The sequence below is a fragment of the Miscanthus floridulus genome, chromosome 18 (genome assembly GCF_019320115.1).
Source record: "Miscanthus floridulus cultivar M001 chromosome 18, ASM1932011v1, whole genome shotgun sequence".
Classification (NCBI taxonomy): Eukaryota; Viridiplantae; Streptophyta; class Magnoliopsida; order Poales; family Poaceae; genus Miscanthus; species Miscanthus floridulus.
This window is the reverse complement of record NC_089597.1, coordinates 120,449,021-120,737,378: the sequence shown is the minus strand read 5'-3', so window position 1 is coordinate 120,737,378 and position 288,358 is coordinate 120,449,021. Positions and strand designations below refer to the sequence as shown.

Genomic DNA, 288,358 nt, shown 5'->3' with positions numbered 1-288,358 from the left:
GATCTCGAGGTTCTTTAATGAATTAAGGCCCAAAGTACCCACGGTCTCCCACTTCAACCCAGTTGAGTGGTGTCCTACACTTCCTCCCATATAGAGCTTCAAATGGTGCCATGCGGATGCTTTCTAGGTAGCTATTATTGTAAGAGAATTCAGCTAACATCAAACACTCATCCCACTTTTTAGGAAAAGAAATGGCACAAGCTCTCAACATGTCCTCGAGCACCTGATTCACCCTTTCTATTTGGCCATTAGTCTAGGGGTGGTAGGCTGAGCTATGGAGGAGACTGGTCCCAAGATACTCCTGGAGTTGCTCCTAGAAGCAAGAGACAAAAACTGATCCCCTATCTGAGATGATAGTAAGGGGAACTCCGTGTAGGGTCACAATCCGATCAAGGTATATCTCAGCATACTTCCTAGCTGAATATGAAATCTTCACCGAGATAAAATGGGCAGACTTTGTGAGATGGTCCACAATGACCCAAATAGAGTTATAGCCATTGGTTGTACGGGGTAGACCCACAATGAAATCCATGGAAATATCTTCCCACTTCCAAACAGGAATAGGCAAGGGCTATAGATATCCTAGAGTACGCACATGATCTGCCTTAACTCTACAACAAGTGTCGCATTCCGCAACATGTCGGGTGATGTCCTGCTTCATATTAGACCACCAGTACAAGTGGCGCAGATCATGATACATCTTGTTGCTGCTAGGATGGATAGATAGCTTTGAATGATGGGCTTCATTCAAAATCTTCCTTTTTAGCTCCACATTGGATGGAACCACTAGTCTATCATTGTATCTCACTACTCCATGCTCATCAACACTAAAGTGAGGGCCATGCCCTTTGGACATCAATTTCCTGATGTGGGGAATTTCTTCGAGGTCTTCCCTTTGCTCCCAAATAATCTTCTCCAGCAATTCTGAGGTCAATGCAATGTGAGCCAACACTTCAGCATGGTCAAGAGACAAGGTTGTTTCCTCAACCTAATGTGATTTTTGGCTCAAAGCATCGGCCACTACATTAGCCTTTCCTGGGTGATAATAGACTTCCAAGTTATAATCCTTTATCAATTCTAACCATCTCCTTTGCCTCATGTTCAGCTTAGACTAGGTGAAAATATACTTGAGGTTCTTGTGATCAGTGAAAATATGTACTTTGTTACCCAATAGATAGTGCCTCCAAATCTTTAGAGAGTGGACTACAGCAGCCATCTCTAAGTCATGAGTGGGGTAATTTACTTCGTGCTTCTTTAGTTGGCGCGAAGCATATGCTATCACACGCCCATCTTACATAAGCACACACCCCAACCCCATCTTCAAGGCATCACAGTACACATCAAAGGGCCTCTCAATATCTGGTTGGGCCAACACAGGAGCAGTGGTCAAAAAAGTCTTCAGAGCTTGGAAAGCTTCTTCACAAGCTGGGCTCCAATCAAACTTAGCTTCTTTTTAGAGCAGCTTGGTCATTGGGTGGGCTATCTTGGAGAAATCAGAATGAAACACCGATAGCACCCAGCGAGATCAAGGAACTGATGAATCTAGTGCATAGACTTGGGAGACTTCCAATCCAACACATCTTGCACCTTGCTGGGATCTACTAATACGCCGTCAAGTGTCAACACATGCCCTAAAAACTGTACTCGATCTAACCAAAATTCGCACTTACTGAAGTTAGCATACAACTTGTGCTCCCTTAGTCAAGCCAGTACTATCCGAAGGTGTTGGGCATGCTCTTCATCATTCTTGGAATAGATTAGGATGTCGTCAATGAAAACTACCACAAACTTATCCAGCTCCGGCATGAAAACTAAATTCATTAGGTACATGAAGAAGACAGGAGCATTGGTAAGACCAAAAGATATCACTAGGTACTCATACAGCCCATACCTAGTAGAGAAAGCTGTCTTTGGTAATCATGTGGCCTAATCTTGATATGATGATAGCCTGATCGGAGATCAATCTTCGAGAATACCTTGGCACCGGCCAGCTGGTCAAACAAAGTATCTATGCGAGGCAAAGGATACTTGTTCTTAACTATTACCGCATTAAGGGGGCGGTAATCCAAACACATCTGTAGAGTACCATCCTTTTTATTCACAAAAAATAGCCAGGCAACGCCATGGTGAAGAACTAGGACGGATAAAACCATTGTCCATCAACTCTAGCAGTTACTTCTTCATTTCTGCTAGTTCCCTTAGAGCCATGCAGTACGGGCGTCTAGAGATAGGGGCAGTACCAGGCTCTAGCTCAATGGAGAATTCTACCTCTCTGTTCGATGGCAATCCAGGAAGATCTTCAGGGAAAATATCTAGGAACTCACATACCACCGGAATGGAGGTAAGATCAGGAGAGGCTTTAGCATGGGCAGCAACAGGTAAGACTGGATCTGAGGCTACAATAAGAGACATCCTATCCTTAGAAGAAGGAAGCCATAACTCCACACTCCTCCGCTTCATATCTAATACTACCCCATACATCCACAACCAGTTCATTCCAAGAATAGCATCAATGCCTTGCCCAGGCATTACCATGAACTATAGGTGGTAAGTGTGGGTGGCTAATACCAAGCTTACTGTATCTGTTCAGATATTGATGAACATTTGTGAACCCGTAGTATGGATCTTATAGGCATATGGTATAGCCATAAGTGGTAAGTTGTGGCGTTCTACAAATCCCATACTCATAAAGGAATGTGATGCATCAGAATCAAACAACACATAAGCTAGATGGGAGTCAATGGTAAACATACCAGCCATCACCGGCTCCTGCTGTAAAATCTGCTCAGCATCTATGAAATGCACCTGGCCAGATCTACTGGGCACTTTCTTCTTGATTATGGTCCTCTTGACAAGCCTGGAGTTCACTGACGGTTGAGCGGACTAAGCTGGCTGGTTCTGGGGACACTCCTGGGCATAGTGGCCATCTTTGCCACACTTGAAGCAAGCACCGGGCTTGTTCCCAAATCCCTAACGAGGTGGGACCTGCTGTCCCTGAGGTTGCTGGGGCTGCACCTGCTGTGGGGGTGCACGATACTATGTGGAGGAAGTCTAAGAAGTCTGCTGGGGCTACCAAAATGAAGGCCTACCTGCTGATTGATAGGGCCCTCGCTGGACAACCTGTATCTTCTGAGTATGAGGGTGGCTGGAAGACCCTATGGCCACCCGCTTCCTCTTCTACTCTGCCTAAGACTCCCGTTGAAAGCCCTTCATGGCAATGGTGGCGTTCATCAGTGCCCCAAAGGTCTGATAGTTTGCAGTGTACTGCTTCTCCTGAAGGATGGAAGAGAGACCATGAAAGAAGCGGTCCTTCTTCTTATCATCAGTGTCCACATGGATGCCAGCATACTAGGCCAAGTTATTGAACTTATTCACATAGTCCATCACTGTCATACTCCCCTATCGCAGCTCTAGGAAGTCAGTCACCTTTTGGTTGATGACACCAGCAGGAATATAGAACTCTCAGAATGTAGTGGTGAACTCCTGCCAGGTTGCCGAATGATCAGGCTGCTGCATGGCATGGAAGGTATCCCACCATGCACTTGCGAATCCCAACAGCTGCTGCGCTGCAAAGCGCACTTTCTGCTCGTTGGCCACATCGAGCAATAGAAACTTCTGCTCTAGGATGTGAAGCCAGTGCTCTGCCTCTAGGGGCTCATCATATGGTGTGAATGTGGGCGGGTGGGTCTTAACAAAGTGCTAGTAAGAGGAGGGTCCCTCAGGATGGCGGGCACCACCCCCGTTCCCACCATTGCCCCCATGGCCTTCACGGGCGAAGCCCGTGATAGTTTGTGCCAATATCTCCATGGCACGGGCTGACTCTCGGTGAGCAGCCAATAGCTCCGCCATCATCTCAGCATGAGTCATTGGTGGTGGAGGTGGCGGTGGCGGTGGCAAGAAAGGATGAGGAGCCAAAGGTGGGACCTCTTGACCCCCCGCTGCCGTGCTCAATGGCCCGACCACTCTCGCCCTGGCCTTCACCAAGACCATGAGCCACCCCAAAATTGGTGCTCCCGCGTTTAGACCTTAGATTCATCTGTAAGAGATAGGAACCATCCATTTACAATGACCTTACCGATCAGAAACAAGGGATTAGAGAAATGACAGCACATTTATTAAAGCATTCCTTTAGTTAGCCCTATCACTTTACTAATTCAGTTATACATGTAGGGGGATTTTAGTTTAAGTAAGATGCTATTATCATGATGCATGCTTTGGCCTAGGTGTTCGCTCAAGCCGGAATATAGCGATACTCGTAAAATTTTCGGCACATCGCACACTCACTTTCCGTATACTAAGCGATTTCTTACGCGATGTAAGTCAGTGTACCTGCAGAAAACTAATTAGATAAGACTAGTGCCGCTATCCTAGATAGACCATATTGCTAGGGCTTATATTTATTTACATAATGTAATCGCATCCTACTTTTCGTAAAGCTTTTGTTGGTCAAATTCTTAAGTTTTGAAAAAGAGTGATGAAACTTGTAATCATTATTGGCTCTGATACCAACTGTGGTAGAACCGCTCGAAATAACACGCTTACTGAGGTGCTTGTCTTCCACCAGACACTAAGCACCTGAAAGCAAGCCGCAGCGGGTGGTATCCGTCGGGCACACCCTAAGGGAGAACCTGAAAGATCCACATTTTTCCCAAGGATCCAATAATGAGAATGAGTTACAATACTTGTCCATTTCATACATCAGAGTTTCTTAAAATTACATTATTACAATACCAAATGTCAGAGTATGGAATGATAAGCAGCGGAATTTAAAATAAACATCTAGCGATACGAACGACGATCCGGCTGAGCCCACCAGAAGAATCCTCCACACAAGGGTACTTCTCATGCATTACCTGCAATAGGGGTAAATAAATCCTGAGTACACAATATACTCGCAAGACTTATTCGACTAGTGGGAATAATTTCCTGACTCCAAGGAATATGATAAGCTTTATGGTTTATTGGTTTCTTTTGACAGAAAGCAATACTAATAGTGTGTCCTTATTTATGTTATTATTATCAGCCGTATTAAGTTGTCATCTACCCAGTCTATATAAGCACATGTTCTACTTTCAAGCAAGAGTTGATCAAGCAAATCCATTTCTTCTCCTTTCAACTTTCAGTCCTTACTACGGTGCTAAACACGAAGCAAGTCGTACCGACTCGACGGCGATTCGCAAACCAATATGCCCAGCTGGGTGCCCCGAAAACACATGCCCCACTTGTACCCCAAGCACAAGCAGGACCAACCCATCACCCTCCTATCCTAGGTGTCCAGGTCCCCATCTAAATTTGGACTCTAAGCCCCCACTCCTGAGTCCCGAACTCAGTGTGGTGCAAGGACCTCCACTATCCCCGCCTCCAATCAGTCGGTCCGAAAAGAGCCGGATCCATGACAAGAGAGCAACAAGTCTTCCCTGCGCCCATACCCAAGTATGTGCTCAGGAAAATAGATCTGTGACTTGCCCACGATGCCTTATGCAACGACCGGTCCTTAATCCACTCAGACAGGGAAAAAGTGTAACCGAGCTATGCCCTATTGGCCACAGTATGCTACCAATATCCTGAGCATAGCAGCTACTCAACCTGCACTAGTAGGACTCATAGGTAGATATATTTATGCACGTAGTTTCCATAAAATGCCTGTAATGTAAATGCACATCATATATATATATATATATATATCCGGTGATAATTAAAAATAGGGGTTATGCACCGAGGCTTGCCTTGGGCAGGCAACAGGCCGCGTCGGGGTCCATCAATCCTTCACGATTGCTCGTTCACATTACGGGGACAACATTGACCTAGAGACTATGAGCCTTGGCTTTGCTCCTGGCTACATTGACGTCGAGCTAGATGAGATAGAGGTGGCGGTGGCTCCTCTTTCGTAGGACCTGGCGGACAAAATGGAAGACATAATTTTACCTTAGAGGGGTTAGTTAGTTAGGTAGGTCGAGTAATCATTCATGTAACAAGCAGACAAACTTCAACCCTTCTGCACTATCGCACAAACTTATCATTTTATTTTGTTTATCTAAGTTTGTTTTTCCTCCTTTTTATGTGTGGAAAGGGGTTCGTGTGTTCTGACCCTTCCGTTTGTTAAAACCACGAGGCCCGAGGTGTAGGAGGGAAACTTTGATCGTGCTGGTAAGTAAGACTGTCGTAGCCGTAGGGGCGTAGGTTTCTCATAGTGCAACCAGCGATGCCCAATCGCTTGTTTCCATAATCCTTGCCTCTAGATTTATCGTGAGGAAGAGGTCGAGCGTGGTGATTGTTTTAGAAAGGGTGTATTTATACCCTTATTAGCCCTCGAGTGAGATCCGACCCCTTGCCGTTGTTGGGGTCAGGTGTCACTAAAGATCATGGAGAGGATAGCGAGATTAGTAGGAGAAAATGTCTCTTGTTTTCATACGTACCCCCTCCCTAGGATTCAAGCTATCATTCTGTGACTGCGCATTTGGTCTCCTTGCGAGTCCAACTTTCATCGAGCCCCCTCATGTAGCGGGGGTTCGATCAAGGGTTGGCTTGACTTTGTGATTGTTGCCCCATCCATGGTTTCCACAACCATGGGGGTTGAGCTAACGTTACTTGCCTCGATGGCTTGAGTTATGAGTTTGGTGAGCTCGCTAACGGGCATGTATGAGTGGAATCCGGGTCCGTCATTCACGATGGGCTCGGTAGAGCCTTCGTGTGATGTTCCACTGCTCCTTAACCCACCTTCCAACAAATGCCCCCTCAATGGGGATTCTATGGGCTCGACTGGGAGCTAGGATCAAACAAGAAGGTTGAGATGACCCTATCCGCTTCTAGGCGGGTCGAGCGAAGGCCGCTGGGGCTCATCTACGTTTTCTCCCCTGACCCTTGTTTGATGTGAGGTGGCCTTGGACCCTTCGTGGGTCAACCTTAGAACCTCGGTCTCTTGATTTAGGGTTGGGCAGCTCGAGCCCCGAGCCTTGTGAGGCTCGGTAGGGGTCGACCATGTTTCATGCATTACCCCACACTCAGTTTTTATAGCCAGAGGTGACTCATCATCTGTCTGCAACTGTGTATTCGGTCTCTTTGCGATGCCGAGCCCCCGAGCCCCCGCACGTAGCAGGGGTCCGGTCGGGGTGTCGGTTCATCTTGTGATCATCGTCCCTCATGTGTCTATTCGCTAGAACGAAGGGGCTGAGCCATGCCATGCTTTCCTCGCTGGACGAAGCATAGTGCTTGGTTAGTTGTTAATGGGCTTGTTCGAGTGGAGCCCCGAGATACCCTTCACGGGGGTCTGGTTCGAGGTCAGCTGGTGACTGACTCTAGATTCTTGGTGGTCGGTCCATATAGTTCCCAGACTGGTCCAAGGGCTCGATGCCTTTCTTCGGGGAAAAACCATGAACCCTGCATCATCCAAGACTTGAAATGAGGGTCGAGATGCCTGAGGCGCTCCACGCGCTTCGGTTATTGGCTGCTAGCGGGCCCGTCCTTAACCTCCCCTCACTCTAGGGTGCCCTAGAGCAGCCGTGAACCCACTGGTGGGCCATCCTTCGTGGGGAAGATTTTGATAGGCATGCGCTCATCTTCTGGTAGCTTCCTGGAGCCGTTCGATCGACCTAGGCATAGGTTTTACCTTGATGATAAGAGTGATGGGCTCGGGAAGCTCTCACCGGATATAATTGAGCGGGGTCCGGGTCCATTGTTCGTGATGGGGTTAGCATGACTCGCATGGGGCATCCTGCTGCTCCCCACCCATTTCACGGTGTCGATCAAGCCGTCCAATTGACTTGCGTTACCTACTGGGACAAGGTTTTCTGGATATGATTGAGCGGGGTCTAGGTCCATTGTTCATGATGGGGTCGGCACAACCCGCATGGGGCATCCTACTACTCCCCACCCGTTTCACGGCATTGGTTAAGCCATCCAATTGACTTGTGTTACCTACTGGGACAAGGTTTTCCTGTGGAGATAGAGGATGAGAACATCCTGCGTGAGAATTTAGTTTAGGAAGATAAACTAGGTAGGGAACTTGTAATAAATGGACAAGCTCTTAAACTTTGTTATAGCAAACAACTTTTTAGTTCTTCTCCCCTTTTTGTATAAAAAGGTTAGTGCATTCTGACCCTTTTTGTTGTTAAGGCCATAAAAGCTTGGGATGCGGGTGAGCCAGTTCTGATCACACTGGTGAGCAGAGACTCCATAGCCGCTAGGGTGTAGGTTTCCCGAAGCTCAACCAGTTATACTCAGAGCCTGTTCTCGTAAACCTAGCTCCTAGGTTTTAACATGAAATGGGGTCAGGCACTGAGAATGTTTGCTAGGCGGATAGATTTTTAAAGCGTATCGGCCCTTTCCATGCCTAAGCCCAAAAAAGCCCAGGGTGCGGAAAAGAAACTCTGATTACGCTGGTGAGCAAAGGTGCCGTAGCTGCTGGGGCATATGTTTCTCGCTGTCCGATCAGTTTTACTCATGGTTTATTTTCACAAACTTTGCTTTTGGGTCTTAATCGTGAAAAAGGGGCGGACATAGAGATTATCTATTGGATAGATATGTCCTTATTAGCCCCCGAGTAAGGCCCGACCCCCCATCATTTGCTAGGGTTGGGTGTCACAAAAGATCAGGGAGTTCGACAACGAAACTAATAATAAGAGGAAGTGTGTGTTTATTAGGGGTAAAAGTGACATAGCTGCTCAATGTTCCAAGTGTTGGCGAAGATCTCGCCGTCAAGTTTGTAGGCGCCTAGCTAGAGCATCTCTGTGATGACGCACAGTCCCTCCTATGGCGGGGAGAGCTTGTGGCAGTCCTTGCATACTTGGCCAAAGGAAGGGGGGTGACATCGCTCGCTTCATCTAGCTAGGCTCCGTCCTATGCTCCCCCTTGTTAGAGCTTCCAGACAAGAACCGCTTCAAGAGAACACAGTCCTTGTATAGGTGCTTGACGGGGAAAGCATGGTTCGGGCATGGCCCTTCAAGCAGCTTCTCGAAGTGGCTCGAGGTGTCCTCCATAGGCTTTTGGCCCCCCGTGCGGTCGGCGTTGGCCGCTAGCGAGCTCCCATGCCACCGCTTGTTCTTCCTTTTGTTGGGAGGCTTGGAGGCGCCTTCGTCGATGTCCTCGTCCTGCTTTGCCTTGCCCTTGAGGGCATGTCGGCCAAAGGCCTGAGGTCTCATCAAGTTAGGGCTTGGGCTTTGGTCCTCACCGCTGTCATAGCATCCGCCATGACGTGGATGGTAGCCATGGCTAGCCCCTTCCTTTGCATCACCGCAGGCACACCTGCGGGCATCGAGGGTGTCACAGGCATCGCGGAGAGGCCGAGACGCTCATGCATCGGAACCACGGTGCGCAGCCCACCGCCTTGTTGGACCTGATGGACCGGTATGTCCTCGTCGGGTTGTTCTAAGGGTGTTTCATGTCTACGAGCGTCGGGGGTGTCACGCATGTCGTAGTGGAGCTCAAGACGCTTGTGCACTGAACCCACTATGCGCGGCCTTCCATAGTTGAGGCTAAGGGGCTAGTTGCTTCTGGGGGCATGGACCTCCGTTATAGGTAGCTGTAGCTCCTTAGGCACCTCGGTGATTGCGTCGAGGCTAGTGAAGAGGAGGGGTTGTGTGGCAGCGGAAGACCGCACCAACTCTCCCTCCATCGTAATGACGAAGTCCAGGTTCCTAAAATGCACGCACGCGCCTAGGACCCAGCTGGCATTGCGATTAGCCATCCGAGGCCTGGTGTTGATGTCGAAACGCGCAAAAAGGCCCCTACCTGGCGCGCCAACTGTCGATGTTTCAAGTAAGCACTGGCTAGTAAATTTGTATATTGCGCATCTGACTCGGATGGTGTGCTAAGAGAACATAAGGATTCTACTAGTTCGGGTTGAATGTCCCTACGTCCAGTTTCTAGCTGATCATGTTACTAGCATTGAGTTTGTAGTAGGGGGTTACAAACTGGTGAGAGAGGGAGGTAGCTCCCAAGTCTCTAGTATGATGCGGTGTGTTTGTTCGATGAATCGCTCCCGATGTGGTACGATGAACTGATGAGTCGATGTCCTAAGTGGGGCGCCCTGCTTTCCCTTTTATAGGCCAAGGGAAAGCAGGGGTTAAGTCGAAGGGAAGAGGGAAAAAGAGAAAGAAATAAGGCTCCCGGATGTATACCGTCCTCCGCTTCACGTGGGTCCCGCTGACCCTGTAGATCGTGGTGGCAGCAGCATCATATCGGGGTCCTGTTGGCCACTGTAGCTTATGCGTGAGCGTCGTGTGCCAGTTTTGTCTTTCATCCCATACGAGTAGACGAAATGGTCACAGGGTCCCCTGGCAGAAAGCCATGCGAGGGGCTAGTGGTATAGTGCCAGTCAACTAATGTTAGTTGACTAATGTTGGACGGTGGTCAGGCAGGGAGTTGGCAGCACAGTGACCACACGTCTGTCACTGTTATACCTGGCCAGGCAGCCCGTGGGCTCGTGGCCTAGCAATTTGGCCCGGCCCAAGCACGGAACGGCTCGATGGCCATCGGGCCCAGGCCGGCCCGGCCCGAAGGACCAGGACATGCCTGGGCTGCCACCTAGGCCCATAGCACGGCACGGGCATGGCCTGGTGAAAGAGGTGGCCCGGTGAGCAGCCCGGTGCCTCCAACGGCTAGTGAGGCAGTCCGCAGGCAGCCTAGTCCACGAAGCTGCCTCCCCCGTGGCCGTATATATGCTGCCCCCTAAAAGCTCTAGTTTGGTTTTGGTGAATTGATGAAACCCTAAGTGCTAACCTAGTTTATCAAGTGATCATGAGATAGGTAGCACACTTCAAGTGGAGAAGCTAATGAAGATCATAACATGACAACGGTGATGGCATGGCGTTGATCAAGGGCTTAAACTTGAAAAGAAGAAAGAGAAAAACAAAAAGCTCAAGGCAAAGGTATAAACCATAGGAGCTATTTTGTTTTGGTGATCAAGACACTTAGAGAGTGTGATCATATTTAGGTTTGATAGCCGTACTATTAAGAGGAGTGAAACTCGTGTCGGAATGCGGTTATCAAAGTGCCACTAGATGCTCTAACTCATTGCATATGCATTTAGGATCTAGTGGAGTGCTAACACCCTTGAAAATATTTGTGAAAATATGCTAACACATATGCACAAGGTGATACACTTGGTGGTTGGCACATTAGAGCAAGGGTGGAGAAGTTAGAAGTGAAAAGGAGTTGGTCGCGAAGACACTGGCGTCGGTCAACTGACCGGACGCTGGGTCTGAAAGCATCAGACGCTGACTGCCTACGTCTGGTCGCGCTGACTTGGCAGTACAGTGGCTAGGGTTTACCACCAGACATTGAGCTATGTCCGGTCGAGGTGGACCGGACGCGTCCAGTCGAGGAGAAACTGATTTTGACCCTTACTGTACTCAACCGGACGCTGAGGCTTCAGCGTCCGGTCAGTTTTACCGGATCGTCCGGTCAGCTTCGTAGCCATTGAAATCTGACAAACACCTCGAGCACATGTCAATTGTTGGGAAGATCACTTGTTTCATGGTCATCAAAGAAGCAAAATAGTGTTGCACTATCAACCGTCGAAGCCGAATACATATCCGCCAGTAGTTGTTGTGCACAAATACTTTGGATGAAAGCCACTTTGTGTGACTTTGGAATCAAGTTCAAGAAAGTGCCATTGCTATGTGACAATGAGAGTGCAATCAAGCTAACCAACAATCCGGTTCAACATGCAAAAACAAAGCACATTGATGTCCGCCACCATTTCATTAGAGATCACCAATAAAAAGGGGACATTTGCATTGAGAGTGTAGGCACCGAAGATCAACTTGCCGATATATTCACCAAGCCATTGGATGAGAAAAGGTTTTGTAAGCTAAGGAATAAGTTGAACATATTGGATTTCTCAAATATGTGTTGATGCACCCCCCACTCATATGACGTGCCTCTCCTTCAAGCAATCTAAGGTAAAAGTTGATTGGCTTGGCATACATCCTTGCTAAGGACATGTTTAGTGCATCTAGTCATGTTTTTTTATTAGGACCTTTCAAGTGGTTCTATTTTATTAGGCTCATTCATGAAAATCAAATGATTTTGATGTTTATATGGTATCACTATTGCTTCTATGCTTGACTTGATCTAGTGATGGCATATGACATGTTTATGGGCTTGTAAACCTAGTGTTTGATATAGAAAATGAGCTATAAGTGTTTAACTCAACATGGTACAAGATAACCCTTATTTGGAGGTGTGAAGAAGCTTGTCCTTGGATCAAACCGAGTTAAATATCTTTGGCAAATGATCTAGATTAGACCAAATTTGGGAAAATAATCCTCACCCCATTGATTGACACTGATAATCTTGACCCTACAAGTAATACTATCTATATTTAGAACCTTTGTGGTCATTGATGACAAAGGGAGAGAGAAACATAAAGATATCTTGATATATGACATAGGGAGAAATATCATAAAGGGAGATAAACATAAAGATATCTTGATATATGACATAGGGAGAAATATCATAAAGGGAGAGAAACATAAAGATATCTTGATATATGGCATAGGGGGAGAGATATGACAAAGGAAAGGGATCAACTAAAATTTTGAGCACACAAGTAGGGGGAGCAAGCTCATGAACTTGTATGGTGCATTTGAATGTGCATTTCATATGTTTGCTTGCATGGCATAAGTATTAAATTTAAACATCCATGCTTGTGTGATGAATGTTAGTTGTAAGATTGAATGATGAAATGAAATCATTAGATAACCTTCTTTTCAAAGTATTGTTTCCAAGTGGTATTGAGCTAACCATGGTGCTAAGGATGGTATATTGGTGCACTCCAATTGGTATCACGCTTCAAAAGGTCCATCTCTTATACCTTAGCATCATGTGGTAGACATTGACTCCTATATTTCCTATCTAAACATATGTGCAAGCTACAATCCAAACTCTTAGTACATATGTAGGGGAAGCAATTGCTACCATTTGGAGTTCATGAAACTTGTCCATATCCTTTTACACATGGTAAATATGCTTGGGCAAGCAACATGGATTCAATTGAATTTTATTTCATATCTTTGTATAAGGGTTGTCATCAATTACCAAAAAGGGGGAGATTGAAAGCTCTAGTTTGGTTTTGGTGAATTGATGAAACCCTAAGTGCTAACCTAGTTTATCAAGTGATCATGAGATAGGTAGCACACTTCAAGTGGAGAAGCTAATGAAGATCATAACATGACAATGGTGATGGCATGGCGTTGATCAAGGGCTTAAACTTGAAAAGAAGAAAGAGAAAACAAAAAGCACAAGGCAAAGGTATAAACCATAGGAGCTATTTTGTTTTGGTGATTAAGATACTTAGAGAGTGTGATCACATTTAGGTTTGATTGCCGTACTATTAAGAGGAGTGAAACTCGTGTTAGAATGCGGTTATCAAAGTGCCACTAGATGCTCTAACTCATTGCATATGCATTTAGAATCTAGTGGAGTGCTAACACCCTAGAAAATATTTGTGAAAATATGCTAACACATATGCACAAGGTAATACACTTGGTGGTTGGCACATTGGAGCAAGGGTGAAGAAGTTAGAAGTGAAAAGGAGTTGGTCGCGAAGACACTGGCGTCGGTCAACTGACCGGACGCTAGGTCTGAATGCACCGGACGCTGACTGCCTGCGTTCGGTCGCGCTGACTCAGCGGTACAGTGGCTAGGGTTTACCACCAGACGCTGAGCTGTGTCCGGTCGAGGTGGACCGGATGCGTCCGGTCGAGGAGAAACTGATTTTGACCCTTACTGTACTCAACCAGGCGCTGAGGCTTCAGCGTCCGATCAGTTTTACCGGATCATCCGATCAACTTCGTAGCCGTTGAAATATGATGAATAGCGTTTGAAGCTAGTGACGCATGGCGTCCATCAGTGGATCGGACGCTGAGTCCAGGGTCCGGTCAGTGTGACCGAAGCGTCCGGTTAAAGCGTGTTATGCCCAGTGAAGGGGTATAACGGATCTATTTCGTGGGGGCTTCTGTTTAGGCCCCATGGCCGGCTGTAGCTCAGATCTTTGGCCATTTTCATTGGCATAGCAACCTTGTGAGCTAATATAAAGTCCTCCTACTCATCTCTATCATTGATTCATCATCATAGTGAGATTGGGAGTGAATCTAAGTTCATTGCTTGAGTGTTTGCATCTAGAGGCACTTGGTGTTCATGTTTCGCTGCGGAATTCGCTTGTTACTCTTGGTGGTTGCCACCACCTAGATGGCTTGGAGCAGCGAGGATCGTTGAGCGGAGGGTGGTGATTGTCTCCGGCTCCGATCGTGGTGATTATGAGGGGTTCTTGACCTTTCCCCAGTGGAGCGCCAAAAGGTACTCTAGTGGATTGCTCGTGGCTTGTGTGATCCTCATCTTGTGTTGGTTGTGCGGCACCCTATTGAGGGTTTGGCGTGTGAAGCCAATTAGCGCGTGAGCCTCCAAGTGAGTGAATCGCGACAACAAGGACTAGCTTGCCGGCAAGCAAGTGAACCTCGGTAAAAAATCATTGTGTTCATCATTGATTCCGAGGTAATTGGTCTTCATTGTTATTCATCCTTGTGATTGATTGGTTCATTCATCTACACGATGGTATAACCTTCTTGATCACTCTTTTTACTTTACCGCAAACTAGTTGACAAGCTCTTTAGTGTAGCTAGTTATGAGAGCTTGCTTGGTTGGTTGGTGTGGCTCTTTAGTTAGCCTTTGAGAGCACACTAACATAGGGTAGTGTCATAGCTATTGTGTGAATAGATACTATCTAAACTAGAATTGTGGTAGGTGGCTTGCTTTTTGAGTAGGCTAGCGCAACACTTGCTTCGCCTTATAATTGTCTAACCCTTTTGTTAAGTGTTGTTGTAGAAATTTTATTAGGCTATTCACCCCCCCCTCTAGCCATTAGGACCTTTCAAGTGGTATCGGAGCCGAGGTCACCGTGATTTGAGGCTTAACAACCTTCGGTGTAAAAATGGCTCAAAGAAGCCACCCCAATTTGATGGCACAAATTATCCTTATTGGAAGTCAAAGATGACCACACATATCAAGTCAATCAATAGAAAGGTGTGGAAGGTGGTAGAAATCAAAATTGAGATTGGTGATCCAGGGAATCCCACCGTGGCCGAAGAAGTACTTCTCCAAAACAATGACATTGCTCTAAGTGCTATTCATGATGCAATTGATGAGAGAACATTTGAGCAAATCAAGAATATTGAGATGGCTCATGAGGCTTGGAAGAAGTTGTAAGAATCATTTGAGGGCACTCAAGCCATGAAGGGTGCAAAGGCTTACATTCTCAAAGAAAAGTTTGCAAGCTTCAAGATGAAGGATGATGAGAGTGTGCCAGAGATGTTCCATAGGCTTCAAGTGCTTATCAATGATCTCAAAGCACTTGGAGAAGAAGTGAAGGACAAGGACTTATCCCACAAGTTCTTGAGATGCTTACCTTCAAGATTCGGTACATTAGTCACCATTCTAGTAAGAAGCGGTTTGGACACCATGACACCAAACCAAGTATTGGGAGATATAATGACCGATGATACTTATAGAGATGATGATGAGAAGGAAGAAAAGAAGGAGAAGAAAGATGAGAAGAAGGATGAGAAGAAGAAGAGCATGTCATTCAAAGCCACATCATCCAAGGGCAAAGCAAAGCAAGAAACATCAAGTGAAGAAGATGAATCATGGGATGATGATGATGATGAGAAGATGGCTCTATTTGTCAAAAGATTTGGCAAGTTCATAGTGAAGAAGGGCTACCGTGCTAGAAGAAAGAAGTCTTCATCCAAGAACAAAGAAGAGTCAAGAAGGTGCTTCAAGTGTGGAAGCAAAGATCATTTTGTTGCCCAATGCCCATACAATAGCGACAATGATGATGATGACAAGAAGAACAAGAAGGACAAGAAGGAAAAGAATGAGAAGAAGGACAAGATGGCCTTCAAGAAGAAGAAGGGTGGCTCATATGTAGTCACTTGGGATAGTGATGCTTCCTCAAGTGATGATGATGATGATAGTGATGATCACAAGACCACCAAGAAGAAGGTTCTTGCAAGCATTGCCATCAATGAGAAGCCTTCTCTCTTTGAATCTTCATCATGCTTCATGGCTAAGGCCACTAAGGTACCATCTCGTGATGATGAAAGTGATGAAGAACATGATGATGAAAATGAAAATGATAGTGATAGTGATAATGATGAACCTACTAAAGATGAATTATTTGACATGCTAGAAGATGCTAAAGAACATTTTGACATTAAGAGAAGAGAATGCAAGAGCTTGAATAAGGAGGTAAAAGCCCTTAAGCAAGCCCTTGATGAGATCAAAGAAACTCATGAGAAGCTAGAGGAAGACCATGAGAAGCTTGGCAAGGCTCACAAAAAGCTTGAAAAAGCTCATTCCACTTTGCTTAATGAACAAGATAAAAAGAAGCATGTTGAAACTTGTGATGTAGGTGTAACTTGTGATTTAATTGATACATCACTATCTATGCCTATCATTGTTGCTACTACTAACCCTTCTTGTAGCACTTTCACTTCTACCTCATCTAGTAGTGATGGTCTCACTTGTGATACCTCACTAGTGGTTGAGAATGAGAACCTCAAGAAGGAGGTCACTAAGCTCACTCATACCTTAGCTAAGGCTTATGGTGGTGAGGACCGCTTGCTTATGTGCTTGGGTAGCCAAAGAGCTTCTCTCTACAAAGAGGGATTAGGCTATACCCCCAAGAAAGGCAAAGCGGCCTTTGCTCCTCATAAGACTAGTTTTGTGAAGAACAATGATCGGTTTTGCACTAGTTGCAAGCAAGTGGGTCACAAAGAGCAAGAATGCAAAAACAAGAGCAAAAATGCTAATGTATCCTCCATTAAGCTTGATTCATGCTATATGCTTACTAGGGGTACAAATGGTGTAAAGGCTAAGTTCATTGGTAAACCACGGATAGGCTCAAAGAAAAAAGCCATTTAGGTACCAAAGAGCCTAGTGACTAACCTTCAAGGACCCAAGCAAGTTTGGGTACCTAAAAAGAATTGATCCTATTTTATAGGTTAATTACAAAGCTAGAGGAAGGCATTGGGTTCTTGATAGTGGGTGCACTCAACACATGACCGGTGATGCAAGAATGTTCAACTCAATCAACACAAATGGTAATGATGGTTATGATAGTATCACATTTGGTGACAATGGCAAAGGCAAGGTCAAAGGGCTTGGTAAGATTGCAATATCCAATGACATGAGCATATCCAATGTGTTGCTAGTAGAGAGCTTGAATTTCAATTTGCTATCCGTGGCTCAATTGTGTGATCTTGGATTCAAATGCATATTTGGGGTAGATGATGTAGAGATCATAAGTGTAGATGGCTCTAACTTGATCTTCAAAGGCTTTAGATATGAGAATCTATACTTGGTTGATTTCAATGCTAGTGAAGCTAGATTATCTACATGCTTGTTCACTAAGTCTAGCATGGGTTGGTTATGGCATAGAAGGCTTGGTCATGTTGGAATAAAACAATTGAATAGATTGATTAAGCATGACTTAGTTAAAGTCTTGAAAGATGTTGTGTTTGAAAAGGATAAGCTTTGTAGCTCTTGTTAAGCCGACAAACAAGTTGGAAACACCCATCCTAAGAAAAGCATGATGAGCACTAGAAAAGCATTTGAGTTATTGCACATGGATTTGTTTGGGCCAACACAATACACTAGTATCGGTGGAAACAAATATGGCTTTGTGATAGTAGATGACTACACTAGATACACATGGGTATTCTTTCTAGTGGACAAAAGTGATGTGTTTGCAACATTCAAATCATTTGTCAAGGGCATTCACAATGAGTTTGAAATAACCATCAAGAGAGTTAGAAGTGACAATGGTAGTGAATTCAAGAATACTAAAATTGATGAGTTATGTGATGAATTTGGAATTAGACATCAATTCTTGGCCAAGTACACACCTCAATCAGATGGCCTTGTTGAAAGGAAGAATAGAACACTCATTGATATGGCAAGGTCTATGCTTAGTGAGTACAATATGAGTCAATCTTTTTGGGCCGAAGCTATCAATACGGCTTGCTATTATAGCAACCGCCTCTATTGTCACCGATTGAAAGAGAAGACACCTTATGAGCTCTTGAATGGTAGAAAGCCCAACATTGCATATTTTTGGGTCTTTGGTTGCAAATGCTATATCTTGAAGAAAGGCACAAGATTAGGCAAGTTTGACAAGAAATGTGATGAAGGATTTCTACTTGGTTATTCCACTACAAGCAAAGCATATAGAGTTTGGAATTTGGATAGTGGTACTCTTGAGGAAGTTCATGATGTTGAATTTGATGAAACCAAGGGTTCACAAGTAGAAGATGAGAACTTGGAAGATGTTAGAGGCATTCAACTTTCAAATGCCATGAAGAATATGGATATTGGTGAATTGAGGCCTAGGCAAGTGAATGATGATGAAGATGATCAAGTGCAAGTGCTCTATAACTCAAATGTGGAAGATAATACAAATCAAGTTAGTGCAAGTGACTCTCATGATAATGAACAAAATCAAGTGGCTAGTACATCATCTCAACCAAATGATCAAGCAAGTGGAAGCAATTAAGTTCCAATCCTCCAACCAACCAATATTGCAAGAGATCATCCTTTGGACACTATAATTGGAGATATTTCAAGAGGTGTACAAACAAGATCAAGATTGGCATCATTTTGTGAACACTTCTCATTTGTGTCATCCATTGAACCAAAGAAGATAAATGAAGCTTTGAAGGATGTTGATTAGGTGAATGCTATGCATGAAGAATTGAATAACTTCACAAGAAATCAAGTATGGGAATTAGTAGAAAGACCAAAGGGACACAATGTGATTGGAACCAAATGGGTCTTTAGAAACAAGCAAGATCAAGATGGGATAGTAGTAAGGAACAAAGCAAGATTAGTAGCACAAGGCTATACACAAGTTGAAGGTCTTGACTTTGGAGAAACATATGCCCTGGTTGCTAGATTGGAAGCAATAAGAATCTTGCTATCCTATGCTTGTGCCCACAACATCAAGCTCTATCAAATGGATGTTAAGAGTGCATTTCTCAATGGCTATATCAATGAAGAAGTATATGTTGAGCAACCTCCCGGTTTTGAAGATGATAAGAAGCCCAATCATGTGTACAAGTTGAAGAAGGCATTGTATGGCTTGAAGCAAGCACCTAGAGCATGGTATGAGAGATTGAGTGATTTCCTACTCTCTAAAGGGTTCACAATGGGCAAGGTTGACACTACTCTTTTCATCAAGAAGATTGGAAAAGATCTATTTGTGTTGCAAATATATGTTGATGATATCATATTTGGATCAACCAATCAAGAATTTTGTGATGAGTTTGGAAAGATGATGGCTAATGAATTTGAGATGTCCATGATTGGAGAGTTGAGTTACTTCCTTGGTCTTCAAATCAAGCAATTAAAGAATGGTACATTTGTGAGTCAAGGCAAGTACATCAAGGACATGATCAAGAAATTTGGCATGATTGATAGCAAAGTCATTAGCACACCAATGGGAACCAATGGCAACTTGGATAGTGATGCAAGTGGAAATATGGTGGATCAAAAGTTGTATCGGTCTATGATTGAAAGTCTACTCTATGTGACCGCATCAAGGCCGGATGTCATGTTTAGTGTATGCATGTGTGCAAGATTTCAAGCCTCACCAACAGAAAGTCATTTGAAGGCTACAAAGAGAATATTGAGATACTTGAAGCATACACCAAATGTTGGTTTGTGGTATCCCAAAGGAGCAAAGTTTGAGCTAGTTGGTTACTCCAACTTGGATTATGCGGGATGCAAGGTTGAAAGGAAGAGCACCTCAAGCACATGTCAATTGTTGGGAAGATCACTTGTTTCATGGTCATCAAAGAAGCAAAATAGTGTTGCACTATCAACCGCCGAAGCCGAATACATATCCGCCAGTAGTTGTTGTGCACAAATACTTTGGATGAAAGCCACTTTGTGTGACTTTGGAATCAAGTTCAAGAAAGTGCCATTGCTATGTGACAATGAGAGTGCAATCAAGCTAACCAACAATCCGGTTCAACATGCAAGAACAAAGCACATTGATGTCCGCCACCATTTCATTAGAGATCACCAACAAAAAGGAGACATTTGCATTGAGAGTGTAGGCACCGAAGATCAACTTGCCGATATATTCACCAAGCCATTGGATGAGAAAAGGTTTTGCAAGCTAAGGAATAAGTTGAACATATTGGATTTCTCAAATATGTGTTGATGCACCCCTACTCATATGACATGCCTCTCCTTCAAGTAATCCAAGGTAAAAGTTGATTGGCATGGCATACATCCTTGCTAAGGACATGTTTAGTGCATCTAGTCACATTTTTTTTATTAGGACCTTTCAAGTGGTTCTATTTTATTAGGCTCATTCTTGAAAATCAAATGATTTTGATGTTTATATGGTATCACTATTGCTTCTATGCTTGACTTGATCTAGTGATGGCATATGACATGTTTATGGGCTTGTAAACCTAGTGTTTGATATAGAAAATGAGCTATAAGTGTTTAACTCAATATGGTACAAGATAACCCTTATTTGGAGGTGTGAAGAAGCTTGTCCTTGGATCAAACCGAGTTAAATATCTTTGGCAAATGATCTAGATTAGACCAAATTTGGGAAAATGATCCTCACCCCATTGATTGACACTGATAATCTTGACCCTACAAGTAATACTATCTATATTTAGAACCTTTGTGGTCATTGATGACAAAGGGGGAGAGAAACATAAAGATATCTTGATATATGACATAGGGAGAAATATCATAAAGGGAGAGAAACATAAAGATATCTTGATATATGACATAGGGAGAAATATCATAAAAGGGAGAGAAACATAAAGATATCTTGATATATGGCATAGGGGGAGAGATATGACAAAGGAAAGGGATCAACTAAAATTTTGAGCACACAAGTAGGGGGAGCAAGCTCATGAACTTGTATGGTGGATTTGAATGTGCATTTCATATATTTGCTTGCATGGCATAAGTATTAAATTTAAACATCCATGCTTGTGTGATGAATGTTAGTTGTAAGATTGAATGATGAAATGAAATCATTAGATAACCTTCTTTTCAAAGTATTGTTTCCAAGTGGTATTGAGCTAACCATGGTGCTAAGGATGGTATATTGGTGCACTCCAATTGGTATCACGCTTCAAAAGGTCCATCTCTTATACCTTAGCATCATGTGGTAGACATTGACTCCTATATTTCCTATCTAAACATATGTGCAAGCTACAATCCAAACTCTTAGCACATATGTAGGGGGAGCAATTGCTACCATTTGGAGTTCATGAAACTTGTCCATATCCTTTTACACATGGTAAATATGCTTGGGCAAGCAACATAGATTCAATTGAATTTTATTTCATATCTTTGTATAAGGGTTGTCATCAATTACCAAAAAGGGAGAGATTGAAAGCTCTAGTTTGGTTTTGGTGAATTGATGAAACCCTAAGTGCTAACCTAGTTTATCAAGTGATCATGAGATAGGTAGCACACTTCAAGTGGAGAAGCTAATGAAGATCATAACATGACAATGGTGATGGCATGGCGTTGATCAAGGGCTTAAACTTGAAAAGAAGAAAGAGAAAAACAAAAAGCTCAAGGCAAAGGTATAAACCATAGGAGCTATTTTGTTTTGGTGATCAAGACACTTAGAGAGTGTGATCACATTTAGGTTTGATAGCCGTACTATTAAGAGGAGTGAAACTCATGTCGGAATACGGTTATCAAAGTGCCACTAGATGCTCTAACTCATTGCATATGCATTTAGGATCTAGTGGAGTGCTAACACCCTTGAAAATATTTGTGAAAATATGCTAACACATGTGCACAAGGTGATACACTTGGTGGTTGGCACATTGGAGCAAGAGTGGAGAAGTTAGAAGTGAAAAGGAGTTGGTCGCGAAGACACTGGCGTCGGTCAACTGATCGGACGCTGGGTCTGAAAGCACCGGACGCTGACTGCCTACGTCCGGTCGCACTGACTCGGTGGTACAGTGGCTAGGGTTTACCACCGAACACTGAGCTGTGTCCGGTCGAGGTGGACCGAATGCGTCCGGTTGAGGTGAAACTGATTTTGACCCTTACTGTACTCAACCAAACGCTGAGGCTTCAGCGTCCGGTCAGTTTTACCGGATCGTCCGGTCAGCTTCATAGCCGTTGAAATCTGACGAACAGCGTTTGAAGCTAGTGACACGTGGCATCCATCAGTGGACCGGATGCTGAGTCCAGGGTCCGGTTAGTTTGACCAGAGCGTCCGGTCAGAGCGTGTTATGCCCAGTGAAGGGGTATAATGGCTCTATTTTGTGGGGGCTTCTATTTAAGCCCCATGGTTGGCTGTAGCTCAGATCTTTGGCCATTTTCATTGACATAGCAACCTTGTGAGCTAAGCCAAAGTCCTCCCACTCTTCTCCATCATTGATTCATCATCATAGTGAGATTGGGAGTGAATCCAAGTGCATTGCTTGAGTGTTTGCATCTAGAGGCACTGGGTGTTCGTGTTTCGCTGTGGGATTTGCTTGTTACTCTTGGTGGTTGCTGCCACCTAGATGGCTTGGAGCAGCGAGGATCGTTGAGCGGAGGGTAGTGATTGTCTCCGGCTCCGATCGTGGTGATTATGAGGGGTTCTTGACCTTTCCCCGGTGGAGCGCCAAAAGGTACTCTAGTGGATTGCTTGTGGCTTGTGTGATCCTCATCTTGTGTTGGTTGTGCGGCACCCTATTGAGGGTTTGGCGTGTGAAGCCAATTAGCACGTGAGCCTTCAAGTGAGTGAATTGCCACAACAAGGACTAGCTTGCCGGCAAGCAAGTGAACCTCGATAAAAAATCATTGTGTTCATCATTGATTCGGAGGTGATTGGTCTTCATTGTTATTCATCCTTGTGATTGATTGGTTCATTCATCTACACGATGGTATAACCTTCTTGATCACTCTTTTTACTTTACCGCAAACTAGTTGACAAGCTCTTTAGTGTAGCTAGTTGTGAGAGCTTGCTTGCTTGGTTGGTGTGGCTCTTTAGTTAGCCTTTGTGTGGGGGTATTAACCCCTATACCCTTACGGCTAGGCTTGGGCCGGCCCAGATCAGGGGGTCCGGTCCACTAGAAGATGACGCGCGGCCTAGCCAACCTGTTCGGAATCCCGCGCAAGGAATCAAGACAGATTTGGAGATCAAGCAAGATCCAGGTCGGTTAGAATAGGAATCCTTATTCGGCCACCTATGGCAATTGTAACTAGCTAGGATTAGTTTCCAGATCTATAACCCTGCCCCCCGGACTATATAAGGTAGGCAGGGGACCCCTCTAAAAACATCTCTCATTGACATATAGCAATACAATCAGACACAGGACGTAGGTATTACGCCTTCGCGGCGGCCGAACCTGGATAAAACCTTGTGTCTGTCTTGCGTCGCCATCTTGTTTGTGGCTTGCGCATCTGTCTACCAACAATCTACTACCTTGGGCATACCCCTAGGTAGACTGCCGACCATATTTCATTGATAGTGGCGCGCTAGGTAGGGGGTGTGCGTACTGCTCTCTAAGTGAACAAGATGGTCATCATCTCTAGCTCCATGGCTACGCCGAACGGCCTCACGTTCACTGTCGGCCAAATCACCTAGACCACCGGCTTCGATGACTTCATCGCCATGACCGCAGAGGAGGCACGGATTCAATCTGCGTTGACCACTGCTTCAACTGCATCGGCTACGGCTCTGACCACGGTGGATCTGGCTCTGACCACGGTGGATCTGGCTCCGACCATGGTGGATCTGGCTTCGACCACGGTGGATCTGGCTTCGACCACGGTGGATCTGGCTCTGACCACGGTGGATCTAGCTCCAACCATGGTGGATCTGACTCCGACCACGCCCGCATCGTCTTCTGCCGCGCCGATAACCTATCGTCCGCTTCCTCGCTACAAAGGGAAGCAGATCAACAACACCGACCTGCTCGACTCCATCGATCGGGTCGGCACCAAACTTGCTGAAACCCTAACTCTAGTAAGTTCAATTCAAAGTCAACCTAATGAGCAGGTAACCGCTACCCACAACAAATCTACCCAACTAGCTCAGGCCAGTCGTCCTGCATGACTCGGTATGGATCTCGTGGTCACATCTACTCCTGAAGGGCGTTCCGCTCATCACCGGCTAGCCTCCACGATGAGTCTCCGGCTCTCCGAGTACGAAGCCTCGATGGAGAACCACTAGGCCCAGCCCAACGGCCTGCGCAACTTTGTTAACATGGTCTGGATTGAGGATTATCGAGAAGGATCCATCCACACAGTTCAAGAGGGTGGCTCCAGCTCCTCGTCTGGCATCGCATCTAATGCCTCCGTCCACACCGAGCTCCAGCATCATGACGATGAAGGTGTTGAATATGATCTGGATATCCCAGACCACGCCCTGGGGTTCCCACAATTCCCGTCTTTCCTACCAAGGCGAGGGGAATTGATCAATGTTGTTAGTAATGACGAACCATCGGTAGTTGGCAAAACAGAACAAGAAAGGCTTGCACACGAAGCACGCAATATCGACCGGTTTAATTGCCAACAAATTGAAGCTGAGGCAGAAGGGGAGGCACTACGTATAAGGGTCTAGCCACGCGACCTTAACAATGCCTTCGATAGGGTGGGGGACAAATAGGTCTTCAGGACTCCAAGCGCCAACGTAGCTATTGCTATGGCGATAATGCAACGACTACCCAATACCCCGGAAACCCAGGCAGTTCACGATGATATACAAGCTTATCTGACGGCTGCTATGGCTTAGACCGCAGAAATTGTAAATCAAGCCTGGGCTCCATCCGTCTCAATCGAATCAAGCCACAGCCGCCAGTACTCAAGTCGCTCATAGCCACCCAACCAACGTGGCTCGCGCAACAACAACCCATCAGACAACCGTCAAGGTGGAAACGGTGGCCATGATGGTGGTCGGGACGACAACCGCCGTCGAGAGGACAACCAGCGTGACGTTCGGGACGACAACCGCCGAGACAACCATGATAATCACCACGATAACCACGGTCGCAGGGTTAATCAGGATGGCAACCGAGATCACCGTGATGGCAATAACGATCTCCGCCATTACCTTGGAGGACGCGATCTGCTTGATCGCATCAACCAAAGAGCCAACGATCGTGCATCCCATGAAAGCTATCGCCGTATGGAATATGATACTACCCATGGCCCTCCGGGTTTAAAGCAGTTTACTCCGCACCTTCGCCAAGTCATTTGACCCAAGAACTTCAAGCTCGAAAAACTTTAGAAGTATGACGACAAGGAGAACCCCGAATTATGGGTCATGCTCTATGAAACTACGTGCAGATCAGCCATGGCTGATGAGCACGTCATGTCTAACTACTTCCCAGTCGCTGTCGGCCATGCAGGTCACCAATGGCTGATCAGCTTGCTAGCGAACTACTTTGATTCTTGGCAAGAGCTCAAGCAAGCCTTCATCAACAACTTCATTGCTACTTGCGAGCAACCCAGCAACAAATATGATCTGCAGTGGATTTGAGATCAAAAAGATGAGCCACTGCGCAAGTACGTCTGGCATTTCTCAGAGATGCGCATTAAGGTCCCGTCAATCTTTGACAACGAGGCAATCGAGGCTTTTATCACTGGCCTCCGCTTCCATGATGCCCTAAGGGACAAGCTCCTCCGTAAGAGACCTAAGTCAGTCACAGTGCTCCTGGCCACTGCTAAGAAGTATGTGGATGCCGACGACGCTAAAAAGATAATCATCGAAGAAGCAGCAAGGGTTCCATGCTCCGACCACCTCCCACACCGCGATGACTACCACGGCAGCCATGGTCGGAATGACAATTTTGACCGCCGCAACCAGTGCAACGACTCCTGTGACCACCACGACCAGCGTAATCAACGGCGTAACCGCCGTGATGATTATAGGGGCAAGCATGCTCGGGAAGACGACGGCGAGGTCAACACCATTAAAAAAGGTGGCGAACGTCGTAACTACAAAGAAGACTACGCCAAAGCATTGAAAGGGCCCTGCCAGCTCCATCCCAAGTCAAACCATACCATGGAGAATTGCCGCGTTCTCAAGTCTATCTACACGCATCAACAGGCTCCGGATACATCCGACAAGCCTAACGACGCAGGGGAACAACGCAACAAGGACAACGACGATGATGACGCAGATCCCCATCACAAGTACGTCAAGCCAACCGATCATGTGCACACCATCATTGGAGGCAAAGTGTCCATCGAAACCAAACGAGAACGCAAGCTGCTCGCCCGCGCTTGCTTGAACGTGGCCAACACCGACAACCTCATCACAGATCCGTGGCTCCCTCCTTGGTCTCACCGCAAGATCTCCTTTAGCAGAAAGGACCAATGGGCCACAATACCTGAGCCATGATGTTTTCCCCAGGTCCTCGATCCTTATATCAACAAGGTTTAGTTCGACAGAGTGCTGATTGACGGCGACAGCTCCATCGATATACTATTCAAGAACAGTCTGTCAGCCCTGAAGATAACCTAGGCGGATCTCAAGCCATACGAGGCATAGTTCTAGGGCGTTCTCCCCGGACAGAGCTCTACACCTCTCAGGCAGATCACGCTACCTATGCAATTTGGGACCCCGGACCACTTTCACACCGACTACGTCAACTTCATGGTCACTGACTTTGACGGCACCTACCATGCTATCCTTGGTCGACCATCGCTCACCAAGTTCATGGCCATACCTCATTATAGGTATTTGGTGCTCAAGATGCCTACCGAGAAAGGAGTTCTAACTCTCAGGGGCAATGTATATGCAGCGTATACCTATGAGGATGACAGCTTCAAAATAGCAGAGGCTCACGACCTCTCTATTCGCATGGCTGAGACCATGTTCGATGCCAAGAAGACCTCAGCCGACCACCTGGAGATCCTAGAGCTCGAGGCCCCATGCAAGAACATCAAGTCCAAGGAGCACAAGGTGATCCAGCTGGTCGACGGTGATCCCAGCAAAACGGCCCTTATCGGGGCCAACCTAGATCCCAAATAGGAAGACACGCTCATCAGGTTCTTGAGGAGCAATGTGGATGTGTTCGCATGGAAACCTGCTGACATGCCTGGTGTACCTCGGAACTTGATCGAGCACTCCTTGAATGTCAACGGCAAGGCCAAACCTATCAAGCAGAAGCTACGATGGTTCGCTCGTGACAAGAAGGAGGCGATTAGGGTAGAAGTTACACATCTTTTGGAAGCTAGATTTATCAAAGAAGTGTATCATCCTGAGTGGTTAGGCAACCCGGTTCTTGTACGCAAAAAGAATAATGAATGGAGAATGTGCGTTGATTACACTGATCTCAACAAACACTGCCCTAAGGACCCGTTCGGCTTACCTCGCATAGAAGAGGTCATAGATTCAACCGCCGGTTGCGAGCTGCTTTCCTTTCTCGATTGCTACTCTGGTTATCACCAGATCGCTCTCAAAAAGGATGACCAGATCCAGACATCTTTCATCATGCCTTTCGGCGCCTACTGCTACACGACTATGTCGTTCGGGCTCAAGAACACCGGAGCTACCTATCAACGCGCCATACAGGCCTGCCTCAAAGACGAGATAAAAGATGACCTCGTTGAGGCTTATGTTGATGATGTAGTTGTCAAGACCAAGGAAGCACATACCCTTGTTAACGACCTAGAACGCACCTTTGTAGCCCTTAATACATTCCAATGGAAGTTAAACCCAAAGAAGTGCATCTTTGGTGTTCCTTCTAGTATACTGCTTGGCAACGTTGTCAGTCACGACGGCATACGCCCTAACCCGGAGAAAGTCAAAGCTGTCTTAGACATGAAGCCACCCAAAAAGGTGAAGGATGTCTAGAAGCTTACCAGATGCATGGCTGCTCTCAGTCGTTTCATATCAAGATTAGGAGAAAAAGGACTACCGTTCTTCAAGCTGCTCAAAGTATCTGAAAAGTTTGAGTGGTCAGAGGAAGCAGACGCTACCTTCACACAGCTGAAACAATACCTTACATCACCTCCAGTCCTCACTGCTCCCAGAGAAGATAAAACTCTCCTACTTTACATTGCGGCAACTAATCGGGTGGTCTCCACTGTACTCAATGAATCCAAGACCAGGTATCCACAGATTCAAAAACTGATCTATGCCATACTGATAACATCCCAAAAGTTGAAATATTACTTCGACGGATATCGTGTGGTGGTCATGACTGAGTACCCTCTGGGAGACATCATTCGCAACAAGGATGCGAACGGGCACATCGTCAAATGGGCAATGGAGCTATGCCCTTTCTCCTTGGAATTTGCAAGCCGTACTACAATCAAGTCTCAGGCACTCGTCAATTTCATCGTCGAGTAGACATACTTAAGCACACCTGCCTCTTAGGGGCCCGATGAGTATTGGAAGATGTACTTTGATGGCTCTCTCAACATCGACGGCATAGGAGCAGGAGTCCTTTTCGTGTCACCATCCAAGGAGCAGCTCTGATACGTCCTCAGGATTTATTTCCCAGCATCTAATAACGCCGCCAAGTACGAAGCATGCCTACATGGTTTGCGCATTGCGGTCGAGCTCGGTGTCAAGCGTCTCTATGTCTACAGAGACTCGGCTCTGGTCATCAACCAACTCAACAAGGACTGGGACACGACCAGCGAAAAGATGTATGCATACTGCAAATCGATCAGAAAGCTGGAAGGCAAGTTCTATGGCATTGAGTACACACACGTGGTCCGGGACAAAAATCAAGCAGTAGATGCACTATCAAAGTTAGGATCATCCTGAGCCAAAGTCCCACATGGCATATTCATTCAAGACCTGCTCACACCTTCCATCGAAGAGGAAGATCCCATGGTCGACAAGCCTCCAGACAAGCCATTGGTGGCTACGGTTCCAGCAGCAAGCACCACCGAGCCACCTCTGACCACTAATCAGCCTGACTGGAGAGTACCTTTCATCAAATACCTGACAGATGGCAGTGGTTACACTGATCAGATAGAAAACAAACGCCTGATGCGTCGCAGTAAGCAGTATCTGCTCGTCGATGGCAAATTATGGCGCAAGAACGCAAAGGAGGAAATCTTGATGAAGTGTATAACCCAAGAGGATGGCCAACAACTCCTGGGCCAAATCCACTTTGGCTCTTGTGGCAACCACGTGGCCTCGAGAACGCTGGTTGGCAAGGCTTTCCGAGCAGGGTTCTATTGGCCGTCAGCTGTGGCCGATGCAGAGAAGCTAGTCCGCCATTGTGAGGGTTGTCAGTTCTTCACCAAGAGAATCCACGTACCAGCACACGAGATCCAGACAATACCAGCCTCTTGGCCCTTCACATGCTGGGGACTAGATATGATTGGGCCCTTCAAACCGGCTCTTGGGAAATTTACATGTGTCTTTGTGCTGATCGACAATTTTTCTAAGTGGATAGAGTACATGCCTCTGGTACAGGCATCTTCAGAAAAGGCTGTCACATTCATTGACCAGGTCATCTACCGCTTCGGCATACCCAATAGCATCATCACTGATCTGGGTACTCAGTTCACCGGGAACGCTTTTTGGGACTTCTGCAATGAAAGGAGCATAGTAGTAAAATACATCTCAGTAGCGCACCCTAGAGCTAATGGATAGGTCGAGCGGGCAAATGGTATGATCTTGGACATACTTAAGAAGAGGATGTACAGAGAAAATGACAAGGCTCCCGGAAGATGGCTCAAAGAGTTACCAGCCATGGTCTGGGGCCTCAGAACCCAGCCCAGTCGCAATACCGGCGTATCACCATACTTTATGGTTTACGGCGCTAAGGCAGTGCTCCCAGCAGATATAGCCTTCAGATCAGCATGGGTAGAAAACTTCAACAAAGACAAGGCCAATGAAGTGCGGGAGCTAGAAGTGAATAGTGCAGAAGAGAAGCGGCTCGATTCTTGCGTACGTACAACCAAATACCTTGTTTTGCGCAGGTACTACAACAAGAACGTTAAGGAGCGTTTCTTTGTGGTTGGGGACCTGGTCCTGAAGTGGAAGACGAATCAGGCTGGTGTCCACAAACTCGCAACTCCATGGGAAGGGCCCTTCATGATCAAGGAAGTTACATGACCTATGTCTTACAGGTTAGCTCACCTGGACGGTACGGACATACCCAATTCATGGCACATCGACAAGCTTAGGCATTTCTATGCTTAACTGCTAAGATATGTACTCCTCTTGTACTTTCGATTTAATTCAATAAAGCTACTATGATTTCTCCGACCACTCTAATGTGTCACATCGAAGTCTATTATTATTCTAACTTAACCAGTCAAAACCGACCACCATTCCTTCCTAGGTTTTCGGAGCAGGCCCTGTCTCCGGTTTCTCCCAACGCGTGCATGGGATCTGCTCTCTATGCTACAGGTGATCGGTAGGTCCCCTCTGGTTTGACTTGTCTACGTCTACGTGTGCACAGGCTACACTCCTCACACTCCGACCACAAGACAAACCAGGGCCATACAAACCTGTCAGGATGACGTGTCGACTAAACTGGTACAACTAAACAGAACGCTAACATGTTCTCACTTAGTTACACCAACGCGAGATTCAAGCTTAAATACGTTGTCCACAAAACAAACAAGCTTATGCTGATATACAGTTACGTTATTACAAGCTTGCCTGAAAAGGTCTAAGTTTACAATAACACAACTACATCTTCTTCTACAGCTATAGCCTATACTATTGGCTGGTTGGGTCACGCGGCACCTGCTGCTCGCCGGGCCTGGCATCATGCTCGAGTCCCGAGGACTCCTGTACTGGTTGAGCTGAAGAAGATGGCCCCGCCAATGCCTGGCTGGTCGAGACCGCAGGCTTCGCCGGTTGGCTCAAAACTGATGGTGTTTCTAGCTGACTTGTTGATGGCGTACCCTGTACAGGTGCTGTCCCACCTCCACACAGGTTAATGTCGCCAATTATTTTTGCCGACAAGTCTAGCTGGGTCATCCGAAGCTCCTCAGCCTTGTTTGGATCTACCTCCTTCGGGTATCCAGCCTCCAGGCGCTTGAGATCGATCAAGGGGTAGTGAGCACGTACCATGCTTAGCACATGTGCGCCTGTGTACTCACCTGCCTTCTTTACGAACTCTTGGAACCATCCCCATGCCTTTTGGCATCTGTCGACCAGTCCGAGCTATGGCGTCCTTGGCACTTCCTCTGTAAGCACTGGGTCGATAAGGTTGAGGACCGGCAAAATGCCGGTTGCCACTTCCTGGCACCGGTTTTTCCATGTGTCCCGATCCTCGATGATCTCTAGGCACCGCGCCTTCCAGCCATCACGATCTTTCATCACGGCTTCTAGATGCTTCTTGGCATTGACTTTTAAAACTGCAAACCGCACAAGACGTTAAAACATCATACTACAACAAGATAAGGTGGGAAACAAAAGTGGGCAAAGGGGTCTGGAACACTTACTTTTCAGTTCCTCTTTCATCTTGGTCGTGTGGTCCCGAAGCTGCGACTGGTCGTGCGCCAGTTTCCTGTTGTCCTCCTTCAGGCGATCACACTCTATGACCGCATGACTATTCTCCTCTTGGAGATGGACTACTTCGGCTTCTAAGCCTGCACTACGGCTGTTACTACCGACAACGCAACAACACTTGTCATGCAATCGTTGTGATAAAGTAACTACTTACTTGTTTTTCCCCTCCTTGTTACTGAGTTGGACGACCAGGTTCTGGTTTTGCGCCTCTTGCTCTGTCCTCTCATGGTTGGCGACTTCAAGTTGGCGGCGCAAGCGTTCCACTTCGGCCGTCAGTTCTTTATTGCTTGCTGTGATCCCCTCAATCTGATCGAAGCACTTCTTGCGGTACCTTGCGGTCTTCATTAAGTCCTGCATGCAAAAAGCTAAGTAAGACAGTATGACTAGATGGCAAGATCAGGTGGTCAAGAAAAGCATACCTAGACTTCCATCACCAGTTGTTCCGCCACCCATTCAACTTTCATGGTCTCTTTGACCTCTAGGATTTCCTCATGAACAACCCATTGGTCGTTCCGCCAGCACGACACATATACATGTTGTCATCTGTCCTGTGGATGGCCCAGGGCCTCTTCTACTTCATCCTCTTCGGCCTCTTCTTCGGGTGTCGGTGCTGGTCCGGAGTTGGCAGCTTCTACGATCACTATAGCCTTCCCACAGGCTGCAGCATCGATAAACGTGCTCTGTGCTCTCGCCTCCGTCCGCTGCTCCTCAGTCTGACCCGTTACCCTTGGTGTTGAAGTGTTGCCCTCAGTAGGGTTAGTGCTCGGAGCACTTGCGCTTGGCTCGGCTCTTCTCTCGACCCCCTGCTCAGGGACTGTTGACTGAGCGCTTATGGTCTGAGGCTCCGGTGGACCTTTTGCTATGTTTTCCTCCATGGCCGGCTACTGTGCAGTCCTCTCTGCAACTGTTGCTGGAGCCACGCTGCTCTTGGCTAGTTGATCCGGATTTTTGGTGGATGCTGACCTAGTACATCCAAGATAAGTTCAGAAGGCAACCATAGTCAATAAAAATTGCAAGCTTACATCAAAGTTACAAATACTTACATATTGGGAGCGCGAAATGATGTGGCAAAGGCACGTCTCTTCGGCCGTGCCTACTCCACATGCTGTGCGGGTGACACCTGGTCTCCTTCTACATCTAGCACTGGCACTGGGGCTTGGTGCTCGACCCCTTTACCGCTTGTCCTCCGCGCTGCAGTGGTCGGCGATGCGGGTCCCACCGGCACGGAGGAGCCACCTTGCTCCGTCGACTCTAGTTGCCTCCTCCTCTTTCGAGGGACGAGTCGAAAGATGTCTGCATCCTCTGTTTCATCGTCTAATAGTGTAAAGATCGCCTGACGACGCTTGCTGGCCGCCGGCCGCTTACCAGCAGCTTTGGCCGTTGCCTCCTCCCCAACTCTGAGCACGGCCTAGTCGACGTCTTCGATTCCGGCGCTGGTCTGGGCGGTTGGGCCGGCAACTTGTGGGCAATCTACACCAGGGGGTGGAGACATGAACACTGTTGCTCTATTCCGACCATTAATCTAGGAAACACAAAGGAGATAACATAGTCAGTTTCTGTTACAACATAAAACTACAGGTACAAGGCAGGATGATTTACCTTTGAGGGAGGTCAGGCAAGCTTGAAAGCGTGCTCGATGTCGCTCAATCTGACATAATTTGGATCAGCTAAGTTAAATAACTCTCTAATTCTGGCTCTGACTTTGATCTTGTCAAGCGCCTCTTGCCTTGTCCTCGTTGGGTCTACGCTACCTTGGTACTCGTAGCCGGGGTGTACCCTCCTCTGGCAGGGCTGGATCCTTCGGCTGATGAAGTTCCCGACTATGCTCAGATCATCCAGTTTCTTCCACGGGATCATCCCAAGTAGTTCTGGAATATGTTCTAGGTGCTCGGGTTTCTCCGACCAGCTGGTCCTCTTCTCCGGAATGAACCCAACATCGCACAGTGTGATCGTGTTTGGCTCTTCGCGGATGTAGAATCACTTCTTGTACCAATCGTCAAGCGACGTGTTCCAAGGGCAGTGCAGGTACTAGGCCTTCATCCCGTCATGAAGGTTGAGGTACACACCTCCGGCTATCTTCGAGCCGCTGCTTCCTTTCTTCCGTAGACAGAAAAGATGGTGAAAGAAGTCAAAATAGGGCTGGAAGCCACCATATGCTTCGCAAAGATGAATGAAGGTGGAGACAAGAAGAATCGAGTTGGGATGCAGATTGCAAATCCCAATCTCGTAATACAGATAGAGCCCCTGAAGGAAAGGGTGCACTAGAACCCCAAAACCCCGCTTGAAGAAATCTTCGAAAACCACAATCTCACCTGGTTGTGGATCGGGGTACCCCTCGCCCTCTGGCGCGTGCCATCCCGCGAGTTCCTTGTTGTGGAGTACTCCCATGATGATGAGGTCTTCAATGGTCTGCTCGTTGCTTCTTGACTTCCACCACTCCTTCGCCATGACTCCGGCTTTCTTCTGCGCGTCACTTTTTGCCATGAATCTGGCCTTGCTGATGAAAACGGATATGGTGGAGGAGTGGTTGGTGATGATTTTCAAGGTATTATGGTTGGCAAGAAGAAGAAGAAGAAGGCTGCAGCGGAGAATGGCAATGGGGCTCGGTAAAAAGTAACTTACCAATTCTATACTATATTTAACCAAGAGTTCCACCATTTTGTCTGCCCGAGATTATTGGGAGACGTGCGCACACGCCGTAGATGGTTGTTTTCACAACCCCGAGATCTATGCGTCTCTTCGTTATCAATGTATGCGCCTCTTCGTTACTAGTGTGAGAGGGCCCACATTGACGCAGCTCCTTACAGGTGCCAAGTGACTATTTGCTTGAAAGGACAAGAAGGCAGTATGACATGCTATACCCGTCTACTTTTTTGACCAGACATGTCCGATTGGACTTGATAGAGTAAGAAGATAAATAAATACACCAAATAATAGTACAAGTGGCATTTGGTTCTTCACCGCACGTCTCGTGCTCAGGGATGGTCCAGACCACTACCGTGCTCGGGGACTGCTCCAACCACTACCGTGCTCAGGGATTGCTCCGACCACTACCGTGCTCGGGGACTGCTCCGACCACTACCGTACTCGAGGACTGCTCCGACCACTACCGTGCTCGGGGACTGCTCCGACCACTACCATGCTCGGGGACTATTTCGACCACTGCTCGGAGACCGCTCTCCTCGGCTACATGTGATTTGTACTCATATACAGTCGAGAGGCATTTATTTGGACCTTGCTACAAGGCTTATACTTCGCCTTCCAGCAAGCTCGGGGACTACATCGGTACGATGCACCTGCCGGTGCATCTCGTATTGCTTGCACGATGATTGGATTCTTAACTTCAGTGGAAATTCTTTTTAGATCCTAGCACCACGTGCCTACGTCACCTACTACCAGGCTCGGGGACTAAGTGGGCACACTTCACCTTGCGGTGAATGTGTTTATTTTGTTGACCCCTACGCTTTGACTGATTACTAGAATTACTACTGTCCAAGGGCCACTTACATTTCTTATCAGAAATACAAGTGGGCACACTTGATAAGGAAAGAAATCTTTTTCTTTTTTCTTTAAGAGCACCATGTATTCTTCGGACAACCAGAATCTTCAGCTATAATCATGGTCTACTGCTCTCTGTTCTGACCAGAATGCTGGCACATTCGATTGGTCAATGTTTCACTTAGTTGGAGATGACATGAAGACGGATCGCATTAGTCAAAGGAGATCGAATGGCATGTTGCAGCATAATACATGGTGCTCGGGGACTAGCTGTGGGGGTATTAACCCCTATACCCTTACGGCTAGGCTTGGGCCGGCCCGGATCAGGGGGTCTGGTCCACTGGAAGACGACGCATGACCCAGCCAACCTGTTTGGAATCCCACGCAAGGAATCAAGACAGATTTGGAGATCAAGCAAGATTCTGGTCGGTTAGAATAGGAATCCTTATCCGGCCACCTATGGTAATTGTAACTGGCTAGGATTAGTTTCTAGATCTGTAACCCTGCCCCCCGGACTATATAAGGCGGATAGGGGACCCCTCTAAAAAACATCTCTCATTGACATACAGCAATACAATCAGACGCAGGACGTAGGTATTACGCCTTCACGACGGCCGAACCTGGATAAAACCTCATGTCTGTCTTGCGTCGCCATCTTGTTTGTGGCTTGCGCATCTGTCTACCGACAATCTACTACCTTGGGCATACCCCTAGGTAGACTGCCGACCATATTTTGTTGACACTTTGAGAGCACACTAACATAGGGTAGTGTCATAGCTATTGTGTGAATAGATACTATCTAAACTAGAATTGTGGTAGGTGGCTTGCTTTTTGAGTAGGCTAGCGCAACACTTGCTTCGCCTCATAATTGTCTAACCCTTTTGTTAAGTGTTGTTGTAGAAATTTTATTAGGCTATTCACCCCCCCCCTCTAGCCATTAGGACCTTTCACCCCCCGGCCCGCCCCCTGATCCCTAACCCTAATCCCACTCCACTCCCGCCGCTCACAGTCGTAGTCGTCTCCTCTCGCTCGCTCTCGATCCACCACCTAGAGCTCGCCGCCGCTCGCCTTGAGCTCGCCAACCCTGCTCTGAAGACCTCGTCGCTGCTCATCCACCTCCACCTGAGTTCGCTAACCATCTCCTCCCTCCTTTCTCTTCCTATCCCCTCTTCCCCCCTCCTTTGGTGTACCATGTGAGTTCATCGTGTCTGTCCTTCCGTCGTCGCTCGCCATCTAACTGTTGTCTGTCTCCTCCTCTGGCTGCCTCTCTAGCCTCTTCTCCGGCACTGGGCTCCGGTGGCGCAGGTTAGGGTTAACCCTAACCCTAACCTTAGATCTATGTTGTGTCTGTCCATCTTTCACTCACTCACTGACTCACCCCTGTTCTTCTATTCTATCCTCTGTTCTTCATAGGTTGGTGGTGCCTGACGCCGCGTCTTCCTCCTCTGGAGGCGCCATGGCTAGGCCGCCAGCGCCAAAGCGCCAGCGTCCACCGTTGAGGGACGGTGTTGGAGCTGGAGGTCAGGGCCGGGGCTGGCCGTCCGACCCTTCATCGGCTGGGATTTGTGATTGTGTGGTACTGTGGTGAATGTGTGGTACTGTGGTGAATGTGAGTATTGTGTCCTTTTGATCATCATTTTCATATAACCTTGTCTCTTTGTCTTTTCTCTTTTGTTGTGATTTGTGATTGTGTGGTACTGTGGTGAATGTGAATCTGTGAGCTTTTGTGAAAATGGTGATGAAAATGATGGAATCTTGTTCAAAACTAGTGAAAATGAAGAAGTGGTTCAAACACTCGGTGAAAATCTGGTGAAAATGAGATGTTTTTTGGTTGTCGGGCTGTGGGCCGGCACGGCACGGGGAAAATGGCCGTGCCCAACGGGCGGCACGGCATGGTCAGATGGCCCACGGGCCGTAGGCCAGGCACGAAGCCTGTGGAGGCACGGCACGGCAGGCACGACAGCCCGTCGAGGCAAGATCCCCATCGGGCCGGCACGGCCCGTTGGCCATCTATAGTCACTGTGGACGATGTGAGTCCCCCGGGATGACATGTCATGGGGACGGGTCGTGTTGAGATGTGACCGCTCCCTACATGATGCCAGAAGTTTGACTTTGAGTGGTACTTTCTGGCCCGTAGTGGTTGGCGGCGACGTGAGCTTCCGTTAGGGACCGTGTTCGAGGGATCGGGCGAGGCGGAGCCAGCCCTCAGACGTTGGCTGAGGCGGAGCCGACCCTCAGGGGTCGGCCGAGGCGGAGCCTACCCTCGAGAGTCAGCCGAAGCGGAGCCAGCCCTTAGACGTCGGGCGATGCGGAGCTGGCCCTTAGATGTCGGGTGAGGCGGAGCCAACCTTTGGGGGTTGGACGAGACGGAGTAAGCGCTTGGGAGTCAGCTGAGGTGGAGCCGACCCTAGGGGGTCGGGCGAGGCGGAGCCCGCGACCTTAGTGTCCACCGAGGCCAAGCCAACCCTCAGGGATCGGACGAGGCGGAGCCCAGCAAGAGGTGTAGTCGCACTCTTGACCGCTCGGATGGATCGATCATTGATGATTATTAGCTCATCATCTTCGGGTACCCTAGTATTGGTCCCGATAATTTGTATCTCTAAATAAATTTATTAAAAAACTAAATTCAAATATTTATCTAATGATATTAATTATGTACCATAAATATTAATATTTTTATATATATATTTAGTCAAGTTCTTTCTCAAGAAGCAAAAACGACAGATATTTAGGGACGGATGGAGTAGATACATAAATATAATTTATGTTCAATTTTAGATACATAAATATAGTTTCCGTCAATAGTAAGATGTGTCTATGTTAACTTTGTCAATCTCGAGATTTATATTTTGTGCGTATGTGCATTTACAACTTTCAAGGGTAATCTATGAGTGTCTACATCTGATTCGGGAAAAGAAAGACCACCCTAATTGGGGCATGTTGTCTGAGTGACTTGTACTCCAAATTTAGGAAATTTGCAAGGATCATTTTCTTGTTCATGCGAATCTACATTGTTATTGTAATGCTTATTAGGCAGGACAGAAAACAACAGTATTCTCCAATCTCAGATGGACAAATTTATTGAGTTAATTTCTCAAAGGTTCATCGTTCAAAAATATATTTGCAACATCAGAGTTTGCAGTACCACAACATACATGACATTCATGAACAAATTCACATAAAAGCAAAACAAGGAGCCATGCTCAGGACAACACCCCACTGTGGTCCAAATATTCTTCATGGGCTGACAATTGACAGGACCACATTATCCAGCTATTCCAAACGAATAAATACTCATTTGAGGAAACAATGAGCATCGCAGTATATTCTTTAATGCAAACTATTTAGTCATTTGAGGAAACGAATAAATACTCATTTAAGATCACTATTTAGTCGATTTTACATGACCAGATGTCTGGTGAAAGTTTGAGCAATGGCTCTATGATGCTTATGCATAAAGTTATATAACAATGGCGAAGCATGGATGGCAATGAGCGCCCCACGGGACCTTGATCGCGATGATTCATCGTCGCCTGACATTTCCAAAGCTATGGACGGCAGCATCAATCCATGCCCCACTCAATCCCTCATTTTGGTGCAGATCAAAGTCATCCTTCAACCGCCTGTATGGGTTCACTCATATGGGTTCCTGAAGTTCTTGAGAAGTTCTGGAATGTCATATCCAAGCATATCATCCACGGCCTGTATCATCTTGGGCTTGACCTTCTCGAACTTGTCAAAGCTATACCCGCTCAAGACCTCTTTGAAGTGCTCCACATAAGGAAAATCTCCCGATGGAAGATGGTATTCCCGTTGCACCTATTCCACCAGACAGCAGTTGTTGCTTAGAGCATGAAAATTATATAGAAAGGATATGTAAGTGAATGCTTCACATGACATCCAGTAAAAGAAAAGAGAGGACACTGTAACTGAAATGAAACAGGAAGAGCCCAGAATTCACACCATCGGCAAACTCAACCAGTTCTTACTGTCACTATTTTAGAATGCGCAAAGTAGTAAAATAATCGAAACTTAAGGTGCAAGCTGGTTAGGTGAAACAAGCCACGAGGCCATGATACGCCAACCCAAAAAAAAAAAGTGGTAAGAGGACATCTGACAGACAAAAGCTTCCATCCTAAGTTGCCAACATAAGCAAGGACCTCTGCGGCTCTTCAATCTACAATGATCCTATATCAACTAGAGAAGTTCAGAATCTCAAAATACATACCTTTGCAAACTCATCGGGCAGATTGTCTATGAGTCGTTGTTGGGCTTTTGCTTTGCCCATCATTGTAGGCATCTCCTTCTTTAGATGGCCTATTATATAAGCATGGATCTTGGCAGCTCTAGCACGTTTAACAAATTCATTGATCTGCAGGCACAGAATACTGATGTCAATATGCAAAAACTAATTAGTTAGGACTCAAAAACACATGGAAAGAAAAAAGAAAAAGAAAAATTACTCGACGATCACAGGCTTTCTTGGGGATATCTTTGAGATCAGAAAGGAGATCATCTTGCTCTCTCTCAAATAGTTCCTTTCCAAGTGGACCAACAGCTGATTCATTTACTGGTTTGTCATTGAATGATCTACAAACAAACATGGAAGTTACTTGAATGATTTGCAGGCACTTGAATGATCTAAGGTCAATACCAGAACAAGATTCAAATATACTATTGTTTAAGTAATGGAGAAATCCAGTAATACCCGAGTCAAGCTTTAATAAAGTAAATGAAATACATCAATACTCTACTAGTAATTTTGAAGTTACAATTTGAAGATCTTATGTAATCTATCATAAAATACCAAATAGTGAAATAAAGAAGATCAGGGTATCAGAAGTTACCCAATATAAACACGTGAAACCTCAGGTGTATTCAATACTTTCCCAAGAGACCACATCAATGCACCATAAACTCTCATAAGCTGCATGTCAATGAGAAAAGGAGTATTAATATGTAGAGCAAAACAAAGAAAAATGTCCCATCACGAGTTAAGACACAAAAAGATCCACAAATACTACCTGTTGAGTGTCTACTTGATCTGCCTTGTTCAAAACTACACGTATTTTGTCATCATGTCCACGTAATGATCCAATGACACGTTTGAACTCATCGCTGACATCAAGCTTATGAGGATCAAACAGAAGAAGAATAAGATCACACTTCGCAGCAAACCATGATGTCACGCCAGTGAAATCATAGCTGCGTTGCGTGCGTTGCTTTTCACCAGAAAGAACACCAGGTGTGTCAACAAATGTGATATGCTCTAGCAGCTTCAAGGTAAATGTTTGGTATCAGTTTCCAGATTACATGCCTTTTAGGTTTTCACTTGCATCAAAATTAAATCTTACTGGATGTCGCATCTGAGAGCACTCAAACTTGGATAAAAATGCAGTCCCAAATGTTGTAAGACCGCTAAAAGGCATGTCAGCTTGAACAGCAATAGTATTTCCAGGAATAGTCCTTTCGTCAGGTCCTGACTGGCAAGCATACATAAGTTAACTGGAGCGACAGAAAGGGGAAAGTATTATAGGTATAAAACATGTGGTAATGTAATAGGTGGCACACAGGCAATTCATACTGCTTATACTGCAGTTACATTGGCCTAGGTTGAAAAAACTGAAATTGGACAAAAAGAGTGTGCCAATAGGTGCTTAGTATCTATTGCCAGTTTCACAAGAAAGAATTTGCATAAATCTAGCAATGATGAACTTAAACTTTAATATTGATTTGGAGATGTGTGCATTATGCTTCTTTTACATTAGCTAACATCCCCAACAAACCCTAAGGAATCAGAAACAATCATAAATATGATGGCTGGCGATATAATCGCAGCTCAGCATTTCATAGAAAATTTAGAGAAAAAGGTACAGGCTGCTAATCACAACGCAACAGGTGTCAGCCAGAAAATTGACAGTGTTTCCACGAAGCACAAAAAGACAATCAGATCCAAACATATTATAGAAATGAACAAGCAATGCATCCCAAAAGCAATAATTTTAGTTCTTGTTGGCAACAGGAAGACCCCCCCCCCCCCCCCCCCCCCCAAAAAAAAAAGAAAAAGAAATGACAGACTGATAATTTTGCGAGCCTAAGAAAATTATGGCATCAGCACTAGCGCTATTTTTTTAATACTTCTACCAAATAGAGAACCTAGATCAGCCTATACCCTTAAAGTTCTGTTTACTATGTAGAAAACTCTTTACATGCTCTTGAGGATTTTACAAACTATATATAGAAAACTGTGACGATATTCAAAGGCATAACGTCATACTCCAATCTGTGTCATTATCTATCAACTACTATGTGATTCTAAAATCTGTAAAGCCAACATCTTAGGAGGGATCCCATAGGTAACTAACGATGTAAATTCCCTATCCAAAGTTTTGAGAAAAATGTTGAATTGCTTCATCCGTTCATCATTTCAACTAAAATTACTTCACAAATCATAATAAGAAGTTTAAATCATTTGATGCACCTATTATACCTACAAAGAGAAATCCTAAGTTTTGTTCAGTTTACCATGACAACTACAAATCTGTCTGTTGTTGGCTCTGGTCCAATATGGGCACCTGCAAATGCAAAACATAAACTGTCAGACAGCATGTTAGTTGAACAAACCTGGGAAACTATAGAAGGTACATCTGGTAGGTAAAAAAACCTGGGTAGCTTGTTCTTAGCAGATGCTTGATAAAAGTTGTTTTACCAGTAGAATATTGACCTAAGAGCATAACCATTGGCTTTGCATCAAAATCACTACTTGTCTGCAACACACACACACACACACACACAAAAGGATTAACAATGTTCTGCATGAAAGGGAGTTATTTTGAACAAAATGAGAAGGAAACAACAATAATGATGGCATAGATTACACAGGAAAGTAGTCATTTCTGTTTCCTAAAGTATCCAGAAAATGGGAATACAGTATGTACCAGCAAAGGGAAGACGAAATCATTGAACTTGTATGTAACTTCCAAAGGCTTCAACTTTTCGATATAAAGTTTTTTCAAGCCATCAATGACAGAAGTAACAGCAGTCAGAGGTATCTGTTTACATATAAAACCATAAAAGGAAAGATCAGCAATAATGATAAATGTGTCATTGACAAAACTAGGGTCAACTGACAGCATTTCTTTATATAGGGAAAGGTCTTAATATTGGCACAAAAATATCTCTGTTGCTTAATAATGCATAATAGAAACACAAGTACTGAGAGCTATGTTGTCTTACAAACATTTTGGTGGACTGTGGGCTTCCTTTTAGACAACTTACATGCATCATATTGTTTCCAAGCTCGTTAACAGACAAGATACAATTAAAATAAATAGTTAACCAGCTACAGAAGCTTACACAAGCTAAACAGGTAAACTTGCTGCCTTTTCCTTTTGGTAACGTAAAAAGACAGATAACTGATCTATCAACTTATGCTCACTAATGAGGATATACCAGAATTTTCCTCAAAAGTTCCTTTGGTGCTGATATGCAATAGACATTCACAAGAGCGATATTCTAGGAGCATACAGAAGAAAATTGTGAAGATGACATGACTACATGAGTATTACCTTCTTTGATGACTTTGAGCTGAACCATTTGTTTGTTAAATGGGATTGTTCCTGAGGGTATCCTGCATGGATAAAAAAAAAGGTTTGTATCATAGATTTCCCCCAAGCATGAATTTCCTGTTAAAGAGTGCATTACTTACCATCCATTTCTGGATCAACCCGCTTCACCAAATGCTTAGATTTCTGAAAGCAGTTGCCATCATATTTACTACAAGGCATTGAGATAAAGCACAAATTCGATACAGAAAAACTGTAAGGGCATAGTAATGCATTACCGCAAGTAGGGCATCCAAACCTTCCATCACAGGTGGATTCAAACTGACCAAATCTGTCAGATATAACCTTAAACTTGTTAGCAGTAAATAAATAAGCATAATGCAATCAAGTAGGCTTGATTTGGAGGCTAGCAACAACCATCGCGTTTAAGGCTATCTTGAGTAATCTCATTCCCTGCTTGTGCCAGAGAGACTAGCTGCCAATTGAAACAAGCCCATTAGTAACGAACAATAACCCAAATCACCTAGTGGAAACAGAGAGCACAACAGAAACATCAAATAGACGAGGGGAAACCTGCATCGCCGTGATGAATTCAGGGAAACCCAGGTACCCCTGCCGTCTGGTGTCCGCGATAGCCCAGACCTTGAATCGCAGCACGGTTGGACAAAAATGGCACATATATAGAAACCAATAGCTCCGCAAGCAGAACAAAACAGGAAGGGATTAGTAGCGAGAGCCAGCACCTGCTTGAGGTCGGCGCGGGAGAGCTTGGACATGCCGAAAAACTTGATCGCGTCGGGACCGGTGATGCGGCCATCCCCGTCTGCAACACCGTCGATTAGAAGACCACATTCAGGCGAACAACAGTGGGAAGGGGATTGGGGATCGAGGGGGAACAGAGCAGAGCAGGGGCGAATCGGACCTGCGTCCGCGAGCGCGAACCACTCCTGGTAGATCTTCTGGTGCTCCTTGGAGCAGCTGCTCGCGGGGTACTGCCCGATCTCCATGGCCGGGCGCGCGGCGGTGGCCGCGCTCCGCTTTACCGCCGGGCGAAGCAAGCAAAACCCTACGACGTGGCCTCACTGTGTGGAAACAGGAACAGAGCTTTCAAATGGGCTACCTGAGCGAGTTCAACATCGACTCGAGGGGGTGGTGCGGCCGTGGAGTTTGGCTCGAACCCACGCGAGGTGGCTGGCGAACGCGTCAACCGTCAAGCGTTGACGCTGCCGTGCCAGCTCGTGGCACGAGGGCCGGATGGGATAAAAGGCCCCGTTTGCTCGGAGGAATTTGGAGAAATTTATAAGAGAAAAATACTATTTTGAATGAAAAAAAAGAAGCGAATCAAGTCAAGTTTAGTCAAGTTTAAGAGCATGCGAACAGAGCCAAAGTGGGAGTGGACTGGATCCTACGTGTCCTATTCTTCTGAGGATCGATCAGTCGATCAGCCCGGGTGTAGTATCAAGAAATCAGATGTGCCGACTCTATCGAACTGTGATCGTCTACTTTTTGTGCACAGATTCTACTATCTCCATAGTATAAAAAATAGCACTTCCATTATTTTTATCCTACTTTAATATATTTATAGTAAAAACAATATATCTAGAAAAGTCAAAATATCTTATAATTTAACATGAAGAAGTATCGTTTTATTTCTATCCTAATTTCTAAGTCAATCATTGTCGGGGACCTAATATTAGGGTATTCAAGGAGGTGGAACTAATAACCATCGAACGTTAAAAACTTCTGGACGGACAAGGGCGCCGCTACGTTCCTTGCCCGAATGACGAGAGTTTGATTCCGCCTCGCCCGACGCCTTTAGGCCAGCTCCACCTCGCCCGAGGGCTAAGGGCTAGTCTCTGCCTCGCCTGAGAGCTTAGGGATTGACTCCGTCTCGTCCGACCCCTGAGGGACGGGCTCGGTCTCGCCCGAGGGACGCCCACAGCACTGCTTCCTGCTCCGACCCCGCGACCGCGGCTCGCGGGAAGCCTGTTCAACGCTCTTCTCCGACCGGCGCACTGAGGGCCGACTGGAGCCATCCGACCAGGGGCTTCCCGTTCGGAGGGAACCAGAAGACGTGCGGAGAAAGGCAAGGCATGGCTCATAAGTCAAAACCACTGTACCAGAGTCCATACCCTGTGCGGGGCAGTACTCTGTAGCCATCCTGACATTCTATAGTGGTATCGACAGTATTGTAGGCGCTTATCATCCTTTCGCACCCACCGAAATGGACAATAAGGCTTGGTAGACGTGAACAACAAGGCTAGGTAGCGTACGCATCCGAGTCCTCTCACTTGTAAAGCCGTCCCCTTCATCTATAAAAGGGAATGTGCTTCCTTCAACGAAGGGACCGACTCTGGACGAATAACACACATCACACACAGTCAAGCTGCTATCAGGCTCTTAACATCCTTTCGACCCTTCCATCAGAGACTTTGGACCAGTCCCTCTCTCGACCGCTTGTACCCCCTACTACGAACCATTTTCGGTGCTAATAACACGAGCAGCAACAGACTGGACGTAGGGACATTCAGCCCGAACCAGTATAAATCTTGTGTCCATTAGCGCACCATCCGGGCCTAACGTGCATAACTATAAATTTACTTGCCGGTGCTTATTCGAAACACCGACAGTTGGCGCGCCAGGTAGGGGACTTTGCATGTTCCAAATCAGGCCTCGGATGGCTAACCACGCAATCAGCTGGGTCCCGGGCGCACGCGTGCATTTCGGTGACCTGGATTTCATCGTCACACTAGGAGGAGAGCTGGCACTGGCCCACGCGGCCGTCCAGTCTCTCCCTCCCATCAACTTCAGCTACCGGAGGCTTGAGGGCTAGCCCGGTGTCTCCCATGGACCCTAGTCGTCCAGAGAGGCCCCGCGCCACATCACACTCTCTCCAGAACGCTCCACACGGCGTGCCTCGACGACATTTTCGTTCGGCCTCCGCAACGCTGCGGCAACCGCTGGTCACCTTCTGGCACTACGCATGGTTCAGCCGCCTACGGACAGCGAGTTCGTGGGGGCAATTGAACATGATCCGGAGACACTCCAAGGGCTCCTCACGGAGGAACCAGAGTCGTCCTCCAGCTCTGACTCCAGTAGGGGGAGCCATTACCCTTCCCGGGAATGCTTCATGGCGCAAACCCCCGAGGGGCACGTCCAAAGCGTCTCTGGAGAGGAGGCAACCCGATAGGCAACCCCCCACAGTTCGCTCGGGCCAGCCAGAACGTTGCCGCCGCGGTAATGCTCCTGCGTGACCTGCCCGAGCCGAACGACCCTCGTGGACGAGCAATCCACCAGAACCTTCGGGCACTATTGGAGACCGCCGCCGTTCAACAAGCGGAGTGCTCCGTATCACGACGCCGACTCGCGACCTCGCTCCCCGTCTAGGGAACAAGGACGCAGCAGATGGGGCACTACACCCTATCATCGCCACAACCACCGATTGCGGCACAAGAAGCCGCAACTGCACCTCGTCTTGACTTGACGGCCACCCTGTGCCGACCGCCTATCTATGCGCGGCTTGGGCCGAACCAAGATGCGCGTAGTGTCGGTCGGAGTCCCAGCCCTGAAGCCTGGAACCACGGACCTTTGTCCAACACCCCCAGCAAGCGCCTTTTCTACCGCGCTTCAACGAGGGCCGCGACAAAGGCAAGGCCAAGCGCTAGGATCAAGACGAAGGCCCCTCCACTCAGAGGGGCAAAAAGAACTAGAAGGATCGGCGCCGGACGAACGACACCACGTTGATCGCCATAGCTGATCGCGCACCCAGGCAGCCCCAACAGGGACTACCTGACCACTTCAACAAACTCATGGATGGTCTATGCCCCAACCACAACTATCCTGTCAATCATCTCTATAAGGACTGCCAGCTCCTCAGGCGCCTGTTGAGGTAGGCCGGCAGGCCAAAGGAAGAAAAAGGTGAGGAGACAGCGACCGAAGAATGGGGCGCGGCGGACAAGGATCCAGACGACTAGAGCACGAAGGGGTCCGATCGGAAGCCTACTGACTGAAGGACAACAACGACGACGCTCTCTCCGACAACCTTGGAACAGCTATGTCTTTTCTTCTCTTCCTAAGTTTTAGTCTTACCTTTACTTAGCGAACGCTCCCGTAAGAGCACCCTGACCCGAACACTTTTTGGCTCGGGGCGCTCGGGGGCTCCACTAGGGGGCTCTACTACCCCTTTGTTTTTGTTTTTACCCTAAGTACTCTTTTGGTTTTGTATAAAGAAACTCCTTCCTACCTGAACAAAAGGGTAGTTCGTTCCTTTGTTTTACCTTACGTAACTTTGCTTTAGAACATTCCGACTGATCGCACCTCGCCTTTTCCTACGGCTACGACCGGCCGAGCCTCGTGGGCCACGCCCTAGGCTCACAAAGTTGCGACCTACGGAACAAACGGGTAGGTACGAGATAGAAAGAAATTTAAAACAAAATTATGCTAAGGGAGAACTAAGGAACGAAAGGGAACAAGCTTCCCCGAACGGAGCAACTCCATCACAAAAACAAAAACCGATTGCAGTCATTAAAACACACATGAACGTTTTACACCAGGGTTCCCCCACGAACTTAAACTTTTTATATTTACTAACTACTTGTATTTAAAAAAAGGTATTAAATCGACCCGCCGACTGCTCCGCCCGACCCCGAGGTCATGGAGTTTGAAGGGGACCCAGCAGCAGAGTTCGACCCTCACAACGACTGGAGAATGCTCTACCTCAACTACCTCCTCCATGACACACTACCGACAGACAAGACGAAAGCTCGACAGCTCGCACGTCGCGCCAAGTCCTTCGTTCTTGTAGAAGGCGAACTCTACAAATGGAGTCACACCGGGATCCTACAGCTCTGTATCCCTAGCGAATAGGGAAAACTTCCGCTGAGCGATATCCGACAGGGCTTCTACTGGCCCACCGTAGTAGCCGACGCCGAGCAAATTGTACGCACCTACGAAGGGTGTCAGTACTACGCTCGGCAAACTCACCTCCCGGCCCAGGCGCTCCAGATGATCCCCATCACATGGCCCTTCGCGGTCTGGGGGCTCGACCTGGTTGGGCCACTCAAAAAGGCGCCCGGGGGCTTCACCCACCTGCTTGTCACCATAGACAAGTTTACAAAATGGATCGAGGCTCGACCGATCTCCACGATCAAATCTGAATAGGCTGTGTTGTTCTTCCTCGACATCATCCATCGCTTCGGAGTACCGAACTCCATCATCACAGACAACGGCACACAGTTCACCGATAGGAAATTCATTCAATTCTACGATGAACAACATATCCGGATCGATTGGGCAGCCATCGTGCACCCCCGGATGAACGGGCAGGTCGAGCGCGTAAACGGCATGCTCCTGCAAGGCCTTAAGCCCAGGATCTTCAACCGGTTGAACAAGTTCAGTGCGCGCTAGCTCGCTGAGCTCCCGGCCGTGCTCTGGAGCCTAAGGACAACTCCTAGCCGGGCCACCGGCTACACACCCTTCTTCATGATCTATGGTTCTGAGGCCGTTCTCCCAACGGACCTTGACTATGGAGCACCAAGAATCAGAGCATACGACGAACAGGGGGCCGAGGCATCCCACCAAGACGCCATGGACTAGTTAGATGAAGCCCGCGACATCACCCTCCTCCGTTCGGCCAAGTACCAGAAGGCGTTGCGACGGTACCACAGCCGACGGGTGTAGGACTGAGCCTTCAACATCGGGGACCTCGTCCTTCGCCTCGTGCAGAGCAACAAGGACCGCCACAAGCTCTCCCTGCCCTGGGAGGGGCCGTACGTCATCGCGGAAGTACTTCGCCCCGGGCGCCTACAAGTTGAAAACCATCAACGGCGAGGTCTTCACCAACGCCTAGAACATTAAGCAGCTACGTTGTTTTTACCCTTAAATAAACGCATGTTTCTTTTTATCAATTTTTGTCTTTACAAAACCCCGATCTTTAGTGACATCCGACCCCTGCAAATTGTGCGGGGCCGGACCTCACTCGGGGGCTGATACAAGTACAAGTATGTTTATCTTGCAAACACTTCCTGTATTATCTTTGAAAACTTTATCTCGTTCTTCTCGTAAACAAGTCCTAAGGACTAAGATTTCGGGAACAAATTTGGAGTACAACTGGTAGGACTACGGGAGACCCACTCCCTAGTGGCTACAACCTCTTTGCTCACCAGCGTGATCAGAACTAATTCACCCGCATTCCTAGTCTTTTGCAACTTGGGCCATGGGACGGCCCAAAAAACTAAAACACAGCAGGGCGGAAGGGTAGTCCAGTCGTCGACCGGAAGGTCTACCCATAAGAACAGGCACTCGCTCTTTAGCTTCTTCGGCCCACCTCTCCGATCGGAGCACTCGCTTCAGGCACCAGCCATCTCCAAGCAGTCTCTCCAATCGGAAGGCTTGGCCCAAAATGCTGCTTCCTGCTCCGACCCCACGACTCCGACCCCGCGACCGGGGCTCACAGGAAGCCTGCTCACCGCTCTTCTCCGACCGGCACACTAAGGGCCAACTGGAGCCATCCAACCAGGGGCTCCCCGTTCGTAAGGAACCAGAAGACGTGCGGAGAAAGGCAAGTGGCCGCTAGAAACTCCCATACGACATCAAGAAGTATTTGCAGTTTTACTACATGTACTACTGCGGCCGCCGCGCCAAGCTCTCCATCGGCAACGTCCGGGCAGGTACACGGGCCAGTTCGTCTACTACGGCCACCGCATCATGCTCTCCATCGGCAACATCCCACCGCGCCACGGGATCTTCGAAGGCACCGTCATCTGCAACATCGAGCACCACGCCGGCAAATGCGGTGCCCCTCTACCAGGGCATTCAGGGACTATGCCATCATCATCAGCTCCAACCCCAACAACGACGTTGGGGCAGGAGGTGCTTCCCGCCGAAGGAAGGCCGCAACGAACGACGGCAAGGTCGACAATGCTCGGTGCCCTCTAGTGCCCCACCTCCATCGGTGGTGGTGGTGCGCCCATAGCAAGGGCGGCTCACACTGTCTCATCTACGTGGGATGACCTCCAGCTCAACATCGCGCTCCGGATTCACAAGCAGACCTGTGAGTTGTTCTCTCCCTCGCATCACCCTCTCTTACTCAGGGACCGCCACATTCGGTGGAAAGGAAGGAGAAGTGGTGGCGGCTCAAAGGCTGGCTAGGAATGGGGCAAGAACTCCTCTCCCCCTCCCTATTTAAAGAAGGGGCACAATAGCGGAGGAAAGGCGAAAGAAATTTGAGGGGACGCGCTGGAAACGATGGGATGCGCTCTGGTCGATGGGATGCCACCTGGCAGGCCCATGGAACAACCCAACGATGGAACCTCCCTCCAGGGGGAGTCTAACAGGCCTCCTGGGTCGATCGGGCGGCCCAGGCAAAACAACGAACGAACGACCAATTGAAAGATAAGTACCCATGTTTACTTACTTTGAGTATTAAATTCTTTACCGGGCCTCCGACCCAGCAACGGCAGGGGCACGGACATCGCTCGGGGGCTGCCGAGGGCGCATGTTTGTTTAAACACCCTCTTAGCCCGACCCCTCCTTATGTTTGGGAAACCAAAAGCATGGCGTGTGGGAATACAACGATGAGTACAACTGGACGAACCACCAGACCCTACGCCTCGACGGCTACGGTGTTTTTTTGGTTCACCAGCATAATCGCATTCACAATTCCTCACACTAAGAGCCTTAGCTCCTGCCTTCCTGAAAGGAGTTTGGAGGGGTCCGCCTGCAGAGCCCCTTTCGAGGGAAAGGCTGGCAGATCACATAAAAATCAATCGCAAAAACAAAAGTAGCGATACTTATGCAAGTTACGCCGGCCTCATCGAAAACGTCAGACCCGAACCTGGCTCGGACATGTCTGGTAGGAACTTCCCACAGCTCATACCACCAAGGTAACGTTACCGACCCCCGCTTTCGTCTCGATTAAACTATATGTTAAATTCATGCATTCAAACATTGCATATGCAAACCCTTGCATCTCAACGCTTCGTGTCACGTCACGAAGCGGTAGCCGCCTCATTCAATATGAGCGACGCCTGACTGGGGTTCGAAGGCCGGCCCGCGAAGGGCTCGAGGCCGCCTCGTGTCAAACAGAGCCAGGGGAGAAAAACCGAAATGAGCCCCAGCGGCCTTGCCCGACCCCATTTAGAAGTGGATAGGGACATCTCGACCTTTCTCGTTCGATTCTAACCTCGAGCCAGACCCACAGAATCTCCATCGAGGAGAGCCAACGGGCCGCCTAAGCCCAACAAATGGCTCGGGCATCTACCGGGAGGCGGGTTCAGAAGTAGTAGAATGCCACATGAGGGCTCTACCGACCCCATCAGCGAATGATGGATCCGGATTCCACATGAACATACCTGTTAGCAAGCTCATTGAGCGCGACACTCGAGCCATCAAGGCAAGTGTCATCAACTCAGCCCCTCCGGCCACGAAAACTGAGGACGGGGTAGCGCACGAAAACATGGCCGACCCCTAGCAGACCCTCAAGGGCTCGAGGGCTCGAGCCACTTGATCCAAGATCGAGAGACCGAGGTTCGATGGCTGACCAGCGAAGGGTTCGAGGCCGCCTCGTGTCGAACAAGAGCTAGTGGAGAAAACACAGATGAGCCTCAACGGCCTTTGCCCGACCCGCGTTAAGGTGAATAGGGTCATCTCAACCTTCTTGTTTAATCCAGCCTCTAGCCGAGCCCATAGAAACCCCATTGAGGGGGAATCTATTGGAAGGTAGGCAAAGGAGTAACGGAACACCCCCCGAGGGCTTTGCCGACCCTGCCGCGAAGCAAACGGGATCGGATTCCGTCCGAACATCCTCGTTAGCAAGCTCATAACGCACGGTCACACAGCGATCATCAAAGTCCTAGGTAAGAGGTACGAGTAAATACAAATGTAAGTTTGCCTCCCTCGCTCTGGTCTCCAGTAACATCCGACCCCAGCAACTGCAAGGGGTCGGATCTCACTCGGGGGCTGATAAAGGTATGGGTACCTCCTTTCTTTTTTTGAAAAAATATTACATTTGACCTCCTCTTCGCATCAAGACTAGGGGCAGTTACATTTGACCTCCTCTTCACATCAAGACTAGGGGCAAGGTTCGGTGGAACAAACTGGTAAGACCGCAAAAGGCCCACGCCCAGACAGCTATGGTAATTTTGCTCACCAGCACAATCAAGTTTCCCCTAAAAAAACCTCGGGCCCTATGGTCTTAACAAACGGAAGGGTCGATTGTCTAAATCTTTTTCATCGCAAAAAGAGAAGGTAAGATCAAAACAAACGAAATGAGACTTACGCAACCATTTCCAGGACACAAAAGCACTGACACTTGTTCACATGTTACAAATAAGTGTTTATCAAACCAATTCCACTAACTACTTCCGCGAAGGGAGAACCTCTTCTTTCAGCTTGTCCGCTAGGTTCTGCGCAAGGGGAGCCATCGCCTTCTCCATCTCATCTAGCTCAGCGTCTTCATAGACAGGCGCGAAGCCTTGGCTCATCACCCCCAGGTTGATCTCCTAAGCATAATGGGAATGGGCGACAGTGAAGACCTGGGTGATCCCGAGGCAAAAGGCGCTCTCCTCAAGCTGGCCCACGTGCACCGTGATACCAGTAGCACAGACCGCGAGGGAACCAGCCCCCTCCTCTTGCGTCACCCACAGGTCGTCACAGACCGCCAGGACAGTGGAAGACAGGCGATCATACTCATCACCTTCGACTTGAAGAAGCCCCCACGCCTCGGCGAGATCGGCGCGCAGACCAGCAGAAACTTCCTCAGTATCCAGCCATCGGGCCACCTCGACTCCAAGATCCGCCCAGCGTGCCTCGGCCTCCCGACGCGCTTCGTCGCGCTCTCAAATGGCCCGATCGACCACCATGGCATCCTGGTTTGCCTTCTCCTACAACGTCGCGGACCTCTCCTCAGCCTTCAGCTTGAGGTCCCGCTCCGTCTACAGCTCCGCCAGGAGCTTGCCGGCCCTAAATAAAATTCCCGCGAACGGAATACCACGTTTCCCTTAAAAATATCTAGTTGACAAAAAACAAAGTCTTACGGCCTTACCCGCGGAGGGTCCGATACTACCCCCGGGTGACTCTACTCGAATCACCCGGGGGCTCGGGGGCTACACCCATCAGGTGCGCTCACGCGCACCCTCTAGCGAATTAACTCCGACGAAATCGAATACATCCCCCGGGCGACTCTACCCGAATCACCCAGGGGCTCGGGGGCTACACCCATCGGGTGCGCTCGCGCGCACCCTCTGGCGAATTGACTCCGATGAAATCGAATACATCCCCCGGGTGACTCTACCCGAATCACCCGGGGGCTCGGGGGCTACTGTCGGGGACCTAATACCGCGGTACCCAAGGAGGTGGAACTAATAACCATCGAACGTTAAAAACTTCTGGACGGACAAGGGCGCCGCTACGTTCCTTGCCCGAATGACGGGAGTTTGGTTCCGCCTCGCCCGATGCCTTTGGGCCAGCTCCACCTCGCCCGAGGGCTAAGGGCTAGTCTCCACCTCACCCGAGAGCTTAGGGATTGACTCCGCCTCGCCCGACCCCCGAGGGACGGGCTCAGTCTCACCTGAGGGACGCCCACAGCACTGCTTCCTGCTCCGGCCCCACGACTCTGACCCCGCGACCGGGGCTCGCGGGAAGCCTGCTCACCGCTCTTCTTCGACCGGTGCACTAAGGGCCGACTGGAGCCATCCGACCGGGGGCTTCCTGTTCGGAGGGAACCAGAAGACGTGTGGAGAAAGGCAAGGCATGGCTCATAAATCAAAACCACTATACCAGAGTCCATACCCTGCGCCTCGATAGGAAAAGTACTGCCAGGGAACGATAGGATGGATGCTTTAGACCCTTCCAGGCATAGCAGAGCCTAAATAGTGTTGTGGGCACGTGCTCTTCGCCCTACAGAGTTGTGGGCGCCGCCTTCAGCCCTTGGGCACGGAACCCGACGTAGACATACGACAACCACTACGGTCCAGAAAAAGACTCGCGTCCTCCACAAATGACGGATATGATATCACCACGATATGATCCCAAGGGAGCGGCATCCGCTTCATGGCCCCTCGGGTCCACCAGATCGGAGTATTCGCTTCAGCCTCAGGACGCCCCCTCCGATCAAAAGGCTTTGCCCACAGCACTGCTTCCTGCTCCGACCCTACGACTCTGACCCCGCAACCGGGGCTCGCGGGAAGCCTGCTCACCGCTCTTCTTCGACCGGCGCACTGAGGGCCGACTGGAGCCATCCGACCGGGGGCTCCCCGTTTGGAGGGAACCAGAAGACATGCGGAGAAAGGCAAGGCATGGCTCATAAGTCAAAACCACTGTACCAAAGTTCATACCCTGCGCGGGGCAGTACTCTGTAGCCATCCTGACATTCTACAGTGGCATCGACAATATTGTAGGCGCTTATCATCCTTTCTCACCCACCGGAATGGACAACAAGGCTTGGTAGACGTGAATAACAAGGCTAGGTAGCATACGCATCCGAGCCCTCTCACTTGTAAAGTCGTCCCCTTCATCTATAAAAGAGGATGTGCTTCCTTTAATGAAGGGACCGACTCTGGACGAATAACACACATCACACACAGTCAAGCTGCTATCAGGCTTTTGACATCCTTTCGACCCTTTCATCAGAGACTTGGGACCAGTCCCTCTCTCGACCGCTTGTACCCCCTACTACGAACCATTTTCGGTGCTAATAACACGAGCAGCAATAGACTGGACGTAGGGACATTCAGCCCGAACCAGTATAAATCTTGTGTCCATTAGCGCACCATCCGGGCCTAACATGCATAACTATAAATTTACTTGCCGGTGCTTATTCGAAACACCGACAATCAGATATTCCATAGTTTGAACAAATTTATAAAAAAATACAGATATACACTCCCTCATATACCTTTTTGAGTATATAGTGGTACAAAATACATATACAATGAAAATATATCTTATAATAAAATCTAGTTTAAAATGGTTTGACTATTTTTTTCGTTTAGCGAGCAACTCCATGAGCTTTGTAGGAGCATCTCCAAGAGTTTCCAAAACCCACTCTCAATCTTGATTTTTTGGCAAGATTTAAAAACTGCTCTCTAACAACTCTCTATCTCAACTCTCAATCTTTCTGCACTTGGAAAAATCGACCTGATTGAGCCGATATATACATGCATATTCATGGACCAATCCGAAGGTGGAAAGACGTAGAGAAGAACAAAGAGTAAGAAAAGGGTTCCTGGTGCAAATGTATAAGAAAAAAAGTATAAAAATAGTTAGGATAATTTATAAATAGTCTAGAATTTTTTATGCAAAATTATATTCTATATCTTAGGATTCAGATTTTGAAAACCGTTGGAGGAACCAACAAATATGTGCCTAACTCTTTTTTAGGCACTTGAAAAACTCATTGATTTATCAAAAAAAAATTGGAAACTATTTGAGATGCTCTAAATGAACTCCCAATTTAACTTTTTTACAAAAAAAAAGAAAAAGAAAAAATACCCATCCAACATCTTGGTAGAACAATTCCTTTATTTATTTTTTCTCAAACAACAATTCCTTATTAAAAATAAAAAGTTTCTAAAACTCCTCTCCAACTCCAACTCGTAACTCTCGTGTCGGATAACACCCAGCTGGCTGAGGCTAGCCCTGGCATTTGGTAGAGGTAACCCTAACCTAGGCACCTAGCTATGACTGGACGAAAGGGTGTATAAAAAATATGTATAAATATGTCGAACGATGAACAATTCTTTTATTTTTTTTGTTGCAATTAGTTTTATACGTGAAATAGTTTTGTCGGTCGACAAATAGTAGATTTTATATGTAAATGTCAAATTTTTTTTTGTTGTGCTCTCATATTTTTGGTACAAAAGTATATAATAATATATATACATCTAATCTAATCTAACATCAATGATAGGCGTATTGCAGTACAGTTAGCGGAGACCGACTTATCCAAACGAATTCATATTATCAATCTCTTGGAGATGGGACCTGACACAAATTTGCTTTGATCTCCGCCATGATTTTTGTAAACTCTTTGCTTGTTTGGGTGGTCCGCCACACCGCGGATGCGATGGGATATGGGGGTCAAAATTCAAAATAAAATGTGGTTTTAAGATTCAAGAAACAATGAATCCAATTCCTCCTAGAGGTAAAATGCCTGGTCTGTCTTGACCAAAAGGTAGAGACAAAACTTTACATGGAAATGGGTTTCCCAATTTCAATGACATGTAGAGGAACCATGATGGTATACCACCGTATATAAGCAAACTTCCCCTGTCTACAAACCATGATATAGTAAGCTGTGGAGGAAGAGGCCATTGGATCTTGCACGTTTAATGGTCATCCGAATCCAAGGCCTTAAACTTGCGTCGTAGTTGGATGATTTCATGTACAATCCAAACTACACCGATGCAATACATCCAAGTTCCGAAGGTGTAGAGGCGCTCAAGGAACTTCCCAATGTCGCGCTGACTGTGAAGAGTGAATGAAAGAATAAGACACTCAGAATCTAGATAGAAGGAAAAAAAACATATTTGTTGAATGGAAGACGATATTTTAGTACAGAGCACAAATTTACCTTGAGCAATAATCGCATTCACATCGTTCTACTGCTTTCACCTTTGGACACTTATCATTTCCTGGTGCACTGGAGCACCTTTTGAATGAATTCATCTGCAGCAAACACACCAACCCAGACTCTTCCTTCTCAATGCAAGATTTATTGGGATATTTCAACCGAACAAGATGAAAAAGGTAATTCTTCTTTATTTATTTCAGAGCAGGAGCCAGATTCGACAATAGTTTTTGAATCGTCCTTCAAAAATAAAGAAACAAACGTAATCCATATTCAAAAATTGTTTTTTAAAGAGGATATGGCTTAAATGTCCTACTAGTATTTATGCCTTATTAGTTGGACCATCTCAGCATGCATCAAGCTAGGAGCTGAGGTTCTCTTGTCTTGAAAGTGAAGAGGCATGCTAATAGTTGCCAATCAATCATTAAAACAAGTTATATCATTGTTGCTATCAAAAGTTTAACTTATCGGCGAGACATCTCTTTTGTAAAAATATTTGCTTAGGAGATCTTTTTAGTATGTTTTCTTTAGATGAACCTTTTAAGTAAGAATGTAAGTGTTGGGTTCATAAACCCGTGGTCCCCAATAGATCCGCTTCCCTGCAAAACCCGGCCCAGCAGGCGGCGCAACGACAACGCGCGCCTGGGCCAGCCCAGATACATAATGACAGGCTGGGACAACGATCCGGTCCCCGACCGGAAGGCCTGGCCAAGGTGGGACCGTAGTCCGGCTCCGACCTCCTTCTCTGACCGAGGATACGCCAGACCTTTGCTCGCTGCTCTTTCCCGACCGACACCGTCGGGATCGACTGGGAACGACTGACCGGGGACGCCCTCTCTGTGAGGGCTCGAGAATCAGGCGGAGCAGATAAGGTAAGACGCTCAAGCAAACCGCAATACCGAGGGCCGTACCCTGCCATGCCCTGCGCACCTGCACGACGGTGCCACCAGGCCATGCTAGACAGGCACTATACAACCTTCCAGACGCGTCAGAGCACAAACAATATTGTAGGCGCCGACGTTTGCCGTACCTGGCGAACACGGAGAGTCTGCCGGATGCGTCTGAACATAATCAGTATTGTGGGCATCGATAACCGTCTCGTACCCGATAGCGTGGGCAACAAGACTAGGTAGCACACGTATACACACTCTCTCTCTAACTCGTAAGGCCATCCCCTTCAACTATAAAAGGGGATGAGCTCTCTCCTAAAAACCTCTCTCGAAAAAAGAAAATGCTAGACGACTCGACGACCTGAGGACTTAAACAGCTCAATAGCTCTAGAACTCGACAGCTACACAGAGCATACGCTCCAATACTCAGCGCACGTTAGAGCACCGGTCACTCTCTGCCATTCGGTTCAGAGTCCGACCGGGCCTTTAACACCCCCTTCTTATTTTTACTCGTTTGTAACCCCACAGCAAACTTCGAGCACCTGGACTCAGGAATAAAGTCACCGACCGACTGAAACTGGACGTAGGGCACGTTGCCTGAACCAGTATAAATCATGTGTCATTGCGTGCTAGGCCACATCCGATCACAACGTACGACAAAACTATAAATATTTACTTGGTCACTTTTCGCGTCGACAGTAAGATTGGTAACATGGCTGCTGTTATTTAGGAATCTGATTAAAACTGTATCCACGTTACTATTTTATCAATTAATCACACAAAATCCAACAATGCAAGGACGTTAGAATGGTCTGTAACAACATGTGCTACAAATCTTTTGACAAGTGTTTTTATCGGTTCCTCCTGTACGCTTGGTAGTCAATTGAGAAGTGTTCAATTAATGCTGTTATTACAGAAAGAAGCGTGAGTGCAACAGTATACCTGAAGAACGTTTTCAGCGGTAGAAGGGCGTGAAGCAAAGTTTCTTTTTCCATGAATTAAAGAAGTGCCGGGCAGGGCCTGATGAGTGAAAAAGTGTGATCAGAATCCAAGAAAACGGACAAGGAGAGATCAAACAAGAAGTAGTGGCTCCTACTAGTAGTACCTTCCATGAGCTCGTCTTGTTATGGCTTAGTTTATTATCAAGCTGGTTTAGCTCGGCTCGTTATACTAACGAGTCAGAGGCTCAGCTCGGCTCGGTTCACTTGGCAGCTCGAGCTGGCTCGTTTAGCTCGCGAGCTAACTTAATTTTTTTTCCTCCTATTGAAGTTATTCATACAGCAAAAGACAGAGACAAGTACTGATTTGGAAAAAGCAAAATAAATAAGAAGACAGATGATTTGATGCTGGTTTGAGAAAATCAAAAAAATAAAAATAAAAGCGAATGCTTGTTGCTTTGCGTTGGCTTGCAAGGGAGTAAGCAAAACCGCGATTCCAAGGCCCTAGCCTGCAATAGGCGTTGGGCAGGGATGGAGCTAATGGCAGGGCAGGGCGGACTCGAGCCCCTCAGGCACGTGGAGCCCCCCTCAAGCCCCCCTAAAAATTTCACGTATATATGTATATAATAGGAGGGGCTGATATGTTTTGGGCCTAATTTTAGGAGAGGCTGATATGTTTTGGGCCCAATTTTATAGAGAATAGGGTATTATTAAGTCAAATCCGAAGGCCCAATAGCCAATAGTGAATAGTGAAATAAGGTAAGAAACCCTATCAATCCCACATTCCCAACGTAACCCCTGCCCTTCCCCCGATATCCATCGCGAGCCTCCCGTCCCCGACCCCAAACGGACAGCGACGGAAACCATAACCCTAACCCTTCCCCCGATAGCTGTCGCGAGCCTCCTGTCCCCGACCCCAAACGGACGGCGGCGGTTTCCCTGTTCCCTAGTTCTATCGGTGACCGGTCTACCCTGACTCGGCGACTCCCCAGTCCCCACACCACGAGGACGGACAACGGCAGGCGAGCGGACACCGCTGCGGCGTGAGCGCAGGCCGCGCAGCCCGGCGGCCCGCAACGGCGCAAGCAGGCGCGACGCTCTTGGGGACATGGTGGCCGACGGAGCAGCCGAGTAGGACATCAGGTGATTTTTCAATTTTAACTGTGAATGTGAGAGCAGGAGTCTATGATTGAAAGGTTGAATGTTTGATTCATGATAGATTTCAATTTTTAGATTTTCGGTATGTCAAAAAGAACTTTGCGCAACTACTATTCAAGTTCAAGTGGCAGCGGCTCAACTGCACATACTAATGAGAGCACAAATCAACCCAAGAAACCTAGGAAAGAGTTTAGTCATTCAAACCTAATTGCTGACCCTGGAAAGCGCAAACCAATCGATTCTTATGAACCAGAAATTAGAGACCAAGTAAAGAGAGCATATGCTTTAAGTGGTCCAACCCAACCTCATGAATTTCCATTTCCTCGTAAATATATGGGTGGTGAATGGAGATCATTTCAAAAGACTTGGTTTGATGAATTTGATTGGCTAGAGTATAGTGAGTCCAAGGATGCTGCTTATTGCTTATATTGCTATCTCTTCTTTAATTCGGCAAAGGCTGAAAAATTTGGAAGTACTATCTTTGCACATCAAGGTTATGTGAATTGGAAGAACGCTAAGGATACTTTTCATAAGCATGGTGTTTGCAAGACTCATGCAGAGGCTAGACTGAAGTGTGACGACTTTATGAACCAAAGGACAAGTGTTGGTCGAAAATTAGTTGATCGAGGTAAGCACGGAGGAAGAAAAACGATATGAGATTCGTTTGACATCTTCTTTAGATGTTGCAAGATTTCTCATATCGCAAGGGGAACCTTTTCGTGGAGATGATGAGAGTTCTACTTCTCTCAACAAGAGTACATTTAGAGAGATGGTTGACTGGTATAAAGATAAGGTAGATATAGTGAAGGACGCATATGACAAAGGTTCTAAAAATTGCCAGATGTTATCTCCTGATATACAAAAGGATCTTGCAAAAGCTTGTGAAGAGAAAGTCACAACTAAGGATGAAAACGGTACGGAAATATCCCGTACCGAACCGCATCGTTTTCTACATTTAATCCGATCGAATTCGTATTTTCGAACAAATTCGAATTCGGTTCGAAATTCGGAACACCAAATTCGAAATCGGAACGAAAACGGTTTAGACATTTTTTTGACCGTTTTCTACTTTTCTACTTTTAATTCGAAATATCCCAAATTCAAAATTCGGTTTTGAAATTCGGTTTAAACCAAATTTGGCCCACTACAAGTCCAACCTTAGAAAAATTATATCTTTTTCATACGATCTCGGATGAAGATGATTTTTATATGAAAATTGTAGCTCTCGACGAGATCTACAACTTTCTAGTTCTTAGTTTTTTTTTCATTTGATGTCTTGAAGATGTTAAAAAAAAATTAAACAAAGTCAGCGATATATTAATCGCGTACAAGCGCTTGTTGCCTTAAAAAAATCATATCTTCCTTATATTGTGTCGAATGGAGATACTTTTTAAAAAAGTTGTAGGACTTGTTAATTATTATGTACTTGTTAATTGTTATGCACTTGGTCCTATATGTCAATATTCCGTATTGATTTTTCGTATACCAACCGTGTTCGACATAATTCCGCTCGAATTAGTTCGTTTTCGAAATTTTTGATATTCCATAAGTTCGTGTTCGTTTTCGTGTCCGGCTTTACCGCTTTCGTTTTTGTTTTCGTATTCAAATGTAGAAGTAGAAAACGATTGAGAGATTTTCCGACCGTTTTCATCCCTTGTCACAACTGTCATTATGGATGAGATTCGAGGTAGAAAATTCTCGGTGCTTATTGATAAGTCTAGAGATGTATCAATAAAAGAGCAAATGACAGTGATTCTAAGGTTAGTACTCCACAATTGCAATTTGTGCATAGATTTTATTATAATTATTTCTACAATTATACTAACAAATAAACAAATGTGCCGTGCAGGTTTGTGAATGATAAAGGGCAAGTGGTGGAGAGATTTCTTGGACTTCAGCATGTTCAGAGTTGTACAACTATTGCATTGAAAGAAGCTTTGGTTAGTATGCTTTCAAGTCACAATTTGTCTATTTCTATGCTTCGTGGGCAAGGGTATGATGGAGCTTCTAATATGAGAGGTGAATTTAATGGGGTGCAGAAATTGATTCGTGATGAAAATCCTTATGCTTTCTATGTGCATTGTTTTGCCCATCAATTACAACTAGTGATTGTTACTGTGTTCGACTTCTAGTGCAGATATTGCAGATTTCTTTAACTATGTTCCTTTAATAGTCAGCAATGTGTGTGCATCTTGTATGAGAAAAGATGCCTTGCTTGCAAAGCATCATGATGTGTTGCTAGAAAAGATTGAGAAGGGTGAGATTATGACGGGAAGAGGTTTAAATCAAGAAAGTAGTCTAGCTAGCCCAAGAGATACTAGATGGGGTTCCCATCTTAAAACTTTGCTTCGCATTTTGGTGATGTGGGTGGCTATCATAGATGTGCTTGAGATAGTGAAGAAAGATTCCTTTAAACCAACAAATAATGGTGGAGCTTTAGGTTTAATTGGAAAAATGGAGAACTTTGATTTTGTGTTCATCCTGCATTTGATGATAGAATTGTTGAGCATGATAGATATTTTGTCACGTGCTTTGCAAAGGAAGGATCAAGACATAGTTGAAGCAATGCATTTGATCACGGATGTGAAAGATAGCTAGCAGGATATGAGGGAAAATGGATGGGAGCCATTACTCAAAAAAGTGAAAACATTCTGTGAGAAGAATGAGATTGAAGTGCAAGATATGGATAAGGAAATAAATGTTAGAGGTACATCTAGACGAAGAAAGCAAAAGGTAACAAACATGCATTACTATCATGTTGAGATTTTTCTTGTCGCCATTGATGCCATCATGACTGAGCTAAATCATCGGTTCAGTGAAATTAGTTCAGAGTTATTAGTATGTATGGCTGCTTTTAACCCAAGGAACTCCTTCTCTAATTTTGATGTTGACAAACTTGTGAGGCTTGCTAAAATTTATGCCGAGGATTTTGATATTGGTGAGCTTGCTGTTTTGCCCAGCCATCTTAGACAGTTTGTCAACCGTGCTAGAAGAACTCTAGAATTTCTTGGATGCAATGAACTTGGAAAAGTTGCTAAAATTATGGTCAAGACTAATATGAACACATCTTATAAATTGGTTTATCGTCTCATTGAGCTAATCTTGATACTACCGGTGGCAACGGCTTCAGTTGAGAGGATATTTTTAGCCATGTCTATTATAAAGATAGATTTGCGTAGTAAAATGGGTGATGGATGGCTCAATGACTTGATGATATGCTATAGTGAGATGGAGATATTTAGAAAGATTGATAATGAAAAGATCAAAAAGCGGTTTCAAGAGATGAAAAAGCGTCGTATGTTATTGCCTAAAAAATTAGTGGTACGATCTATTATCTTCTAAATTCATAATTTGGAGGTCCATATATATGTTTGACTAATCAATTTTGTCTATCTCTGTAGATTGCTACTTCGGATGAATAATGTGTCAACATCAGGAGCCGTTTATTAGCTTCGTAATTGGACCTTTTGGTACGAATGAACTGCATCCTTTATTTTTCATGATGTACTTTGTGAATTTCATCATTAATCGATGTTTCAAATATAAGATTACTTTAAGCTATTATATATTTGTCTATTGTGAGTGGTCATAGTAGAGCTAAGTCGTTGTAGAACTTTTGTTCAGCCCCCCCCCCCCCCCCCCCCTCCCTCCCCCTAAATTTTTTTTTGGCTTCATCCCTGGCGTTGGGCGACTTACGCATGTGCCACGTGCAGCGGCTTAAGAGGGGAACAGCCGAGCGTGCATGTGTTTATTTGGTGACCATCGAGATAGCTGGAACAGAAGATTCCCTAGCGTCTTTTTTTATTCCTGTTATTCCTGGACGTGGTTGAAACTAATTTTCAATCAATTCCAATTCTATTTCCTCAGATGCTGTGCCTTTTGAGGACTATGAGGATGACCAGAAGGCTGAGGAAACTGAGGAGCTTGGTAATTACGAAGATGATTTGAGAGGTTTCATTGTGGATGATGATGAAATTGATGGGAATGGCCAAGTTGTAAGGTGTGATTCGTTGTGTTTCTATCATTCACCAACCAGTTCCATGTCTTTGTCACTTTGCAAAATTACATATTACTGTGTTCACTCCAAGTAATATGTACAATGGCATATACTTGTAGAAGGATGAAGTTTAAAAAGAAGGTACCACGACAAGCAGCAGGTGTATCATCATCTGCTCTACAAGAGGCCCAAGACATATTTGGTGAGGTTGATGAGATGTTAGCACGAAGAAAGCAAGGGCTTGAGAGGGAGGCTTCTAACTCAGGTGAGTTAAGAGGGAAGAGGCTTGAAGACGAGTTTGAGCCATTTATTCTTCAAGAGAAGTATATGACAACAAAAGATGGGCAAATAAAAGAAAATGAATTGCCTGAGAGGGTGCAGGTATGTACCAGCTAACTTGATTTTCACTAAATATTGATTTAGTTTAAGACCATATGATTAGTTTCTTTTTCTTTATGACAGTTGTCTTATGAGTTGACTGGCGATCCTCCGACGGATAACACGATGATAGAGGAAGAAAGTTTATGGATACACAGCCAACTAACTGGCGATGGGTTTCTGTTCTTTTTCGGTGATGAATTGAACAAGGATATTGACCAGAAGGACATTGCTAACGTTTTGACCATGCTGCATGTCAAAAAATTTGAAGTATGCAAATTTTGTCCAAATCTGCTTCACAATTTATTATGCTTGCTCGTCTGACTTAGTCTTTGTTACCTGTCAGATTCCATTCATTGCAATGTACAGAAAGGAGAAATGTTCAAGCCTGCTAAAAAATCTTGATTCTTATCAGGGTAATGAATATGATGTGCCCAAAATGAGGTGGCATAAGGTAAGTATTCTTCATGACAAATTGGTTCCTCTCCCTGAACTGACCAACTATTTGCAATTACTGACGCAAATCTTGTGTTCTAACAGCTGCTCTGGGCAGTTCAGACCTTAGACAGAAAGTGGCTACTTCTTCAGAAGCGCAAGGTTGCTTTAGAGTTGTACTATGAGAAACGATTTGATGATGAGAAACAGAGGATAGAAGATGTCACAAGGCAGGAACTTAACAGGCAACTTTATAATTCTATCATTGATGCACTAAAGGATGCTAAATCTGAGAAAGAGTTGGAGGATGTTGATGCAAAGTTCAATTTACATTTTCCTCCTGGTGAAGTTGAAGGACAATTCAAACGTCTAAAAAGGAAATCCTTGTACAGGATCTGTCACAACGCAGGGTTATGGGAGGTTGCCAAGCAATTTGGGCACAGTTCTGAGCAATTTGGTCACCATCTAACATTAACAAAAATACCTGTATGTGATCTATGTTGACACTTATTTTTAGAACAATACTTCCTGTTTTTTTGACGTAAGAATTCTGCCTGTGCAACCTACCCATTGTTTGCATATATTTTAATGCCCTAGAAAATTCTTTTATACAAAAAATCATCCCAAGTTTGACACTTTACGTGTAATATGATTCTTCAGGATGTTGGTGAGCTTGATAGCAGGAAAGATTCTCCTGAAGTGGTTGCTGCAAATTTCACATGTGCAATGTTTGAAAGGCCACAAGATGTTCTTCGCGGTGCGAGACACATGGTATTTAATAGACCTCAAAATATTGACCGTTTTTTGTAGGGCACAAAACTTTAGTTGATTGATTTGAGCTGACAACAACATCCCATGTCCCCTTGTTTCTTCTTTGTTATCAGGCTGCAGTTGAGATAAGTCGTGAGCCAATTGTAAGAAAGCATATTCGAGGCATCTTCATGAATAAAGCAGTTGTGTCAACATGTCCCACACCTGAGGGCAATACGATCATAGATCCATATCATCAACTATCGGGTGTTAAGTGGTTGAGAGAAAAAACCACTTGATAAGTTTGTAGATGCACAGTGGCTTCTTATTCAGAAAGCAGAACAAGATAAGCTTCTCAAGGTTACTGTAAAATTGCTAGAAGATGCTAAGAATGAACTGATGTCTGATGCACGTGAGAATTATCTAAGTGACTGTGTCAGCAAGTCTGCACAGTTGTGGTATGAGCAACGAAAGATGATACTAGATGATGCCTTCTTCAGTTTCCTTCTTCCATCAATGGAAAAGGAGGCTCGATCACTGTTGACAGCAAAAGCTAAACATTGGCTCCATATGGAATAATATGGGAAACAGTTGTGGAACAAGGTAACTGTTGCTCCTTGGAAGAAGGAGGAGGATGCTGACATTGATTTGGATGGCGAATCAGAGTTGAGAGTTATGGCCTGCTGCTTGGGTCCTGGGAAGCCATCAATCACCTTTGTAATGTTAGACTCATCAGGAGAATTGGTTGATGTTATACATGTGGGTTCTATCAGTAACAGGTCTCAAGGTGTCACCGAGGAGCAGAAGAAGAAGAATGGTCAGCAACGACAACAACTTTTAAAGTTTATGACTGATCATCAACCACATGTTGTGTGTGTAGGAGCATCAAACTACAATTGCAGATAACTCAAGGATGATATTTATGAGGTATTATTCTATCTTATTTGTGGGTATACAAATTCATTTCTAGTCACATTAGAACATGTAATATGTTTCTTCCAGACTTATATAGTCGCACCTGCACAAAGGTCTTTAAGTTGGCTGTTGGCCCCAGACTGATGAGTTTCATATTACCATGCTGTTGTACAATACGGCCACTTTATGAACAGGGTGTTATTGTCAGCATTCGCAGAGGATTTATAGCATCTGGTTTTATAGTTGTGTTATCTTCCGAGTTCAGCGTGCTGTTGCAGAACATAGTATCAGGCTATCAGCTATTGTCTTTGCTGCACACAGTTTTTATTATTATGGTTTTGTTACTCTCCTGATTTCACCTTGTAGGATGTCACAATCTTGTTCCTTAGATGCATCAAGGCAACCCATTAGGTTTTATGAAGCATATCAGGTTCAACTGCTGGGTGAACGTATTTCCAGTGCTTGTGTGTATATAATAGCTAGTTGGTTAAATTTTCAGTTATTCTGTCTGTTTGGACTGTCCTGCAACAGTACTAGGTGGAAGTTCATTTTTAAGCTTTATAATGCTCTCATTGCTAACATTAAATTGGCATTTATCCTTGTGACAGGTTATTTACAAGGGAATCGTAGAAGATAATCCCAGAGATGTTATCCCTCACATGAAAAATCTTAGCATCGTCTATGGTGATGAGTCTGTGCCTCGCTTGTATGAGAACTCTCGAATATCTTCGGATCAACTTCCTGGCCACTCAGGTATAGTAGTTATAGTAGCAACATGGTGATCTACTGTTACTTCTGTTCAGTAACTTACAAACAGCTGTTACCTCAATCATTATACAGGCATTGTGAAGAGGGCTGTGGCACTTGGACGTTACCTTCAGAATCCATTGGCAATGATTGCTACACTATGTGGACCTGGAAAAGAGATACTTTCTTGGAAACTGCATGCGCTGGAACAGTTTCTCACTCCTGATGAGAAGTATGAAGTTGCTGAGCAAGTAATGGTTGATGCAACAAATCAGATAGGTTTCGATATTAATCTTGCTTCTAGCCATGAGTGGCATTTTTCAACATTACAATTTATTTCTGGCCTGGGTCCACGCAAAGCTTCAGCTTTGAAAAAAGATCTGGCAAGAGAGGGATCAATTTTTAGCCGCAAGGATCTTGTAGAACCTCTAGGCAGGAAAGTATTCATGAATGCTTCTGGGTTTTTACGTGTAAGACGGAGTGGTGCAGCTGCAGCAGGTGCCAGTCCTCAAATCATTGATATGCTTGAGGACACAAGGATCCATCCTGAATCATATGCATTAGCAAAAAAAACTGGCTAAGGATATCTATGCTGAGGATGCACCACATGAAATGAATGAAATGGACGATGACATGCAAGAGTTGGTGATTGAGCACATTAGAGAAAGGCCGCATTTTCTTCGAAATCTTGATATTGATGAATATAAAGAGCATTTCAGAAGAATACCGTAAAAAGGAAACACTGTGTGATATACAGACGGAGCTGCTGTGCGGTTTTTCTGATTGGAGAACCCCCTATATCGAGCCAAGCCCAGAAGAGGAGTTCTGGATGCTTTCTGGTGAAACAGAGGATACCATATCTGAGGGAAGGATTGTTCAAGTAACTGTTCGCAATATACAAGAGAACAAAATAATTTGCATGTTTGATTCTGGTTTGAAAGCCATAGTTATGGCAGACGACTACTCTGATGAGGGTTTTGATCCAGAATCATCGCAATTACGTGAAGGTGATGTATTAACTGGCAAAATTTGTAATTTGAATAAAAATAGGTTCATGGTTCACCTAACCTGCAAGGCTAGTAAAATGAGGGGAACACCATTCTCCAGAGGTGATCAGGATCCTTACTATCATGAACAAGACATGACCTCACAGACTGCACAAGATAAGGCTCGAAAGCAAAAGGAACTTCCAAAGAAGCATTTCCAGCCCCGGATGATTGTGCATCCCCACTTTAAGAACCTGACAGCAGAAGAAGCCATGCAGGTTAGCTGCCTTGTTAAACTAACTCCACTCTGCTTCTTCTCTTCTGTTATGCACTTATGCTATGCCCATCTTATCTAAACTCTTTTCTTTAAACAGTTTTTATCAGATAAAGAGCCTGGTGAAAAGGTGATCCGGGCAAGTTCTAGGGGACCATCATTTTTTATTCTTACCCTAAAAATTGCTGATGGCGTTTATGCACACAAGGAGATATCTGAAGGTGGGAAGGATCACAAAGAAACCCTTCGCCTGGGAAAAACACTAACAATTGACAATGAAACTTTTGAAGACCTCGATGAGGTTGGTGCACCTGATATATACACTCCCCTGTCTTCTCACTTATTTTCTGTCAGCTTCAGTTCTCCACATTCATTTTTTGTGACAACATTTTGCTGAAGTTATTTGGTATTCTTTCATTTTGACGTAACTGGGCCTTCCTCTCACAACCCTAATTTTCATATAATATACAGGTCATTGACAGATATGTGGACCCGTTGGTTGGACACCTCAAAAGCATGCTCTGTTACCGTAAATTCAGGATGGGGCTAAAAAATGAGGTTGATGAGATGTTCAGGGCAGAGAAGGCAGAGAATCCCATGAGAATAGTATATAGTTTTGGCATATCTCATGAGCATCCGGGAACCTTTATATTGTCATATATTAGGGGTACAAATCCGCATCATGAGTATGTCGGATTATACCCAAAGGGCTTCAGATTCAGGAAGAGAGACTTTGACAACATTGACCGCCTCGTGTCCTATTTCCAGAAGATTATTGACAAACGACCATCTGATGCTGAACCATCGATGCAAAATGTTGCTGCAGTGGTGCCTACGAAAAACTCAGCTTGGGGTTCTGGTGGTGGTGCTAGTGCTGGTGATGCAAATGATGGTTGGAGGGGAGATGGTAATTATAGGGACAGACCTTTCTCTGGAAGATTAGGTCAGTTATTAATGAGCTTATGATGTTGATAAGTTTATATGCATATTTCGCTATGATAATCTTTGAGATGCTTTGCATGGATTAGAATTATAATACTTTCACCAAGTAGAGCATTATTGTTCTTCTCATGATTTGCTAGTGTCATTGAAGATAGTGTTAGCATGCTTGTGGACTTGTGGTGATTCCCGTGCCACTTTATGCTGTGTGAGTTAAAAGCCATATTTGAAATAGAAGTAATATTCATCTGGTTTTGTTTCTTGTATGAGTCTGAAATATTTCTTTCTTGTGTTTTTCTTTCAGTTTTCTGTTAGTAAGCTTCCCAGACTGTCAACACATTGCTGTGGATTTTTACTAATATCTAGTCAAACTGACCAGTTGACGTGTCCCAGCACAGACTCGTGGGCGGTGGCGTTAGTGTAGGAGGCTGAGGGGCAGCTAGTGGCGGTGCCAAAAAGGTCAGCACAGGATGGTGGAAGCTGCTGGGGGTACGGTGGTGGCGGACTGGCGGTGGATGATGGACTGATGGGTGTGTTCTGCACTCCTGCTGAATCGTAATTCAGACGAGAACTATCAGATGAAACCGTTTCCTCAACTCGTGTACATACTGATACTGTTGGGATGGGAGAAAACTGCCACTTATCTGTAACTTGCTAGCCTTGTAGCTGCTGATGTTGCATCTTGGACGACGGCCTTACATAATGCATGTATGTACATAGTGGCTATAGTTTGTTACCGTGTCCTGCGAATTTGATCCTCTGGCCCCATTGTGAAACTTTTCGCTTTTTTAGGGCTTATTTAATGTCCGTCCGTTGTGCTCGAGTGCTCCTGGCTGCATTATCTGCAAGAGTTTTGCGCACATGTTAGCAGTGTCGGCGTGGCACTTTTTTTATTATTATTTTTAACACTTTTTTTTGTAAACTATTTCTAAATTTGACACTATTTTTTTTATTTTCAAATCTAACACTTTTGGCCGCGCCTATTGCCACGGCGTAGCCAAACAACGCTGTCGCGCCATGCATGGCGGCGCGGCAAAGGCGATGACGTGGTAGGGGCAAGGGTCCTGACCAGTTGACGTGGCAGGCGCGCGGCAGTGCCGCGCCATCGCCCGCGGCGCGGCAGGGCCGACTTAATGTCGCGTCGCGAGCCTCCTCCCTCTCTCTGTCTTACGTCAAACAGAGGTGAGGGCGCCCGCGCCGCCCCCCTCCCGCCTCATAAAAGCCTGCCGCCGCCCGGCCCTCCCTGCCAGTCTCCCTCCCTCCCTCCCACAAGCTTCTCCTCGGCCTAGGTCATGGTAACGATGTTCTTATTTGTCGTTTGAATGGTGGATTCAAAGATTATGAATGGTAGCTAGGGTTTGGAGGATAAGTATATTTGTGTTAGGGTTTGAAGGAAAATATTAGTTCGATTTTGTCATTGTTAAGGTTAATTAGTTAGTTACAAGCATGTTACCATATTTAGTGTGAGGTATTATTATTTTAGTTGTAATGCAAATGGTTCTCCTTTACATTAATTTGCGATATTTTGATTGATGTTAAATTACAACCGTTTTATTAGATGCAAGACATGTATCGGGAGCAGTTATGGCGAAAATGGGGTCGTCCTAGAGAATTATACCCCAACGAGTCTAGCAAAGATGCCCCCTCCCTCCTGACCTCCCTGTCCCTAACTGTGACTGTGGTCGTCCGGCTGACGTGTTTCAATCGAGACATCCGGACACAGTGACTCGTTGCTTCTACACATACAGTCGTTTTAATGTAAGTAATTCTTTCCGTATGCTTTTTTCTTCATTTGTGTTACTAGGTTATTAATATTTTATTGGAATCTTGTTGTGTAGGCCCATGAGAGGTGACTTTTCTTTCAGTGGATCGACGGTGCAGACAAGTTTGAACCAAGGTACCTCCTTTTCGACAATTGTTGGAGAGGGAGACATCCACGTGAGCACTTCGAGCGTTGGGTTCCACCTCCCCTAACCCTCCGCCAATGACGGCTAAGGAGAAGCACTTAGCCACAGTTAGACGACTTGAGGAACCTCCTCTGTGCTATTGTAGAGATCGAGCTGTGATAAACCCTTAGAATACGTTGAAGTTTGTGTGTCCAAACAAGCATGAAGTAAGTGGATAGTTTATCTGTTGAAATGTTGAGCTATAGGTGTTCATGTACTAATGTCACCTCTTTTAGGTGTTTGCATTTGTGAAGTGTCGTTTCAAGGAGTGGCTCTATGGTCCTAAGAATCAATGGCTGGAGCCGCCAAAGGAAAATGAAAAAAAGAAAGAAAGGGTAATTTTCAAAGCACCACCTGTCATGTGCGAATATGGTGTTAAATCCAACTATAGCCTAGTCCCTTCGGAGCTTGGAATAGGCCATTATTGCGGCCATATGGTTGACTATGATGAGGTTGGTTATTGTGGTGGAAAACATGAAATCATTTTTTTTCTTTTGCTAAGACTTATGATCTAATTTTTTGTTTCAACAAAGCACTAGGAAATGCAAGTAGGAATCTTATGATGGTCAAGCTAGGTTCTTGGATGAGTTGAAGGGGAGGCAAGTAATTGCACGGAAGAGGGGATATGGACCTGACTACGTCAACCTGTTCGTTAAACAGCGAAAGAAGGACATGCGTGAGTTTGCTAGACAGAGCGGTATTCGTAACCCGATCGGTGTCTGGCTTGACAAATGGAGGTTGGAGAGACAGAGGGCGTTAGAGGAGGAGAGGGCAAGGAATGATGCAATGGAGGAGGAAAGAGTACAGATGCAGGTCTTGAACGGTCATGTTGCTGCATTGTGTGCAAGTGAGTCATTAGAAGCCTTGTTATTTTCGTTGCCTGCTTTTATATGTAATATAACCGCATTGCTAACTTATTGCATTTTATATATGATGGGATTAGATGCAGCGGGGAGCATGCCGCAGAGGTGGCCCGTGTAAGATATGTGGAAAAGAAGTTACATGAGCACATAACACGAGCTAGTCGGTAGTTTCGTCCACCATAACGTTCGCTGCCCAAACTTATGCCACCCTTCCCACGTACACTAAAGACATGCCGACGAGGTCCATACGGCTCGGCGGTCTGCGGCTTGGCCAATTCCTTGGCCTCCTTCAAATGTTCTGCTTCAGCCTTTCCAAATCACCCATGCTCAGCTATATTCCTCTACGCAAGACTCTGACGAGTTGGTGGTCATGATGCCGTACCTGAAACCGCCCTTGCCATATGCTAACGCCCACTTAGCCTTATGTTCCATCTGCGCCTCTAACCAGGCCTTGCCTGCTTCATTTACCATCTTGTCTAATTCTCTCTTTGTCTCCTCAAACTGGTGCTCTGTACGTACACAACATAGAGCCTTTACCTTGTCACAAACCTTCTTCTTCCTCTAACGCCGTCAAAAATTAGCGGCAAAATGTCACATGCACCATCTGTTCACTAGAGGTGGGAACCCATCTATATGTTCACCTGCAGTATTAAGAATCCCTAGGTGATGGTCCGAGATCAAACATATAGTGCAAGATGGGGCCAAGCACATGTACACGTAGAAGCCGCATGAACCATGACCAAGTTTCATTGTTCTCCCACTCTGCCAAGGCAAAAGCCATGGGTACTATCTGGTCCTCTGGATCAACAACAGCAGCCATCATCAAGGTGCCCCTGTACTTTTCGGTTAGGAAAGTGCCATCAACAAGTATGACTAGGCGACAATACCGGAATGCATGTTCTATCTCCATGGACAGCCAGAACACATGATGTAGGACATGCCTCAACGGGTCCTCGAAATGCATCCCTCCGGTGTCTACAAACCATTTCAAGCCAGGTGTCGGTGCGAAAAGTGACCAACAAGTAAATATTTGTAGTTTTGCCGTGCGTTGTGATCGGATGTGGCCTCGCATGCGATGACACAAGATTTATACTGGTTCAGGCAACGTGCCCTACGTCTAGTTTCAGTTAATCAGTGACTTTATTCCTGAGCCCACATGCTCAAATTTTGCTGTAGGGTTACAAACAAATAGGAATAAGAAGGGGGTATTAGAGGCCCGGTCGGACTCTAAACCGAGCGGCTAAAGTGATGGGTGTTCGAATCGTCTAGCTGCTCTTTTCGGAGGGGAGCCTGAGAGAACGTCCTCTAGAGAGGAGAGAGCACATCCCCTTTTATAGTTGAAGGGGATGACCTTACAAGTCAGAGAAAGAGATAATGGATACGTGTGCTACCTAGTCTTGTTACCCACGTTGTCGGGTATGAGATGGTCATCGACGCCCACAATATTGTTTATGTCGCACGTGGCAGGCTCTACCGTGTTTGCCTGGTAGGGCAAACGTCGGCGCCTACAATACTGTTCGTGCTCTGACACACCTAGAAGGTTGCATAGTACCCGTCTGGCATGGCCTGGTGACACCGTCCTGCAGGTGTGCAGGGTATGGCAGGGTATGGTCCTCGGTATTGCGGTTGACTTGAGCGCCTTACCTTATCCGCTCCACCTGATTCTTGGGCCCTCACCGAGCGGGCATCCTCGGTCGGTCGTTCCCAGTCGGCTCTGACCATGTCGGTCAGGGAAGAATCACGAGCGAAGGTCCGGCGTATCTCCGGTCGGAAAAGGAGGTTGGAGTCGAAATGTGTACCCACCTTGGCTAGGTCTTCCAATCGGGGACCAAATTGTTGTCTTGGCCTGCCATTACGTAACTGGGCTGGCCCAAGAAGTGCACGTTGTTGCTACGCCGCCCTGCTAGGCTGAGTTTTTGTAGGGAAGCAGGTCCATTGGGGACTCTAGGTTTATGAACCCGACACTAGGGTTGTAGTAATGCATCGCACATAATATTTGGGGTACCCTATTGTACGCTTCCTTCCAGCTAACCTAACGAATTGCCATGGCAATTTGCTTAGCATGCCAAGCCTTCCATACTTCACATCATACTTAACGAATTCGGATATGGACTCTTGTAAGGAAGACATCGAAATGTCATTATTGTTATCGACGAGCCCCAATATACGACGGGCAAGGTAACATGCAGTGAGCTAATGATGATTTTCCTTCCCCTTATTTGATAGACAAGTGTGGGTTGGACCACTTTACTTATCCTCCACTTGCCATAACTCTGTCTTTTTCGTGCATTTAACCTCCACATACAACAATTTTTGCATGTCACGTGGTACCTCAACTCCTTGTCAGAATGAGTGACGTTGTAGCGCTTATAGTGATAGACAACATAGTCTGAAGGAACAACTTCATCTCTGTCATTGTATTGAATATCATTCCCTTCTCAAGGATTACATTCTCATGGTCATACAATGATTTCCTATACATCTGCAGACCGGTGTCACAAACTACCATATCCATCATGCTGACATCCCTATAGTTCAGAACACCACTAAAAGGTACGTTCATTGACCTCAGCTACATAAGCTCTGTCGTTGTGTAAGGTGGTGGTGGAACGTATTGTTGTACTTCGCTAATTCTATCTCATGAATCATAGGGGGTATCATCCTCTGGCAAATCTATGACTAGTCTACCCTGAGCCGGCATAGCATGAAGTACCTCAGTTGGTACTGCTAATGGCATAGCATGAACCGGTACTAGCATGGCAACAACCGGTGTTGGTATAGCATCTCTACCTCCTTGGTCATCATCAGAATCGTCTGAATCACTGCTAACTGCATCACCGATCCTGTCCTCCTCCTCCAACTCCTACTCTTCCCGTTCGAACTCGTTCATATCGAAGTCATTGCTTATACAACCTACTAGAGTTGAATGAAACTGCTCCTGCGTCAACTGACCAGCCAAATCTATGTTACCCTGAGTTGCTTCCCCTTCGACCCCCAAATCTTATTCATTGCCTCCAACACCGTCATTGGACGGCCTATCCTGGATACCCTTCATCATGTACTCATTCTCCACCACCACCTCAACTATGGGCACATTAGAACCTTGGAGCACCCTATTGTAGTGGGACCAATGAGCAGGGTCGTGCAAAGGCATCAGGACATAGTGTGCCCTAGTCTTCCCACTATCAAACCTCCCCTTCACTGTGAAATCACCACCAAACTTTACATTCAAACGGACACAAAGGTCATCGAAGCTAGGAGGTTCATCAAACCATTCCAATTCTTCTTCCATATCCTCCAACATACCATCTTCTTTCCTAACACTTCCTCCGTAAAAAACTCGAACACAACAATCCATCTACAAAAGCATTTGAGGAAACTTCATCAAGTCATTAAAATCATCATATCACGCACTACTAAGTACCAACACATGAAAATTAGTATCTATACTAACTACCATTACTACTACAAACTAACTAAACCATAACTACCTAACCAATCCCTAAACCCAATGTTCTAACTAACAATAGCATAAATCCTAAACCCCTAATCCTAACTAACAAAAACCTAAACCTAAATTACTAACCAAACCCTAAACCTAATATCCTAACTAACAAAAACCTAAAGGCTAACTATCTAACCATACCCTAAATCCTAACTACTTAACTATACCAAATCACTAACAATAATCAATTCATTCAAAATTTAATCACCAAAATGAGGGTATTGGAGGGGGGAATACCTTAGCAACAACGGGAAGAGCTCCTGGGGTTAGCCCTAACGACGGAGGGGGCCACCGGCGAGGACGGCCAAGGGGCTGACCCCAAGTCTATCACCAGGGGAGGCGGCGTGGGCGGCCAAGGGGCTAACCCCTAGCCTATCACCAGGGGAGGCATCATGGGCGTAGGTAGAGAGGCACGGCTGGCGGTGGACAAGCCAAGGGAGGGGGCGACGGCGGCGCGCGGCGGCGAGCACGGACAACGACGATAGACACGAGCAAACAGGGAGGGTGCGGGTGGCCAAGGGGGTGCGGCCTCGCTTGAGCAGGGGAATGGGGAGAGAGAGGGAGGGATGGAGGCGCGGTGGAGGGCCCAAGGCTGTGGGCGGTCGCGATGGGAACGTAGCGACATGGTCGGGCGGGTGGCGGTGGCAGACGAGACAGAGAAAGGAATGGAGATGTCGGCATAGAATTTTGTCCCGTGCCGAGGACACACGCAGCAAGCCGAAAGGGTCCACTCAATGGAGCAGATCCACCTAGCTTCAGCGCAGGGGTGGTCGATCCTGTGCAATCCTCCTGAGGCATGCCAGTCAATTTGACCCTACAATCGACAAGGAGAGAAAGTTCATCAGTAATTAAGGGCAGAACTTGCTGGTGTTACCAGACAGTCCCAAATGTACGGCTGTGAGAGCCGATATGAAAGGAAATCAGCTAAATAGCTGATTCCAGTATATTCATGAGAATAAGTTAGTTAGAGCTCATGGGGTCGCGTGAAGAGAATCGGTTATTATTCAGGATAAACATCATTTAAACGAATATTAATCAATGGCAATAAGATATCAATGATGATCGGTCCATGCTGAGCTAATGATTACGAGTAACCGAACTCCTTTTTATATAAAGAAACAATTCAACATCACTTAATCATTTAATAAAGATAGATCTAATGAACATGCTAGATCTCATCTATCGCCATGACCAGTGGGGCATGAGGCAGAATCATGCAGGCCATAGAAACAACAATAGACTCGACGACCCTAACTCATTACTAATATCAGTGGAGCATGAGGTAGAATCATGCAGGCCATAATACAATAACAAGATCATGGGGCTAACACATCTTTCAACTTATCTCTACTTCAACGATCTCGTGATGTGAACTGTTCGTGAAAGCATTCGATATCGGCTAAACAGCCGATTTAGGCATAGCACACAGTTAAGGTCATGTCTTCTCAGGAATAGGTCTATCAATCAATGATCCCCACACCACGGTGCCAACAGTGGGGTGAGAGGCAGAATCCCATAGGCCATGATGATGGGCCATGAAACGGTTCTTGCTAACCGATAGATCTACTCAAGATCAAACATGCCTTAATCGCACGCTATGCATGATTAAAATTGACGCAAAACAGTCGATAAAAACATAACTCATCTCTTAAGATATAGATTAGATCAGTTTTAGATTAGCAAACGATGAGTTAAACAAGATATAAGGCCGATCCAGATCAATCTCAATCGACAGAGTGACATTGTTGTAATTAGATAAACAATGAAAGTAATAAGCAATATTAGTAACTTAATGAATCTACCAAAGACTGCCACTCTAAGATAGAGCCGATAACTTGACCTTGATCCAATTCAAGCAGTGAGGTGAGAGGCAAAATCACATAGGCCATACTTGAATTAGGCAAGAGTCGATAACTAGCTTATACTAGAGCCGCAGTGGGGGTCGACCGGATCAATGCAGCCATACGAACAGAGGTATAAACCATGATGATACTTACAAGCAGTGGAGGTTGACCGAATCGATGCAGCCATACTTGCCGAAGAACTCACTAAGATCTACTCTACTCCTACTCCTAAGGGGTGGCCGGAGCCGAAAAAAGTAATTGACTTATATTTGATTGATTGGTTGATTCTTTACAATAGCCGGGGTTTGGTATTTATACCCGGGGCCTAAAATGAACCCTACTCGAGTACTACTTAATACAATCTTTGGCATAATGAAAACATTCCTAATTTAAGATAACTTGGACTCTAATCTTTCCCTTTTTGTAGAGTCCAGCATGTCTCATCTCAGCGTCGATCATAGCCTCCGTCGTTATCTGCTGGCGCTATTTGAAGAAAGCCGATTCTAGCGTTGCATTCGAATTAGCTAGTTTCGATCTGCACGCAACTGATCCCCTACTGTCATGATCCTAGGAGCTCTCAAGCTTCTAAGATCCTTCTACCAAATTCCGGTGTAAACACATGCCCCCCCAATTTTGGGATAAAAGTAATTTTATTCCAAAATTGTCATGTCTACATCCCTGATTGGTCCACAGTCACAGGTAGAGAACCTTGATTCGGGGCCCACTGTTTGTCGCCGCTTGCATCCATTCATGAGCCCATGGCTCAAAACTTTTTACAAGAGCATCACTGTTTCACGGGCACTTGGATTCATTTTCCCGGGCTAGCTATAAAATGCCTATCCGACCCCGGTGAGAGCAACTCAACTATTCAGCTATGTTTCTCTTCTTCCTGCCCTCTCGAGCTCTGACTTCACCGGACCCGCCATGGTTCATCTCTTTGCTATGAAGATCCTGAGTGGTTAGAAGAATTCTTGTGCGTAGGGTGATTGTGTCGCTCATTCTAGCACCTTGTCGAGCAAGAGAATCAGTTGCTGCGGCTAGAAGAAGTCTTGTGATGTCGCCTGCATCTTCTCACCAAGCTTGCAGAGCTGTTCTAGTGTTTGCAAGGGCTAGAATGTGTGGGCACTTTTCCCTTGTTTGCTTCATCAAACGCCCACTAGGAGAGCCACAAGCTTCTTTCCCGCAATTCCCAGTCACCGAGAGACTAGTTAGGCGTCTGTTAAGCGGGTGGCCTTTCCCTTTCTCCTAACATAAGTTTGCTAACTGGCCGATGTGACTTAATTCTTGATAACCTTCGACCTCGTGGGGACCCAGACTCCCTTCAATCCAAAGAAGTCTTGGGGGTTAATTTCTGGTCAATGTAAATTCTTTGTACTCATCCCACAACATTTCATAATCTGGGGAAGCAATAAGCCAAAATCTGTTATCTCTTCATTATCTATTCCCTGAAATTCGAAATGCCGATCCATTTTCGTATCTGTTTTCAGTTTTCACATCCTCGGCTAAATCCATCTCCTTGCCTCCCCGGGCTATATATACGGACCACGGCTGGGGCTCCGAATGCTACCTGTCTCGTCGCAAACCTTCCGCGTCCTTAGTACAGTTCCTGCTCTTCTGTAGGTTTGAGATCATGGAGAACCGCAAGAGACCTGCTGAGGAGGCTCTTAACGAGCCCGCATCATCATGCCAGCGCCTTCATCGCCGGGAAGGTGCCACTCGGGATGTCCCCCTCGTTCCGGAGCATAGGGTCAACCCGGCTCAGTCGTCGGGATCATCCTCAACACTGATTCATCGCCATCTCTCTAGTTATCCGAGGAGGCAGATCGATAATGTCGATCTAATCGCTTCCATCGATCAGACTGATCAGAGTCTATCCAACTGCCTTTCCCTCGCGGAATCAGCTCTAGCCATGATTCAAATCCGATCGTCTTTCGAGGCTGACCTGAGGGAACGGCTGGCCAAGGCTGAAGCCAGAATCACAGGTGAGAAGGCTACCACAATCTTCTTAGCTTTTCTTAACTTTTGCTTTTGAGATTTTCTGATCATCCCTTTCTTTGAATTTTTAGATCTAACTGCTCAGTTGGAAAGCCTTTGATCAGCCACAGATCATGCGGCGGGGTTAGTAAATGCTAGGGGCGCTGTTCTGGCAATCCATTTGCATGATGTTCCAAACCACGTCAGGGAGGTTGCTCTCCATGGTGTTCGCCATGGTGCTGCCACAGCGTTGGCCACTGCACAAGTCCGCTCTGGCCACAATCTTCAGCTTCTTCCTCATGGTTTCCTAGATGCAGTGCCCCTGAGGCATCATGAGTGTTTGATTGAGGAATTCTCTAGCACCGCCAACTCTGTAGCTTTCAATACTTCGGCCGATGATGTAGTGAGCAAATTGTTCTCCAACCCGTAGCTTGTAATAAGTGATTTTTAGCAAACAATTCCCTTGTCATGAATGATTTTCCTTTGTTTTCGTACTTCGTATTATGCATATTACTTCATCCATGCTTGCTTCCCCCTATAAGCGATACACATTGTACCGGCTTTTGTTCTTTTGGGTTCATTTTTGCACTAAAGGCGATGCCTTTCTGACATCGGCTATTAGAGCTGTCAACCGAACAAATTGGCTTTTTAACTGTTAATCCAAATGCTGGGATAATATTTCTTCAGATATTTCCCATTGATTGCTCGACCGAACTCTTCTTCTCCTCCTAGTGTCTCCAGAATATACGCATTACCAGGAGCACAACGTTTGATCCGATAAGGCCCTTCCCAATTGGGTGACCATTTGCCGATCTTGCTGTCCTTTGACCCGATCAGCAATTTCACTTTCCAGACCAAATCTCCTTCAAAAAATTGCTTATTCTTGACCTTTTTATTGTAATATTTTGCGACTCTCAGTTTATTAGCTTCAATATTTTTGAGAGCGCACAGCCGAAGGCAACTTAAGTCTTCTAAGCCATCCATCATAAGATTTTTGTAGACTTCGGCTATCAAATCGTTCTGTAACATAACACGCCTCGATCCAGTCTGAATTTCCCAAGGAAGAACTGCGTTATGGCCATACACAAGTTCATAAGGTGATGTTTTAATTGATCCATGATAGGCCATCCTGTATGCCCATAATGCCTCATTAAGCGTCGAATGCCACTTCCTTGGTTGTTCCTCAATTTTCTTCTTGATCAGCTTAATCATAATTTGATTGGACGCCACTGCCTAGCTATTAGCCTGAGCACAGTAAGGAGATGAATTTAGCAGCTTGATCCCCATACTGGTAGCAAAATCTTCGAATTCCTCTGATATGAACATGGTCCCTTGATCGGTAGTGATGGTTTGAGGAATCCCAAAATGATACACGATATGCTCCTTGACAAAATCAACCATATTTTTTGAAGTTACCGTTTTCAAGGGAACTACCTCAACCCATTTGGTGAAGTAGTCTATTGCCACCAATATGAACTTATGCCCCTTGCTTGAGGGTGGAAAGATCTGGCCAATCAAATCAATTCCCTAGCCCCGAAACGGCCATGGCTTGATTATTGGGTTCATGGCCGACGTAGGTGATTTCTAGATATTACCAAAACGTTGATAGTCTTGGCATCCTTTGTAGTATTCAAAATAGTCTTCTAGTATTGTTGGCCAGAAATATCTAGTTCTGTGAATAATCTATTTCATCTTATAAGCCGATTGATGAGCTCCACATATCCCTTCATGCACTTCTCCCATCAATACCTTAGCTTCTTCTTGGTTTAAGCATTTGAGCAACACTCCGTCGACTGTTTTATAATATAATTGCTCATCCAACAAAACATATTTAGTCGACTTATACCTTTGCTTCCTAGAAACTTTCTGAGATGGATCCCTAAGGTAATTGGCTATTTCAACTCTCCAATCATCAATTGAGGCTTCACTACTCAATATTTCCCGAAATACTCGATACCCTGATGCACTTTGAGCCAGATGGTTAGCTTCTTGGTTTTGCGCTCTCGGGATATGTTGGAAAGAGACGTGAAGAAACTCCTTGATTAACTTTTGGTAGCCGTCATAGTATTCTTTCAAAGTCTCTTCTTTGCACTCATATAGACTGATCAACTGATTAATAATTAACTGTGAATCTCCAAATACCTCAATTGCTTTGGCCTTTACTTCATGGAGAAGTTGAAGTCCTTTGAGAATAGCCTCATACTCTGCTTGATTGTTAGTAACCATTGGTTCATTTGGGAAAGCAAACTCAAAGCTTGCCCCCCGAGGCGAAATGATAACAATACCAATGCCACCACCCTGCTTGCATGATGATCCATCAAAGAACAGTGTCCAGGGCATTGGCTCTGCATAACTAATGCTTGGCTTATGATGCCGAGTGATAAAATCAGCCATTACCTGTCCTTTGACTGCTTTAGCCGATTCGTACTTCAAGTCGAATTCCGATAACGCAAGAATCCACTTTCCCATTCTTCCATTTAGTATTGGCATTGATAACATGTGCTTAACCAGATCAGCCTTGGAAACAACCGTGCACTCGGCCGATAATAAGTAGTGTCGTAATTTAGTGCAAGAGAAATATAAACATAAGCATAACCTTTTGGTGGGAGAATATCTTGTTTCTGGATCCAGTAGCCTCCTACTTAGATAGAAAACAACCCTCTCTTTTCCTTCAAATTCTTGCATCAGGGTCGATCCAATTGTCTTGTCGTCAGCCGATATGTACAACTTAAATGGCTTACCTTGCTGAGGAGGGACCAGTACGGGTGGACACTTCATATATTCTTTTATTTCTTCAAACGCCTTCTATTGTATGTCACCCCACATGAATTTTTGATTACTTTTCAATCTCAGCAAGGGAGAAAACGGCAGGATCCTTCCCAACAAATTTGAAATGAATCTTTTGATGAAATTAATCTTTCCCAGCAGAGACTGTAACTCTGTTTTGGTGGTTGGGGGAACCGCTTCGTCAATTGCCTTTACACTTTTCTGACCAACTTCGATTCCTCTTTCATGAACCATGAATTCAAAAAATTATCCGGCTGATACTCCAAAAGCACACTTGTTAGGATTCATCTTTAAACCATGCTTCCTCATGTATTCCAAGGTTTCTCGCAAGTTAGCTAGGTGTTCTTTGTATCCCTTGGATTTTACCATCACATCATCGATGTCAATCTCAACAATCCTGCCGATCAACTTATAGAAAATGTAATTCATTGCCCTTTGATAAGTTGCACCAGCATTCTTCAAACCAAAGGTCATTACGACCCATTCAAATAGACTAATTGCGCCAGGGCACCTGAAAGCGGTCTTTGCTATGTCTTTCTCAGCCATGAAAATTTGGTTATATCCTGCATTACCGTCCATGAAGCTAATAACCTTGTGTCCAGCTGCTGCATCCACTAACATATCAGCTATCGGTATTGGATAACCGTCTATAGGTGTGGCTCTATTCAGATCCCAGAAATCAATGCATACCCTCAATTTCCCATTCTTCTTATATACAGGGGCAACATTCGATATCCACTCCGCATATCGACATGGTCAGATAAATTTTGCTTCCAGCAACCTCTCAGTCTCCTTTTTGATATCATCAAGCACGTTCGGGTTGAATCTCCTTGGAGCTTGCTTAAACGACCGATGTCTAAGTTTGATTGGCAACCGATGTTCGACAATCGATCGGTCCAAACCAGGCATCTCATAGTATTCGCAAGCAAAGCAATCCTTGAATTCCTTTAATAAATCAATCAATTCTTGTTTATACTCGGGACCCAACTTAGCACTTACGTACGTCGGCCTAGGTCTATCTCTAGGACCAATATCTATCTCTTCTAATTCATCGGCCAACGTGAAGCCCTGTCCTAGTTTACCATTTGTGCCATCTATTGGATTATCCAAATTCTCAAAGCCAACTGCTTGGATCGGCTGTTGGCTTTCGCCACTGACTCTGAATTCTGATGGCAACAGAAAAACCATTTGGATATTAGCCGATGGTTGCTTTCTATCGGCTATTTGCCACACTTGAGTTTTACTGGGTGCCTGAGCCAGTTCCATCTCTCTGTTCCTTAGATGCTGCACCCTCCTCTTTTGGCTTCTCGTCAAATCTCCTAGGCACCACTGGCCTTCCTGCCACGTGTATCTTCTTTCAGTGTCTTCCTCTTCATGATCAGCCCAGTCCTGTCCAATGACTCTTTTTCCCAACCGATCATGAACACTTTCATTTTTTAAGCGCCGATCCATGTTGTTATGATGATATACATCTTGAGCATGGATAGACCGGCGGTTGGTTCAAGATTGCCTATACTCCCGATATTGATTGCTATATTCTGGACAGTCGTGTCTGGTAGGCAACTTCAAACCTTCATTCCAGCAATGCCTAAAGAAGGGACAATTCCAATGTAATTCAGCTTGTTCCCTTCATACCTCTCTTCTTCTAATTGATGCTGGTATGCTTGATCTTTTAACCAACGTTGATAATCCTTTTCCTTCTATCGCTGCCATTTATTCAACAGAATCCGAGATGTGACCCATGGCTTTGATGTCTCTATTTTTGACGTCTTCCTCTGCTCATATCGGCTCTTTTGTTCGGCACGACATCTTCTAATCTCTCTGTACTCATCAGCCGATATTTGCATTTCGGAATCGACTGTCCTAGCTTCTCTCGATTTGGTCGATGTTAGGACCTTAGTTTTTCCTTTGAACAACCCAGCATCAACCATGTTCTGATCTCCTAGGAAAGGATTATCATTGACTTTCATCTTTCGAGGTGTATCGAATTTGAGCCTCCCTTGCTGAATATCTCTCTGTATATGCTGCCTGAAGATTCTGCATTCATTAGTGGAATGAGAAGTAGCGTTATGGAATTTGTAGAACTTCTTGTTCTTCAACTGATCAGGGGGCAACATGACATGACCATCGGGCAACTTGATCTGCTCCTTCTCAAGCAAGAAATCAAAGAGCTTATCCGATTTGGTAACATCAAAGTCATAACTCTCCTCAAATTCTCTTCCCCAAGAATTTGGCACCATCACTGTCTTCTTGCCCCAATTCCATTCAGCTGCAGCAACCTCTTCTTCTTCATCTTCATAGCCGTCATCGACTGAATATGGATCGTAAGCTTCGGCCACTGAGGTACTCTTCTAGAATCAGGTATCTCTGCGTATGCTCTAGAATTAGCTATTAAGTGCTGCCACTCGTTGAGCCAATTAACCCAAGTTGTCAAATTCCTGTCCCAGCAGTTTCTCTTTCCACATCGGCAGCATTCCTTGAACGGCTAAAGTAGCTAGTTGATCATCGGCCAAGCTCAATGAGAAACACAGATTCTTAGTCTCTCGGAATCTCTGAAGAAACTTAGTGCCTGATTCATTAGTCCTCTGTCTTATGGTTGTCAAATCGGTTATTTTCTTCCCTCCAGTCCTAGTGTAAAAATATATATGAAACTTCTTCTCCAGGTTGGCCCAATTGGCAATGGAGTTGATTGGTAATGACGAGAACCAAGTGAAGGCCTACCCTGACAGGGATAAGGAGAAGAAAAGAACTTGATGGGCATCCTCAACTGATGCTTCGCCCAATTGTGTAAGATACCGACTGACATGTTCTATTGTGCTTATACCATCTTGACTAGTGAACTTGGTGAACTCTAGGAACCTGTAATTTGCAGGAAGAGCGACCAAATCATACCATTATGGATATGGGCATTTGTACAAAAAAGTCATTTCTTTTGGCTTCAGACTGAACTGATTCTTTATCATCTCGGTCACCTTGAGTAGCAACTCGTCAGCCTACGGATTTGGATTTCTCGGTGTTTGCTGACCCATCTATGGATTGAAATCCCGCGTGCCTTGATATCCTAGATTTGGTATCATGTGGAGGGTGTTATAATCCATGCCATAGTGATAGCCTTATGGAATCTTAATCTGTTGGGTCCTTTGCTGGCTTGCTGCTTAAAGTATCTGATTATAGACATAAGGATCTATATCTCTACGGATCCTTTGAATTGATGGTGCTATCTTCTGAGCCGACGATGGTATGTGGCCTGATGTGCCAAAATTAATCATCTGGTTTTGACTTTGCCCCGCCGGCTGCTGCACATGCTGTACTGACGGTCCTGGATTGTACTGTATCTGACTTGTAGCAGTACCCGCAGTTTGTTCAGATGAACCTTGAAGTGTCTGGACGCTACCATTACCAGTTGGTGCTGCTTCTTAATGACTGGTACTGACTTGATTAGTCCCTTGGGTCAACGGATCTGAAATATTATAACAAGTCGATCCAACCTGACCAACTGGAATTCCATGAATCCTCTCTTTCATGGCGTTGTGAAATGCGTCAACAAAAGCTTCATTGTGGCTTGATATGGCATCACGAATAGACTTGTCTATGGCTTTCGTAAAGAAACGCCTGTCTTCAGCTTCGACCGTATCTGTCTGCCCATGTAGTAGAACTCTTGGTAGTGGAAATTTCTGAATAATTGTGCTGTCACGTGTTTTGGTGTAGGATGACAAACACTTCTTCTGAAATTCTTCCGTAGCTTTGTTGATGGTATCATTATCTTCATCAGGTAGGTCTTCATAATGTACTATAAGGATGCTATCGTTGTTGTGAACCGCCATGACGACTGTGGGGTCCCACCGGGCATGCTAGAAACGTGTGTTGGCACAGAATTTCATCCCATGCCGAGGACACACGCAGCAAGCTAGAATGGTCCGCTCGATGGAGTAGATCAACCTAGCTTCAGCGCAGGGGTGGTTGATCCTACGCAATCCTCTGAGGCATGCCAGTCAATTTGACCCTGCAATCGATAAGGAAAGTTCATCAGTTAGAGCAGATTCGCCTAGCTTCAGCGCAATCCTCCCGAGGTGTGCCTAGCTTCAGCGCAGGGGAGAGAAAGTTCATCAGTAAATCCCAGTAATTAAGGGCGAAACTTGCCGGTGTTACCAGACAGTCCCGAATGTACGGCTGTGAGAGCCGATATGAAAGAAAATCAGCTAAATAGCCGATTCTAATATATTCATGAGAATAAGTCAGTTAGAGCTCATGGGGTCGCATGAAGAGAATCGGTTATCATTCAGGATAAACATCATTTAAACGAATATTAATCAATGGCAATAAGATATCAATGATGATCGGTCCATGCTGAGCCAATGATTACGAGTAACCGAACTCCTTTTTATATAAAGAAACAATTCAACATCACTTAATCATTTAATAAAGATAGATCTAATGAATATGTTAGATCTCATCTATCGCCGTGACCAGTGGGGCACGAGGCAGAATCATGCAGGCCGTAGAAACAACAACAGACTCGACGACCCTAACTCATTACTAATATCAGTGGGGCATGAGGCAGAATCATGCAGGCCGTAATACAATAACAAGATCATGGGGCTAACACATCTTTCAACTTATCTCTACTTCAACGATCTCATGATGTGAACTGTTCGTGAAAGCATTCGATATCGGCTAAACAGCCGATTTAGGCATAGCACACAGTTAATGTCATGTCTTCTCAGGATCGAGTCTATCAACCAATGATCCCCACTCCACGGTGCCAACAGCAGGGTGAGAGACAGAATCCCACATGCTGTGATGACGGGCCATGAAATGGTTCTTGCTAACCGATAGATCTACTCAAGATCAAACATGTCTTAACCACACGCTATGCAACGTTTAAGATTTACGCAAAAACATCCGATAAAAACATAACTCATCGCTTAAGATATAGATGAGATCAGTTTCAGATTAGCAAACGATGAGTTAAATAAGATATAAGGCTGATCCAGATCAATCTCAATCGGACAGAGTGATATTGCTATAATTAAATAAACAATGAAAGCAATAAGCAATATCAGTAACTTAATGAATCTACCAAAGACTGCCACTCTAAGATAGAGCCGATAACTTGACCTTGATCCAATTCAAGCAGTGGGGTGAGAGGCAGAATCACACAGGCCGTACTTGAATTAGGCAAGAGTCGATAACTAGCTTATATCAGAGCCACAGTGGGGGTCGACCGGATCGATGCAGCCATACGAACAGAGGTATAAACCATGACGGTACTTAGAAGCAGTGGAGGTCGATCGGATCGATGCAGCCATACTTGCCGAAGAACTCGCTGAGATCTACTCTACTCCTACTCCTAAGGGGTGGCCGGAGCAAAAAAAAAAGTAATTGACTTGTATTTGATTGATTGGTTGATTTTTTACAATAGCCGGGGTTTGGTATTTATACCCGGGGCCTAAAATGAACCCTACTCGAGTACGACTTAATACAATATTTGGCATAATGAAAACATTCCTAATTTAAGATAATTTGGAATATAATCTTTTTCTTTTTGTAGAGTCCAGCATGTCTCGTCTCAGCGCCGATCATAGCCTCCGTCGTTATCTGCTAGCGCTATCTGAATAAAGCTGATTCTACCGTTTCATCCGAATCAGCTGGTTTCGATCTGCACGTAACTGATCCCCTACTATCGTGATCCTGGGAGCTTCCGAGCTTCTGAGATCCTTCTACCAAATTCCGGTGTAAACAGGAGAGAAAGGGAAGAAGAGAGGCCTTGCTGTGGGCCTGCGATGGGCCTTGCCGCGCCATGCGCCGTGGCGCGTCAGTGCTGCGCCCAGATCCGTGGTGCGGCAGCCCTGGTCACGTCAGCGTTCAGCGGCCCTGGTCGCTGCCACGTCGCCGCTCCTGCTGCGCCCCATGAATGACGCGGTAATGTGATTTCACTGCGTCATGCGAATAGACGCGATCAAAAGTATTAGTTAAAAAAACAAAAAAATATTAAAGAAAAATCTCGGCGTGTCGCTAACATCGGTAGCATCCTGTGAACCGTGGCTCATCACACGAGCAAGTGGCAGCCTCTTGAGGTTGGTACTACTAGTGTGAAACTCTAGTAGTACGTAGTACATACAATTTAATAAGTAGGGGGTGTTTGGTTTCAGGGACTAAAGTTTAGTCCGTGTCATGTCGAACGTTCGGATACTAATTAGGAGGATTAATTATGAGCTAATTAAAAAATTAATTACACAGGAGTAGACTAATTTACGAGATAAATCTTTTAAGCATAATTAAGGCATCATTAGCACATATTTACTGTAGCACAACATTATCAAATCATGGACTAAATAGGCTTAAAAAATTCGTCTCGCAAATTAGTCGCAATCTGTGTAATTAGTTATTTTTTTAATCTATATTTAATACTCCACGCATATATCCAAATATTCAATGGAACAGGGACTAAAATCTGGACTAAGGAACCAAACACCCCCTACTCCATACACAAGCATATGCATTCACCAAGGATACGCTGTTCACTGGTACTACCATCGTACATTCTATAATATAATACTATAAAGCTGCAATGAAATACATGGTACATTCTTGTCAGTTGTCACCTTGTGCCCTTCCATACGAAAATGCAAAAAATAAAAAAACAAAATCCCTAGATGGAGAGTCCTGAAACTATGATGTTTCCGTGCTGATTCACACTCTTCGTTTGACAGGCAAGAGCCACCTGTGACGGTCAGTGCAAGCTATTTTTGCATGTAAGGCTCACAGTTTCACACACACTGCACACGTTGACAGGCTGTGTGCTATAAGCATGCTAAAATGTTCCATAGGTAGGTCTTAGATGTTGATTAACACTGACCTAATTAGAAGATAAATGGAGGTGTTCCAGCGATGGCAGAGCACAACATGCTAGCTTGTACATGTTTTTTTACAAGAACACCGGGGGCATGAGAGGCTCGTCTAAAAGATTTACCATTGATTCTGGCCCGACCCACAAAGAGTGACATTCTCACTTACTGAGAAGTCAACTATTTACAACTTTGATCTAAGAAGCAAAAGTTAAGAAAGCTATCGGAAGACAGAATCTAGGCAGCAAAAGCCGAAATCCAAAGATTGCTGGATGGCAAAGTCATCAGAGAAGTGCAATTCACAACTTGGCTAGCAAACCTAATTATGGTAAAGAAGAATGGAACAATAACGCACGTGCATAGATTTCACTGATCTAAACAAGACTTGTTCTTGTTCAAAAGACAACTTCCTCACTCCCTCAATGTTACAAGAACGTCCTTCTCACTTTTTGAGAAGTCAAATATTTTTAACTTTGAACAAATAGATATAAGAAAATAATAATAATATTTATAGTATATAATTAGTATTATCGCTGAATATTTTTATAATAAACTTATTTAGAGATATAAATGTTGCTAATATGTTTTACAAATTTAGTTATTTTTTTTCTAAAAATTTTTGTCCTGCACGAATAACACTTTTTGACGGAGGCAGTAGTGAATTGCCGTTTTGGTCCGTTTCCTTGGCGACGAATCTCAACGAAGCCATCAGATTTCCTTTCACCGACTTCATTGACAAGACGACATGCGTGTCCCTTTGCTCATTGAAAGACGACGTGCATGTTCCTTTGCTCCAATTCCAAATGTGTAACGTCAGTCATATTTTCACTTTGACTTATAGTTCCAAAAAAAAAACTTATTTTGACTATAGATAAGATTTGGACCGCCGGCATTTGGCTGGCTGATTTTCGGCTGCTGCTGCTAACGGTGCTGATTTATTGTGATCGAAAAGGTCGCCGAGGGCTTGGTCGCTGCCCAGTCGTGTGTGTTGAACTTATTCGTTCGCCCTTCGTCCTTTTGGGGGGGGGGGGGGGCTGCCCTCTCTTTTATAGACCAAGGGGGAGCAGGAGTTACAGATTGAAGAAAGAGAAAAATATCAAAGGTATTGAAGATCCTTCGAGGGAGCCGGGTCTTCCTTTTTCCCTGTGCCTGCCCTGCTTAACACGGCAGACCGTGTCAGAGATGGCGTGTTTGCTGATCTTCGTAGGCCATACCCTGACCTTTTTTAGCAAGTGGGTGCGTCCCATCCTGTGCCGGCGGACGATGCGGCGTGCCGAAGAGCTGAGCTATGACCCCTCGGGGAGTAACAGGAGAAGTGACAATACGCCTGTCACTGTAGATGAGGTGATTTCTATCTTGGACCGTAGTGGCTGTCATATGCCTGTGTCAGTATCCACGTCCGAGGACCGAAGGCGGCGCCTACTATACTGTGGGACAAAAGTTAGAGCCTACAATACTATTCAGGCACTGTTACGTCGAAAAGGGCCTAAAGCGCCCGTCCCGTCGTAAACTGACGGTACTTTCCAGCGGGCGTGCAGGGCATGGTCTTCGGTACTGCGTTTGACTCGAACGTCCTGTCATACCCTATGCCTATTATTAGGAAGGAGCAGGGAGCGACCGTCGAGCGAGGCGGTGCCCGTCCTAGGATGTCGGGCGAGGCGGAGCCAGCCCTCGGGGGTCGGGCGCGGCGAAGCCCGCCCTCAGACGTCGGGCGAGACGGAGCCAGCCCCTAGCCCTCGGGCGAGGCAGAGGCTAGCCCCTAGCCATCGGGCGAGGCAGAGGCCGGCCCTTGGGGGTCGGGCGAGGCGGAGCCCTCCCTCGGACGTCGGGCGAGGCGGAGCCAACCTTCTGTCGCTCGGGCAAGAAGAATAGCAATGCCCTTGTCTGGCTGGAAGCGTCAATGTTCGATGGTTATTAGTCCTACCTCGTTGGGTACCCTGGTATTAGGTCCTCGATAGTAGCCCCTGAGCCCTCGGGTGATTTGGATAGAGTCGCCCGGAGGGATGTCGATTTGTTAGAGGGTGCGTGCGAGCGCACCCGCCGGGTGTAGCCCCGAGCCCCCCGGGTGATTCGAATTGAATCGCCCGGGGGGGTAATTTCGGATCCTTCGTGGGTAAGGCCATGGGATTCAGTTTTTGTCAATTGGAAAGTTTTAAGGGAAACCTGGTATCCCGTTCGCGGGGATTTCGTCCAGGGTCTGCCTGGCTGGGGCTCGATTGTGGAACGAGGCCCTACCGATGTTCGCGTACCTGCATCTTAGTCGCTCACAGTACCTGTCCCTCGTAGGGATGGCTATTGAGATTGTTGGGCCGACCCTTGGGTTGTCTAGGCCTATATAGGCCAGAAGGTAAATCTTCTAACCCGTGTCCCCTCTGTGGGAAAAGAGTCCAATCCGTTCAGGAAGACGAACCGCCTGGCGTGATTTTGGTGGGAAGGGATAGGGATTGCTGGCGCATATCCCACAGCATGACGCGGCGGTGTGTCGTGGCAGGCTCGGAGATCGAGACGGACGGTTGCCCTTCTCGCGTCCGTCGCCCCTATAAAACCACGGGATTCGCTCCTAGGGTTCCGTACTTCGCCATTTTGCCTTCGCATCATCCACCTCCGCCGCTAATCGCTAGAGCCTCCCGTACTCGTATCGCGGCCGCCGCCAAGCTCGCACCCGCATCGCAGCCGCCGTTGAGCTCGCGTCCTCCCTCCTTCCAATCATTTTAATGGAGCCGTAGGGTAGATCCAGCATCACCCCTCAGCGCCTGGAGGGCCTCATTCGCCGTGGCCTCCTTCGCTCGCTGACTGCCACCGAGGAGTGGCGGCTGCCTGGTGATGAGGATGAACCATCACCACCCGAAGGGTATGTCGTATCTTTCGCCCACTTCCATGAGCGGGGATTCGCCATACCTGCTCACCCATTCCTTCGGGGTTGTTGAATTACTACCTGGTGAAGTTGCAGCACCTTACCCCCAATGGGATCCAGCACATCGTGGCGTTCGTCGCCCTGTGCGAGGGGTTCTTAGGGATTGATCCCCATTTCAACCTATGGCGGCATATCTTCGCCATCAACCTTCTAAAGAGGTGGGTCGGGAAGTAGGAGCTGCCCGTGCTGGTGGGATACGCCGGCATTCACCTCCGTAGCAACCGGTCAGATGCGTATCCACTAATGCATCTGTCCACCTCTAACAAGGGGTGGCATTTGCAATGGTTCTATGTCAAGAATGACGCCTCCACCCCCTACCAGTCTTCTCCGGGTGCGTCATCAAGGAGGCCCCGGGATCATAGAGGTGGGGGTCCCAATCAAGGAGAAGGAGAACATTAACGACCTTCTCGCTGCCCTCTAGACTTTGAAGGATAGAGGCATGAAGGGTTTAGGGATCATCGGCACCTACCATGCGAGGAGGGTGGCGCCGCTGATGGCGCGCGTGCTTCCCCTGCACTAGATGGTGCCCGGAGCACCATCCGAAGGGATGGTGCTTGTCGACGAGGCGCTCCCTCCGTCCGAGGTGGCGCAACGCATCAAGGAGGCGATGGAGCCTTCGAAGGACTCCACTGGCGTCATCCTTGATTTCATTTTCCCGGTGCCGAGGCATCCCCCAAAGCGGCCGGAGCCGTGGTTTATTGACTTCGTAAGTTTTCCTTTTCCATACTCCTTTTTTGCTTGAATTTTCAACCCCTTGAAGCTAACCCTAGGGATGGCAGGACCAGCGGGGGGGTCTCTTCTTCAAGGATAGCCTGGCTTCATTGCAGAAGGATCAGACACTGGCGAAAGCGAACCATATCGTGGCTGAGTGGGACAAAAAGTCGAGGGAGCTTAGGAAGAAGAAGCTATTATGGAAGCAGTAAGCATGTGATCGAGGAGAAGAGACAGGTAGTGACGACGATGACGACAGCATGGTAGCCGTCGGCATTGATTGGGATGTCTTGGCAGACGAAGATATGCTGACAGGCGCCCATCAACCCATGCAGGGACCCTTCCTGTTCCATGCGGAGGGAAGTGAGTCTGTGAGATCGGTGGAGATGGGCCGAACCATCGGCTCGTCCGTGAGGCCGATGGGAGCTGGAGAATCTGCCGCCCCACCCGGTGTGCCACCGGAGGATCGATGGATGGGAGGCGGATCGGCCGCCGCCCCTGAAGCATCGACGGAGAGGGGCGGCTCTGTCATCGCGCCCTCAGAGATAAGGGAGGCCAGCCCCCCTGCCCGGGAGTAGGGAGCAGGCTCAAAGCGGTCCCGCCCAGACGAGTCGGAGCAGGGGTCTAGGGGTTCATCCCCGAAACGTTCCCACCGCCCCAAGGCGTCAGAGTAGGCCACTGATTCCCTTATTTTCCCCCTTTTTATTCTCCTCTTTCGACCTTATGCCTTTTTCCTTCTTGTAGATTCTTGCGGTGAGGTCGCTCTCTAGGGCTGGCGCCTAAGAAGAGCCTTGCCCTTCAGGCAGGGCGGACGGCACTGCCCGACATCGGCTCTGTTTTAGGCAGGAGCAGTGCTGATGCTACGGCCTTGTTGGCTGATTCGATGGCGCCCGTGGTGGTGTCCGCGCCCTTGGTGGTTGCTGAGCAAGCGGCGTCCCCCATGGCGGGCGCGACACCGCCAGCTGAGGGTCTGGCGTCACTAGTGGTGGTGGCTGTGACCGCTCCAAGCCAAGAGCAGCTGGACGCCGCCCCGGTGGTGTTCGAAGGGGCACCGCAATCTGTGCCTCCGGAGGCCCAAGAGACGGTGCCCGACATGGGCTGGACGGAGGAGGATTCGACCGGATCGCTCCTGACCCTGACGAGCTAGGTGCAGTCGGACACGGCCACTGTGGTGTCCGAGGGAGCGACATAGTCCATGCCGCTGGAGGCCTAGGCAGAGGTGACCGCGACCACGACAAGCCCGGCGGGGCTGAATGTTGCCATGGTGGCATCCGAGGGGGCTGCGCAATCTACACCTCCTGCGGCCTAGGCTGCGGCGCCCGAGACAGGCTAGATGGAGGAGGACATGGCCAGAGGGCCTCAGGGCATCGTGGCAGTGGTGTATAGGATCAGTAGGAGGTTGCCTTTGGCCCTATTGTTGGGGGGAGCCGTTCCCTCATGTGGGAGGAGCTACCGCTCTAGTGGATGGCTGCGGAGGACCCAACGTCTGCTCATTTCTCGCTTGATGATGCTACCGAGAGCATGGAACGGGATAATCTTGATGTCGGGTTCTCGGCTATGATGGACGCCTTGAGCTAGGCCAGTGGCATCCTGCGCAAAATCCTTGTTCCATCTAGTCGGGTATCCACTGCATCTTCTCCCTCGTTTTCTCTTTTCTTCACGTATTCTTGTGTTTTTGTATTTTTGATACCGGTCCTCTTTTTAGTGTATCGTTGCTCATAGCCGGAACAAATCCTGGTTCCTCCGTGATCAAAAAGCGGAAAGGGATCACCTTACCGAGGAGGCCCACCTGCGAGGAGATGTGGGCGCGTAGCTCGCTGCCGCCCAGCAGCGGGAGCCTGAGGCGCGTCGGGACGTGGAGGAAATCCATGGGATGTTTGAGGACCTGTCGGCGAGGGTAAAGTTGGACAAGGAGACAGCCGCTAGGATACGAAAGGAGCGAGATGAGTTGCTTTAGAAGGATGCTGAGGCCGGTCAGTGGACCATGGAGGTCCTGGCTGAGCTGGAGACAGAGAGGGATCTCCGGCGGAAGGCCGAAGAAAGGTCCGTGGCCCTGCAGCAGAGGGCGAACCAGGATGCCGAGGTGATCTCCTAGCTGTGTGGGGAGCGGGACGAGCTACGCTGGACTGAGGAAAGACTTTGCTCGGAGCACAGCACGGCCCGCGAGGAGCACGACCGGGCCATCCGAGAGCGTGGCGAGGCACGTCGGGAGGCCGTGGCCCTCCGGGCGGATCTTGGAGACATGGTGGTTTGAAGACTGGAGGCCAAGGAAGTTTCTACCGAGCTAGCCATGAAACTCGCCGAGGTGTGGGGGATCCTTCGGGCTGAAAGTGATGAGCATGATCTTCTTTGTGCTGCCATCGTGGTGGTCTGTGACAACCTACAGGTGGCGCAAGGAGAGGGGATCGACTCCCTCCCAATTCGTACTGCCGGTATCACGATGCGGGTGGGCCAGCTTGAGGAGGACGCCTTCCATGCCGGGATCACCCAAGCCTTCGTTGTTGCCCGTTCTCATTATGATTGAGAGATCAACTTGGAGGTATTGAGCCAAGGCTTCGCGTCTATCTATGAAGACCCCGAGCTAGACGAGATTGAGAGGGTGGTGACTCCCCTTGCGCGGAACCTAGCGAACAGGCTGAAAGAAATGGTTCTCCCTCTGCGGAAGTAGTTAGTTGAATAAGTTTGATAAACATTTATTCGTAATATGTGAACAAGTGTCGGTACTTCTGAAAATGGATTCGTGACTTTGTTTCACAATTTTGTTTCGTTTGTTTGATCTTACCTTCTTCCTTTTTTGCAAATGAGGAAAGATTTACCCGATCCAACCCCTTCATTTATTAAGATTGTAGGACCCAAGGTGTTTAGGGGAAACTTTGATTGTGCTGGCGAGCAAAATTACCGTACTCATCTGGGCGTGGGCTTTTTGCAGTCTTACCTATTTGTTCCCCCGGACCTTGTCGCCAGTCTTAATGCGAGGAAAAGGTCTGATGAAATGAGTTTGTTTCAAAAAAAGAAAGGAGGTACTCGTACCTTTATCAGCCCCCGAGTGAGATCTGACCCCTTGTGGTCGCTGGGGTCAGATGTTACTAGAGACCGGACCTCGAACTTACATTTGTATTCGCGCGTATCCTTTACTTAGGACTTTGGCGATCACTGTGTGATCGTGCGTATCCCTCTTGGATCAAGCGGCTTGAGCCCCCGAGCCCCTTAGGGTCTAATAGGGGCTAGCCATGTTTCACGTGTTACCCCATCCTTGGTTTCCGCAACCGGAGGGGCTGAGTTGACAATACTTGCCTCGATGACTTGAGTGTCGTGCTCAATGAGCTCGCTAACGGGTATGTTTGTGTGAAGTCTAGGTCCATCATTCGCTGATGGGGTCAGTATAGCCCTCATGTGGCATTTCACTACTTCTTAACCCGCCTCCTGGCAGATGCCCGAGCCGTTTGATAGGCTCAGGTGGCCCATTGGCCTCTCATCAATGGAGATTCTGTGGGTTTGGCTCGGGGTTAGAATCGAACGAGAAAGGTTGAAATGTCTTTGTCTGCTTCTAAGCGGGGTTGGGCAAGGCCACTGGGGCTCATTTCTGTTTTTTCTCCCCTGGCTCTGTTTGACGCGAGGCGGCCTCAAGCCCTTCGCGGGCCAGCCTTTGAACCTCGGTCGGTCGCTGCTCATATTGAATGAGGCGGCTGCCGCTTAAGCGTTGGGATGTAGGGATTTGCATATGCAATGTTTGGATATATGGATTTAGCGTATAATTTAATTGAAACAAAAGTGGGGGGTCGATAACGTTACCCTGGTGGTGTGAGCGACGGGAAGTTTTGACCAATTTTGTCCGTGCGGGGTTTGGGTCCGACGTCTGCGATGAGGTCGGTGTAACCTGTATAAACACTGCCATTTTTCATTTCTATTTCTCAGTGGCGATCTGAGTCGTTCGATTGATTTTAGGTGACCTAACAGTTTCTCCTTGAAGGAGATTCTACAGGAGGGGTCCCCTAAACCCCTCTCGGGAAGTCGGGAGCCAAAGCTTGTGGTGTGGGGAACTGTGAATTTGATTATGCTGGTGAACAAAAACACCGTAGCCATCGGAGCGTAGGGTCTGATAGTCCGTCCAGTTGTATTCAAAGTTTTATACCCACACATCGTGCTTCTGGTTTTAAACGTAAAGGGGGGGGGGCAGGCGAGTAGGATGTCTGAATAAGTAGACACTCTCGGTAGCCCCCGAACGATGTCTGTGCCCCTGCCATTGCTAGGGTCAGAAACTCGGTAATGAAACTAATGTGCAAAGCAAGGAAACATAGGTTCTTATCTTTCTGCGGCTGTTCGTTCATCGTTTTGCCTAGGCCATTTGATTGACCCAGGAGGCCCGACAGGACCTCCCCCGTCGGGTCATTCCATGGTCCTACCTAGGGAAGCGAAGAGTCGTCTGCATGCGGGTATCCCCTGGTTCCCGCGCCCGGCGTGCATTAGCGGCAGGCCACTCCCAGGCAACGTCTTGTCGATTAGAGTGCGTCCCATTGGTCCAGGCGTGTCCCCTCGGATTTCCATCAGCATTGATCTCCCACCAGTAATGAATAGGGGAAGACAGAGAGTTTTTCATCCTAACCTTTCGCCTTTCCTCAATTGCTATGCCTCTCCCTTAAATAGGGAGGGGGAGGGGAGTTCTCACCCCACTCCTTTGCCTGCTTCAGAACCGCTATCTCTTCTCCTTCCTTTCCACCAAATGAGTTTATGCATCGCGGTGGGTCCTAAGTGAGAGAGGGTAATGCCAGGGAGAGAAAAGCTCACAGATCCGCTAGTGAATCCAGAGCGTGATGTCGAGCTAGGGGTCATCCAACGTAAATGAGATGGTGCAGGCCACCTTTGCCGAGAAGGGGCCACTATTGCCGAAGGAGGGAGAGCACTGGAGGGTACCAAGCATCGTTGGCCTTGCCATCGTCCATTGCGGCCTTTCCTTGGTGGGAGACACCCCCCGCCTAGACACCATTGTTAGGGTTGTGGCTGATGATGATGGCGTAGTCCCTGGACGCCCTAGTGGGGGCACCGTTGTTAGGGTCGCAGCTGATGATGATGGCATAGTCCCTAGGTGCCCCGGTGGAGGTGCCGTTGTCAAGGTCACGGCTGATGACGATGGCATAGTCCCTAGGTGCCCCGGCAAAAGGCACCACAGTCGCCGATGTGGTGTTTGGCATTTGTAGAGGCCGGTGCCTTCGAGGATCCCATGGAACGGTAGGGCGTCGCTGCTGGGGAGCATGGTGCGGTGACCATAGTGTTCAATGTTCTAGGCATTGGTGAAGACCTTGCCATCGATGGTTTTCAACTTGTAGGTGCCTGGCCGGAGTTCTTCCGCGACAATATACGGCCCCTCCTAGGGTGGGGAGAGCTTGTGGTGATCTTTGTTGTTCTGTACAAGGCGGAGGATGAGTTCCCCAACATTGAAGGCTCGGTTCTGCACCCGTCGACCGTGGTACCATCGCAACGCCTGTTGGTACTTGGCTAAATGGAGAAGGGCGATGTCACGAGCTTCGTCTAGTTGGTCCATGGCTTCTTTGTGGGATGCCTCGGCTCCCTACTTGTCATATGCTCTGATCCTTGATGCTCCAGAGTTGAGGTTCGTCGAGAGGACAGCCTCGGACCCGTACACCATGATAAAGGTGTGTAGCCGGTGGCCTGGCTGGGAGTTGTCCTCAGGCTCCAGAGTACCACAGGGAGCTCAGAGACCCAGCATGCGCCAAACTTGTTCAACTGGTTGAAGATCCTAGGCTTGAGACCCTATAAGAGCATGTCGTTTGCGCGCTCGACCTGCCCGTTCATTTGGGGGTGCGCGACGGTAGCCCAATTGACTTGGATGTGTTGTTCGATATAGAATCGAATGAATTTCTTTCTAGTGAACTATGTGCTGTTATCTGTGATGATGGAGTTCGGTACTTCGAAGTGATGGATGATGTCAAGGAAGAATAGCACCGCTTGCTCAGACTTGATCATGGAGATGGGCCGAGCTTCGATCCATTTCGTGAACTTGTCTATAGTGACAAGCAAGTGGGTGTAGCCCCCGGGCGCCTTTTTGAGAGGCCCAACCAGATCAAGCCCCCAGATCGTGAAGGGCCACGTGATGGGGATCATCTAGAGTGCTTGAGCCAGGAGGTGAGTTTGACGAGCGTAGTACTGGCACCCTTCATAGGTGCGCATGATTTGCTCGGCGTTAGCTACCGTAGTGGGACAGTAGAAGCCTAGTTAGAATGCGTTTCCAACTAAGGTTCTAGGCATGGCATGGTGACCGCAGACCCCACCGTGGATGTCGCTTAGCAGAAGTTTTCCATGTTCGATGGGGATACAGAGCTGTAGGATCCCGGTGTGGCTCCGTTTGTAGAGTTCTCCCTCTACAAGAACGAAGGATTTGGCGCGACGTATGAGCCGTCGAGCCTCCGTCTTGTCTGTCGGTAGCGTGTCATGGAGGAGGTAGTCGAGGTAGAGCATTCTCCAGTCATCCAGAGGGTCAGGCTCTGTCGCTGGATCCTCTTCGAGCTCCATGACACTGAGGCCGGGCAGAGCGGTCGGTTGGTCAGCCCTCGGGGCTAGATCAGATGGGCCATCGTCGGTCCATTCTTACCCCTCATAGCGTACCAAGGGTTTATGCTGGTCGTTGGTGAAGATGCCCGTTAGCACCGGCTCTCGACCGGATGCCGCCTTTGCGAGTGCGTTGGCCGCCTCAGGATGTGATTGAGTTCGAGGTCGTCGAACTTGTCCTCTAGCCATCAGACTTCTTGGTAGTATGTAGCCATCTTGGTGTCGTGGCAGCTTGACTCCTTCATCACTTGGTTAACGACCGCTGAGAGTCGCCCCAAATATCGAGGCGTCGTATGCCCAACTTGATGGTGATGCGTAGACCATTGATGAGTGCTTTGTATTCGGCCACATTATTTGATGTGGGGAAATGGAGCCGAACCATGTACCTCATGCGGACCCCAAGGGGTGATACGAAGACCAGCCCCGCGCCGGCACCCTTCTTCATCAGCGATCCGTTGAACTACATCATCCAGTACTCTAGATCGATGACCGCCGATGGTGTCGGGACCTTGGTCCACTCCGCGATGAAGTCAGCCAATACCTAGGACTTGATCACCATTCGGGGAGCGTACGTGATGCCTTGATCCATCAGCTTGAGCGCCCACTTTACAGTTCTTCCTATGGCGTCCTAGCTATGGACGACCTCACCGAGGGGGAACGACGTCACTACTATCATAGGATGTGACTCGATGTAATGGCGTAGCTTCCTTTTGGTGATGAGGACGACGTATAGGAGCTTCTGGATTTGGGAGTAGCGGGTTTTGGAGTTAGACAGTACCTCGCTAATGAAGTACACAGGGCACTGTACCTTGAGGGTGTGCCCCTCTTCTTCCCGCTCTACTACTAGGGCAGCGCTGACCACTTGTGTGGTGGCCGCTATGTATAGCAGGAGGGATTCTCCATCACTTGGAGGAACTAGGATCGAGGGTTTTGTCAGAAGTAGTTTGACCATGTCAAGTGCCTCCTAGGCCTCGGCTATCCACTCGAAGCGGTCGACTTTCTTCAAGAGTCGATAAAGGGGAGTCCTCATTTGCCAAGGCATGAGATGAATCGGCTGAGGGCAGCAAGGCACCCTGCAACCCGTTGAACCCCCTTTATGTTCTGGATCGAGCCCATCCTTGTGATGGCTGAGATTTTCTCTAGGTTGGCTTCGATGCCACACTCGGAGACAATGAAGCCGAGCAACATGCCCCTCAAGACCCCAAAAACACATTTCTCGAGATTGAGTTTGATGCAATTTTCCCAGAGTTTCGCAAAGGTTTGCTCAAGATCGGCGACAAGGTGGTCAGCCCATTTGGACTTAACTACGATGTCGTCGACGTAGGCCTCAATGGTCCACCCGATAAGGTCTCCGAAGTAGTTGAGCATACAGCGCTGGTAAGTGGCCCTAGCGTTTTTAGACCAAACGACATTAAGATGTAGTAGAACAATCCGAAGGGGGTGATAAAAGACATCGCGAGCTGGTCAGACTCTCTCATCATGATTTGGTGGTAGCCAAAGTACGTATCAAGGAAGTAGAGGGTTTTGCACCCTAAGGTAGAGTCGACTATTTGGTCTATGCATGGCAAAGGAAATGGGTCCTTTGGGCATGCCTTGTTGAGGCCCATATAGTCAACACACATCCTCCATTTCCCGTTCTTCTTTCATACAAGGACGGGATTGGCTAACCACTCTAGGTGGTGTACTTCCCTGATGAACCCAACGGCCAACAACTTTGCTATCTCCTCACCGATGGCCCTGCCCTTTTCCTTGTCGAAGCGGCGCAGGCGTTGCCTCACCGGTTTGGAGCCGGGATGGATTTTTAGGGTATGCTCGGCGACCTCCCTCGGAATGCCTAGCATATCCGAGGGTTTCCATGCAAAGATGTCTTTGTTGTCGCGGAGGAAATTGATGAGTGCGCTTTCCTATTTGGAGGAGAGCGTGGTACCAATGCGTACCGTTTTACCCTTAGAGTTGCTGGGATCTATGAGGACCTCCTTGGAGCCCTCGGTAGATTCGAACGACCCGGTCGACCTCTTTGCGTTGGGCGCTCCTTCGGCGACCTCCTCCCTGAGGGTGGCGAGCTCCTCAGAGGCGATGATCGTTGTGGCATGGCCATAGAACTCAACCTCGCACTCGTAGGCACGCTGGAAGGAGGTGCCGACGGTGTTGATCCTGTAGGGGCCTAGCATCTTCAGCTTGAGGTACGTGTAGTTGGGGATGGCCATGAACTTCGCATAGCATGGATGTCCCAGGATGGCGTGGAAGGTTCCGAGGAACCCTACTACCTTGAAGGTGAGGGTCTTAGTCCTATAATTGAACTGATCCCCAAAGGTAATGGGCAGATCAATCTGTCCGAGTGGCATGGCCTGCTTCCCGGGGACGACACCATGGAAAGGTGCTCGGATTGGGCGGAGGTGTGTTCGGTCGATGCCCATTACGTTGAGCGTCTTTGCATACATGATGTTGAGGCCGCTGCCTCCATCCATCAGAACTTTGGTGAGGTGCTTTGGGCAAACGAATGGGTCAACGACAAGCAGATACCTTCCAGGGTGTGGAATGGCGTCCGGATGGTCGGTCTGATCGAAGGTTATGGCGGACTCTGACCATCGGAGAAAAGGGGTGTGGCCGGCTGGGCCATGTAGACTTGGCGATGTGCGACCTTCTAACGATGTTTGGAGTCATAGGCCATTGATCCTCCGAAGATCATGAGGCAACCATCTGGCGTTGGAAAGCCGTCGTCCTTCTCCTCGGCGTCGTTCATAGCGGGGGTGGGTTCGTTCCCCTGTTCCCCTTTGTTGGAGCCTCCGGATAGGAACTTCCGCATGAGGCTTCAGTCCTTGAGCAGATGCTTTACGAGGAAGGTGTGAATCGGGCATGGCCCCTCGAGAATTTTCTCGAAGTGGTTTGGAGCGCCCTCCGCGAGCTTCCGACCACCCTTGCGGTCAGCAGCAGCCACGAGTGGGTCCTCACGTTGTTGCTTCTTGTTTTTCCTTTTGGTGGAACGATTGGAGGTGCCATCGCCGGCACCCTCGTCCCGCCTTGCCTTGCTCTCGAGGCGATCGAAGATCGCTCCGACTGCCTCTTCTTCTGAGGTGTGGCTGGTGGCGATGTCTAGGAGCTCCTTGGTGGTCCATGGGCCCTTGCATCATAGCTTATGAACCAAGGACTCGTAGGCCGTTCTGGACAGGAAGGCTCCTATCATGTCAGCGTCGGCGATGTTGGGAAGCTCGTTGCACTGCTGGGAGAAGCGTTGGATGTACCCACGAAGGGTCTCACCAGCCTTCTGGCAATAGTTTTTGAGGTCCCATGGGTTCCTAGGGCTTTTGTACGTGCCCTAGAAGTTTCCCATGAAGATCTTGTTTAGATCTGCCCAACTCGGAATTATGTTGGACGGCAGGTGTTCCAACCATGCCCGAGCCGAATTGGCCAAGAACAGTGGAAGGTTGCGGATAATGAAGTCGTCATTATTCGCACCACCGGCTTGACAGGCAAGCCGATAGTCTTCAAGCCAAAACCCGGGGTTTGTCTCCCTGGAGTACTTAGGGATATTAGTAGGTGGTCGATACCTTGGCGGGAATGCAACGTTGAGGATGTGTCGGCTGAAGGCCTGAGGCCCTAGGAGGCCAGGGCTCAGGCTCCGGTCCTCACCGCTATTGTAGCATCCGCCATGTCGAGGATGATAGCCACGGCGGGCTCCTTCCCTTGGGTCGCTGTAGGCGCGTCTGCAGGCATCGAGGGTGCTGCGTGCATCACGGTTGTGGCCGAGATGTTGATGCACCGTGATTGCAGCGCGCTGCTCGTTGCCTTGTGGCGCCTGGTGGACGGATGCATCCCTAGCGGAACGTACCGAGGGCATACACTAGCTAGTGTCGAGCTCGCGTCGCCGAGACAACGAGCTCTCCGCCTGCTGTGCTGCCGCACGCTCAAGTAGCGTGTGGATTTCACGGTGGGCCCGGCGATCCTCGAGCGTCGCAGCATCTGGAAGGCCACGGAGAAAGGCCATTGCGGCAGCGATGTTCTAGCTTGCTCGAGCAAAGTGGGGAAGGGTTTCATCATCGGCGATGATCCTTCAGTTTATGTCGCAGGCCATGGCGCGTGCGTGCCCTCCATCTCCACGGCGCCTGATCTCCTCGTTGATCTTCTCGTACTCCCGAACAAGTTGTTGTCCGGCCTCGTCCATCTCCCGCTTTCGGGCTCTTAGCTGCTCCACCCCAACATGAGGTGGGGCGGCTGTCCCTATCTTGGTTACGCCGCCGTGGTTGCCTCCTAGGGTAGTCTCCTCCGTGGAGACGCTTTTGATGTGTCCCTCAGAGGTTTTCACCATGAAATATTCCTGAGAGGGATGATGGCTTCCCCTGCTAGAGTCAGAGTCAGAATCTGACCCCGGCCCCTCCGCGAGGAGGCCGTGCAGGGATTCCGTAGCGCTTTCGATCATCCCTATGAACTCGTTGTTCGAGGGGGACAGGATCATGCGTTGTGCCACAAGGTGGCTAATGGTCGCCGCGGCGTTGTGGAGACCAAACGAAAACACGGTCGGGGTTCTCCGTGCAGAGTGTTCCGGAGAGAGGGTGAGGTGGCGCAGGTCCTCCCTGGACGGCTGTGGTCCAAGGGAGAAGCCGGGCTGGCACTCAAGCCCCCCGTTGTTGACGTTAACAGAGGGAAAAGACTGGATGGCCGCGTGGGCCAGCGCCAACTCTCCTCCCAATGTGACAATGAAGTCCAGGTCACCGAAACGCACGTGTGCGCTCAGAACCCAGCTGATTGCGTGGTTAGCCATCCGCGGCCTGATTTGGAACATGCAAAGCCCCCTACCTGGCACGCCAACTGTCGGTGTTTCGAACAAACACCGGCTAGTAAATTTATGATTGTTGCGCGTTAGACCCGGATGGTGCACTAAAGGACACGAGGTTTATATGGTTTAGGCTGAACGTTCCTACGATCAGTCTGCTGCTGCTCGTGTTATTAGTACCGAAAATGGTTCGTAGTAGGGGGTACAAACGGTTCAGAGAGGGACGAGTCCCAAGTCTCTGATGGAGTGATCGAAAAGGTCGCCGAGAGCTTGGTCGCTGCCCAGTCGTGTGTGAAGTGTTGTGTGTGTTGAACTTATTCGTTCGCCCTTCGTCCTTTTGGTGGGGGGGCCTGCCCTCCCTTTTATAGACCAAGGGGGAGCAGGGGTTACAGATCGAAGAAAGAGGAAAATATCAAAGGTATTGAAGGTCATTCGAGGGAGCCGAGTCTTCCTTTTTCCCTGTGCCTGCCCTGCTTAACACGGCAGACCGTGTCAGAGGTGGCGTGTTCGCTGATCTTCGTAGGCCATACCCTGGCCTTTTTTAGCAAGTGGGTGCGTCCCATCCTATGCCGGCGGACGGTGCGGCGTGCCGGAGAGCTGAGCTATGACCTCTCGGGGAGTAATAGGAGAAGTGACAATACGCTCGTCACTGTAGATGAGTTGATTTCTATCTTGGACCGTAGTGGCTGTCGTATGCCTGTGTCAGTATCCACGCCCGAGGACTGAAGGCGGCGCCTACTACACTGTGGGACAAAAGCCAGAGCCTACAATACTATTCATGCAATGTTACGTCGGAAAGGGCCTAAAGCGTCCGTCCCGTCGTAAACTGATGGTACTTTCCAGCAGGCGTGCAGTGCATGGTCTCCGGTACTGCGTTTGACTCGAACGTCTTGTCATACCTTGTGCCTATTATTAGGAAGGAGCAGGGAGCGACCGTCGGGTGAGGCGGAGCCCGTCCTAGGACGCCGGGCGAGGCGAAGCCAGCCCTCGGGGGTCGGGCGCGGCGAAGCCCACCCTTGGACGTCGGGCGAGGCGGAGCCAGCCCCTAGCCCTCGGGCGAGGCGGAGGCCAGCCCCTAGCCATCGGGCGAGGCGGAGGCCAGCCCTTGGGGGTCGGGCGAGGCGGAGCCCGTCCTCGGGGGTAGGGCGAGGCGGAGCCCTCCCTCGGACGTCGGGCGAAGCGGAGCCAACCTTCCGTCGCCTGGGCAAGAAGAATAGCAATGCCCTTGTCTGGCTGGAAGCGTCAACGTTCGATGGTTATTAGTCCTACCTCATTGGGTACCCCGGTATTAGGTCCCCGACAAGTCTCTTGTGCTTCCTGCAATTCTACCGTTTAGGCATGAGAGGTATTCCCTCGATCCTAGAATACTTGATCTTGTAGGATTTAAATTTTATTTTAAAATACTTGATCAGTTGACCATCTCACTTTTGAATATATCTTTTTTTCAATATACTCTTTTCTTTTTCTAACACTAGCTCCCTTCGTTTCAAATTATAAGTTGGTATAATTTTTTTTGGTACACAGTATATCTCTATCTTTCTCCTTCTTAATTTTGTGCACCAATACCCTCCTTAATTCCCGCGTCATACTAATTTGGGATGGAGGGAGTATGTTGGGCTAACAAATCTTTGCTTTAGCGCAAGTATACCCCTTGGCACACTGGCCTCCTTCATACACTGTTGGCTTATGCGTGACTTTCAGAATATCTTTGCTTATTTTCTTTGTCTACTTGCATATAGAAAAATGTATTTTGTATATACTATTTTTATGAAAACTTTCAATGATTTTTGTATCCATTGAAGAATTAGGGAAGAGGTAAGATAGTAATACTAGGCAATTGTATTGTAGCAGTTATAGATGTGCTTATGTGCTATTTTCATGCCATGTCGGTCTAATATAAGAATGATCCAAAATGTGAATTGTGCCGTGCCTCTTATTATGTCGAGATCTTAGACACAGACACAGCACGACCCACGTGGTATTATGTATTAGACCATGCGAAAGGATCATTTCCACAACTTGCCTTCAAACAGCACGGCCAGATCCAACTCCAATGACAAATACAACTGCATCTAGACTTCTAGAGCCTAAGTAAACTTTGTTAACTTTAGTTCCAAGTCATATTTTTTAATCTGATTAGGACGCCTCTTTTTGATAAATAATAAAGCTAAAAAAGATCGGGCTTAGAACAAATTAGATTGGCTTTATCTGTGAACGGAGGAAATATTGTACTAGGAAACCTATCCAGTTGTTGAAAAATCATCTCCTTATGACATATGAAATTATATTACTTATATTTACTTTATATAAATAAATATCATAATATATGTTAGTAGATGATTTAGCACTCGATATATGGACAACTAAATATATGTTAGCAAATGATGTGGTTTACTGATGTGAATAGCTTGAATGAAGATATAATTGTACATGCTAGTGGATGCTGTGTGGACAGCTTATATGAAGAAATGAAATGTTAATGAGGATTAAGAATATAAAGATATATAGATATAGATATCGATAGATATAAATATAAATATATCAATAAATACTCTTAAAGGTGTTGCAAAAAAGAAAATAAAATTACTCCTTTAATTTTATTTCAAATTATAAGATGTTTTAACTTTTTAAGTATATTACTTTTATCATATATCTAGGCATAATATATATCTAAGTATATAAAAAACTTACTGTGCTATGTATCTAGGAAAAGCAAAATGCCTTATAATTTTGAATGAAGGGAGTATATAAAATAGATAGAAGAGAAAGATGTTCAGTTCTCATTCCCTCTCTTCTGTTTTTTTTAAGAAATTGAGGTACGGTGATTTACAATAATTTTCTGTAGTCATGGATGACGTCACGTTCCGTCCAGAAGATTGGACCATTGGGAGGAGGGATGGATAGGCAAGCAGAGGAAGCTGTTACGAACAATCCCGGGACCGGGAGGCTGCTGGAGCCTGGAGGCGGCAAATTTTCAGCAGCCAAGCAAAGTATGAAAGCAACAACCGCTGACCCCTATATCAACCTCGCATGGCCTCATCTGGCATCAGTCCGACTATTCTAGTCCCCAATTGTCACCCACTGGCCACTGCCTTTCTCAAGCTCGTCCGACGTTGATACCATTGGCGGTCGCCATGGCCATGGCGCCGGACCAGCAGCAGCCACCTGCAGGGGCAGGGGCCTCCTCGACTGGCTCGACATCTCCTTGCCTCCGCGTACACGTACACGACACCACCCTCGTGCCTCCGTCTCCGTCACCGCCGGAGACCTCGCTCCCGCTCACCTTCTTCGACGTCTTCTGGCTGCAGTCCCTGCCCGTCGAGCGCCTCTTTCTCTACCGCCTCGGCCCCGACGCTGACGTCGCCGCCATCATCTCCAACCTCCGGGACTCCTTGCACCAAGCCCTCCGCTCCTTCTACCCTCTCGCCGGCCGCGTCCGCCTCACCCCCGGCTCGTCCGACCGCTACGAGCTGCACTACCGCCCGGGAGACGCCGTCACCTTCACCGTCGCCGAGTGCGACGACGAAGACGCGGACGCACACTTCGACGCCCTCGCCACCGACAAGCCCCGGGAGGTTGCCAAGATCGCCGCGTTCGTGCCGCCGCTGCCGGGGGGCGGCAGGCTGCTCGCCGTTCAGGTCACGCTCCTTCCGGCGCACCGAGGCCTCGCCATCGGCGTCACCGTGCACCACGCCGCCTGCGACGGCTCGGGCTCCACGCACTTCCTGCACACCTGGGCGGCCGCCTGCAGAGGCGGCGGCGCCGAAGCGCCGCTGCCGCCGCCTGTCATCGACCGGACTCTCCTCGCCGACCCAAGGTGCCTGTACGACGTCTTTTTCCAGACGGCGCCGAGCAGTGAAGAGTATCAGTTCGTCAAGATGTCCGCCGACCAGCTGTTCGCCACGTTCACGCTGTCCAAAGACGACCTGAAGCGCGTCAAGGATGCCGTGGCCGACGAGGCTGCGCGGCGCGGCGTCGCGTCGCCCCGGTGCTCCTCTCTCGTTGCCACCTTCGGCCTCGTCTGGTCGTGCTACCAGCGAGCCAAGGAGAGCAGCGGCGGCGGCGGCGCAGGAGAGGGCCCGATGGCTTACATGGTCTTCCCCGTCGACCACCGCTCGCGGATGAATCCTCCCCTGCCGGACAAGTACCTGGGCAACTGCGTCGGCCCAGCGTTCCCGCTGGCACCAAAGGACGAGCTGGCCGCGGCCGGCGCAGGCGGGCTCTTGAGCGCGTGCGCCGCCGTCGCCTCCTCCATCGACGAAGCTGTGTGCGACATCGGGACGTCAAGCATGGATGCGTGGATGGACCGCCTCAGGGAGCTAGTCCCGATGGGTTTACTGACCGTGGCCGGATCGCCGAGGTTCCGCGTCTACGACCTGGACTTCGGATTCGGCCGGCCGGCGAAGGTGGACATCGTGTCCGTGGCCAGGACGGGCGCAGTGGCGGTGGCGGAGAGCCGGGATGGCGACGGCGGGATAGAGGTGGGTGTCTCTCTGCAGCCGGCTGCCATGGAGAGGTACACGAAGTGCTTCGCGGATGCTATCGCGTGGCTCCACCAGAGGACATGAGAGCGACGACTGGTCTTTTACGGAATCATAGTGTGATGGAAAATTAATTTGTAATTTGTAATAAAATTGCCACTGCAAAATAATTAGTGTTACAAAGTAATTAATACATTGATATTTGTTAATGTGCAAGTGTTGTATAAATGTGTTGGTTTTTAGTGGCCATCCATGAGCACGTGCAAGGACTGACTCCATGCGCACATGCACGACAATTCGCACACCATCACAGCCACAGGGTTGCCAAGACATCGCCGTCTACGGTTCCGGTCCTAAGCATAATTAAAACTTGAGATCTGTTGATATAATAAGCACCCGAAAACCTACTCATTCCAGTTGTGTTGCATGGACCGATACTGAGTCAATTCGTAGACTCGTGCGGTGAGTAGCGGTGAGTAGCCCGAGGCAGGTTGATTCTGGCCGTCAGGGTGGGACCAGCGGTGAGTAGCGGCACGCGAGCACCACCAGCAATGGTCGCGCCCATGGGTGCTCTTGGCTCAGCCGGGGACGACTTGAGACACCCCGGCACGTGCACCCAGCCGCCATCGGTAGGGGCCGCAACGGTAGCGGCGGCCCACGACAGTTGTAAAACGCTTGGTGTTACACAGTGAATCACTTGCTAAAACATGTCATGAGCATCATACTTAAGTGATATTGCATGTGGTGTGATGGATAGGTAAAGCATTGTAATTTAAACGAATCGTAAAAACTTAAAACGAAAGGTTGTTCGCGACTTATGAAATTATCAAGTTAGGATGTTCGCGAATTTTTATTAAACAAAAACACTATAGAACATGCATGAGAGGCCTAAATAAGTTTGGGAGTGCAAACTTTGTAGAGGGTGATGAAATACTTGCTATTGAAAAACAATATGGCTAAGTGGTATTTCTAATAGCTTAGAAATGCAATCTGAAATAGAGTTGATTCAAGACTTAGAGAAAATTTCACGTTGGAAACAGCTTGACATAACCATGTTTGTCAATTTATTTAGAAGAATCAGGTTAGGGAGTGAAGGGGTGCTTTAGCTTGGTTTGGTAGACCTATGTGCTAACTTGGGGGTGGAAGGGGTGGTTTGGAGGTAGGAGTAACGGTTTAGGATTTTTTTGCGCTTTAAAAACGGTGCATGCATTGTTTCCGGCCGCCGCCTCTATCTGAGCGAAGTCACCGGCCCGGGTGAGCTCAACGTCGTGGCCCTGGCACACCTAGCGTGTGCACTCGTGCTGCCACGCATGGCTGGCCATCACTGCTGCTGCCCCCATGCTAGCTGCCGTGCCCAGGTGTCCCTGCGCCTGCTGCCCCGACATCGCGGCGCCGGTGTGTAGGTGCACGTGCACCCTGCGCGTGGCCGCCTGCTGCGCGCTCGTCGCTGCCTCTGCTATCGCTGCCATCGCATCACCTTGTTGCGCGCTGCCCTGCACCGCACCACGTGCTTCCGCACGCTGCGCTGCTGCGCGCCGATCGCTGTGCCACGACCCAGCTCAGCGCTGCGTTTCTCGCTCGCCTGGGCTCCACACGCGTGTAGCCGAGCCACCATCGCCTCGCCATTCATAACGTTGAGGCGCGCGGGCCGCACCGGCCGTGGGGGTGTGCCTGTCGGCTTGTGCTTGGCCACGGGGTGTTCCCATCGTGCTAACAACGTCACGCCAAGCCACGTTGAGTCACGGCTGCATCCCCACTACCGTCCGTTACCTCTCTGCCCGCACCCCTGCCCCTGTCATCGCTGTGCCGTGCTTGTGCGCCTGGTGCGAGATGTCGCGTTCCACCATTCATTGCGCCACTGCTTCGCCACCACGCCCCTCTTTGGTTGCCCCATCCGCTTTGATTGCGGCTCAGTCGAGCCCAATTTGGAGCGGCGCCCGCCACCATGCCGTTAAGACCCATCCCTCCCCCGTGTCGTGGTCAGCCACCGCACTGAGCCCCCGGTAAAATTGACTGCACCTTTAGCTCCGCACTGAGCCTCTTTGCGTCGTGCGCATGCTAGCCGCAGCCCTAGTGCCATCTCCTCACCGTGGACGCGGTTGTGCCATTGCGGCCGCCGGTCACCCCCGCTGTGCGCACGTGGCCAGCTTCGCTCGGGTTGTCTCCGGCCGAGCCAGCATCCCGAATAGGTCTCAGGTGAGTCTTCATTGCTCGCCTGCCCCCGTATCGCCTTGTGGTTGCGGCGGCTCATCGGAACGCCCTTGTCATTGCCGCAGGATCCACGCCGGCATAGCCAGGCCTTGCTATGGCGTCTCGACCCGTGTTTTCATTGCCCATCGATCCGCGTCTGCGCCTAGGTGAGCATCGGTCCCTTAGATAGGGCGGGGAAGGTCCCGGTTTGCCGGCAGGGGTCGCCAGTGTCATCAGCCGCTGTGCCGGCGTGTGCGGCCAGGGCGAGGACCTCTCCGTTGCGAAGTAGAGAAGGAGCGAGGGTTTTCTTGCAAAGTCGTAGTCTGTTGAAATAGTGCACATAGTGTTAGTAGTATTATCGGAGAATGCGAGGGCGTTTTTACAAGTTAATCGGCGCGCACGCGGGCTCCCTCGTCGTGCGCCGTTTGCGCGCATGAGCCGCGCCTTGCGTGGGCCGAGTTGGGCCGCGTGGGAGGGAATCGTTTTCCTTTTTAAGGATTAGAACTAGCTTATTATTTTATGTTGTAAGTAGAACTTTGGAAAAAGCATATCAATTCGAGCGGATGTCCAAAAATAGTGAAACAAAATTTGTTAGGTTTATAAAAATGTGATCTATCTGTTGATGTAGTTAGTTTATATTTATCTATGAGAATGTTTGGTTCATTAATTTATTTAGGAAAGCTTAGCATTATTTAGATTAATATTTGTAGGAATTTTTGTGGCAAATTGGTAATAATTTTAGCCATGGAACTTTTACAGTAGATTAATTGGATTATTATGTGCCTACTGTAATTTTTATAGCCCTAGAGTATGTTAAGAAATGAGGTAGCTAAGTACCCTTTGTTTTGCTACATATGGAACCATTAATAAAAGTGGAGATGCATTTCTATCATTAAGTTAATGCTCAAATGGTTTCGTAATTGTTTAATAGAAATGGTAGATAGCTTGGCATCTTAGCCATTAGAGTTAGCTTAACAGTTTGATAGATGTAGTTGTATTTTAAGAGTTGTTGTTGCCATAATACAAAGCATTGCATCATCATTTCATACATGTAGGGAACGAGCTAGTGGAGTTCGTGACCGCGGGAGAATAAGAGTACGAGGAGGTGATCGAGAAATACGAGGAGGAGGTCCTTATCCAGGAGGGAGCCCTAGAGTCACCTGCTGCTGACTTTGCTGACATCCCACTTGCCCAAGGCAATATATATATATATATATGAGATGTGCATTATGTTTTAGGACTTTGGTGAAAATTACATGCATAAATATATCTACCTATGACTCCTACTAGTATAGATAGAGTAGGTGCTATGCTTAGGTTTTTTTTCGGTAGCCTGAGTAACCTGCCGTTACTTACAGGTGATTATCATTACTACTCTCATAATAAAATGGTGAAAGGAAAAATAGAGACTGGGTAGGGATATGGTATGGGTATTGGTGGGTGTAAGAGGTTGTGTCCCGTGGCCAACGGGGCATAGCTTGGTTACACTGTTTTCTCTGTCCATGTCGGTTAAGGACCGGCTGTTGCATTTGGTTCTAGGCAAGTCACTGACTTATTATCCTGAGCATATACTTATTTATGAGAGCAAGGAAGGCTCGTTGCTCTCTTGTTGTGGGTTCCGGCTCTTTCCGGATCGACTGATTGGAGGCGGGGATGGTGGAGGCCTAAGCACCATACTGAGTCCGGGACTCATGTGTGGGGGCTTGGAGTTTAAGTTTGGATGGGGATCTAGACTCCTTGATAGGAGAGTGGTGGGTTGGTCCTGCTTGTGCCTAGGGTACAAGCGGTGCGTGTATTTCGGGGTATCTAGCTCGGCACATTGATTCACGAATCGCTGGATAATCTAGTACGGCTTGTCTATAGTCTAGCACCGTAGTAAGAACCGGAAGATCAAAGATGATGAAATAGATCTGTTTGGTCAACTCTTGCTTGAAAGTAGAATAGGTGCTTACATAGAATGGCTAGATAATGAACTAATCATGACTGCTAATAAGAAACATACATAAGGATTCACTACTAGTATTGTTTTCCGTAAAAAGGAAACCCAGCAAACCATAAAACTTATCATATCCTTTGGAGTCGAGAAATTATTCCCACTAGTCAGGTAAGTCTTGCGAGTATATTATGTACTCAGGGTTTATTTACCCCTGTTGCAGGTGCAGCTTGAAGAGTAGCTGTTGTGTGGAAGATTCTTCTGGTGGGCACAGACAGGATCCTTGTATTCTACCGTTAGATGTTTATTTTAATTTCGCTGTTTAATTTTCGCACTCTAACTCTGGTATTGTAATAATTTATTTTTAAGAACTCTTGTTGTATGAAATGGACTAAGTATTGTAAACTCATTCTCATTATTGGATCCTCGATGAAAAATGTGGATTATTCGGGTTCTTCTTTGGGTGTGCTCGACGGAACTGCTCGAAGTATCTCGCTTTCGGGGTGCTTAGTGTCTAGTGAAAGACGAGCGCCTCTGTAAGGGTGCTATTTCGGACGGTTCTGCCACAGCGGTGTGGCGTCCCGACGATGCTAGGTTGGGGAAGAGGCCGGGCAGGCGCTGCGCGAACTGAGGGAGGAGGAGGTGTGATCGGCTTGGGTGGAGGAAAGAGGTAGCGGTGGCGGCATGGGGCTCTGCTGCTGCCAGCGGACACGAGAGAGGCCGAGAGATGGGGAGCGCGAGACGGAGCGGGGATTTTTTTTCTTGAGAGAGGCAGTCAAGGCGGAGTGGGAACTGGGAAGCCGCGTCAGAACGGATGCGAGGGGACGGACATCCGCGTCGAAGTATTTCCGTATGTAATGCTTAAGCATCTCAGGCCATATAAGGCCCCTTTTCTGTATTTATCACTATAAACCATCATTTGGTTAATGGTCATCCATTTTTAACAGACACAACTATGATTTCGCCTGGGGCTAGTGAAGTAACAACTGCATAAATCTGTTGATTTGCAGAGGATGGTCTGGATGAATATGAGAATGATAGCTTCATAGCAGATTCGGATGATGCGGAAGAAAATATGGGAGGAGAGGAAGAACGGAAGAGTGATGATGAGAGGCGTAAAAAGAAAAGGTACTTGCAATTTGTTCCTGCTAGAAATAGATGTAATATAATATATTGTGTACATTGTCCTGAAATATATGAGATCACCCAGGGAATCAGAAGACTTCATCCTTGATGAGGACGACTACATTTTCCTCAAGAATAATTATGTCACCGACATTAGTGGGCCAAAACCTGTATGTTTTTTTAGTCAAAGTTGGCTTTCCTGTCCCTTTTTTGTTGGTGTGTTTATGAAGAATGCTCTTTTTGTCTTGTTATAGGGAAACCAGTTTAAGCGCTTGAAGAATGCTGGAGTTGATGAGTTGATAGCACGAAGAAAGCAAGGGCTTGAGAGAGAGGCTTCTAACTCAGGTGAGTTGAGAGCGAAGAGGCTTCAAGATGAGTGTGAGCCATTTAGTTTAAGACGAGGAAATGAAAATGAAGAAATAAAAGAAAATGAATTGCCTGAGAGGATACAGGTATGTACCAGCTAACTTGATTTTACACTAAATCTTGATTTAGTTTAAGACGTACATAAGATTCATTTATTTTTCTTTGTGACAGTTGTCTGAAGAGTTGACTGGCGATCCTCCCACGGATAACACGACGATAGAGGAAGAAAGTTTATAGATACATACACAGCCAACTAACTGGCGATGGGTTTCTGTTCCTTTTCGGTAATGAGCATGTGAACAAGTATATTGACCAGAAGGACATTGCTAACGTTCTGACCATGTTGCATGTCAACAAATTTGAAGTATGCAAATTTGTGAAAATCTGCTTCGCAATTTATTATGCTTGCTCGTCTGACTTAGTTTTTGTTACCTGTCAGATTCCATTCATTGCAATGTGCAGAAAGGAGAAATGTTCAAGCCTGCTAAAAAACCTATATTCTTATCAGCGTTATGGATATGATGATGAATATGATGTGCCCAAAATGAGGTGGCACAAGGTAAGTACTCTTCACGACAAATTGGTTCCTCTCCCTGAACTTACCAACTATTTGCATTTATTGACTCAATGTGTTCTATGTAGCTGCTCTGGGCAGTTCAGACCTTAGACAGAAAGTGGCTACTTCTTCAGAAGCGCAAGTTTGCTTTAGAGTTGTATCATGAGAAACGATTTGATGATGAGAAATGGAGGATAGAAGATGTCACAAGGCAAAAAGTTAACAGGCAACTTTATAATTCTATCATTGAAGCACTAAAGGATGCTAAATCTGACAAAGAGGTGGAGGATATTGATGCAAAATTCAATTTACATTTTCCTCCTGTTGAAGTTGAAGAAGGCCTGTTCAAACGTCCAAAAAGGAAATCCTTGTACAGTATCTATCAGAAGGCAGGGTTATGGGAGGTTGCCAATCAATTTGGGCACAGTTCTGAGCAATTAGGTCACCATCTAACATTAACAAATAAACCTGTATGTGATATAAGCTGATACCTCGCTTTATTTTTCTTCTTTAGAACAATATTGCCTGTGCATACCCATTGTTTGCATATATTTTCGTGCCGCAGAAAATTGTTTTATACAGAAAATTTTTCTAAGTTTGACAACTTCACGTGTATATCATTGTTTAGTATGTTAGCGAGCTTGATGGCGGGAAAGATTCTCCTGAAGAGGTTGCTGCAAATTTCACATGTTCCATGTTTGAAACGCCACAAGATGTTCTTCGTGGCGCAAGACACATGGTATTTAGTAGACCTCAAAATCTTGACCTATTTTTGTAGCGCACAAAATTTAGTTCATCTTGATCTTAATTCAAGCTGACAACAATATTCTTTGTCCCCTCGTTTCTTCTTTGTTATCAGGCAGCAGTTGAGATAAGTCGTGAGCCAATTGTAAGAAAGCATATTCGAAGCATCTTCATGAATCAAGCAGTTGTGTCAACATGTCCCGCACCTGAGGGCAATGCGATCATAGATCCGTATCATCAATTATCCGGTGTTAAGTGGTTGAGAGAAAAACCACTTGATAAGTTTGTAGATGCACAGTGGCTTCTTATTCAGAAAGCAGCAGAAGAAAAGCTCCTCAAGGTTACCGTAAAATTGCCAGAAGATGCTAAGAAAGAACTAATGTCTGACGCAAGTGAAAGTTATCTAAGTGACTGTGTCAGCAAGTCTACACAATTGTGGGATGAGCAACGAAAGATGATACTGGATGATGCCTTCTTCAGTTTCCTTCTTCCATCAATGGAAAAGGAGGTTCGATCACTGTTGACAGCAAAAGCCAAACATTGGCTCCATATGGAACTAGCCACTGCTGCCCGCGCTTCGCTGCTATTGATGTACTTGGTATAGGAATTTTTTTAATAAATGTGGCTCATATGTCTAATATGTTTTCTCATTTTATTGGTACGGAAGGTTGGTCTCAATATTGTAAACGAACATAGAGGTTGGTTGTCATTACATGGTGCCTATTCTAGTCCAGCAAATCAATGACATGTTAGTGGAAAGAAGTATTTGATAGAGTTGGGCTCAAGCAACTAACACACTTAGATTTAAAGCACAACATTGGGTAGGATTACATTATAGGTGGAAATAGCAAAAACTACAACACAAGTACTTCTTCTAACGTGAGGGTTTATAAAAAAGTGAATTAGGATCCACTCTCCCTTAGGCGAAACTACAACACGCATCCAACAACTACGGACGACAACAACGGCAAGAGTACAATACAGGAGGACAAGCGACGAAAAGCACTACTACTACGGGTACAGCATCCCAAGGCAACTAATCTACCTTGGAACCACGCATCTGTATTCCTGTGCTCCGCGGATTCTTCTACCGCCCTGGCTATGGATCTACATCTTCTCGTGGCAATGGCTGAGTGAGAGGAACCAAGGGTTCTGCTTCTAACACTTCCGAAGGTGGAGGTGCTGGCGGTTCTGCATCACCGGTTCCCCCTTCTTTCAGGCAGGGTGGATAGGGATCCCCTCCAAGATCGGGGTATCCTGCCTTTCATCAACCAGCGTCCTCCGCTTGGCCCTAGTGAACAGATAGGCCTCACCCAGCTGATGAACATGCCGATCTTTGGCCTCCTTCAGAGCTTCTGACATGGCTGTCTCCCGGCTCTCAGCAGCTGCAGCACTAGGCATGCGCTTCGGCGAGCTGCACCTGGAGCATCCGAGTGAAGATCTCGGCTTCTTCGACGCGCTGGAGGCACGCCCTCAGCTCCAAGGCTTGCCGGTCATACTGCTCATCCTAGAGCAAGCAGGTACGTGGTCAAGTGCACCATGGTAGGACTATCTTCCTGCGCATCCCGCCCTTGCAAAGCCTCCATGCGAGCCCTCTATGCCCGCCGATTCCTATCCAAGGGTGGAAAGAACCTCATGGGGGTACGGGCAATGGGGTCTTCATAGAGCTGGCAAAGGTACCGCAAGGCTTTGCGGGCCACAACCTGGTAGGCGTCGGTGAAGCTAAACCCGGTTACGATCACACTCCAGGCTTCGGTGATATTGGGGAATTCTTCACTCTTCCCAATGTAGACGGTAACCTCACACCGATCGGTGCCATGCTTCTCATACTCACGGCCCTCATACTCGGGATGATCTTTGACTCCGAGCTTTTACAGGGTGGCATGCAGGATTCTAGGAAAACCCTCAACGTTCAGGCAATAACTACTAACCCAGGCTCCTGTCATTTCTGGCGGTGGCTACAAAGAAGGGCTGAGCAAAAAGCTTGCTCAAAGGGAAAACCTAAGCGAGCTAAAGTGCGCCGAGTGGTGGTACCAATGGCTAAACCAGGCTCAGCTTATAAAGGCGAAGCGGTCTGTGGTCCTAGTGCGGTTCACTAGGGTTCCTGCGTGGGATCACTATGAATGAATCGACCAAATTCCACGTGTTCGAGGCAAGTGATGTGCGGTGCCATTACTGAGTAGTACGACTGCAGGGCAAGGGTCCGACAAGAGCGTAGAAAAGGGGTACGAGGAGACGTGGGTCACTATTGATGTGACTCACGGGCGAACGCGGAGCACAAAGCCACAGTGCAGACCTAATTCTGTAACAAGAATGAGTAGGCCATGCACACTACGACACGCGTGACACCTATGGATGGCGTATCTGCTAGCAATACGCACAATAATGCACAAACAGGATATGCATGAATGCACGTCCTATGCGTTCGAGGTGAGCGATGTCCGAGGCCATTAATGACTAATACGACTGCAAGCCAAGGTTCCGACAAGAGCCCAAAAAAGAGTGCGGGGAGACTTGGGTCATGGTAGGCGTAACCGCAGGCGACGCAAAGCACAAAGCCACATGGAACGAGCCGCCTCTGCAAGCATGGATGCAGATGCAATTATGGTAGCTGTAGTAACGGCGATCAACCCCAACCACCGACCATCTCGGGAGCAACGTGCACACAACCCAAGCCGTGTCTTAGATGCATGGATGCATGTGTAAGTACAAATGGTCCTGCATGGTCGGTGAATCGTTTTTATCTGATGGTAAGGAGGAGAGGCATTAAATGTGTCCACTTGCCCGACTTGTTTTTATCTGATGGTAACATGAAGGGGAGGCATCAAATGTGTCCACCTACTGTCGACCCACCCTACGTAGGTGAAGATGTCCAGTGCTTTCAAACTTACTTAGTGAATTTCTGGATACCTTAGGGAATGGCTTCGGACACTGCTCGTTTCGTGCATGTAAAAATCCTGCCGCTTTCCTTTTATTGGTCTCCAGCGCCAGACTAAATAGTGGACTGCGCCAGGATCCAATGACCGCTCCACCATTACAAAAGGCCTAGCCTAGCCACTTGGTAACACCACATCGGTGAGTCTCAGCTTACCTAGCCTTTTTCCTGAGCAAGCTTCTCGCTCGAGCCTTCCTTGTAACCATCATCCACCAAGGATGGCAGGAGCCTAGGGTTAGCAGCTATTGCCTGAACACTGAGGGTTTTCCAAAATCCTTGTATGCCACCTTGCAAAAACTTGGAGTCAAGGATCCGCCCTGAGTATGAGGCTCGTGAGTATGAGAAACATGGCACTGAGCGATGTGAGGCCACTGTCTATATTGGGAAGAGTGAGGAGTTCCTCGATATCACTGAAGCCTAGAATGTGACCGCAACCGGGTTCTGCTTCCTCGACACCTACCAAGCTGTGGCCCACAAAGCCTTGCGGTATCTTTGCCAGATCTACGAAGAGCCAATTGCTCGTACCCCCATGATGTTCTTTCCACCTTTGGAAAAGAATCGATGTGTATGGAGGGCTCGCATGGAGGCTTTGCAAGTGGGGGACGCTCAAGAAAACAAGCCCAACTGTGGTATATCTAGCCTAGGTATTTGATTGCTCTGGATGAGCAGTATGATCGGCAGGCCTTGGAGCTGAGGAAGTGCCTCTGCCGAGCTGAGGAAGCCGAGATCTTTTCTAGGATGCTCGAAGTGCAACTCGCTGAGGCGCACGCCGATGTGGCAGCCGCAGAAAGTCATGAGACTGCCATGGCGGAAGCCCTGAAGGAGGCTGAAGATCGGCGCACCCAGCAGCTGGAGGATGCTTATCTGGTCACAAGGGCCAAGCGTAGGACACTTGACACAGAAAGGCAAGAACCCTTGGTCTTGGAGGGAATGCCTGTCCACCCACCGGAAAGAAGGAGAACCGGTGTTGCAGTACCACCAGCACCTCCACCCTCAGAGGTATCAGAAGTAGAGTCCTTGCTTCCCCTCACTCAGTCACCACCACGAGATGAGGCAGATCCTTAGCCAGTGTAGAAGAAGAACCAACCGAGGTCAGGAATGAAGCCGTTTGGTCCGACAAAGGAGATGAGTTGTCCTAGGGGACATGTACCCGTAGATAGTAGTGCTTGTCATCACCATTCTCTAGTGTTGTAATCTTTCCGTTGTATTTCATCCGTAGATGTTAAGCATCGTTGAGCCGTAGGAGACAAACGATGTGTCCAGAATGGGAGAGCGAGTGCTTGTATGTTGTATCCGTGTAAGGGCGTTTGGGATGTGCATTTTGCTTTATTCGTTGTGTTTGGTATGTCGATTTACCCTTAGACCTCGTTAGACTTACTTAGGGCTCTCGAGGCAAAAAAACAAATGGGTTACAAGAAAAGCAACCATTCAGATGCAAGCATGACCAGCTATGGTTGGTTGACATAGAACATTGTATCAAGCTATTTGTGGGTGTCCCAGTAGAACACTTGAATTTCCTTAGAAATTAAATCTGTTGTAGGATTTGATTTCCTGGCCCCTTGTCACTGAAAGGAACCCTTGTTGTCTGAATCTTCTCTTACAATCCATTGTTAGTTTCGTGGTCAGTGACCCCACTGCTTGCATCTGAATGCTTGAGATAAGTGCTGAGATACTCCACACTTCACAGCAAGACACTCCACACTCAACACTAATCACCCGCATAAGCCCCCTATTCTAATGCCAACCTATTTCAACATTTTAAGAAAAAGCCTGAGATAAGTGCTGCAACCTGGAGACTATCGAAGAAAACATCAAGCAGGAGCCAGAGTACACTGTTAGAAGCAAGAAGCTGACAGTCTCAAGATGTGCTTAGATGAAGATGAGGTCACCATGACCATCTTTGCTATCCTAATTCCTACTATGGTGACATCAATCATATTGGCTGGGGCGCGATCACCACGGTTGAGTAGGAAGTTCTGGGGCGTCGGCGATTATGATGCAGCGAAGGGGAGGTCTGCGCCACAGGATCCGAGTACACCACTCGCTGAGATTTCGAGCATTTTAATTACGACCCAATTGCATCGATAGGCCATGCTGCCTCTTTCTTGGTCGGCGAGAGGAAGCCCCATATGCGATCAATGTGTCCCTGTGGAGGGTCTTAGGACTACAAAAAAAATAAAAATAACATCCAATGAAGTGTATGAACAGCTGATGGGCCATGCATAAAAGGACACAAAAAAACACTCGTCCTTCCCAGATAGGATAGTTACTACGAGTAGGAGAAATTTACACAACACGTTTCTTCTTTTCTTATATATAAACTTACTACCAGGTACTACTTTACACACAGGAAAGCCACTATAAGCCACTGTATTTCTTTGCATGCAAAAAAGCAACTATGAGGTGCTCCGCTACTTTTTTCAGCTGATGGTAACAACGACTTGCATGAGGCAGACGGAACGAGAAACAGGAACACACCATGCAGGCGGCTGTAAGAAATAGGAGAAGGTACGGTTAGGCAAGTCATAACTCCCCTCCTGTGTCCACATTTATGGCACACCAAAGGTTGCCCAGTATACCACCTGAGGTAGGTCATCAATCCCTTCCTGAGTCCACATTTATGAGACAGTACAGGTTGTCTAGTATACCACTGTCATTTATGGTGCAGTCTAGTTTGTCCAATATAGCAACGCGACCCAAGTCCATTAAATAGCCATTCTCGGGACCGCAGTGCGCAGACACCTCGTGCATCCTGTGAATCGAGTTCCCTTATTGGATTCTAGAACAAACATTGTGCACCATGCTAAATGCTGAGCGCATGGCAGCGTTGCTTGGCAACCAGTTTTGCCAGCCATGCCCACTGCACCACAGAGCCTGTAACTACATCTGCCTGGATTGCCAAGGACTACACCAAGAAACTTTGTGCCTACATTGCCGAGCAGACCATGCATCCCACCGGACCCTACAGGTTCTAGGATTCGCCCTTTATAGACAACCCTAAGCCTTCCTTTACGCCATCCCTAAGTACCCCATGTTTAATTGAATAACCGCCTAGCTCATCGCGCAGGTGCTAAAGAAAGCAACGAGAGACGTGGTACGTGTACGAGATGTGTCGAGTCTCACTAACATAGCTGGGGTGCAGCAATACACCTGTAACGGGTATAAAGTGGTTTACCTCAAGAAACGGTCTGGTAATAAAGGCTCCGTGTCTAGGGCCAAGCTTCGGTACCTCATGATGCCTGTATGTGCTGCCTGCAGACGGAGACTCAAGACTGCATACAGGTTTTGCTCCATTGGGTGCAAACACGTAGGTGCCTGTTTCTTTTCTTTAAAAAAACAGCTATGGTCATAAGCTTAGTGATCATTTCTTTGAATTGTTGTTATGTAGCAAGGCTACTGCAACTCACACGACACAGGACGCTGGGCTGCCGAAGCGCACATTGCAAGCTGGAGGATGCCGCTGAAGCTAGCTGCTCACTCAATAAGATCGCAAGCGCTTCCGAGGACATCACGCAAGGGTCGCCCGATACGCGCGCCATTTTATTGAGCCATACCACTGTGGGGGAGGAGGAGCGTACAGATGAGGGCCAGTATGTAGAACATATTCTTGTAATCAGATACGTTGCTGCATGTCTATCAACGTTTGTAATATATGGATACCGCAACCTAGATCCTGTTTTAGTTAGGGACCGGGCTACCGCATCGCATAGGCCACTTGTGCACGTGCACCGCCGGTATGCCATCCATATGTTTAGCTTTTCAGCACGCAAACTGATGCGTGGGCAAGGCCTAATTTCAGCACGCAAATGATGCTCTGTTGGCTATCTATACCACACCTTGATCCCAACATCTTTTGAACCTTTTTTTTTGGCTGTGTATTGATAATTCAGGTGATTTACACCTTCTTGTCATCCGAGTGACAGCACACATTAAATCGCTCGATTCTAGCAAACAAAACAAATGTAGGGATTCAAGGCTCTGCATCACTCGATTCCCATAACCACAAGATCCACATCGAATGAACTAAACAAAATAGATCAAATTCAAAGCCAAAGAACATAGGGAAAAGAACACAAAGTAAACAGATCGCTGGTACGGACAGGCAAATTAGAAAAAAATAGGAGGGGAAAGCACAGGGGAAAGATAGTTTTGACAGATAAGCTCTATGAAAGGCACATTAGCAGGCCATCAAAGCAAGATTACATAGAAAGCATACGGACGCAACCAAAAGTAAACACATAGAAACTAAGCCAAGCTTAAAATAAACAGGTAACTATTCGAAGCCAATTCTGGCCATTTCCAGTTACGAATAAATAATTTACACCAAATGCAAGCCGAATCTACACCTACACTAGAATAGTAAAAAATAATATAAAAAGATGTAATATGGTCTGCATATATAGGAGCGAGCTGACGTGATGTGATGGCCACTGAGTCCCTCAGAAAGCAACATGCACCTGACCACCTTGCCGACCATGCTGCATGCACCCATATTGCAGCAGAGGCAGATGCTGCGGCAAGCAGACAAGCACTCGTAACCACCGGTTTTGAACACACACTCATAACCACTAGTTGTTCGATAGAGAAAAACGCCGCCGCGTGGAAAGAGGGACCAAGTGTCAGCAGTGCACCCGCACACACAAACAGATAGTCCATGCATACACGCAAAGCAAGCAAGGCCCAGCAGCATGCACGCACGTGCACTCGCATGCGTGCCGACCACCATGCTAATTAGGCACCGACCATGCATGACGAGAATCCACCGTCCCCTGCTACGCGCCACCATCCATTTATGTGCCGCGTACAATCACCAGCGGAATGCGTTTACAATGAGCGAGATGAGATGACAGGCGTGCAACGCCCCAGGGCAGGTACTGTCGTGTACCTATGTTTCAGGCGATAGAAGCAACATGGGAATTATATTAGGACTCTAAGGTTGCCTGCAAGATGATAAACACCACAGGACTCTGTGCCATTTATTGATCACTTTTCGCTTTTGGCCGTCAAGAAAATCTCCTATTTTCTGATCATTTTCACATCTAATTCCATCAGCTATATTTAGTATCTAATTGCATGATCAACAGGTTAGCTCACACTAATAAGTCCTTGGTTTAGCTAGGATTCTCTGCCTCTACCTTCTAGGTAGCTACTACCAACAGTCAACGTCTTATCTACATTAACTGTTCCCACAACACCTGATAGTCGCTTGGGACAACTGCTGGTGATATCCACAACCACACACCATGTTCACACCTGGTAAGAGCTGACTTCCTGGCACATGCATCTCATGCCTGGGTATTGAGATCGGTAGCTTAGTTTGGAATAATTTTCTGGAATTTTGCATTGCTTACTCCATTGGTGAATCACATGTCATTAAATTCTAGAGCTGATAAGGACCGCTCGGATGGATGCAATGGATCCACTACAACGAGCGCCGCCTCACTGGCCGCCACGAGACCGCCGACATCAACACCTTCATCTGGGTGAGCACGGCGAGACCGTAACACCTCTTCTTCGCGTCACAAACGGGCTCGCTCATCCCATTTGTCTGTCTTGTCAGGGCGTCGCGAACGTCATTACTTTCAATTCGATCTCCTGGTCTGAACTATACATGAAGACGTTTCAGAAAATTTCAGCTTAAAGCAGACAAATGCAAGAATGACATCATTCCATCTTTATTATATTTTACAGACAACTTGGGACTACCAGCATTACAAGTAGCAAGTTTATGGTAACCTACAGAAATCTCACCATATTGGTACATAACAGTACAAACATTAAGTCTTGCCCTCTTTGAGTTTAAACAATGAATACAATAACGAATAATAATACAGAATAAACGATGAATACAATAAAGCCCCCACACAGAATTTAGACTACTGCAAGAACAAAACGACAACAGCAGTTTCATTTGTGTTAACTGCTCAGGGACTCCAACTTTCTTGCTCAAACATAAGTCTTGCTCTCTTTGAAGCCCTCATTATAGCCTTCCACTTGACAAGCGCACTCAATTTAACCCACCTACGACAGGATGGCAGCTTCGTCATGCTGCTGCCAATATCAGTTGGCAGCATGCTTACATTGGGTGCGCTAGAACTGAGGTTTGTCGTGCTGGAGGTCTTTGAAAAACTCATCCATGTTAAAACTGCTTTGTGTCGACAAAACAGGATCACCAGCTTGCATACTCAGTGGGAAAGGAGATGCATACTTAGAAACCATTAGATGCTCTTGCTCTGGATACCACATACCAGTGACCAAGTGAAGGACCTGCAAGAAAATACCATTCAGTGTATGGCCTTCAACTTCATTTAGTTATAAATAGGATACGAATAGTTGGGTGAAATTAGATGTCAGTAGGTACCATTGTTTGTGAAAGACGTCTGATAATCCTCTTGATGGATTGCCAAGGCTGTTTGATCCAGTGCTACTGATGCTATAATTTCGCTTGAAGCAGTGGTTGGGCAATGAAGTGTTACTGAACCTGCAGTGTAATTTGCTTCCGGAGCTTCATACTGAAATACAGTACCAGAGCCCATCTGGACATCGATGTCAAAAGACGCATCCTGGGAGAATGCAATGTGCAGTTGAGTCAGTAATATGAAAAAAAAGTGCTTCAATGCTTTCTTAAAGGGAAATCCTAAAACAACTGAGAGGGCAGTTTGCAAGCAATCCTTAACCACGGAAATAGATTTTGGACAACATGAAAGTACTTACTACATGGAACATTTCCTTTGTAGCAACAATAAAAATTTGGCAGTCATACTGATTTATAAAATCTTATGGGGCCCAGATTAAAATTAAATGCATATATAAAACACTAAAAACTAGAATTGTGAACCATATCTGTTACAGCCAAATTATAAGAAAGTTGCTGTAATTGAACTGCAGTTTAATTTCAGGCCACTGCTGAATAATAGGGCATTACTTACAGTTTCAATGTTTTCTGGTACAGAAGATAAGGTCCTCACTCGCACAGATCCAATCCTTCCAAATATACACTGCTGGGAGAGAGTACCAGAAAATCCTGTTGACCTTTCAAGGTTCCTTGTTCATCTGCTCCATGAATAGTTTGATCTGGAAACACTAAAGCTTTCATGTCACAAACAATTTTGATTGAAACAAGAAAAATATATACAGTTTAACAAGTCTTCACCATCAGGCTCAGTGGGCTTATGCCCAGGAATGATCGATTCCTGGAGTGTGCTGTTAATTGGCCTTGGCTGTCCATTATACATTTCATAATCATGATGATGGTAGGTTATACATTTATATGCATCCTCGCTTAATTCTTCCAATTGGGCCTGCAAAGGTATAAACATAGTAACTTTGCACAGTGTTTCCCAGAATTTTTCCTCATACATAGCAATAAGAAAAACTAAAATTTTCCTATCAACACTTTATTCTGCAACTTCAGGACCTCTCCATGTCTATTACATTGATGTGAATGACAATTTAGAATTTTTTCTTCAGCCACTCAATATGTGGTGGCATCTGTTTTCTTCACTTGTTTAAAAAAATGCTTTACCAATAAAAACACAAAGATTTACTTCATCTTCATGCTGCTTATTTCACAAAACAACAGAAGCAAATTATATGCCCAAAGCAAAAAGTCCTTTTGCTAAATATACTTATTTGATGTGAATTGCGCTGATAGTATGTGAACAAATATCTGAGCATGAATGTACTTCTAGTGGATATCACTGTGAGTATCAGGGAAAAGTACCTTCCTAAGCATATCAAGCTCACCAAAAGCATTATATTGACCAGCTATTGTTGCTCCAACAACCTGACCCAGAGAACTGATGTACACCCTAATGTTCTTGCCTTCAATAAAGTGAGAGTAAAGGGAATCTCCCAGGATCGCACTTCTTAGCATGATCAATAATAGCTTTCAAAGCAGACGGTGAGGCATTACCGAGAATCTATACATATATAAAAAATTAGCCTGTGACAACGATCAAGATCGAACCATGAGAAAAGGTATGAACAAGACTGTTTTCTTACATTGCGCAGAGCTTCCTCATCCTTATAATACAACCTCATTAAGTCCTCCACTGAAGAAATGCCATTAGCTTCCAATGCCTTATGAAAGACACCACCTTTTCCAATCATTTTCAGACACCATACTTTATCATCTAACCTTGGAATTTCACGCTTTCTGTATAGCTTCCAATGCCTTATGAAAGACACCACCTTTACCAATCATTTTCAGACACCATACTTTATCATCTAATCTTGGAATTTCACGCTTTCTGTATCCTGTAAATGTAAGAAACATATGGATCCATGTTTTGAATTTTAAAAGTACAAAATTGAAGGTACAAATTTCAAACTCAGTTTCAGGATTACCTTATCCACGGCGGTCCTTAACAATGAAAGGTTCAGTTACACCTTCTTGAACTCGCTCGCCAAGATCATCAAGAAGCTTTACCCCAAGCCTGAACTTTCGACTCCTTGTGAAGCTGGAATTATCAATGAAAGTAATGTCATGGAGACAAGCCTCACCATCTTTCAGTTTAACATCCAGCTTTCCCGTAAGCACCGCCCCAACTTTGTCACGTGGCCGTACTATATGATTGTCAAACTCGTCAGGTGTCCAGCTCTCACGATTATCCGCATTGAAGTCACCATCGAGAACTACAATCTTGACATTGGAGGAAAGAAGACGGGAACAATTTTTATCTTGCTGATTGCTCACAACCATTTTAACCTTGATTTGACCCCCATCCACCACACGGACATCTCTTTTTGTAAATATTTCATCACTCATGCTATTCACAAAAACAAATTTGTAGGTTGGAGGCAGGTTCTTTTCAATTCTTGTTCTGCAGATACAATGAACATGCGATTCAGATAAGGTTCGCAGTTCATGAGTCTAACAACACAGGTTGTGGAAGCTTATGATGTTAAAATTACCCAGGAATATTGTTGAAATGACTCGAAAGTACTTTTCTCAGCTCTTCTGGTATCTGTAAAACGAATAGGAGAAGATTTGAGGAGGTTTGACTACCGACGAACCAGCGCCTTGGCCCAGCCCGGTCCCACCTTTAAGAAGGAGTACAAGAGCAATAATCCAGCAGTTAGCTAGCGTTCATATGAATATGATTACCCGGCTAATGGCAGCCTCCATCGCCTCCACCCTCGTGGTGAGTTCCTGGATGTGCCTGCAGCCCCTAATCTCACTGCAAAATATACACACATACCAAACTGGCTCAAGATTCCACCTTGCATATAAGAAATTGTCCTACATACAGAATTTTTTTAAAAAAAAACATTGCAAAGTATTGGGATCACGATTAAAGATGAACAAATATAAAAGTAGCCAAGAAAGAATATTAGAAAAAAAAGTATATTCAGTGACAAGTAAAAGAAAGAATATTATAGAAAAAGGCTATTTACTGACAGGTCGAACGACCGGCATCTCCTCTTTAGCGCCGGCGCACGAGGCGGCGGCGGAGGCGGTTGTGTTGGCCGCCTTCCTCCTCGGCCACCAGCACCACCACCAACTCCAGCTCCTGCTCCTCCCCCGACGCCACCGCCACCGGACCCGCCACTGCCCTCCCGCCGCCGCTTCGGCGGCATCGGACGCTAGCTGCAGCTCTGCTCCGCCACTCCAAGCGTCGTGGTGGTGGGGCTCGCCTGCTCTGCAGTCTGCAGACTGCACTGGCACTGCAGTTCCGCTGGAGCACATTTATAGGGACTAGGTGCTCACCAGGTCTGCTCAGCAGTTGGCACTTGCAAGAGAGGGGGTGGCGAGGCGGTGGCGGTCGGCCTCTGTAGGCTCCGGTGTCGGAGCTAGCAGACAGCGCAGGCAGAGACCGAAGCGCGTCCGCGTCCCCGTCGGCGTCCCGCGGTAGCGGTCCGGCTACGGCAGGGGCGCCTGGTCGGACGCGGAGGCGCCGAGGTGGGCGGCCGCCGACCGGGCGTCGGGCGTGGCTGCGTGGGGCGTCTGCCGGCCGGGCAAAGCAAATCCCCGCTCGCGGAGACGCAGAAGCGAGGCGTAGAGTCGGGACGGTAGGAGGCAGCTCCCCAAGCTTTGCCACGACAACGTACCCGCGCCAGGCCATCTCGGCGTTTGGGAAGGCAACCTCCTAGTGATTGCTGGCATCGTTGACCACGCCCGGCACTCGTGTGTCTGCACACGCGCCATCGGCCATCATCGGCGCGCCTAGGAGGAGGTACCTGCAAACATAAGGGTGCAAGCCTCCGGTACGACGAGCACGGTCGTCGCCATCACCGTAGCGTGGCCCCTGGTGCCGCCCCCGACGGCCACCGCAGCGGCAGTCCCAGAGTCGGACGTCCTCCGTCCAGGGCCCCGCTCCGAGGAAGGAGGGGGTCGGCGACGCAAGCAAGCCGCGTGACCACGGCGGGGGCTGTGGCCCGTGCGGCACGCAGGAGCGAGCTGGCACCCACAGCGACGACCCGGGGGTGAGTGTGGCCAACCAAGGCGACGGCACGGCACAAAGCAGCGGCACGCGGTGGCAATGTCGGCCACCCGCGGGCGTATCTAGAGCAAGCGCGAGAGAGCGATGCGCGCAGCGGGGGAGGGGAGGCGGCTGCGCCCACCGCCAGGGCCTGGCCACTGCCGGTGCGCCGGAGGCCGACCGATGCGGCCGCACGGGAGGGGGAGAGGGAGAGAGAGAGGTACCGCCCGCGTGGAGAGAGAGATAAAGAGAGAGGAGGTCGAGAACAGAGAGGGAGAGAGAGGGACGAAGGAGGCGAAGGGAAAACTCACCTGCCGTGCACGTAAAGGAAGCCAGGCCCCAGCAGCATACACGCATGTATGTCGAAAATCCACTGTCCCCGCTACACGCCACCGTCCATTTACGTGTAACGTACAATTAATAGGGAAACCCTACTTCATTGAATGCGTCTACTTGCTTCATCTATCCACTGCCGAATGCACGAAGAAAGACCGACTGTGACGCGCTTTATCTGAGTCGTGGAATCTCTATCTAACGCACCAAACAAAAAGAGCGTACGTGGACACTCTGGAAGGCCGCCGATTCGACGTGCCATCGTATCTTTAATATGCAAAACAGTTGTGGGACAAGGTAGCTGTTGCTCCTTGGAAGAAGAGGGATGCTGACATTGATTTGGATGACGAATCGAAGTTGACAGTTATGACCTGCTGCTTGGGTCCTGGGAAGCCAGCAATCACCTTTGTAATGTTAGACTCATTCGGAGAATTGGTTGATGTTTTACATGTGGGTTCTATCAGTAACAGGTCTGAAGGTGTAACCATGGAGCAGAAGAAGAATGATCAGCAACGACAACGAGTTTTAAAGTTTATGACTGATCATCAACCACATGTTGTGTGTGTAGGAGCATCAAGCTACAATTGCAAAAAACTCAAGGATGATATTTATGAGGTATTATTACTATGTCTTATTTGTGGGTATACAAATACATTTCTAGTCACGTTAGGACTAGTACTATGTTTCTTCCAGAATTATACGGCCGCACCTGCACAAAAGTCTTTAAGTTGGCTGCAGAATGATAAGTTTCATGTTATCATGCTGTTGTACAATTTGACCATTATATGAACAGGGTGTTATTATTAGTGCAGAGGATTTTTTTTTTCTTTTCGGAAGAAACAGGAGGGGTGACCCCTACTCGTTAAAATATATTAATAATATAAAAGAGAAACCTGGTTTTGTAGTTGTTATCTCCTGAGTTCTCCGAGCTGTTGCTGAACACCTTAAGGATCAGCTATTGTCTTTGCTGCACACAGCTGTTTTATTTTTTAATTATGGTTTTGTTACTCTCCTGATTACACCTTGTAGGCTGTCACAATCTTGTTCCTTCGATGCACTAGGCAACCCGTTAGGTTTTATGAAGCATATCAGGCTCAACTGCCGGGTGAACATGTTTGCTGTGCATGTTTGTATATAGCTGTTTGGTTAAATTTTCATTTATTCTGTCAGTTTGGGCTGTCCTGCATAGTACTACGTGGAAGTTCATTTTTTAAGTTTTATGCTCACATTGCTAATGTTAAACTGACATTTTCCATGTGACAGGTTATTTTTAATATCGTAAAAGATCATCCCAAAGATGTTAACCCTCACATGGAAAGTCTTAGTGTCGGGTATCGATGGTAGGGATACCCGGAGGAAGGAAGTTAACGGCCACGAACGTTAATTCGTCTGGATGGTCCAAGACGTATTTAAGGTCTCGCCCGACCCCGAGGGTGCGGGCTCTGTCTCACCAAACCCCTCGGGCGCGGGCTCCGTCTTGCCCGACCCCGAGGGTGCGGGCTCCGTCTCGCCAGACCCCGAGGGCGCGGGCTCCGTCTCGTCCGACCCCTCGGACGCGGGCTCCGTCTCACCAGACCCCTCAGGCGCGGGCTCTGTCTCGCCCGACCCCGAGGGCGCGGGCTCCGTCTCGCCTGACCCCGAGGGCGCGGGCTCCGTCTCGCCCGATGGAGATCCATACTGCCTCCAACCACTATGGGTCTAAGAGTACGATCCCAGGGTCAAACTTCTGACACCGGGAGGGAAGCGGCCACGTCTCGACGTGACCTGTGGCCACGACGGACCATACATGGGGGCTCACGTTGCCAACAGTGTCGGACGTGCCGACGCTGTGCTGTCTAATCCTCGTATGACTTCTGACAGGAGTACCTGTTGACCACGCCGCCTGCCGGAACGGAGGGGAGCGCCGCGATCGGCTGACGATGCCTGCGTATAGCGCCAGTGACAAACAGGGTCACGATGTGGAGCCGTCCCCATCATCATCTACAGGACCGGCTGGACCCGCATAAAGAAGATGAAGGACGCCGCGACCCTGGAGGCCTTCTTCTCCCTCGTTTTTCTCCTTTTTTCTCTTTCTCTCTCTGTAACCTGCGCCTTTCCCTTCACCTATAAAAGGGGAAGCAGGACGCCCCATGGGAGGCACGAGCACACGGCTGAACGAGCTCAACAAGACTTAACTCCGTTTGATCTTTTCACCAGAGACTTGGGACTTGCTCCCTCTCTCACCCGTTTGTAACCCCTACTACAAACTAGTGTCGGTAACACGAGCAGCAGCAGACTGGACGTAGGGATATTTCGCCCGAACCGGTATAAATCCTTGTGTCATCCGAGCACACCATCCGGGCCAGATGCGCAGATACAAATTTACTAGCCGGTGGTTCAAAACACCGACACTTAGCGTTGTCTATGGTGACGAGTCTGTGCCTCGCAGCGTCGCTTGTATGAGAACTCTCGAATATCTTCGTATCAACTTTCTTGCCATTCTTGTATAGTTATAGAGCCTCTTTGGCAGGGCTCCTGCAGGGGCTTCAGCTCCGGCTCCTGCAGGAGCTGTGTCAAACGCTTGTTTTGAAAAGGGCTCCGCATGGGGAGCCGGTCAAGAGCCGGAGCCATTTTTTGCCTGCGCAGGAGAAGCCTCAAAAACGAGCTTCGCGCAGCTCCTTGCTGTGGGTTCACGTCGTCTAGTGCGAAGGAGCCGTTTTGCCAAACGTTTTCCAAAACAGCTTCAGCTCCTCCAGAGGAGCTGCTCCTCCAGAGGAGCCAGAGCGTGCCAAACAGGCCCATTTAATCAATATGGTGAAATACTGTTACTTCTGCTCAATAACTTAAAAACAGCTGTTCTCTCTGTATATCAATCACTATACAGGCATTGTGAAGAGGGTTGTGGCACTTGGGCGCTACCTTCAGAATCCGTTGGCAATGATCGCAACACTATGTGGACCTGGAAAAGAGATACTTTCTTGGAAATTGCATGCGCTGGAACACTTTCTTACTCCTGATGAGAAGTATGAAGTTGCTGAGCAAGTAATGGTTGATGCAACAAATCAGATAGGTTTCGATATTAATCTTGCTACTAGCCATGAATGGCATTTTTCAACATTACAATTTATTGCTGGTCTGGGTCCACGCAAAGCTTCAGCTTTGAAGAAAAAGATCTGGTAAGAGAGGGATCAATTTATAGGCGCAAGGATCTTGTAGAACCTCTAGGCAGGAAAGTATTCATGAATGCTTCTGAGTTTTTACGTGTAAGACGGAGTGGTGCAGCTGCAGCCAGTGCTCAAATCCATATGCTCGAGGGTACAAGGATCCATCCTGAATCATATGTATTAGCAAAAAAACTAGCTAAGGATATCTATGCTGAGGATGAAATGGATGATGACAAGCTAGAATTGGTGCTTGAGCATGCTAGAGAAACACAAGTCATGCTTCGAGTTCTATGTATTGAGGAATATATAAAGTGCATTCCAGAAGAATACCGGAAAAAGGAAACACTGTATGATATACGGAATGAGCTGATGTATGGTTTTTATGATTGGAGGACCCCCTATATCGAGCCAAGACGAGACGAGGAATTCTGGATGCTTTCTGGTGAAACTGAGGATACCATATCTGAGGGAAGGATTGCTCAAGTAACTGTTTGCAATATACAAGAGAACAAAATAATTTGCATGTTTGATTCTGGTTTGAAAGCCATAATTATGGCAGACAACTATTCTGATAGAGGGTTTTGAACTTTTGATCCAGAATCATCACATTTACATGAAGGTGATGTATTAACTGGCAAAATCCAGAATGTGGATAAAAATAGGTTCATGGTTCACCTAACCTGCAAGGCTAGTGAAATGAGGAGAATACCATTCTCCAGAGGTGATCAGGATCCTTGCTATCATGAACAAGACATGAACTCACGGACTGCAAAAGATAAGGCTCGGAAGCAAAAGGAACATGCAAAGAAGCATTTCCAGCCTCGGATGATTGTTCATCCCCACTTTAAGAACCTGACAGCAGAAGAAGCCATGCAGGTTTCCTACCTTGTTAAGCTCAACAATCCACTCTGCTTCTCTTCTGTTATGCTATGCTAGTCTTATCTAAACTCTTTTCTTGAAACAGTTTTTATCAGATAAAGAGCCTGGTGAAAAGGTGATCCGAGCAAGTTCTAGGGGACCATCATTTTTCACTCTTACCCTAAAAATTGCTGATGATATTTATGCACACAAGGAGATATCTGAAGGTGGGAAGGATCACAAAGATATCATGCTTCCCGTGGGAAAAACACTAACAGTTAACAATGAAACTTTTGAAGACCTCGATGAAGTTGGTGTGTTGAAACTAGAGGTTTCAACCTGCGTGGCGAAGACCAAGGCCTCCGCCCGTCGGACGGCCGGCCTCGGGCGGAGGCTCGGGGTACGAGCAACAGGGGGGGGTAGTGGAGAGTAAGGGAATGGCACGAGAAGCTAAGGTTTCATTAATTCGTCCACCAACCACCTCCATGGTTACAAGTGTCCCCTATTTATAAGACTCAACTACCACATAACAGAATTTATTACAATGCCCCTCAACTGCTACAATACATTCCTGGAATATTCTGCCGCTAGCCTCTTATTCGCGGGGCAGTCCTGCCACACCGTTTCTAAGCAATGGGCCTCCATGAGTGGTCGGCCCACTGTAGCTGGTCTTCGGCCCAAAGGCCTGGCCCCCCGGCGCCGGCCTTCATCCCCCACGGCGCGCCGCTCCCTTGGCGGGCCTCCGCCGGACGGTCGGAGACGTTCTCCGCGGGTATCCACCCGGCCGCGCGGGGGCCATGGTTCTCGCCGCTGGCCTCCGCGTTCAGGGGCGCGCCGTTGCCTCGGAGAGTCCCCGCCGGTCCGGGCGGAGACATCACCAGCTGGTCTCCGCCCGGCCACTGGCCTCGGAGCCTCCGCCCTCAATGGCGCGCCGTCGCCTTGGAGGGTCCCCGCTGGTCCAGGCGGAGACATCATCTGTAGGTCTCCGCCCGTCCGCGCAGGAGCCATGCTGGCGCGCTTGCGCCCACCGTGAGCGCCCGCGCTTGAGTACCTGCGCACACTTGGGCAAAATCATTTGTTTGGTTAGTTTAGAGATAAGGCTGCCTCCGCCCGTAATACCGGAGACGCCCGCCTGAGCGGTTGGCGGGATACGTGCCTGGCCTTGGCGGAGTCCGTGATGACCCCTCGAGCATGGTCGAGAAATCTCCTAGTTAGCGCCTGGTCTTCGCCCCAAGACGCTCGAAGACGCCTTGGCGACACCCCGCTGCCAGGGGCCTTTGCCACCCGCCAAAAGCCACGTTACAACAGTTCCCCCCTTTTGAGACCATGGTTCGCCAGAGCGTGCCGTGAGCTCAAAACGCCTTAGCCGAAGGGTCCGCGGGGGTGAAGGCCACCTTCGGCGTCTTCGAGCGAGACCCCACTACTTCCCCCCTGGCCCGCTCTGGCGTAGCCATTGGTCTCGTCGAGAATAGCCATTGGGCGGCAAATGTAGCCGTTGCCCTACATCGTGGCCGTTTCCGCTGTGTCAGTGTCCGTTACGTTCCCCGCGATTTTTTCGGAGGTGACCGTTGTGCAGCGGGCGAAACTTCCGGAGATGACCGTTGTGTGGCGGGAGTCGGGCCGCCTGCCCGCTGCCTATATAAGGGTGCTCTTGGTGGCGGGGTCCCCCCACACACTGCTCACTCGCTTTCATTGCGTCCGAGAAAACGTTCTCTGCCCTCTTCGCTTTCGCCTCTCGCTGCCCTTGCTCGTTCCGTCTTTCTATTCACATCTCGCGCTTAGGTTGCTGTCGCGGTGGCTTTCCTTTCCACCTCTGCCCAAACTCGCCGGCCCACCTTCTCCGGACCCTACCGCCACCTTCTCGGCGTTAGGGCCGTCGGCTGGGGTGCACGCTTTGAGGAGTGCATGCTTGCCTTTGCCTCCGCGTTGGAGTTGGAAAAGCTGGTGGAGGAGGATTTGGGGAGCGTCTCTGCGTCTATCGGAGACCTAGTCGCCGTGGACTCCGGAGACATGGTGATAAAATCTTGGGACTTCGGCCCGTCCTCTATTACTGAGGAGGCAATCACGGAGATGCTGAAGGAGTCATGTTTTCCTTCTTCCCGGGTGAAGATCCCTCCGCCGGGTCAGGCTGTTCCGGAGCCGGAGGAAGGATACGCGGTGGTCTTTCGGGACTTCTTCACCTACGGCCTCCGATTTCCTTACATTCCCTTCCTCCGCCGGGTGTTGGAGACCTTCAATGTTCAGCTCCATCATCTGACTCCCACTGCTTTCCTGACACTTAGCAAGTTTTGCTGGGCGTGCGTCTCTTATGGTGCCGAGCCGGATGTGGACACCTTTTGCACGTACTATGAACTGCAGAAGTAGCCGAAGAGGAAGAAGGAGGTGCGAGATGGCAAGGAGGTGGAAGTGACCTATCAGTACGGTAGTTGCACTTTCATGTCCAAGAGAAACCAAGGCGTGGACCGTCTGGAGATATCTTTTTGCCAGAAGGGCAAGTAGGACCACGGCTGGCTTGAGCAATGGTTCTACGTGAAGACTTATGGGATCCGCAGCACAACCGAGGATGGCGAGGAAGTCTCGGAGTATCCACTGACTTCTCGGATGGAGGAGATGGCGCCACACACACGTGTGGATCTGCCGGAGGAGGTGTCTCCGATGCGGGAGGCCTGTGATCGGGCTTTTGCGGCCACGTGCCACTACTCTGGTGGTTGCGATCTGGTGGAGGAGATCATGGCCTCCAACTACTGGCCCTTGGGCAAAAACAACCTAGCTTTTCAGCTGGAACAGGTCAAGGTCCCCGTTTTCAGGCCGAAGGCCGGGATTCCGTTCCCCCGCTTCGGTCAGTCTTTGGGGGAGGGGGTGACGGAGGACGGTTTCATCTCCGAAGTCAAGGAAGCTGCCATAGGACTGGTTGGCAAGATTTTCGAGCGTGAGTACATGTCTCGGATGGCCGTGGTAGGCACCATGCCGCGGCTCAATCGAGTTTTCGAGGAGGTCGGTATCATATATCGAGAGCACGAAGTTCCTGCTGAGGTCCTGGCCTCGATTGAAAAGAAGAAGAAGAAAGCCTACGCAAAGAATGTTACAGCGGAGGCCGAATCCAAAAAGAGGAAGGGCGCCGCCGTATCTCGGGCGCCTATGAAAAAGAAAAAGAAAAGCGGAGCCCCGCTGATCGCGCCGGCTTTGTCTTCTGCTGGTAGTGCGGGCGCTGCCTCCGCCAGCAGCAAAGACGTTGAGAGCTCCTCCGCCCCGTTAGTAGACACTCGAGTTGCAAGCAAAGGGGATCACGGCTCTCCTGTAGCTCCGGCGTGCCCGACGAGCGTGGCGGTGAGCGGTGTCGGGCGGCCGGAGACCGGCGTTATCCCGGCGCGCTCCTCGCATGGTGCTACGAGCGTCGGCGATCGGCCAGAAGATAGCGCCGCCGAGCCTATGCCCGACGTTCTTGGCGGGCTGTACTCAAGCTCTAAAGAGGACACAGAGGCCATCCCGCGGCGTGTTCCTTCGCCCTCTGCCACCGTCGCGCTTTCGCCCGCACCTGCGGCCGACGTTGGGCGGCCGGAGGCCGCTCTTGCTGAGGAGGCTCTGGCGGCTCGGCCTTCTTCGAGCCCTCCGCCCACCGGGCCGCTGGCTGGGGAAGTCCATCCCCTTGGGCCTTCGTCACATGATATGACGGAGACTTCTGCTCAGAGGGCGCGGCAAGCTGCTCTGCCCGGGCTCTTTATGAGTAAGCTCGTTTGGTGCACATCTTTATGTTTATTGTCTTCGTCCGGTTCATCCCTTTGCATGTTGTGCCAAGTGCCAATACTATGCACCTGCTACTTTGCAAGTGATGTCATGGCTGGACTTCTCACCCTAGAGGAGCGAGCAGCTGCCGCTGGTGCTAGGTTCGGTCCAGGGCAACTGGGGCTGACGGCGCCAGGTCCGAGTAAGTAAAAATGTTTTCATTTTGATCATCATCTGGTCTGTTTGTGATCTGCCCTCTGACCTAAGCTGCTGTTGTGTCTTTTTACATAGGCTCCTCCGACACTTCTATCTCAGGTTGGGAGGAGTGTTATCTTGCCGTTCTTGGAGACATCGGAGGTGGTCTTCGGCTGTTGGTGCGTTTAACATGAAATTTGCTTTTCTTACCTCATCATTTCTTGTTTGTTTGTTCCTCTTTGAACAGATCGCTTCAAACAGCGTCAGAGGGATATGAATTTCTTCCAGCTTCTTCGCGTTCACCTAGAACACCAGAGCCTGGTGCGCCTCCGGCGGTTTTACTCCTTTCGTTGTTTTATTATTTTTTGTGTATGCTCGTTTCTAGTCTTGTTCTTGATTCCGCTGTTGATCGCTTTGGGTTTTTTTTGTCGCAGGGGTATCACACGGGCGTTGTAATGGAAGAGCGTTGCACTCGGGAGGTCTCCGATCATGACGCCGCGATTGAAGCGCTCAAGGTGGAAATTGAGCGCCTGGAAGGTGAAAAAGGGGGTCTGTCGGACTCTCTCACAGCTCTCCGCCTGTCTCTGATGGAGAAAGAGCGAGAAAAGGATGGCTTGAGGGTCGATCTTGCCAAGGCCCGAGAAGCAGAGGTTTTGTCCGCTGAGCAGACTCGTAAGGCGAGTGAGCTAGCCGAGGGTCTCCGGCGAGAGCTTGCCTCTGAGAAGGAGTCCACAGCAGCAGTGAGGGAGCAAGTTTCTCTAACGACGAGGCGTTTGGACTCGGTCAAAGGGGTCCTTGCTACGACTGTTGGTCACTACCAGGCCACCATCGCCGAGCTTGGAGGCGAGACCTCCGCTCCTCCAGAAGAAGACAGCGTGTACGCCCTCGCTTCCTGGCTAAAGCATCATCTTGCGAAGCTCCCTGGTCTAATCAACGGTTGCACGGACTACGAGGCACTAGCGGGAGTGGCGAACTATGCCAAACTTTTGTCACGCGGCGGGTGTACGCACACCAAAAGTATTCCGGAGGGGGCGCTGCCTGGTCCGGAGGAGCTCGGTGAGACCTCTCTTGGCTTGCGAAAAACCTTAAGAAATTTCATCGGGCACTTTTGGGCTCCATTTGGGAGATCCGCTGCCCAGAAACTGGCAGAGGACAAGAGGGCGAAGGTACTTACAGTTTTGTAGTCACCCTTTTTCTCCTTTTTTTTCGTTGCTTTTGGCCCTGACATTCTAGCCTACGCTGCAGGATGCGCAGAAGGGTCTTGCGGGTAGGCCTCCGTCAGTTCCGCGCTCGGTGTCTGCTGTTGGTGCCTCCGCCGCTGGTGGCGCTTCGGGGGGATCTACCATCGATGGAGTCAGTGGTCAGAGGCCGTAGGCTCCGTCTCCGCCCACTGCTGATGTGAGCTCCACTCCAGGGACTTCTGCCGCTGCCGATGCGCTAGAGGTCTAGGCTCTTTGTAGCATTTAGCTGTTCTAGCGTGTACCTCGCTGTCCAACTATGCTTTTGTGAATAAAGTTTATTTTGTTCTAAATGGTTTTGTGCAAAATTTTAATCTTACGCAGGTTCCGAATCGGGAGCCTGCGCAAGACGTTGCTCCTTTGACTCTCTACAACGATGGTATTTACGTGAGCGGAGAGCTTTGGGAGTATTGGCGTTCGGCCTTCCCCCGCAGCATCGCGCACGACGTATTTGAGTCAGTTAGGTTTGACATAGACGACGAGCGCGCTGGGTTTACTCGCGCGCTCGCTTGGCGCGGACCTCCGCCACAATAGTTAGGATTTTATTTCAAGTTGGTGTCCTGTAAGAATGTTTCTTGACACTTTATGGAATACAAGACAGGTTCACTTTCTTGATTGTTTGTGCGGTGTCTTGAGCCCGTCGTGGTAGTTTACATATCTCGTCTAGTCCCGAGCTCGTGCGCCGTTGTCCTCTGCTCGGGCGATCGAGCGCGATACAGAGGTGGTGGCCAGGACCCTCGGCCCATTTTTTCTCATTCTCTATGTTTGCTTGATGGCCGGGGTAGAAGTCTCCACAGCTTTTCGATCGGCGGAGGCGTACTCGAAGTCTGCCTGGCGAGGTTTGCCGATTCGTCGTTTGATCCGGCTGGGGGTTTGGCGCAGCTTGTGCAGACGGCGGAGACTCTAGATATTTCTTTAGCTGGGTGTTTTAGCTGTCTGGAGGTGTGGGTCTCCGACACTGCGCACCCATGGGACATGGTTGATCTTTGGAGATGGAAGGTTAGGTCTCCGGCATCAGGGGGATGTTACGAGTTTTCGTGCGATATCCCCCTGCTCCCGTAGGCCTTTGCTGTTCATCACCGTGCCGTAGGCCCTCTCTCTTTTCCCACTGTCTCCGACTGTCTACCGTTGCCTCCGATTTTATGAGTTTTCGTACAATATCTATGGCCGACTTGGATATCTAAGGAGACCCCTGCCTCCATGGCTATTGCTATGGCTTTTGCCTGCACTATGCCTTGCTCCCCCCTGCGCCCTTGCGCCTTATGCCGACTGAGTTTCTTAAGGGCATGGGGGGAATTCGTTTTTTATAGTGGGGTGGTGGCTTTTGGGCGTTAACATTTTTGTACGTTGTTAGGTGGAACGCATCTTGGCTTTAATGGCCTGTATGTTGCCTGAATTAATCGTTCTTCTTGAGATCTTTGATGTAAAGAGGCCTGGCGCCACAGTGGTGGCAGTGTTTTGCCAGGCACTTTCTGTTTTTCCTATTTCGGATAGCGGAGACCTTTTTCCTAGTTTTTGCGCCACAATTTTGTTTCCCCTGATGCTAGGGGTTTTTTTCAAAGGTCGGAGGCCTGTTCCACCGAGGTTGTTGCCCTGATGCCTGAGTTCAGTCAGGTCTTTGTCAATGGTCGGTGGTCTTTTTGGCCGAAGATTTTTGCCTTGAAGCCTGACTTTGGTCAGGTGTTTGTCAAGGGTCGGAGGCCTTTTTGGCCAAGGATTTTTTCCTTGATGCCTGACTTTGGTTAGGTCTTTGTCAAGGATCGGAGGCCTTCTTGGCCCGAGGATTTTTTTTCCTTGATGCCTGAGTTTGGTCAGGTCTTTGTCAAGGATCGGAGGCCTTTTTGGCCCGAGATTTTTGCCTTGAAGCCTGACTTTGGTCAGGTCTTTGTCAAGGGTCAGCGGCCTTTTTGGCCAAGGATTTTTTCCTTGATGCCTGACTTTGGTCAGGTCTTTGTCAAGGGTCGGAGGCCTTTTTTGGCCATAGAGGTCGTTTCAAATTGCCGTTGCCTATGGCTAGCGCTTTGAAAGGACCTGTTTTTTTGTTTACCGAATATTGCGGCGCCAGAGCTGGCCGCTTTCGGTTTTGGGTTCTGTGTGGTGTTCTTTTGGGGAATTACCGCTTTATACTTGTAGAGGATTTTTACATTGAGCCTGCCTTGTTAAAAACCTCACCTCTGTTTGGAGTTCCCCTGTGAGGAAAAGAGTGCAGGCTCTTTTACATTTTGTTTCGAATGAAGTAAAAAAAACTAAGGTAATTGCATGTAGGGGCCTCCGCTTATATTTTGTGGAGGTTGCCCTTTGGTACATTGCCTAGATGTAGTATCTGCGAAGGCTGTCGATATACCATGTGTGGGTTGTTGTGACACCTTCGCTGTCGGTCAAGTGGAAAGAACCAGGTCGGCCTACTGCCGTTGCTGTGTATGGGCCTTCCCATTTCGGTTGCAACTTACCGACAAGTTGTGCGTTTGGTTTTCTCCTGAGTACGAGGTCTCCGTGTTTTATGTCTTTCCTTACCACCTGAGAGTCTCTCCACTTCTTGGTTTGTGACTGATATTTTGCAATGTTGTCGACTGCTTCCAGTCTGGTGGCTTCTATTATTTCTTTTGCATATTCTTCATCTTGCAACATCAGCTGGCTTGTTGTGCGGAGGCTTTCGTGCTTTATTTCTTCTGGCATCATGGCTTCTTCTCCATAAAGCAGTTTGAATGGTGTGAATCCTGTTGTTCTTGAGATGGATGTATTGTGTGACCAAATAACTCTAGGTAGTTCATCTATCCATCTTCCTTTGCGTAGGCCCAGCAGTGTCTTTGATATTGCTGAAAAGACTATTCTGTTTGCTCTTTCAACTGCTCCATTGGACTCTAGGTGGTATACAGAGGCGAAGGCTAATTTTGTCCCTATGCTTTTGCAGGATTCTTTGAAGTTCTCTGAATCGAATTGTTTTCCATTGTCTACTGTCAAGATCCTTGGTACACCGAATCTGCAAATGATGTTCTGCCAGAAGAATTTTCTGATAGTTTCTAAGGTTATCTTCGCCAGCGGCTTTGCCTCTATCCATCTTGTGAAATATTCCACTGCCACTACTGTGAATCTATTTCCTCCTTGGGATGGAGGTAATGGGCCGACCAGGTCCATCCCCCATCTTTGCAGCGGCCATATCGGAGGTATAAGCTAGGTCTCCGCCGATGGTTTTGACTATCCTGGAGAGAAAGTTTGGCATGCTTTGCATGTTCTGACTGTCTGCTCTGTGTCTTGTATGTGTGTTGGCCAATAAAAGTCTTGCCTTATTGCCTTTGCTGATAAAGCTCTGGAGCCAATGTGCGACCCGCAGATTCCTGAGTGTATTTCTTGAAGCAATTCTATGCCGTCGCTCTGCGATATGCATTTGAGGAGAGGCTGGACTACTCCTTTCTTGTACAGTACGTCATTTATGATTATGTAATTTCTTGCCCTGGCCTGTATTCTTGCTGCTTTTGCTTCATCTTCTTCGGTTGTTTTGCCTTCTAGGAATTCTGTTATCACCTTTCTCCAATCTTCATTTTGCAGGTGTAGTATGGGTTTTGGTGCCTTCGATGTCTCCGCAGTTGCCGGAGCCTTCAAGATCTGGTAAAAAGTGTTTGGAGGCAGTGGCAGGTTGTTTGCCGCAGCCTTTGCCAATTCATTTGCCTCTGCATTTTCTGATCTTGGGATGTGCTTTAGGGTAAAACCCTCGAATCTCTGCTCCATGTTTCTAACAACGGATAGGTATTTGATGAGTTCTAGCTCTCTTGTTGTGTATTCTTTCTCTACTTGGCCAGTGACCACTTGAGAATCTGTTTTGACTGTCAATGTTTTTGCCCCTAGGGCTTTTGCCTTGCTCAGCGCTAATATCAGGCCTTCGTATTCTGCTATGTTGTTTGTTGATTTGAACTCTAGCCTTACTACGTATTTCAGTCTGACGCCGGAAGGTCCCATTAGGATAGCGGAGGCTCCTGCTCCAGCTTGGCCCCAGGCTCCATCCGTGAATGCTATCCAGCCTTGAACTGTTGGTTGCGTCTTGTGCTCTGTCGGAGGTGTCCAATCTACTACAAAATCAGCTAATGCTTGTGATCTGATTGCTGTTCTGGGGATATATGAGATTCCAAACTGTGATAGTTCTATAGCCCATTTGCCTATTCTGCCGGAGGCTTCTTTGTTTCTGAGCAAGTCTTGTAGTGGTAGAGATGTTGGAACTGAGATTTCGTGGGCTTGAAAGTAATGCTTTAGTTTTCTTGATGCCATCAGCACTACGTAGGCGACTTTTTCTACCTCTGTATAGTTTAGCTTGGCTCCGGACAGTGCTTCTGAGATGAAATAAACTAGTTTTTGAGTTTTGCCTGATTCTTTTTCTAGCTCATGGACTAAAACTGCGCTGACTGCATGGTCGGAGGCCGCCACATACAGCAATAGGTGGCTGTCCGATTCTGGGATGGAGACCATCAGTGAGTTTGCCAGATACTCTTTCAAGTCATGAAATGCCTCCGACTGCTTGGGCCCCCATTCGAAGTTGTCTCCACCCCTTAGGGCTTGGAAGAAGGGTAAGTTGCGTTCTGCTGATTTTGAGATGAATCTATTGAGCGCTGCTATTATTCCCGTTAGCTTTTGTACTTCATTCTTGTTTTTGGGCTCTGCCATTGCTATTATTGCTCTGGTTTTGTCCGGGTTTGCTTTGATGCCTTCGCTGCTTATGATATAACTGAGCATTTTCCCTTTTGTAACTCTGAATATACATTTCTCTGGGTTGAGGCGGAGGCCTGCTGTCCTGAGGTTGGCGAAGGTTTCCTGTAAGTCAGAGACATGATCGTCCTTGTTCTTGCTCATGACGACTATGTCGTCGACATAGGCTATGATGTTTCTATCTAGCTGTGATCCCAAAACCTCCTTTGTCATTCTGGCGAAGGTTGCTCCAGCATTCTTTAGTCCCTCCGGCATTCTGGTGTAGCAGTATGTCCCGAATGGGGTGGTGAAACTTGTCTTGTCTTCGTCTTCTTTTTTCATCCAGATTTGGTGATACCCAGAGAAACAGTTGAGGAGGGAGAACCTTTGGCATCTGGCTGCCTTATCGACGGAGGCATCTATTCTTGGCAATAGGAAGGGGTCTTTCTTGCAAGCTTTGTTCAGATCTATGAAATCTATGCACATTCTCATTTTGCCATTTTTCTTTGGTACCAAGACTACGTTTGCAAGCCATTCTGAATACTTGACTTCCCTGATCACTTTTACATCTAGCAATCTTTGCACCTCCGCCTTTGCTGCCAGGATTCTATCCTCCAACATTTTTCTCTGTTTTTGCTTTCTTGGTCTCATGTTTTCGTTGATATCCAGTTCATGATGTATGATGTCCCTGCTGACTCCCTGGAGGTCGGAGGCTGACCAAGCGAAGATGTCCTTATTTTTGACTAGGGTTGCCATGAGCTCTTCCTCTTCTGCCTTGCACAATTTTGAGCTGATTGTTACTTTTCTGTTCGGTAACTCTTTTTCTAGAGGGGTCAGCTTTGTCTCTTCTTGACCTGCCATATCTGTTTCTCCTTTGGGCATGTCCGGAGGCTCTAGTTCTTTGTTCGCCGACTCGACTACATTGATGTTTCTTTGGGCTCTGTAGATAGCTTTCTCTATGTTTCTTGCTTCTTTCTGGCTACCTCGAACTGTGATAATACCATGGAGTGCTGGTATTTTCATGCACAGGTAGGCCATATGCAGTGCTGCGTTGAATTTGGTTGTAAATCCTCTGCCCAAGATGGCATTGTATGGGTAATTCAGATCGACAACGTCGAAGGTTATGTACTCGGTCCTGGCATTCGCTTGGGTTCCGAACGACACTGGGAGTGAGATTTTTCCTAGTGCTTGTATCTGCTTGCCTCTGAATCCTATTAAAGGGGATTCGGAGGGTTGTAGTTGATTTCTGCTGAGCTTCATTTGGTTGAATGTATTTGCGAAGATGATATCTGCCGAGCTGCCTGTGTCGACCAGTATTCTGCTTATCTCCCATGCTGCTATGTTTGTCTTGATCACCATTGCGTCTGCGTGAGGGTAGCTTTCTAGCTGGAGATCTTCTTCTGTGAAGGTGATTGGGACTCTGGACCAATCTGTGTGTTTCGCCGGGCCTTGGACTGCTACATTGTTTACCAGTCGGAGGTGATCTTTTTTCTGCTTTTTCGTTTAAAACTCCATCGATGATCCTCCGGCGATTAGCAATATCATGCCTATTGCTGGCAGTGCTCCATGAGGGTTGACTTGGTTTTCTGGGTTTGGCTCGTTTTTTGGTGTTGCAAGCTGATTGTGTGGTGGTGGCGGAGGCAGTTGCTGCATGTGGTGCTGTGGCTGCGGAGGCTCGAACCTTATTCGGTTTTGCTCCGGTGGGTTTGTTTCGAGGTAGGTTATATGGGAAGATTTTGGGTTTATGTAGGTCAGGCTTGCCTCTGACCTATAGTTTCTCACCGGAGTCTGCTGCGAGGGTGATGACCGCCATGCTGGTAAGAAGTTTGGGTAATAGGCAGAGGCCAGTGTGGAGGGATGTATTTGTGTTGCGTTTAGCGCTGGGTACATTGGGCAGTACTGCTAGTGGCCAGTTGTGTATGTGGTGTTGACCTCTCTTGCGCTCTGCTGTGTTGGAGGTTGGGCAGTCTGCTTGTTCTTCATCCTTTCTTGTGTTTCTTTTGTCTCCGGACAATCTTTGGTGTTGTGCCCTGCGTTTTTGCCGTGAAAGACGCAATATTCCTTGGTTCCTTGTTTGGGTCTCCGGCCGTATTGGCGCTGGCTGTTGCCCTTGCTCGTGTTGGGGTTGACCCTCGATACTGAGCACTTGTCCCTAGCATGGCTTCTGATTTGATACATTCTGGTTCATATAGGTTTTCTGGGAGTTTTTGCTGCTGTTTTGTTGTCTGTTTTGACTTTGCTCCTCCGGCCTCTTGCGTAGGTCATTGTCTAATCTGCAGTACTTCTCAAACTCGTCGTACAACTGCTGAATGGAGGTTGGTTTCTCTCTTGCTAAGTGTGCTGCGAACGGCCCAATTCAGAGGCCTTTGATCGCTGCTTCAATGGCGATCTCGTCAGGGACATCTGGTGCCTTCGCCTTTAGTTGCACGAATTTCCGGAAGTAGTCATGTAGTGTTTCTCCCTGCATTTGCTTGCACTGAAACAGATCTGTGGAAGTCAGCGACTGTGCTGTTAGCCCTTTGAAGTTTGCCAATATCTTGTCCCGAAGGTTCTCCCAAGAATAGACTGTGCTTGGTTTGAGCATAGGATACCAAGCCAGTGCGTCGCCTTCGGCTGCAATGACAAATGACTTTGCCAAGACGGCATCGTCTCCACCGGCGGAGGCTACTGCTGCCTCGTAACTCATAATGAACTGATGGGGATCAGTCTTTCCGTTGAACTTGGGTAGTGTGATTGGCTTGTACGATGTTGGCCATGGCGACTGTTGTATGCCTTCAGATAGTGGGGACTTGGGATCGATAGGCCTCCGCATTACCTGAGATGGCATTGTCGGCTGGCTGATCACTGGCGTAAAACCCTAAAGCATGGCTGCAGTTGGTGTTGCTGCGGAGGCTGGGATTGCAGGGGTTGTTGCTGGTACTGCATGTTGCATACTTAGCATCTAAGCATGTAGGACTGCCAACTGCTGCCTTATTTCTGCTGCTTATGCTGACGCTTGGATAGCTTGCTGATTAGCTGCGAATGCTGCTGCCATTCTGTCCCTCTCTTGTTGCGCTCTTTGCAACTGTGCTTGAAGCTGTTGCAGTTCTTGCTCAGGTGCTGTGGCTGAGTTTGGTTGGGCCTCCAAATCTTGAATCTCTTGGTCTTGGGGTTCTGGTGGTTGACCCTGGGCGTCTGCTCTGGTGTCATCCTCCGCTGGCGAGGTTGCGTAGGCGCTACGAATGTTGCGCCTAGGCCTTCCTCGCTGACCTGTGGTCGCTGCTGCTCTGGTGGTGGTCTTTCTTTTCCCTGCCATCGTTGGTTTGCCTTGGCTCAACCACGGTGGGCGCCAATGTTGAAACTAGAGGTTTCAACCTGCGTGGCGAAGACCAAGGCCTCCGTCCGTCGGACGGCCGGCCTCGGGCGGAGGCTCGGGGTACGAGCAACAGGGGGGATAGTGGAGAGTAAGGGAACGGCACGAGAAGCTAAGGTTTCATTAATTCGTCCACCAACCACCTCCATGGTTACAAGTGTTCCCTATTTATAGGACTCAACTACCACATAACAGAATTTATTATAATGCCCCTCAACTGCTACAGTACATTCCTGGAATATTCTGCCGCTAGCCTCTTATTCGCGGGGCAGTCCTGCCACACCGTTTCTAAGCAATGGGCCTCCATGAGCGGTCGGCCCACTGTAGCTGGTCTTTGGCCCAAAGGCCTGGCCCCCCGGCGCCGGCCTTCATCCCCCACGGCACGCCGCTCCCTTGGCGGGCCTCCGCCGGACGGTCAGAGACGTTCTCCGCGGGTATCCGCCCGGCCGCGCGGGGGCCAGGGTTCTCGTCGCTGGCCTCCGCGTTCAGGGGCGCGCCGTTGCCTCGGAGAGTCCCCGCCGGAGCCTCCGCCCGGCCACTGGCCTCGGAGCCTTCGCCCTCAATGGCGCGCCGTCGCCTTGGAGGGTCCCCGCCGGTCCAGGCGAAGACATCATCTGTAGGTCTCCGCCCGGCCGCGCAGGAGCCATGCTGGCGCGTTTGCGCCCACCGCGAGCGCCCGCGCTTGAGTACCTGCGCACACTTGGGCAAAATCGTTTGTTTGGTTAGTTTAGAGATAAGGCTGCCTCCGCCCGTAATACCGGAGACGCCCGCCTGAGCGGTCGGCGGGATGCGTGCCTGGCCTTGGCGTAGTCCGTGATGACCCCTCGAGCATGGTCGGGAAATCTCCTAGTCAGCGCCCGGTCTCCGCCCCAAGACGCTCGAAGACGCCTTGGCGACACCCCGCTGCCAGGGGCCTTTGCCACCCGCCAAAAGCCATGTTACAACATGGTGCACCTGATATATACACTCCCCTGTTTTCTCATTTATTTTGTCCGCTTTATTTCGCCGCATTCATTTCTTGCAATAACATCTGCATAAATGGGCCTTCCTCTTACGACCCTAATTTACATATAATATACAGGTTATTGACAGATTTGTGGACCCATTGGTAGGACACCTCAAAAGCATGTTCTCTTACCGTAAATTCAGGATGGGGTTGCGAAATGAGGTTGATGAGATGTTAAGGGCAGAGAAGGAAGAGAATCCCATGAAAATAGTATATAGTTTTGGCATATCTCATGAACATCCTGGAAGCTTTATATTGTCATATATTAGGGGTCCGAGTCCACATCATGAGTATGTCGGATTATACCCAAAGGGCTTCAGATTCAGGAAGAGAGACTTTGACAACATTGACCGCCTTGTGTCCTATTCAAGGTTTTCATTTTCAGAAATTAAAATTTATCGGGAGTCACAGATAAAGAGGATAAACAGGATACATCGGAAATATCGGACCAAATTCAAATAAAATTTAATTTGAATTTAAGTAAATTTAAATAAATTTAAACAAAATTTGTACGAAAAGATAGATTTTTTCTTATCGGCACCTACGGATAAAGAGGATATATCGGAAATATCAGGAGATTTCGGCCGATATTGGAAACCATGGTCCTATTTCCAGAAGAATATTGACAAACCACCACCTGATGCTGGACCATCAATACAAAATGTTGCTGCAATGGTGCCTATGAAAAACTCAGCTTGTGGTTCTGGTGGTGGTGCTGGTGATGCAAATGATGGTTGGAGGAGAGATGGTAATTATAAGGATAGATCTTTATCTGGAACTGGAAGATCAGGTATATGCATTTTTAGATATGGTAATTTTTGAGATGCTTTGCATGGATTAGAATAATAATACTTTCACCCAGTAGAGCATTATTATTGTTCTCATGATTAGCTAGTGTCCGTTGAATGTAGTGTTGTCATATTTGTGGTGATCCCCATGACACTTTGTGCTTTGTGACTTAAAAGTCATATCTGAAATAGAAGTCATATTCATCTGATTTTATTTCTTATTTGAGTCTGAAATATTTCTTTGTGTTTTTCTTTCGGTTTTCTGTTAGTAGTTTGCTTTCCAGACTGTCAACATGTTGCTGTGTATTTTTTTACTAATATCTAGTCAATCTGAGTTTGATATAGCTGGTGACCAGATTTACCACTGTTCTCTCGACATTTGTTTGTGGTTTGACTAGTTACATTTGTTTAGACTTCAGAAGATCCTTTGAGATTTGTGAGCATTGTTTGTATGCCCTTGTTTTCTCTGAAATAGGAGGGAGGTTTGATTCAAGGAACAACTCTGGTGGTCATGGACAAGGACGTGGACGTGGTCAAGGTAACTTTGGCAGTGAAGATGGTGGTGGTGGCAACAGTGGAGGACTGACCAGTAACATTGGCAGCAGCCGAGGCAGACTGGGTACAGGCGGCAATAGTGGCTCCTCCTGCGGCGGTGTTGGTACTGGCGGAGGATCTGGAGGCAGGAATGCTGCTGGATAGGGTGCAGCTGGCGGTGACAGCAACCATAGCACTGGTGGCGGTGGAGGCGGCTGGGGATCAGCTGCAAGTCCTGCTGATGTTGCTGGTGTGGGGTGGCGTTAGTGTAGGAGGCTGGGGGGCCAGGTGGTGGTGGCTCTAACGACTCACGATGGGTCAGCGCCAAAAAGGTCGTGGTGGCGTTTGTGTACATATTGATACTGTTGGGATGGGAGAAAACTGCCACTTATCTGTAACTTGCTAGCCTTGTAGTTGTAGCTGCTGATGTTGCATCTTTGCTCCTCTGGCCCCGTTGTGAAACTTTTCGGCTTTTTTAGGGCTTATTTGATGCCCGTCCGTTGTGCTCGAGCGGTCCTGGCTGCCTGCATCTTTTGCATGCATTCTGGCATCTGTAGGCTGTAGGTGGGCTGATCACACGACCAAGTGAGCAGCCTAGAGCCCTAGATATCAAGTTCCACACTTATCGCGTGATAATGAATTGGTTGGACCAGATTGTTTCCAGTGCTAGGTCCTAACCTCCCAGAGGTGTCCACTCACTCTTGAGAGGCCTTTGCATTCGTAGCAACGTACTTCAAAAAGAAAAAGAAAATAGTTGGTTAGCTCGTGGTACTGTTAATGTATTTGTTCAGTGGGGAATGTTTTGCAAATTTTCTGTGATTCTTAGGCATGCAGTGTGGCACCAAACAATCTAACTTTTTTGCAAGAGTATTTAGTGATGGAGTAGCTACACCATGGATAACATACACTTTTCTCAAATACGCATGAGATCTGCGTATCATTGCATTTAAGATGAATAGAGTTTATGTTACAAGAATAGCCGACCAAGCCGGTGCTAGGAACAGACTACATTTTAACAAACACAACAACAAGCATCATAGCGTGACGCTGCTAACGCTCGGCCAACGCACGCATGCTAGCTGCTCCAGCTTCGATCCAGCGATCTGCCTATGATTTGAAGCATTTCAGTGACCGTAGTGGTGGACTCTCGGAAGCATCTTGCATTCCGTTTCCTTCCACACCTGCCAAGACACTAGTGCAAACAGAGTCAAACCCCTTACGCTGCTGTCCATTAGAAAGCTTTTGCAGCTTTGTCCACTAGCTTAGTGTTGATTGGGTTCCTTGGGGGAGTTGGAAGCCGAGCCAAGATGAAGTGCCAAAGTTCCCTGGTGAACGGACAAGAGGCGATGATGTGGTCGATCGTTTCCAGAGCTTGGTTGCAGAGGAATTAGCGATCTCTTGCGTCAAACCCATGGTGAATGCGCCGATCGGCTGTCCAGTGCCTGCGTTGCAGAGCCAACCAAAGGAAGATCTTGACTCTGAGCGGAGCCCAAGTCTTCCATATCAGCTGGTGACCTCGGAAAGTGATTGCACCAATATGAAGCATGGTGTATGCCGACTTTGCCGAGTAAGCACCAATATGAAGCATGGTGTATCCAGAGGGACAGGTATTCCTCAATGGCCGTTTGGGAGAGGCCGCCGGAGATAAATCTTTTTTTTTTTTTGGGGGGGGGGGGGGGGGGGGTCCTGTGTACATGTCACTGTATGTCCTGTGTACATGTCACTGTAAAGAGCTAAATCTTTTTTTTTGGGGGGGGGGGGGGGGGGGGGGTGATACAACTTAACAAGTTACTCCATACACAAGCATATGCATGCACTGAGGAGTGAGGATATGCTGTTCACTCTTCACTGGTACGGCCAATTTTACATTTTCTAGCAATCTTTCAGAACTATAAAGCTGCAGGAGTCCAACGACATACAGAAAAGAAAAAAAAAAGGAGAATCCCTAGATGGAGAGTCCTGAAACTATGATGTTTCAGTGCTGATTGACACTCTTAGTTTGACAGGGCAAGAGCAGCCTGCGATGGTCATTGCAATTTTCACACACACTGCACAAGTGCACATGTTGACATGCATGGTGTATGTTATAAGCAAGCTAAAATGTTCCGTAAATAGGTTAGTGTTGATCAACTTTGACCAAAGTAGAAGATAAATGGAAGCGTTCCAGTGATGGCAGAGCACAGCATGCTAGCTTTACATGTTGCAGCCTTCGTGTGGCAGGCACTGAATTTTGGTGCTGAATTTGGCTGAATTTTAACAGTGAATTTTGGTACTAAATTTTGACAAAATTCAGCGTCTTGTCGCACTAAAATTATGCTATTTCAATATTGTTAAATATTCAGGATGGAGCAACAGCAAAAGCAAAAGTTGACACCGTATCTTGGAGCGCTCCAACAGCGGAGATCCCATCAGGCCAATCGGTCCACCTCTAATAGCATCCTGCGACATGGTACCGCTTGAGATGTAAAAGTTGATAACTCCATGTACCTTGTTATGCTCTCTGTTCGCCTGGCAACTAGCGTAGGACTTGAGGGTAGAGTCAATGCAGACTAATAGAAACGTTGGTAGTGACATGCCACGTAGCTAGAGAAGCTAAAAGAAGAGTGCTTTTTGCCAACTCCAATTTCTCTCTCTCTAGGAGAGACTCCCCGATGTCCAGAACTCCAGATCTGTCAAGTGTCAATAGGTCTTAAGCATTTGGCTTGGCCACAATGCGTGTTTCGATTGGACTTTTCACCTTGTCATTTGTCAAAGCAAGCATATTACCTCTGCAAGCTACTCTGCAGAGTCACTCGCCCACTGCTCAGTTATTTCGACAGTGACGGTAACGCGGACGACCGTCTATTGCGTTACAAAACCATGTACAGTCTCTAAATTTGTTAAAGGGATCTCACTTAGGCTCATAAATTTAATAAACTAGGCGGTACCCGCGCTTCGCCGCGGGTAGGCTAAGCTCTAGTTTAAGTTCCGTATTGAAGGCAAAGATGAGATAAAATTCAAATGTCAACCTTGAATGTACAGATAAGTAGAAAACCCGCATTGACCTGTCCGTAGATTACATTTCTAAATGTGTTGTAGATCCAACAACATGAAAGTGCTGAAACAGACCCTATCTTTTACCGCGAGGCATTCTCCTTTTCTCCCCCCTTTCTTTTTTAAGCCAAACGCTTGTACTACCTGAAACTGCACATGTATGGTAGGATTGCTATTAGTTTGGCATAAGCACCTGTCATTGATTTGTCAGTGTATAGTTTGAAAATGGCACTCTAGTTCGGACTGAAATGCAAGGAAACAGTCGAATCCGTTTTGGAATAAACCAAAAAATCCTCAAGAAAGCAGAACATGTAACACATGGCAGCATAGAAAGCAACCAAGGTGTCTGTCTTGCACATACCTGAAATATGATGTATCCCAATAAAAACTTTATTGCCAAGCAAGCAGAGAACGACCAAGTTCCTAAAGACAGAAAGAAGTAGATATGGAAAATATTTGGAAAAAACCATAAGGTAGATGAGATCTTATTTACATTATAACCGATAACCGGTATGATTAACTTAGCTATGAAGAGAATAAACAGGGACTGAGATATAAGATGGGCTAAAACATTTCAGTTAGCCATCATAGAATTGGTCGCTAAATACCTTTCAGGAGGCACCTATAAATTAAGTAACATAATTCAGGTATGCGAGGCACGCACAGTACATTCTGCATACTAAAACTTCATCGGGGACCAAAACTGCACCTCTTTTTTAGGAATGGATTAGGACCTGCACCTGTTACCGACATTGGCGGATTTTAGTAATGTTTATGAAAAGATTAACACTACTGCAAGCTCTAATGCATGTTTGATAGTATAGTATATAACTAACTAAAGAGTCAGAGAAGGAAGTGGTCACTGAAGAGCAGACCTTTAAATTGTTGCCACTGCTATCATCATGGAAGCGGTCACTGAGACTAAATCTGCAAGTACATAAACAGACCGGTCTATTTAGGAGCCTTTCTTTGCATATAAGGATATGACGGAGGATCATATCAACACATGTGAGCAGGTCCTGTAAAGCCTATATGACGATTACATTTGGGTTATTTAGAAACTACACAAAAAGCATAGCACATGGATATAAATTTAGATTATGAAAACTTGAAACCTCAGAGCAACTTCTTATTCAGATCAGCCATGAGAGCTGTATCATAGTTGCTGTGGATATATCTTCATTCAGGTAGAGAAAAATTGGTGCTAATGCAGCTATCTGACGTTTCTCAGTTGTCAGTATCATTGAGGGAAACGAAACTTGTCAGCTAATAAAAAGGTTAAATCAAACATAATGAGGTACGTCCCTGATGTGTGAATGCAGATATGGTAGTATGAAACCAAAAAAACACATCATCACCAAAGCACAGGAGGCGTACAGTAGGAAGAGGATGCAGTGATTGCGTGAGGTCTGACCTGGGCGAAAATGGTGGCTAGGGTTTCCTCGACAACAGGCGCACACTCCATCTACAAATCGACGTCAACATCGAAGGGGAGCGCACACTTAATCCTGCAAGTAAGATAGATAAAGCAACCGTTAAAACTGTACCAGAATAAATGGATAAAAGCAAATTTGGTTTATGAAATTAACAGAATATACTTTGATAACCTGGGATTAATGCAGGTACACTTGATGCCATCTATAAATATTAGGTAATCTGGATAGCAACAGAAGCATAAGAAGCTAGGGCAATGCCTTAACATATCTGTAACGATCATATGGACGAAACACATATGAAAGAAGCAGTGCAATTTATTTACATCATGTATCCCCAGTAAAACATCGAACAGGTTACCAAATGAAGCATGAATGATGTTGGGGGTTCCAGATGAGATTACTACGGAGAAGAGAATGTTAAATGAAAATCTGGGAACAAAATTATACAAACTCAGAAGTGGAGGTGACCATGTGGAACTTAAACTAAACCGCACAGAACCATGCTTCAAAAGTCCAGTGCATCATAGAAGGTAAATAGAGAATATATACACCACAACTGTGATATGCTAGATAGATATACAGTGGGCCCTATATGTTCTGGGAACTACATTTCCATCTGGGAAGCAGAGGCCTGGAACTAAATGGGGGCTGTACCAAAGGCATGGTGTGGTAGGTACCTACAAACACATATAGGGGAAAAAGGTGAGAAAAGAAGGCAAGTCAATTATTTAATTTGAGGCGCATTGCAAGAAGCCTGATGATTTTTGCACATAGCATAGGCAATGGAACCCGAAAAGATGATATAATATATGCTAAGAGCGCACATAATTTGATGAAGACAACCTTATATCAATGTCGGCATGCATTTGTTAATGCAATCTTATTTGTACAAACAATGTCTAACAGAGTAGTGTCATAATGTTGTCTGTGCGTGGTTAGAGTACCTTGGTCTTTTTTGGTGTAGGATGGTTACTGCTGTTGTGGCAATTCAGTAAAAATCTCCTTATAAACCACATTGTGGGTGATGTCGCTTTGTTCAGGAGAGTCATTTTCAATCAGAACACGTAAGCCGTCAGGTGATGTCACTCTTGAGAAAGCTACATATAGCTGTCCATGTGAGAAAACTGGAGTGGGTAAATAGACGCCAACCTTACTGAGTGTCTGCCCTTGACTTTTATTGATGGTTATTGCATATGAAACTCGAACTGGGAATTGACGACGCTTTATCTTAAAGGGCCACCTTTGGCCAACTGAAGTGGCTACTATCCTTGGTATGTAAGCCTTGCATCCCCTAGCCTTTCCTGTGATTATGACTCCTTCGATTACACGACGTGTCAGCTGGGTTACTATGAGCCTTGTTCCATTGCAAAGACCTTTTGATGCATTGAGGTTACGCAGCAACATTATTGGCACTCCTATTTTTAGTCGGTGGTGGTGGTCTGGCAAACCACTTAATCGCAATGTATTAAGAAATTCAGTAGGATAAAGGGCTTCAAGTGTGGCACGGTTGTTTGTATCATCATCAATTGTGTCTGAGCTATAGTAAGACATCTCCTCTGTAGTCAGCTTCGCAATCATGTGCAAGTTGATTTCAGCAGCTATTTCATTGGTTGGTGCTAGAATTGCTCGTTCACAAAGGTAGGCAGCTGGTTCTGAGCTGTCTGAGGTATCATACACAAACGAAATTAAGCCTTCAAGGTTTCTGAATTCCAATGGCAAGAGTAGGTACTCTGGAATTGTAATCCAAGAAGCATCAGTCTGGTCAATAGGAGAAGAAGAAGGTACTGTTCCTTCACCTACCTGGAGCAACCATGTTGCAAATTCTTGGAGTTTCTGCCACTGAGGCTCAGATAAAGATGGAGACCGAAGCCTCATATTTTCTGTGAGGCGCATAATTTTACAGCGCTGCCATAGATGAGATCGTGTGATGGATGCAGATAAAATCTCATTCTTCTTGGCATTCGGTAACACCGGAAGTGTCTGCCTAAAATCTCTTCCAAGCACAACTGTGATGCCTCCAAACTGTTTACTGGAAAGTGCTGGATCTTTAGATGACATGATGTCTTTCAATGTTCGATCAAGGGCCTCAAAGCAGTGTCTATGATTTACTGGGGCCTCATCCCATATTATTAAAGATGTTTCTTGCAGTAACTGAGCTAGATGAGTGTTCTTAATCGGACAAACTGAATGCTCAGTCCAATGGAATTTTAAACCGTGAATGAGGTGTGCGGCCACCTGGAAGTAACAGAGATGCTATTCCAGATGAGGCCACAGCCAAAGCTATTTTTCCTTTGGATCTTATGCTATTCAGTAATGTATTCCAAAGGAATGTTTTTCTTGTGCCACCAAACCCATAGATAAAGAATGTCTGGCCGGTGTCATTGTGTACAGAACAAAGAATAGCATCATATATGTGTTTCTGGTTCAGATTTAACTTACTCTGCTGCTCTGCTGCCTCTGCTGATATGATGGCAAGATCATATGCTTGTTCCTCCATTAGAAGATTGTTGGCAAATACTGATGTGACTACCTTATTTGGTGGAGGTAGATGGAAATGATGTAAGCTATGACCAGAATCCATAAGAAGCTTTTCTATCTCAGCAAGAACATAGGATCTGACATATTCCACTGAAGAGGCTGTAGGTAAATTGACCTGGCCGGTGGCACGATTAATGTGGTACAGAGCATCTTGACCCATCACGGCCACATGTTCTTCAAATAAATCAAGGGGGTTTGTAACATGATAGAAAAGAAGAAGTGTCACAAACAGCTCACGAAGCTGATAGGGAAGAGCCCAGTGAGCTGCATCATTGATTGCATATGACCATTCACGATCGTCACCAAGAAGACCCAAGGCATGGCATGCAGCCTGAAATATTGGGTATCTGTGTCCCTCAATAGTTCGAAGATCACTATAGGATTTGGCTCCTTTCATAATGTGCAATAACATGCGGAGGTAATAGGCATCTCCCTGGTTAGGGCCAACATTTGCTAATCTCCCAATTTTCTTGCGATTATTTTGTCGTGGAGCCCAAAACTGTTTGTCCCCATGCCAAGTAAAATATTCAGGGAACTCAGCATACGTGTATTGAGCAGCCTGAGGAAATGTTCTATTTGTAACAAACCAAGCTGTAAGTTTTGTCTTGCTATTCCTTGGATTTTCCAAGACCTGTTCTAAATAGTCATCTTCTGTGAACACAACGTTATTTTCAAATGGCATATGGACTTGAAGGCGTTCAACAGGTGGGGTAGTGTAGTGAATGTCAAATTGAAATAGACGCCAAGCCACCTCATTTGGAGCTATACATCTACATTCCAGGTAGGCTCGTATCTCATCATTTTTTTTTGGCAGCTGACTCTTTGGATGGATGCTTACGCTGAAGGCCCACCCTTGCACAGTCAAATCCTTTAGCAAGGTACTTGAATAGATATTTTTCCATTCCATCACGGTTAACCCTCTCGACATTTATGTGGGCTTGATACTTGACCAATAAGTCAACATTGTGGGGAACAACAAAACTATTATCAAGATGGATGCCATTCTTTGCTACAGTAATCCCATTGTTTGGTCGGGCACATCGAACATGGCCATTTTTTAAGATTGATGTCTTTTCACAGTACTCTTTAGGGTAGTGCTTGGAACATTGACCATCAAGCATGCATGAACATTTTGGGTTAGCAGCACCACAAGGACCATGGATCATAAATGTCTTGACAGCTTCATACCCAATTGGATCAATAGACGGATTTGGTAGCTACGCTGATATGAGTCTATCAACATCAGAAGCTGTTAGAGGGCCATTCTTGTCTAACCATACTATAATATGAACATGTGGGAGGCCTTGTTTCTGGAATTCAATAGTGTACACAACTGCAAGAAAATGTAAGCGTGAGGCACACTGGCTATATAATGAGCATTGGTATGGAAAGACATGGAGGCACATTATACCTGCAAGGACGGGGCCAAAAAATTTCTTCTTTATAATGTCATCAATAAAAAGCTGTAGTTTAATGTGAAATACTCGGTCAACAATATCAGGTCTATCACTGGGGTGCTGTCCTGGGATGGATGCCAAAGCCTCTGTTACCTCTGACCATAAGGGGTTTGATGTGAAAGTGATGAATAAATCTGGGCAACCATACTTCCGACAAAGAGCAACAGAGTCGAGGTAAATTTTGGTATAAATATCGTGGCCCTCCAATAAAAGAGGAAGGCAGGATGGCTCTTTGCCCAGCATCTAATGCCTTGGTAATGCCCGTGTTTACACTTTGCTGGATTTCCTTGAATGAGGCTGATCTATATTTCTGCTGAAACGATGGGGTCCTGTAGTGGCTTAACCGAGTTTCTTCCACACAACAATATGCATCGACCAGATAAGCCTGTGTCCCTCTTTTACATCGCATTGGTGTGTTGAAGTCATCAATCCTATCATGCAATCTGTAAGCATAATATTCAACCCTGGTAGCACATTTCCGCTTAATAGCTCCTGATCGACGACATGGCCTATAATAATTTTTTTCATGATACCCGTCTTCCCCATAAGGAAAGAGAATCGGATATTGCATCGCCATGAACTTGCAGTGATTTTCTTCAACTCTCTGCAACTGGCCGGAGCGATCCTGTACCACTAAATCACGGCCACCGTCACTCTCACCTATATCACCAATGCGATAATCCAAAAACCTCAGAGGCCACAGGAGCGCTGAATATGTCACCATGCTTGTCAGGCTCACCAAACAGCCTTATGATATACCTGTCATCAATGTCTCCAGATATTCTATCTCGAGCTGTCCTAAACAACTGGACAATTGGATTATGAGTGTCAAACATATGTATAAGTGAGACAACAATATCTTGATTGGGTTGAAAACCACTCGTTGTATAGGTGCCAACATTCATCCTGTTCCTGATTTCATTGTCAGTGTCAAATATATACAGCTGAGCATATTCAGGTCGATTTCCGTCACTTGGCATGAGCGATCCAATCCGATGGCAGAGCTGTCCGCTTATCTTGAAGACATACGGTCCATGACCATCATTGATAGAATCAATCACACGAGCACCCATAGATGTGAAGGCAAACATAGAATTGTAGTACCTGATGTTTTCAAAGAAATGGCCTGATACTGATCTATTCATTCCCGTAATAAGCCCATGCAAAGGTTCAGGAGGTGGTCTATATGGAGGTAAGATGAGGCTCCCCTCTTTGCAGCACCTATTGTATATTGGCGAAGATGGTTGTCGGTCCCACTTTACTCGTTCTTCATACCAAAATAGTGCTCCACAATGGCGGCATGCGTGGGAGGGTGGCCCAAGTGTGAGAGGAGAGAAAATAGTTCCTATAATAACAACGAAAAAGAAGGAAGGATATGAGATCATGGATGTAGCTATAATGAAGGCACAAATATATAATGTGGCCAGCATTATGAGCGAGCCTTTTGATACGTTGTCACATTGACAAATACCACGTAGAATAGCATGGCTCATAGCCACTGAGAATAGCATAGAGCACAGCCATTGAGAAGGGCATTTCGAATCCGAACGACTTTGCATGTGTCGTTTTTTTCTTTCCCATGACTTTCAATGTTTCAGAACACACAGCCTGTTTTGCATGAGCTGTCAGGGCATCATGATCAACACAAGCAGAACAATATTTAAGAGCACAGCCATTGAGCAGAACAATATGTATGAAGAAAAGGAGGAAACGCATTGACGATATACTTACGTTGATGGGTCGTAGAGGGGGGCAGCATGGTTTGAAGGTCTGATGATGAGCCTACATTTTTTTGCACAAATTTAGTAAGGAAAAGAAGGATCTTATGTAGTGGCCGGTCTGTAGGGGGGCTGTAAAAGTGTATGGATACAACTTACATTGCTGTGAGCTGGAGGGTGCATCAGCCATATGTTCCGTGCATGAATGGGCATGAATAACATGTAGGCGTGGTAGCTCTGATTAGGGGCATAAATAGCAATGCAGATAGTGTGAATGTGATAGGAAAGGGAAGTAAAAGAAAACAAAAGAAGATACCATGGTCACAATAAGAAACATGCACATGATGGTTTTCATAGCACATCCATTAGGGCTACTGGTTTACAATCAGGACGTACGAAACAGAGCAAGCAAAACAGAAGGGGAGAGATTAAATGAAAGAAAATAGGTAACTGATAGTACCAGTAGGCTGAGCAGGTAGGCGACGACGTGTAGAGCGTTTCGATGGAACATGAAAACTCGTGGGGAAGTCCTCAGGAAGCTCCATATTGACTCCAGTAACTGTGGCACCAACTGTTTGAGAAACAATAGCCTCCGTAAAGGAGAAAAAAAAGCGAAGGAAAGTAGTTTTATATAATCGAAACAGAAGAACTACACAGGCAGTGCAGTTTCGGACAAATAGGGCCTGTTTGGCAGGGCTCTGGAGCTGAACTCCAGCAACTCCAGCCAATTTTCCAGCCAAACACCCTAACTCCAAAACTCCATGGAGCTGCCAACTCCATGAAGCTGTAGTGCAAATGGAGATGGAGTTTTGGAGCATCTCTTTTGTAGCTCCGACTCTACCTAGAGCTCCGACTCCACCTAGAGCTGGCTCCACTGGAGTTCTGGAGTGGAGCAGCTCCACCCAGAGTTGGAGCCATGCCAAACAGGCCATAATAACATGTACTGACCTGGAGCTGAGGAAGCCGCGAAAAGCCGGCGCCGTTTACGGCGCGCATTACATGGTAATGTCTCTGCAGGAGGTAGCAGCACGGCATCGTCGAACATTGGATCATGTATGCCATGTCGATCACGTAGCGAGCTATCTGGTACAAATAAGACCATGGTTACCTGTCCGTGAAGACCATAAGCAAGATGCGGCTACAGATGTAAAGTCGAGCCGAGCAACTATAGGTACAAACTCAGTAGTGAGCAGAGCTGGCCCAAAGAACGGGCACCAAGAAGAATCGGAACAACGCCATGGGAAGCACATGTAGACATCTGGGAAACAACTAACCAGGAGGCGAATCGCCCAGGGGCGGCAGAGTGGCGGGCCGGGACGCCAGCCCCGGCATCGGTGGCACCCTCTCGGACGCCTGCAGTTGTGTTGGCCGCACGGGCGCGGACCCGGCTCGCCCTCCACCATCAGACGAGCGAGGGCGCAGGAGCCGCCGGGGCGCTGGGCGATGCCAGGATGAGGAGTCGAGGAGGGTCGCACAGTAGCAGGGATGAGCGGGGAAGAGGGAGGCTGCGATGGAGAGGAGAGCGTGTGGCAGCGGCGTGCGGCGGCTGCGTCACGGGGGACGAGGAGAGCGCGCGGGGAAGAGGGAGACGGCGGCGGCGGCGGTCGTAGCAACGGGCTGGCCGAGGTTCCTGCGTTTTTTTTTGTTTCCTCTTTTTTTTTTTTCTTTGAGCCAGCTGTGGTTCGTTAGATGGACGGAAATTTCTGGGAGGACAGCAAGGCGGACGGACGGCTGGTATGCGGATGCCGAACGATGCACGGCTGGGATGGGTACCTGTTGATACAACAGGCCCCTCTGGTACAGCTTATAAGCTATTTATAGCCAAAATAAGCTAAAATCAACAGTTAAATACTACGTTTTTCAGCAGTTTATTCTGGTCATACTTATTCCCACAACCCCATTTGTACTTAAAAAAAAAGCAGAAGCTGAATTAGACCAGCTTATTTTATCCACCGCTTTTACTCTATTTGTACAGCTTATTTAGGAAGCGCTTCTCAGATAAACTGTACAAAACATGGCTAAATCGTGTGGGAGGACAGCAAGGCGGACTGATGGCTGGTATGCGGATGTCGAATGATGGACGGCTGGGATGGGGTACCTGTTGATACAAACCGTGTAACAGTAATCTGCTTGGCCTAGAAACTATAGATCTTACATGATATGATATGATATGACATGATATGATATGATATGATGATTTAGGGATCTCTAATATGGTCCATAAATGGACTTACTGGTGCATCATTGTCTAATAAATTTAAGGATGTACGGTCTATTACTTAACAAGTTTAGATAAAAAAAATTGGTAATGCTTTGGACGCTTCACTTCGCTCGCTCCCGCACCCAATCCCTCGCTTCCTGCTCTCTCCCGCGCTCGCGCCCCGCATCTACCCCGACGCGCGGCTATGGCTGCCTCCCTGGGCGGCTACGGTGCGCTCCCACACCCCAGCGTCCTCCCCCCCCACCCCTGGTGTCCTCACCCACTAAAAGAGCCCAACGCTCGCGGATTCGATGGCCCCCTCCCCCACCCCGTCGAGATCCATGGAGGTGGCGCGACAGTGTTGCAGGGGAGTGGGCGGCTCTGCCCCATCTTGGCGCGGCGCCCTCCCCACCCCTGGCGGCGCCCTCTCTCACCCTGGTGACCGAGCTCCCCCCACCCCGGCGCCCGGAATCGACTGGCACGCATTTCCCTCCCATATGTTGCATATTAATGTTTAAGTGTCTCAGACGTTTCAGGTGTATGTTGCATTTGTTTTATATGGATGTTGCAAAAAGTAGATCGGGGAATGTTGCTTATGTCGTAATTGTGTTTAGAGTCATGTTGCAATCGAGTGTTTCAGATGTTTCACCGGTATGTTTCATCTGTGCTTTCCGAACACATGTTGCAAGTGTGTTTATCTGAATATTGCATATGTTTGACACATACATACGTTGTATGTGTTTTTATTTCGATGTTTGCGTATGTTTGCAATGGTTTTCAAGTGTTTTTCAGGTGTTTCAGAAGCATGTTTCAAGTGTTCAACTGCATTCAGACGTATGTTGCAACTGGTGTATTTGGATGTTTCAAAAGTAGATCGGGTGTTGCATCTCTCCTCCCCACCTTCTGCTGCATCATCTCTCCCGTGCGCCGCCAGGGTATCCATACGACGCCACGGTCGGGTCCTTCTAAATCGGAGGCGTCACTGCGCCCTTCCCCTCTCGTCGCTCGGGCAGCGCGGGCCCCGCGTGGAGCGCAAAATGGAGTGTAGCGTGCGGGCGTCCGTCCAATCGTCCGCACGCTAGCACTTCCGAAAAAAATACGGTTCCAAAGTTTAACAATTAAAAAAATACATTTTTAAATTTAATGACCTAAGTGACACCTCTTAACAAGTTCAGGGGTCTTCGTAACAAGCTAGGCTAGAGAAATGTGAAGATCTAGCGGAGGTAAGCAAAATGTTATTTACTACACGAATTAGCGCTGTTCGTGCTGGACCTATGAATCTAAGTATGGAGACTCTATACTTACTTTTTTTTCTCGATACAAGATGAATAGTACCATTGTATTAAAAAAAGATTGTTTCATAACAAGTAGCACGAGTGTGTAGACCTTAAGCTCGGAGGCTATTACATTACCTTCGCTGGTCTGAAACTGGCTGAAAAACACTGTTCCGACTGTATTGTTGTAAGAGAAAAATATTGTTACAGCTGAAAAAAGAAGTCAAATCAGCCAAATATAGAGTAAGCCGAAGATGACCCCGTGTACATCTGACACAAACGGGTTGTTGAATTGGTTAGATGACTCTAGCTGTATTCTTAGGTTCTAACATTCCATCGAAGTGAAAGGTGTTTGTTCTTGTGTTTTTCACCTTCAGGACCGTTTCCATAGCGACGAATCTCAACGAAGCTACCAGATTTCTTTTCACCGATCGGCTTCATCGATGACACATGTACGTGAGACTTCGCTCCAAAGGTGTAACCTTCAGTCATATTTTTTTTACTTTGACTAGCACGCCTCTTTTTTTATATAAATAAAGTAAAACAGTTCTGGCTTAGAACAAGTCAGATAGACTTTATTTGTGAACGGAAGAAAATACTCCCTTCATATCTAAATAAATCAATTTCTAGAGTTTGACTGTATTCATAGAAAAAATACAGATATTTGTGATACCAAATAAATGTATTATGAAAATATGTTTATGATGTATCTAATGATCTAATTAGGTGATCAGACATAAAAAAGTTTGACTTCAGATAACTGTAGGAATTAATTTATTTAGGGACAAAAAGAGTAGTAAATATTCCTCTTTTTCTAAATTATAAGACGTTCTGATTTTTTTAAGATAAATTTTGCTAGATATATAGTAAAGTAGTTAATGTACTTAGGAAAGTCAAAATGTCTTATAGTTTGGAATGGAAGGTGTATTATACTTGAAAATCTATTCTTTTTTTTAGAAAGGACAGCAAAAGCTTTGCCGCAATTTATATTAGAAGAAGAAAATCTATTCAGTTGTTGAAAATAATCTCTTCTGATAGAATAAATATCAATAAATACTCCTTAAAAGTGGTGCAGCAAAAGAAAAGAAATTATCAAACAGATGGAACAGAAAGATGTGTGCTAGTTTCTCATTTCCTCTCTTTTGACTTTTTTTAAAGAAAAAAAGAAAAGGAATTGAGCTCGGTGATCCTTTGTGGTCATGGATGACGCAGACGAAGCTCACAGGAACAAGCCAGGGAGACAGGAGGAGGCAAATTTTCAGCAGCCAAGCAAAGCAACCACTGACCCGGTGACCCCTATATCTACCTCGCATAGGGGCATGGCCTTCCATCTGGCATCTGCTGATCTGCGTCAGTCCAATTCTCATCCAGTGCCTGCCGGCTGCCGCAAGCTCGAATTGGCGGCCGCCATGGCCGTGGTGCCGGACCAGCAGCAGCCGCCTGCAGGGGCAGGGTCTTCCTCGCCGTCTCCTCGCCTCCGCGTCCACGACACCACCCTCGTGCCGCCGTCTCCGTCACCGCCGGAGACCTCGCTCCCGCTCACCTTTTTCGACGTCTTCTGGCTGCACTCCACGCCCGTCGAGCGCCTCTTCCTCTACCGCCTCGGCCCCGACGCTGACGTCGCCGCCATCATTTCCAACCTCCGGGACTCCTTGCACCAGGCCGTCCGCGCATTCTACCCGCTCGCCGGCCACGTCCGCCTCACCCCCGGCACGTCCGACCACTACGAGCTGCACTACCGCCCGGGTGACGCCGTCACCTTCACGGTCACCGAGTGCGACGACGACGACGCGGACGCGCACTTCGACGGCCTCGCCACCGACGAGCCCCGGGAGGTTGCCAAGATCGCCACGCTCGTTCCGCCGCTGCCGGAGGGCGGCGGGCTGTTCGCCGTTCAGGCCACGTTCCTTCCCGCGCGCCGCGGCCTCGCCATCGGCGTCACCGTGCACCACGCCGCCTGCGACGGCTCGGGCTCCACGCACTTCCTGCACACCTGGGCGGCCGCCTGCAGAGGCGGCGCCGAACCGCCGCCGCCGCCTCCTGTGATCGACCGGACTCTCCTCGCCGACCCAAGGCGCCTGTACGACATCTTCGTCCAAACGGCGCCGAGCACGGAAGAGTGTGAGATGGCCGAGATGTCCGCCGACCAGCTCTTCGCCACGTTCGCGCTGTCCAAGGACGACCTGAAGCACATCAAAGACGTCGTGGCCGACGAGGCCGCGAGGCGCGGCGTCGCGCCGCCCCGGTGCTCCTCTCTGGTTGCCACCTTCGGCCTCGTCTGGTCGTGCTACCAGCGAGCCAAGGAGGGCAGCGGCGCCGGCGCCGGAGAGGGCCCGGTGACCTGCATGGGCTTAACCGTCGACCATCGCTCGCGGATGAAGCCTCCCCTGCCGGACAAGTACTTCGGCAACTGCGTCGGCCCAGCGTTCGCGCTGGCACCAACGGGCGAGGTGGCCGCGGCCGGCGCTGGCGGGCTCTTCAGCGCGTGCGCCGCCGTCGCCTCCTCCATCGATGAAGCTGTACGCGACATCGGGACGTCAAGCATGGCGGCGTGGATGGACCGCATCAGGGAGGTACTCCCGATGGGTTTACTGACCGTGGCCGGCTCGCCGAGGTTCCGCGTCTACGACCTGGACTTCGGATTCGGCCGGCCGGCGAAGGTGGACGTCGTGTCCGTGGCGAGGACCGGCGCAATGGCGGTGGCGGAGAGCCGGGGTGGCGACGGCGGGATAGAGGTGGGGATCTCTCTGCAGCCGGCTGCCATGGAGATGTACAGGAAGTGCTTCGCGGATGCTATGGCGTGGCTCCACCAGAGGACATGAGAGCGACACAATTCATCAATCTAATAAATCTGCACAAACTGGTCTTTTTACGGAAATCATGTGATGAAAAAATAATTTTGTAATAAAATTGCCATCGCAAAAAAAATAGTGTTACAAAAGTAATTAATGCATTGATATCTGTTGATATGCAAGTGTTGTATAAATGTGTTACTTTTCAATAGTTACTTTCTACCTTCTAAATGGTAAGTGTTTTGTTCTCTCTATAAATTTGGAATCTTTACTATATACGTTGATATCTAGCTGTATAGTAAAATCCATAATCTAGAAAAGGCAAAACAACTAACAATTTTAAATAATAGAGAGAGTACATTAAAGTAAAAGAAAATTCCTATATAGCCTCCTAAAAACTATGGCTTCCTTGTATGGCCTTTTTTTTTCCTATAAGGCCTAAAATTATTTTGCCTTACTTGTATTAACGGTGTTAAGTGAGGGGTAAGACGAAAAAAGATTAAAGTGCCGCAGAGTTTAGTTTCTCTCTTTTAGATTTCGAGTAATATTGTGCATGGTTTAGACTGTTTATAATTGCGTAATTTTTCCCAAAAGTAATATATTTTAATTTTATGCAATTATAAATTTATGCAATTCTAAACACTTTAAACCATGCGTAATATTACTCCAAATCTAAAACAGACAAACTAAACTCTACACCTGAATCTTTTTCCGCTATGGCTGAAATTGACGGAAGGCCACATAAGTAAGACAAATTCGTTTTCGGGCCTTATAGGTAACTTCATAAGAAAAAGGTCCATGCAAGAAAGCCAAAATTTTTAAATGCCATACAAGTAATTCTCTCTTAAAGTAATGTGCTCATGTTGAGTGGGTTGCATGGACTTGTTTTGAATCAACTTATGGACGCTGTCTCTTATATGGTTGGTTTGTTGGTTGTTCATATATACCCTTATTACTTAAGGCGGAACATGGTCGGTGATGGGCTCAAATTAGATTTGAGTTATTGGGGAACTGAGATCTTATTAGTCAACAGGATACTCAGGACAAAGAACACTGCACAAGAGAATTATCTATACACGAGTTTATTGGTGACTCGCACTACGTGAAAATGGTTTGTAACCGGACAAATTTTTTATTGGGGCGGTTAATGATGGAGCCGTCCCTACAGTGAAGTGCTTAAGACCCACGAGACCAGCCGCCCCTACAAATCAAACAGTAGGGGCGGCTAGTGATACGAGCCGTCCCTATAAATAGGTCGGATTTGTAGGGGCGGCTCACTCATCGGCCGCCCCCGGTATTGTTATTTGTAGAGGCGGCTATTGATTGAGCCACTCCTACAAATACCCTACCAACAGTACTGAGTCACCCAAAATATCTCTCTCTCCATCTCGACTCTTCCATCCAACATGCACGAAGATATCTGTTCCCTTCCATCCATCCGCCGCCCCCGTCATGGCGATGGCGCTCCGGATCTCTGGCCTCCGGATCTCCTCCCCTTGCTCGCTCCAGTTCCTCTCACCGCCTCCTCGTCGTTCCCCGTCCTCCTCACCCGCCGGTACTCCTCATCCTTCCTCGCCGGTGGTCCTCCTCCCCGCCGGTCCTCCTCCTCCTCCCCCACCGACGCTCCTTCTCCGCCCACCGGTGGTCCTCCTCCCCGCCGGTTCCAGGAGCTCGCGGATCTGGAGGCCGGGTCGCCGAGGAGCTCGCGGATGAAGCTCGATCACACCCTCTCTCCGGCGGCCCTCTGCATCTCTGTGCTTGGCATGGCAGAGCGACGCACGATGGCGGGAGTGGCGTGCGGTCGCAGGATGGCGCGTCGGCGAGCTCGCCATAGCTCGGAGGGCCGCGCAAGGAAGGCCTGTGCTGCCCTCCGTCACCGTCGAGGCGCCCGTGCACGTGAAGCTCCTGGCTCGGCCAGCGGTAGCAACGCCACCGCGCACGCGCACCTGGAGAACGACACCCTAGTGCTTCGCGTCCACTGCGCCGGCGTGGTGTGGCAGGGGTGAGTGACGGGCAGGTTGCAGCAGCTCGAATGCAACGCAAGAAGCAAGAAGCCAACACAATCTGAAGTGAAACCTGCAGCAGGGAATAGGGATCAGACAATCAGTCATGGCGACGGCAAGAGATCCCACACCTCTCCATCGTTCTAGTGAATCTGGTGAGGCTGAGCCTGACGTTCTGCTTGTGCATAGCTAATTCTTTCAACTAATGTTAAGCAACTCATATGAGGAATGCTTGGGACACTGCCAATTTAATTGGCAGGGAATTTCGCTATGTAGGGAATTTGTATGTCAACAGTTCTAGCTTGTTAACTGCTGTCTGCTAGTATGTTTCAGCAAATGCTTGGTGTGAACATCTACATATTCAGTGATTGGAAGACTGATACAACTGTAGTTCAGTTACCCGGTTCAACTTTGACTTGCAGAGTTTCAGTGCTCTTGATTCAGCAGAGTTTCAGCATCATTCAATTTTCTTTATGGATTCTGCTGATAGATTTGTTCCCAGTTTGATATTGATGTCATTTCTTAGTATTGACATTATCAAGTACCAGCAGTATCAACCCCGGACTGTGCTGCTCAGGTGACTCACTAATACAACAATCCCTTTGTGTTACCTCAGTTCTTATATTTTTTTATCAAGTACGCAAGTGAGAATAAAGCAGGTTGCATCATTTGTGTTTGGCCATGCATTCAGCAAACTGCACTTTACTGCAGTTTCCTCGTGCTGGATCTCTTACAATACATGCCCTGTTTCATCCTTTGACTTACGGATGCAGTCAGGTTAGTGCAGTTCTCCTGATTTTGCCACGGTGACGGGGATGCCTAGGACTTGAAACACGTTCTCCTGTATCTGTATTGAATAGTTCTTCAGCAATGCACATACTTTAGGAGGAAACTGTTTGTAGTGCTTATACATTTTCCTCCTCTTGCTCTATTGTCTGATTGTACCATGTTTTTATTACATTATCCACAAACTTTTCTCTTGACAAAGGATTCTGAGTCTATTATTCTTACAGGGAAACTAGTGCTAATAGAGGGTCTAAATCTCTTCGAAATGGTGAGTTCTACCTGCGTCTTTGTTATGCATTGAAAACAGTTTTAGCTCATACTACAATTTTAAGCTGCTTCACTAATTGTTTGAAAAACTTGAACTGCAGATATTGGCAATGAGGAGCTTGATCAGCGCCAGAACAAGCCTAGGAGGTAAGATCCTTTTCAACATTTTTGACTTGCAAATCACTTGTATTTGTTACGCAATCTTATGCATGCTATGCTCTTGTGTTGCAGATAGTCAGAGATGAACTTCAGCCAGTGAGGCATCTTGTAAGGTGGACTGCATCTGAATAAGCTGCTTATGGTTAGTTACATGTTTCGTATTTTGTGTATCAACTTCTTTTTTCTCTGTGGTTAAACTTATCTGTAGCTTATTTAATATGCAGGCCCTATTTAGGCCCTTTGTGATCTCCAGTTCTGATCTGGAGCACTTTGGGTGGCTTTGGTACCCTTAATTATGTTAGGTAATGTCTTGCTTTAATGCTTTTATACATGTTTGGAGCTTATAAGAAAATGCATGTGTTTCGACAGAGGAATGTATATGATTCCGTTGTTCACTGTGCTTAATTTGAAATACAACATCATTGTGCACACCGTCCAGCTTGTTTTTTTTTCTTTTAAATCCCATTCGTTAATTTCTTTCTAAGATATATTTGTACTTTGTTGAAGCATCAATTCAATGACTAGAAGGGATTTAGGAAGAAAACTGCATTGTCATTTGGTCTTGCTTGGAACATATTGTATAAGCTATCGATAACACTTTTTATCGTGATCGTGGTCATATTGGTCAGTGTGACTGTGTGAGGTTAGGGGGTTTGAACTTGTTAGGGTGGACAAGTGGTTTAGAGAAGCTAAAATGATGGACTTTCCAAATGAAAGTTATTGTAGTGTCCTTTACTTTATGGCACATGGTGCATTTTTTGGAGTTAATTGTATACTTACTTGTCTTCACAGGTCCTCAACCAATGGAAGTGATTGAGATCTCTTCTAACATGGCACGAAGTATTGCCTCAGGGGCGGGCTCTTGGTCTCCAGGTTAGAGTTTTACATTCTTAATTTCCTTTCCCACTTAGGTGGACTAACTCTTACCATAACGTGGTATTAGAAAATTGTCCAACTCATGTGTACTTCCTTTTCAGGGCAATCTGAAAGTTCTCATATTGTAGGGCCTCGGTCTTAGTGGTCACCATGATGAAGAAAGTTATCTTGTGCTATATAGTTGTGTGAGAGAGAGGCAAGTGGGTCTGATACTTTTGTTTGCTTTAAGATACATTTTGTTGCTGCACTGTGAGCCATCCATCGAGATGGCTCTTTGTTAATTCGGTTGAGAGTGGGTCGAATACTTTGGTTTGTTTTAAGATACTTCTGAGTAGTTGTACCGTGGGCATGAAAAATATATGTTCCGGTCGAATTTGAATTGTAAATTTTTTTTTTGCGGAAAAATAATTTGTAGGGACGGTAGTTACTGTAGCTGTCCCTACAAATCGATTTGTAGGGGCGGCTGGTGTTCCCAGACCGCCCCTATAAATCGATTTGTAGGAGCGGCTACAATACCAACCGTCTCTACAAATCGACTTGTAGGGGCGGTGTGGGAACCGCCCCTATAAATACATGATTTGTAGAGACCTTTACGTAGGGGCGGTTGGACAAACCGCCCCTATAAATGGTCTACAACCGCCCCTAAAAATCCTTTTTGATGTAGTGTGGGTCGCTAGTTTGATCGGGGAATGCTTACTATAATGACTTACGTGATGAACGATATAAGCATACCTAGCTGTTTAGATTTAGAGAACACGTCACCACGGACTGTGATGTGCGCGGTGCGTGTGCTTGCATCGTACAGGAAGTGACGTGTGATTATATATATGGTAAATAAAGATTTTGGAAAAGAAACCCTGTGACTGTGATGGTGCGTGGTATCCTGGCCGTGGACATATATAATGCACGTGACATGCATGGCGGCGTGCGAATTGTGGTGCATGTGCGCATGGAGTCCTTGCACGTGCTCATATGGATGGCCAGGCCAAGTGACCAAAGACATCGCCGTCGTCCTAGTTTTCCAATGCTTTATTCACACATGCAGACAATATAGGCCGAATGAGCGGCCCAGCACAGCACTATGCTTGGGCCGAACTCGTTAACAATGATACCAAGCCGTGTCAAATAGGATCGTGCCTCATGCCGCCCATTGGGCCAGCCCGTTTGGGACCATGGCATAAATCTCTGCACCGACTACGCCTGCCCCCTGCGATTATGGAAGATAGTCATAGGAAGGCCACTATACAGCCATGCATTGGCAAAACTTCTTTTAATTAACTTCCAATGCACCCTAATAATGATCCAACAGTGAGCGAGTAATTTAACCACGCCGATATGGAAGATAGTAACAGAAGAAGGCAACCGCTGCCATGGATTTGGAAGGACTCGAAGGAGCCTTCCAGTTCCAGATCACCAGATGCTTGTTTTTTAGGTAGGCAAGCAGGCATCTTGGAGGGGACGCCGCCGTGATCGATCACTGCCTGTATATATAAGAGATGCCGCCGCGCCACGCTAAACTAAAACCCAAAACTCCGTCGTGCCTAGCATTCGCCGGCCGCCATGCAGCTGATCCAGTTCCTCGCGGCGTGGCTGTTCCCCGGCGCCCAGTGCTTTGCAGTGGACATGGCCAACGCCGACTCCTCTGAGCTCGACCGCGCGTCGTCCTCGCCGTCGTTCAGCGCCAATGCGGCCGGATCGGGCTCCTCCCTCTCCTCCCCGTCCTCGACGTCGTCGAGCGACGGCCACCGTGGCTTCTTTAAGTCCCGGTCACGGCAGGAGAGCCCCTTCACGACGCCGCTGTGCTTCGGCGCCAGCGGCGGCGGGGGCGGGAGGAGGCTGCTGCTGCGGAGCTCCCGCGCGCGAGCGCCCTCGAAGCAGCCGCAGGAGCAGGAGGATGCGGTGACCATGGCGCCCAAGGTCAAGGGAGACGTGGTCGGGAGGTACCTGCGCAAGATTTCGAGGAGGCTGAGGAAGGCTAGGAGCGACGGTAAGGGGGCGCCGTCATCGATGGCCGCCGTTGATGACACGGCCCGCGAGAGGGCCGAGTCCGTGGCCCGCGCCTTCTCGTACTGCAAGGACACGCTCCGGCGCGGCAAGTCGCGGTCGCCGTCCCCCCCCCCCCCCGCCCGCCAACTCCCTCGCCTAGCCTTGACCAGTGGCTCCACGACAGACAGGAGGAGATCATCGCGAACGCCGCCGAGCATCACTGCGATGAGTGCAGTGACCCACGGCCCTCACCGCCGCGTCCTCGCCGGGCCGCCAGATGGCCCCTCGGGATGCAGACGATGGCGAAGCGATTTAAGGAGTCGCCGTGCCCGTGCCCGTGCCCGTGCCCGTCCTCGCCAAGCCGGGACAGTTTGCTCGCCGCGTGCGCCGTCGCGCACGGCGAGGAGTCACCGCAACCGCATCACGGCCACGGTAGGTTGTCTCTGCTAGCCACCCGGCATCCCATGCAATGCAACCCTGATGCAGTGGCAAAGTCTATCGTCTAATGCGTTGGCTCTCCATGCATTCGTGCAGGTTGCCGTGGTGAATCGTCGATGAGCAGCTTGGACGAGATGGAGTTTTTGAAGACATTCGATGGGGACGAGGAGATGATCAATCACCATTTCATCACTGTGGAGATCTGAAGAAGCGGCTCTCAAGTGTTCAGCAAGCAGACTCCGCCGGATATGAAAACGAAGCGATTATATATGAAAAGAAAATTCGTGACAGCTTAGTATTACCAACACTGAACGTATTCCTGCTTCCAGGAGCTATAGAATTAATCATCCTAGGCTCTGTTTGGCAAAGTTCTAGCTCTAGGTAATCGGTGGATTTCTTTTAGAGCTTGTAACCTGTAGCTCTAGGAAATCGTGGATCTAAAGCTACATGTATGTTAAGTGCATTCATATGACTCATTTCGTTTATATTTTAGTTTATAAAAATATATAAACTACTTTAGTTTAATCTACAATCTACAAGTCCAGCATAGATTTCAGAGCTAGAGTTGTGCCAAAAAGGCCCTTATTAAGTTGTTTTTCCATCAATCTAACAAAGCCTAAGGATACTAGAGCTGGTCTAGATCCAAAATTTCTTGGAGCTATGGCACACTGAAGATATTTATTAAGCAATTTTGATTAAATTTGATTAAACACTTACTTTATTCTATCTGATTAACATCAAATCATGCATGGACTTTTGGGTGGAGGAATGCCAAATTAACTCGGCCTCAATATAGCAAGCATTTGATGTCACTATACTGTAGGTTATTAATTAATACTTTTATATTAACAAAAACTTTGAAGACAATTTTTCTAGTTATTGGAGTATATTTAAATCCATTTATTGCACAATGTTTTTATTGAAGCACTGCATAATCCATAGGTCCTGTGTCCAGCTCAAGCTTCTTGCTCCTTAAGCATTTCATTCCTCGAATTGAAGGTGCCACACAACTGTCGACTAATAAATCCCTACCCTCACCAAATGCAACCTCGTATCCTAAGGGCATGGAGCTAACTTTTTCATAGAATGCCATATCATCCACGGACCTATGGTTTCCCCTAAGTACGTGGGTCCTACAACACAACAACAATATGAACTTGTTTGGCATTGTTTTCCCTCAAGTGCTCTTCAGGAGAAGTCTGAGCACTTGTGGAGGCGCCACAAATTGCAACCCCTCCTCCAGACCGAAAAATAGTTCCAGTTTCTCTACTGTTCAACAAAAAATGACTCCTCCTAAAGCGTTTTATGGCTCCTCCACAGTTGTTGGAGTCGGAGGTAGACTCATACCAGACAGGCCCTAAAAGAAAACAAATTGCACCGATCATCCTCGACTGGTTCCTCAGTCTATTCTCTATGCGTTGATGGTGACAACATAGAGAGCATGGAAGCATTTTAAATAGCGGCGCTATTCCAACAGTGACAATTTAATTAGTGATATATTTCCTACTTATCAGTTATAATTTGCTACTAATTTGGTATTTTGGACAATTAAACTTTCATGAATCATGTTGTAATGTCATATTGGTATTTGGTAATGTCACCTAGACTTGTTCAGGAGGTACAGTAGTGTCCACTGGATATGAAAAAGGAAATTCATTTCAGCTTGAGTTGTTTTTCCATCAATCAATCTAGCAAAGGCCTATAGATTCTAGAGGTTGGAGCTGGAGCTGTGGGCTGTGACACACGGAAGATATGTTTAGTTAAGCATTTCTATTAATTTTGATTAAACACATACTTTATTCTATCTGATTAACATGAAATCATGCTTGGATGCAGGGGTGAAGGTATGCAAACTTGTCCTTAATATAGCAAAGCATTTGATGTCACTCCGCTGTAGGTTATTAATTTATACTTTTTATAGTAGACAAAGTTTTTAGGACAATTTCTCTAGTTATTATATTCAAATTCATTTGTTGCACAACGTTTATTCAAGCATTGCATAATTCATGTCATGTGTACAACCACTACTGGAAACCCATCCTTTGCCGAGGGCTTCGGGGTTTGCCGAGGGCTAGATCTCGGGTGCTCGGCAAAGGCTCTATTTGTCGAGGGCCAGCCCCAGGAGCCCTCGGCAAAGATAGGCCCTCGGCAAAAAACAGCCCTCGACAAATTGGCCCTCGGCAAATATGGCCGGATGGGTCACGGCGATTACATGTGGAGATGTCTGGGTTTTAGGCATCCGACGTCACAACTTGCTCGAAACCTTCTCAATTTTTACCACAGCCTACACATGCGATAACATGATACCTCGACAAGTTTCGTGATTTTCGGACTTCGTATGGATTTTATATAATTTAAAAACACTTTTCTGACAAGTTCCTCGTCATGTTACGTGAAGAAGATGCCCGAAATTTGATGCGAGTTCGTGGATAGGGACTCAACATACACCAAATACCATGAATAACATTTTTCGAATCACTAAATTGCATTATTCCATCCAACTGCAGTTCAAATTTGAAATATTCGAAAAAATCAACGAAAAGAAATAAATTAGGGAAATATATCAAAAAAAAGTCAAAATTGGCCCAAATTTTAAAATTGAGTTTTAAATAATGTATTATAGCACCACAAAAAAACTGGGTTTAAAAAACAAAAAAAAAAACTTTGCCGAGGGCCTAGCCTGGCCCTCAGCAAAGGGGATCTTTACCGAGGGCCTGGCCAATTGCCCTCGGCAAAGAAAATTTAAAAAAAATAAAAAATCTTTGCCGAGGGCCCTGGATCTGACCCCTCGGCAAAGGGCCCAACCCTAAATCGGCCAGCGGCCTGGCCCAAAATCCCCGCCCACATTTCATACGCCGCCGCCGCTGCTCGCCCAGCCGCCGCCCCGTGCCCCGCCGCCGCTGTGCGCCCTGCCGCCCCGCCAACGCCGCCCTACCACCCCAGAGCCGCCCTGGGGGCGCGCCCTGCCTCCCCTCCCCGTCTCGGTCGAGCAAGGGGAGCTCGGCCGCCCCGGCCAGCCCTCCGGCGGCCCCCACGCCGGCCTCCCTACCCCAACACCAGCCCCCAGGCCACCCCCCGTCGCTGGCTGCTGTTGAAGGGGAGGAGGCAGAGGGTGAAGTAGGAGGAAGAAGAGAAGGAGAAGAGGAGAAGGAGGAAGGGGAAGAGAAGGAGAAGAAGGAGGAAGGGGAAGGAGAGGAGGAGGAGAAGAAGGGGAAGAAGGAGAGGAGGAGGAGAAAGAGAAGAAGGGAAGAGGAGAAGCGGAGAAGAGAGAAGGGAAGAGGGGGAGAGGAGTACTCCGACGCCGCTTGACCTCGCCGGAGAAGAAAGTGACCCCCGCACCGCGACGCCCGACTCCACCGCAACCCTAGGTAAAACTCTCGTTGTCGGCCTTCGTGCCGTAAATTGATATGAGGGCCTTCGTGCCGTTGTGGTTGTCGGCCTTCGTGCCGTTGTGAATGTTGGCCATCCTGCCGTTTTTTTGCAGGTTTTGGAAACCTCCCCGTGCAGGGGAGGTGCTGCCAAAATTTTGAACAAACAATAACCTATTGCCTTTTTATGCAGGAGAAGAGCACGTTGGAGGGGACCCAGAGGACCCCGATCGTCTTCGTCGGCGTCGCGGTTCTGCCTGCACTACGTCGCCTCGCCACTGCGTCGACTCGCCACTGCCTCGCTAGCCTGACTTCACCGACACCCTAGGTATAAATAACCTCTTTTTCCACATGTCTGTCGTAGCCCACACGTAATCCAGTTAGGCATCTTCCATCCGAAAGAGATACGGTCGTAGGTATGCGGATCTTTGCATATCTGCGACCATATCTGTTTTGGATTGTCCACATTTTTTGGACAGCCCGTGGATGCGTAGATGGGTTAGTTTCCATGGTCCGCTTCGGTCCGAGACGGAGTTTCGGCATCACCTCCTTGTTGTTCTCTGGATACACACTCTCCCTTGCAGGACGTGTATCGAGAGAACAGCGAGGAGGTGCTACCAAAATTTTGTCTCAGAGAGGAGCGAAGCCTAGAAACTGACCTTATCTACGCATCCGTGGGTGGGATTAGGACCTATCCTCACCTATTAGACATTAGGAACACCGCGTAGATGCAATTGATGGTCACAATACTCTGTGATGTAAATGTTAAAGGATAGAGGACCGTCAGTGGATGTACACGAGCTGGAGAAGTAGGAGTGACTACGACTATGAATGGGTGAAGAGGACAGATCATTTCTTGAAACATGCATTTGGCCCAGGAGCAGGAGGACATTCTCTAGTTTGGTGTCCCTGCAGCAAATGTGACAACAGGAGAAAGTTAGACAAGAAGACCATGGGTAGACATCTTGTGTTCAATGGTTATACGCCTGGCTACCAGCAGTGGATCTACCATGGTGAAGCAGATCATATAAGAGCAGAGGTGGTGAGAGCACGCCTCGAGGCTTTTGATGATGATGCTGGGGTAGCAGACATGCTAGATGACGCCCACCAAGCTCACTTCACGGAACAACATGAGAAGGAGGAGATGGAGGAATCCGCAAAGGACTTCTACAAAATGTTGCACTCGGCACAGAAACCCCTTCACGAGTGTACAACGATTTCTTAGCTGGATGCGGTTGGACACGTAATGGGGTTGAAGGACGAGTTAAACCTGAGTCGAGAAGGCTTCGATAAGATGTTGGCCGTGTTTGGCACCATGCTACCGGAGAAGCACACTTTGCCGATGAACTTGTACAAGGCAGAGAAACTCCTTCGTATGCTTAAGATGTCGTATGACAAGATACATGTTTGTCTGAAGGGGTGCATCCTATTTAGGAAAGAACACAAGGATGCAAATTACTGTCCAAAGTGTAAATCCTCCAGGTACCTGGAGGTAGACTCTGGTGATGGTCAGAAAAGCAGCTTCCGATCCCCGCGAGAGTGCTACGGCACCTTCCTTTCCTGCCAAGGATCCAATGGCTATTCATGATCGAGGAATCCGTCTGATGCTGAAGCATGGACGTACTTCAATGACAAACATCGTGACAAAGCAGCTGAGGCCCATAATGTACGTGTCATGCTGGCAACAGATGGGTTCAATCCTTATGGAATGATGGCTGCCCCATACACATGCTGGCCCGTTTTTGTTATCCCCCTCAATCTCCCTCCTGGCATCTCCTTTCAACGGCATAACGTATTCTTGTCGTTGATAATTCCTGGACACACGGGGAGTAATATGGGTGTGTTCATGGAGCCTGTGATTGATGAATTGATCCACGCTTGGGAGAAGGGGGTATGGACATATGACCGAGCTACAAAGATAAGCTTCAAAATGCATGTTTGGTACCACTACTCCCTGCATGACTTCCTGGCGTATGGGTTATTTGCCGCCTGGTGTGTTCACAAGAAGTTCCCATGCCCAATATGCAAGGAAGCTGTGAGGTTCATTTGGTTGAAGAAGGGTGGCAAGTATTCATCGTTCGACCAGCATCGTCAGTTCCTCCCTCTAGACCATGAATTCAGAGAAGACATCAAGAGCTTTACAAAAGGTGTCAAAGTGACAGACCCTAAACCGCACTTGAGGACTGGTGCCGAGGTTCGTGCTTAGATAGATGCTCTCGTGCCCAATGAAGAAGGTGGTTTTGTGGGATATGGTGAGGAACATATGTGGACTCATAAGTCCAGCTTGACGAGGCTCCCCTATTTCGATGACCTTCTTCTGCCACATAATATTGATGTAATGCACACTGAAAATAATATCGCCGAGGCACTTTGGGGAACTCTCATGGACACTGACAAGTCTAAGGACAACGTTAAGGCTAGAGTGGACCTAGCAACGTTGTGCGATAGACCGAATCAAGCGATGCAGCCTCCTAGTGGCCGAAACAAGAACTGGAAAAGGCCTAAGGTCAATTTCGTCTTGCAAATCGATCAAAGGAGGGAAGTACTAAAATGGATCTAGACGTTAATGTTCCCAGATGGATATGCAGCAAATCTTAGCAGGGGAGTGAACTTAGGCACTTTGCGAGTCAACGGGATGAAGAGTCATGACTACCACATATGGATTGAGCATGGCTTCTTTCGGCGATGGTCCGAGGCTATGTCCCTGAGCATGTTTGGCTAGTGCTGGCAGAGTTGAGCTTTTTCTTCCGCTAGCTTTGTGCTAAGGAGATATCTCAGACCGTCGCTCAGGACTTAGAAAAAGCGGCACCTGTGTTGCTCTGTAAGCTAGAGAAGATCTTTCCACCCGGCTTCTTCTTGCCGATGCAGCATCTGATTGTGCACCTCCTGTCTGAGGCATGTTTGGGGGGGCCCGTGTAGGCCCATTGGTGCTATCCAATCGAGAGATGTCTAAGGACTCTTCGCAAAAATGTACAAATAAAGCCAGAATTGAGGCTTCCATTGCAGAGGCATGCCTTCGGGAGGAGGTGGCAAACTTCACAATGCAATACTACAAGCCAAACCTTCCTAGCAATCATAATCCACTCCCTCGTTACAATGCTGGCGAAAATGAATCGACCCTTAGCCTTTTCCAAGGCCAACTCAGCAGTGCAAGTGGATCAACCCCAAAGCTATTGGGAAATGAAGAGTGGCGCAGTATCATGCTATATGTGTTGAATAACCTTACCGAGGTGCAGCCGTTCATCAAGTAAGTTCGCAACAAACTTGTTTCAATATGTCGTCACTATTCTGCATCCAACCCCATTGATTCTCGTTCGGACAGGGAATTTGTTCGTGAATTCTAGCATCAATTAAGGGATCCTACCTCGCATGAACAAGACACCCTTGTTTCATGGGGTGCGGGAGCGGGGAGGCCTGATTTCATTTCTTAGTTCAAACAAAAGGTAATGTCTAATTTAGCTCGTACGTTCGATCGTCCAAGGTGATCGTACGTTTGATTAATATAACGATCTGTCATGCTTCACCTTGCAGGTCCAGACCAGTTCGTCCATGAGTGACGAGTTGAAACAGGTTGCAAATGGCTATGACATTAGGGTGAAGTCATTTACCAGCTATGACATGAACGGATATCGCTTCCACACAACAAGTTACGAGCAGATTCAGCCCAAACGAAAAACCACAAATAGCGGAGTTTGTACGCCCGACACTGATGGCCTCGACTATCATGGTAGAGTTGAGGAAATCTATGAACTCTCATTTCATGGAGACAAACCTCTTAAACCTATCATGTTCAAATGCCACTGGTTTAATCCTCGATCAACGAGACGAACCCCTCATCTTGGGCTAGTTGAGATTTGAGAAGATTCCATCTATCCTAGAAAAGATGTCTACATTGTGGCTCAATAGGCCGTGCAGGTGTATTATACTCGATACGCCAACCAAGACAAAGAGGATCTTAAGGGTTAGGCTATTGTGCACCAGGTATCTCCACATGGTAAACGACCTACCCCAAACGATGATGATTACAACTTCAACGCAAACACATATGATGGACAGTTCTATCAAGAAGATGGGCTACCAGGCACGTTTGAGATAGTCTTACCCAAAGCAATCGAAATGGAAGTAGACAACGAAATGGTTGATGGCGAGGTCGATGGAGATGTGGTGGTAAATGCCAAGGACATAGCAATGCTTGAGCGATTACTTCTAGGCAATGAGTACGATGACAACATAGAACCTTCGGATAGTGTTGCCCATTTGGACAATTTTGACAGTGATGATGAGACCTATGATCCCAATCATGAAGATTATTCCTAATACATGTAATACTATGTTTTTTTAATTTGTGTTTTGTTTATATATTTTGAATCTATTTCTAATATATGTACTAATTAGTCTTGTTCATTCTTTGTGATTGCAGGTGATTGAACAAAGATGGTGAGCAGACGTCCACGCCATGACACGCCCTTGGTTTGTAGGAGAGACCACCCTCTCCTTCGAGGTGAGGGGTCGTCGTCTAGGGCAGCATCCACAGGAGGTGACGAGAGAAGGACCAGGGGCAGCAGCCGCATGAGGCAGCGGTCTCCTCCCTCGCCACGTGATGAGGTGCTGGAGGAGGAGCACGTGATGGCCATGGCCACGTCCTCGTCGGAGGACGAGAGGGGTCAGCAGATGGGCAAGGGAGGCGAGGCGCTCGAGGGCGAGGGAGGTAAGGGGCTCAAGGGCGAGGGAGGGGGTATCGCTACCCAGACTCCCTATGAGCGAGGTCCCATGAGCCTCCCTCCGGTTCCGCTTCCTCACAACCACCCAGTGATTCGGCCTATGGCAAAGAGGTAAGTAACTATAGATGTTATCACAACTACTTCATAAGATATGTTGGAAATCATAAGAGAAACTGATAAATTTTCTTAATCACTTGTGCAGGGCCTGGTTGGTTTTGTCAGGTACTCCAGCACGCACCCCTGTGAGCATCCTTGGTGTTTTGTGTAGGAAATGGTACCCCGACATTGTGCAACTATCCGAAGAGCCGGTGGTGCGGGAGCCGGCCTCCAACTGGGACAGGTACGCGCTGGTCACGGATGACACTTACCGCAACAAGTAGGAGCGGGTATTAGCAGAGTTTTGGGTAAGTTTCTCTTGCACAATATTGCTTAATACATCTCATTCATTGGTTAAATGTTTTATTGAAATAATGAATGGATACATCGGTTTTGTATGTAGAAATTTTTCAAGGCCGAAGAAGGACCTGAGGCCCAGGCGGATCGGGCGGCTGCCGCAGCTTGTAGGAAGTACGTCACCGAGATGCACCACCATGGGCACGTCCAAGCCCACATAGACTACTACAGGTCGGTACTTAAGCAGTCCCTCCCCAAGCCTCAAGCAAGACTGATTATGCTGACCTGGGACCAGTACCTTGAGGTAAGCGAATAACATTCATAATGATTCATTTTGATATTAAGTAGGTTCAATTTCATCTTCTTATATGTCAAATACTTGATGACTTGTAGGTGATTCCTTGGTGATGCCGATCGTATCCCGAGTGCTGGGCCATGATCGTGGACAAGTGGTTATCACAGGACTTTGTTGACACGCACAAGAGGCAGCGGGAACAACGTCTGATGAGGCAAGGTCCAACTCACCATCAAGGCAGCCGCAGCCTCCCCAGATACAAACAAGCATACGTAAGTGATTTCTTTCATTTGTTTTGATGCTCAATTCTGCTTGATTTCTCACCATCTTCCCATCTTTCTCGCAGGAGGCTACGCACCTGGGTAAGGAGGTCTCAGAGTTCTCTGCGTGGGCTATGTCCCACATGGGCAGGGCGTCGTCCTCTGTCTCCTTCGACCTGGCTGCCCCGCCCTAGGTGTACTCCGACCCGAACGTGTACACTAAAGTCCAAGAGTATACGTCCTCGGTAAGGGAGATCTATGGGGAATATTACAATGTGTGCACTGAGCCCATTGATGCAGAGACGATCATGAGGCTCGGAGGAGGCAAGAAGCACGGGCGGCTGTGGATTGCAGACGGTGCCATCGACTCCAGCACTGTTCCCTCCCTCAACGTTATCCGAGCATGGAGCACGAGCTCTAGCCAGCCCATACGCACACAGCCTTCTCCAGCACTGCAACAGGTCCATGCACTCCAGGTAATTCCTGTTTTACTCGTTGTACGTTGATATTTACACACCTAAATTAGATTTGCATTACTGATACATTGGAGCAAAATATTGCAGACCGAGCTGCAAGAAACAAAAAGGCAAAGTCAAGAGCAGAACGCAGAACTGACCGCACAGCTACAGGCCCAGCAGGTCGCGTTCGAGGCCGCGTAGAAGCAGATAGCGGAGATGATGGTGATCATGCAAAGTCTTGGGCAAGCATCGCGTGTACCTGTGCAGTTTTCAGCTCCTCCACCTCCTACTTCTGCAGCTACTCCTGTAAGTATGAAAGTTCACTTTTCGGTTGTGCTTTGCATGTATGTCGGCCTTCGTGCCATTGTGGATGTTGGCGTTCGTGCCGTTGTGGATGTCGGCGTTCATGCCGTTGTGGATGTCGGCGTTCGTGCCATTGTTTCTTGTAGGTTTTGGAAACCTCCCCGTGCAGGGGAGGTGCTGCCGAAATTTTCAATTGAGTCTAATCTTTTTGTATTCCTAGATTACTAGATGCAATCTCTAAGTTCCAAAACTGTTTTCCTGGATTACTCACACATGCAATCTCTGCTCCTTTGTGTAGCCTTCGTCCGCGGATTCCAATCATCCCAGTAGTGCGTCACCGGGTGATCCCGCCTTTCCTTCACCACCGTCTCATAGGCTACCTTGATGAGGACTAGTGCTAGGTGATGTGGTTGGACTTTATTGTAATATTTGTGGTTTATGGTTCTGACTTGTGCTTGGATTTCATGAACTTGTCGTAATAAACATGTGAATGATGATGAACATGTGACTTGTCATTGTAATATATTGTGATTTGTGGTTCACAATTATGGTTGTGATATATTGTGAGAAAATGGGTTATGTGTGATATATATATGTGATGGTTGATATATATATATGTATATATATGAAATGCTTGTGTCGATGGAATGCAAAAAACAAAAAAAAAATTAAATTTCTGCCTCTTTGCCGAGGGCAATGACCAAGGCCTTCGGCAAAGAAGGGTCCTTTGCCGAGGGCCGTCCCATTGCCCTCGGCAAAGATTCATTGGAAAAATTATGGAACATTTCTTTGTCGAGAGCCATGGTTGGAGGCCCTCGACAAAGATTTTTTTTAAAAAAATTAAAATTTCTTTACCGAGGGCCTGCGGGGAAGCCCTCGGCAAAGATTTTTCAAAAAAAAAGAATAATTCTTTGCCGAGGGCCGTCCCATTACCCTCGGCAAAGATTTTTTGGAAAAATTCTGCAACATTTCTTTGCCGAGGGTCATGGTTGGAGGCCCTCGGCAAAGATTTTTCAAAAAAAAAAGAATAATTCTTTGCCGAGGGCCCCCGGAAACGGCCCTCGGCAAAGATTCCGTCCCAGGCGCCGGCGCCGTGACGGCTGGTTTTCTTTGCCGAGTGCCGGTCCAACCCTCGGCAAAGGCTTTGTCGAGTGCCTGATAAAGGGCCCTCGGCAAAGACCCTCTTCGCTGACTCAAAATTCCCCGAGAGCTCTTTGCCGAGGGCCATCCTCGGCAAAGCCTTTGCCGAGGGTTAATGGGCCTTTGCCGAGGGCCTCAGGCCCTCGGCAAAGAGGCCATCTCCAGTAGTGAACTCAAGCTTTTTGCTCCTTAACATTTCATTCCTGGAATCACTTTGACTCCTCTGCACTGTTTTGTCGTGTTTGGGGAAGAAGAGCACAATCAAGGTGCCACACGACCAATAGCCTCGATCCCTACCCAACCTACGTATCCTAAGAGCAACTCTAGCACGAGATCTTGGCGGTGTTTGATGACCGGCAACTCGCCACGGAGTTACCCGGGACGATGGTTGGTGGGCTTCGACGTACGCGGAACTCGACGGTGAAAGCAAAGAGATAAACGATTTATACTGGTTCGGGCCCTCGTGATCGAGTAATAGCCTTTAAGTCCAGTCGGCGTGTATCCTTTTACGTTGGATTGATTGGTATGATTATCTGTCATGGTCTGTCGATTTTGGGAGCCTTGTCCTCCTTTATATATTCCAGGAGACAAGTCTCCTAGTCGGTTACAATGTAAGAGTCCTAATAGGATTACAGGGTGGCAATGTTACTAGAATTACATGTGGAAAATTTCTAGTCGGACTAGATCTTCTTCCTTCCTTGCGGGGTACCCGGAGACTATGTCCCACAAGCCCCCGAGCACTGTATGGTTGATCTTGGAAGCTTTCTTGTTCCTTCAGGTCTTGCCGAGTATAAACAAGCTTTGTCCGAGTGATTTCTTGAGAGAAACCATGAAGTGCTCTTGAGATCTTCGAGTGGTGTGGACTTTCCGGAAAAGTGCACTCACTGAGTGTAGCCCCCCCCCCCGAGCCTCTTGCTGTTTGGAACAAAGAGTTGGAGGGTCTTGTATGTAATTCCTTGTCAATGAAATTTGAATGCATCCTCTGAGAATATGTATCCCACAACCCCTGAGCCTACAATCCGACTACTCGGTAGTCGATCTTGTAGACGTCCTCAAGGGTGCAGCCGAGTAACCCCCCAAAGACAATGATCAATGATCGCTTGTCGCCGAGTGGTTGGAATCTTGTAAACTTGGCCTTCCATCCTTGGTCCGAGCCCCCGAGAGTCATTGGAGTGAAGCCGAGTAAACTGTGACAATGGCGGAGCACCCGAGCTTAGTGGCGTGGTATCCGAGTAGATGGATGAGCATATACATGTACGCCTGTAGTAAGAGCATGTATGTATGTACGATTTAAGTCTCTAGCTTGCTAGCTTGAAGTCATCTTGGAAGTTGAATGAAGTGATGAATACGTGCATGTAGCTTGTGTGGATCTGATAATGAAGTTTTGCATGTCGCTGTACGCCTTCCTTCGTGTTGCTGGTTGACGGCTCGACCGGCTTACTTGAGGGCTGGATGTGTACTCCGTATATGCATGCAAGCTGAAGTATCATGAATATCCATATAATTAGCCTGTACGTGTACGGGCTCTATGTTGCTTCTTGGCCGGTGGAGCACCATGATTCGCAGAGTATCATCGCGAGCTCGTCGCAAGACCTCTCGATGTCTAGTGTTGTGCCCTCCGTCCTGGAGGTTCAGAGTGGCCGTCGGGGCTTTGGATTGAAACAGCTTGCCTGTAGGAGCCATTATACGTGCATGAATGCATGCAAATCCTGCTAGCTTGCACGGCTTCTTAGCATGTACGGCTTACTCCTTGAAATTGCTATTGGCTTGCAGTTTGGATATCTTTGCTGCTCGGCTCGCTCGGGACGGAGACGGCTCGCTTCCGGCTTGCTTAACGGCTCGCGATTAGCAAAGGCATAGGAGCGGTAAGAACAGCCGTCCTTGCTGCCAGCCAGAGTACTCGTCACGCCGTCGTTCTTTGCCGAGTGCTTGCATGTCTCCATGACCGGTGCATGCTCTTTTAATTTGCTTGCTTGTGAGCAACAGAAGCACACATAAGCATGTACGTGCATGCTCATATTTGCGATCATCTTGCTGACGTAATAATAGATCTTTATCTCCGTGTCACATGCTGGCCTGAAGCTGATGCGGAGCGCCGATCGTCATGGCCGTGTAGTCCTCCGCATCCTGATTGACTTAGGACGAGTTGAATTTTGGTGACCGCATCCTGATTTACTTAGGGCGAGTCAGATTGTAAGTGTGTTATTGAACACTTTGAGGGATGGATGTAGTTGATCAGACGTCTCGACCGACTTTAGAGTCGTGAAAGATGATTCTGTCCGAGTGCGTGTATCAGCACTGTAGATAAGGGACTTGATGACCGCTTCTCTGTTGGCATCCGTGCCGAGAGGGACAATGAAGAGATAGCTTCCACCTTTGCTTATCAGTTAAACCTGTCGTTGACCTGTAGACAATGTAAGACTGTGTTGAATCGTGAATGAATTCTGTTAGTCTATTAGTAAGCCGAGTACATCAACGGGTTGGCCTGTAATATATCTTTTTGTTTATAAAAAGTTGTTTTAGACTGTTAATCTGTGGGTAAGATTGTAGTCTACATGTATTGGGCTTGTATTGTCTTGTATAGTCCTTTGAAAAGGCGCGTAAGACGGATTAGCCGAGTAAAAGTAGTCAACGTAGTCATTATGATGAAAATCATGTTAGACCCTTCCGTCGACGTTAACTGCGTGATAGCACTTGTTCAAGGGGCCTTTGTAACGATTGTTCACTGTTAGGATCCCGCCCCATAGCGAACGAATCAGGTACCTTACTTCCAGGAATCATCCTACTCAGGACAACATGTGATAGCTAGACTAAATGTCGGTAATTAGCGCACACCGGCCATAGAGATGTAAGCCATCTAAGTAGTCGGCGTATCTCATAGAAAGGCAATATAGCCAAATACATAGCGTATGCGGTGTAAGACCACGTTCGGGTGACGTCATCATAGTTAGAGATGCGTACTGGATGCGTGGTGAGCCAGCCTATCTCGAATAAATGAGGGCGTAGTAGCATGACTGCCCATCAAAGGTGTAAACAACATGCGATTGTGTACCTTGTTATTAGTCATAGAGATGTGTGGCAGCATGGAGGCTGGCCTATTTCTATAGCAGACATAGGGTAGCAGCGTGGCTACCCATCGAAGGCGTGAACAATGCTGGGTTGTGCGCCTTGTTGTAGGTCGTAGAGATGAGTGGCAGCGTAGTTGCCGGCCTATCCCTGTAGTGGACATAGGGTAGCAGCGTGGCTACCCATCGAAGGCGTGAACAACACTGGGTTGTGCGCCTTGTTGTACAAAGGAGAGGCCGGAGCCATTGCATGCCGACGGCCGTGTATGCTGACAACGATGGCCAGAGCCAATGACGACGAGAGCCGGAGCCATTGCATGTTGACGGTGATGCCCGCCATGTATGCTATTGATGAGGGCCAAAGCCAATGCATGCTGACGGTGATGACCACCGTGTATGCTGTCGATGAGGGCTGGAGCCATTGTATGGCGACGGTGATGACCGCTGTAGATGCTGATGACGAGGCCCAAAGCCATTCACTACAGCAGACGCGTGCTTTGCCGAGTGCAATTGCACTTGGCAAAGAAGGCTTTGCACTCAGCAAAGCCTTTGCCGAGTGCTGCACTCGACAAAGAGCTGTCGGCATATCCCCTCACGGCAAAGGTTTCTTTGCCAAGTGCCGCATGTCGGGCACTCGGCAAAGGATTTCCCGAGTGCCACGACGGCACTCGGCAAAGAAAAGCCGCCGTGATGGCCAGGTCACAGTGATGGCCCCTTTGCCGAGTGCCACGTGTCGGCACTCGGCAAAGAAATGTATTTTTTTAAATGCTTTGCCGAGTGCCTGCATCTGGCACTCGACAAAGCTTGTTTTCTTTTTTTTTGGATTTTCTTTGCCGAGTGCTGTAGGTAGGCACTCGGCAAAGCAGTTTTTTTTAATTTTCTTTGCCGAGTGCCTTGAGCATGGCACTCGGCAAAGCTGGGAAGCTTAGTGTCCTAGATTCCCAGCTTTGCCGAGTGTCATGGTCATGACACTCGGCAAAGAAGTGAAAAAATTCAATTTTTTTAGTTTTTAGTCTTCCATCGTTGCAAAAAAGATATACATCATATATATATATATATATATATATATATATATATATATATATATATATATATATATATATATATATATATATAACACAACTATATATCACACAAATATATATATAATACAAATGTATATCACAATCCACCACAAACACAAACATAGCATACAAGTATCACAATCTCGACTCCCAAGTCCAAAGTCCAAACACACAAGCATAGTTCACAAAGTTCACAAGTGTATTATATCACAATGGCTGCCATTTGAAGCTCACGGCGACGGTCCGGGTTGGGATGGCCCAAAGTGCGATCCCGGTGACCCTCCGAGGTAGTTCGACGCCGCCCCCAATTGATGTTGCACAAAATAGAAGAGATTGCACGTGAGCGACAAGAGAAGAGATAAATATGCAAGATAAATATCTGCCACTACCACCACCACCACCACATCACCGCCATCACCACCACCACCACCACCACACCACCACCACCACCACATCACCATCATGACCACCACCACCACCACACCACCACCACCACCATGAGCACCACAACACCGTGACCACCAACACCAACACCACACCACCACCACCACCACTAGGTTTCTCTAGGTTTCACTAGGTTTCTCTAAGTTTCAGCATAGAAAGTAAAACTTCGTACTTATACTCATTGGGGTAGAATCAGGATGTTGTGGAGGTGGATCTGGAGCAAGCAGCGTCTGTGGGATCGCCCAACCTTGTTGCTGGCCAATTTGCTGCATGAACTTGATCATCTCGGCCATCTGCCGCTGATCTTGCTCCCGCTGGGCCTCCAAAGCCTGTAGCCTTTGCCGCTCGACCTCCTGCTCGGCCTGTAGTTCCTGCACCTGGGCCTACAGCATTTGACCCCAATGTTTCAATAATGCATAGGTAAGGTATGTAAAAGTCAAAGAACGACGAATGAAATAGGAATGCTTACATGGAGTGCAGACACCGTGGTCGGCTGTAGGCGTATGGGCACGCTTGAGCTCGTGCTCGATGCTCGGAGCAGGTGGAGAGGAGGAGTAGAGGCCGTGTCGAGGACGCCGTCACCAATCCAAAACTGCCCATGCTTCTTGCCTTGCCCCACCCTCATCATGAGTTGAGGATCAAGGGGCTCCTCGGTTCTCGGATCGTAGCCCGACCCATGGACTGACCTTGCCGCCTCCGTGTACGAAGAGAGGCGGGTGTGGACACTGGAGTTGGTGTACGCCTCAACTAGGGCATCTGGGTCGTACTCGATGTCGGCCGTCGCCTTACCCATGTGAGCCAGAGCATATGCCTTGAGTTGACCAACTGGCTAGCCACCGTGTGCATCCAACTACGAGAAAGACAACAACATGTGGTTAGAAATGATGCAGAATTGAGCGCGGCTAGATTAGAGCAATGGCGGAGACTTACATATGCCTTTGCATATTTGCTAAGGCTGCGGCTGCCCTGATGGTGAGGTACACCTAGCATCTGCAAACACCTGTCGCAGGCCTCCTCGTGCTTCTTCTACCAGTCCCCGTCCAACCAGGTGTCCACAATATATTCCTAGCAATCGGGGTGGGTGGCGCACCAGCTTGGAATCGCCTACAGGACATCAAGTAGATGACATATCAGAAGATCAAATTAGGCATACTTAATCTCAAAAGAAATGAATATTCATGTTTTGTATTTACCTGTATGTACTGCTCCCTTGTCAGCGTCATCCGTCTTGCCTCCTCTTTGTTGACACGCCTAAGTAGGAACTTGGCGTTGTAGTCTATGTGGGCCTGGATGCGGGACTCGTAGTGCAAGTCCGTGACACGCCTTTTACAGGAAGTGTAAGCCACCTGATACGCACTTTCCTCCTGTCCCTCTTGGATTCTGAAGATGTCCTGCATAAAGACACGAGGTATCCATTATTTTATTTCAAGAATGTCTAATGAATGCGAGGAATTGAGGAATGTAGTGCAAGAAAGACTTACCCACAACTCCCTAATCACCTAATCTGCCTTGTTTCTACAGCGGATGCCATTATGATCTGGAGCATCCTACACGAGGGCATAGTGGTCGAACGTCCAGGCTGGCTCCCAATCCTGATCTCCTTTCCTAACCAGGCCAGGGAAGTGTTCCTTGCACAGAAGTCCTAGGATGTCATTCACATTGTGTGCGGGGGCCGCCTGGTCCACAAGCACCCAGTTCCTGCACAAGTGGTCCACAATAGTTATTAGATGTTATTATGATTTTTCAACATATCAAATGAAGAATATATGAAGTTACTTACTTATCGCCCTCGGGTGCAATCAGTGGGCGCCTCTCAACAGGTATCGGTCGCTTCGGGAGCTTTGCGGGACCTCGCTGGTAGGGCTTCGACTAACCATAGGAAGTGGAACCCCCTACCGTCGCCGCCTCCTCATCCTCCGTCGCTAGAACCACCTCCTCGTCCTCCATCCATGGACCCCCGTCCCCGTCCATCGTGTGCTGAAGGTCGTCGTCGTGCACAGGGTCGCATGAGGAGCTGTGCCCATGGTCAGTCAACGGCTCTCGCCTGGGCCTGCTTCTCGGCCTCCTCGGCCTCTCTGATGCCTCCACCTCCTCAGCCGCCGCCATGTCCCTTCGGTTGGCGTAAACCGAGGGGCAGCTCCTCCTAGTGGGCCCCATCACCTGCAATTAAAAAGAGTAAACCAGTAAGTACAGATAAACGAGACATACTTAGTAAGAGATGCAAAATAAAGAAAATGTAATTACAAAATAACATAGTAATACCTGTATTTCTAATATTCTTCATGATTGGGATTATCTGGACGATAGGTATCGTCATCACTATCAAGATTGTCCAAATCCTCAACAGCCTCAGCCTCATCGTTGTCATTGCCTAGTCGTAGTCCGTCAAGCATTTCCAAGTCCTTCGGATCATGCACCTCATTTGCAGCGTCCTCGTCAATAACCCATTCCTCGTCTGCTTCCATTTCAATCTCTCCGGTTAAGTCTATCTCAAGCATCCCTGGTAGCCCCTCTTCTTATTGATAGAACTCTCCGTCATGCGTGTTTGGGTTCAAGTTGTAATCATCAGGGTTTGGGTGAGGTAATCTACCATGTGGTGGTACCTTGTGCACAATATACCAACCCTGAAGACGTGGGTCGGTTTTGTAAGCATATGAACAATAATAAACTTGTGTGGCTTGTTGAGCCACAATATAGACATCTTCTCTTGGATAGAAGAAATCTTGTTGAGTTTCGACTATCCCAAGTTGATGGGACTTTCTCGATACTGCAGGATCAAACCACTGGCATTTGAATATGATAGGATTAAGTGCTTTGAAACCATGGTAGTCGAGCTCGTATATTTCTTCAATTGTCCCATAATACTCCTCCTGATCAGTGCTCGGCGTAAATACTCTGGTATTCGTGGTCCTTGGATTGGGACGACTCTGCTCGTACCTTGTTGTGTGGAAGCGATATCCATTCACGTCATAAGCGTTAAATGACAAGACCTTATAGTCAAAGCCATTGGCCACCTGTCGTAATTCAGCACTTATAGACACATCCCTTTGGCACTACAAGTTCAAGCAGGAGAGAAATGAAATCAGGCAACTTGGAACGTCAAACTTAGTAAGAGCTAAGTTGGCCGGTACCTTTTTTTGGAACCATGTAATGAAATTAGGCGAACCATGTTGAAGAAGGGTCTCTCATTCATGGTTAGAAGGTGGCCTTGAATGATGCCAGGATTCATCAAAAAATTCTCTGCACCGACAAGGAACAATGTTGTTGGATGTACAAAAGTTATGGAGTATGTAACAAGTTCATTGAGAACTTACGCCAGATACGTTTCCACTTCATCAAGGTTGGTCAACACGTAGAGCATGATCTTGCGCCACTCTTCATAGCTCAAGGTCTTTGTGGTCACTCCACTTGCTCTCCCGCGTGGCCCTTTGAAAAGGCTAAGGGTCGATTCATTTTCGTCCTCGTTGTACCGAGCGGGTGGATTATGCATGCTAGGAAGGTTCTCATTATAGTATGTTGTTGTGAAGTTTGACACCTCCTCATGAATGAATGCCTCAGTAATGGAAGCCTCAATCCTGCCTTTGTTTCCACATTTCTTACGAATAGTCTTTAGACATCTCTCGATTGGATAGCACCAACAGTTCTGCACGCCCCCCCCATTCATGCCTCGGACGGGAGGTGCAAAATCAAATGCTACATCGACAAGAAAAAGCCAGGTGGAAAGATCTTCTCCAACTTACAGAGCAATAGAGGTGCCACTTTTTCCAACTCCTCAACCACTTTCACAGATACCTCCTTGGCACAAAGCTGGCAGAAGAAAAAGCTCAACTCTGCTAGCACCTTCCAGACATTCTCAGGGACATAGCCTCGAACCATCAACGGAAGAAGCCACTCAATCCATATGTGGTAGTCATGACTCTTCATCCCTAAGACTCGGCCAGTCTCTGGGTTCGCTCCCCTCCTCAGATTCGCTGCATACCCATCCGAGAACTTTAACGTCTGCATGTATTGTATCACTTCTATCCTATGCTTCTTTTCTAAGACGTAATCGGCCTTAGGCCTTTTCCATGGCTTACCGTCTCTTGGAGGCAGCATCTCTAGCTTTGGTCTATCGCATAGCGTTACCAGGTCCACTCTGGCCTTAGAGTTGTCCTTTGTCTTGTCAGGAATGTCCATGAGTGTTGCCCAAAGTGCTTCGACGACATTCTTCTCAGTGTGCATTACATCTATATTATGTGGAAGGAGAAGGTCATCAAAATAGGGAAGCCTCTCTAAGCCCGACTTATGAGTCCACATATGTTCAACACCATATCCCACAAAGCAATCTTTCTTAGGATTATCTTTCTTTCAACTATCTTTCTATGGATTGACCACGAGAGCATCTATCTGAGCATGAACCTGGGCACCAGTCATCTTCTAAGGTTCAGGGTTGGTCACCTTGACACCTTTCGTGAAGTTCTTGGTGTCTTATCTGAATGCATGGTTAAGAGGGAGGAACTGTCGATGCTTGTCGAACGACAAAAACTTGCCACCCTTCTTCAACCAAATGAACTCTAGAGTTGTCTTGCATACTGGGCATGGGAACTTCCTGTGGACACACCAGGCGCTGAATATCCCATACGCTTGGAAGTCATGCATGGAGTACTGGTACCAAACATACATTTTGAAGTTTTTCTTTATAGCTCGGTCGTAAGTCCATACCCCTTCATTCCAAGCACTGATCAATTCATCATAAACAGGCTCCATGTACACACCCATTTTGTTTCTCGGGTGTCCAAGAATTATCAACGTCAAGAATATGTTTTGCCATTGAAGGAGGACCCCAGGGGGAGATTGAGGGGGATAGCGAACACGAGCCAACAAGTGTATGGGACCGACATCATTCCTTAAGGATTGAACCCATCCGTTGCCAGCGCAACACGTACATTATGGGCCTCAAGATCTTTGTCACGATGCTTGCGATTAAAGTTTTTCCATGCTTCACCATCAGCTGGATGTACCATCTTGTTAGGATTGTATCGAATGCCATTCTTGTGCCATGTCATCTGTTTCATGGACTCCTCGGTCATGAATAGCCGTTGGAGCCTCGGTATGATCGGAAGGTGCCGTAGGACTTTCATGGGGATCTCAAGATGCTCCTTTTGGCCATCACCTTTGTCTACCTCCACATACCTAGAGGATTTACACTTTGGACAGTACTTTGCATCCTTGTGATCTTTCCTAAATAGGATGCACCCCTTCGGACAACAATGTATCTGCTCATACGGCATCTTAAGTGCACGAAGGAGTCTCTATGACTCGTAGAAGCTACTCGGTAGAATATGACCCTCCGGAAGCAGCCCACCAATAACTGCCAACATACCATCGAAGCAGGCTCGACTCATGTTGTATTGGGACTTCAACCCCATTAGGCGTTGAATGGCATCCAGTTGACAAACCATTGCCTTCTCATGTAGGAGCTTCTGTGCCGAAGACAACATTTGGTAGAATGCCTTTCCGGTTGGCTCTGGCTCCTCCTCCTCATCCTCCTTCTCCTCCTCCTCCTCCGTAGGTCTTTCAATGAACGTTGCTTTGTGAAAGTCACCTAACCATCCTGCTACCCCGCCATCAGCATCAAACGCCTCCAAGCGTGGTCTCACCACCTCCTCTCTAGTACGATGGGCTTCACCATGGAACACCCACCGGGTATAGTTTGGCGTAAATCCATACTTGCAAAGATATTCCCCCATGATCTTCCTTGTTTTTCTTTTCCTGTTTCTGCATTCGCTACAGGGACAGAATGTGTCTCTCGCTCCATTAGCTGCCTTGCCAAATGCTTGGTTCAAGAAACCCTCGGTCTTGTCCATCCATTCAGGGGTGATTTCAGCCTGACTTGGGCGGCCCGTGTACATCCACTCATGGTTATCCATCCTCTAGCATATACATGAGCAAGTAATATAACCACCAATTGCATCTGAACAGCGTGCCTACTGTCTAATGGTTGAAGATAGGTCCTAATCCCACCCGCGGATGCGTAGATGAGGTTAGTTTACATGCTCTACTCCGATCCGAGACAGAATTTCGGCAGCACCTCCCTGCTGTTCTCCCGATACACGTCCTGGAAGGGAGAGTGTGTATCCAGAGAACAACAGGGAGGTGGTGCCGAAACTCTATCTCGGATCGAAGCAAAACATGAAAACTACCCCATCTACGCATCCGCGGGCTATCCAAAAAAGTGGACAATCTGAAACAGATACAGTCTTAGATATGCGAAGATTCACATACCTCCAACCGTATCTGTTTCAAACGGGAGATGCCTAACTAGGTTACACCGATCTACGACAACAATAAGGAAGAGAGGTTATTTATACCTAGGGTGGCGGTGGAGTCAGGCTAGCGGGGCAGTGGCGAGGCGACGCTGTGCAGGTAGGACCGTAGCGCCGACGAAGACGATCGGGGTCGCCTACGTACTCCGGGTCCCCTCCGACGAGTCCTGCTCTGCAAAAGAAGAATTATAATACTATAAGTTAAAAATTTCAGCAGAACCTCCCCTATACGGGGAGGTTTCCAAAACCTACAAGAAAAAAGTCGGCACGATGGCCGACAGCATATATACGGCACGAAGGCCCACACATCCACGTACAGCACGAAGGCCCACACATCCACATACGGCACGAAGGCCGTCAATGACATACAAGGCACAAAGGCCGACAACCGGGGGGGGGCTTTATACCTTGGGTGGCGGTGGAGTCGGGCGACGCGGTGCCGGGGTCACCTTTGTCTCCAGTGAGGGGCGGGGATGACGGCGAGGACGAACGGCGAGGGGCATGGCCGACGGCCGAGGCTCCTCCTCCCTTCTCCTTCTTCCTTCTCCCTTCTCCTCTCCTCCACCTCCCTTCTCTCCTCTACTCCCCTGCTCCTCCTCTCCTCCACTCCGGCGGGTCAGGGGCGGGGGGCAGCCGAGCAGGGCACCACCGGTAGCGGAGCGGGGCCAGGGCGGGGCCGTGTCCGGCGGCGGAGCGGGGCGGGTCGGGGCCGGGTCGGGGCCGAGGCGGTGCCGGCGGTCGGCGGGGCTGGGCCAGGCGCGCGCGGCAGTGAGAGGGAGAGAGAGAGAGTGGGAGCGGGCCGGCCGGCCCGCTAGGGTTAAGTGGGGCGGCTCTTTGCCGAGTGCCGAGATGCGGGCACTCGGCAAAGAAATTCAGGGTTCTTTTAATCAGAAAGAATAAAAAAAACTTCTGAATAGTCTTTGCCAAGTGCTGCAAGCCTGGCACTCGGCAAAGAGGTTCCTTTGCCGAGTGCCAATTCCGACGCTCGGCAAAGTATTTTTATTTTTTTTTATTTTGTTTTCAAATTTTTTCTGTGGCATTTATACAGTACCTTGAAGCACATGTTCTAATTTGGAACTTTTCTATGACTTTTTGGTATATTTTTTTAATTTTTTATGTTTACTTGAATTTTTCTCGAAAAGGTAAATTTGAACTGCAGATGCATGAAATATTAGAATTTAGCGATTCAAAAAATGGTATTCATGTTTTTGAGTGTATTTTGAGGCCGTGTGCAGGGACATTCGTGAAATTTCGAACATCTGTTTCACGAAACATGACCACCAACTTGTTAAAAAAGTGTTTTTTAATTATATAAAATGCAAACGAAGTCCAAAAATTACGAAACTTGTCGAGGTGTCGTGTCATCGCATGTAGAGGCTGTGGTAAAAATTTTAGAAGTTTTCGAGCAAGTTGTGACGTACGATGCCTAAAACCCAGACATCTCCACATGTGATCGATCTAGGGTTTTGGGCACACGGGAGAGATGAGAGGAGGAAGGGAAGTGTGCCCGTCTAGGGTTTTGGGCACGCCACTTATATACGTCCGCCCGCACAAGAAGTCCGTTTTTGGGCCAGCTGAAAGGCCGGCGCAGCCCAGGCCCAGGTTAGCTGTTGTGTGTCGTTTCTGTTTTCCACCTAAATGATTTTTCTATCGGTACTAGCCTAACACACAGGTAAATATGATATTTTTCTGTCGGTTGCACAAAAACCGACAGAGAAATTGATATATTCTGTCGGTTTCAATATTTCTCTTTCGGTTTAGATTCTCTGACAGAAAATTTTCTAATTTTCCTGTCGGTTGGTGTCAAACCGATTGGGATTTTTTTTGTTTCCCGTAGTGCGTGGCGATGGCTGAGCCCCCGAGCTCACTGGCGACTAAGCCATGGAGGCGAGAAGAAGTCCGATCGAAGCGGCGGAAGTAGCCAGCGTGGGGACAAGGTTGTCGGTGGTGGCATGAACGACGCCCAAGTAGAGGTAACCTGGATAACATGTCTCATCCTCACCCTGCAGCGTGGTATAGATCTAGTCCCCTGCAAGGTAAATATACAAAATTTTGTAGTGATTGATATTCAGGGTATCAAGTTGGGAGTATGTCCCATGCATGTAAAATAATAGGTCGGAAGCGGATCCCAATATATTATGAAATGCATGTAAAATTTTTTGCGTCTTGCTCTTGCTAGGCTGTGTAAATTCCCCGAGTAGTTGACCCGTATTTGTAAGCACTTGTATCTCCGGCATATGGTCGTTAGTTTCATGACCGTAACCATGTGAGCCGTGTGAGTAAATAGTATGTCACAAATATGAGTTCGTACTACTCAAGTATTTTTACAACTGTTAAGAGAAGAATAGAGCAGTCGGCGCTGCACGAAAAAAGAGAATGCACGCAGAGCGCATGTTACATACTCGTTAGGTGTAGTTCCGGCTTCAAGCTTGGTGCTGTGTGAGTAGTCGGGAATACAATTTTATAGTATGACCGTGGAGGCACATATATAATATTTGGAGATATGTAAATATTAAAGAATATTTAGAAAAATATTAAAACTTAACTTAGCTTGATTAACTGCCGAGTGAAATAGTCGACGTGTCGTAGAGCCACAGTATCAAGTAGATGGACGTCATGCTCGTGACAACTCGATGGGGCCTGCTTGTGGCTCGAGTCGGACAATTTGCTTTTAGCTTGGACGTCTTGATGCAGTCGGACTGCTCGCTTCCAGCTAGATGGAGTAGGACAACTGGCTTGCTTGGCTAATCGGCTCGCTGCAGTTGGACAGATGCAGCTTGGCGAGTAGACGAGCCGCAGGAAAAATCATCTCGTTGGTGGCTAAAAGCATGGATCTGTTCCGTACGCGTGTATGATGTATACGTATATGCTAGTTGCATATGGTCACTGGAAATTTATTAAAGTAACCAAGGAGGTTAACAAAAAAACAAAACTTTTACTAGAGGTTATAGGAAAGACCACAGGCAGAGAGAAATTCAGGAAAAAAAAAAGAAACAAAGAAAATTAAAACAATTACAAAGAGTGCTCTAGCCATAATTCAATTGAAGGAAAATATTTCTTTTTAGCCCTCCACAGGAGCAAGCCAAAAGTGCGCTTGAAAACAGCTGAAGTCCTTTGAACGGTAACAGGTAGTCCTCTGAAGATGGCATCATTCTTAATATTCTAGATACCCCAACTCATAATGATGATAACTTCCATATAAAAACTAACATTTAGCTGTATTTTGAAACTCTCAAAGATCTGTAAAGGGTCCAGAGCTAAATTAACTGTGATGCCAATAAGATTTCAGCAGGCTTGAGCCATTTCACATTCCAAAAATAGATGTTGAACAGTTTCCTCAGAATTCGAAGAACAAAGCACACAACTGTAAGAAGGAAGGTGCATATGCTTCCTCCTCAAAATATTATGGGTGCTCAGTCTGTCATTAGTGAGCAACCAGAAGAAGATCTTGTGCTTAGGCTAGCAAGAGGATTTCCAAATCCATTTATAGATTGGGTGTGACCAACTTCTTTCACGTAGCTGACAGTAAGCCTTCTTGGAGGTGAAAATGGAACTGTCCTAGATATACATCCAAGTGTCAACACCATCAGACAACTGAAGGTTTTGTAGGATGATTTCAAACTGTTGAAATTGTGCAAATGCCTCTATTGAAAGAGGAAGGCTGAACAAACTAGAGGTGTTAGTAACTGAGGCTGCACATTGGAGTGAAAGGAGGGGCTTCTTGGCAAAAGAGAATAATTCAGCAAAGATTAATCTTAGAGGTTGACCCATCCAGCAATCATTTCAGAGAAGGCAAGAAGCACCATCTGTCACTAAAACTGAGGCCATGCTTTTGAACTTATCTAACAATTTCAAGACATCTTTCCACCAGAATGATCCTTTCTTGACATGATTAGGGAGTCTGCCATTACTATAATATTTCTCCCAGATAAGATGCACCCAGGGGATGTCTGCTCTGTTGTAAAACTTGTGAAAAAAATTTAGGAGCAGGGCCTCATTTTGAGTTTTGAGGTCCAGCACCCCAAGTCCACCTTCTTCTTTTGACTTGGTCACCATGTGCCAAGCAGCCTTGGCATTGATTCTGTTGTTTTCTTCAGACCCTCTTCAAAGACAGTGCTTTCTGTATTTGTCAATTTGCTCCCTAGGGGAATGAAGATGGAAAGTGCTCATTAAGAACATGGGAAGGGATGTGAAGACAGAGTTAGTCATCTGGAGCTTCCCAGCTTGAGAGAGAAAAAGGGAGGTGCTGACCAGCCTCCTTTCACATCTAGTCACCAAAGGCAAGAAGTCCTCAACCCTTGGTTTAGTAGTACCCAATGGTAGCCCCAAGTAGGTGAAAAACAGATTACCAGTGGAGTAGCCAAAGGTGGCAGATTACATATATGCTAGTTGCATATGGTCTTGGTTGTCATATCCGAGTGGAGCTCCAGAACTCTTGCCATAGCTGACGGAAGACGATCCTTTTTGGTTTGCATAGCCCAGAGACAGATTGTCACACGTTACGTGCCGAATTTGACAAGTCTGTTGCTGATCGGACTTGGATGGATTGCGGCGAAGGACTTGTTTGGTTTACCCAGAAACCGGGTTGTTCGGCTTGTTTTTTCAGTCGGAACAGTGCTTTTCTCTCACAACAATTCAGCCGGAACAGTGTTTTTTAGCCAAATTTCAGCAAGCCGAACGGGGCCCAAGGCTCGACTAGCATGTTGCTAGCTTGCTGTAATCTACGACTACAACGGTAGCGCTAGGTGCTAGGCTTGCTGGAGTCAGAATCCTGTGTGGGTGCCGCATTCGGGTCCGGGGACCCCGCATCCGGCGCCGAACGGAGCAGGACTGATCCAGATGAGGCATTGGCCAACTTCATGATGAAACACATCTAGATCGATGTAGTCGGCGAGTTGATGTCGACTTGATGTTGTCGACAAGTTGACCGTGTAGGACGATGGGGATCAGCATGAAGAAGCCGAGCTGCAACGGAAGGGCGCTGAAGGTGCATGTTGATCCCACTGGGAACACGGTGATGGTGAGGTCCGTCGAGCTCTGGACTGTGAATTCGCCGACGGCAAATCGTCACGGGGTTACCCGGGACGATGGTCGGTGGGCTTCGACGTACGTGGAACTCGACGGTGAACGCAAAGAGACAAATGATTTATACTGGTTTAGGCCCTCGTGATCGAGTAATAATAGCCTTTATGTTCAGTCGGCGTGTAGCCTTTTACGTTGGATTGACTGGTATGATTGTATGTCATGGCCTACCGATCTAGGAAGCCTTGCCCTCCTTTATATATCCCAGAAAGCAAGTCTCCTAGTCGATTACAATGTAAGAGTCCTAATAGAATTACAGAGTAGCAATGTTACTAGAATTACATGTGGAGAATTCCTAGTCGGACTAAATCTTCTTCCTTCCTTGCGGGGTACCCGGGGACTATGTCCCACAGACCTCAAATCAGGACCCCTACTTTTAATTTCATGGATCCTCTCATTTTTAGGGTCTGATTTCTTTTTTCCTCTGCTCTAATTGAGCCCTCAAATCCTTTTTATAGACACTGACACTCGGGACCCACTTGTCATTCTCAATGCTTTATATCAACACTTTACCCAATTGAGCTATCCCAACGCATTGAGGAGCGCCTCGCTCGTTCAAGCAAAGGCAGATCTTGCTAACCGGAGGAACCGCGCCGTAGGGAAGGGGAAGGAGATCTTCCTGGGAAGGCCGGATCTTGTCAATATCCGCTAGGGGAAGGCCACACCTCGCCAACCGGAGGAGCCAAGTAGCGGGGAGGGAGGAGCAGCGGTGGAGGGAAGTTGTGCCAAGTGAATGGAGATCCGCCAGGGGAAGTTGTGCCAAGTGAATGGAGATCCGCCAGGGGAAGTAGCGCTGCCGTTGGAGGGGAATCACGCTAGTGGAAGGGTCTCGCTGACAGTGGGCGGCGCAGCATTCGGGCGGGCGTGATTTCTCCTGCGCGCATAGCGAAGACGGCCACAATAGAATTTTGTGGGCCCAAGAATGAGGGATGATGGGGAGAATTTGAGAGAACCCTCAAATTTGAGGGTTGTAGCAGGGGCCTTGCTTGAGCTCTTTTTTTGTTTTGGCTTGGACCCTCTTATTTGATTTTGTGGGCTCAAATAGGAGCCTGACTGGAGTTGCTCAGTATGGAGCTGCTTTTTTATGAAATGGCATATCATCCAAGGCCCTAAGTGCGTCCTACAATAACACAATCAATAATAAAAAGAAAACAAATTGCACTCCATCATCCTCTAACGATTCCTCTTTCTATTTCCTATATATGTGCTGATGGTGACAACATAGTTGATGACAAGTAGGCTCGTTTAGTTTCTCATTCAGAGAGACCGGAAATCTCAACTTGATTCGATGCTAGGAATCTTTGCTTCTTTTTAGTGCAACGGTTAGAACCTAGGAGCCAAAATGTGTGGTTGCCTCTTTAAGGCATAGACCCTGTTTGGTATTACGATCTCCCACCACGTGATGCGGTAGACGAGCGACAGTGAGAGCTGCGATACGTAAAATCATGGTCATAGTTCATTTTTGTGCCTTCGTTTCCATGGTGGCTGATTTGGACACGGTGACAAGAATCAAGCGGACCGAGTGGCCACTGTCGGATTCAGCTTCTTTGCCGAGTGCCTCACTCGGTAAAGACCGATATACACTCGGCAAAACCTTTGCTGAGTGTTACGCTCGGCAAAGGACGCTTTGCCGAGTGCTAATCTGACACTCGGCAAAGAAAAGTCACCGTGACGGCAAAGCCTTTGCCGAGTGCTAAATCGACACTCGGCAACGAATTTTCAAAAAAATATAAAAAAAACCCGCCGCCATTGCCTTTCCGCGTGCGGCGCATGATGGATCCCGGTCGCGTCCTGCGCGGTGACGGTCTGCAGGCTCCAGCCGCGGCCGTAGTCGGCGAGGGCCGCGCTGGGGCTGAAGCTGACAGGCTCTTTGCCGTCCCTGACGGCCTCGACGTGCAGCGCCGGCGGGGCCCTGGGTTCGAGCTTGCGGTTGATGGCGTGCAGTGCGTAGCGGGCCGTCGTCCCTACCGCGAACCTCCAGACCTTGCCGGAGCTCCTGCACGTCACCTCCAAGAACTGCCAAGCGGCAAGCAGACAGCAAGCGCGTCAGTTCGAGAAGAGCGGGTGTAGCAGGAGGAGGAGACCTTCTGCGGCAAGCAGACAACAGATAGCAAGCAGACCTTCAGCGGGATGAAGATGTACAAGAAGGTTCATGGGGCTCTGTGCAGCAGGAGGAGAGCGGGTCTTACTGGTTGCAGTGGAGGAGAGTCGTCGCCGCCGTCCTTGCCTGGCTGTTGCGCGTCGCCGGGCTGCTGCGCCCGCCACTCCATCGCAGCGCGCGCCGACTCGCGCCCCGCTGGGTGAGCCGCCCACCCTTGGATTTGCTTGGCTGTTGCGCGTCGCCGTGCAGTTATATAGTATAGCAATTTTGCCGAGTGTCCGAGATCTGATACTCAGCAAATGATTTTTTTTTATTTTTTATTTATTTTTTGCCGAGTGTCCTAGATCTGACACTCGGCAAAGCAGGGTTTGCCGAGTGTTCTAGATCTAAGCACTCGGTAATTTTTTTTCTTCTCCATCTTTTCTAGAAAAAAGATTTTATTTCTTTGCCGAGTGTTTTTTTGACACTCGGCAAACCCCCTCTTTGTCGAGTGTTTTTTTGTTGACACTCGGCAAACCAACCTCTTTGCCGAGTGTCTTCTCGTGACACTGGGCAAAGCGGTGATTTGTCGAGTGTCATTTTTTGACAATCGGCAAACCATATTTTTTTTCACTTTTGACCTCTAAACTTTTTCTGCAGTCCTCATACAATACCTGGTACTCCATACAATACCTGGTACTCCATGTTCCAATGTGGCACATTTCTCGGACTTTTTCTATATTTCTTTAATTTATTTCATTTAATTGAATTTTCTTGGATAATTCAAATTATAACTGCTAGTCATTCGAATAATGAAAAAAATGAATGGGAAAATGATATTCATGTTATTTAGTATAATGTGAGGCCGTATCCAGGAACAGACCACCAATTTCGAACATCTTGTTCACGAAACATGACCATGAACTTGTGGTCGAGTTATTTTTAAATTCTATAAAAAGCAAACGAAGACCGAAAATCTTGAAACTTGTCGAGATGTCATGATATCATATGTGGAGGCTGTGATAAAAAATTGAGGAGGTTTCACGCAAGTTTGTCACGTACGATGCTTACCACCTCGTCGGCCTCTTCACGAAACCGTGAAACTTCTTCGGAGATTCTTCGGTTTGCAAGCATCGTACGTGATAACTTGCACGAAACCTTCTCAAATTTTTATCATAGCCTCCACATATGATATCATGACTTCTCGACAAGTTTTATGATTTTCGGACTTCGTTTGCTTTTTATAGAATTTAAAAACAACTCGACCGCAAGTTCGTGGTCATGTTTCGTGAACAAGATGTTTGAAATTGGTGGTCTGTTCCTGGATACGGCCTCAGATTATACTAAATAACATGAATATCATTTTTCCATTCATTTTTTTCATTATTCGAATCACTAGCAGTTATAATTTGAATTATCCAAGAAAATTCAATTAAATGAAATAAATTAAAGAAATATAGAAAAAGTCCGAGAAATGTGCCACATTGGAACATGGAGTACCAGGTATTGTATGAGGACTGCAGAAAAAGTTTGAAGGTCAAAAGTGAAAAAAAAATATGGTTTGCCGAGTGTCAAAAATGACACTCTGGCAAATCACCGCTTTGCCGAGTGTCACGAGAAGACACTCGGCAAAGGGTTAACGGCGGTGTCCCTTTGCCGAGTGTTATTGTTTGCCGAGTGCCCGACACTTGGCAAACCTGGTCTTTGCCGAGTGTTATTGTTTGCCGAGTGCCGAGCACTTGGCAAACCACATATTTGCCGAGTGCCAGTTGTTTGCCGAGTGCTTTCTCTATGGCACTCGGCAAATAGCCTCTTTACCGAGCGCCCGATAAAAAACACTCGGTAAAGGCTGGGACACGCCGGCGTTTAGCGGGATTCTTTGATTCCCTCAACCGTCACCACGAGATACACGGTCCCAAACAGCCAATAGGTTGCACATATGCCCTAGTGGAATATATCAGGGTCTCATTGAAAAACTCTGTCCCATAATGTCCAAGGTGGAAACCCGTTTCACCGAGAAAGATCCAATTCCTTTGCTATCATTGCAATTTCCCCAATATTTTGAGCAACAAAAGGAGAGAGACCTGTGCTGAAAATATAATGAGAAAATTTCCTATTTAACACCAGAAATAATGATGCTTTTCTATTTGACACCGAAATTAAAATTATTTCCTATATGTCCTCCACTTAAGTTTTTCTTTCCTATTTGGCATTTCCGTCAGTTCTGTTAGCGACTAACGTTAGTTGTCCAAGTGAGGCAATGGGAAAAGACCGTTATGCCCTTTGAGGGAAGCAAATGAACTCGGTAGTCTCTGGGAGTCGTGGCTGTTCGTCCTCAGGGCTGGCCGTCGCGGACACGCGGGCGGGCGCCGCGGCCTCGAGGCCGGCCATCGCGGACATGGGGGTGGCCAGCGCGACCAAGGCGTGCACGAGCAGGGCCGGTGCGCTGAGGACACAGCACCAACTCACAGCAGGCCGCCGCGCCTGCTAGCTCCGGCGAGGCCGCGCCCATCCCGTCGCTGCGCCTGCGAGCTCTGGCCCCGGCCGCGCCGCCGCGGGAGAGGCCGCCATGGCCGCGTGCCTGCGAACCCTGAACGCCGGCCGCAAGCTGTGCTCTGTTTTGCCCCAGTGTTTCTTTGCTTGATGTCATCATGACGTCATACGCGTTATATGGTTGTTTTCCTTTAGAAAAATAATCTCATAAATTCATTATATATTATGAATACACGTATACGTGTCTCACACCAGCAGCAAAACTGAGCCATCCATCTCGTGATCTACGACTAAGATTAAATGGATTGATATTGAACTGATATAATTATAAGTAATTATATAAGATTATGTTCATTCCTTTATTTATTTTACAAAAGCAAAAAGAAAAATATAGCAGTTCGAGATAAAAACATTCAAAAAGAAGATAGCAATGTCAACCATGGAATGTCATGACTGGTAAAAAAAACTCCAGGGGTAAAACGGACTTTTCTCCTAGGACTTAACACCGTTAGCAGTCCAAACTGACGGAAATGTCAAATGGGAAAGAAAAACTCGAGTGAAGGACAGATAGGAAAGCATTTCAGTTTCGGTGTCAAATAAGAAAGCAGCATTATTTCTGGTGTCAAATAGGAAATTTTCTCAAATATAATTCCTCACTCAAAAATACATGGTCATGAAGAATGACGTATTAATTGCAAATCATGCTCGCCCAGAAATTAATTCCAACCTTGAACGCGTGTTGCTATTATGGAATGACAGTACTGCCATACTGGCTGTTGCTGCCATGGAATTGGGAAGGGCCTTCCATATACACACGGCCCCCGAGTGAACCATTCTGGCAAGAAATGCTTGTCATCTGCCAATCTCCAGGAGGACGCGCCGTCGAGAATGATCACGACGTGAATATAAAGACACGCCACCATGCCATGAACAATGGCGTGCATGCACCGATGCACACGCACACCTCCAACTCCATTCCTACGAGAGGCACCAACGCTGCCATGAATTGGCTGTTCCCGTATGCCGTGGGCGCGACGACGGTGGCCACGGCCGCGACGCCTGCACCCTCCGAGCCTGATTGCCCGTCTCCGTCGTCCCCGGCGTTCGGCACGGGTGGCGCCGGCGCTAATAAGGAAACAGATTCGGGTTCCTCCTCATCGGCGTCCTCCTCATCGAGCGCCGCCGACGCCTTCAGTTTCAGCACATCCAGGCAGCGGAGCCCATCCACTTCAACCTCGGCGCTGTGCTTCGGCGCGGGCGGCGCCGGGATGCGGCTGTGGAGCTCCAGCAAAGCCCTCGCGCGCGCGTCCAAGATCCACGAAGAGGAGGATGATGGGCAGGCGTCGGCGAGCGTGGCGCCGAAGGGGGACGCGGTGTGGAGGTACCTGCGGTTGCGGAGGATCTCCCGGCGGCTGAGGAAGGTCAGGGCCGCTAACAAGGAATCGCCGGCAGCGCCACGGAGGGCCGCCGTCGACGACACGGCCCGCGAGCGCGCGGAGGCCGTGGCGAGCGCCATCGCCCACTGCAAGGCGACACTCCGCCGCGGCACGACGCGGCGGCCGCGGCTACCCCCGCCGCTGTGCTCGCTTAGCCTTTACTTGTGGCTCCGCGACAGGCAGGACGAGATCATTGCTAGCGCCGCCGCGCACTGCGACGACGAGTGCGGCGGCTCGCGCCCACCCGCGGCTGTCTTTCCGACTGCGCTTGCACGCCATGCCCCATGCATGCGGTTGCCACCTATCATGGGACGCGAGTCCGCGGCGGCGGCTACTGGAACGCCGTCGTCGTCACAGATCATGAGTGGTGCGGTGGCCAGCAGGCAGGCGGAAATGCGTGGCAGCTTCAGCGAGCTGGAGTTTCTGGAAACCTTCGATGGGGACGAGGAGCTGATCGATCGTCACTTCATCACTGTACAAATCTGAACAAAGTGGTTGCGGCTGTCATGTACAGGAAGCATTGTCTGCGTCGATGTCAGCTCTCGTTCTCAGCTTTGCATTTAGAAGACATCCGAAAAATATACGATTTATATTCTGCATATCAATCAATCAGATTTATATTCTGAATGTCAATCGAGGTATTTGAGGAGATTGCTGTATAAAGATAAAAGAAAATGCTCAACTGAAAAAAAAATGTTCTAACTTCGTGAGAAAAAAGATGTTCCAGGAATGAAACAGAAAGTGCAAGAAAAATCTGAGTGAGATATTTGTTGGGACACGGTTATGAGTCATGGAGAGCAAGGTTCACAACAACAATGAGAACTGACTGTTAACAAGTTTTATAAGCAATGTGCAAGGAAAGAAGATGGAGGCCACCGCTCAGGCGACCCTTCGGAGCGAAGGCCTGAAGGCTGCGGCGAAGGCACCTGGACGCGGCTGAAGGCGAAGGCTCTTGCGGCACGGGCGAAGGCCACCGTCCGGGTGGCGGTAGCGGAGGCCCCGGCGAAGGCATCCAAGCGGAGGCTCCAAGACCTAAGAGAGCTCCCGCTCGGCGGCGGTGCTAGGCCATGGGCCGATGACGGGCCATCGTCGGTGGCCCAACAGGCAAAGGCGGTTGAAGAAGAAGACATCCAAACTACCCCTGGCGGCTTGTATCACTATAGGAATATTCTGAAGATGTACCATAACCGACCAGGGGTAGAATTGTAAAGAGTAGCCTTAGCAAACAGTACCCTATAAAAGAGGGGCTCAAACTCTGTACAAGAGAGGTTGGTGAGTACATTAATAAAACCCTAGTTGTGCCCAGGTCCACCTACCACTGTCCCGACCTTCGCCCAGGGCATCCGGCTGGGCGAATGCCTTCCGTGTATAGCCCGTCGGAAACCTGGTTTTCCAATACTACTGGATCAACAACTACCCGTAGTTAAGTGAGCATTCTTGTGCCACTGCTAATTTGCAATTTTTTTGAGATTACTGCTAATTTGCAATGTGAGAAAAGAAAACTGGTTGGATCAAACGCTGGAGAGGCTAAATGAACCGGCCCTGCCGGTGTACTGAACTGAACATGTCAGCTATCAAGTGCCTGCCTGCCTCATCTCCTTTCCCTTGCAGAAATACAGAGCATGGCCAAAGCCCAAAGGATAAATCAATCATTTTCTTAGAGTCGAAATGGCCATTTCAGAGTTCTAAAGGGAAAATCACAGGTGTTACATATACCTTTTTGCGAATCATACATGGCAAAATCTACAATTGCCTAGAGCATGAATGTTTGCTATGACTGATCACGTTTTCTGAAGCAGAGTTTCATCCTGTCGACGCTGGGCCTGCAAGCAAGCCAACACCTGAGGGCCTATTTGGATCGCGGGAAAATTCTCCTGTTCATGTGTTTTTTTTTGTAAAATTGAACTGATTCTTGTAAAATTCCTGTGCGATTCCTGTGAAATTCCTACGTTCCAAACATATCCTGAGTAAGTGTAGTTTATCCTAGATACCCGTGTAGTACCTTATGTTTTGCATCACGAGTAGATATTCGATTATGTAATACTCAATAGCGGGAGCACGGTATCCCAAAAACAGTACCAACATCTTCTTCGGTGAATTTTATCATGATATGCTCACAAATCTATCTATATATTTCTTATAAAGCAAAACTCCATCGTGATATGCTCACCAATCTATCTATATATCTCTTATAAAGCAAAACTCCACTTATGCATCGTCTCAGTTAGCGTTTTTCGCCCGATTCATCCACCAGACTAATCCTATCATCCATGTTCTTGGGTTTTATCCCAGTTGGCAAAACAGCCATGTCCATCTAGAAACTCCCATCCACCAAACCAATAGAAACTGCCACCCACCAACAACTGTACAGCTTCAGAGCGAACCCCACCACTTCCTGGGTTCAGGCTGCCAAGGTCCAAGGATCTCCCTTCTGTAAATCCCTTCCCCAATTCTCCACCATCATCTGACACCTGTATTATCACCGCGACACCACCGCCTCTGCCAGCAATCAGATGCTGCACTGTTGTTTAGTAGCAGTGGGTGCCTCGCATATGCTGCTGGAATCCCCTTACACTCTTGCCGTGCGTGTTGCCTCAGATGTTTGGCTTCTGAGTTCTGACAATCCCTGTTTTTTCTTATATTATTCATCTATACAATCTATGAAATAAAACTGTTGATCTATTATTAGTATATTTTGTATATTTCTTTGTGATGGCATAGCCCAGGTAGACATCAATCATGCCAGGAAGCTAGCTTCACATTTCCTACAAGTATACACTGATGCATTTGTTGGCTTCCAACTGTTCATATCGTCCCATCTTCAGGCATATGCTGTACGTCTGTACATGTTTATGACATATACAACCTATCATTAATTGAATTAACTATTTCAAGGGTACTCTATAGCCAGGCCTGGGTACTCTATATCCAGGTGTTTTGTTGTCGTCCAACTCTGTACTGAGGCAAATGATTTGAAACAGTATATAGCGCATCTGCTAGTATCGAGGTAAAACTCTTTGTGATCTAATTGAATTTATTCGAATATATTTTTAATACAATATAGTAACCATCACTAGAAGTTACTAGCGTTTAACGTCAAATCTACTGCATCAGTTCTTTTTCTTTCATATCTCCCTGCTCCATCATGGCATGTGTATTGCTTTCTTCGGTACTAACCTAAATTATGGGATATATATGTTACCCATTTAGACTAGCGTTGTCTATTCCTTTGATATATGTTTTTTGGTTCATCAATACTCACCAAAGTTCATGTGTTCCTACAAACAATTCACGTGCAATATATCGAGCATCCATAATGAAAGGGCAGTAGAGTACCTATCCTTTCCTTTATGCTCCTTGCAGAATAAAAAAAAAGGTCTCACTATCATAGTACTACTATTATCTAAAACAAATTAAACAAAATACTAGACCTTTTTATCCAAACAAAAGTTGTTCATAAATTATTTTTCTTTCATGATTTTTTCTGGTAGTCCGTTTTTTCCTTTCTTGAAAAGATTTATACCATTTCTACACATTCTTTAAAATTTCATCTTTACCTTACACTACGTAAAAAATGATTTTTAGCAACGGGACGAATTTTTTGTAAGGGCGGCTGGTGATGGAGCCACCCCTACAGTGGTGTGCTCGAGAGCCCAGACACCAGCCGCCCCTATAAATGGAACAGCAGGGGCGGCTGGTGATACGAGCCGCCCCTACAAATGGGTCTGATTTGTAGGGGCGGCTCACTCACCAGCCGCCCCCGATGTTTCAATTTGTAGGGGCGGCTGGCGATTGAGCCGCCCCTACAAATGGCCGCGTATTATTACCTGCTATTTGTAGGGGCGGCTCAATCACCAGCCGCCCCTACAAATGACCCACATATAAAACAGCTGCAGCACCTTCTTCCTCCTCGGGTCACTCACTCCAACCCGTGAAAGAAAGATAGTGAGGCCTTGGGCACCTCCCAAAAATTGTTTTACTAAGGGGGGAAGGTTTTGGTCTCAAATCCTTTGGTGGAGAGGTTGTAGAAGGTAAGAAAATGATATTTCACACTTTTTTTTGAAGTTTTAATGGTTGGTTAGTGAGTAATTAAAGTTTTGTTTTTCTCTCTCTTCTATGGTGCTTGAGCTACTTATGAAGCAAATTAGACCCAAGTTTTAAATGTAGTAGGGTAAATTTGGGAGGGGACCAAGACCATACCCTTATTTGGTCCATGTTTCTTGATTTTAGTGAACAATTAGTTAGTTTTATGCATGTTTCATGTGCATATAGATCTAGATCTAGGGTTTGGTTTTTTTTATTAATTTCGTTTTTGTAAATTTATGTTTGATAAAATTGGACTAGGGTTTGTATGAAAGATATTGGGTAAAGTATAATTGTTGCTAATTGTTGTCTTTGAAATTGTTTATTATAATCAATAAATATGTATTTTAATTATTTATGGATAAATGGGCCATTAATTAATTTTCCTCTACCATGGTGTATTTGTATGCTTCATGTAATTATATTAGATTTATATTCATATATATTTGAAGTATATACAATTATTCTCAAGTAATTATTAATTTGATTCATTTATATATATATATATATATCTGAATAAGTAGTCCTTTAATGTTTGTTTTGTTGTTGTTGTAAAAGATGGAGTACAGGAACTCTTGGATGTATGGTTCGTTAAGATTCAAGGCAGGTTTCCGTGAAGAGATGGATAAATTTATTGAAGCCACAAAGAAGCATGCAACGACATTGAAAGAGAATAATGATACAATTATTTGTCCCTGTAAAGATTGCAAGAACCGTATGACATGGACAGATGTGACTATCATCAGATCACATTTGATTATGCGAGGATTTGTTGAGGACTACATAGTGTGGATTCATCATGGTGAAACGGCTATTGTTAACGACGAGGATGAGAAGGAATACGACGACGAAACCATAGAATCCCTGTCCCAATATTCAGTAGAGCTTGATGCACGAATGGATTTTGAGTTTGGCAATGAACAAGATGGTGATGCTAGTGGTTGGGATGGTAATGACGAAGGTGGTGCCAATAATGATGGTGGAGCACGTGTCGGGGATGAAGATGATTTGGAGGACATGATTCGAGCCCTTGGACTAGAGATTTTACTAAATAGCCCAAAAGGTCTAGAAAATTTAGAAAGGGTGACAAAAGCATCGAAGGAGACTATGTATGGTGTTGAAAAGGGTTGTCCGACACATTGGACATTGCTACGTTTTGTGCTTGAGCTACTCATCCTGAAGGCTAAGTACGGCTGGTCAGACTGTAGTTTCAATGATCTATTACGTCTCCTGTCATGGGTGCTGCCACAACCAAACTCAGTTCCCGCCAACACATACCAAGCGAAGAAGGTCATAAGTCCATTGACAATGGGGGTTGAAAAAATCCATGCATGCCCCAACCACTGTATACTTTTTCATGGCAAAACGTTCAAGTCACTGGATAAATGTCCCCGGTGTGGGGCCAGCCGATACAAGAACAATGACCTTTACGGTGGGGACGAAGCCTCCACGGGGAAAAAGAGGAAAAAGAAGGGTACAAAAAAGGTGATACAAGAATCTCAGCCCCTAGAGGACACTCCATTAGGCAACGATGCAAAGTAGAGAAGAATTCCTGCCTTGGTAATGTGGTACCTGCCAGTGACCGACCGCTTGACACGTATCTTCCTAAATCCTAAAGAAGTCGCACTCATGACATGGTGGGATGATGAGCGCAAGGTGGATGATGATAAGATTGCACACTCGGCTGATTGTAGTCAGTGGCAAAGGTTTGATGAGAAGCACAAAGAATTCAGCGATGACCCAAGGAATGTACGGTTTGGCTTGAGCACCGATGGAATGAATCCCTTCAATGAGAGGATGAGCGACCACAGCACATGGCCAGTGAACTTGACCATGTACAACATCCCAACATGGTTGTGTCAAAAGAGAAAGTACCTTCTCCTCACTCTTCTTATTTCTGGCCCTAAACAACCAGGCATTGATATAGACATGTTCCTCGAGCCTTTGATGCAAGAAATGGAGAGGCTATGGAGGCATGGGGAGCAGATGTACGATGCGTTCTGAAAGGAGGACTTCGTATGTAGAGCAATAATATTTGTTACTACCAATGATTACCCCGCGCTGTTTGCTTTGTCTGGATAGATCAAAGGGAAGATGGGATGCTTGGTTTGCTTGGATGGTACTACATGGGTGTACCTGGATGCATCCAAGAAGATAGTTTACCTAAGGAACCGACGCTTCTTAAAGACAAGTCACAAGTACCACAGCAAATTGTTCTTTAGATTTTATGACAACGCCCCAAAGATTGAACCCCTTCCGGAGAGACGTCATAACGGAGAACACGTGTATAGAATGGTGAAAAACATACACATTGTCTATGGAAAGAAGAATCCGGATAGGACGAATAGAGATAGAAGCACACCTCCTATCGAAGGCATACCTTTTAAGAAACAATTGATCTTCTTTTAGTATCTGCCTTATTGGCCAGACTTGGAGGTCCCCCATGCCATTGATGCTATGCACGTGTAGAAGAATATCTTTGAGAGTCTCATTACTACCTTGATGGACATAGGCAAGTCAAAGGATGGTCTAAAAACACGGAAAGACATGGTGCAGCTAAACATGATGCCACAGCTTCACCCGGTACCTGAGGCTAATGGAAAATACACTCTGCCCATGGCGTGCTTCAACCTAACACCAGATGAGAAGAGCGCTATATGCACTTTCCTGAGGGGGGGGTTAAAGTCCCGACTAGGTTTTCAACAAATGTGAAGAAGCTAGTATCGATGAAGGACTTGTCAATAACACACTGCAAGGCTCACAATTGCCATGTGATGCTGACAATGTTTCTACCTATTACAATCAGGGCTATAAAGCCAGAGTTCTTGAAAATGGCCATCACCCACATGTGCTACTTCTTTTCAAAGATGTCATAGAAGACGATTGGCAAGCAAGGGCTGAGTGACCTACATGAATTTGTGGTGGAGACACAAAACCAACTAGAGATGTGTTTACCTCCTACTTTTTTTTATATAATGCCACATCTCATGATTCACTTGGTTCATCAGATACAGGCGCTGGCTCTTGCTACTTGCAGGAAATGTGGTCCTATGAGCGGTTCATGTCGGTTCTAAGTCGATATGTGCATAATCGAGCATACCCAGAGGGCTCCATGATAGAGGGTTATAGTACTAAAGAAGTCATCGAGTGCTGTCAAGAGTACCTAAAATTACAGAAAGAGATTAGTAAACCTGATTCTCGTTACAAGGGTAGGCTGGCTGGGAAGGGCACCAGTGGTAGAAAAGTGTTCATCGACCATGATTACAAAGAGGTGAGTCGGGTGCATTACAGTGTCTTGCAGAGTACACAACTGATGCAACCGTACATTGATGAACACTTGGCTATCATTATGGCAGAGAGAAATGGTCGTTCGGATGATTGGGTCATGAAACAACACAAGCAACGACTAACTACATGGTTGAAGGACCAAAACATATCGCCTGGAGAAACCATAGACTCTATTACCATCAGAAGGTTGGCGAAGGGGCCATCGAGACAAGTGACATCTTGAAATGCTTATGACATCAATGGGTATACGTACTATACCCACGCAAAGGATAGTAAATATGTGAACCAAAATAGCAGCGTTCGAATAGAGGCTCTCGATGGATTGGGGCAAAAGATCCAATACTTTGGCATCATTGAAGAGATATGGGAACTTGACTATGGAAGGGATATAACAGTGGCCCTGTTTCGTTGCCGCTGGATCAAACAACACCAACTGAACGAGATCGGATTGAGAGTCCTGGTGTAACAACCCAAAAATCCACACACTGAAAATACCAACTACAAAATTTTTCTTAAAACTTCCATGTGATGATGAGTGTCATGTATAGTAACCCAACCTAAGAAATGCATTAGGTCTAACTCCAACCCAAGTTAACACATAAGCATGGCATGTCATTAGTTAATTGCGTTTATTTAAATTCTAACAAATAAGTATTGCATACATTGAATGTGATTTGGATTTCCATTTGAGTTATGATATGCTTAACAACTCCAATAAATTAGGTGCACCAAATTGGAATTCAAATTTTAGAACCAAATTCGAATTCAAACAAAAGAGATGAAATGAAAAATAGAAAAAGGAAATGAGGAAAAAGGCCTCGTAGCCCAGGCTGCTCGGCTTCGTGGCCCAGCTAGCCCAACCGTGTCCACCTTGCACCGGCGCACGCATGTACGCGGCCCACGAGCCGGCCCAGCTTGCGGCCCAGCGCATCGCCCGCGCACCCATCTGCCTCGCTTGCAGCCACTGGCCACTGGACCCCGCATGTCAGCCGCACTCCTGTCTACAGTGTCGTCTTCCTCACCCACGCCTCAACCGCCTACGCGACCGGCGCCCGACAGCTGTGGCAGGGGCGGGCCAGGGGGTCACGCCCGGGGCATGACCCTATCCCCTTGCGCCGCGCCCACACAACCCTGCACCACCATCTGATGCGATGCATCCGCCTCCACCGCACGATGCCATTCGCCCTGGGAGGCATGGCGCTCGGCTATAAAGCCAGCCCGCACGCCGCTCACGCCCGGCGCCCTAGCTTCCCCCTCAACCTCCGCCACTGCTTGGTGGCCCAGCAGCCGCACCACATTGAGAGTAGAGGGCCGAGAAGGAGATTGTGAGGGGGAAATCGGAGCCCCCGCACGCTGCCGAAGTCGCCGGAGCCGAGGGCGACACCGTCGTCGTCATCACGATCGCGGATCGGCACCGCACGGCACTGCTACCGGAGCTACACGGCTGCAACTCGACACTACACCGCCATCCTTTCTTCCATAACACCTACGGTGAGCCCTGGTTCATTCCCTGCTTGCCACTGGACCTTGCTACTCTGGCCATGGCGCTCCATACCATGAGCACGTAGGCTAAGGCCATCCCCGGCCTCTAGGCACACCAGCACAGCACACTCACGTTGACCGTGACCATCCCCGAGCCCTTGGACGTTGTAGGCCTCTCCAGGTTCCCCGAACGTCGTAGCCGAGCATGCATGTCGCGCTCGCAACGCTGCCGCCATGACGTAGCCACCACCAGAGTACCCAACCACTGGTCTGAGCACCCGACCACCAGTCCGAGCACTCGACCACCGGTCCGAGCACCCAACCACTAGTCCGAGCACTCGACCACCGGTCTGAGCACCCGACCACCAGTCCGAGCATCGACCGCCGTGTCCAGTACCACCGGGAGCACCTGGCGCCTCCTTGATTCGCCCGTTCCGTTCGCTGAAGCCACAGGTAAATCACGCGCACGCCGTGACCACCCCGCAGGAGCCCGTAGTGACCCACGCGCCTCGCCGTCGACACCATGTCGCCGTGGCCGCCGGGAAGACCCCATCGGCCACCTAGAAACCGGAAGTCCTACCCTAAGCTCTGGACGCCCTCATCGCGTCCACACAGATCCGTAGGAGCCTACACGCCGCACTATGACGCCCTCTGAGGCCATAGCCACCACACCGACGTCGCCGACATGATCGAAAGGCCATCTGCCGTGGCCAAAGCCACCAGAGGCCTTGGAGGATCCCTTGACCTACCCAACATGCCCGCTAGAGCATTGTGACTCCCATGCGCACCATAGAGCCGGCCAATGCCACTGCACCCGCGCCTCTCCCGCACACAGGTTGTGCTCGAGCCGCTGTTCGCCGTGACCAGTGACTTAGGATGCACCATCCGTCGCCTAGACTCCACCATTGCAGTCGCCATGGCACAGGGAGGCTTTTCCCCACCTCAATTGGAGGTCTAAGCTATTGCGGGAGCTCGCTGGTGAGCACATCGCCGGTAGGAGCGCGCCATGGAAGAAACAGGGGAAAAGGGGCAAGGTGAGCAGCGCAGCCCTGTACCCAGTGCACATGAGCCGAGCCGAGGAGAAATGACGATGGGCTCGGTCCACCATGGACCCTGCCTTAGGACCATGGACCAAGAGCGCTGGTCCACCATGAGCCACACGATGTGAGCCGTGCTATGGATGAAGCCCAATAAGAGCCCATGGCCGTGACATGGCAGCGTCACAGCGTGCCACGTGTTCAGCCCCGCCCGGCCCAGACCGGCCTAACCCGAAGCCCAACCAGCCTAGTTCGGACCCGGCCCATATTGAGCGTTGACTGGTCAACATTGATCATTGACCTAGCCCCACATGTCAGTAGCACAGACACGCTGGACCCACACGCCAGATGCTGACGTCATGATGATGTCACGAGGGACCCACATGTCTGCGACCCAAGAGCCCCTGGGCCCCACCTGTCAGCTAGGAACCATGATGACAACGCCATGCTGACGACAGCAAGCCACGTGGACCAACCACAGCAGGACACGTGTCAGCCCAGGATTAATTCAGCCTTTTTGTAATTTCAGAAATAGATTTAAACTTTGGAAATTCATAACTAACTCATACGACCTCGAAAAAATACGAAACCAGGACCAAAATTCATCTAAAATCAAGCTCTATGCAATGAACCCATGTTTGAGTGCATTTGGCTCTTTTGAATTTTCATTGCTTCTTTGTGCTATTCTATAGACGTCGCTAACGCGACTATAATGCAAACGATGCAGACTCGGAGGAGAACCTGACGGACGAGGACCGTGAGTACCGTGAGGAGAACAGAGACGACTACACTGAAGGTGCCACATCCCACCCAATCTCATAGCACCTATTACGCATGGCTAATATAGAACTGCTATCGCTTTACTTTACTGCTACAATTATACTATGCTAGGACTTGCATGGTAGTATGCTTGCTTGGAAGCCTTTACCTTGACGCAACCGTACCCTTGCATACCCTGCTAATAGGATAGACACACGCATACTGCTATATATTTCATTACTTATACTACGCTTATACTACGTGCGTGGTGGAAACTGGTGTTACCTGGACTATGGGGAGAGTGCTGTGTGTGTGACTTGGGTGTGTGGAGGGTGAGGGTTGTGTCGACCAAGTTGGAGTATACGACGAGCCTGGGGCAAGTCTTGCTAAGGGATGCTACCTAGGCACCCCTAGAAATGGATACCTGTGGTGGGTAGATGGTATATGAGGTGGACCTAGGTGTGAACCTGTGACGGGTGGAGCCCGGGATGGAGGTGTTGTGGTGGCACGGTAAATGGAAACTCCGATGGAGACATTCTGGCTTGGTCATCCCTAAGGACTTACTAGTACTCAGATTCACCAGGAAGCCTTACGTACCACTCGCCCTATATGGTGTGGGATGGCTAGACTACTTGGTAGGATATTGCTACTACTGCTAGATTGATAGCGGACAGTGTAAGGAGGTATGGGGCACGGAGGATTCCCCCCACACCCTTCCGAGACTTCATGGAGACCTTGTGGACCCGGCTCATGACTCACAGTTTCAGCCACCCCAGACTTGACTTGGGGTGAACCAGGGCTGAATGGTAGAGTGGCATTATCCTAGGCTAGCAAGCGGCCGGAATCAGCCTAGTTGACGACGGTCAGCAAGGAAGGCGGATCTTGTGGTTATGTAAAACCTCTGCAGAGTGTATGGTTGATCGATCGATACATGTGCTGACTTGTCGGCTATGGACCTTTCCTAGGTTTCGCTTAAACTAGATAGTGAGTTGAGTCCTCTTCTTCCCCCGTGAGAGAGTGTCGATCGTAGCCAGGGGCTATGGGCCTTGAGACAGTGCTGAGAGGGAGTTGGCCTATCGACTGAGCGATGGTATGGTATGGTGATGGTATGGAGATGGTGGTATGTCAATCCCAGGATCGAAACCTAGATCAGAAAAGGGAATGGAGTGGAATGTGTGTGGGAATGGTGTTAAAACTTGACAAAATATTATTGTTTACTGATATGCTAAATGCATAGGAAACCCCAGCCTTATAGGTTCATTTTGCTTATACCCATCTTGCATCCAATTTCCACAAAGCAATGCTCATAGGGTTGGGAGTGGTCAGTACAAATCGTACTGATAAATTTTGGCACATAGGTTCTGCTAAGGAGTATAGCTCCGAGGAGTTTGATGGATGAGGGGTTCGTGCCTACGCTCGAGTTTGGCGATCTTATCTTCAAGTTGTTCTGAATGAATGCTACTTTTGATCCCGCCAATGCGGCGATGTAATAAATTATGTAATTCCGCACTATTTGTACTCTGATATTACCGTTGTATGGATGTGATATTCGACTGGAATTTGGGTAATATGATCTACAACGATCGTACTACACTTCGACATTGTGGATTTCCCTTCATGGAAATTGGGGTCGTTTCAGTTGGTATCAGAGCCATACTTGACCATAGGACGAAACCCTTAGAAATGGACGATAGAATAGGACGTGAACAACCCTTCTTTCGGTTATATACTGACCCTGCATTTACTTTTATGCAAGGCTTATCTATTATGGACCTGCTAACACCTGTCCCCTTGAAACATGCAGATGGCAATGAACATCGACTGGCCGCCACAAGGACCGCTACCTCTGGACCACGCCAAGCTTACCTTTGACCTACGTGAGCTTGGGGGTTTTGCACTGACCCTCTGCTGAGTTCTCGTCACGTTAGGTGTCCCCGACGAGCTTGTCAAGGTCACCTGCACCAGGAAGCCAGCCAAGGAAGGAGGAATCAAAGGACCGATTGTCACCTCAGTGGAGTTCCTAGCTAGCACTACCTTACCATCTGTCCCAGCTTTCACCGAGTTGACTATAGAGGACACAGTTGAGGAGGGATTGCGAGCTATCTCACACAAGGCACTTCGCAGGGTGATGAGGGACCACTACGAGCACCTGAAGACAATAGAGTTCCATCTACTTCCCTAGGCCCTCGACCTTAGCCTTACCCCTAGTGAGTAGAGTTTCGCAGCAGGCAAAGTTATCCTTGTCGAGGAGGATAGATGCCTTTGTGTCTCAGCTATTCACCTACTGGAGCAGGACAGGTACGTGACCTAGTTGGAGTAGAGGAGACGTTAGGATTAGGCCCTCCAGTGGGAGTACTAGGAGCGAGACTCACAGGGAGCACAGGAGCGAGCTAGTCTACTGGAGACAGTTGCCAAGCTGTAGGATGAGCTCAACTGTCATGAGGAGGACCACAAAGCCAAGGTCGCTGACTTACAGGACAAAGCAGCCGACCTGGGCAATAGGAACTGCTACCTCAACAGCAAGGTCTTGGAGTTATAGAGTGAGTTGGATGACAAGAAGGCCGAGTTCAACCGTAGAGGAGACAGAGAGAGATCCAAGGGGATTGATATGCTAAAGATCCAATCTCGGAACAAGACCCTAACTCAGGAGCTAGAGGAGTTTAGGAAGAAGGCCGTTCGCAACCAGGGTCACCTGATCGAGGCACTCAGGCAGACCAAGTACCTACAGGACAAGTGTGAGAGAACATGGCAGGCTTGGTAGAAGTCTGACAGGAAGCGCCTCAGGGAGATGAAGGGTATGTGGGATCAGCTACCCAAGGAGGTTCGTAGCAAGACGAAGCCTAGGATAGAGGAGTTTGAGTTAGCCCCGACTCACCTCAACCTAGACGCCTACCCTACCCTACCTAGAGCCAAGCCTACTATGGAGCTCGCTGAGGCCTTGAAGTACGTGTCCTGACTTCACAAGTCTGACGAGGAGATCGAGATCGAGAACAATCGTATCCCAGCTGCAGTGTACGAGTTAGAGTAGATGACCCTGCATGGTCATGAGTCATGTCAGTAGCTTCCGTAAGTTGTACCCCATGATGTACCCCTTATGAGATGTATTATGAGACACTATGCGTAGAACGATTCTCGCACATCTTCAAGTGTAGCTACTGGAGATGATGCTATGTAATAAAAACCATATAATGAATGTTCGGATCTTATTGCATCTTTACGAATCTTATTGCTTCTTTGTAATGAGTGTTGGATAGCATAAATGTTTTCTTTAAATCATCAAAATCATGTAATCATATGGAATTAGAAGCACTTATGAAGCACTGAACTATTTATGATCCGTGTTGCAGATGCCGAACCGCCGTTCTAATCGCCTAATGAATCGAGGACGTGCTCCCACCCCTGAACCAGTTGAACCCAATGGGGGACGTGGTGGCAACAACCGTGGTCATGGCCGTGGTCGTGGACGTGGAGGGATACCTTTCCACCTGGAGAATACTCCACCGCCTGAGGAGAACATTCCACCACCACCACCACTGAACCTGGCAGAAGTGATGGCACAACAGACCCAACTTCTTGTAGCTCTTATTGAAGGAGAAAACCATCACCAAGGAGGTCAGCAGTATGACTTCCAAAGGAAGCTAGAAGGATTTCTGAAGCTAAGGCCACCTACCTATGATGGCACCAACCCTGACCCGCTTGTAGCCCATGACTGGCTCAAGGAAATGGAGAAGAAGCTTGACCTCACTACTTTCACTGATGAAGAGTGTGTTGGAGCTACCACACACCAGCTCACAGGTGCAGCACGCGCCTGGTGGGACAGTTTTAGTGACTCCCATGAGGACCCTACCCACATCTCGTGGGATGAGTTCGCTGAAGCATTCACTGAGTATCACATTCCCAAGGGTATCATGGAGGCCAAAGCCGAGGAGTTCCGCAACATCAAGATGGGAAAGGACAGGGTGACTGAGTACACTACTCGTTTCACCAACCTTCTACGCTATGCACCTTTTTATGTTGTGAACTCTAAGAAGGAGAAGTTGTACTATTACCGCAAGGGACTTAACCCGCACATCAAGCTGAAGTTTGGCGGTATTGAGAGCAACACATTGCGTGCTCTGGTGGATCACTGCATCTAGATTGAGAAGGACCGTGCTGAAGCTGGAGAAGAGTATAGGGATAGGAAACACAAGCCTGAGGAGTCTCTCCGTGGTTGTGATCGCAAGAGGTTCTACAGAGATGCACCATCCAGGGAACGCTCTTGCCATAATAGGGATGACAACCCTAGATCGAGTAGGGGAAGTGGAGGCTACACCGCCAAATACTCCCACCCTACTCAGGATCATTACACCCGAGACCGTTATGCTTAGGACCGCAACAGTCAGGACCGTTTCAACCGTCCCCGCACAGTAAATGAACGCCCAGCACAGAACCGCTCCGCACCAAGCATTGGAAACTGGAAGGCACCCGCGTCAACCCCTACAGGTGGTACACCTTTCACTTGCTTTGCTTGTGGCCAACTAGGTCACAAAGCCGCTGAGTGCCCTCAGAACTCAGCTGCACAGAAGTCTTAGTTCAAGGGATCAGCTACTCATGGATGTCTCAACCATCTGGACGCCGAAGAAGCACAAGCTGCCCCTAACGTCGTGTATGGTATGTTCTTAGTTAATGGCAATACTACATCAGAACTATTTGACTCTGGAGCAACTTGTTCTTACATATCATCCAAGTTCGCACGAGATCATGACCTATCTGTAACCCCACATGAAGATCCTATCATCACTAGCTCACCTTTAGGAGACCTAAAATGCACCCATATCTGTAAGGGAGTGAGTCTTACCATTGAGGGTCTTATCTTTAAAGCCGATCTAACCCTATTACCTTCCACCAATCTTAATGTCATCTTAGGTATGGATTGGTTAACCATTCACCAAGGTATCATATCATGTTCACCTAGATATGTCCAAGTGACCCACCCATCAGGCCAAATCATTAGATGTGAACCCCAGTTTGGGAAGTCCACCTCAATCTTGTGTGCCCTTAAAGCGAGTTCAGAATCACAGAAAGAGAAGGAGACAGTTCATGATGTGCCTGTGGTCAGAGACTATCCTGATGTATTCCCTGAAGAATTACCGGGTATGCCACTAGACCGTGATATAGAGTTCATCATTGATCTGTTGCCGGGAACAGAACCCATTGCCAAGAGACCCTATCGCATGTTAGTTGATGAACTGGCCGAGCTCAAGAAACAGCTTGATGAGCTCATCTCGAAGGGGTATATCAGACCTAGTGCTTCACCCTGGGGATCCCCTGTTCTGTTCGTTAAGAAGAAGGACGGCTCGATGAGAATGTGCATTGATTACCAGAACTTGAACGCAGTCACCATCAAGAATAAGTACCCCTTGCCAAGGATTGATGATCTGCTTGATCAGCTTCGAGGAAACAAGTATTTCTCCAAGATTAACCTCAGATCCGGCTATCATCAGATGAAGATTCGAGAGAGTGACATTCCAAAGACAGCTTTTGTGACCAGGTATGGTCAGTTTGAGTTCACCGTGGTGTCCTTTGGACTCATGAATGCTCCCGCATACTTCATGAACATGATGAATAAGGTTTTCATGGAAGAACTAGATAAGTTCATGGTGGTATTCATTGATGACATCCTTGTCTATTCATCCACCGTTGAAGAACATGAACATCATCTGAGAACGGTGCTTGAGAAACTAGCCCAACATCAGCTATATGCAAAGTTCAGTAAATATGAGTTTTGGCTATAGGAAGTTGCCTTCTTAGGCGACGTACTATCAGCTGAGGGTGTCGCAGTTGATCTAGCCAAGATTGAGGCTGTGAAAGAATGGGATCAACCCCGCAATATGACAGAAGTCAGAAGTTTCTTGGGATTGGCTAGATATTATCGTCGATTCATCGAAAACTTCTCCAAGATAGCCCGTCCAATGACCAATCTTCTGAAGAAGACCAAGGAGTTTGAATGAGCGCCCAAGTGCGAACAAAGCTTCCAGGAATTGAAACAGAAGCTTACCACAACTCCTGTGCTAGCATTGCCTGACATCAGTAAGGATTTTGTGGTCTATTGTGATGCATCCCGTCAAGGACTTGGCTGTGTATTGATGCAAGATGGAAAAGTAATAGCTTATGCTTCTCGACAGTTGAAAGAACATGAGAACCAATACCCCACTCATGATCTTGAGTTAGCAGCAGTGGTGCATGCCTTGAAGATCTGGAGACACTACTTGATAGGCAACAAGTGTGACATCTACACCGATCACAAGAGCTTGAAGTACTTTTTCACTCAAGAAGATTTGAATATGAGGCAATGCCGATGGCTTGAGTTGATCAAGGACTACGACCTGGAAATTCACTATCATCCGGGAAAAGCTAATGTAGTCGTAGATGCTCTTAGTCGCAAGAGTTACTGTCACGCCTTGATCACTGAATCCGTACCACCTGAGATCAAAGAAGAGATTGATGATTTCCAACTTGAGATACTACCGCATGACTTGTTGAATGAGCTCCGCATACAATATGATCTCACAGATCGCATCCGTCAAGCTCAGAAAAGTTGTGAAGAGATTAAGTATCTCCGTGGTCTGATGAAACTAGGCTACAAGACCAACCACCAGGAAGATGAACAAGGAACTATCTGGTTCAAGAATAGAATCTGTGTTCCATCTGACCCAGTACTACGAGGGGAAATTCTGTTGGAAGCTCATGATTCCAAATACTATATTCACCCTGGAGGGTCAAGGATGTACCAAGACCTGAAGAAACACTTCTGGTGGAAAGGCATGAAGACAGACATTGCAGGACATGTGGCATGTTGTGACACCTGCAACAGAGTCAAGGCTAAACATCAAAGGCCTGCAGGATTGCTAAAGCCTCTTGACGTTCCCGAGTGGAAATGGGAGAACATATCCATGGATTTCATAGTTGGATTGCCTCGTTCATAGAAAGGCAATGATTCCATCTGGGTGATTGTTGATCGCTTGACCAAGATTGCTCACTTTGTACCAGTAAAGACCAAGACCAACGCCGAGAAATTAGCGGATCTATATGTTGAGCATATTCTCAGACTACATGGAGCTCCCTCTAGTATTGTATCTGATCGTGGTCCTCAATTTGTGTCCCGATTCTGGGAAGCTCTGCACAAGTCTATTGGAACCAAACTTGATTTTAGTACCGCTTACCACCCACAGACAGATGGACAGATAGAACGAGTAAATCAGATCTTAGAAGACATGCTTCGCGCTAGTGTACTAAATTACGGCTCTGATTGGGAGAAATGCCTACCCTATGCAGAGTTCTCTTACAACAACAGCTACCAAGCCAGTATCAAGATGTCGCCATTTGAAGCTCTATATGGCAGACCTTGTAAGACACCTTTAATGTGGTCCCAACTGGGAGAAAGATCATTCTTTGACTCCGCTAAGATTCAAGATGCAGAAGAAGGAGTTGCTCAGGTAAGAGAGAATTTGAGAATTGCTCGAAGTCGATACAAGAGCTATGCTGACAAAAGAAGAAGAGAACTAGAGTTCAATGTGGGGGACTTCGTCTATCTCAAGGTATCCCCGCTACGTGGAACGGTCAAATTCTATGTGAAAGGAAAGCTTGCCCCAAGATTTGTTGGCCCATACAAGATTTGCAAGAGGATTGGAAAGCTCGCCTACAAACTTGAGTTACCTGAGGAATTGACAGGTGTACATCCCATATTTCATGTATCCCAGCTACGCAAATGTTTAAGAGTACCCGATGAAGTAGTCCCAACTGGTACACTTGACATTCAAGATACACTTGAGTATAAGGAACATCCTATCGGAATTCTGGGCAGAGATACCAAAGAGACCCATAGCAAGACTATTCCTATGTGCAAGGTTCAATGGAGTAATCATACTGAGAGAGAAGCAACATGGGAAAAAGAGTCTGACCTCCGGCTACGATATCCCTACCTCTTCGAAGAGTACGTTACGCTTTAATCTCGGGGACGAGATTCTGTTAAGGGAGTAGGACTGTAACAACCCAAAAATCCACACATTGAAAATACCAACTACAAAATTTTTCTTAAAACTTCCATGTGATGATGAGTGTCATGTATAGTAACCCAACCTAAGAAATGCATTAGGTCTAACTCCAACCCAAGTTAACACATAAGCATGGCATGTCATTAGTTAATTGCGTTTATTTAAATTCTAACAAATAAGTATTGCATACATTGAATGTGATTTGGATTTCCATTTGAGTTATGATATGCTTAACAACTCCAATAAATTAGGTGCACCAAATTGGAATTCAAATTTTAGAACCAAATTCGAATTCAAACAAAAGAGATGAAATGAAAAACAGAAAAAGGAAATGAGGAAAAAGGCCTCGCAGCCCAGGCTGCTCGGCTTCGTGGCCCAGCTAGCCCAACCGTGTCCACCTTGCACCGGTGCACGCACGTACGTGGCCCACGAGCTGGCCCAGCGCATCGCCTGCGCACCCATCTGCCTCGCTCGTAGCCACTGGCCACTGGACCCCGCATGTCAGCCGCACTCCCGTCTACAGTGTCGTCTTCCTCACCCACACCTCAACTGCCTACGTGACCGGCGCTCGACAGCTGTGGCAGGGGCGGGCCAGGGGGTCATGCTCGGGGCATGACCCTGTCCCCTTGCGCTACGCCCACGCAACCCCGCACCACCGTCTGATGTGATGCATCCGCCTCCACCACACGATGCCATCCGCCCTGGGAGGCATGGCACTCGGCTATAAAGCTAGCCCGCACGCTGCTCACGCCCGGTGCCCTAGCTTCCCCCTCAGCCTTAGCCGCCACTTGGTGGCCCAGCAGCCACACCACATCGAGAGTAGAGGGCCGAGAAGGAGATTGTGAGGGGGGAATCGGAGCCCCCGCACGTTGCCGAAGTCGCCGGAGCCGAGGGCGACGCCGTCGTCGTCATCACGATCACGGATCGGCACCGCACGACACTGCTACCGGAGCTACATGGCCGCAACTCGACACTGCACCGCCATCCTTTCTTCCACAACACCTACGATGAGCCCTGGTTCATTCCCTGCTCGCCACTGGACCTTGCTACTCCGGCCATGGCGCTCCATACCGTGAGCATGTAGGACAAGGCCATCCCCGGCCTCTAGGCACACTAGCACAGCACACTCACGTTGACCGTGACCATCCCCGAGCCCTTGGACGCTGTAGGCCTCTCTAGGTTCCCCGGACGTCGTAGCCGAGCACGCATGTCGCACTCGCAACGCCGCCACCATGACGTAGCCACCACCAGAGTACCCGACCACTGGTCCGAGCACCCGACCACCAGTCCGAGCACTCGACCACTGGTCTGAGCACCCGACCACCAGTCTGAGCACTCGACCACCGGTCCAAGCACCCGACCACCAGTCTGAGCACCCGACCACCGGTCCGAGCACCGACCGCCGTGGCTAGTACCGCTGGGAGCGCCTGGCGCCTCCTTGATCCGCCCGTTCCGTTCGCTGAAGCCACGGGTAAATCACGCGCACACCGTGACCACCCTGTAGGAGCCCATAGTGACCTGCACGCCTCGCCATCGACACCATGTCGCCGTGGCCGCCGAGAAGACCCCACCGGCCACCTAGAAACCGGAAGTCCTGCCCTGAGCTCTGGACGCCCTCGCCACGTCCACACAGATCTGTAGGAGCCTACACGCCCCACTGTGACGCCCTCCGAGGCCATAGCCACCACACCAATGCCGCCGACATGATCGAAAGGCCGTCCGCCGTGGCCAAAGCCACCAGAGGCCCTAGAGGATCCCTCGACCTACCCAACATGCCTGCTAGAGCATTGTGATGCCCATGCGCACCATAGAGCTGGCCAATGCCACTGCACCCACGCCACTCCCGCACACAGGTTGTGCTCGAGCCGCCGTTCGCCGTGACCAGTGACTTAGGATGCACCATCCATCGCCCAGACTCCACCATTGCAGTTGCCATGGCACAGGGAGGCTTTTCCCCACCTCAATTGGAGGTCTAAGCCGTTGCGGGAGCTCACCGGTGAGCATGTCACCGGTAGGAGCGCGCTGTGGAAGAAATAGGGGAAAAGGGGCAAGGTGAGCAGCGTAGCCCTGCACCCAGTGCACATGAGCCGAGTCGAGGAGAAATGACGATGGGCTCGGTCCACCATGGACCCTGCCTTAGGACCATGGACCAGGAGCGCTGGTCCACCGTGAGCCACATGGTGTGAGCCATGCTATGGACGAAGCCCAATAAGAGCCCACGGCCGTGACGTGCCAGCATCACAGCGTGGCACGTGTTTGGCCCGGCCCGGCCCAGACCGGCCCAACCCAAAGCCCAACCAGCCTAGTTCGGACCCAGCCCGTATTGAGCGTTGACTGGTCAACGTTGATCGTTGACCTGGCCCCACATGTCAGCAGCACAGACACGCTGGACCCACACGTCAGATGCTGATGTCATGATGACGTCACGAGGGACCCACATGTCTGCGACCCAAGAGCCCCTGGGCCCCACCTGTCAGCTAGGAACCATGATGACAACGCCATGCTGACGTCATGCTGACGACAGCAAGCCACGTGGACCAACCACCGCAGGACACGTGTCAGCCCAGGATTAATTCAGCCTTTTTGCAATTTCAAAAATAGATTTAAACTTCGGAAATTCATAACTAACTCATACGACCTCGGAAAAATACGAAACTAGGACCAAAATTCATCTAAAATCAAGCTTTATGCAATGAACCCATGTTTGAGTGCATTTGGCTCTTTTGAATTTTCATTGCTTCTTTGTGCTATTCTATAGACGTCGCTAACGTGACTATAATGCAAACGATGCAAACTCGAAGGAGAACCTGACGGACGAGGACCGTGAGTACCGTGAGGAGAATGGAGACGACTACACTGAAGGTGCCACATCCCACCCAATCTCGTAGCACCTATTACGCATGGCTAATATAGAACTGCTATCGCTTTACTTTACTACTACAATTATACTATGCTAGGACTTGTATGGTAGTATGCTTGCTTGGAAGCCTTTACCTTGACGCAACCGTACCCCTGCATACCCTACTAATAGGATAGACACACACATACTGCTATATATTTCATTACTTATACTACGCTTATACTACGTGCATGGTGGAAACTGGTGTTACCTGGACTATGGGGAGAGTGCTGCGTGTGTGACTTGGGTGTGTGGAGGGTGAGGGTTGTGTCGACCAAGTTGGAGTATATGACGAGCCTAGGGCAAGTCTTGCTAAGGGATGCTACCTAGGCACCCCTAGAAATGGATACCTGTGGTGGGTAGATGGTATATGAGGTGGACCTGGGTGTGAACCTGTGATGGGTGGAGCCTGGGATGGAGGTGCTATGGTGGCACGGTAAATGGAAACCCCGATGGAGACATTCTGGCTTGGTCATCCCTAAGGACTTACTAGTACTCAAATTCACCAGGAAGCCTTACATACCACTCGCCTTATATGGTGCGGGACGGCTGGACTACTTGGTAGGATATTGCCACTACTGCTAGGTTGATAGTGGATAGTGTAAGGAGGTACGGGGCACGGAGGATTCCCCCCACACCCTTCCAAGACTTCATGGAGCCACCCCAGACTTAACTTGGGGTGAACCAGGGCTGAATGGTAGAGTGGCATTATCCTAGGCTAGCAAGCGGCCAGAATCAGCCTAGTTGACGATGGTCAGCGAGGAAGGCGGATCTTGTGGTTATGTAAAACCTCTGCAGAGTGTATGGTTGATCGATCGATACATGTGCCGACTTGTTGGCTATGGACCTTTCCTAGGATTCGCTTAAACTAGATAGTGAGATGAGTCCTTCTCTTCTTCCCCGTGAGAGAGTGTCGGTCGTAGCCAGGGGCTACAGGCCTTGAGATAGTGCCGAGAGGGAGTTGGCCTGTCCACTAAGTGATGGTATGGTGATGGTATGGAGATGGTGGTATGTCGATCCCAGGATCGAAACCTGGATTGGAAAAGGGAATGGAGTGGAATGTGTGTGGGAATGGTGTTAAAACTTGACAAAATATTATTGTTTACTGATATGCTAAATGCATAAGAAACCCCAGCCTTATAGGTTCATTTTGCTTATACCCATCTTGCATCCAAATTCCACAAAGCAATGCTCATAGGGTTGGGAGTGGCCAGTACAAATCGTACTGATAAATTTTAGCACACAGGTTCTGCTGAGGAGTATAGCTCCGAGGGTTTGACGGATGAGGGGTTCGTGCCTATGCTCGAGTTTGGTGATCTTATCTTCAAGCTGTTCTGAATGAATGCTACTTTTGATCCCGCCAATGCGGCGATGTAATAAATTATGTAATTCTACACTATTTGTACTCTGATATTATCATTGTATGGATGTGATATTCGACTAGAATTTGGGTAATATGATCTACAACGATCGTACTACACTTTAACACTGTGGATTTCCCTTCGTGGAAATTGGGGTTGTTTCACCTGGACCTCGAGAATCTAGGCTACCAAGATGAACCTTGGGTGCTTGCTTCACGTGTTGCACACGTTTTCTATATGTCTGACCCACAAAGTAACCTCCCCCTAAAGAAGAAGACAAAGCACGTGGTTGCCTCTGGGAAACAGCACATTATTGGAGTTGATGGCGTGGACGATGTTGAAGCTTATAATAACTACGATGAGATGCCGCTATTCATAGACATTCCTAAGAAGATCAGTGTTGTGGAAAAGAACCTACCCAAAGACATATTGCCATGGGAATGAAAAGGTGTCAAGGGGAAAGTCGTTACAGCGGGCTAGCTAGTTGTTGAACGTGGAGTGTTTGTGTAAGTGTGTGTTTGTAAGACTTCATTTATGCATACGTGTGTGACTATATATTTATGTATGTGTGTAAGGCTATATATTTTTGTATGTGTGTGAGACTACATTTATGCATGTGTGTAAGACTACCCTTTGCAACATCTAGATGAATCTATTTGAATATCCACTCTATTACTACTAAAACTTTATGAAATCACTTAACACTTTATGAAATGAAGAAATAACCAAAATAAAAGTAGGAGATCTTGACGAGTTATACAACTTTTATATTCATCACCTTTACAGCTGAAATCATTTAGTATTTGAAAATCAAATTTGAAGCTGTCATTTTCTGAAATTCAAAATTTGAATTGTTCAAAATTAGTGACAAAGATAGATGACTAGACTAAAATGATAGAGCATGATTTTAGAAAATTTTAGGAAAAAAAACCATCACATTTGGAGTTAGTATGAGGAAGAAAAACTAGTTACAAGTTTCAGCCACAGATTAAAAAGAGAAATCACACTTGTTCATCATTGATCGTCATGAACAGTTGTGATTTTTCTTTTTAATCTCTGGGTAAAATTTGTAACTAGTCTTTCTTCTTCATACTAACTCCAAATGTAATGATTTTTTTCCTAAAATTTTCTAAAATCTTGCCCTATCAAGTTTGTGTGTTGATTTGGTCATTCTTTTTATTTGACAAAGTTTGAGCACTTTAAATTTTCAAATTTAAAAAAATGACAGGTTCGAACGTGATTTTCAACCATTAAATGATTTCAGCTAAAAAAGTGATGAATACCAAAGTTGTATAACTCATCAAGATCTACAACTTTTATTTTGGTCATTTCTTCATCTGACAAAGTGATAGTACATATTTTTTACAAATCAACATGTCTCTCGTATAGTTCATGAAACTATGAGTCATGTGTGAATTTGTGAAAAAGCCTTAGCTTGTAAATTTTGCTAAAGCTTTTGTTGTGTTACCTCTGCTAATACTTTGTCATGGCGTATATGCAGGTCCCTCCTGAAACTCAGAAAAGACGACATCTACGTCCGTGACATCTCACTGGACAAGACGAAGTAGAGGAAAGGAGAGCAGAGGCAACAACCATAGAGATAGATCATGATGCCTCTGCTCCACAACCTCAAGACACAACTACGACTACCAAGCCTAAGAGAAAACGAGGGGATAGAAAAGGAAATCTATATCCAGATAAGGCATGCTATGTGATAACGGAGGTCGGGCCAGCAGGGGAGATCCTTGAGACGAAAGAATTAAGAGGACAATTCCATAATGTGATAGGGGCCCTAGTAAGAGATAAATTGAACCCAGCAATCTCTAACTGGAAAGAGGTACCAGAGAACAAAAAGAATGAACTATGGGATAGGCAGCTGAAGCTCAATTTTAGATTTTCGGAGGGTAAGCAAGAACTGGTAAAAATGCTTTCAGGATGATGGGAGAGTCATTCCGACGTTGGAGGTCAGAGCTCAACATGAAGTATATCCAAAAGGGGTTAACTCCCTTCAATGAGTTTGGCAAAATAACTCCTAGTCAATGGGAGGAGCTCATGGCTCAAAAGACTTCACCGGAGGCATTGGAGCCCAGTGCTCGTAACACCGAGCTGGCGAAGAGGAACAAACACCACCATTATCTAGGCCCCGGTGGCTACTATGCCAAGGAAGAGGAGTTTAGGAAGATGGACAAAGAGGCCACAACTGCTGGGAATATCGATGTGATAAATTTGAAGGTACGCTCAAGGAAATGGATATATGCGAGGAGTATAGAATCATCCAGCGGTAATCTTAAGTTTGATAAGCTAGAGACCCAAGAGGCAGTATTAAGGATACTAAAATATGCTGAAGACAAGGAGAAGGGCTCATTCAATCCTTCTAGAGAGAGGGACGAGCTTAGCCTTGGCTTAGGAAACAAGGAGCACACAGGCCGCACTAGGGGGCTAGGGAAAATGATGACCTGGAAGCAAGGATTCAAAGAGGATAGGCACATGTACAAGAAACATGGCAGAGACCGGGAGACTAATCTTGAGCTCTAAGTGAAGGCTCTAGTTGCAAAGGCGCTGGAGGAGCAAGGACTGTCTACGGAGCCACAGATATTAGGTACGCCACCGGGAGAACTGGCATTAGTTGGCAGCCCTCCGAAAGTTCCTAGCAGCCAAGGTTCTACTGCAGCCACAACCCCTATCGATCGCATATAGGAACCAACTAGTTGCATCTTGGTGTTTCTTAGCAGCCGGCAGAACACTATGATGGAGGTGGCAACGGGTGTGGCACATCCTCTCGGTGGCTTACACCACAATAATAAGATACCATCGGACTACACTAGGATCGAGGTGCATACCGTGAAGCCCAAGTTCATACAGTGGAGGATAGACTACGCAACTCCCAAGGGGCTGGTGTTACTTGGAGACATTATGGGGCAGTTCATCCTCTGGCACAAATGGGACATTATATTGACTGCTTCTTCGCCGCCTCCCCCTCTCCTAAATTTGGAGCAAGTTGTTGAGGTTAGGGAGATATTTTCACCGTCTCGTGACCACCACATTCCTGAGATGCCACATTCTTCCCCGCCTCCTAGCGAGCATGTGCCTGATGAGATGCCACAACCTTCTCTAGCTCGTACCGAGCAAGTGCATGATGAGATGCCATAGTCTTCTCAACAAGCACAGCCGATACATGAACAACGAGTGCCTCCTGAAGAAGGTGATGCACAAGAAGATGAGGACGTGCCTAAATGGGAACTTTGAAAGAAGCATCCAATCACCATAAGGCTGGTTTATGTTCTGATGAAATGCGTCTCATCGGTGTCCAAGTGGTATTCCCATGACCAGTTTAAGCATGAGAACCAAGTTAAAAAAGTCCCATCACGGGGTTCTAAGGAGGCCGTCACTAGCAAACTATACCAAATTGCAAAGCAGTATCCAAATGTTGATGCCATCAAATGGTCAAAGGATTGCCTGAAAACATATGAAAGAGGCAAGCCCTTCCTATCAAACCGGGACATTCAGCGCCTATCACTTGGAATGAGAAGGTTCCATAATTGGTACTTGCGTGTTCTCCCAATGAGCATAGACCTCATACAAGCATGCTTCCCCACCGGCACATTTGGAAGCTCAATTGGGAAAATTGTCTTTGACTTCAATGACATGCACACATGCTTTCACCTAGGAGAAATGGAGATGAATCTAATTCACACATGGTGCCTGTAAGTCCTTGTCCTCCTGATATGATATGAATGTAATCTTTGAATTTTGTTGTAACTGACCCACGTCGTGATTTGTAGAATGTAAGTGCACATTGTCAAACAAATGCCAAGTGTGAAAGCCGGGTATCTAGAACCTCAAGCTATAGCCCAAACAAATTTTAATTACCCTAAATAGTGGAAACCGGATGCCAAAGAGCTAGCTACTGCAAAAACTCTTTGGGGGAAAGAGCACATCCGTACGACGAAACTAAGGGAAGAGTCCCTTAAGGTTGCGGCATATATTGCCTTGGCTTTCAAAACTCTCCAACAACACTCTACTATATGGCTACCATACAACTTCGAGTAAGTTTAACTCTATACTAAAAGCTTTGTTCGATATATTTTATTCGATGCAAAAGAGCTTATCTAGTTCTATGATTAAATCCATGCAACAACCACCGGATTTGTATAGCCGTTGATGTCGGGAGGAGCATGGCATGGGTCTTTGATTCAATAGATAGGGACCCGGTGACATACAAAGACTTCATATCGATTCTCAAGACGTATACATATCGACAATCCTCATTAGCTTATATGTTTGTATGCATACTTGTAACGTTCACTTTTGGATACTAACAAGTTGTATTTGCTAAAATAATTCGAACAGGGCATTTAGGTTCTATGTCACTAATCATCATGGAAGGCATGATCCAGCAAGGAAGGAAAAGTTGGCTATAAAAACACTATGTGCGGTAAGTGTAACTTACTTCTTCAGTACTCCATTACATGACTATTAAAAGCATTACTTAACATTTTCATATGCAAAACACACAGTGCCCCAAGTAGAAGCCTAGGAGTGTACATTGTGAATACTATATATGTTCTATGATGAGTAACACCGGTGCCTACAGGAGACACCCCTTAAGGGTAAGTTTGAAACTCTTCACCCGTAGTATAAAAACTTCGTACATTGTATGAAATACTAAACCAAAACTTGTTCTCTTATAGTGGAAAGAAGAGAAAGGAATGAAAAGAGACCCATACAAGGATGACCAAGTCTTAGAGCTTGTCAGCGACCTTTGCAATTTTATATTGGACCAGATTGTACACGTCAAAGGCATCTACCATGACCGAGAGTCTGACTTAGGTAGAAATTCTCAGTACCAACACCTTCGTGAGACTGAAAGGCTAGCTCTAGGATGTTGATAACAATGTGTATGGAATTTGTATATTTAATGATGGATTGTATATATTCTTGTGAATTGGATTTGTAATTGTAGTTTATATAATACTCTTGTGCTTGTAGTCTAAGGGGTTCGGAATGCTGGTCGTGGGGCGTTCGGCAACATGAATGCGGTTCGGAACGTTGGTCGCGGGGCATTCGGCAACGCGAAAGCTTTGGCTGTAATACGTGGAAACAAACAGTGTTCTGGTCGAATTTGAATTGTAAATTTGAATTTTTTTGCAGAAAAACGTACTGTAGGAGTGGTTCTAGATTGAACCATCCCTATAAATAGGTATTATAGAGGCGGCTAGTACTACAGCCGCCCCTACAAATCGATTTGTAGGGGCGGCCTGAGAACCACCCCTACAAATGCAAGATTTGTAGAGAAGGTTCGGTAGGGGCGGCTGGCCAAACCACCCCTACAAAGGGTTACGAGCCGCCCCTAAAAATGGTTTCTGTTGTAGTGTTATACAATCATAGTGCTTGAAATAACACTTACATAGTCACATATGGAGAAGTTCATGTAGCACCTTGGTATCTTAGTTTACTAATGACTTAGGATTTCCTAAGCAGTGCTGCATAATTGGCAATAAGATACTACAGTAAAATTCATATGGAACACGTCTCCAGTCCACTTGCTGAGCATAACCATTTGGGAACAATAAGCTCTTATTTTGTTGTTGGCTTTTATATCTTAATTTACATTCTTCTATAATTTGCTACAAATAATAGTACTATAAATACTTCTCAAAATCCCACAAACAACATGCGACGAATTGTATTTCACAAAATCCCGCAGCAACGTACAAGGATTTTATCGGTGCTTTGAGTTACCACCAACGAGTAAATTTCTAGTATTGTGTGTCTGGCTCAGATGGTGTGCTTAGAGGACACGAGGTTTATACTGGTTCGGGCAAAATGTCCCTATGTCTAGTTTGTTGCCGCTGCTCGTGTTACTAGCACTAAAAGTTTGTAGTAGGGGTTACAAACATGTGAGAGGGATAGGTCCCAAGTCTCTGGTGGAAAGAGTGAATGGGTGCCGAGAGCTCTGTTGCTGCTCAGCCATGTGCTTGTGTTGTGTTCTGGTCAGTTCGAGGTTCGATGGGTTCATGATGGTTCGATCGGGTCTGGCCTTAATCGATCGATCGATCCCCTTCGTGGGGCGCCCTGCTTTCCCTTTTATAGGCCAAGGGAAAGCACGGGTTACAGCGGAGGGAAAGAGAAGAACGAGAGAGAGCTGAAGGCCTTTAGGATCGCTAGGTCCTTTAGGATCATTAAGTCCTTCTTATCCTTCATGCGGGTCCCACGTGACCCTATAGATGTCAACAAAGATGGTTCCATGTCGAGGCCCTATCCGTCACTGGCGCCATGCGTAGGTGTCATTTGTCGGTCATGGTGCTCCACTCTGTCCTGACAGACATCGTGGTGAATCGACGTGCCTATCAGTGTTCATATGAGGGTTAGGCAGAACAGCACATGTACGCCCGACGCTGTTCCTGATGTGAATCCTTGGGTATGGCCCATTGTGGCCGCGGGTTACATCGGGGCATGCTGGTGTCCTCCCTGGTGTCAGAGCTTTGACCTAGACCCATACACTTGGACCTGGAGTGGTTGGTGGCAGCATGGGTCTCCGTCAGGTGAGACGAAGCCCGCAGCCTCGCGGTGGGGCAAGGCAGAGCGCAATCCCAAAGGTTGAGCGAGGTGGAGCTCGTGGCCTTGGGGTCAGGCATGGCAGAGCGCAAACCCAAGGGTCAGGCGAGGTGGAGCGCAAACCCAAGGGTTAGGCGATGCGGAGTCCGCGGCCTCGGGGTCAAGCGAGGTGGAGTCCTTCCCTAGAGGCTCCCCATGGGTCGGTCGAGGTGGAGCCCATGTGTGGGGGGGTACGACCCTAGATACCCACGGTAGACCACATGGGTTGCACCCCTAGGGGCGGTCCAGCCCACAAGACGAAGCCTTGCGGGGCATGACTCTGCTCGATACCTCTCGCAAGACACCAGGAAGATATCCTGAAGATACTATGGGATCTGTTAGGATACGTATGATCCCATGATTCTTGTAATCTGTTATTACTTTCTAGTTATCTCTCAGATCTAACCGACTTGTAATCCTACCCCTAGACTATATAAGGTGGGCAGGGACCCCCTCCAAACCACGCAATATCATATGATAGCTAATACAAACCAACAGACCATAGGAGTAGGATATTACATCATACTAATGGCCAGAACCTATCTAACTCGTGTGTCTCTGTTGCCTTGTTGTTCTTGATTACATGCCTCTCTACCGATCAATCTACCTTCATGGAATACCCCTCAGAGAACTACCGATGATATTCTATCGATAGTTGGCACGCCAGGTAGGGATGTGAGTGTTGTTTCTATATCAAACAAGATGGTATATTCCACAGGCTCTTCGTCCCTCCCATGGCCTGGCTAGATCTTCATGGTTGGATCGATCTCAAGGATCATCAACGCTGACAGAGTCGGAGAGCTCATCGAGCCGGTGCAGATCGATTCTGCTTTGATCACCCCAACACCTATGAATGTAGATCTAATCTTAGAACCACCTCTAAGGTCACCTTCATCGACAACTCACCACCCGCTTCCTCGCTACTAGAGGAGGCAGATCAACAATGATGATCTGATCACATCCATCGATCAGGTTGGTCTAAACCTCGCTAATTGCCTCTCCATCGCCGAATTGGCTTTGGACACTCTAGTTTAGCGCCGACCACCCTCTGATCCAGATCTATCAAAGGCTGCTTGGGAAACTCCAGGGGTTACGACCCTACCCTTCGGATTCGCTAATGCCGTCGCTGCTTACCAAGATGCCCTAAGGAGCAAATTCGTCGACCAGGTTGGAGATATCTATCCTCTCACTGACTAGATCACCGACCAACCACCGCTAGCCGTCAACATGCTGCACATCGGCCGATGCCCCGGAGCATCCCTCCAAACCATCCTAGAGGAGAACCCAGACTCTGAGTCCTAGGGCTCTGCTAAGACCATCACCAAAACCACCACCGAGCTACTTCCTCTCCCTCCTTTCCATGGTGCGCAATCTTCAACATCACCATTGACAGCCCCCTTAGAATGGTGAAACCGAGGAAGGCACCACTCGTGAGAACTAGAACGTCAACCGAGCATAGCGCTGAGCAAACTAGGTCACCCTTGTGATGGCCGAGCAGTAGCTTGACTCGCAAGGAAGGACACTCCAACACAACCTCGACGACAAGTTTGTCTGTGTTGACGGCCACGACATCTACAAAGACCCTAAGCGCCAACCTGGCCGTGGCCGCCAATGAGCTCGCCCAACTCCCACAGGCACTAGAGGTCACAAAGGTCACCGCCATGCTTAAAGTGGTGCACTGCTAGGTCAATGAGATCCGCTAGGATCAGAGACCTTCACACTCTACAACCTCCATTCGCCGATCAGCCGCTCCAAGATCTGATCGCCGCCCAAGTCACTTCACCGATCAGCACCGCGACTACAGGCAACCCCTCTAGGGCAGAGCTAGGAGCAACCGCATTGAACATCACTGCCAACATGACTAGGAGATCGACCAGGATGTCCTAGTGCACCTCAACAATCTCTGAGATGCACGACAACGTATCAACAAACTCCGCTTTGGTCACCATGAAGAAGAAGTATGCCACCGCCAGGAGTATGAGCAAGAATACGGTAATCTGGACTCAGTTCTCAAGTTGCTCAATGTCGGCAATGCTGTAGACGATGACGCTGACAACCCTAAAGGGCCCCCAGCTTTCACGAGGGTGCTCCGAACACTTTAGTGCCCCCATGGTTTTAAAATCACTGGGGTCAAGCCCTATGAGGGAAGGATGAACCCAACACAATGGCTATAGGCCTACGCCACTATTGTCCACACCGCCAGAGGAGACACTAGTGTCATGGCAAATTATCTTCCTATCATGCTCACACCAACTGCCATGAACTGGTTCACAAGCCTTGCCCTAGAGTCCATCGGATCCTGGGAAGAGCCGAAAAAGTCTTCACTGACAATTATATGGCTATGTGTACTCGGCTGGGCACCAAGCATGATCTCAACCACATCAACCAGAAGCCATCCGAGCTCCTCCGTAGCTACATCAGATGCTTTTTCAAGATGAGGAATTTTATTCCCAACATCATGGAAGCGGAGGTCTCACCACTTTCATCCGAGGACTTCATCACCACGAGCTTCGCTCCAAGTTCAACCGCAAGCCGCCCACAAGGATTGGTGAGATGATCATGGCCACCAACTAGTATGCCGATGTTGAGGAAGCTGAGGTGCGCTTCAATGAGGATACGGGCACTCATCGCCCAACTCACCGCTACGACGACCGACTCGACGACCGACGCCACAATGACCGCCGCTACGACGACCGTAGTTACCATAGGGATAGCAGCCGTGATCGACCAGAAGGATCCAAGCCTAGTCAAAATTGTCATCACCGGCCAGACCACATCGTCGCCACCATTAATGAACCTCACACCAAGCACAACTATGATGAGCAGTACAAGAAGATCCTTGATGGCCCATGCCCCCTCCACAAGAACGCCAAGCATAAAATGAAGGACTGCCTTAGCTTGTCTAAGGAGTTCTAAGACAAAAAGCTAGACGATGACACCAACAACAGAGCCGAAGGCCACTGACCACCTAGGGGCAATAACAATGCCTTCTAGGATCATGACAAGGTGGTCGCCACCATCTTTAGGGCCCTCGCCTCCATCGAGAGCAGAAGAGAACGGAAGCTCACAGCCCGACAGGTGCTCACCGTCACTACGGAAGACGCTGCCGCCAACCCCAGCTATTGCCCATGGTCTAAGGTCCCCATCACATTCAGTAGGGCTAACCAGTGGGCGGACATCCCCTACAAAGGGTGTTTCCCCCTCGTCCTTGACGCAACTGTCCAGAAAGTGCTTTTCAGAAAAGTGCTCATCGATGGTGGGAGCGCTCTGAATCTCCTCTTTGCCGGAGCCCAAAAAGAGTTGGGCCTCGGGATAACAGATCTCACACCCTCAGACTCCTCCTTTTGGGGTGTGGTACCTAGCAGGGCATCCAGACCGCTTGGAGAGATAACCCTACTAGTACAGTCCAGCATGGCAAGCAACTACCACGTCGAGCACATCAACTTCTACGTTGCCGACTTCAACACCGCTTACCACACCATACTTGGCCGGCCAGCTCAGGCCAAGTTCATGGCTGTACCGCACAACGCTTATCTAGTGCTGAAGATGCCTTCGCCTGCTGGAGTCCTAGCCTTGTGGGCCAACCTCTTCATCGCCTATGCCTACAAGACCGAGAGTCTCGCCCTCGCTGAAGCCACCAACCTCTCCATCCAGATGGCCAGTGTGGTCACCGACGCCAAGATGGTGCCCACCGACGACCTAGAGATCCCATCGCTGGAGCCTCCTCGTGCCTTCGCCAAGTCCAAGGAAACCAAGGAGGTTGGCCTCAGCCTCGACGACCCCTCCAAGACCGTGAAGATTGGGGCTCACCTTGACCCCAAATAGGAAAGCGCACTCATCTCCTTCCTATGTGCCAACACCAATGTGTTTGCTTGGAAACCTATAGACATGCCAGGGGTACCGCAGGAGAAGATCGAGCACTCCTTGAATGTCTTGCCGACCGCCAAACCGATCAAGTAGAAACTCCATCGATTTGTGCCAGACAAGGAGGCTATTATGGTAGAAATAAAATGGCTCCTAGCTATCGGATTCATAAAAGAAGTGTATCATCATGAGTGGTTAGCAAACCCTATTCTCGTTCAAAAAAAGAAAAAAGAATGGAGAATATGCATTCATTACACTGATCTAAACAAACACTGCCCTAAAGACCCATTCGGTCTACCTTGGATAGATGAGGTTGTATACTCCACCGTCGGCTATGAACTACTCTCATTCCTCGATTGTTACTTTGGCTATCACCAGATCTCCCTCAAGGAAGAAGACCAGATCAAGACGTCGTTCATCATGCCCTTTGATGCGTACTGCTACACCACCATGTCCTTCGGACTCAAGAACACCGGGGTGACCTATCAAAGGGCCATCTAGATGTGCCTCGATCAACAGATTGGCTACAACATCGAGGCTTACATCGATGATGTGGTTGTCAAGTCTAAGACCGCTGACAATCTTATCGCTAACCTCGAGGAAATGTTCGCCAACCTAAAAAGGTACCAATGGAAGCTAAACCCTTCAAAGTGCATCTTTGGAGTTCCATCTGGTATACTGCTGGGCTACATCATCAGTGCCCGTGGCATCAAACCAAACCCTGATAAGGTCTCCGCCATCACAAACATGAAATGGCCAACATGTGTTAAGGATATATAGAAGCTTACAGGTTGCATGGCTGCTTTAAACCGCTTCACATCGCGCCTCGGTGAAAAGGGACTACCGTTCTTCAAACTCCTCAAGGCCTCTGAGCACTTTTCCTGGTTGGAGGAGGCAGACACAGCTTTCGAGTAGCTCAAGCTATTCCTAACAAAGCCTTCGATCATGATGGCGCCATGGCCAGACGAAACTCTCCTGATCTACATCACCGCTACTTCTCGTGTCATCAACACAGCCATTGTGGTCCAACGTGAGGAGGTCGGGCACACCTATAAGGTGCAACATCCGGTCTACTTCATCAGCGAGGTCCTTAATGAGCCCAAAACTTGTTATCCTTAGGTCCAAAAGCTGCTATACGCCATCCTGATTATGTCGCGCAAGCTCCACCACTACTTCGAGTATTACAAGATTGTCGTGGTCATCGAGTTCCCTCTAGGGGACATTCTCCACAACAAAGAGGCCAACGGCCGCATCATCAAGTGGGCCATTGAGCTCGACACTTACTCCATTGAATTCAAAAGTAGGCCTACCATCAAGTCTTAGGCGCTTGCTGATTTCGTCATTGAGTGGACCAAGATCCAAGAGCCCATCACCGCTACTTGTCTCGAGCACTAGGTGATGTACTTCAACGGTGCCCTCAACATCAATGGTGCTGGTGCGGGTGTTCTGTTCATTACGCCAACCAAGGATAAGCTCCGCTACGTTCTATGGATACATTTTCCAGCCTCCAACAATGCCGCTGAATACAAAGCATGTCTACATGGACTCTGTATAGCCGTTGAGCTTGGCGTTAAATGCATCATGGTATACGGGGACTCCACACTGGTCATCAACCAGCTCAACAAAGATTGGTTCTGCTCTAGTGACAAGATGGATGCATACTGTGCCAAAATCAGGAAGCTTGAAAGAAAATTCTACGGTATCGAGTACCACCATGTGGTATGATATCAAAATCAGCTCACCGACCACTTATCCAAGTTAGGCTCCTCTCACGCTACGATTCCACTGAGGGTCTTCATTCAAGATCTCTTGGCGCCATCCATTAAGGAAGAGAAAGAAGTTAAGGAAATTCCCCTCGCCGAGTAGCTGGTACCTACAGTACCTTCGTCGGCCGCTGATTGGAGGGAATAGTTCATCAAGTACCTCACTAGCGTTGAAGTACCTACCAACAAGACTGAAACCGAACGCCTAATTCATCGAAGCAAGCATTACATGCTGGTGGACGACAACTTGATGAGGAAAAGTGCCACAGAAGGGATACTATAAAAATGCATCACCCAAGAAGAGGGAGTGAAGCTACTTCTCGAAATTCACTCTGGTTCCTACACCAACCACATGGCTTAAACCTGGTTGGCAAAGCTTTTCGAGCTGGTTTTTACTGGCCCCTGGCCATCTCCGATGCAGAAGACTTTGTCCGATGTTGTGAAAGATGTCAATTTTTCACCAAGCAAATACACATGCTGGCACAAGAACTATAGACCATCCCAGCTTCCTGGCCCTTCGCATGCTGGGGACTGGACATGATCGGGCCTTTCAAACCAGCGCCAGGTGGTTTTCGGTATGTGTATGTCTCCATCGACAAGTTTTCCAAGTGGATCAAGTATAAACCGCTCGTCTCGGCTACTACAAAGAAAGCTATCGAGCTCTTCGAAGATATCATCCATAGATCCGGTCTCCCAAATAGTATTATCACCGACATTGGAACCACATTCACTGGTCATCATTTTTGGGACTTCTACGAAGATCGGTGCATCTCCATCAAATACATCTCAGTTGCCCATCCTAGAGCCAACGGCCAGGTCGAAAGGGCTAATGGCATGATCCTTGATGCCCTCAAAAAGAGGCTACATCAGAAAGAAGAAAAGCATCCAGGAAGATGGCTCAAAGAGCTACCAGTTGTGGGCTAGGGACTACGCACTTAAGCTAGTCACAGCACCGGTGTGTCTCCATATTTCTTGGTCTATGGCTCAGAAACTATACTACCAGCGGACATTGCCTTCCAAGCACCTAGGGTGGAAAATTATGATGAAGAGCAAGTCATAGCTGTTCGAACGGAGGACGTCGATAGGGCTGAGGAAGAACACCTAATCACCTGCGTCCACACAGCCAAATATCTAGAAGGCTTGCAGAGGTACTACAACCGCAACAACAAAGGTCATTCATTGCTATCAGCGACCTCGTTCTCTACAGAAAACAAAAAACCGAAGCGATGCACAAGCTCTCCTCCCCCTAGGAAGGGTCTTATGTCGTCAAAGAGGTTACCCGACTAGGGTCTTATCGCCTATGTGACTTAGACGGAATCAATGTCCCCAACTCATGACACATCGAGCACCTTATACATTTCTATCCTTGAAACGCTCTAGATATGTATTCTCCGCTCCATGATGAATAAAGTTTTTGTCGCCATAATTTGTCTCCATTATTTCTCCATTGCGGTTTAATCTCCACTTACGGTCGCCGAGCTCCAAGCTACTCCATAACGAACTCCAGTATGAAATTGCCATAACTGCACCGATCATGTTTCTCCAAATCTCCAATGTTTTCACCGAACAGGTTCTCCAAATCACCGACCACGTTTCTCCAAATCTCCAACGTTTTCGCCGAACTAGTTCTCCAAATCACCGACCACATTTCTCCAAATCTCCAATGTATTTCGCCAAACAAGTTTCTCCAAATCGCCGACCATGTTTCTCCAAATCTCCAACATATTTTGCCAAACAGGTTTCTCCAAATCACCGACCATGTTTCTCCAAATCTCCAACGTGTTTCGCCAAACAAGTTTTGCCAAATCGCCGACCATGTTTCTCTAAATCTCCAAGATATTTCGCCGATCACCGAGCAACATACGTTCTGTTCTGTTCTCTATGGAGAAGACCCATTTTCTGATCTCTCCCTACACGTGTTACGGGCTCCGCGCTCTGTGTTATGGGTGGTTGGCTACGGTTCCTTGGTCACGCCTATCCCTCCTACACGTGCACGGGCTCCACGCTTGACATTATAGACTATAGGCTAGCCAAGGCTAAGAGCTCAATGAAGAACTAACTGCTCGGACATCACTTATACTATGTTTATTTCCAAGTTATTTTGCCAACCGCCGAGCAGCACACGTTTCACTCTATTCTCTATGGAGAAGACCCAGTCTCTGATCTTTCCCTACACGTGCTACGGGCTCCATGCTCTGTGTTATGGGTGGTCGGTTGCGGTTCCTTAGTCACGCCTGTTCCTCCTACACATGCACGGGCTCCATGCTTGATGTTATGGACTATGGGCTAGCTAAGACCAAAGAGTTTAGTAATGAACTAACTGCTCAAACGCTATTTATACTACGTATAATTGCGTTAGGGTTAATACTACAATGATTTTTTCACCGCAATACCAGCAAACTACATAAACATGCACATGTCAGCATTTATACACACAAATAAATGTTTTATGTGCTCTCACGTGCTCTAACTACCCTCTACAGATGTTACAGATCATATCCTCTGAGCAGATCACCAGGCTTCGCCATCGCCGTTCATCTCACCAAACAGGTCGATGTCACCGGCCAACTTCTTTGCTGTGTCCTCCACCTCATCCACCAGCTGGTGGTGCTCCACCTCACCCATCCCTTCAGCGAATCCGGCCCCTATAGCCTAAAGATCAATGGCTCGATAGTGGGACCGAACCACCATAAGGGCATGAGTAATGGTGGTAACAATGGCATCATGGTTGAAGCCCTTGAAGTTCTCCCATGCCGCCTTGCACCTTTGGATGATGGTGTCCAAATGCGGTGGCCTACTGTTGGGTTGAGGAGCCACCTCTAGGTCAACGTAGTCGAGCACCAGTTTAACTTCGACGACTATGGTGTCGAACTTGTCCCTTTGGGTCCTGGCCTCCTGCACCAGCACATCAAACTGTGTCTTGACCCTCTAGCGGTAGTCTACAAGCATTGCAACCATCAAGCAAGGAAACTACTTCAATAGTAACTCCGACCAGGAAGTACTCACCTTTCAGCTCCATGGCCAGTTTGTCTGCTTGCCCTGACTCCTTTGCCTTCTCCTCTCAGAGTTATTCGGTGGCTTGGCATAGCTGGCCGAGCTCCATGTCTTGCTCTACAAGCGCAATAGTCATCACCAAAACTATGGTTGTTCATCAATACAAATCTCATTCACCGACACACCATTACCTACTTTCTGCTTAGATACAAATCTCTGAGTTGCATGGAAGCACTCACCAGCTGCTCAGAGATAGTCGCCAGCTGCTCAGACGTAGCTGCCAGCTGCTTAGACAGCACTCCCTTATGGTATTCCAGGTCCTGAACATTGGACTCAGCAAGGTCGTGCTCATGCTGGGCCCTCTAGATGTTTCTCTCCATAAGGTTCATCACCTCCTTGAGTTTATCATTCTCCTCGGTAAGGGGCTCCATCCTCTTTATCAGCTAGCGCCACTGCTTGACAGTCCAAGTTGTCCCCTGCAAAAAATGCTAAGATTATGAAGAAGAATAATTTCCAACATCAAAGATGAACATTACAGATGCAGTACTAACCTTGATTTGTTTCATCATGCTGACAAGGGTAGACTCCAGTCTCCTCAGCTCCCTGGTGGTGTCCTCATCCTCAATAACCACCACCTCATCGCCACGTCTACAGAGGATTCGGACAGCTTGGGGCCAAGATTCATCGTGTTCGATCTCTTCCACCTCATCCTCCTCCGCCATGGCTGGAGGCACCACCGGGGGCCTCCATGGCCGGACAGCGGGTCGACCATGCCCTATGACGCCTCAAGGGGCATTGGCTGCTCCTCAGGCGCCATCGGCTTCTCCACCTTAGACTCAGGCGCGGCACCGGCATCTCCTACATTCGCTGCTGAAGACCTAGTGGTCTTCGCCGTTGCCTCAAGCACCGTCGCCGACCCATCCACCGTTAGCGCCAACTATTTGTCGCCGCCAAGTCCACCAGCAATGGCGGTTGACACCTCTGCAGGCCACCAAGCACCCGGGGACTCTAGGATGGGAACTATTGGCATCTCCTCCGCCCTAGGACTAGCCTTTGTCTGCTTGTCAGTCTGGATAGGCAGGGTTGACTCCTCCATATGCCTTGCTCTACATCAGATCAGCTCGTTAATCACCAAAAAGGATAAAAAAGTAACAACCAAATAACTCCAAGACAAGTGTACTTACGTAGCGGCTTTTTGGTAGATTTTTTTGAACCAGCGCTGCCTACCCGAGCCCCTAGCCATGACCTTGGGGTCGATGCCTGCATCTTGGGGTGGAGGTCCCATGGTCTCCACCGTCGGCCTCTCCTTCACCCGCCGCTCTGGGGCTCCCCTCGCCTACTGCTCGGAGACTCCCTCTGCCCATCGCTTTGGGGCTCCCCTTGCCTACTTCTCGGGGACTCCCTCTACCCGCCGCTCCAGAATTCCCCTTGCCTACTGCTTAGGGACTCCCTTCTCCTACTACTCGATGGCCCCTATCACCTGCTATTAGGGGACGTCCTCCCCTCCCCATGATTGTTCCTCCGCGTGCGTGCTACGCGGAGGTGCCTTCGTGCTCGGTGGAGGAGCAACTAGAACTTTGTCGTCATCTGACCACTAGAACACCGCAGTACTCCACGTTCGAGTGGTCTAGTCTCCGCCAAGTGAGATGCCACCTGGCTTGAGGGGAGCGGCATCCGTTGTCTTTCTCTTCTTCTGGGCCAGCTCGTCTGCCGCTGCCCTTTTACCCCAGACTTTTTTTGACACCGAGGATGGACTCTTCGACGAGATGTTGACGGCTTCCTCCTCATGTTGCGTTGGTGGCCGGGCATCTACCGCCTACGGCCACTCTCCCCTCAGCATGCCTGAGAAGTACACCACTCTTTCCTATGAGTGGATCTTCGCATAAGTGAATTAGTCCACTGCTCGGCAATGTTAGAAGATTAAAAGCGCTAGGAACATACAATTGAGATATTTAACCGAGGAGGTAGATTTTTGTAATGAAAGGGCCTCGTCTACCCTGGCAAGTTGAACAAGGCAAATGGGGCAAATAGTTCTACAGCCCGCTCTTGCACTATGTCCCTCGATAGCATCTTCGTTCTCTCCCGGGTACCATCGGTCTCCCCCTTGATATCAAAGGCTACGTGAGCCCTCTCCTTGCAGGGCTGCATGCGGCGCACTATAAAGCTCACCACCACCAATCCATCGTTGGTCTTCACGCCCTTTATTAAGCCAAGGAGCTCCCTCACTTGCTCCATATCAGCGCTCCTTGGCATCTCCGACCAGCTCTTAGGGCTCTCTAGGATGTGGTCGATGTCGCAGCGGATGATAGGGTGGCTCTGCTTCACATAAAACCACCTGGCGTTCCACCCCTTCAGTGACGTGTTTAGTGGTACAGTAAGGTACTCACCCACCATTCCATCGCGCAGCTGAAGGTACACTCCACCAACCACCTTGGAACCACCACCGCCTCTCTTCTTCAGCCAGAATAGGTGACGGAAGAGGTTGAAATGGGAAAGGATTCCAAGATATGCCTCACAGAAATGGATGAAGATCAAGATGTGCAAAATGGTATTTGGGTGGAGATTGCACAGATTAACCACCCAAAACTCCAACAGATCCCTCAGGAATGGATGAACAGGAAATCCCAACCCACGCTAGAAATAATCCTCAAATACCACTACTTCATCAGTTTGAGGCATTGTGAAGGGCTCACCGAGGGTCGGCCACCATCCGGCTATAACGCGGTCAGGAAGAACGCTCGCCTCCACCAGTCTGTTGAGCTCCGCCTCTCCCATTCACGATGGCACCCACTCTTCGTCACGCCGGGTTTCGGCGCTCACCTTCTTAGGGCTTGTCTTCTTCGGTTTCGCAGCTCCCTTCTTCGGTGCCATCTCTCAGATCTGGTTAGGGTTTAGCGGTGGAATCAAGTGTAAATGTGAATCTAGAAATGCGAGGGCTGAGGAGGAAGATGAAATGGCAAAGTGGCAAAGGTGGGAGCGCAGGGTGCGGTGGCGCAGTTATAAAGCACTCCCCCACCCTTTCGCATTTAAGGGTTTTTGGGAAACCGTTCCCACCATTTGCGCTTCTCCGAATTCTCCGCAACAGCAAGGTGGGTCGTTACCTAGGCCTTTACGCAACTGCGGCCCGTATCGCCGATTTATCTTCGTAATTTGTTACGACTCGTTGAATATTCACCGATTTCTCTACCAACCGTTACGGCTCAGTATTTACTACTATACAACCGTTACTCTGGTCTTTTCTCCGTGGTTTGTTTTCTCCAAGATTTCCTCTTGTGACTCGGGGACTGCGTTAGCATTACGTCTCGGTTCCTCACCGCAATAGGAATATTTCTTCAGTTGACTGCTGTTTCTGACCCCGACACCACATGACTACGTCATCTACTATCGGGCTTAGGGACTAAGTGGGCACACTTCACCTAGCGGTGATTGTGCATTTTGGCATTTCGGGGCTATGCTCGAGGACTGGTTGCCTGCTCGGCTGATCGTCTACTATTCTTCTATTTTGGACCCTAGCACCATATGACTACGTCATTTACTATCAGGCTCGGGGACTAAGTGGGCATACTTCATCTTGTGGTGAATGTGTTTGCTTTAATTTGGAAGACTCCGCGCCACTTGAAGTTGAAGAAGAATATTTCCCTTTCTCGTGCTCGGACTCCAAGTGGGCACACTTGGTTTACTGCGAAGAAATTTTCGATTATGAACTTGAGCTTCTTACACCCTTATGGCAAGCCGTATTTGGGTTACGCTACTCGGCGACAGTTCATGCTGCTTGGTGACAGTTCACGCTGCTCAGCAACTGCTCACAGTTGTTCGACAACTGCTCAGCAACTCATCACGGTGGTCGGACCATGAGTTTAACTGCTCGGCTTTGTTCGCACCTGCTCGGACAAGTTCAAGACGGCGTTGCACAACGGGTACAAGGCGCTCGGGGACTAGCTGTGGGGGGTACGACCCCGGATACCCACGGCAGATCACATGGGCTACGCCCCCAGGGGCGGTCCAGCCCACAAGACGAAGCCTTGCGTGGCACAACTCTACTCGACGCCTCCCACAAGACACCGGAAAGATATCTTGAAGATACTACGAGATCTGTTAGGATACATATGATCTCATTATTCCTGTAATCTGTTATTACTTTTCGGTTATCTCTCAGGTCTAACCGACTTGTAACCCTGCCCTCCGGACTATATATGGTGGGCAGGGATCCCCTCCAAACTCACGTAATATCATACGATAGCCAATACAAACTAACAGACCACAGGAGTAGGGTATTACATCATACTGACGGCATAAACATGTCTAATTCGTATGTCTCTGTTGTCTTGTTGTTCTTGATTACACGCCTCTCTGCCGATCAATCTACCTTCGTGGGATACCCCTCGGAGGACTGCCGATGGTATTCTGTCGACACCGCGCGTGTGGGGGTCGATTGGAGCCGTAGTCTGTTCGAATGAATTAATATTGATGACCATTAGCCTATCCTCTTCGGGTACTCTAGTAATGGTCCCCGACAGATTTCTTCTAGTAACCAATGTTTATGATAACTCATCTACACAACTCATGATCTATAATGCAAACTTCCTATTGATCTGCTTAATAGGAGGAAAAAGTAACATGCCTTCAAAGCATGTAGACTTGACGAGCTCTATTTCCTTCGAATCAAACTTCGAAACTACCTCATGAATTAATCTAACGGAACACCTGGACACAAATGAGCCGCATTCAGGTCGTAGGTTATGCATTTCACCTGTTCTCTGGTTGGTTTCAGTTAGGCTTATTCAACCAGTCAACAGTATTTTTCTCTCACAAAAAACCAGCATCAGCCAGCTCAAACCAGCAGCAGCACCTACCAGCGTCTGACTGCTCAAACGATCTATCTACTATAAGTCTTTGACTGTTCAGGAAACTAGCAGTCACCTGTTCATCAAGAATACTAATAGTTACGACTGTTGCCTAAAAATATACTATATTTTAGGCATCTGAAATATAACAAATCCAAATAATAAACATAAATAATATATCAGATATCGATTTAAGAAAAGTAGAACATGGTCACAGAAATAAAACAAAACATAATATAAAAGGAATTTCTATTCATCGTTCTAACAATTATGTACGGGGTTGTTTGGCTCGTATCCACAGCGCGCCGCATCTGCCAAACAGTCGTGCCGAATCTGCCAAACAGTCGTGCCGAAGATATGGCGACTGTCACAGCTGCTAGTTGAATTTTAACACCGTAGCTCGGCAAATATTAGGCGGACGATTAGTCAGCCACATTTACTCTAAGAGGCAGAGTGGAAAAAAAACATTATTACGATTTGTGTACTGAACTGTGCAGTTAAAGACGCATTGAGTTCAGGAGGGGAACATACGATACGAACAGATGATTCGATACACATCCTTGCCAGGTGTATACTACATTACTACTACTGGAGGCAGAGCATATACTACATACGAAATTGAATGCGGTGCCTGAACGGACAGCGAAATTAAACAATTATGTAGTGCATCAGAAAAAAAAAAGGACGCCCATAGATCTCGAGAGTAAGTAACGAGAAAAAATTCCGACAAGCCAAATTCATTAACAGTGGCAAAAATAGGGTCAAAATTAAGAAAAAACAGGGTACATGTTAAACCAGATATCCGTGTAGCGTCGGCAGGCCATCGTGGACGGCGGCTCCGTTTCCTTGAATTGCTTATCAGTCATTTGACGTTGTTTTTTTTTCTCACAACAAAACTATATCAGTCGGCTTATCAGCCACAGAACAGCTCGGGCATGCGTGGATTTACAAATATGAAGACAAGACATTATTCGCCGTTGCCGGTCCCAATTACAGCCGACTGAAGCTCGTATCTCATGACTGAAGCTACGCTGCGATACACAGCTAAGTTCCACCTGCGAAATTACAAACCCTAGCAAGCGGAGGTGCTGAGAAAAAGGAGCTTGCGTCTGGAGCTGTTCGGCTGGTGGTTTTGCGATTGATAAGTCGGCTGATACTGTTTTGTTATGAGAGAAAAACACTGTACTATATCTGATAAGTTCAAGCGAATAATAAAAAGGTCCAGGGTCGATCGGGCTAGACAAACAGTACATGCAATAAATGTACACTATGCAAACATAACGGACAAGAGCTGTTCGACCGATGGTTTTTGTGGTTGATGAGCTGGCTGATGATGTTTTGCTGTGAGAGAAAAACATTGTGCGCACACTGTACACTATATAAACACTGTACAAACACTATACAAATACTATACAAACACTATGCAAACACTGTACATGCAATAAAATGTACACTATACAAACAATGTACCATAGCCGGCTTCCTCCCCACTGTACCGGGAGAGGACGAGGATGCAACGGATGGGCCGCCACTGAGGAGGTCCAGCAGGCCGAGGGCCCAGAGCACACGTGTGTGAAACGACTAGCTCTCTAGACTAGTGTATTCGAGCACTGCTATATATATGCAATGGCTTACTTGTAGAAGGGATCAGCTATCAACATTGTAACAAAAAACTCTTATTGCTCTATATATAAACCAGACCTCGTCTAAACCTATCCCATTCTTGCTATTCCACCTCAATTCTACTTATTTCTCCTATTGGTGCACTAACATTAAGGTGCTTAAATAAAAAATGAATCAAGTCCCGGTCCTCCCTCTCCTCCCTCTCCGCCCTGTCCTCGTTCAGCGTCACCGTCGTTCAGCGTCAATTTGGCCGGATCGGGCTCCTCCCTCTCCTCGTCGTCGAGCGATGGCCACCCCGGCTTCTTTAAGTCCCGGTCCCGATCCCGGCAGGAGAGCCCCTCCGCAACACCGCTGTGCTTCGGCGCTGGCAGCGGCGGCGCGGCCGGGAGGAGGCAGCAGCTCCTGGGCTCCCGCGCGCGAGCGCCCGCGAAGCTGCACCAGCAGCAGGAGGAGCAGGCTGCGGCGATCATGGCGCCCAAGATCAAGGGAGACGTGGTTGGGAATTGGGAGGAGGTACCTGAGAAACATTTTCAGGAGACTAAGGGCGAAGCACAGGAGCGTCGGTAAGGGGTCGCTGACGTCATCCATGGCCGCTGTTGATGACGACACAGCCCGCGAGAGGGCCGAGGCCGTGGCCCGCGCCATCTCGTACTGCAAGGACACGCTCCGGCGGTCGTCGATGCCCCCGCCGCCGTCTCCCTCGCCTAGCCTTGACGACTGGCTCCTCGACGACAGAGACAGACAAGAGGTGAAGATCATCGCAAGCGCCGCTGAGCAGCACTGCGACGACTGCAGGAGCAGGGACTCGCGGCCCTCGCCGACGCGTTCTCGCCGCGACCAGGACGCCGGCTGGCCCATCCGGGTGCAGACGATGGCGAAGCGATTCAAGGAGTCGCCATGCTCGTCCTCGCCAAGCTGGTACCGGGACGGTTCGCTCGCCGCGACCGCCGCCGTCGCGCACGGCGAGGAGTCACCGCATCACGGCCACGGTAGGTCTCTCTGCTAGCCACCCAGCACCGTCGGCTGGTGATTGGTGGGATGCCATGCAATGCAATGCGACGTCTATAGTCTAATGCGTTGGCTCTCCATTAATTTCGTACGTGCAGGTTGCCGTGGCGAGCCGATGAGCAGCTCGGACGAGTTGGAGTTTCTGAAAACATTCGATGGGGACGAGGAGATGATCAATCGCCATTTCATCACTGTGGAGATCCCAAGAAGCGGCTCTCGAGCGTTCAGGAAGCAGAGTCCGCTCGATATGAAAAGGAAGCGATTAGATATGAAAAGAAAAATTCGTGTCAGCGTAGTAGAACCAACACTGAACGTATTCCAGGAGCTAGAGCTAGAGAATCAATCAGCGTAAGGCTCTGTTCGGTTATGCCGTTTCTGGACGTTCCTGGCCAGGAATGGTTCCGGCGCTATAGAAAATATTGAAGAAACGGTAGGCCAGAAATTGTGGTAAACGAACGAGGCCTAAGTAGTTTTCCTATCAATCTAACAAAGGCCTAAGAATTCTAGAGCTGGTCTAGCTCCAAAAATTCTTGGAGCTAGAGCTGTGGCATACCGAAGATATTTAGTTAATCTATTTTTATAGCATACTTTATTCTATCTTATGACTATAACATCAAATCATTCATGGATATCTAGGGCTGGTGGTATGCCAAACTTTCCTTTAATATAGCAGGCATTTGATGTCTCTACGCTGTAGGTTATTAACGAATACCTTTTGATTAACAAAAAATTTTAAAGATATTTTCTCTAGTTATTATAATTTAAATTTATTTGTTGCTCAACGTTTATTCAAGCATTGCATAATTCATATGTACGTGTACAACTCAAACTTTTTGCTCCTTAAGCATTTCATTCCGGAAACCACGTTGACACCTCTCTCTTCACATTTTGCCAAGTTCGGGGAAGAAGAGCGCAATCGAAGGTGCCACGCAACCAACAACCTCAATCCCTACCCTCACCCAACATCGTATCCTAAGGGCATGGTGCTAGCTTTTTCATGGAATGCCATATCATCCATGGAGCTATACGTCTTCCCCCTAAGTGGGTCCTACAACACAACCAACAATCAAAGAAAGCAAACTGCACTTAGGGATGAAAACGGGCGGAAACGGGTGGAAAAACTCCTCTCCTGTTTCTGTTTCTATATTTTTAGTAGAAACGGGATCGGGTTCGGGCGAAAAACAGATTTAAAACGGATGGGGATATACGGAAATACGGAAACAAATAAATACGGACGCAAAGCCAAAAAATTAAGGTAGAATAACATGATCAAATATTCTCGAGTATACATGAACAAAGTCACAAAATAATATACACGTACGAAGTTATCGGGTCCAATACTCACTAACATGCCATGTGTTAACATGTTAACATGCATAATTGGTGATTAGTAGGTTTATGAACATATCAATTTCTAGACAATCTTACATAAATTGAAAACAGGATGAAAACGGAACAAATACGGGTAAATTCTGGATGAAAACGGGATCTTGCGGAAACAAGCAGAAAAAACCGTCTCCGCGGAGCAAAGTAGAAACGGAACGAGATTATTTTTGTTCGTTTTCAACCTTAACTGCACTGCATCATCCTCTACCAGTTTCTCGCTCTATTTCCTATGTGCTGATGGTGATAGATGACAAGTGGGCATGTTTAGTTTCTCATTCAGTTAGATCTGGTATCTCAACTTGATTCGATGCTAGGAATCTTTTCTTAGCCTCTTTGTGGTGGAACGGTTAAACCCGAGCCTAGGAGCCAAAAAAAATTCCTCTTTTAAGGCATAGGTCCTGTTTGGAATCATGATCTCTCACCACGCGGTGCAGTAGACGAACGACAGTGAGAGAGCTGTGATACGTAAAATTATGTCTGTAGTTTATTTTTTTTTGTGGTGGCTGAGCAGTGATAACAAGAATCGAGTGGACCGCACAGTGATTCGTGAGATTCTCTGCTTCTCTGGACCGCCACCGCAAGATACGCGGTCCCAAACATGCCCATATGTTACACATGCCCTAATAGTGGAACCGTACCAGAGTCTCATTGAAAGACGCCGTCCCATAATCTCCAAGGTGGAAACCCATTCACCTTGAACTCTTGAAACGGAGAAAAAAATCCAATCCCTTGGCTATCATTGTAATTTAATTTCCCCAATACTTTGAGCAACAAAAGGAGATAAACCTCAACTTAAAAATATAATTCCCCACTAAAAAATACATGGTCGTACGTGAAGAATGACGTATCAATGCAAGATTGCGAATCATGCTCGCCCACAAATTCCAACCTTGACGCGTGTTGTTGTTATTGATTATGGAATGACAGTACGTGCTGCCATACTGGCTGCCATGGAACTGGGAAGGGGCCTTCCATATACACATGCCCGCCAGGTGAACCATTCAGGCAAGAATGTCTGCCATCTGCCAATCTCCAGTCGGACGCGTCGTCGAGAATGATCACGACGTGAATATAAAGACACGCCACCATACCATGAACAATAGCATGCATGCACCAATGCACACGCCACTAGTAGATAACAGACCTTTGAGCCTCGATTAAAATAGGCTCTAGTCTCGATATTTTTTGCGCCTGAAGCTAGAGATACCTTTAGTCCCGGTTGGTGGCTCCAATCAGGATTAAAGGTCCCTCCCAACGGCTACTGCGCCAGACAGAGGTGGCAAGGACCTTTAGTCCCGGTTGGAGCCACCAACCGGGACTAAAGGTAGATTTTTACTCCCGGTTGGTGGCTCCAACCAGGACTAAAGGTCCCTGCCACCTCTGTCTGGCGCAGGAGCCGTTGGGAGGAACCTTTAGTCCCGGTTGGAGCCACCAACCGGGACTAAAGGTCCCCCTTTATATATCGGCCGTCTCCTTCTTCCTCCCCGAGTCCGAGCTCAGCATATTTTGAAGCTCACTGCACTAGTGTTCTTGCTTCCTCCCTCCATTGTTCCTTCATCCATTCTTTGATTCCTCCGTCGATTTCTTCCATCGATTCTTCAGTTGTAAAGGTTACCAATCTCATACTCTCATTTTTCACCATTGTCTTATCTCATTTTGTTCACTATATATATATATATATATATATATATATATATATATATATATATATGGTTCTTTATTGTGGTTTTTTCATTTGTAAGCAATTTGAGCTCAAAATCACTTCAAGCTTGCATATTTACATGAAGGAAGGTTAAAGTAGCTATTAAAAACTAGTATTCACCGTTCATTTGTAGCATGCATAGCACACTTCATTGTTTAGAGATATAGAGAATTTTAGAGTTTTTTAATTTTATTTGTTTATAAAATGAGAAATTTATAGTGTATTAAAAAATGAGTATAGGGACTAGTGCCTCCGACTGGTATGACAGATGCAATGCAAGGCCGTGCAATAGGAAGCAAATCCGTTCTCTTTTGACGATACGCCCGAACAGCCGGGCCTGACAGATTTGGTGGTTGAACGGGTCTGTCGGCCGTCGCCGTGTGACTGTATGACAAATAATGGCATCGATCGACCATAGTATTTTATTGTCCGGAGTCTGGTCCGGGGTGCAATGCAACGCAATGACAATTGACAATGCGTTGCTAGGTCAAAATATGGTCATTTCTATGGACTCCGCGACTAAACATTTTATTTTAACTTTTTATGAAATGAAAAACTTAGAAAATAGTTAGAAAATTATAGAAAATCCGTACTAGTTGAACTTGCGGACCATGTTCAGCTCGGCAAGCATGTTCTCTGCCGAGTGGCAACGGACATTAAGGAGGAGCTTTGATTCTACGAGGGAGAGCGATAACGGTCGTGGAAGACCGTGTTCCCTTCCTCGTAGAATCGGAGCTCTTTCTTGACCAAGTACGGTGTCGTCCGGTGGAGAAATGCTCGCCGAGATGATCACGTAAGCAAGGTCAACTAGTACGGATGGTTATTTATTAAAACATGTTTTTGAGCTATAAATCCTGCTGGCCGTCTTCTTCCTCCCCGAGCCAGCCCAAGAGCTTAAGTTCAAATTTAAGCAGTGTTCTTGCTCTTTTTCCATCCATTCTTCGATTCCTCCATCGATTTCTTCGATTCTTCGGTTCTAAAGGTTACCAACTTCATACTCTCATGTTTCATCATTGTCTTATCCCATTTTATTCTCTATATATATATATGGTTCTTTATTGTGGGTTTTTTCATTTGTAAGCAATTTGAGCTCAAAATCACTTCAAGCTTGCATATTTACATGAAGGAAGGTTAAAGTAGCTAGTTGAACTAGCGGACCGTGTTCATTTCGGCGAGCATGTTCTCTGCCGAGCGGTAACGGACGTCAAGGAGGAGCTTTGATTCTATGAGGGAGAGCGGCAACGGTCGTGGAAGACCGTGTTCCCTTGCTCATAGAATCGGAGCTCTTCCGTGGCCAAGTACGGTGCCGTCCGGTGAAGAAATGCTCGCCGAGATGATCACATAAGCAAGGTCAACTAGTACGGATGGTTATTTATTCACACGTCCCGATATCATCGTAGTAGTCTGTCAATCACCGTACCCAAACATAGTATATATATAAATATAAACGATAATCGATTGTTATGTGTGTACACTCCCATTCTTCTGTTAATTTACGGAAATATCATGTGAATTACTTACCTGCCGTAGTAAAAGACGAGAACACAATGACCATTAAAAATATCATTGTTTAGAGATATAGATAATTTTATAGTTTCTTAATTTTATTTGTTTATAAAATGAGAAATTTATAGTGTATTAAAAAATAAGTATAGAGAGTAGATGGCAACTGCTTCCGGGTCCTCGGCCTCTCATGGGTTTCCAAAGCGACTTAGGCCGGGCCTTCCTCTCATTCCATGCAGCAAGTGTCGTGATGAGACGAAGATTGTGATGGAGTACCGAGTGAAGAAGGAGTGTCCCAACAAGGATCGTATCTTCTACAAGTGTCCGGATTGCAATGTGAGTTATTTTATCTTATTTAATGATTATGGTTAGTTTATACCTATTTTCATGATAGTTGTGATTAAAGTTCTAATTTTTTGTTTTAATTTCAGTGGGATGGCCGTGGACGATGTTCAGGCTTCTACTGGGAGGAAGAGTATGTTGAACTCGTGCAAAAATATCTTGCACAACAGGCAAATACGGCGGCTAATGAGGCAGTGATCTAGCCGAAGAAGCCCAAAGATGTTGCACAATCAGGGGATCTGTCTGTTTTAGTTGAGATTGGTCGCGAAATCCTTGTGCTCCTGAAATGTATTTTAGCTTTAGTTCTTTTAGTGGTAGTTGGGATTGTCTACATTGTAGCGAAGCTTTCAAAAATTTGTACCTTTTGTGGTGGCACGCATGTTGTATAAATAATTAATTATGATCTAGGTTTTAATATGGTATTTATGTCATGTAATGCAGATGAGCCGGCATTGGATGTACAATGTTGATCGCCGCTACCAAGAGTTCATTGACGGCGTGCATTCTTTGTTACGTGCGGCCGAGGCAAACAAACGCGACGGTTTCATGTGTTGCCCATGTGCCATATGTAAGAATACGGTGGAATATCCTTGCTCAAGGACTCTTCATTCACACTTGTTTAAGTCGAGTTTCATGCCAAACTATATTTATTGGACGAAGCACGGAGAAACCGGCGTTGTAATGGAAGAAGGTGAAGAAGAACAATGGGACGACAATGATATTATTCCCGATGGTGCGTGCTTCAATGATACTGCAATGAGAGAAGCTGAAGAAGAGGTAGCCGCAGAAGATGAGCCTGCTGATGATCTTTGTCAGGTCATTTGTGACACACAAAGAGAATATGAAAGTGAAAATGAGAAGATCAAGTTTGAGCGGATGCTAGAAGATCACAAGAAATTGCTGTACCCAACTTGTGATACAGGGCAGAAAAAGTTGGGAACCACATTAGAATTGCTGCAATGGAAGGCAAAGAATGGTGTATCTGACAAGGGATTTAGAGAGTTACTAAAAATCTAAAAGAAGATGCTTCCGAAGGACAATGAATTACCCGCCACTACCTATGAAGCAAAACAAGTTGTATGTTCTATGGGGCTAGAAATCGAGAGGATGCATGCATGTCCTAATGACTGCATCCTGTACCATGGCAAAGAGTACGAGAAATTGGATGCATGCCCGGTATGCCATGCATCGTGGTATAAGATCAGGCGAGATGACCCTGGTGATGTTGAGGGCGAACGTCCGCGGAAGAAAATCTCTACCAAGGTTATATGGTATGCTCCTATAATACCACGCTTGAAACGTCTATTCAAAAACAAAGAACATGCAAAATTGTTGCGGTGGCACAAAGAAGACCATAAGGTAGACAATATGTTGAGACACCCTGCTGATGGGTCCCAGTGGAGAGCAATCGACAGAGAATTCCTAGAGTTTGCAAATAATGCAAAAAACTTAAGGTTTGCTTTAAGTATAGATGGTATCAATCCTTTTGGAGAGCAGAACAGTAGTCATAGCACTTGGCCTGTTACTCTAAGTATCTACAACCTTCCTCCTTGGTTATGCATGAAGCGGAAGTTCATTATGATGCATGTGCTCATCCAAGGCCCGAAGCAACCTGGCAATGACATCGATGTGTACCTGAGACCACTTATTGATGAACTTCTCATTTTGTGGAATAAAGAAGGTGTACGTGTGTGGGATGAGTATAAACAGGAACACTTTGATCTGCGAGCATTGTTGTTCGTAACAATCAATGATTGGCCTACTCTAAGTAATCTTCTAGGATAGTCAAACAAGAGATATAATGCATGCACACACTGCTTCAGTGATATTAGAGGTGTATTCTTGAAAAAATGTCGAAAGGTCGGGTACCTTAGCCATCGTCGATTTCTTCCTACAAATCACCCCGTAAGAAAGAAAGGCAAGCATTTTAAAGGGAAGGCAAACCACCTGACCAAGCCTCGCAACCGAACCGGTGAGGATGTACTCGATATGGTCAATGATGTGAAAGTCGTCTTTGGAAAAGGACATGGCAGCCAACCTGTTCCGAACAACGCTAATGGTCACACACCCATGTGGAAGAAGAAGTCCATATTTTGGGACCTACCCTATTAGCAAGTCCTAGAGGTCCATAGCTTGATCGACGTGATGCACCTGACGAAGAATCTTTGTGTGAACCTGCTAGGCTTCATGGGTGTGTATGGAAAGCCTAAGGACACATTTAAAGCACGATAGGACCTGCGTTGTTTGAGAGAAAGAGACAACCTGCATCCAGAGAAGACAGATGATGGACGCCATTACTTACGTCCTACCAGCTATACTCTAAGCAAAGAGGAGAAGAAAATCATGTTTGAATGCTTAAACATCAAGGTACCATCTAGATTCTCCTCGAATATAAAGGGTATTATAAATGTGCCAGAGAAGAAATTCTGTAACTTAAAGTCCCATGACTATCACGTTCTCATGACGCAATTACTTCTAGTTGCATTAAGAGGAATTTTACCTCCAAATGTACGTCTAGCCACCGTGAAGCTATGTGCATTCCTCAATGCAATTTCTCAGAAGGCACTTGATCTAACTGATCTAGCTAAACTACAGAATGATATGGTTCAATGTCTCGTTAGCTTTGAGTTGGTGTTCCCTCCTTCCTTCTTTGATATCATGACACACCTCCTAGTTCACCTAGTCAAGGAGATTTTTATTCTTGGTCCTGTGTTCCTACACAACATGTTCCCCTTAGAGAGATTCATGGGAGTCCTGAAGAAATATGTTCACACCCGTGCTCGCCCAGAAGGAACAGAAGAGGTCATTGAGTTCTGTGTTGACTTTATTCCCGACCTTGACTCGATTGGTGTTCCTGAATCGAGACATAAGGGGAGACTAAGTGGAAAGGGGACACTTGGGAGGAAAACATATATTGGTATGGAGGATGATTATTTCAATAAAGTGCACTACACAGTTCTATAGAACTCCTCTTTGGTAGATCCGTATATTGAGACACACAAGGATCTCTTACGATCCGAGTTTCCAGGGAAGACTAAAGCTTGGATTATGCGTAAGCACATGGAAACTTTCGGCGGTTGGTTGCGAAAAAAATGTCAAGGTGATGAGAGCATCCATGAGCAACTTATTTATTGGCTATGCAACCATCATGGCATATCGTAACATACAAAGGGTACGAGATAAATGGGAACATATTCTACACGGTAGCTTAAGATAAAAGGAGTACCAACCAAAACAGTTGTGTCCGCATAGATGCCACAGACCCGAATGGGAATAAGCAGACATATTATGGCTGCATAGATGAAATATGAGAACTAGAATATGCACCTACTTTGAAGATCCCATTGTTCAAGTGCCAATGGGTCAAGGTGACCAGAGGCAGGGTAACAGTAAACAATGAGTATGGAATGACAACAGTAGACCTTAGTAATATTGGATACAAAGATGAACCATTCGTCCTTGCCAAGGATGTGAATCAGCTGTTCTATGTCAATGATATGTCTACCAAACCAAAAAGAGGGAAAAACGATAATGACTTAACCAAAGAGCTAAAGCGCTACATAGTTCTTTCAGGGAAAAGAGGCATCGTGAGAATTGAGGACAAGTCAGACATGTCAGAAGATTATAAAAAGTATGACCGAATTCTATCCTTCAAAGTGAACAAAGACCCTAGCATCTTGGTAAATGATAAGGACACTCCATGGTTACGACGCGATCATAACCATGGGACATACATAAAGAAGAAGTTCACTGTTGTGCCCACTTGATGATATAGTGATTTAATATAGTGTGTGTTTGAGATATTATGTAATAATTATGAATTCAGATGTTTATTATGTCATGTTTCAAATTAAATCAATGTTTGATTTGGTGGGATTTCTCTCTCGAAAAGTTAAATTAGGATATTGAGTGATGAAAAATTAAAATATTAACGTTAAAATGATGTGAAAACAAATTTTCTGTCCAAAACCAATAGTTTTAATAATTTTAATTAAACACTACATTTTTGCATTAACGAAATAATAAATATTAGTTACATTATGTTTTATAATTATAACAAAAAATAAAAAAAGTTAGGTTATAGATTTTTCCTCTGTGCAATAAAGAAAAAGAAAATCTATATTTTTAACAAAATAATTTTATGCCTTTTATTTAATTTACTATGTATTTAACAAGAAAATCCATATTTCTATTAAAAAAATTTGCTCAAAACAGGCGGGAAACGAAACTGCAGCCCACCTTTACTCCCGGGTGGGAAGCCCACCCTTGAGTAAAGGTGGGCTGTAGTTTTGTGGCCCGCCAAAAAAACCCTTTACTCCCGGCTCGTGGCTGGCACCGGGAGTAAATCTCCCTGGTATATAACCACCAGTGCCTGGCACAGATCGATCCTCTCCTCTTCTTCCTTGTTGAACACCGCCGCCCTTTCTCTCTTCTTCCTCGCGCCGTCGTCGATTCGTCTTCCCCTGCGCATCAGCCCGCCCCCGTGACACTGGAGCCCGCACCTCGCCTCGTGCGGCCCTCCACCGCCGATGACCTTGTGCCGACGACCTCGTGCGGCCCTCCACCGCACGCGCCCGTGTGGCCCTCCACCACGCCCGCCCGAGGTGAGTTCTCTCGGCTTTCGTCGTGCATGGTGAAACGGCGTCAGTGAGGGCCCGTGCATGGTTGGGGTCTTTTGCTACTTGTCGTCCATAGCAGAGGAGCCATCAGCTGCAATCGTCGTCTTGGCTCCTTCTCCACATGGGGCAACGGCATCAGGGAGGAGACAGCGGATCAGAGCACCGGCTAGCCGGAATGGGAGCTAGACGCTATCTGAAACTTAGTTATCTAAAACTTGCTATCTGAAACTTAGTTATCTGAAACTTAGCTAGCTAAAACTTGCAACATCACGACATCATGCACCGACACCGCCCCGGCCCACCTCACATCGTCGTCGTCAGCACACCGGCCATTTGTATATATACGTCATTTGTATTCATATGCATGTATATATACGTCGCGGAGCACCGCCGCCCTCGTTTGCCCATGTGTTTCTATGTATACGGCGGAGCACCGCCGCCCTCATTCACCCATGTGTACAAACATATATACGGCGGAGTGGAGCACCGCCACTCTCATCACACCGCCCTCTCTCACGGCCTAGTCGATCAACATTCATATTACGTGTTGGCATAAGGTATATTGTAGTTAATAAAGTGACTATGTTTAGTTTAAGATATATGATGAATGACTATATGGTTCACATGGTACATAGGATCACAACATCACGCACCAACACCGCCTCGGCCCGCCTCACGTCGTCATCGTCAGCACGCCGGCCCGCCTCACGTCGTCGTCGTCAACACACCGGCCACCGCGCCGACACGTATATATACGTCATTTGTATTCATATGCATGTATATATACGTCGCGGAGCAGTGCCGTCCTCATTCGCCCATGTGTTTCTATGTATACGGCGGAGCACCGCCGCCCTCGTTCACCCATGTGTACAAACATATATACGGCGGAGTGGAGCACCGCCACTCTTGTCACACCGCCCTCTCTCGCGGCCTAGTCGATCAACATTCGTATTATCATTGTCGTTAACGCTAAACAATCACACTAGAGCAAATTGCGTCGGTGACTAGGGCGAACCGCATTGTTGATGTCACCGACGTGGTTCACCCTAGTCACCGACGCAATTCACCCTCGACCATTTATGTATAGCCCTAATTCACCCTAGTACCGACGCAGTTCACCCTAGTGTGGCGAATTGCGTCTGTGACCGAGGGACAAGATTTAATAATGCATATTGTTCGTAGATTTTACGCATGTAAGCAAAGATTTGACGTACTATATATTGGTTTTGTTTTTTGAAGCTAGATGGTCGACCCGAGAAACAAGGATGAGGAGGAGTTGATGATGAATTTGATCAACACTGGCACTCAAGTTACCGGCGATGATGGTGCTAAAAATAACATGCAAGAGGATGTAGATGATGGAAGTTAGTACTTAGCTCTTGAACAAAATGAGCAACAACATATTGGCCAAGTATATATTTTTTATTATTAGCTATATATATTATCATATGTCTTATGTGTGCTCATGACATTAAAAATAATGTTTATGTTTTGTAGCCCTCTGGATCGACATCAACAACTACAACGAAGAGTAAAAATGTTCGAGGTCCCAAAAAGCCATTGGAGGGCCGCTTCATCATCTCGGAGTTCAATGTGGATACAGGCGAACCGGGGGGGCAAATAAAATGAAATTTGTGCACCACTATGGTTACCTTGTACGGGATCGGCTCCCGATCAGTACCCGTGAATGGAAGAAGACCAATGCTCCTTATATCAGTTTTGTCTCTGATCGTGACAAGACGTTAATTTGGAATGATGTCTTGGAATATTTCACGCTCCAAACAGATGGTTATGATGATATAATAGATGGTGATGAATTGAAGGAGCAAGTTAGGGATTGGGCAATAAAGAAGATGGCCACCCAGTTTCAGACTTGGAAGAAAAACCTATACACAACGTATGTCAAGAAGAACATAGCACCAGATTTTACTGTCCCAGGCCCGATCTCAAAGCAGAGGCCCTATTAGGATGAGTTTGTATAGTACAAGACGTCGGAAGAGGGTGTGAGTCGGGTGATAAAGAACCAACGTAATGCCCAACAGAAGACATACCACCATAACTTGGGATCAGGTGGCTACCCGACTGCCATTAAGAAGTGAAACAAAATGGAAGCAGACCTTCTTGCTAAGGGTATCACACCAGAATCACTCAAGTGGGAAGAGCGTGCAAAGAATTGGTTTTTCGCTCATGGGGGAACACTGGACTAGGAGACAGGAAAGTGCGTTTATGGCGCAAGACTGCAAGAAGCAGTAGAAAGATTATTTTATGCTCAGAGAGCTACTGCTAGTGGTGCGTTCAGGCCCAACAGAGAGAAGGATGAACTAACATACGCCATCGGGACTATTGAACACGGTGGCCGAACTAGAGATAAAGGAAGTGTCTCGTGGGAGCATGGATTCCCTTAGGACAGACCTTCCTACAGAAGTCGTCAGAGAAAGAAGGAAGAAGAGGCACAGCGGCTCCAGAGGTTAGAGAAAGTGGTGCGCGAAGCACAGGAGCGGGAAAAAACATTGAAGCGAGAATGCAGAAGGAAATCAGAAGGCAAGTGCAAATAGCAGTGAGTGCAAGCAAGCAGACATCAGAGCCAGGAATCAACATTAGCCAATCTGTTCAGTTGAAAAGCAGCTGCGCTTCCACAGAGATACCAAATCAAGGGGACATAGGATTGCGCTTCCCTATGGATGACATCACTGAACCTTGTACATCGTGTGAGCTACACATTCCGAAGGGGAATTCCACAATCAAGGTGGCTATCGATCTTGTTAATCCTATCGACCGAACCAAGACACCAAGAATTCATGGGAATATAATCCAAGAAGGATATGCTACCATCTCGGTAGATAAAGCTGAAAAAGGTTTTAGTGATTTGCCTCTTGATATTCCTGGAGGTGATGGTGAGAAGACTCTAGGAGAAGCAGAGAAGACATTCATTCTACGGCGCAAGCGCTACATCATCATTCCTGGGATGTCGCCTCCACCTCCTTCTGAACTACCTCACCATAGGTGCGGATGAAAACACTACATCATTAATTTATATTGGCTTAAATAATTAACAATCTGCTCATAATAATATGTCATTCCTTTTTTGTAGCAGATCCTCCCCCAACCTAAATCCAATTGTTCAATCGCTAGATCATCATAGTGCTATGTACGATGACAATGTATTGGAAGGCAAGGCTACATCCACACCATCTCCAAGGAGGTCTCCAACGCCGCAGCCGCCACCTTTAAGGAGGTCTCCAACACTGCTGCCACCACCTCCAAGGAGGTCTCCAATGCCTCCCCCGCCCCCGCCTACCAAGAAGCCAAGTATTAGCAAGAGGCCAGCCCCGCAAACGAAGAACCAGTCCCCGCTGGTAAAGAAAGCCACCGTGAAACCAAGGGCTATTCCCAAAATAATATCTGAAGAGAAGGAAGAAGTAACTGATGCATATAAAAAAGATATGTCCAGATTCTATGACAAACTTAAAAAGAATCAAGAAGCAAGGAGAAACCCGAAGTAACCGTACTTCTTCGTAGCTCCAGATATTTTAAGAAAAAAAGGTGGCTTCTTACCAGCAACAACAACGGGAATCTCGTAAGCCGTCCAAATCAACGTTAACGGACTATGACCGCACTCTCACCAAGTCAATTGAGGCGGCACAGAAAAAGAAAGCGGACAGGGAAAGGAGTTGCACAACTCGGACAACAATCGCACCAATTAGTCCCCCCGCTAGTTGTTGATAATGAATATGGTTCGAAATTAGGATTAATGCATCAGGCAAACATACCTCCAGATGTTGATTTGGATCACCTTGGTGAATTTATTGAAAAGACTGGTCTCGACCTTTACTAGATGTTTGGTGATGTAAACAATGAGAGTGCGGCGGAGGTTGATATTTGGAAGAAAAAATTTGTACTAGGCCAGAGTTTATACAACCCTCAAGCCTTATGTGATCTGAGGACGCAAATGTACCTGCTAAACAAGTGGTACATGCAGGCGTCTATCGGTGGAGACTTCTGTATTGGTGTCAGAATTAGAGACGAACATTAGTTCTGTGGCGATGATGTTATGTATGTTGACTTTGTAGAATTTCATCAACTATGCCACCTGACCTCTCTGGACAAAGTTATCATTAGCTGCTATTGCCTGTAAGTAATAATTCTTTCGATCTATTATTAAACTCATCATATGTGTGTATATGCATATAAATTATCCTAACAAGTACTATATATATGCAGATTTACAATGACAGAGCTCAGAAAGGAAGGCTGCAATGAAATTGGTTTTATTGATCTCCATATAGTATTCAAAGGCCCAGTTACTCTAAAGACTAATTGGAAGTCTGAGTCAGAGAGTAACCTCATGAACTTCTTAGTGAACCAACGCCACAAGAAGGATATACTCTTTCTCTATAATTTAAAGTGAGTGTTAATAATATCGATCATCCTTAATGGCTCATATGTTGATTCTAGTTAATTAATGAGTGTTATGCATTATATCCTATAAACACATGCAGCAATCACTGGATATTGATGGACATTGATCTGGTGAAAAGTCACTTAATAATCTATGACTCGATGAGAAAACCACAACAAGACTACCAAGATATGATACATATTATCCAGAGGTAATTTCGGTATCTCTAGCAACTATATATACACACAAACATGATGATTAACTATATCTGATGACGTGGCAATTTTTTTATTGGACAGTGTTTAAAAAACCTTTATTGAGAAGCAACACATGGAAAAATGCAAAGCGCCACTGAACGTAATCATTTTGAAAGTAAGTCCCCTAAATCGCATCATCTTTATTAATTAAACATATAGCTTTCACCGGATCACCAGATTGGATGACAAATCTTTTTCTCGTAAAGTGGTGTCTGAGGCAGGAACAGGGGAACAACTATTGTGGTTACTATGTTTGCAAGTTTATCAAGGTGGTCTCCCAAAAAACTCCTACAGAGAGACTCAAAGTACGTTAAAAATACACTATATATTTATTTAATTATTATTATTGATTGTGTTACTATGTCTTTATATATATATATATATTAATTTATTTTCCTTTAATTCAAATCTGTAGGCTCGATGGTTGGAGGAAAAGATCATACTGCAAGACCAAATCAAAGCAATTCAAGAGTCTATAGCCGAATTTTTTAATGAGCAGGTCATCGATTCCAAGGGCGAGTTCTACTTCGACCCAACACTGCCATGGAAGCCAAGCTAGAGGATGAGAGGAAACTTGTTATATCACAACAACTGTAATACAATGTTTTGTAATATATGCACATGAAATAATATAATATAAAATACACATATGTATGCATGCATGTAAATATATATATGATGCATGCATGTATATATATATATATATATATATATATATATATATATGCTTGAATTATATGATTTAATACGTTCATTGTGCTTGAACTGAAACATACTATACGCGCGTATAAATGTATAATTAGCAGCGTACAATACGACTTCGAAAACCTATTTTGAAAAGAAAAGAAAAAAATGAAAAGAAAAGAAAAAAGAAAAAAAAACCTTTAATTTCGGTTCGTATTACCCACCGGAACTAAAGGATGCCGGCCATCGTGGCATGTCAGGAAGCACCTTTAGTCCCGGTTGGTGTTACCTACCGGGACTAAAGGTCTCCTTTAGTTCTGGTTCCTGACCCGAAACTAAAGGACCTCGACCTTTAGTCCTGGTTCATGATCCAAAACTAAAGGACCTCTTTAATCTCGGATGCTTGCTCTCGGGTAAAGAACCGAGACCGGAGAAGATTCAAAGCTCTGTTCTCTACGGTGCGCACACCTCCAACTCCGTATCCTACGAGAGCCACCAGCACGCACTCACTAGTCCCTTCGAGATAAACAGGTATGCATGTATGCTGTACGATCTCCGGATTGTAGAGACTGGGACCTTTTTCATTCACTTAATGAAATTTTCCCTTGTTCAAAAAAAATGTATGATGTACCCCCATTTCCTGATACTGTTGTAGTTTGTTTAGTTGTTTTGTGATCAAATCTCCGGGTCTAGCACCAGGTCGTTGTACTCTATGTAAAGGCTGCACAGGGCTGTTCTGTGCATAGAAGATAACACGAAGCCGTCGTACTCTCAATATTCAGAGGCGACGTTCCTCCTACGTACGCTTTGCGCCTCTGATATTCTTACAGTCGCTGCCATGGATTGGCTGTTCCCGTACGCCGTGGGCACAACGACGGCGGCCACGCGGCCGCGACGCCTGCACCCTCCGAGTCTGATTGCCCGCCGTCGCCGTCGTGCCCGGCGTTCCGCGCGGGCGGCGCCGGCGCTAATAAGGAAACTGATTCGTGCTCCTCGCCATCGGCGTCCTCCTCCTTCTCGTCGAGCGCCGACGACTTCAGCTTCAGCACACATCCGGGCAGCAGAGCCCGTCCAGCTCCGCACTGTGCTTCGGCGCGGGCGGCGCCGGGATGCGGCCGTGGACCTCCAACAAAGTCCTCTTGCGCGCGTCCAACAAAGTCCATGCGGAGGAGGATGCGCAGCAGGCGGCGGCGAGCGTGGGAAATGTTTCGGTTGCGGCGAGCCTGGCGCCGAGGGGGCACGCGGGGGGAGGCACCTGCGGAGGATCTCCCGGCGGCTGAGGAAGGCCAGGGCCGCTAATAAGGAAACTCCGGCAGCGCCACGAAGGGGCGCCGTCGACGACACGGCCCGCGAGCGCGCGGGAGGCCGTGGCGAGCGCCATCTCCCACTGCAAGGAGACACTCCGCCGCGGAGGAGGCGGCTACCCCCGCCGCTGTCCTCGCTGAGCCTTGTGGCTCAGCGACAGGCAGGACGAGATCATAGTTGGCGCCGCCGAGTCCGCGGCTGTCCTTCCGACTGCGCTTGCACGGCGTGCCTCATTCATGCAGTTGCCACTGCCACATATAGCTCCACCAGTGGCGGCGGCGGCAACTGGAACGCCGCAGTCACAGATCAGTGGTGTGGCCAGCAGGGAGACGGAAACGCGCCGAGGCTTCGGCGAGCTGGAGTTTCTGGAAACCTTCGATGGGGACGAGGAGTTGATCGATCGTCACTTCATCACTGTACAAATCTGAACAAGCGGCTGCGGCTGTCATTGTACAGGAAGCTGACTTTTTTGTTTTTTTTTTTTGCCCTTTTTTTTTAAGGATATTCATAAATACGTTCCTGGTGGTATCCTTTCAAAAAATAGACCCTGACCTCAGCGCCGTGACAATTGGCGCCGAGGTTGTACGTCTCGGCAATAATTGCTTTGGTGCCGAGATCCAGGGTCAATTTCTGGGTGTCGCTGGCATGGCTGCCTATGTGGTGCGGATGTGGCATGAGCTCGGCGTCGTGGATCTTGGCGCCAAGCTCGGCGCCGAGCTATGGAAATTGACAAATTTGAATTTTTACCATGACTTGGATATTAAGAAATATGGTCAACTCTATAGTTTTTACGGTGACTTGCTGTTTGATCACTTAAAATAATCTAGAAATACTTAGGACAAAAAATGATCAATGGTTTATGATCATGAACTAGCCTAAAAATGCTTCTAAGTGTTGGATCAATAGTTAACTCTTTTTTCATGATGTTGTTTTAACCAGGGTAAAACTATAGTTTCTTTTCTAGATATGAAGTTTGACATTTAATAGAAGTTGTAGTTTGAGTTGAGTACAACAAACTTTGCTTTTAGACATAAACTTAAATCAGTCTTTAACATGGCCGAATAGTGATCACAAGTTTGAATATAGTGTTGTTTTGACCCCTCCAAATCTTTCTAATCCCCTGATCGCCGGCGATGAGTTGACATGTATGCAACACTTTATCTTTCAAATTTATATAGCAACTCAATTTGATACCTTAGTACGAGTTTAAATACTCTCTAAGAGATGACAACAAAACAAGTCTCCTCAAGTTTGGACTTAGCCACGGTTCGCTTGAATTACTTCAGCAGTACTTTTCAGCAAACAAACAGTGTTTTCCTCTCACAACAATCAGTATAAGCATCAGCATAAGCCAAATTTTAGCATAAGCGAATAGGGCTGATAAAAAACCAGACTTAACCACAGTCATAAATTCTAAACTTAGCCGTACTTCCACGTGCTTACAGGTCATAATGTGCTTAGAAGTGATGTGTGTTGCATGCATGCTTGCATGCCTGCACATGTACATACGGTTCATTACATGCACGTAGTACGTACTACTACTCCGGTTAGCAATGCAACAGACAGATGGAGCCGAGCCCTGCATTGCCCGGCCGTGCTGTAGGAGCCGAGACTTGCACCGTACATTTGGTGGATCGCAAATTTTTTTATCTTAAGTATTTCTAGATTGTTTTAAGTGATCAAACAGCAAGTCACTATAAAAGCTCTAGAGTTAGCCACATTTCTCAATATCCAAATCATAAAAAAAATCAAATTTGTCAATTTTCATAGCTCGGCGCCATAGTAATTGACGTCAAGCTTGACGTCAAGATCTATGACGCCGAGCTCATGATACATCCGCGCCATGCAGGTAGCCACATTAGCGATACTCAGAAAATGACCCTGGACCTCGGCGTCAAAGAACATGTACATTCGGCGTCATTTATCATGGCGCCGAGGTCAGGATCTATTTTTTGAAAGGATACCACCAGGAGTATATTTGTGAAAAATTTTCAAAAAAAAAGGTAAAAAAAAATCGGTACAGGAAGCAGTGTCTCCGTCGATGTCAGCTCTCGTTTTCACGAGAACTTTGGAACGCGAAGACATGCTAAAAAAATACACTATTTTTATATTCTGCATATCAATCAATCAGATTTATATTCTGCATATCAATCAATCGGATTTGAGGAGATCGCAATGTAAAGATAAAAGAAAATTCTCCACTAAAAAAACAATGTTCTAGGAATGAAACAGATTGATGGGTAAGCTAATTACCAGTGACGTGTGAAGGAGACGACCCGTAATTAAATGGGCATTCTTGTGCCCAATGCTAACATGCAGTGTGAGAAATCTGATTGGATTGGATCAAACGCTCGAGAGGCTGAACGACCCGACCCTGTCAACTCTCAAGTGCATGCCAGCCTGACTGCCGCCTCTCCTTCGCCTGGTAAAATCAGTCATTTTCTTAGAGTCCAAATGGCCATTTCAGAGTTCCAAATGGCAAATTACAGGTGTCAAATATACGTTTTTGTGAACCATACATGGCAAAATCTACAGTTGTTTGGAGCCTGAATGTTTGCTACGACTGATCACGTTTTCTGAAGCAGAGTTTCATGCTGTCGACGCTGGGCCTGCAAGCAAGCCTACACCTGACCCAAGTGTAGTTTGGGCTGGGCTAGCACGTTTCTCGTTAGGAAAGAAGAACATTTTTTTTTTGGCCTTCCTTAACTATAATCGAAGTCTAGATTTTCGTCTCAAGCTCTAAAGTCAGACAAATCGTCTTCCTCAAATCTCAAAGCCATGTATTATATCTCTTTGCCCCGGCTAGAAGTAGTTTTCAAATCTTTTTCATTATTTTTTAGTTAAAATATATGAAATAGATCTCTAAGTTTCTAAAAGCTTTGTCTAACATCCTTGAGATAAATTCAGATATGAGAAACCCGAATAAAATATATAGAGCTACTGAAAATATATATCAAAGCTTCCGAGAATTAGATTTTAGCACTAAAAATGCGACAAATGTCTCGAAGTACCTTAATAATTCCCAAACAGTATTCTAATCAATGTCTAAATGTGTCTTAAAACTTTCCACATAAAAAAATATGAAATGCATCTAACATTAATGCAACATACATTAATGATGAACGGATTCATGATGGTTGCACTCATGGTGGCCGCATCTCTCTTGTTGTGGAAAGTTTCTGAAACGTATTTAGACATTGATTAGGATTTTTTGGAATCTTTCATTTTTTCTGGATATTTTTCCATTTTGTAGAGACAAACAGTTATATTTTTATGAGCTCTAAATATTTTATTTCTTTATTTATATTCCAATCTATCTTTATACTTCTTTAGATTTTGAGGCATAGTGATATTTTTGTGGCTTAAAAACCTTATCAAATGTTTATCAGTTGTTTTTATAAAAGTATGATGAAATTAAAATGTTTTTTTAGAGCTGAGTGAGGCAGTTCCTCCACTTTAAGAGTTGAAGGAAGCAAGAAAAAAAGACTTTATTGAGGTTCAAAGCTTGGCCCAAAATTACTTCCTTCGATGAAGACCGATCGGATGGATGTGTGGAAGAGTAAGTGCCTCCTACTAGTGGGATGGTGGATGCCATTTGGCATTGGCCTCCTACTCCACTTCCTTTCGTAACTTCCCACGTCCTTGCAGCCACCCTCACTATTGCATTTGAAGACACTTGGAAATAGATGACCAGACGAGCCACAACAAATAGGTTGTGGTGAGGCCTGTATTTTTTTGCACAGGTCTAAGCACAACCTCTATAGTGATTGGACTAGCATGATCCGATGCGTTGTGGCGTGCTTGGATTAAGAACCAGTCCCATCAAGCGGCTTAGACACATACCATTTAAAGAGTCTGCCCGATAGCGCATTATTGCCCTCAACACCCCATGTATCCCCGCCTAACCATCCCAAACCCTAATCCCGCTCATCACCCCTCGAGTCCCATGCAGCCACCGCTCTTGACTCCCGCTATCTTCCCCTAACCCCTTTCGTGGCAGCGTGGCTTTGCCCTGTCGCCCACTCTCCTCTAGCCTCTCCCCTCCACCATGGCTTAAGTGCAGGCCTCCCCCTCAAACTCGTCGTATGCCTTGACACACAGAAGGCGTGTGGGAGCTAGACGCGGCAATGGGCCCACAGTGGCACTATCGTGGTCAGCGACTCAGTGTCCACATCATGTGCAAATGCGCAAACCATTAAGCGTTAACTAATTGATGACCTTCGGTGTGAACGGAGACCTTAGATCTGCATATGCTTGTATTGATATATCTTGATTTCTTGAACTGTAGTTTGTGAACTAGATTTGGTCGTGCCTGTGTTGATCTATGATCTATACTCCTTTTTTTTGTGAGCAAAATCTATGATCTATACTCCAATGTAGTTATAGTAGTTAGACAGGGCTAGCACGACCCGTTAGGCTTAACGGGCCTACCAGGCCAGCACGACATGGCTAATGCAGCCGTGAGCTATGCTTGGGCCGTTAGCTGAGGCTGAGCCCGTTGGGCGTCATGGCATTGCCACCATGCCAGTCGCTGGCGCCGACGCTGCTGCAGTCCTGCACTGTGCTGCAACTGCCGTGCCTTTGTTGTCGGTGGAAAGGCCGCACGGGGACGGGACGGGACGTGCGTGCGCGGCTAGAGTCCCGAATCCCGGTTCTCCTCGCACAGGAACTCCCTGGAGCACGCCCGCTCCACCTCCCGCTCGTAGTTGTGCACCAGCACGTCCGTCGTCGCGCCTTCCCCGGCCCGCGTCCGCGCCAGCACCCCCGCTGTGAATATCGCCGACATCCTGCCCGGCGACGTCGCCGTGTACCTGTCGAGCCGCATTGGAGAGGACGTTAGCGTTAGCGTTAGCTAGGGCGAGAAATGGACGGAGCTGGGAAAAGATTGGATCTTTCTTCTTCTTCTTTTTGGGGAAGAAGAGAAGCTGGATGGATGGATCTTGGATGGTGGAGAAAGCGATGGCCGGATGGGTTCCTTACCCGCGCGGGCCGTCGACGAGGATGACGTCCCAGGAGACGTCATAGAGCTAGTTGGGGAGGTCGTTGATGGCGAGGCGGCAGTCAGAGAAGAGGAGGTTCTGCACCGGTCGGCACTCGGCGGCGCGTGCGGCGTCCAGCAGGTCCGGGAACTCGCGGACCGTGGTGGTGTAGGCGACGTCGTAGGCCTCCAGCCCCGGGTGGCGGCCCTCCAGGTGGGCCACGTAGTACTGGTTCTCGTCCAGGAACACGGTGCGGCCGCCGTGGTTGAGCGCGCGCCACAGCGGCACCTCCCCGCCGAGCCCGAACACGAGCAGGTTGCACGGCGCGCGGCGCCGGAGCACGGCCGCGATGGCGCGCACGTCGGCCCCCGGCATGCTCGCCGTCGAGTTCCCGCCCGCCGACGCGTACTGTACCAGCGCGTCGAACACGTGCCCCGGCAGACCCTCGCCCGTTCCGGCGGCGGCGGCGGCGCCAGCCCCCGCCGGCACCGCGAACGCCGCGGCCGCCCGAGTGCCCGCGCCTGCAGCCCCCGGGTCACGCGCGGCCGACAGCAGCGTGGTGGCCAGGGAGACGCAGGCGAAGCAGGCCAGGAACACGGCGGCGCACACCCGGCGCCGCGCGCCAAGAACCGCCCCGGGCGACTTGTTGGACGACGGGTGCACCACGAGCAGCTTCGGCCCGCTCAGCCCCTTCATCTCCTCCTGCTCGGCTGCTCCCCTGCTGCTACCAGCTTGGTTGGGGCAAGGCAATGGCGAGGCGCGGAGCCGGCGCGCGGGTGGGGCGAGCGTGACGAATTTATTGGTAGGAGGACTGGTCTACTCCTCTTCCTCCTCCGTGGCCCGGAGAGAGGGAGCGAGCGAGAGAGATATGGGGGGGGGGGGGGGGGGGGGGGGGGGGGGGGATTGGGATGGGGAATGGATGACGTGTCGGCTCAAGTGGAGGCAGCCGCAGGCCGCAGCAAGATGAAGAAGATGCGTTCGTTCGGTCCGGAGTCCGGACTCGGGAGGTGGTTGGAAATGGAATTGGATGACAGGGGCGAAACGAAAGAGTTCTGTTCCGTTCAGTCCCGCCGGGATTTGCGGTGGGTGGCGCTCTCCGTTTTCGTGACCGCCTCTCTGGGCTCTGGCAATTGGCATGGCATGGAGGATTTGGCAAAAGGTTTCTGCAGATTAATCGCGTGTAAAAAAATGTTTGTCGACTGAAATAGGAGTAGTGCTACTGCAGCTTATCTTTAAACTCTCCGGGAGTTTGGCTTGGGGCCTATTTAGTTCTCCTCTAAAACACCAAATTTTTCAAGATTCTCCGTCACATCGAATCTTTGGACGCATGTATAAAGTATTAAATATAAATAAAAAATAAAACTAATTACACAGCTTAGACGAAATCCACGAGACGAATCTTTTAAGCCAAATTAGACTATGATTGGACACTAATTGCTAAATAACAACGAAAATGCTACAGTGTCGTTTTGTCAAAATTTTCGACAAGTAAACTGGACCTTGGTCCATAGAGATGCCAAATGTTGTTTGAACTATTGCTGTGGAATTGGTTTGTAGAACTCGTGTGACTGGATTGCAATGTACTAGGAGTAATTATATATTTATAAAACAAATGAAAAAAGTCTACTTAATCCTCCACCTATCAATCATGGTCTACTTCACCCCCAAACTATAAAACCGTCTATTTTACTATCTGAACTTTTCAAAACCGTCTATTTTACCCCCCGGACGGTTTTTTACGGTGGTTTTGCTACAGTAACGGTGGTTTGCTACGCTACCTGTGGTTTCATCTTTTTCTTTTTTTTTATTTATTTTCGTTGAATCTTTGAAAAATCATAGTAAAACATAGAAAAATCATAAAATGGAAAATCCAATTTTGTTGGACTCCACATGAGTAGATCTACATAGTTAACATATAATATGGTATGCTTTAATACAAAGGTTTTGCTGTACCTTTAGATTAATTGGAAAATCTAATTTTGTGTGTAATTAATTAGAATTTATCTATAACTAAGTTATACATGGTCCAATGAGTACTAAATTTTTACTGTAGTTCAAGCATACAATAATTAGCCTACCATAAAAATTTCACCATAATTGGACCACAGAAGCTGCAGCTATGAATTGTTCCAATTAATTAGAGACAAAATTAGATTTTTCCAATTAATCTAAAACTACATCAAAAATTTTGTACTAAAACATATCATATTATATGTTCATTGTGTAGATCTACTCATGTGGAGTCCAACAAAATTAGATTTTCCATTTTATAATTTTTCTGTGATTTACTATGATTTTTTAAAGATTCACCAGAGATAAATAAAAAAGAAAAAGACAAAATAACCATCACAATAGCAAAACCACCGTTACTGTAGCAAAACCAACGTCGAAAACCGCCAGGGGTAAAATAGATGGTTTTAAAAAGTTTAGGGAGTAAAATAGACGGTTTCATAGTTTAGGGTGTGAAGTACACCATGATTAATAGGTGGGGGTTAAGTAGGCTTTTTCCTAAAACAAATGATTAGCTACTAGTAGTATTATACTAATGATTCAGCAGTAGTTCAATCTGGCTGCGTCAACGTAAGGCACGAGTTTTGTCGACGTGGAAGAAAAAACCACGTTGTTAGGCCGTCAACGCTCCTTTGAACGGACGAAATGTTGAGGCACGAAAGCCATCTCTTTCTCTGTTTCTGGCCTGACATCATCCCAGTTCCCGTTTGCACGGGAAACACAGCAGCACGATGAAATGAGGCCTGGTTTAGATCACCTCCAAATTTTAAGTTTTTTCATTCTTTCTCTATCACATCAATTTTTGGACGCATGTTTGAAGCATTAAATGTAGGTAAAAAAATTAACTAATTACACAGTTTGGTTGTAAATCACGAGACGAATCTTTTGAGCCTAGTTAGTCCATGATCGGACAAAGTTTGTTAAATACAAACGAAACATGCTACAGTGTCTAGATTGTAAAAATTTGCATGGCGGCTCAATGCCTGAAATGAAACCTGCCGCCATGGCTCGCTTGCTCGTAAACGATCGTAAATTTCCAGCCAGGAACAGTGTTTTTCTCTCACACCAAACCAGCCAGCAGTAAATAATCCACGATACGATACGGCCTCCCGAACAGGCTGATGGTCACGCTGCACGGTTGCTGGCTGCAGCCCCGTTCGGCTGGCTGAAATTAGTTGATTGTATGCACAGTGATTCATGAGAGAAGCAGCCGGCTGGTTTGAAAAAATCAGACCAGCGAACGTCGCGTTCAGCTCGAGGAGCGCAGTCGATTAGTCGTACATTTGGCAGAAATCAGCTGAAACTATGAAGGAAGGAGCACAATCAGTTTCAGAACGCACACTTTCTCCCTCAAAAGTCAGCATGGGTTGAGACTTGAGAAGCCATGGACCAACGCATAGATGTTTGCTTTCTTCACCTAAGATGTAGCAAAAGTCACCAAGAAAGGTCACGAGATATACTACCAAAGTTTGGTGCCACAAAATGTTTGTTTTGACAAAAAATACAGAGAGGGGATATCTTCATCCATAAATGAGTTAGATGGGGAGATGTTATCAGAATACGCTTGGAATTTAAGTCACGGGCCTGACACGTGTGACCCAATCGTCCCATCCGTCGACGCCCGTCCGTCCATGTCTTCAGTCTTCACTGTCCTGCACTGCATCCATCGCCGTTTCACAGCCGCCAGTACTCAAGTCACTCACAGCCACCCAACCAACGTGGCTCGCGCAACAACGACCCATCAGACAACCGTCAAGGCAGAAACGGTGACCATGATGGTGGTCGGGACGACAACCGCCATCGGGATGACAACCGCCGCGACTTCTGGGACGACAACCGCCGGGACAACCACGATAATCGCCGCGATAACCACAGTCGCAGGGTTAATCAGGGTGGCAACCGAGATCGCCGTGATGGCAATAACGATCTTCGCCATTACCTCGGAGAACGCGATCTGCGCGATCGCATCAACCAAAGAGCCAACGATCGTGCATCCCACGAAAGCTATCGCCGTATGGAATATGATACCGCCCACGGACCTCCGGGGTTGAAGCAGTTTACTCCGCACCTTCGCCAAGTCATATGGCCTAAGAACTTCAAGCTCGAAAAACTTCAGAAGTACGACGGCAAGGAGAACCCCGAATTATGGGTCATGCTCTACGAAACTGCGTGCAGATCAGCCAAGGCTAACGAGCACGTCATGTCTAACTACTTCCCAGTCACTATCGGCCATGCAGGTCACCAATGGTTGGTCAGCTTGCCGGCGAACTACTTTGATTCTTGGCAAGAGCTCAAGCAAGCTTTCATCGACAACTTCATTGCTACTTGCGAGCAACCCGACAACAAATATGATCTGCAGCGGATTCAAGACCAGAAAGATGAGCCACTACGCGAGTACGTCCGGCTTTTCTCGGAGATGCGCATCAAGGTCCCGTCAATCTCCGACAACGAGGCAATAGAGGCTTTCATCACTGGGCTCCGCTTCCACGATGCCCTACGGGACAAGCTCCTTCGCAAGAGACCTGAATCAGTCACAGCACTCCTGGCCACTGCCAAGAATTATGCGGATGCCGACGATGCTAAAAAGATAATCATCGAAGAAGCAGCAAGGGTTCCACGCTCCGACCACCCCCCACACCGCGATGACTACCGCGGCAACCGTGGCCAGAACGACAATTTTGATCGCCGCAACCAGTGCAACGACCTCCGCGACCACCGCGACTAACGTAATTAGTGGCGTAATCGTCATGATGATTACAGGGGCAAGCGTGCTCGGGAAGACGACGACGAGGTCAATACTGTTAAGAAAGGTGGCGGACGTCGCAACTACGAAGAAGACTACGCCAAAGCATTGAAAGGACCCTGCCAGCTCCACCCCAAGTCAAACCATACCATGGAGAATTGCTGCGTTCTCAAGTCTATCTACACGCGTCAACAGGCTCCGGATACGTCCGACAAGCCTAACGACGTAGGGGAACAGCGCAACAAAGACAACGATGATGAAGACGCAGATCCCCGTCACAAGTACGTCAAGCCAACCGATCGCGTCCACACCATCATTGGAGGCAAAGTGTCCATCGAGACCAAACGAGAACGCAAGTTGCTCGCCCGTGCCTGCTTGAACGTGGCCAACACCGACAACCTCATCGCCGAACCGCGGCTCCCTCCTTGGTCTCACCGCAAGATCTCCTTCAACAGAAAGGACCAATGGGCTGCAATACCTGAGCCAGGACATTTTCCCCTGGTCCTCGATCCTTGTATCAACAAGGTTCAGTTCGATAGAGTGCTGATTGACGACGGCAGTTCCATCGATATACTGTTCAAGAACAGTTTGCCAGCCCTAAAGATAACCCAAGCGGATCTCAAACCATACGAGGCACAGTTCTGGGGTGTCCTCCCCAGACAGAGCTCTACACCTCTTGGGCAGATCATGCTACCTATGCAGTTTGGTACCCCGGACCACTTCCGTACCGACTACGTCAACTTCGTGGTCGCTGACTTCGATGGCACCTACCATGCTATCCTTGATCGACCATCGCTCACCAAATTCATGGCCATACCTCACTACAGGTATTTGGTGCTCAAGATGCCTACCGAGAAAGGGGTTCTAACTCTCAGGGGTAACGTATACGCAGCTTATACCTACAAGGACGACAGCTTCAAAATAGCAGAGGCTCACGACCTCTCTATTCGCATGGCTGAGACCATGCTCGACGCCAAGAAGACCTTAGTCGACCACCTAGAGATCCCAGAGCTCGAGGCTCCACGCAAGATCAAGTCTAAGGAGCACAAGGCGATCCAGCTGGTCGACAGTGATCCCAGCAAAACGGCCCTTATCGGGGCCAACCTGGATGCTAAATAGGAAGATACGCTCGTCAATTTCTTGAGGAGCAACGTGAGTGTGTTCGCATGGAAACCTGCCAACATGCCCGGTGTACCTCGGAACTTGATTGAGCACTCCTTGAATGTCAACGGCAAGGCCAAACCTATCAAGCAGAAGCTATGACGGTTTACTCGCGATAAGAAGGAGGCGATTAGGGTAGAAGTTACATGGCTTTTGGCAGCCGGATTTATCAAAGAAGTGTATCATCTAGAGTGGTTAGCCAACCCGGTTCTTGTACGCAAAAATAATAATGAATGGAGAATGTGCGTTGATTACACTGATCTCAACAAACACTGCCTTAAAGACCCCTTCGGCTTACCTTGCATAGACGAGGTCGTAGATTCAACCGCCGGTTGTGAGCTGCTTTCCTTTCTCGATTGCTACTCTGGTTATCACCAGATTGCTCTCAAAAAGGATGACCAGATCAAGACATCCTTCATCACGCCTTTCAGCGCTTACTGCTACACAACCATATCGTTCGGACTCAAGAACGTCGGGGCTACCTACCAACGTGTCATACAGCATGCCTCAAAGACGAGATAAAAGATGACCTTGTCGAGGCTTATGTTGATGACGTAGTTGTCAAAACCAAGGAAGCATGTACCCTTGTTGACAACCTTGAACGCACCTTTGCAGCCCTTAATACATTCCAATGGAAATTAAACCCAAAGAAGTGCATCTTTGGTGTTTCTTCTGGTATACTACTTGGCAACGTCGTCAGTCACGACGGCATATGCCCTAACCCGGATAAAGTCAAAGCTGTCTTGGACATGAAGCCACCCAAAAAGGTGAAGGATGTTCAGAAGCTTACCGGATGCATGGCTGCCCTTAGTCGTTTCATATCAAGATTAGGCGAAAAAGGATTACCGTTTTTAAGCTGCTCAAAGCATCCGAGAAATTTGAGTGGTCGGAGGAAGCAGACAATACCTTCACACAGCTAAAACAATACCTTACATCACCTCCGGTCCTCACTGCTCCCAGAGAAGATGAAACTCTCCTACTTTACATTGCGGCAACTAATTGAGTGGTCTCCACTACCATGGTGGTCGAGCGCGACGAGCCTGGCCACATCTACAAGGTACAGCGACCAATTTATTTCATCAGTGAGGTACTCAATGAATCCAAGACCAGGTACCCATAGGTCCAGAAACTGATCTACGCCATATTGATAACATCCTAAAAGTTGAAACATTACTTCGACGGATATCGTGTGGTGGTCATGACCGAGTACCCTCTGGGAGACATCATTCGCAACAAGGATGCGAATGGGCGCATCATCAAATGGGTAATGGAGCTATGCCCTTTCTCCTTGGAATTTGCAAGTCATACTACAATCAAGTCTCAGGCACTTGTCGATTTCATCGTCGAGTGGACAGACTTAAGCACACCTGCCTCTCAGGGGCCCGATGAGTATTGGAAGATGTACTTCGATGGCTCTCTCAACATTGACGGTGTAGGAGCAGGAGTCCTTTTCGTGTCACCATCCAAGGAGCAGCTCTGATACGTCCTTAGGATTTATTTCCCGGCGTCTAATAACGCTGCCGAGTACGAAGCATGCCTGCATGGTCTGTGTATTGCGGTCGAGCTCGGCGTCAAACGTCTCTATGTCTACGGAGACTCGGCCTTGGTCATCAACCAACTCAACAAGGATTGGGATACGACTAGCGAAAAGATGGACGCATACTGCAAATCGATCAGAAAGCTAGAAAGCAAGTTCTATGGCATCGAGTACACACATGTGGTCTAGGACAAAAATCAAGCAGCATATACGCTATCAAAGTTAGGATCATCCCGAGCTACAGTCCCACATGGCGTATTCGTTCAAGACTTGCTCACGCCTTCCATCGAAGAGGAAGATCCTACGGTTGACAAGCCTCCAGACCAGCTTTTGGTGGCTATGGTTCCGATGTCAAACACCATCGAACCAACTCCAACCACTAAGGAGCCTGACTGGAGAGTACCTTTCATCAAGTACCTGATAGATGGTAGCGGTTACACTGATCGGACAGAAAACGAACGCCTGATGCATCGCAGTAAGCAGTATCTGCTCGTTGATGGCAAATTGTGGTGCAAGAACACAAAGGAGGAAATCTTGATGAAGTGTATAACCTAGGAGGATGGCGAACATCTTCTAGACCAAATACACTCTAGCTCCTACGATAACCACGCGGCCTCGAGAATGCTAGTTGGTAAGGCTTTCTGAGCAGGGTTCTATTGGCCGTCCACCGTAGCCGATGCAGAGAAGCTAGTCCGCCATTGTGAGGGTTGTCAGTTTTTCACCAAGAGAATCCATGTACCAGCACACAAGATTCAGACAATACTAGCCTCTTAGCCCTTTGCATGCTGGGGACTGGATATGATCAGGCCATTCAAGCCGGCTCCTGGGAAATTCACATGTGTCTTTGTCCTGATCGACAAATTTTCTAAGTGGATAGAGTACATGCCTCTGGTATAGGCATCTTTCGAAAAGTCTGTGATGTTCATCGACCATGTCATACACTGCTTTGGCATACCCGACAGCATCATCACTAATCTAGGTACTTAGTTCACCGGGAATGCTTTTTGGGACTTCTGCGATGAAAGGAGCATAGTAGTAAAATACGTCTTGGTGCTGTATCCTAGAGCTAATGGACAGGTCGAGTGAGCAAATGGCTCAAAGAAGAGGATGTACAGAGAAAACGACAAAGCTCCCAGAAGATGGCTCAAAGAATTACCAGCCGTGGTCTAGGGCCTCAGAACCTAGCCCAGTCGCAACATCGGCGTATCACCATACTTTATGGTTTACGGCGCTGAGGCAGTGCTCCCAGCAGATATAGCCTTCAGATCGGCACGGGTAGAGAACTTCAACGAAGACAAGGCCAATGAAGTGCGGGAGCTAGAAGTGAATAGTGCAGAAGAGAAGTGGCTCAATTCTTGCGTACGTACAGCCAAATACCTTGCTGTTTTGCGCAGGTACTACAATAAGAACGTTAAGGAGTGGTTCTTCGTGGTTGGGGACCTGGTCCTGAAGTGAAAGACAAATCAGGCTGGTGTCCACAAACTCGCAACTCCATGGGAAGGGCCCTTCATGATCAAGGAGGTTACATGACCAACGTCTTAAAGGTTAGCTCACCTGGACGGTACAGATGTACCCAATTCATGGCACATCGACAAGCTTAGGTGTTTCTATGCTTAACTACTAAGATATGTACTCCTCTTGTACTTTCGACTTAATTCGATAAAGCTATTATGATTTTTCCAACCACTCTAATATGTCACTTCGAAGTCTATTGTTATCCTAACTCAACCAGTCAAAATCGACCACCATTCCTTCTTAGGTTTTTGGAGCAGGCCCTGTCTCCGGTTCCTCCCAACACATGCATGGGATCTGCTCTCTACGCTATGAGTGATCAGCAGGTCCCCACTGGTTTGACTTGTGTGCGTCTATGTGTGCACAGGCTACGCACCTCACACTCTGACCACAGGACAAACCAGGTCCATACAAACCTTTCAGGATGATGTGTCGACTAAACTGGTACAACTAAACAGAACGCTAATATGTTCTCACTTAGTTACACCAACACGAGATCCAAGCTTAAATATGTTTTCTATAAAACAAACAAGCTTATATAGATATACAGTTACATTATAACAAGCTTGTCTGAAAACGTCCAAGTTTACAATAACACAACTACATCTTCTTCTATAGCTATAGCCTATACTATTGGCTGGTTGGATCACGCGGCACCTGCTGCTCGCTGGGCCTGACATCATGCTCGAGTCCCGGGGACTCTTGTACTGGTCGATCTGAAGAAGATGGCCCCACCGATGCCTGGCTGGTCGAGACCGCAGGCTTCGTCGGTTGGCTCAAAACTTATGACGCTTCTAGCTGACTTGTTGATGGCGTACCCTGTATAGGTGCTGTCCCGCCTCCACACAGGTTAATGTCGCCAATTATTTTTGCCAACAAGTCTAGCTGGGTCATCCGAAGCTCCTCAGCCTTGTCTGGATCTACCTCCTTCGAGTATCTAGCATCCAGGCGCTTGAGATCGATCAAGGGGTAGTGAGCACGCACCATGCTTAACACATGTGCGCCTGTGTACTCACCCGCCTCCTTCACAAACTCCTAGAACCATCCCCATGCCTTTCGGCATCTATTGACTAGTCCGAGCTATGGCGTCCTTGGCACGTCCTCTGTAAGCGCTGGATCGATAAGGTTGAGGACCGGCAAAATACCCGTTGCCACTTCCTCGCACCGGTTTTTCCACGTGTCCCGATCCTTGGTGATCTCTTGGCACTGTGCCTTCCAGCCATCACGATCTTTTATCACGGCCTCCAGATGCTTCTTGGCATTAACTTTCACAACTACAAACCGCACAAGCTATTACAACGTCATACCACGACAAGATAAGGCGGGCAACAAAAGTGAGCAAAGGGGTTTGGAAAACTTACTTTTCAGTTCCTCTTTCATCTTGGTCGTGTGGTCCCGGAGCTGCAACTGGTCGTGCGCCAGTTTTCTGTTGTCCTCCTTTAGGCGATCACACTCTATGACCGCACGAATGTTCTCCTCTCGGAGATGGACCACTTTGGCTTCTATGCCTGCACTACAGCTGTTACTACCAACAACGCAACAACACTTATCATGCACTCATTGTGATAAAGTGACTACTTACTTATTCTTTCCTGCTCTTTGTTACTGAGCTGGATGACTAGGTTCTAGTTCTGAGACTCTTGCTCCGTCCTCTTATGATTGGCGGCTTCAAGTTGGTGGCGTAAGCGTTCCACCTCTATCGTCAGCTCTTTATTGCTTGCAGCGATCCCCTTGATCTGGTCGAAGCACTTCTTATGGTACCTTGCGGTCTTCATTAAGTCCTGTGTGCAAAAAGATAAGTAAGAAAGTTTGACTAGACAGTAAAATTAGGTGGTGAAGCATAGCATACCTAGACCTCTGTCACCAGTCGTTTTGTCGCTCGTTCAACTTTCTTAGTCTCTTCGACCTCTGGGATTTCCTCATGAACAACCCACTGGTCGTTCTGCCAATGTGACACATACATATGTTGTTGCTTGTCCTACGGACGGCCCAGGACCTCCTCTACTTCATCCTCTTCGGGCTCTTCTTCGGGTATTGGTGCTGGTCCAGAGTTGGCAGCTTTTGCGATCACTATGGCTTTTCCACGGGCTGCAGCATCAACAAACGTGCTCTGTGCTCTCACCTCTAACCACTGCTCCTCAGTCTATTCTGTTACCCTTGGTGCTGAGGTGTTGTCCTTAGCAGGGTTAGTGCTCGGAGCACTGGTGCTTGGCTCGGCTCTTCCCTCGACCCCCTGCTCGGGGACCATTGTCTAACAGCTTGTTTGCTGAGGCCTCGACAAATCTTCTGCCATGGGTTCCTTGATGGCCGGCTGCTGGGCAGTCTCCTCTGCAATAGTTGGCAGAGCCATGCTGCTACCGGCTAGTTGGTCTAGATTTTCGGTGGACGCCGAACTAGTACATCCAAGATAAGTTCAGAAGGCCACCACAATCAATACAAATTGCAAGCTTACATCAAAGTTACAAATACTTATATGTTGGAAGCATGGAATGATGTGGCAAAGGCACGTCTCTTCGGCCGTGCTCGCTCCACGTGCTGTGTGGGTGACACCTGGTCTCCCTCTACATCTAGCACCGACGTTGGGGCTTGGTGCTCGACCCCTCCACCGCTTGTCCTTCACGCTGCAGTGGTCGGCGATGTGGGTCCCACCGGCATGGAGGAGCCACCTTGCTCCATCGACTCCAGTTGCCTCCTCCTCTTTCGAGGGACGAGTCAAAAGATGTCTGCATCCTCTCCTTCCTCTGCATCATTGTCCGACAGAGTCAAGATCACCTGACGACGCTTGCTGGCCGCAGGCCGCTTACCAGTAGCTTTGCCCGCTGCCTCCTCTCCAACTACGAGCACATCCCAGTCGACGTCCTCACCCCTAATGCTGGTCTGGGTGGTTGGGTCAGCAACTTGCGGCCAATCTACACCAGGGGGTGGCGACACAAACACTATCGCTCTATCCCGACCATTAATTTGGAAAACAAATAGGAGATCACACAGTAAGTTTCTACTATAATATGAGACTACGGGTATAAGGCAAGATGAGTTACCTTTGGGGGAGGTCGGGCGAGCATGAAAGCATGCTTGATGTCACTCAATCTAACATAATTTGGATCAGCTAAGTTAAATAGCTCTCCAATTCTAGCTCTGACTTCGATCTTATCAAGCGCCTCCTGCCTTGTCCTCGTTGGGTCTGCGCTACCTTAGTACTCGTAGCCGAGATGTACCCTCCTCTAGCAAGGCTGCATCCTTCGGTTGATGAAGTTCCCAACCACGCTAGGACCGTCTAGTTTCTTCCACGGTATCATCCCAAGTATTTCTAGAATCTGTTCTAGGCGCTTGGGCTTCTCCGATCAGCTGGTCCTCTTCTCCGGAATGAACCCCACGTTGCACAGTGTGATCGTATTTGGCTCTTCATGGATGTAGAACCACTTCTTATACCAGTCATCAAGCGACGTGTTCCATGGGCAGTGCAGGTACTGGGCCTTCATCCCATCATGGAGGTTGAGGTACACACCTTCGACTATCTTTGAGCCACCGCTTCCTTTCTTCCACAGACAGAAAAGATGGCGAAAGAAGTCGAAATGGGGCTGGAAGCCGCCATATGCTTCGCAAAGATGAATGAAGGTGGAGACAAGGAGAATCGAGTTGGGATGCAGATTGCAAATCCCAATCTCGTAGTACAGACAGAGGCCTTGAAGGAAAGGGTGCACTAGAACCCCAAAACCCCGCTTAAAGAAGTCTTCGAAAACCATGATCTCACCTGGTTGTGGATCGGGGTACCCCTCGCCCTCTAGCGCACGCCATCCTATGAGTTCCTTATTGTGGAGTACTCCCATGGTGACGAGGTCTTCAATGGTCTACTCGTTGCTTCTCGACCTCCACCACTCCTTCGCCATGACTCCTGCTTTCTTCTAGGCGTCACTTTTCGCCATGACTCCTGCTTTCTTCTGGGCATCACTTTTTGCCATGAATCTGGCCTTGCTGATGAATGAGGAAATGGTGGAGGATTGATTGATGGTGATTTTGGAGGTATTAGGGTTAGCAAGAGGAAGAAGAAGGCTGCGGCAGCAAATGGTAATGGGGTTCAGTAGAAAGTAACTTACCAATTCTATATTGTATTTAACCAAGAGTTCTGCCGTTTTGTCTGCCCAAGATTCTTGGGAGTCATGCGCATGCATCGCAGACAGTTGTTCTCACAACCTTGAAACCTATGCCAATATATGCGCCTCTTCGTTACCAGTGTGAGAGGGCCCACGCTGACGCACCTACTTACAGGTGCCACATAACTGTTTGCTTGAAAGGACAAGAAGGCAGTATGACGTGCTATACACATCTACTTTTTTGACCAGACGTGTTAGATTGGATTTGATAGAGCAAGTAAATAAATAAATACACAAAATAATAGTACAAGTGGCATTTGTTTTTTCGTCGCACCTCTCGTGCTCGGGGACTATCTAGACCACTACCGTGCTCGGGGACTGTCCAAACCACTACCATGCTCGGGGACTGTCTAGACCACTACCATGCTCGGGGAATGTTCTGATTACTGCCATGCTCGGGGACTGTTCCGACCACTATGGTGCTCAAGGATTTTTCTGACCACTATCGTGCTCAAGAACTGTTCCGACCACTGCTCGGAGACCGCTCTCCTCGGCTACATGTGATTTGTACTCACATACAGTTGAGAGGCATTTATTTAGACCTTGCTACAAGGCTTATACTTTGCCTTCCAGCAAGCTCAGGGACTACATCGGTACGATGACTTCAGTGGAAATTCTTTTTAGACCCTGACACCATGTGCCTACGTCACCTACTACCAAGCTCGGGGACTAAGTGGGAACACTTTACCTTGCGGTGAATGTGTTTATTTTATCGACCCCTATGCCCTGACTGTTCGCCGGAACTACTATTGTCCAAGGGTCACTTACATTTCTTTTCAGAAATACAAGTGGGCACACTTGATAAGGAAAGAAACCTTTTTCTTTTTTCTTTAGAGCACCATGCATTCTTCGGACAACCGAAATCTTCAGCTATAATTGTGGTCCACTGCTCTCTGTTCTGACCAGAATTCTGGCACATTCGATTGATTAATATTTCAACTAGTTGGAGATGACATTACGACGGATCGCATTAGTTGAAGGAGATCGAACGGCGTGTCGCAGCATAATACATGGTACTCGGGGACTAGCTGTGGGGGTATTAACCCCAATACCCTTACGGCTAGGCTTGGGCCAGCCTGGATCAGGAGGTCTGGCCCACTAGAAGATGACGCGTGGCTCAACCAATCTGTTCGGAATCCCACATAAAGAATCAAGGCAGATTTGGAGGTCAAACGAGATCCTAGTCGGTTAGAATAGGAATCCTTATCCGGCCACCTATAGCAATTGTAACTGGCTAGGATTAGTTTCCAGATCTGTAACCCTGCCCCCCGGACTATATAAGGTGGGCAGGAGACCCCTCTAAAAAACATCTATCATTGACATACAACAATACAATCAGATGCATGACGTAGGTATTACGCCTTTACGTAGGTCGAATCTGGATAAAATCTTGTGTCTGTCTTGTGTCACCATCTTGTTTGTAGCTTGCGCATCTGTCTGCCGATAATCTACTACCTTGGGCATACCCCTAGGTAGACTGCCGATTATATTTCATCGATAGGGAGGGAGAGGGTTTCTCGCCCTAATCCTTTCGCCTTTCCTCAACTGCTCCACCTCTTCTTTAAATAGCGGAAGGGAGAGGGAAAAGGAGAACTCATAGACCCATTCATGATTCCAGAGCGCGATGTTGAGTTGGAGGTCACCCAACATGGATGAGATGGTGCTATCCGCCTTCGCCGAGAAGGGGCTGCTTCCGCCGAAGGAGGTGGTGCACTAGAGGGTGCCACACGTCGTCGGCTTCATTGTCTGTGAGGCCTTCATCGGGATGGAGCCATACGTGGACTCCTTCCGATGAATCTTCTTCGGGCAAGCCTTGTTGGAGGGGAAGTCGCTCAAGACTGTGCTGGTGAGGGGTTTCGCCCTTGCAGCTACCCAGGTAGGCCAATTCGTGGAGTTTGATGAGACATCCTCTAGCCATGGCGGCCATACTTCGGCAGGTGGCGTCCCTATCTAGAGCTGCCCCAACTGCATGAGAGGGTCTAGAGCTCCATGTTCTTTTGTTGAGCATCTATGGGTGCAACGCCCTTGAGGTACCCGTTGCGCTCACTGAAGATGAGGGAGCAAAACCGGGCGGGGTCCTTGCGGTGGCGGTTGTGTCTAGTGGCATGTGTTGTGGCCTTACCTTTGGTATCAGCTGATGCTGCCGAGTGGCCACAGTAGCATTTAGAGCAGTAGTAGTCAGCAAATCTATTCGTTAAGTTTGTGGGGGGGCCCCCGTGTGAACAGGTTTTGCATCAATGAATACATCAGTTCTGCTTTGTCATAGAATCACTATCCGTTCCTTGTTTTTTATCCTAGCATAGCTTTATTTTTATCATTTCTTTTTTCACACTTGCCCATTCATTCCATAGGCTACAACTTTAAGAACCTGAGCGTGGCCCATGAGGATCGGCTACTTGTAACCCTAGGTTGTGGTGGGGTGCACTCGGTCGGGAGTAATGACAAAGTTACGTAGGGTAATCAAAGGAATGGAATGCCCTTTTGTTTAGGCAACACCCTTTCGTTCGAGCAAAAAGTTAAGAGGTAGTATTTAGTATTGTACCCTCATAGAGCCCCTGAGTGACCCGGGCTAAAAGTGTTCAAGCTGGGGTGCTTTACAGGAGCAAGTGTTGAATAAAAGAGGTAAGACCGAATTTAGGGGGGAAACGACGTAGCTGTTCAATGTTCCAAGTGTTGGCGAGAACGTTGATGTTGTCGACCTTCAGTCAGTAGGTGCCTGGTCGAATCACTTTGGCCACCATATAGGGACCTTCCCATGGTGGAGAGAGTTCGTGCTTCTCCTTCATTGATTGGGTCCTCCGAAGTATGAGATCACCGACTTCAAGGATCCTCCCTCTGATCTTCGTTTCGTGGTACCTACGGAGAGTTTGCTGGTAGCGAGCGAAGCGGATGATGATCATCTCGTGGGCCTCCTTGAGCAGGTCAATAGCATCTTGCTGAGCCTCCATGGGCTGGTTACGGTCGAAAGCCTTCACTCTTGGGGCGCCACGGTCAAGGTCAGATGGCAGCACTGCTTTAGCTCCATAGGCTAGGAAGAAGGGTGTGAACCCTGTGAATCAGTTCGAGGTTGTTCTCAGGCTCAAGAGGATTGCTAGGACCTCTGCAACCCAGTGCTCGGCGTACTTGTTGAGTCGATCGAAGATGCACGGTTTGAGTCCTTGGAGGACCATGTCATTGGTGCATTCGACCTGACCGTTAGTACATAGATGTCTGATCGAGGCCTAGTTGATCCTGATGCCATATCCATCACTGAAGTTTAGGTTCTTCTTTCTGGTGAAGTTAGTTCCATGGTCAGTGATGATACAGTTAGGAATGCCGAATTGGTAGATGATGTCGAGGAAGAACTTGACCACCTCTTTTAAGCGGATGTTGGTGATGGGCTTCGCCTCTATCCACTTGGTGAACTTGTCGACTGCTACGAGTAGGTGAGTGAAGCCGCCCAAGCCCTTTTTGAGGGGTCCTACCATTTCGAGGCCCCAGACCACGAATGGCCAGGTGATGGGGATGGTTTAGAGCTCCTATGCCGGTAAATGTGTTTACCGAGCGTAGAACTGGCATCCTTCACACCTATGGATGACCTCCTCTGCATCTCGTAGTGTGGTGGGCCAGTAAAAACCTTGGTGAAAGGCTTTTTTGACTAGTGACCTCTGGAACGCATGATGTCCACAAATTCCGGCATGGACCTTAAGGAGGAGCTATTTCCCTTGATTGGTAGGGATGCACTTCATGAATACCCCTGATGGACATTGTTTGTAGAGTTTGTCACTGATGGCGATGAATGTCTTGGTGCATCGAGTGATCCATCGAGCTTTAGTCCTTTCGGGTGGAAGAACCTTCTTGAGGAGGTAGGCGAGTAGCGGCGCTTGCTAGTCGGTTTGATCGAGCGCCAGCATGGCGATGTCAGCGAGCGACGTTGTCATGGAGGCACTAGGGTAGGAGCCCCTGAGCGCCGATTTGGCCTCTAGGTCGAAGCCCCCGAGCGCGGGGTTGGCGTCGAGGTGTGTCTGGATCAGACCTTCCACAATGCGGGTGGATGGCTTGTGGAGGTTGTTGATGAAGACTTTTCTCGGAGACGGATCCCACCTGGCAGCCAATTTCGTGAGAAAATCGGCCGCATCGTTGTCCTTTCGGGGGACGTGATGTAGCTCGACCCTCTGGAATTTGTCCTCGAGATTGTGCACCTCCTGACAGTAAGCTATCATGAGGGGGATTTTGTAGGAGGACTCCTTTATGACTTGATCAATGACCAACTCCGAGTCATCACAAATGTAGAGTCACGTAGCGCCGAGTTTGATGGCGATGCGTAGTCCGTTGATGAGGGCCTCGTATTCTGCGGTGTTGTTTGAGGCTAAAAAATGGAGGTGGATGGCATAGCAGAGCCTACTCCGATCTGGGGAGATCATAACCACTCTAGCCCCCGAGCTAGGCGCCATTACGGACCCGTCGAAGTACATTGTCTAGTACTCGTGGGTGACATCCGGGGTCGGTAGTTGGACCTCCATCCATTTGGTGACAAAATCCATGAGAGCCTAAGACTTAATAGTGGTACGAGGGATATACCTGATGTCATGGCCCATGAGTTCGAGTGCCCACTTGGGGATCTATCCCGTGGCATCGCGGTTGTGGATGATGTCTCCGAGCGGGTATGAAGTGACGACTGCGACTTCGTGGTCGATGAAGTAGTGCAGGAGCTTCTGGGCCACCATCAATACAACGTATAG

General features: G+C 47.4%; 6 protein-coding genes, 1 long non-coding RNA gene and 6 pseudogenes across 10 annotated transcripts; 6 read left to right on the top strand and 7 right to left on the bottom strand.

The window, feature by feature from the left end:
- Positions 1–38,329: 38,329 nt before the first annotated feature.
- On the bottom strand, positions 38,330–43,685 carry LOC136520226 (EH domain-containing protein 1-like). Its single transcript, XM_066513675.1, has 16 exons — positions 43,466–43,685; positions 43,287–43,366; positions 43,117–43,185; positions 42,961–43,018; positions 42,822–42,874; positions 42,687–42,729; positions 42,547–42,608; positions 41,917–42,030; positions 41,643–41,745; positions 41,504–41,553; positions 40,333–40,461; positions 40,003–40,254; positions 39,826–39,905; positions 39,442–39,568; positions 39,207–39,350; positions 38,330–38,797 (listed from the first exon to the last, which is right to left on the bottom strand). Exons 1-16 carry the CDS (start codon positions 43,548–43,550, stop codon positions 38,612–38,614), a joined length of 1,635 nt encoding a protein of 544 aa, XP_066369772.1. The 5' UTR covers positions 43,551–43,685; the 3' UTR covers positions 38,330–38,611.
- A 17,082-nt stretch (positions 43,686–60,767) lies between these two features.
- LOC136524497 (uncharacterized) lies at positions 60,768–61,694 on the top strand. The gene is made up of 3 exons (XM_066517848.1): positions 60,768–60,856; positions 60,946–61,115; positions 61,234–61,694. Exons 1-3 carry the CDS (start codon positions 60,768–60,770, stop codon positions 61,692–61,694), a joined length of 720 nt encoding a protein of 239 aa, XP_066373945.1.
- A 6-nt stretch (positions 61,695–61,700) lies between these two features.
- Positions 61,701–68,544, top strand: LOC136524496 (transcription elongation factor SPT6-like; annotated as a pseudogene).
- Positions 68,545–94,025: 25,481 nt separating this feature from the next.
- On the bottom strand, positions 94,026–100,941 carry LOC136524495 (uncharacterized). Its single transcript, XM_066517846.1, has 2 exons — positions 100,411–100,941; positions 94,026–94,166 (listed from the first exon to the last, which is right to left on the bottom strand). Exons 1-2 carry the CDS (start codon positions 100,939–100,941, stop codon positions 94,026–94,028), a joined length of 672 nt encoding a protein of 223 aa, XP_066373943.1.
- A 5,367-nt stretch (positions 100,942–106,308) lies between these two features.
- LOC136521436 (malonyl-CoA:anthocyanidin 5-O-glucoside-6''-O-malonyltransferase-like) lies at positions 106,309–107,902 on the top strand. Its single transcript, XM_066515172.1, has one exon. It carries the CDS (start codon positions 106,379–106,381, stop codon positions 107,810–107,812), a length of 1,434 nt encoding a protein of 477 aa, XP_066371269.1. The 5' UTR covers positions 106,309–106,378; the 3' UTR covers positions 107,813–107,902.
- Positions 107,903–112,532: 4,630 nt separating this feature from the next.
- Positions 112,533–148,109, top strand: LOC136524494 (transcription elongation factor SPT6 homolog; annotated as a pseudogene).
- Positions 123,234–128,242, bottom strand: LOC136520772 (calmodulin-binding protein 60 B-like; annotated as a pseudogene).
- A 2,717-nt stretch (positions 148,110–150,826) lies between the features above and the next one.
- Positions 150,827–155,777, bottom strand: LOC136521340 (uncharacterized; annotated as a pseudogene).
- Positions 155,778–156,026: 249 nt separating this feature from the next.
- Positions 156,027–159,674, bottom strand: LOC136519455 (uncharacterized; annotated as a pseudogene).
- A 3,171-nt stretch (positions 159,675–162,845) lies between these two features.
- Positions 162,846–164,527, top strand: LOC136522646 (malonyl-CoA:anthocyanidin 5-O-glucoside-6''-O-malonyltransferase-like). Its single transcript, XM_066516458.1, has one exon. The coding sequence runs from the start codon at positions 162,908–162,910 to the stop codon at positions 164,318–164,320; it is 1,413 nt and encodes a 470-aa protein (XP_066372555.1). The 5' UTR covers positions 162,846–162,907; the 3' UTR covers positions 164,321–164,527.
- Positions 164,528–165,666: 1,139 nt separating this feature from the next.
- LOC136520384 (uncharacterized) lies at positions 165,667–168,763 on the top strand. Of its 4 annotated transcripts, none has more exons than XR_010775232.1 (7): positions 165,667–166,448; positions 166,716–167,347; positions 167,448–167,493; positions 167,578–167,647; positions 167,730–167,807; positions 168,298–168,378; positions 168,483–168,763. It is a non-coding gene; the product is annotated as an uncharacterized lncRNA (long non-coding RNA). The 4 variants fall into 4 exon arrangements; XR_010775231.1 differs by having other exon boundaries at positions 166,627–167,347; XR_010775233.1 differs by having other exon boundaries at positions 165,667–167,070; positions 167,307–167,347.
- A 27,271-nt stretch (positions 168,764–196,034) lies between these two features.
- On the bottom strand, positions 196,035–199,973 carry LOC136524493 (uncharacterized). Its single transcript, XM_066517845.1, has 3 exons — positions 199,893–199,973; positions 199,457–199,719; positions 196,035–196,179 (listed from the first exon to the last, which is right to left on the bottom strand). The coding sequence occupies exons 1-3, from the start codon at positions 199,971–199,973 to the stop codon at positions 196,035–196,037; spliced, it is 489 nt and encodes a 162-aa protein (XP_066373942.1).
- Positions 199,974–269,812: 69,839 nt separating this feature from the next.
- Positions 269,813–271,366, bottom strand: LOC136522271 (protein IRREGULAR XYLEM 15-like; annotated as a pseudogene).
- Positions 271,367–288,358: the final 16,992 nt, after the last annotated feature.

Excerpts from the sequence above, each read along its gene's own strand:
- LOC136520226 (XM_066513675.1), bottom strand. The coding sequence starts at position 43,550 with ATGGAGATCGGGCAGTACCCCGCGAGCAGCTGCTCCAAGGAGCACCAG. Across the intron at positions 42,609-42,686 it reads GGTTGATCCAGAAATGGATG|GATACCCTCAGGAACAATCC; the intron begins GTAAGTAATGCA and ends TTATCCATGCAG. Across the intron at positions 39,351-39,441 it reads AGAAAGCCTGTGATCGTCGA|ATCAATGAATTTGTTAAACG; the intron begins GTAATTTTTCTT and ends CTGTGCCTGCAG.
- LOC136524497 (XM_066517848.1), top strand. The coding sequence starts at position 60,768 with ATGGATGAGATTCGAGGTAGAAAATTCTCGGTGCTTATTGATAAGTCT. Across the intron at positions 60,857-60,945 it reads CAAATGACAGTGATTCTAAG|GTTTGTGAATGATAAAGGGC; the intron begins GTTAGTACTCCA and ends TGTGCCGTGCAG. Across the intron at positions 61,116-61,233 it reads TGGAGCTTCTAATATGAGAG|ATATTGCAGATTTCTTTAAC; the intron begins GTGAATTTAATG and ends CTTCTAGTGCAG.
- LOC136524495 (XM_066517846.1), bottom strand. The coding sequence starts at position 100,941 with ATGGATGGAGGCAGCGGCCTCAACATCATGTATGCAAAGACGCTCAAC. Across the intron at positions 94,167-100,410 it reads GCAACTCTAAGGGTAAAACG|TCTTCAAACCACCATGTCTC; the intron begins GTACGCATTGGT and ends CTTGGCCTCCAG.
- LOC136521436 (XM_066515172.1), top strand. The coding sequence starts at position 106,379 with ATGGCCATGGCGCCGGACCAGCAGCAGCCACCTGCAGGGGCAGGGGCC.
- LOC136522646 (XM_066516458.1), top strand. The coding sequence starts at position 162,908 with ATGGCCGTGGTGCCGGACCAGCAGCAGCCGCCTGCAGGGGCAGGGTCT.
- LOC136524493 (XM_066517845.1), bottom strand. The coding sequence starts at position 199,973 with ATGGAGTGGCGGGCGCAGCAGCCCGGCGACGCGCAACAGCCAGGCAAG. Across the intron at positions 199,720-199,892 it reads ACTCTCCTCCACTGCAACCA|TTCTTGGAGGTGACGTGCAG; the intron begins GTAAGACCCGCT and ends GCCGCTTGGCAG. Across the intron at positions 196,180-199,456 it reads CATGCGCCGCACGCGGAAAG|GACAGTTCCATTTTCACCTC; the intron begins GCAATGGCGGCG and ends ATGTATATCTAG.